Source organism: Bacillus rossius, chromosome 3, assembly GCF_032445375.1.
Source record: "Bacillus rossius redtenbacheri isolate Brsri chromosome 3, Brsri_v3, whole genome shotgun sequence".
In the NCBI taxonomy this organism is placed as follows: domain Eukaryota; kingdom Metazoa; phylum Arthropoda; class Insecta; order Phasmatodea; family Bacillidae; genus Bacillus; species Bacillus rossius.
This window is the reverse complement of record NC_086332.1, coordinates 60,746,496-61,034,853: the sequence shown is the minus strand read 5'-3', so window position 1 is coordinate 61,034,853 and position 288,358 is coordinate 60,746,496. Positions and strand designations below refer to the sequence as shown.

The 288,358-nt window shown below is 38.2% G+C and overlaps 6 protein-coding genes across 11 annotated transcripts in view; 3 read left to right on the top strand and 3 right to left on the bottom strand.

Annotated features, from left to right (window-relative positions):
- Positions 1-4,430, top strand: part of LOC134530768 (zinc finger protein 616-like) — a 65,016-nt gene extending 60,586 nt beyond the window's left edge. The window contains exon 7 of the mRNA XM_063365935.1: positions 2,946-4,430. Within this exon, the coding sequence (XP_063222005.1) occupies positions 2,946-4,014 (1,069 nt within the window). The 3' untranslated portion in view covers positions 4,015-4,430. The remainder of the gene's footprint in view (positions 1-2,945) is intronic.
- A 13,060-nt stretch (positions 4,431-17,490) lies between these two features.
- LOC134530767 (inositol-pentakisphosphate 2-kinase) lies at positions 17,491-65,666 on the bottom strand. 4 transcript variants are annotated; one of them, XM_063365934.1, is made up of 9 exons: positions 65,548-65,666; positions 48,444-48,548; positions 47,386-47,599; positions 36,702-36,895; positions 32,420-32,478; positions 32,257-32,329; positions 23,288-23,385; positions 20,729-21,127; positions 17,491-20,599 (listed from the first exon to the last, which is right to left on the bottom strand). In XM_063365934.1, the coding sequence occupies exons 2-9, from the start codon at positions 48,537-48,539 to the stop codon at positions 20,392-20,394; spliced, it is 1,341 nt and encodes a 446-aa protein (XP_063222004.1). In that variant the 5' UTR covers positions 48,540-48,548; positions 65,548-65,666; the 3' UTR covers positions 17,491-20,391. The 4 variants fall into 4 exon arrangements, with proteins under 4 accessions (XP_063222004.1, XP_063222001.1, XP_063222003.1 ...); XM_063365931.1 differs by lacking the exon at positions 65,548-65,666 and adding an exon at positions 65,294-65,431; XM_063365933.1 differs by lacking the exon at positions 65,548-65,666 and adding an exon at positions 65,209-65,326.
- Positions 65,667-85,532: 19,866 nt separating this feature from the next.
- Positions 85,533-97,190, top strand: LOC134530766 (adipose-secreted signaling protein). 2 transcript variants are annotated; one of them, XM_063365930.1, is made up of 3 exons: positions 85,533-85,802; positions 93,832-94,200; positions 96,962-97,190. In XM_063365930.1, exons 1-3 carry the CDS (start codon positions 85,793-85,795, stop codon positions 97,057-97,059), a joined length of 477 nt encoding a protein of 158 aa, XP_063222000.1. In that variant the 5' UTR covers positions 85,533-85,792; the 3' UTR covers positions 97,060-97,190. The 2 variants fall into 2 exon arrangements, with proteins under 2 accessions (XP_063222000.1, XP_063221999.1); XM_063365929.1 differs by having other exon boundaries at positions 85,623-85,802; positions 93,837-94,200.
- Positions 97,191-119,236: 22,046 nt separating this feature from the next.
- On the bottom strand, positions 119,237-218,289 carry LOC134530764 (double-stranded RNA-specific editase Adar). Of its 2 annotated transcripts, none has more exons than XM_063365925.1 (14): positions 217,923-218,289; positions 213,312-213,358; positions 212,386-212,545; positions 205,686-205,846; positions 190,179-190,433; positions 180,292-180,490; positions 176,342-176,546; positions 174,124-174,386; positions 153,258-153,369; positions 149,266-149,419; positions 147,429-147,580; positions 145,313-145,455; positions 128,022-128,215; positions 119,237-127,857 (listed from the first exon to the last, which is right to left on the bottom strand). In XM_063365925.1, the coding sequence occupies exons 2-14, from the start codon at positions 213,336-213,338 to the stop codon at positions 127,747-127,749; spliced, it is 2,136 nt and encodes a 711-aa protein (XP_063221995.1). In that variant the 5' UTR covers positions 213,339-213,358; positions 217,923-218,289; the 3' UTR covers positions 119,237-127,746. The 2 variants fall into 2 exon arrangements, with proteins under 2 accessions (XP_063221995.1, XP_063221996.1); XM_063365926.1 differs by having other exon boundaries at positions 217,974-218,266.
- On the top strand, positions 182,491-189,011 carry LOC134530765 (uncharacterized). The gene is made up of 4 exons (XM_063365928.1): positions 182,491-182,835; positions 183,362-183,504; positions 184,870-185,474; positions 188,227-189,011. Exons 1-4 carry the CDS (start codon positions 182,612-182,614, stop codon positions 188,338-188,340), a joined length of 1,086 nt encoding a protein of 361 aa, XP_063221998.1. The 5' UTR covers positions 182,491-182,611; the 3' UTR covers positions 188,341-189,011.
- A 3,608-nt stretch (positions 218,290-221,897) lies between the features above and the next one.
- Positions 221,898-242,044, bottom strand: LOC134531299 (mucin-1-like). The gene is made up of 5 exons (XM_063366993.1): positions 242,008-242,044; positions 227,953-228,245; positions 227,131-227,343; positions 226,131-227,049; positions 221,898-221,968 (listed from the first exon to the last, which is right to left on the bottom strand). Exons 1-5 carry the CDS (start codon positions 242,042-242,044, stop codon positions 221,898-221,900), a joined length of 1,533 nt encoding a protein of 510 aa, XP_063223063.1.
- Positions 242,045-288,358: the final 46,314 nt, after the last annotated feature.

Below are 288,358 nucleotides of genomic sequence, written 5' to 3'. Positions count from 1 at the left end.
CAAATCCTGTCAAGCCTGTGATTTTTTTTTCATTGCACCATTCATTTAACAACCTTTACCATGTGAATCATCTGTTCATTTCTGTTCCCGTAATTGTCAAATATATTCCAGCTAGTACAACAGACAGCATCAGACATATACAAACGGTCGATAGAGTCCTTATTTCATTTGATTATGCACACAGTTGACTTGCTTAAAACTAAAGTGCGACCAACATAAGTATGGCCTTCATGACAATCTGCATGCTGTAATACTTATAGTTTTGTTCAAATACTTGACCACGATGGATTACGCTCTCACTTGGAAGCCAAGATTCCAATATGATCCCAACTCCAGGCGCTTGCGCACATACAGTCACCAGCAGACGAATGGGCAGACATTGCTTTTGTTTGTGCGTGCGAGTTCCCTGACACTGGCTAGACTGAAGTTCATCACGGCACGGTCTGTGACCGGGTGACAACAGTACGGCACAGCGGCATACGTGCGGAAGTAAAAACATTTTGTCCTTTACACTCCATAGCCGCAACTTAACTTGCCATAGCGGATGTTTGTACATTAGATAGCATAGTCAGACCTGTGTGCGCATTCATCTTCCCCTCCCTCCTCGTACTGTGAACTGTATTCCATGGTACATCTGTTGTTTACTGAGTTGAAACAGACGTTGTGACTTCATGCCTGACATTTTTTTGCGTGTGGCGATTTCATGCTAATTGAAATTTACAGACGGTGCTATTCAACACAGGGGCAGTAAAATTAACATTGTGCTAAAAAAAACTTGTTCAATCTGAAGACGTGCTAAGTGAAGGATTGGTGTATTAATTTTTTGCGAAACAAGAATTATTGGTATTGTTGTTAGGAGTATCATGTTATGATTTATAAATTTCAGATGTTGATATATTTTATACGTACTCATTATTACAACTTATTTGATAGTATAGTAAAAGTATGTAATATTATTTGTGACACTTATTATTTGCTATTGTTTCTAATTTCCTCCCCTCTCATAATGAGGGACTTTTTGGCAAACAAGCACTACTTCATGAAGTAGTTCTTATCATATAAGCGTTACTTATACGCTTGATAAATTCATAATGTTGAAACAAGTACTTCATGATTAAGTAATGGTTGAATAAGCTCTACTTACCTGTACCATTTCATACTTGATGATGTAACAATATATGTAGCTGTACTGAATACCGTTGTTAATCCTGCAGTATACAGAACAGTAGTTCCAGCATATTTTATAATTTATCTATTTTTGTAAGTTTATAAGTGCCTAGATAAACTGCCCGGGTACATCAGTTACTAACTGCTTCACACGGAAAAGTTTACCTGCTGCTCCATGAGGGCATGGTGGCGTGCAGTAGCAATAACGTCGGGTAATAAATGTATGAAGTGCAAAACCAAATAAACTTATTGTACATTCTCTATAGCTTTTATAATGTAATAAAATACATCCCTTAAGGGGCCCGCCTACCTGGGCACACATACGGTGTGCAGAGCTTCAGGAAAAACAACGCGATTTCAAAACTACTCAAGATATCCGAGTGGGGCCTATTTACGAATAGCATTTAAGAGTTCGCTGAGGGCCGTAAAGTACTTTTAATTTCGGATTAAGTTTTTAAACTGTATTTTTAGAAGCGTTAAAATGCCTAAAACGCGTGTTTTCAGAGTAATTTTTAACCATAAAACAATCAGTACAGATTCTTGAAAGCACTTAAGGGGCTTGCATAACACCTTTATCTTCATTTCTCCACCATATAATGTTACGGTCACCGCTCAAATTTCACAGTTATCCTGTGACGACGAGACGAATGCGTGTCAGTTCAGAGACTTGCGCTTAGAGGCTATACCGCGCTGGAAGCACCAGCGAGCATCGCGCTTATCCTCCCGCCTCACTAACACACATACACCCCTGACGAGGCAGGCCCCTTAAAAGAAAACAAAATTTCTACCATATAATTTATTCTCTTCTGACATCCCAATTTTACATTTGGTACAATAGCGCAGTTATATAGAAATCATAGTAAATATTCCAGTGTATCTCAAAAACCATTTCAAAAAGGTTACAGTCACTTCAAAAGCTAAACTTAATATAGCAAGTTGTAATTATTGGGGTATATTTTCTGTCCAAATTCTATCATCACCGCAACTGTAATATGAGGAGATTAATGCTTAAGTTAACGACAGCCCATACTTCACGGAAAATTACTTATATAGACAAATAAGCACTGCCTTATTGACTGAAAACTCAAAAAAATAAGTAATACTTATTTCTTGCTAAAAATAAGTAATACTTATTTTTTGCTGTGAATCCTTGGTAAACAAGTGTTACCTTTTTTTGTGACTATGAATTCATAATAATTACTTGAGAAATAGTATTTCATTAAGCATCACCTTAAGTTTTGCAAACCAACAATACTTTTTTCAGTGACTATAGATTGATAATAGTACTTAAGTATGATAACAAGTACCGCTTGTTTCAAGAAATTTTTATCAAGTTAATATGGATTCTACATTTAAACTTTCCATAATGTAATTTATTAGACCTAATTTTACCTTGTCTAGTTTATTCACACTCTGATTTATTAGTGGCACAAAAACTTTGTAGACTATAATCGTATTATCTGTTGATTTTTTCTGTAACATTTTGAGATTATACTGTTATCAGGATAAAAATGCACCAAAAATAAAAAAGAACATGTAGCATGTACAGTATATTGGTCATTTAATGTGGTAATAAAGTGGAGATAGCTATGTGATTGGTTTGTACAACTGCTGATTTAATTTGCAAGAAAAAACTCTTTAGTTCTATTGGCAGGCACAGACAACTTCTATTACATTTAATAATTAGATTTTATGTAAGCTTTTGAAAAATGTGTGTTTACATTTCAAAATTTAAAAATGCCTTTAAAAAATATATAATTTTTTTTCTTTATTTACAGCTACCGCCTTAGAGAGCATCGACGTGTGCACACCAATGAACGCCCATACAAGTGCCCCGACTGTGCGAAAATGTTCCGTAAACTTGGCCAGTTGAAACAACATTCGATAGTGCACTCGAACATGCGCAAGTACAAATGCCACGTGTGCGAGAGATCATTCAAGCGACGTACTTCGCTGTCCGTGCACCTGCGGACCCACGGCATACAGAGCCAGCACCGGTGCATGACCTGCTTCAAGCTGTTCCCCGACCAAGACGCGCTGATGCTCCACAAGCTGGAACATCCGAAGGAACCCGAGGATGCAGCCGTCGCCGCCGCGGCAACAGCCGAAGAAGACGACGTGAAACCGAAGAGAGAGGTGAAGGAGTTCCGTTGCAGCGTGTGCGGCAAGGTCCTGTCGAGCAAGGTGACGCTGCGGCTGCACATGATGATACACACCGGCGAGAAGCCGTTCAGGTGCAACGTCTGTGGCAAGTCCTTCACGGTGAAGCTGCACCTGGAAGTCCACTACCGGCGCCACACCGGGGAGAAGCCCTACAAGTGCAAGTACTGCGACATCGCCTTCGCGGCTCGCCCGAGCCTCGTGGTGCACGAACGCATCCACACGGGCGAGAAACCGTTCCCCTGCGACCAGTGCGACAAGGCATTTCGGTCCAAGATCAATCTCATGCAGCATCTGGTGGTGCACTCTGATGTCCGGCCCTTCAAGTGCACCATCTGCACGAGGGGATTCCGGCGACGCGATGCCCTGGAGGCCCACACCCGGACCCACACGGGCGAGCGCCCGTACGCTTGCCGTCTCTGCGGGCGGGCATTCAAGCAGAAGGGAGACTGCAACAAACACGAGCAGACTCACTCCAAGCCCTCGCGACAGGGCCGGGGTCCTGCCCACAAATGTCACGTCTGCAAATTGATTGCCCCGAGCAAGGAAATGCTGCAACATCATTTTGCTTCTTCTCACGGTGTGATGTTTGCCGGTCTGGCAGATGGTGATACGATCATCATATCACAGGATGACATTCTTTCCGTACCAGAGGTTGAGATTCAAGATGCAACAGTTTTGGTCTGAACAATGCACTTGTGTTCTGTTTTATGAGATACTTTATATTTTACAGTCTATGTAATAGATATGTTATTGTATATTAGCTTTTAAATGTTATTTATTGCAAAATTTGTGAACTGGAAATATGGCATTTATATCTTTTTTTTTCCTTGGACTTTAACAATTGCAGAAAACTGAACTTTTTCTTCTTTATTTTGGCAGTAGGTTAAGTTGTTTTAATATAATTTGTAATTCATTGGCATTTTATAATGTTGAATCTATTAAACACTTGTATATTTATTACTATTATTTAAATGAATACCTTCAAAGAAGGCTATTTGATAATCGTACTTCCATTTGAATTAGATCCTTTTACTGAAATGTGGTATGATTGTAAACAAAATTGTAGTAATAAATTGGTTTACTTTTTTGCAACTACGCTCTATACCTTTTCGTTTTTGTTTTACAGTAAGGAATATGACTTTGCTATTTTTGACTTCCCAATTGTATTTATTGTTTGTACTTGAGAGAAAAAAGTCATCAATTGATTTTGATGTCTTATTATTTTTCTCAGAGAAGACAAATAGATTTTGCACACAGTTCTAATGCTTATACAAACTTTTGAAAATCCAATTCCTAAATTTTAGGCATGCCATTTTGTTAAAAATAAAGAATACTTGCCATTGATGAGTTGTGTGCATTGAGAATGCACTGTCAGATAGGTACTTATCATATACAACCTGCTATTACATTTGTAACTCATATCCGTTGAGAAAATTATGAGTAAACCTTTGCTCTAACAAGACGTCTTGTGTTGGAAGGTATTTCTTAGGGTTATGCAAATATTTGGTATAATCAGTAAATTAGTTTTAGTTTGATGAGTTCTGGTAATGAAAGTCTAGGAAATTAAATTTGCATCTAAAGAAAATATTTTAGTGCCTTTGTAATGTTTAATTAATGATTATGAAGTTATTGCATGAGTTAGATGTTAACAAAATTTTTGACTCAGAAATAAAAATTAATGTTGAAGCTTATAATTTAATTTATTAAAATTTAAGAACAGTGGAACCTTGTTATTCCAAACCCCGCTAGTCCAAAAACCCAGATAATCCGAACCTAAATTGGGAAAAATTAATAATTACAATTGTGCTGAAAATGAATAACTATCATGACAAACTCAGATAGTGTTTTTAAATATTTAGTATATATTACAGATAAGTGAACAATAACGCAATTTACATTATTTACAGATATTTTTAGATCAATTTACACAACAGAACATAATAGTACTGTACTGTAATACACTTTCTTGGCTGTCGTCATTTTTGTATTGACGTACGAATCAAACACAGCAGATGACGCAATGTTCTTCCATCGCCTTACAAACATTACGTCCACAGCTGTAGCGCTACCGTTATGCTCAACGTGCAGCAGGGCTGTTTCTAATGCCTTTGCTAATTCAGAGTGAGATATCAGCTGCATCCGATTTATCAGATTTCCGTGCAAAAAAGAGAAACATTTATTTCATCTCCGTCATGAATTGACAGTCTTTCGTATCATTATCTATCCACTCATCCAAGTCAGTTTCTTTTGTCCCTTCACACCTACGACGATGTAGCATAAGATGCAGAATATCTGCACGCTCATTGATTTGTTTGGTGGGCTATAACTTTGTCCATGATTTTCTGTTTATTTGTTGTTAAAAATTTTTCCATACTTCAGCCACCGAGTAAACATCTTTGATATTGACCATTTTAAGTATGCTTAAATAAGTGTCATCACTCTCAATCAGACATCTAAGAAGCATGTTTTTATATATCCACATTTTATGTTTTGAATCACCAGCTAATCCATTGGTGGCAGAAAAACAGCTTTGATATCTCCATTGAAATGTTCATCCACTGAGCTGTGTGCTTGGGCATTTTCTAGAACAAGTTATACCCTTGGAGGTGAATCATTTTCTTTATTGAATTTTGTTACTGCAGGGACCAACTTATTATAAAACCAGTTCTTGAATAATTTACTGTTCCTCCATGCCTTTTTTTAAAAAAATTTTTATTAAGTGTAGAACACAGGAAGTTAATTTTTAAAAGTCTGGAATTTTTTGATTTGCCAATGACCATGAGAGGTAACTTGTTATTCCCAGCTGCATTTCTGCACGCCAACACTGCATTAAGTTCAGTCATTACAGAAAGGCTCTTTTTTTGGCAATTGCTTAAATTAAATCCATAGTCATTGCAGTTGTACACTTTTGCGTCGAGTAGTAAAATTAGGGTTACTATACATAAGTTTATTCAACTGCCAGGCTTTTTCCTGAATTAACAGGCCACAAATAGCCTGGGCTTCTTGGTATTTCCTGGGAAAAACAAACAAACAATGCATTATCTAAGTTTTTATAATCAGATGCTTTAGATGCATGAGCATGCCATTATTTCACAATTATCTCTTCAGATGACGTTACACTCTTCTTAATATTGTCTCTAGTTTTCTTTCAATCACTATTGGTTGCTTTTCCAACACCGAATTTGGCTGCTAATTTAGTTCTATTTTAACCTGTATCAAGATGTTTCAATACTTAAAGTTTTTATTAATGCCACTTAACTATGTTTTCTCTTGTCTATCATTTTTAAAAGCAAAAACCAGCACAACAGAGGTACGCACTTCACTAGATGACACTTCCCAGCTCAGCGCTAAACTGAATACAAACAGAGTATGACTGAATAAGGGATTTCTCCCCCTTTGGTTTTGTTAACCCAGTCCTCTTAGCCTTAGCCCTACCGGCCAGGGGCCCCCATGGGCGTGGATACGGAATATGCCAGATACACGAAACAGGAGAGGTGTTAGAAGTCCAGCTATGTCCAGAGACTGAGGCTATCCATCCCAGCTTAGACACCACCTTCACCCCCTGCCTCACTCATCTAACCAGACAATTGGCTGTGTCCTGAGCCCTTATACATTATCAGCATTGCTGGTGCCTACCCCATTCTACCACATCACACTGGGACCCCTCAATCACCCAGTGAACCCGTGGTCCGGTGGAGGTCCTATCGAAACCTCTCCTAGTTTTCCATGCTAGTACAGGAGCTGTGTCGTCACACACCTCGTCAACTTCGCATAGGGCTAGAGAACCCAAGCGATCGGAGCACTACTACCAAGTACGAGTCCTACCCAATCAGAATCCTGGGCCTAGAGGAAATCTCAACAGGACACAGTTTAATATTTCATGTATTATTCTTGTACAACTACCAACTTGGCATCTATACGAGACCGTTCGCCGAGCTAGTTGACAGCCACTCTTCAGAATCACTCCACTGTATGTCCTCGTCTCCTCGGACTACCCTCCGACCTGCCGTACCTCGGCCCGACAGGTTTACGGCCGGTTAAGGCCCAAACGTGCCTGGTCTCATCCGACGGCGACCGCAGAAAGCCATGGCTAGACATGACAGTCCGGTAATGCGTGGGCAGGAGGGCCTCGGGGTTACCTCGGTACCTCCTCCTACCACTGGACCAGGGGATTGATCACACCTAGTTGAGCAGTTTACAGCTCTTTTTTTAAGCCCGGGTGCCCCCGAACATGCCACCACCATTCTCGGTCCTTACCATTACCATAGGCCTGATCCATTCACTATGGGGCCCTTGGGACCAAGACACCGAGGCTCAGCAGTCGAACCCCCCAGAAAGGTTTTAAACGCATCTGCTGTTACCCGCAGATTCAGCCAATTCACCATTTCTGGTCCCATACATGCAATTGAGGATGCACTGCGGCAGGGTTACGCCCGGCATTGTTCTCTTTAGTTAAGGCAAGGCTATGACTAGAGGCTGAGGCTACCTGTCCCAACATAGTCACCACGATTCGCCCCCAACAGCGGTGCCCACGTGGAGGCAGAGGATTGCCACTTGGTGCAGAGAGGCTATGTATTCACATCCACCAGCACCCATTCCGTGAACCTGTTGGATCATGTCTCGGATACTAAAACCGGCAACAGCTCTGACACCTCGGACAACAATCACCTTCCCCACAGGGTCAGGTCCACTCCCACCAAATAAATAAAGTAGCAATGACTGACTCCAAATGGGCCTTCTTTCATTTGAATTAATCTAGTAAAAAGTCACAATTTTTCTCTTATTGCAAAAGTTAATAAACATACAATATTATTTAATACTGTACTGGAATTAATTTATGATTTTCTGCCTTATGTAGGCTTATAAAGATTCAACAGTGAATTAGATACCATAGCAATCCGAATTTTCATTAGTTCGGACTAGCAAGGACTTAAACTTCAACAGCACCTCATCAATAAAACCTTCACTTCCAGCATATGCTTTACTAAATTAATAAAAAAAAATTAATCATATTTATTTGCAATAATAAACTTTGTAACTGTCAAAACTATTTCATGAAGTGTACCTTGAAAATAATTTTTATTTTGCATTTCATTAAAGACAGTATTTGCACATCCTTAAAATTTAAGTAATTGACTGGCCTTGGGAGTTACATACATGTATACATATACATATATTAAATAATTTTAGATGAGTTGAGCACTTGACATAACACTTGAGGATAAGATTTGATGGTAGAAATTGTGTTGCAAAAATAAATGCTCCATTTCAATTTTGTACATTTATAAGTTTAAACTTGAGGGCTGCTCGCGCATTGCCGGTGATTTCGAGATGTTAACTACGGGCGCCACCACGTGGAAGGGCACGTGGACCCGGCGGAGTCTCTCACTCAGGGCGTGACGTAGCCCAAGTGGGGACGAGTTACCAGCCCTTTCTATCCTAGCTACCCAGACCTGGCCCGCTCTAGGCGTCGGGCACGCCACACTCCTAGACTCACTCACCACGTGATTAAATAAGTACTCACTTTATATTTATTCTCCAGATTTAATTTCACTAACACGTCTCTCTACACGCCCGTTACACGTTACACATTACACGGTTAAAAAAGCCTGAGGCACGAATCGGTTTAGGTGAAGGCATGGTCCACACACGTGGCCATGCTGCAAAGTTTACTTATTACACGGTGATGAAAGAAACTCGACTGAGACAATTAATTAATTAAACAGTCCGCTGACCGAGAGCTGCCCCGAGGATGACGAGCGAAAGAGATTCAGAAATACTTAACGAGACAGAATTACTTGGTCAGTGCAGAACAAAGGTTGAAGTCCCCGGGGTGCTGGCGCGTCTGCTCTCGGTCAGTGATGAAGATCGACTGGGCTGAGCTCATCGCTCGCAGGTGGCAACATGGCGCCCTTCGCGCCAACACAATTACCGTTACTATATTCTACGATTCCGTGCCCCGGCGAAAGTTGAGTAAATTACAGATAAACATTAAAAATATATAAAAATTACTGACAATGGAAAGTTCGTTACTATTTACTTATTTAATGACAATTTATGTAAAAGCATTCCTACCCTCGTCCAAGTCCGTGCCTGTTCGGGTCCGCCCGGGCAACGTCTATAGTTATTTAAGGTAACCTATTTAAATTAAAGAAAACACAAGTAAATTGCACAACACTGGGGCAAAGACGAATGAAAACAAAAAGGGTTTACAAATAATATTAAAACGTAGCAAATTAGGGGTGCGGCGCACTGCAGCTAAGCGCCCTCTTGCCGGGCTAGACACACACGCACACACGCACGCACGAGCGGGAGGTTTGAATATAGATGGTGGTTGGGCGTGTCGTATCGGGCTCAAAGGGGCCGCAGGCCCGGACGACGTCAATTGCCCCCTCCGAAAGTAGGCCGATATGACAGCGCCGTTTGACAGATGGTTGGGGGGCGTTGCCTGTACTGTTTACGTCGCGCACTCCCACGTGGCAATGTTGATGTTTACATTTGTGCGGACAGGTGGCAATGTTGACATGGCGGACGGACAAGCAATGTTTACACGATGGAAGGGCGAGCAATGTTTACATGACGGCGGCGAGCAATGTTTACAAAATGACAGTTGAGCAATGTTTACACTATGGGGGACGATACACACGGACAGAATGGGCGCTGGCTAACTAACCTTGTGGGTGGTGACCCACCAGTTGTCCCGAGCCCCAAATCTGCGTCAGCTGCGGCTGCTGCGTGTGACAGCGCGGCGGTGGCCAGGGCGCCGGCCGGCAGGGGCGGCGGCGGCCAAGGTCAGGCGGCTCGTGGCAGGCGGGCAGCAAGCGCGGGCGGCGCTCGGCACGACCCGGCTCAGCCTCGCCGACAGGCGGGCGCTTCGCGGCCCGTCGTGACAGACGGGTGACAGGTGTCGAAGTCCGGGTGACGGTCACGTTCGGCGGTGGGACGGTCGGGCGTCCCGGCGTCGTGGCGTCGACCTGCATCGCGACAGGCGGATGTAGGGAGCTCAGGCGACTCTTCACGGTGCGGCGTCCCAATGTTGCCAACTTGCGACATTTGGGTGGCGTCTCGTGCGGCAGGGCACTTGACCGGTGTTCCGGTACTGCGGCGATCGGCGTCGGAATCGGGCGTCGTGGCGCCTCGGTCGATTCTGGCGTCCTGTCAGGTGGGCATGTAGGCGGCGTCAGCGTCGGCGTCGCGCGCGTCCGTCTCTTTCGGTCCGGTTCATCCGTCTGTGCCTCGAAGCCAGGCGGGCACAGAGGAGCAAATCCAGGCGGCGGGGCGGCGCTCAGGCGTCTCGGCGTCATGGCCCTGGACATCGTGTCGCAAAGCGTCCTGTTTGCGACTGCGCACTCTGGTAGCGGTGACGACGGCCGGATGACGTCGAAGCCAGGTGGTGGCGACAAGGTGACACGAAGCGTCGGCGTCGAGTCTGGTGGCGTCCGTGGCGAGTCGTGTGGCGGAGACGATGCGGGTTTCGCCGGAAATGACCTTGGTGGCGTCGGGACGGCGGTTCGGTGCGGTGGCGAGGTCATTCCGGCGTCGGGAGGTGTCTCCGACACGAGGCGGGTGCTGGACGGCGTGGCAGACTGCGGTGGGACGGTCGTTGTCGGGCGTCGCTCGGTTGGCTTCGGCGAGTCAAGCGTCATCATAGTCGGGATGAGTGGCGTCAGGTCGGCGAAACGAGGTCTTGCTGGCGATGATGCGTTTGGACCAGCGTCGGGAGACGTCAGGTCGACGAGAGGTGCCGAGGTTGGCGGCTCCAGGACAGGAGGTGGCGGAAGCGGAATTGTCGGCGTCGGGACGGCGAGCGTCGGCGTCGGGATAAGTGGCGTCGGGTCGACGAAACGCAGTGTGGCAGGCGGCGGCGGGATCGGACTTGTGTCGGGAGACGTCAAGTCGATGAGCGTCGGCACGGCGGGCGTCGGGACGGCGGGCGTCGGCGTCGGGACGACGGGCGTGGGCGTCAGGACGACGGGCGTCTTTGTCAGAGCGGTAGGCGTCGGTAACGTAACACGTGGCGGTGCGGGTGACGTCAGGACGTACCTTCGTGGTGCTGGGGTCGGCGTCGTGCGTGAGGAGTCGGCTTGGTGCGGCGGTGACGTTCCGGCAACGGGCGGCGTCCTTGGCACGGGCTGCGTCGGCGAGTCGAGCAGCGTCTTTTCCGGCGTGGTTGGCGTCGGCGTGAGCGGAGTCGTTTTCGGCGTGGTTGGCGTCGGCGTGAGCGGCGTCTTTTTCGGCGTGAGTGGTGTCGGCGTGATCGGAGTCGGTGTCGGCGTGAGCGGCGTCGGCGTTTCGGGAAGCGTCGAGGCGTGTCGTGGAGGATTTTCCAGCGTCTCTGCCTCGTACTGCGCCTGGGTGGCTAGGTAGGCAGTGCACCGTGCGCACGTGAAGGTAAAAAACTTGCGCAGTACGGTCCATTCACGTTCGCCGATACAGCCACGATGCCACAGGCCGGCACATTCCTGGCAGCGGTATCCCTCGCTACTACCTCCGGGACACGACCTAGCTCCACATTTCGTCACGCCGTGTATGCGGTACTCCGTACAGTAGCCACACTCGTATCCGGCGGCGGTCCTGCCATGCAAGTCCCAACTCGGGCGGGGAAAGTAACACCCGATACACTCGTCCGGATACGGATACATGTCTACGCACGTGGTACTCTGCACACGAACAGTCCTCACGAACACATCAGCACTGTGTTACTTACTGCGCTCGGAGTCCGTTGTTTGTGCGCGGATTCCTGGAAGCGTGCGCTTGGCTGATCACGTGGCTGGCGCGCCAGAGTCCCGCTATGCACTCCGCGCGAACAATAGTTCCAGCGCGAACTTTAGTTCCGCGCGCTCCGCGTAACAACCGCCTATCTCACACGCTCGTACAGGTCTGGTTTTCGCGGAAGATGTAACTCGCCCCACGCTCTTGGGCGCCATTTGAGGGCTGATCGCGCATTGCCGGTGATTTCGAGATGTTAACTACGGGCGCCACCACGTGGAAGGGCACGTGGACCCGGCGGAGTCTCTCACTCAGGGCGTGACGTAGCCCAAGTGGGGACGAGTTACCAGCCCTTTCTATCCTAGCTACCCAGACCTGGCCCGCTCTAGGCGTCGGGCACGCCACACTCCTAGACTCACTCACCACGTGATTAAATAAGTACTCACTTTATATTTATTCTCCAGATTTAATTTCACTAACACGTCTCTCTACACGCCCGTTACACGTTACACATTACACGGTTAAAAAAGCCTGAGGCACGAATCGGTTTAGGTGAAGGCATGGTCCACACACGTGGCCATGCTGCAAAGTTTACTTATTACACGGTGATGAAAGAAACTCGACTGAGACAATTAATTAATTAAACAGTCCGCTGACCGAGAGCTGCCCCGAGGATGACGAGCGAAAGAGATTCAGAAATACTTAACGAGACAGAATTACTTGGTCAGTGCAGAACAAAGGTTGAAGTCCCCGGGGTGCTGGCGCGTCTGCTCTCGGTCAGTGATGAAGATCGACTGGGCTGAGCTCATCGCTCGCAGGTGGCAACATGGCGCCCTTCGCGCCAACACAATTACCGTTACTATATTCTACGATTCCGTGCCCCGGCGAAAGTTGAGTAAATTACAGATAAACATTAAAAATATATAAAAATTACTGACAATGGAAAGTTCGTTACTATTTACTTATTTAATGACAATTTATGTAAAAGCATTCCTACCCTCGTCCAAGTCCGTGCCTGTTCGGGTCCGCCCGGGCAACGTCTATAGTTATTTAAGGTAACCTATTTAAATTAAAGAAAACACAAGTAAATTGCACAACACTGGGGCAAAGACGAATGAAAACAAAAAGGGTTTACAAATAATATTAAAACGTAGCAAATTAGGGGTGCGGCGCACTGCAGCTAAGCGCCCTCTTGCCGGGCTAGACACACACGCACACACGCACGCACGAGCGGGAGGTTTGAATATAGATGGTGGTTGGGCGGTGTCGTATCGGGCTCAAAGGGGCCGCAGGCCCGGACGACGTCAAACTATCACAAATTCAACCAGTTTAATGTGCTTTAGTATTATGAACTTAATTCTGACAACAGGCATTGTGATATATGTTTATGTAATTTTTTGAATTGTAATGAGTACTTTTAAGTTCCACTGATTTTTTTTTTGTTAGAAATTAAATCATGGTTAGATTATTGTCAAAGAATCTGGTTTTCACCAGTGCCCATTGTATTTCAACAGAACTCATACTCTTAATATACCTATAACCACCTTCGGTTTAGTTATTGAATGCCTGCAATTAATACAATAGATGAGGTTATGGTGAACTATCATGCAGTGATTTTTGGGATTGGTGATAATTACAGGAGGTTGATTAATAGTTTTTAAGGCAGGGTATTTTATTCAGAAACATACACAGTAATATACAACAATAAAAAATAAAAATCAGTAACATGTAAGATTTACTACTGCAAAACATTACACATCAAATTGATACTTGAAATTATTTTATACCACCAATTTTCTTTAAATATGAAAATTTATAACAATATGTCATTTGATACAAATTAGCATTGAATAAAACTAGTTAATATATATATTTTTTAATGTTTGGCTAAGATGCAATTCATGTCATACAGTACAAATACACAAATAATTGCATTTAAGACATACAATAATATTGTGATTAAAATACTATAACACACTGATCAGCTAATCTAACTTGTAGATAAATAATATAATCTTCGTTAATTGTAATACAAATCTTACAAATATATATCAACTTCCACCTAAAACTGTTTAAATTTTGCATTAAGTAAAGTTAAATGTTCAAGCATTCCTGGTTTGGGCCACTGTACGCAAGGCTACGATTCATACAAAATATGTAATAAAAGGTATGTAGTCTTGCAAAACAAGAGACAAAATATATATTATTTAAATAAATAAAACCTACACAGGCATGCACAGTTTAAAAAAAACTGTAATGCTTTACATATTCCCTCACACTTAAACAATAAAAATTAGTTACATTGTAAATATAACTTGGGCAGTGAAGTCTTGATATTATAATACAAAAACTATCAGACTATAAAAAATACTGAGTTCTCAAAGATTAAGTGTGAGCATGAAAACTGTCAAGTCCTTAATATCACTGTACTTGAGCATGCAGAGCAGTCTTAACTCTCTCTCCAGTAGCTTAACCTACTGCAAATGACTCACTTCTATACAGTACCTGCCTGTTTTTTACTTCAACCTAACACTGCAATGTGGATATAAATCAAGGGAAACTAAGCATGCTTGAGTTGTGTATGAAATACCGAGTCAACATAATTCATGCAATAAACAGCATAGTTTTCAAGAAAATTACTCTGCATGTTTGGATACTTCTTTGAAATTAGAGCACCGAACATTTTTATTGCAAAATGACACAAAAATAAGGGTTATATGTTGAATATAGGTTTGTTTTACTCACAATCTCTTGTACTCTTGGGAGTTGAAAGAGAGTTAGGAGCAAGTTGACCTGAGGTTCTTAATAGTTTGTAACCCACATATTGGCAAAAAGAACAACTTAAAAGTATTTTTTTTTTACATTGGCACAAAAGCAGACATCTTAAAAAATACAATTGCGAATAAAGATTTGTCTGAAGGTGAAACTGCTTGTGCAATACCTAACAATGTCACAAATTAGATGTGTGTGTTTCAACCTAAAATCATTGTCAATTGTAACATGATACATAAGTTATTCATCATCCTAAAAATCACAATACACTGAACAGTACACAGAAGTATCGACGACCGTGCCAAAATGCCCAGCAGACAACTTGCCATCGCAACTCTTCCTAGAAAGGAGCAGCACCGTGGGCATGATCTGAATGACCTGAGAGCATCTTGCCCTCACAAGTAAAATGGCCCCCCGCCATACTGTTTCCAGCAAGTAAAACACGCAAGAGTTAAAAGGTCACAAAGAGACTTCAAGTAAAACAAAGCTTATGTTACTCCTGTACCCTAGTGCACGATAGGATACGGCCAGTCACTTATTTTTAGGGAACGGATTATGGTGTCCTATCCATTGCCGATTTGTTGCTCAAATCCCGCGCATGCACAGAGCTCACTTTTTCGTTGATTTTGTCCAGATGGGGACCCACATCTGGCACTTTGTTAGGTGTGCCAAATGAAACTGTCTTGGAGTAGTGCTCTAAAAATCTGGATTATGTTAAATTGATTGAAGTCCTATAACCATCACAGATTTTGTCATTGTAGTAAAATTATTTCACTGAAATAATTGGAGGTAGTAACACATCACAAAATAATGTGAAAAATAAAGGTGTTACCCCTAATGATTTAATTTAAATAATTTTGTGTAACAACAACAGGTTTCTCTGAGGTTGTAGAACTTTGTTCAATTATATAATCCAGATGCTTAGTGTTCTATTTTAATACTTTCTCTATTATTTACAATAAAAGTGTTCTTCAGTTCCAACTTCAAAGATGCCTTGGGAAGCACTTTCAACCATAAGTCGTAAAGACTTTTTCAACTTATTTTGTCGGCAGCCAAAGTTCGTTCGTCTAATTCAGTCTCATCATGTATATGCAATGCTATATGTATGTGTGTAAAGTTAAAAATAATAATAATAATGCTTAAATAATACCAAAGTATTTCACTGGTAATTATTTAATAGAGAAAAAGAAGTCAGACTTGTTCTGTACTTAAGTAATGGAGTATATAAAATAGCTATGTGATATGTAGCTGACATTTTTACATACAAAAATGTTATTTTTACTATGAAATTATATATTAATGTTGGCAAGTAAACATTTCAAAGGAGACTTACAATTTCTATATCAATATATATAACTTTTTTTGTTCACTTTTTAAATAGTAATTATGGTTAAATCATGTCGTACATTCATGAATATTTTCAGATTAAATGAACAGGTAACCTGTACAATGGTTTGTCAGATGTAAGTTTTCTGTTCCCACTTGGAGACAGTTGATCAGGCTTCATTGTGATGTAAAATATTTTTGTTTATTCATTTCATCAGCCACAACCAACCAAAATCTTTGAAAGAATTACAGTATGCCACTGCAAAAACCATTGATGGTTGGAAGACAATGGGTACCAGTTTTAAAGAAGCACAAGTATGCACCGATTTACAAAGTCCTCAACTTCAATCGAAGTTGCAGTTCATTAAGTTTTTAACTGGCATGGTGATGCCGGCTTATGTAACATGCTATCTAGTTTGGAATTTCACATTAATTTACCAATGTGTTTACACATTAACATTTTGTTATTGCATGCTTTTTCGTAAATGACATGATGAATGGACTCTGATGGTTGTTTTACTCCATTTTTACATTAAATTATTCTGCATTTCGAAGTTACAGTCAGCACTCTATTATCCACAAACAGATTCCCTATCTGCTTTGAGGAAGGAAACTTTTAATGTCTTGTTATTGCAAAAATTGTCTAATTCTAATCACTGATCGAAGCACACAATTTAGCCATGCAATTGTGAAGTTCATCTTCTGTGGCTTCTTACAGTATAGTTTAATATAATGGACTGTAAATTATTTTCAGAAGATAGTTTGTTGGAATATTAATGAGTTTCAGTAGATGGAAGTCTCAGAAATAAATTTTTACTTTAAAGAGCTCACCAGGTGTAAAAAATAACTATAAATGCCAAACTTTGCACACTCAACTAGTGTGTATGAAGCAATCCTTTTTGAGTGCACCTCATGCAGTTAAATGCAACTTGCATAGTCTTGCATGTGGGAATGAAGGGATAATGGAGATAATTCCGGGTTAAAGACTGTTGGCAGCCAAGTCACCTCTACTAGCAAGAAGGAAAAAAGGTGAGTGCTTCTAGTATGTCTAGCAGACAATCGAGTATTGACTGTATAGTCAAAAATGTTTTATTTAGTGATGCTGATGGGAGTTAACATCGTATAGTATTTTTTTTTGTTTGTTTTTAAATGCCGTTATATTAAATTTTAAAATTATCTTTTATAAACTACAAAGTTAACTCATGTTCTAGTTGGCTGAGTCATAAGGTGAGTTACCGTGTTTTATCACATATTCTTCGCACATTTTATGCTAAAATAAAGTTTGAAAAGTAGGGATGAACCTTTTATGTGATAATTCTGTTAGGGTTAAGTATTTCATAAAAACCAAACATGTTGCATGGAAAGTACATTTAATTAATAAGCAGAGTATACAAAAGCACACCAAATAGATAAACTAAAACTGTGTTTCGCACATCAGCCAGAACAAACGTAGTGCATCCATGACCATAATTATTGTCATACATACTAACCATGAAAGAGTGTAGACTATTCAATGTAGTTTACTCGGCTGGAGACAGTGTGTTGCATGCAATCGGCGAGATATCAATGTTCGAATACATGCGCGCACTCTATACGGACATCATGTGCAAGCAGACATGAATAATGCCAACTAGCGCTGGTTCCTTTTTTTAAGCGCTACACAGTGGTGATGAAAAGATTAAGGTTATAAATGTTTGGAAAGTCTTTAAAAGAAAATTTACACATCACGTTCCTGTTCATTAAATAAGTGGTGATATTGAAACGAATAGTGGATTTCAACTTTAAAATACATATATCTCTTATACAAGAAAGAAGTTATACGCAGCATCTTACATAGGAAAAAATAACTTACATCTGAAACAAGTTTTGCTGTAACTGTAATTACTGTATTTTTCCATTATAACAACCACACTGCCTGACAGCAACTTGAAAACAGATTGCTGTAGCACGGTGATCTTTGGCAAGGCCATGTTTACTACCTGAACAAAGCGCTCAGGATCTAATAGTGGGACCAAAAACATCATGTGACATGTGATTTTTTTTTTTCCAAATTTTTACACCCTAAAAAATGTGTGATAATGCGATAAAACACTGCAAGTTCGATTTAACTCTGCCAACAAGTTAGGTTTTTGTAAGCACCTGGTGATATGCTGTAGTCTACCCCTGCCATTTTAATAAAACTTCGTAATACAAAGTGGCATTGGCAAAACTTACAGTAAAAAAAAAAAAGAAATGCAAACTACATATTGAATAACTGCTCACTTGTTGCAGCAACATCGATTTACAGGAGTTTATCATCAAACATCACTGAGAGATTAATACTTAAAACTGAAGCAGCACACAAATACATAAACATCATATATCTACATATTTTCCTCGGAACACAATTCAAAAGCAACATACAAATCAAATTATGTTTGCAATGTATTGACAAGCAATATATTCACAACTTGTTTTAAAAATCTAAACTAATTTTTTTTTTACTATATTTACTTAAAAATAAGACCAAATACACACACACTTTTGAAAAAAGTACCAGTGATTATACTACAATAAAACATAGGTAACTGTTCAGAGCACACTTTTGAAAAAATACCAGTGATTATACTAACATCAAAATTCTTACCATTGCAGTCATCTATTTTATTTATTGTTTAAATGAATAGAAAAGAAAACTAATATTTTCAATGCACTTCAAACTCATAAATAGAAGCAATAACAATCAAAATGCTCCACAACATAGTGGTGTTAAGTAAAAAATTTTCAGCTTTCTGTTCACTACATATTTCACCTCTGAAGCATTTAAGCTATTATTTGGTACCACATTCATCCATGCTTCTGTTTTTAGCATTGTTTGAATGTGATATGGCAAAGCTGTAAAGTGTCTAACTATTAGCTTACAAACTCTTGTGAGAGCACTACTTAACACTAGTCAAACCTATGACAAATGGCAGAGTCATAGTCAACTCCTGCCATATCATACTGTAAATCACTGTTTCCATTCCCTTCAATCACTGCTTGAACAGTTGCAACTTGAAACAATTCATGAGACCAGGGCTTCCAAAAAAAATCTTTTATTATATTGTGAAAAAGTTAGAAACTGTAGAAAAACTTAGAATAAAAGAAAGTGCACTGAAATTTGCTTTGAACTAAAGAATATTATAGGAATGTAAACTTTGCGGAACTTTATAGACAAAACAGTAAAACAATGATGCAATAATTTAAGTCTAAGATCTAAAACAATCTACAAATTTACAAGATATCAGATAAACCTAAACGGTGGTTTAAAGAACAGTAATCCCAGAGTGTTCTGGTGATGGGTGTACTGGTAATGTGAAAAGTACAGAAAATTTAGAATTTTGAAAACTAATTTGAACATGACTGCACTACCACTGTTGTGAACTCAAGTTTTATTCAAAGCCATGCTGAAACTCTTGATATCAAATTGACAGGCACATGTACAAGTCTTGAGTAACATTAAGGATAACAATTACCCTACTTTCATCTAAGATCAATAACGCATGATACTTGGAACTATGATTATTATCCCGAAACCATGCAACAACCTAGTTTATAGTGATCAAAAGCACCTGCAAAGATGGGAGGTATCATTGTTGTGTGGACATTCAATGAAGTACAGATCAATGAGTTAACAGCATCTTACGGTAGCTTGCGACCTCCATCTCCAGCGCTTCACTGCATCCCCTCCCTCGTGCTGACTGAGACTGCAGCAACCACATTCTCTCACCACCCATGGAAGCACAAGCCAACCAGGAAAACATCACCACCAGGACATTTCTTTCAGTTTGTCTTGTTTCCATAAGGACGAGCCTATGAATATTCATACTTACGTACTTTTTTCAAGGAAATAGAGACTTCACTGAAATAACATAGCTAAAATAATAAATTAAAGTCATTATGAAAAACCTTTCCATGCAAGTATAGGCAAGGGTTTCATTTCATTTCTACTAAAAAGATGTTATAAAAGAAACTAAACAAAACACAAATTTTCAATTAACGCTGAAAACTTGTACTAATATTTTGTTGCTCATACAACTGATGTCGCAACAACATACATAAAAAGTTTAAAATTTATTTTGGTCTTATTTTGAGTAAATGCAGTAAACAGGAACAATGTCTGCTTATAAATATGTACATACAATTTCAAAAGTAATGACAGCAATAGCAATGATCTGTAAGTGACAAATACTACTTTACTGACGAGCCAGCTTTCCATGCCACAATGACCGACAATCAATCCTTCCCATTCAACTGATTGCACGGCAACTGCACGGAGCCGAGGACATCAACGCACACGTTCAAAATGTCCAGGTCTCGCTTCAACTTCTTGTCGATGCATGACAGAGGCTTCGGATCGAGGTCCAGCACTTGCACATTGAACACGTATTCTCGCCCAGGCATCTCACGTATAATGTGTGCTGTTGGTATGTGACCTGTAAATCTGCAAAATGCAAACAAAATTTATATAAGTTGTGGAGCAGGAGTTGCTGATACTTGTGTTTCTGTTTACCTATTTGCCTGCCACATAAAATGAATATGATGGCATGGTACGTGAAGGAGGTGGACTCACGTGGCGGGCAGGCTCTGGAAGGCCACCATGATGGAGCAGTCCCGAGCGGATGCTGCCAGCAGATAGCGCTGCAGCGGGCCCAGGTCGGAGAGCAGCCCCTCGAGGTAGGCGTGCTGAGGGGCGGCTCGCGGCCGGGCATCCAGCGCCGCCTGCAGCCCCCCCTGGTCCAGCCTCTGCACCTCCAGCACGCTCGACAGCACGCAGCCTGGCGGCAGTGGCGCCGCTGACCAGTCGCAGGGCTCGCATGACGCCAGTGCCGCCACCGCGTCCACCAGCGGTGCAGGCAGGTGCCCGGGAGGCAGCTGGGGCACCCCTGCCTCGCTCGCGGGCACCTGCCTCTGGCTGCACACTTCCCGCGTCAGTGCAGCTAGCATCAAGTGACAGAACTTCTCCACCAACCTGGAACCAGCCCAACCTCTAGAGCTGCGACACACACTCACTGGCTCAAATACAACTTTTCATTCTTGCTACTACCACCAAGAACATTCTGATTGTGTTTCAAAATCTACAGGGTCACATACATAGGTTCAAAACTTTCAAAATATGTAAAATGTATTGAAAAAAATTTTTTTCATACTCTAACAATAAATTTTTAAAGCATTAGATATGAATAAATAGTTTAAATTCTGTGTTCAATTGTCTCTGTTAAATTTTCTTAGTGATTTACAAAATAAATTACCTATTTTTCATACAAATATATTGTTCACTAAATAAAGAGTACCACAGGTATTTTACTCACATAATCCCTACTACAATTTGCTATGCGCTAAGTCTTAAAAATTCTTTCTTCAATGGAACTTGATGTTTTAGATGAGACGCAAAGGTAAATGTACTATTTGAAATGAGTACCTTCTATTTTTCACTTGCCATAGTGATAATAACCAATACGAGAAAATAAATAACCCATCTGCAAACACTTAAGGCCCATTCTACAATGACATGGAAACGTAAATGGATCACGTAAACAGAGACGCATCTCACATAACGAAATGTCTACAATAGCACAAATGCGAACCCAGACCCGTACGGACAAGATTGCCATTGCTCAACTCTTCCATCTCCAATAATTTTGGCCAAGGTGGTAGCCATAATTGTTTGCATTTAAATACGTGAAAAATTGTTTCAAGTACTATAATATCTAGTGCTCTGTCATTACTTTGAGGTTAATTTTTATTAAATACATAAATTCTGATTGTGTTTTATTCTTGAATCTCTAAAAATTTTTAGTTAAATTGTTTGTAACTGAAGTTTAATCTCATTGGTTGCCGTTTTTTTATAGGTTTGCGTGCATTGAAGAAGCGACAGACAGATAGTGATCTGGCAGATCCAGATGTTTCTTTTTTTTTCCTGTGTCATTGTAGAACGAGTATGACAAAATCAGTAATATGACAGCTGATGCATGAATCTAGCAAAAGTTTTCTTTTATATAATGGGATAGTGGCAAGATGTGCTGAGGGAAAATGTTTGGAACATCTCACTCAATACAGTCATCCACTGCTTCCTTAGCATGCTCTTTGTCCCCTCTAGTGCTGGCTGACAGGTTGGTACCCATGGCCAAGGGTCACATCGAGGTGGAAGACTCAACAGCAACGTCCTCTCATTCCCCCTTCCTCCCCACACCGCAGTTACAAACAAGGGTGCAAGCATTATGCTACGTCGGAGCTTATGCAAGTAAATACTATCACCTTAAAGGCAGTAAGTTTTAATAAAACAAAGGTCATATATTCATAATTATGTGGTTACACATAACATAACTGTAGTAGATCAGTTACTGCTACCTGGTCTAAAGGTTAACTAAATCATGCAATAACTAAGCTTTGTCTACTCTCACGAGCTACAAGTATTCTAGCATTAGTGTGAAATACATACTAGCAGATTTGAGAATAAGTTCCTCCTGCACTTTAGGAGCAAAATAATTATTACAATAAAGTTATTTCTGATCTAAAATTAAACATGGTAGATATATTATGTTTGGCATCATGAGTTAAGCTTACTTGTAGTCACATTTCGTGTTAATTCTGATGTTATTCACTTATTTTTAAGTATTAATATTTTCACATATATACACATATGTACGTATGTGTAAAAATCAAGATAACTGTTACTATTTCATTCAAAAACTTCTCAACTGCTACAGCCAAAAGTTTGCACCAACCTAGTTTTAATATAGGGAAGGACTTGAAACTACAGAAGTTTCAAATTAGCTTGTTGTAATAACTGGGTTATTAAATGCTTTTATAATTATTGTTAGAGTAATTTCAAATTAGTTGGTTCATACATGGTTTTGGACGGATAGTATTCAAAAGATGAACTTACGATCAGCTGACAATTTTTGCAAAATGTTGATTCTCCCACACTCCCTCGTTTACTATTGAAATAATACAATTTCAGTATTTTTTATTTGCATTAATGTAAAATTATTAATTGTGTTATAATATTCTTTATGCTTTCAATACATTCCATGCAAACTGCCTCAGAAGTAAGATTTTACAAACATACTGTCACAACAGTCTATGCATTAGTTATGAATTACACACACAAAAAAAAACTTATAAATACCTTTGTGTGTTAGTGAAGTGTGAGGCATTCCCTAGCCATTTCTGCAATACATTTTCAAGCATCCCACTTTTATCTTCGCCATACACCAGTGTCCCATCCTGCAATAAGACCCATAATGCACACACTAAAAATACACAATACATATACTAGGGCATTACCAGTTTGCTGATGATGTACAAAGAAAACTACAATCAATTTTCTGCTTCACTACAGTTCATACTTTGTTAGTTAGTGATTGACTTTCCAAATAAAAATACATAATAGTATTACAATGGTCAATTCTAGGAAAAAATATATTTTCATAAAAATTCCTTAGGCTATTCCAAGCCATTTGATGAATTTATAATGTAAACCTTCATAGCCTACACATGTATTCAGCCACAGTCTACAAAAAAAAAGTTTAAAAAACTGTTTGCTGTCTCCTAGTTAAAAGTGTATCTGAGACGAATATTCATATCCAGATTTACTAGTCCTGTTCCATACTAATTCTTTCTAAGGGTATTTCAGGAAAAAACCATTTTATTCATGAATAAACTTGAGGTACTCCCTCAGATGTCTTCAGTCAAATGAAAATTTGGACATTGCTGACAAACATGTTGATGATGAAGGTAATTGAGTTTATAAATTGTTGTGTATTGTGGGCCGCGGGGCAGGTTGGCGGCAATGTTGTTGTTGTTGTAGTTAGTAATGGATGTTTGCGTGCACGAGGTGTAGAGAAATATATGGACTGATAAGTAACTAATTGTATGTAATGGGATGAAATAAAGAGTACACAAAAGTGGCGACGAGGATGGGATCCATTCGTGCATGTGTTGCCGGCCGGTGGCGTGAATGGTAATACAGTAAACAGTAAACACTGATGGCACGTTTTAGCTCTTTTGAAGAGTTTGTGCCAGGGAAAGATGCCTGGAAGACGTATGCAGAACGGTGGAATTATTACCTGGTGGCCAACAAGGTCACAGACAAAGAAGAGCAGAAGGCTATATTTTTCACGGTGTGTGGCACGGAACTTTATAACCTGGTTTCGTCACTGGTGTCTCCAAAGGCTACGAGCGAGGTGGCGATATCCAAGATTTTGGACTTACTGTCGACACATTTCGAACCTAGACCGAGTGAAGTGGTGGAGTCTTTCAAGCGAGACCAACAAGAAGGTGAAAATATTGCCGAGTATGTAGCGGCTTTGCGGCGGCTGGCGGCACACTGCAATTTTACCGACCCGAAAGGATGCTACGCGATCGTCTAGTGTGCGGGGTCCACGATAAAACGGTGCAACATGCGATGCTATCTAAGGACAATCTCACGTTCAAGGTGGCAGTGGACTTGGCTATAGCGGCAGAGGCGGCAAGTCGGAATTTACGTGATATCCGGGGAGCAGTGGGGAGTGAACTGGTTGGTGCAATGGGTGGTATCAAAATAGACAAAAAGACACCGGGAGACAAAATGTTTGTCAAGACACTAACTAGGAGTGATCCATCAGAAAGGCAGCTGTCATGCTGGAGATGTGCTGGGTCTCATAACCCCCACACATGTACGCATCGGGGCACTGTGTGTAATTTTTGCTCCAAGAAAGGGCATTTAGAAAGGGCATGTATAACGAAAAGAAATAGCCATCAGGGTAAAGCACAAACGAGAGTAAGGGGCAACCGAGAGAGTGGCAATTACAGGGTAGCTGGAGACAAGCAGTCATCGGATGAAGACACCGCAACATACAGCTTATATCCCCGATCAAAGTGGACGTGTGGTTAGATGGGCGTCAGTTGGAGATGGAAGTCGACACGGGGGCAGGCCACACTATTATTAGCAGTGATACATACAAACAGTTGTAGCCAGAGCAACCGGAGTTACAAGCGGCAAATATGGAAGTGCATACTTGGTCGCAAGAACGGTTGGGAGTTTTGGGATATATGAATGTACAAGTGCAAATGAAAACAGCATCAGCTAGGTTGACCCTGTTGGTGGCAAAGGGGGAAGGTCCAAGCTTGCTAGGGCGTAGCTGGTTGGAGCCTTTAGGAATTAGCGTAGAGGGGATCAATTATATTCATCAGGAACAAATTACAAGAGTGATCCAGGAATACCTAGGGGTATTTGGAGATATGGAGCTAGGACGTTATACCGGACCACCAGTGACCATTGAGCTTGAAGTAGGGGCGAAGCCAATATTTCATAAAAGCCGGCCAGTGGGATTTGAGTTGGCAGAGAAGGTCAGTGAAGAGATTGACCGGTTGGTGGAACGAGGGGTACTGGAACCCGTGACGTATTCAACATGGGCTACACCTTTAGTGCCGTAACGGAAAACGGATGGATCAGTTCGACTCTGCGGCGACTACAAATGTACCGTCAATACGGTATGCAAGAAAAATTACCACCACCTTCCGACCACAAACGAGGCATTCTCGAACCTGGCAGGTGGGAAATTTTTCACAAAGTTAGACCTAGCTGAAGCATATTTGCAAGTTTCAGTGGATGAGGTGACTGCAGAACTTCTCACAGTGAACACGATGAAAGGACTGTTCAAGGTCAAACGGTTGCCTTTTGGAGCATGTGCTGCCCCGGCGATATTTCAGCGGTTAATGGTAACCTTACTGTCCAGGATACAAGGGGTAGTGGTGCTCTTGGATGACATATTGATTACAAGAGCAACTGAAGAGCAGCATTGGGTACGGGTGCATCAAGTGCTAAAAAAAATTGAGAAAGCCGGTTAACGTCTTAACAAATCAAAATGCATGTTTGCAGCCACAGCAGTGAAGTTCTTGGGGTACATGGTGGACAGCAAGGGGATACACCCGACAAGCGAGAAAGTGCGAGCAATACATGGGGCCCCAAAACCGACAACGAAGAAGGAGCTACAGTCTTTTTTGGGGCTGTTAAATTTTTATGAGCGATTTCTACCACAGAAAGCTGCCCTCTTGGAGCCCATACACAGATTACTTGACCAGGGGAAGGAATGGGAGTGGACGCAAGCCCATCAACAGGCATTTGAGACTGCGAAGAAACTTCTGCATTCAGACGCGGTGCTCACTCACTACGATGCCACAAAGCACATTATTCTGACCTGCGATGCTTCCGAACATGGCCTGGGGGCAGTGCTGGCCCATGAGACTGAAGAAGGGGAAGCACCAATAGCGTATGGATCTCGTACCCTGCATAAACAGGAGAGGAACTACGCACAGATAGACAAAGAGGCTTTGGCCATCATGTTCGGGGTGACCAAGTTTCGACAATATTTGGCGGCACGGCCCTTTACGATCGTGACCGACCATAAACCACTCTTACTGCTTCTGGACCCAAGTAAACAGACCCCGGACATACTGTCACCCCGCTTGCTGCGTTGGAGTCTCTGGTTGCCTATGTATGATTACAGGTTAATATACATACCAGGGACGAAGATTGGCCATGCAGATGCGTTGAGCAGATTTCCATTACCGGCACCGGAGACGCAGGTTCCAGCGGTGGGGGACATGTTGATGTTGAAGGCATTGCCAGAACCCCCAATTGACGCCACAAGGCTAGCTACCCTGGCGGAGGAGGACCCGGTATTGAGGCTCGTGAAGAGAAACACAATGATAGGCTGGCCTGAGGACTGCGAGACAGAAGAGCTGCGGCCCTATTGGAATCAGAGGGAGGAACTGTCATTATACAATGGATGTATATTATGGGGCAATCGGGTAGTGATACCAATGGTAGCACGGCGAAGCCTGCTGGCAATTTTGCATGCCAACCACGATGGAATAGTACGGTCTAAACTCTAAAGCAGTGGCTCGCAGTTATATGTGGTGGCCGCAAATGGATCAGGATATAGAAAGAGACGTTCGAGAGTGCACCGAATGCCAACAGCTTTGAGCTAAGCCCACAAAATTAAAGGAGGTAAGTTGGCCCCCAGAAACAAAACCGTGGGCCAGGCTACACGTTGACTTTTTTGGGCCGTTTCAGGGGAAGATGTTCCTCCTGGTAGTGGATTCGTACTCTAAATGGCTGGAGGTGAAGATGGTAGCATCAGGGTCTTCCACGGCTGTGATTCGAGAGCTGAGAGAAATGTTTAGCTACCATGGGATACCGGAGTGCATCGTATCTGACAACGGTATGGCGTTTGTCTCACAGGAGATAAAGAAGTTTGCGGCACGGAATGGCATCCGACTCGTTCAGGCAACACCATTCCACCCTTCCAGCAATGGGCAAGCGGAACGGATGGTGCAAACGATGAAGGGAAAACTAAGAAAGTTGGGAGATGGGGATTGGCAAACGAGACTGGCCAGGACCCTCTTTGCACTTCGGACGACACCATGTTCAGGATTACAGAAGACCCTGGCGGAACTGTTGATGGGGAGGACACTTCGTACAGCTCTGGACCAGTTGCACCCAAGGAGTCAACCAGTGGCCCATCAGCCGCCATCCCCAACCACAGAAGTATCAGAAAGGCGGCGGTTTCACATAGGAGAGCAGATACTGTTCCGTAACTACCGTGGAGGGGCGAAGTGGTTGCCAGGAGTAATAAGGGCGTCACAAGGACAGTGGATTTATGAAGTGGCCGATGCATCGAGCAACAAATACAGGAGACATGTAGATCAGCTGTTACGACGTGTAGGACAGAGCCAGCACATACCGGTTCCCCGAGAACAGATACAGTTACCAATACATTCTAGAACAGAGAGAAATAGAAGGAAGAGAAGGAGCTGGAGAGGAAACAGGAAGGGAACCTGGTAGCGGGCCAATAGAGGGAGAGAACGCAAATGGAGGAGGACTGCAGTGGGCAGCAGCAGGTGCAGCAAAGGGCAGAAGTGACACGGAGGGACTATCGTCAGGAAGGGGGCCATTCGTCAGGTTCGGACAAACAGGCTGCCCCGAGTCGTGAGCTCAACCAACCTACAAGCCCAGGGCCTAGTCCATTTAGAGGTTTTGAACAAGAGGCTAGCAGTGAACACAAGGGGGAACCAAGGGGGCACGAGCAAAACACGACTCGCAGACGGAGGAGGCAACTACCAACAAAGCTGAAGGTCTATGTGTTGAAGTAACCTAACAAGGGAGGAGTGTTGTGTATTGTGGGCCGCGGGGCAGGTTGGCGGCAATGTTGTTGTTGTTGTAGTTAGTAATGGATATTTGCGTGCACGAGGTGTAGAGAAATATATGGACTGATAAGTAACTAATTGTATGTAACGGGATGAAATAAAGAGTACACAAAATAAATCATATTATGTATACTTTAGTTGCTCATCCCTCAATTTTAAAATAATTACTCTCTTTCTAGTAGTTTATTTTTATATCATTCTATATTAGTGCCTCTGTGGTCTTGCTGTCAGCACACCAGTCTCCCACTGAAGTGATGCATGCTCAATTCCCAGCAAATTCACACCTGGATGTTCCTATTTGGGAAATGCAGTGAACATTGCCGATGGTCAGTGGGTTTTCTCACTGTACCTACCCTTACCACTAGACCTGGTTCGCTCTGAGCGTCGGATGAGGTACTAATAAATCACACGACTACACGTGGGCTCTCCAGGCATCCCAGGCATCAGTCTTTAAGGTTACTTTGACGTGCGACATGCCGCGCACGTCTATAATCACGAAGCCGTCAGCCCCTTCCTTCCTAAACACGTGTGCGCGCCGCCACCACTGACGGCCGCAACAGCTGTCACCGTCCGGCCACCTCCGCGTCGCCCGTTGCCAAGGCGACCGCGCCGCGTCCTTGGTTGCCATGCCAACCAGCTGGGTGCGCGCGCACACTCCTACCGGCCGCCACCCCTCGCCTATCCCTCTCTCGCCAGGCCAGCCGAGTGCGCGCGCAGCTTCCCCCTCCTCACCCAGCACCGCCTACTGGTCGCCACCCCTCGCCTACCCCTCTCTCACCAGGCCGAGCGGGTGCGCGCGCAGCCTCCCCCTCCTCACCCACCTCCGCCTGCCCAGCCGCCTCCTCCCGCCTACCCCTCATCCTCCAAGCCGAGGTCCGTCCAAGTCACGTAGGCCGGCTGGAATTCCTGGAAGCGCCCATGATTCTTGGAACCCTCGGCCCTTCCTACGTCACGCCCTGGCCCTCAGGAGGGGTATATAGGGCCCGCCCTTGGGCAAAAAAAAAAAAAAAAAAAATCTCGAGGCACCACTGGCTGCCGAGCCTCGCTCACCGCGCCATGATTCGCTCACCGCGCCTTCACCGGCAGCCGAGCCTGCCAGCCAAGAGCAGAAGACAGACAACCGGGTCCGTGAGTTAGTGTGTATCGGGAGGCTGTCGGTACCAACCGCGAGGGTGCGTAATAAAACTCGTACCGCATATCGGACAGTGTTCTTTCGGGGTGAGGGAGAACCTCGGGGACCTATCCCGCCGCCAGCCAGCCAGCCAGCCAGTCCGCCAGCCAGCCAGTCTGCCAGCCGCCAGCCAGCCGCCCGACTGCCAGCCAGCCAACCACCCGCCTGCCAGCCAGCCAGCCTGCCAGCCAGCCGCCCGCCTGCCTGCCAGCCAGCCAGCCAGCCAGCCAGCCAGCCAGCCAGTCTGCCAGCCAGCCAGCCAGCCACCCGCCTGCCAGCCAGCCAGCCAGCCAGCCAACCGCCAGCCAGCCAGCCAACCGCCAGCCAGCCAGCCAGCCAGCCAGCCAACCGCCCGCCTGCCAGCCAACCGCCCGCCTGCCAGCCAGCCAGCCTGCCAGCCAGCCAGCCAGCCAGCCAGCCAGCCGCCCGCCTGCCAGCCAGCCAGCCAGCCAGCCAGCCAGCCAGCCAGTCTGCCAGCCAGCCAGCCAGCCGCCCGCCTGCCAGCCAGCCAGCCAGCCGCCCGCCTGCCAGCCAGCCAGCCAGCCAGTCTGCCAGCCAGCCAGCCAGCCGCCCGCCTGCCAGCCAGCCAGCCAGCCAACCGCCCGCCTGCCAGCCAGCCAGCCAGCCAGCCAGCCAGCCAGCCAGCCAGCCAGCCAGCCAGCCAGCCAGCCAGCCAGCCAGCCAGTCTGCCAGCCAGCCAGCCAGCCAGCCAGCCGCCCGCCTGCCAGCCAGCCAGCCAGCCAGCCAACCGCCCGCCTGCCAGCCAACCGCCCGCCTGCCAGCCAACCGCCCGCCTGCCAGCCAGCCAGTCTGCCAGCCAGCCAGCCAGCCAGCCAGCCAGCCGCCCGCCTGCCAGCCAGCCAGCCAGCCAGCCAGCCAGCCAGCCAGCCAGCCAGCCAGCCAGCCAGTCTGCCAGCCAGCCTGCCAGCCAGCCAGCCAGCCGCCCGCCTGCCAGCCAGCCAGCCAGCCAGTCTGCCAGCCTGCCAGCCAGCCAGCCAGCCGCCCGCCTGCCAGCCAGCCAGCCAGCCAACCGCCCGCCTGCCAGCCAGCCAGTCCGCCAGCCAGCCAGCCAGCCTGCCAGCCAGCCGCCTGCCAGCCAGCCGCCCGACTGCCAGCCAGCCAACCGCCCGCCTGCCAGCCAGCCAGTCCGCCAGCCAGCCAGCCAGCCAGCCAGCCTGCCAGCCAGCCAGCCAGCCGCCCGCCTGCCAGCCAGCCAGCCTGCCAGCCAGCCAGCCTGCCAGCCAGCCAGCCAGCCACCCGCCTGCCAGCCAGCCAGCCAGCCAGTCTGCCAGCCAGCCAGCCGCCCGCCTGCCTGCCAGCCAGCCAGCCAGCCAGCCAGCCAGCCAGCCAGCCAGCCAGCCAGCCAGCCAGCCAGCCAGCCAACCGCCCGCCTGCCAGCCAGCCAGCCTGCCTGCCAGCCAGCCAGCCAGCCAACCGCCCGCCTGCCAGCCAGCAAGCAGGTCAGCCCTACTACTGGGAGACCGCAGAGCCAAACCAGCCGCAGCCCGTAAGTAGGCATCAGACGAGGGACACTGGGAGCCACTTTTAGGGCATCCCAAGGTGGGGGAGAATCCTACCTACCCCTCTTAGGAACCTCCAGCCAGAAGTTACTCGTGCCAGTCAGGCCGCTCCCTTCTTATTCAGGCAGCACAGTAAAGATTGGACGCAGGGAGGGGACTCGCTCCAGCAAGAAGCAACCCTCACCTCGCGACAATTAGTGGCGCCCAACGTGGGGCCACTCCCTTCTCACTCAGGCAGCAAACTAAAGATTGGCGCTTAAGGCCATTCTGGAAGAGCCAGAGAAGAGCCTCGCGACAACTTATCACGAGGTCGAGCAAAAGCATACATGAAATATGATGTTATTTATATAATGTGACCCTCTTACACAAGTAACGAATACAAATTAAACATTATAGTGAAGCAGTTCAAAAAGCGAAATAACACAGAATCATTTTATGTGCGTCCCAGAACAACCATGTGTCTGGAAAAAGTAAATGTTGTTTGTGTCAAAAATCTGTCACACGGAATTAATACATTTTGTTCAATCAGTCTACTATTCAAAGTAGGACCAGAGAGAAAAACGAAAACGTTTGTTAAAATGTTAGAATGGAACTTGATCAGAAATAGCAGAATTGAAGTACTCAGAATGCAACGAGAGTTCTACTTCGGGTGGTGGTCAGTTGAGGCTGAGAGGAGCGTTGCAAGCAGGCATCATCCGCGCATCAGTCATTATTCAAATCTTGTAACCATGTTGTACGTGAAACAAAGATAACCCCTTAATATGCTTATATTAACTCAACACAAACCCAGGAAAAATATTATGCTTAACTAAATAATTAAAGCTTTACTTAAAAATTAAAGCCTGTGCTTGGCTTGGCTTCATCATTTAGATAAAACTGAAAAAGAAATTCATAAGACACTTGGTGTATAAAACTGAAAGTTTACAATAATTAATTATTGCTTATTATGGGTGTGGAGCAATGACTCTACATGGCTGGCGTGGCATTTGTTGAAGCACATGTACGGCGGGAGATTTGAAAGCAATGTGGGGATGGAGTGGGAGTTGGGGTGACGGATTACATTGGTCTCATAGGAGGGGCGTACGTAGCCTCTGGTCGATGTCACAACTCAGTCATGAGCAGGTTTCTTTTAAATACTTAAGTTCATTAAATATGAAAGCCACACTAGATTACCAAAAAAATATTTTAAAAAGTTATTTTAAAAATTGTTTGTACCTGAAATATCCTAAGGTTATTCTGAGGACATGCGAGCAGTGCCTTCAAAGCCCCCTTCATCCTCTTGTGGTTTCTAAAACAAAACATGTTTTTTTATAAACGTACAAAAATATCTATAAAACATTACAAATGTTTAAAAATCCCTCAAAATTAAAACACTTACCCTGAGAACAAATCTAATGGGCAGTACTTGCTATGAGATTTGATAATGCCTTTCTTCAGCTAAAAAATAAAGAGAAACTCTTAAAATTGTACAAATCAACCTACATTAAATATAAAACAAATGTTAATTAAATTTTTTACTTCCATTATTTTAAATTCAATATTATTCTCACACAAATGTCTGTCAAAAAATATATATAATATACATTTTTCTTTCATTGTAGGTGAAGGTTAACAATCAGTATTTAAGGATTATACATATTAATTAAAGAAGCTACTGATATAGTATTGGAACAATAATTACAAGCTTTCAAAATGCACATAATTGTAACTCAAAAATTGCTTTACCTTTTTTTTTTTTTTGTAAAATGCTAATTTTTTGCAAAATTTCTAAATAGTAATAAATACAGCTATCAAAACTCATTTTTGCAATTTATTTTATCATCAAATTTTTGTAATATATGCTAGGATGTTTGGAGATTATTTTACAGCATCAGCAACTGAACAAATTTCAATAATTATGTTTTGCAAAGAGAGAGTCCGGGTGTTTGAGCAATAATGAGGCCGTAGAGTTATGAAACACACATGAACCACACCTATTACCACATGGTGGTAAATTAGCTCTAAGTAAGGCATTCTAAAAGGCAACCTGCTGCGGTTCAGAACCCAATCTAATACGCACAACAGTGGGCACACTGTATCCAGGCTAGATACCTGCGAACAGCCCCAGACAAGGGCCTGCCTGTGACACTGCTTGACACTGCTCACGACTCCTCACCGCCACCCTTGTCAGAAGTTGGCTCGGGTCAGGGGTGGACAAGCCGCCTTAGTGCCAAGGTGACTGTCGGAGACTAACCAGAGAGGTATACGTCACACTCTAAATTCACAGTGAAAGGATGCTAAGTTTTAAGAATTGTGGGGAATCAAAGGCGAGCAATCTTTATACCTACTTTAGTTTAACTATAGAAATACTAATTTTCCTGTCCATTTATTAAATTTAAAATACCTATTTTACAAATTTTCACTAACCAAAAATTAAATCAATGCTATCAACTTAAGTATTGAGAATAAATAGCCAGCAGTTCAATTATTGTTAATATTAGAACTTTTAATATTATTTAAGTCCCTGTCTAGTGCTGGAGGCTTAGTGAAAGACGGCTTACGAACCAAATGATTGTAAAAACACCCATTCTCAATGTTCCTTATCCTTTTCATTTCTCCCCATATAACCAACTTTAAGCTATTACTTATTAAAAAATTTACAAAAAATAGTTGCTACTGATAAATTTACTATAAATTTCTATCATTCTTTAGAGAGTTACCCCTCTTTTTTTTTTTATGTAAAATAAGAATAGTTTGTGGTCTAAAATGCCACAAAATCTTAATTACATAAAACATTCAAAATCTAAACATTAAAAAATCAAATTTAATGAGAGGTTTATTTAATTTAATAGTGTTTTCAATCAATTATTTTCAGAAAGATCAATGAACACATTCTTTAAATTAATATAGCACTTAACATTATTAACACAATGAAGTTGGCATGAACTGAGAGAACATAAGCTTTTATGTATTATTCAAGAAGGCAAGAATTGACTTAATACCTAGTCACAATAAGTATTCAATTAAAGTTCATTTTACAAAGTTGTTTACATTAGCATTTGATTCATGTGCAAACTTTCCCCTTAGGTAACAAAAAATCACTCTTTTATGAAGATACATCAATATATATAGATACACACAAACAAACACACACACAAACAAACACACACACAAACACAAAATTACCCAAATATTAACAAAAATTAGTTTAAAGCTTTATAATTATGAATGGCATTTACAACAACAATAAATGTTTATTCCATTTCATTTGGTTTATGTATGGATTGAGAACCTTTTTTTGGTTAAAACTAGCATGTTGGTGACTTGTTAGTTCAAATTTAGTTTTTTTTTTTTTTGTAAACTACAATACAAAATTCAACACTAAAATACTGGTACGACAATACATACTAAAATACAACATATATTTTGTTAAGAATAATCAGGTCATGTGATTTTTATTGTGCATGAAAATCATCAGTTTCAAAATGGTTTTCTCAAATTGTAAAGCTGTGTGTCAAATGTTTTCTGTTCTGCTGGTATCCATCCGGACCGTAACTGTTCTCGTACAGCCACTGACCTGTCCGGCCCCAAGACCCTTCAAGCAAGACTAGGGGCTCACACGACCGGATATTTGCTGGCTCCAGTAGGGCCCGAAGCCTGGCCAGAGCCCGTCCCAGCAGTTTTACCTTACCTTTGATTTTATCACGTTTAAACACTTATTGCCCCAATGAATAAAATGCTCCCCGAAGATAAACTTTAACTGTGCACCTGAAGAAAAAAATTTTTTGTAACCTCTATATCTTAAAAAAATAGAATACGCAAGAAATCAAGACAGTTTGTTGCCTTTATGTACATGCTTTTTACATCATTCAGTTCACTACCTGTCAAAGTTTGTTTTATTATATAATATTGTCACGGCATATTTTTTTTAATGTTTTCAATTGCCATTTTGATTTTTTGTTAAAACGGTAGAATGTTTTGGTAGTTAAATGAAGGTTTGTTTAAGTTTGTGTTGCTGCAGTTGTGTTGAGATAGTAGCTACACGGGAATGGGATGAACTGTGTCTGGCTCGCCACGTTTCCCTCGGCTATCACGTGATCCTGGCATACTTCCAGCTCAGCCCGGCTGTGTTTGGCCGTGCGTTGCAATAGCTTCAGCAGCCACGCTGTGGCAAATTCTGTTCTGTCAAAAGTTGGTAGGAGGAGAGTGGAGCTAGAGCACGAGACTGCTGTGGCGTTGCATCCTCCTGTGTGGGCTGTTGTCTGGCAGCATCGTGTCCTTGGCGGCTTCTGCATTTGGGTTTCAAGGCACTGGGGTGCGATTTATATTTTTAATTTCTGGAAAAATTGAGGGAAGAGAACCCTTGCGGAGATACCCACCTGTATCTGTTAAAGTTTTTTTTTTCTTTCCAGATTTTCATTAATTTAAGTTTAGCAGTGACCACCGAAACAATTGTAAGTTTCCATCAAAATGTTATCTTCTCTCTCTCATAAAGTTGTTTTTGTTAATAAAGTAATTTATTTTAGTTTTGGATTTTTTTATTTTCTTGAGTAACGTTGAAGTTTTTATAAGTTCCTGTTTGATTCGCAGGAAGGCCAATTACAAAGTTTAATGGAAGATGATCAAGTAAGATTTTATATTTGATAGCGTTCTTCGTAAGGGGCAAGTAGCCCTCAAGCAATGTTTTAAATAATGATTTGTGGTTACACCACAAAAGGTTGGTTTTATTGTACTTTTTTGGAAAAGAGAAAATAAGCCAAAGATTTTATGAATAAATCTCAGTCTTCTAGTAAAATGGTTATGGTTTGTTGTTAAAGAAGTACCCTGTCATCATTGCGTTTTAAGAAGTAATATCCTATGCTCAAGTTTTTGGTATATTTTTTATTTTGTTAAAGGAAGCTTCCCCAGTAACTGTCCATACAGTCCTGAAAATAAAGATCCCGATCATCCCTCGCGTATAAACCCCACCCCAGTTTCTAGTGGTTGTTAGAGACCTCTGATCCTTATGAGGAATATCTCACTTAATCCCGGGGTGGTGGAGGCCATTTGTTTTACGAGCTGTGGTCTTGTGATTAAAGAACTACTACCAATCATACCATTTCATCTCAACTTCATTTCATTTTAATCAAATCTCAAGCATCCCCATTTTAATATTATCAAATACATTTACATATTATTCTGGTTATTTAATGAGTAAAAGACACTTTGTAAGAGGGAACATTTGCTAGTTTTTAACAGTTAAAACGACTAATTTGTTACCACAAATATTATGATATTTAACCTTTCAAGACTAGGGCCATTAGTAAAATTTAATCTTTACTAATGAGATATTTAGTATAAGATTACAAATCAATATTTTGTTAGATAACATTAAGTAAACAGTAGCTAGTTCAAAAAGACTGCATGAATAAGTACAGTTATAGAAAAATAACATTGCACATCTTGCAACCAGAGCCTCTCTTCTAGCAGGCACAATGTCTAACACACATTGTGCCATAAAACACTGTTAAAAAAATTCATAATTGCCAAAATATTTCATCTTACTAAATTGGGTGCTAAAAATAGGGGTGGCAGGAAACCCAGCAGCAATCTCAGGGGGATGACCTGGTAGAACATGCTAGACATTAGTCAGCACAGAGAGCAACAGAGTTCCTAGGGCTCGAACATAAGGTGGAAGCAACCTTGAGGTGTTGCTTGAGGCAGAAGGTGCACTTGGGCAGGACTCGGTCCGGCACTGCGATCCAACCCTGCTTGGGCTTCAGCTCCACGCAGAAGGTCGGCTGGCGCAAAGACACGGTCAGGTGCGAAGGCAGCATGGAGCAGTCGAGACACACCGCCACGTGGCTGCCGCAGATGTCCTTGTGGAGGCGATGAGCTGTGCACGCGAGCAACATGCACTGCACTCTGGGAACAATCCACACCCCGGTATTCCTTTCACTGTAACAACACTCCTGACTGTATATACTACGATGGTAAACCATTTCATTGTAAAATGAGAGAAGAACACAGCATTCAAGAATTTTCAAATCTGTTGTGTAGTATTCTATATCTTTATCTCTGTTACTTGAAAAACTTATGTTATACATATGTAATCTGAGCTGTGATCAAAAATAAATTGTTTTGCTGTGATGTTTCAAGCACAAATATTTTGGAACTTGCAGTACAGTAAAATTTTTAACTTTTAACTGTTCCTGTATTTACTGGATCTATTGGCAATAGCTGAGAACAAGGTCCTGTAACATCTGTTGAAGCTACTGGAGCTCAAAATAACTTTTTAAAAATATGATTGGCTGAAAAAGTCGCTACAGCAACATTGTAGTCTTAGATCTGAAATACGAAAGAGAAATTTTACCTTTGTTAAAGACTCTAATATTTTATTATTATGTATTTTATTTTTTTATACCTAGTTTAAGTAAATACTAATGCTGATTCAAAAACAAGATTTTTATGAAAAAAAAAACCCTACCTATCTTTTGCAAAACAACTTTTTTCCATTTATAAATCACTATATTAAACACATTCGCTACCAATTGCTTGCTTAGGAACCACTGTCACAAATATGTCACTATTAATTTATGTGGGAAATGATACCAGAAAACTGCTTGGTCTACGTAAGATGTTATTCAATTAACATAGATGTGTAGTGAACATTGAAGTGTTTTCAGAATTACTCTATGGAGTATATTTCCTAAAATGCCAATATCTATAATGTAAAATGTGGTCTAGTTGGGCGCCGTGAAAACTCTATAAAGTACTAGTGCTGTGATTGTGTATGTAGCACAACTACTAACCTCTACAGAATATTAACTAAAATATGTCTTGTTATGTTGATAGTGAAAATAAATTATTCTCAAGTTGTATGTACTGGTGTAGTTTGACTCAGTGTGAATACCAAACAATAAAATGTCGTATAATTCCTTAGCAGTATGTCTCCTTCTCTTTGGTGTAAGTATTCTGACCTTAAAATCAACAAATATAAGTAGTGTGTTTAAAAGCATTAACTTCTCTATGACTGCTGATCTCAGTGTAACAAAAACTAATTATTCTTTCAAGACAATCCAAGCTAAATATTTCTGTCTATCTGGTTTAACATACACATGATATGTAAGTATGGTTATCAATCGGAAAAATAAAATATAATGAAAATTTAACTTTTTACTAGGGTCAAAATCATGGTTGTATGGGTGACAATACTCTTTTGCAACATATCCAACTGTAACATGAAAAGTGACAGAGTCAATGATTAGCAAGCAACATACAAATACCTTTGATACAATTATTCATGTTTAAATAGGTTTTTCATTAAACAAAATTTCAATATCCGTTATACTTAAATGTCTTTCAGAACTAATTACGTTTTACGTAATTGTATCACTGAATAATAGTTTGGTTATCAGTCAATATTTTAAATATTATTGAAACACATTTTAACTGGCAAATTAGTCTTTTCTTTGTTTTTACTAGCTCAGTCTCTTTCGGTAGATCAAACTGTCTCAAGACTTCTCAAGACTTCTGGACCTGGGGCTATTCTTTAAACATTCAAGACAATTAATGACTTTAACAGATTTTAACTTTGATATCGTACATATTACTGATCAATGTCAGTTAACCAGGTCCAGTATGTACAAGCTACAAGTCTTTACGTAGTTAAGTAGTATTAAGTTGTTTTAGCGAGTTTCAAATTAGGTCTTGATCGTAAACATCATAGTTTAAGATATCTTGCCATTAAAATAGGACAGGTAACTTCTCGCTGTTCTTGTTAATTCGGGGATGGGGCAAACAAACCTCGTCGCGTCGTTACAATACCAAGAGGCTGTGGAAAACCTCTCCGAACCCCTGTCTCTCCTCCGATGTTGCTGGTTAGATCTCACTCTCCTCCGATGTCGCTGGTTGGGTCTCCGTCTCGATGCACCTCCTCTCGTGCTGCTGGTACTCCAGCAGGACTGGCGTCGGTCACCTGGAGTCGTCTAGAAGGATGATGTCCTCCGGTACACCGTCTACGATGCCGTCTACCGCTGTCGAACTCCTTCCATCTCGAAGATTGATAGTCCTTTTCTTCTTTTCTTCTTAATTCGTCGTTGATCCAGTTATATTTATGCTGTTAGTCAAAACTTATCGTCGTCGTAGATTCTTTAGTAGAGCTTCGAACATCGGTAACTACCTCTTCTTCATTGTGTAGTTCCGGTATTTATTATAAAATCATCAATTTCACGTAGATTCTAGCTATTCAGTCGTCGTACCAATGTTTTACGTGATATTCTTACATTCATTTATGACTAAATCACGGAGCTCTTTCTCTCTAATCCTTCTCCCATGATAGTAGAACAGAAACTCAAGTTCCAATTTGTTTCAAACAGTCAAAGCTTTCTCTATTGAACACTCTCCGAAATCACACTGGAAATACTAAATTCTTTAAATAAAATCTATGCGCAGTCGAGCGTCCAATCACATATACTCTTTCCTCAGTAATGACCCAAAAACAATATTAAAAGGTGTAAGCTCATTTCCTATTCGTCGCCGTTTAACAAATGTTTGCAAAGACATTTCATAAAATTATTACTTAGATAAAACATGAAAATACTTAAAGAGTAAAACCAAATTGACCTGACCATAGAGATACAATACTGGTAAATATAATTCATAACAGGACTAAGACAAAGTCATAGAGGTAAGAAGTAAAATAATAAACATAAAATTCATTTCTATTGAGGGCTTCTCAAATACCTCTATAGAATAGTCCCCTTCAGAAATGTGACTAACGAACTATACTCTGATATAGGTCTTAGGACCATTTCTCATCATACAAACATCTCATCTATATTCTAATTATTTGCAGAAAATTTACATTTCATATTATTGACCTTATTTACATACTTACTTGCAAACATAGAGTATTGTCACCGATATATGTCTTCAAACGGACATATGTGTAACAGTGTATACTATTCTACAGGAGTGTAATATTTCCTCAACTGCGTTATATTATAGTGTCCTATTACTTGTTTCGTTTTAATGTCAGACAGTTCGTAACAGTTACTTCTAATAATCTTCGTGATCATATATGGTCCATCGAAGAGTAGAAATAGCTTCTTAGTAACGTACTTCCAAAATTGGCTTACTGGATTCGTTCTCTTGAGTACTAAATCTCCACAATTAAAACTCATCTTGCTGGAATCTTTCTGGTATTTTCTCCGAAGATCCGCCGTGGATGTCAACTTGGCTGCGACCAACTCTTCAGTTTCCTTCTGTATCATTGCAATGCATTTTTCCGAAACTTCCCAATTTTCAGTAGTTTTCGTATTTTCTGTGTCATCCATAGCAGTTACCATCCAACCTGCAAAATTCAAAATTATTTTATGGCTAGCTAGAAAATCTACCCCGAAAATTACTGGTTTGGCCAATCCTTTTACGATTAATACATTAATGTACTTGGTGCTACCTAAACCTTCTACTTCCAATAAGGTCTGACGATTAATGATGGGACTAGCCCTTGATGTAACCCCTAGAATCTTTAAACTCGGTACTGGCATTCTCGGTAATGATATTCCGGTGCTCTCTATCATGGCTACGCAGTCTTCGCTGATGCAGGATATCTCTGCGCCGCTGTCTAATAGTACAGGCACTTTAACTCCGTTTAAAGTTAACGATATCTCCGGACATAGTGCTTGTTTCGCTTGAACTTCGGTTTCTGTGGGCTCGCTGAGTAAAAATTCACGCTCGTTTTCTTTGAACATAATGGTGTGTATGCTTCGACAATTATTCTTGTCATTTGCGTCGGGATCCAATTTTATACTAGCCCCGTCTAACTTACAATTAGGGACTGACGTGCGGAGCGGGTTTTCGCCATCCCTAATTAGTTTACCGCACTGTCCTTAAATCCTCTAATTTGCTCTTGTGACAAATTAGCAAATCCATTATTTGCATTCGGTGAAATCAAAAATGTGTTATTACCTCCTTGGTTTGTATCTGAGCTTCTGCTAGATTGCATGCGCGGCCATTCCGTGTTGCTTTGCTCGTGACTTGGCGCTATAGAATATGAATTTCTTTCTCCTTGTCGCGCGTCGTGAATGGTGGTGCTAAAGCTGTTCCCTTTTTCAGACGGTACAAACGTTTGTGCATTTATGCTGTACTGACCTCCGGAATGATTATTGTAATTTGCCGATCGTTCTTTCGTTGTTCGATTTTCGCCTGAATTCTCTCTGAAATTAACTGTCCCCTCCTGACGTTTATTCTCCCACTGTGATTCATTTTCGCGTCTGTCTTGTCGCTTCTCGTTTCTACGACGATAGTACTGTGGTTTATAAAATCCGTTACCATATCGCTGACCTCGATATCCATTGTGATACCAATTACTTCCGCAGTTTTCAACGTTCAGTGTGTGAATTTGAGGTTGTTTGTGTCCGCTGTTCTGCCCTTCATTTCGGTTACGCCAGTTATTGTATAACGGTGTCTGTTGGTTCGTGTTCTTGCGCTCGTTAGTTTCTTTGTGCGTTACCGTTTTATCGAGCTTAACGAGTCGTTCATACGTTAACAGTTGTTCCTTGAAATCTACAATATTACTGTATTGCCGTCCACTAAGTTGTAATTGATAATTGAGTGGTAATTGCGAAATTATCATGGCAATAAACTCTTCGTCTTCCATACGGCAATCAAGATAACGAGTTCTCTCGTACATATCGCTGATATGCGCCTCTAAATTTTGAAATTTACGATTTTCGAATTTTTCAGAATGCAACTGTATTCGCAAATTGCTTTGGATACGAGTATTCCAAAATTGGGATATGAAAGCTTTCTGAAACGATTCGTATGCGTGTACCGAATCTTTCGCCAACTCCCACCAATAATATGCCGTGTTTTTCAAGCAGTGGCTAACGCATTTCAATTTTTCTGCGTCTGTTAACTTAAATGTGTGGCAATATTCTCCAAACTGATTTAAGAATCTTCGAGGGTTTTCATTACTTTTCCCTGAATATGTTGGAACGTCATCCAACCATTTCTTAGAAGGGTGGTGTAGTGTAAGTACCGGATCTGCTGACATAATTGCAGTACTAATATTCGCGGGATTTCGCTCGGCTTCTATCGTTATCGATTTGTTTACCGGCGTGTCTTCCTTGTCGGTATTACATTCGCTAGTGTGGTGAGTCGTTAGTTGGGGCGAGAATGTTGCGATGTGTCTGGATTCTCTTTCTATTTCCCCTATTTTCGCCTCTACCATATCTAACCTTCCTGTTAGACGCTCGCTTAAGTGTACTACTTTATCGTCAGTGCGTTTACTGAATATTTCTACACCTTCAATACGAGTGTGTACACTGGAAAACTTCTGTTGCATCTCGTGCTGTGTTTCAGTTAAGTCATGCCTGATTTCTGCTGTTTCATCTGCAATCCTGCCTAAAGTGTTATTTAAGACTTGCACTAAATTGTCTAGTCTTTCGGCGTTTTCTCGCTCCTTTTGTTCCCTTTCTAACTTCTCCTCCTGTTCTATACGCTCACGTTCTTGTTTCTCCCGTTCCCGTTCTAGTTTCTCCTCCTGTTCTTTACGCTCCCGTTCTTGTTTCTCCCGTTCCCGTTCTAGTTTCTCCTCCTGTTCTTTACGCTCCCGTTCTAATTTCTCCTTATTCATGAACTGGAACAGTGCATCTAGGGTAACAGTTGGTGTCGGCGGCGAATGACCCAACTCCATTTCCTGCTGTGACTCCATACCAGTAGTCTCGATGTGCTGTTCTGGTACTACTTCTCTAGGTTCTCGTTCAGGACTAGAGTCAGAAGTGTCATTGCTACCTCTCAAAAAATATGACTTCCTACCTGTGTCTGTCATCTTGACAAAATAAAATTACTGTCTGTATTTTTCAAAGTGTCTTGAGTTGTTCAAAAAAAAATCATAAAATAGTCCCTAACGTTGGCTTACACGTTGTGCGCCAAAAATTCTGAAGTGTTTTCAGAATTACTCTATGGAGTATATTTCCTAAAATGCCAATATCTATAATGTAAAATGTGGTCTAGTTGGGCGCCGTGAAAACTCTATAAAGTACTAGTGCTGTGATTGTGTATGTAGCACAACTACTAACCTCTACAGAATATTAACTAAAATATGTCTTGTTATGTTGATAGTGAAAATAAATTATTCTCAAGTTGTATGTACTGGTGTAGTTTGACTCAGTGTGAATACCAAACAATAAAATGTCGTATAATTCCTTAGCAGTATGTCTCCTCCTCTTTGGTGTAAGTATTCTGACCTTAAAATCAACAAATATAAGTAGTGTGTTTAAAAGCATTAACTTCTCTATGACTGCTGATCTCAGTGTAATAAAAACTAATTATTCTTTCAAGACAATCCAAGCTAAATATTTCTGTCTATCTGGTTTAACATACACATGATATGTAAGTATGGTTATCAATCGGAAAAATAAAATATAATGAAAATTTAACTTTTTACTAGGGTCAAAATCATGGTTGTATGGGTGACAATACTCTTTTGCAACATATCCAACTGTAACATGAAAAGTGACAGAGTCAATGATTAGCAAGCAACATACAAATACCTTTGATACAATTATTCATGTTTAAATAGGTTTTTCATTAAACAAAATTTCAATATCCGTTATACTTAAATGTCTTTCAGAACTAATTACGTTTTACGTAATTGTATCACTGAATAATAGTTTGGTTATCAGTCAATATTTTAAATATTATTGAAACACATTTTAACTGGCAAATTAGTCTTTTCTTTGTTTTTACTAGCTCAGTCTCTTTCGGTAGATCAAACTGTCTCAAGACTTCTCAAGACTTCTGGACCTGGGGCTATTCTTTAAACATTCAAGACAATTAATGACTTTAACAGATTTTAACTTTGATATCGTACATATTACTGATCAATGTCAGTTAACCAGGTCCAGTATGTACAAGCTACAAGTCTTTACGTAGTTAAGTAGTATTAAGTTGTTTTAGCGAGTTTCAAATTAGGTCTTGATCGTAAACATCATAGTTTAAGATATCTTGCCATTAAAATAGGACAGGTAACTTCTCGCTGTTCTTGTTAATTCGGGGATGGGGCAAACAAACCTCGTCGCGTCGTTACAATACCAAGAGGCTGTGGAAAACCTCTCCGAACCCCTGTCTCTCCTCCGATGTTGCTGGTTAGATCTCACTCTCCTCCGATGTCGCTGGTTGGGTCTCCGTCTCGATGCACCTCCTCTCGTGCTGCTGGTACTCCAGCAGGACTGGCGTCGGTCACCTGGAGTCGTCTAGAAGGATGATGTCCTCCGGTACACCGTCTACGATGCCGTCTACCGCTGTCGAACTCCTTCCATCTCGAAGATTGATAGTCCTTTTCTTCTTTTCTTCTTAATTCGTCGTTGATCCAGTTATATTTATGCTGTTAGTCAAAACTTATCGTCGTCGTAGATTCTTTAGTAGAGCTTCGAACATCGGTAACTACCTCTTCTTCATTGTGTAGTTCCGGTATTTATTATAAAATCATCAATTTCACGTAGATTCTAGCTATTCAGTCGTCGTACCAATGTTTTACGTGATATTCTTACATTCATTTATGACTAAATCACGGAGCTCTTTCTCTCTAATCCTTCTCCCATGATAGTAGAACAGAAACTCAAGTTCCAATTTGTTTCAAACAGTCAAAGCTTTCTCTATTGAACACTCTCCGAAATCACACTGGAAATACTAAATTCTTTAAATAAAATCTATGCGCAGTCGAGCGTCCAATCACATATACTCTTTCCTCAGTAATGACCCAAAAACAATATTAAAAGGTGTAAGCTCATTTCCTATTCGTCGCCGTTTAACAAATGTTTGCAAAGACATTTCATAAAATTATTACTTAGATAAAACATGAAAATACTTAAAGAGTAAAACCAAATTGACCTGACCATAGAGATACAATACTGGTAAATATAATTCATAACAGGACTAAGACAAAGTCATAGAGGTAAGAAGTAAAATAATAAACATAAAATTCATTTCTATTGAGGGCTTCTCAAATACCTCTATAACATGTTAAATTTGGAGAAAGACAAATCAATTTATCAGAAACAGATTTCATAGAAACATTTTTTTCCCACCCCTTCAAACAATGTTTGTAAATAAACATCACAGCTACTGTTGGCAGATGATTTGTGCATCATTTTTAACTACTCCACTGTCAGTGAAAGTTGTTTCAAAAAACCCAGCAACCATTTTACAGTACAGTGAATTCTGGAGTACACCATATAAAAGAAAACATACTTGATGTAGTACTGCCAAAAGTCTGTGTGTAAATTCAATCAATAACATTTTTTTTTCGTTTTCACTTCATCTGCAGTCGACAACTCCGGTAATGTAAAATATAATAAAATAATTTTGTATACTTTCCTGACAAAACCTATCATTATTTTATTGTCTTTACATTTGATGGATGTTAAACATCCATATTTAATAATCTATGAATATTCTGAAATATTACAACTTCAAAAGCATCATCATGCTGTGTGTATTGCACTAACAACCATTTTTAAATAATAGCTCAAAATATTTTAAAACTTTTATATGAAATATAAAGGTTAGATCAGAATATTATTGTGTCTGTAGTGATCCACACTTTAGTAAGGAACCATCCTAGAATTTTCCTGGAGTATTTCGGTAAAACATTGAAAACCAAAAACAGGATGTAGGTTTTTTTTTATACAGAGCTACTTTTTTACTCTGAGCTGATGAAATTTTACTTACTTGACCTTCATGAGATTTCCAAAAAAATATTATTGCCCCCCTTTCCGTATCACTTAAAACAAATTTCGGTGTTTATGAATAAAATTTTGCATACTTAATGTTCGAAATATTAGGAAAATTCTGTAGACACTCTGGACAGCAAACCAAAACATTGTGTGTACCCCCAAGCTTTGTAATAAATGTTCGCTGTGTGTGTGTGAATCTGAGTGTGAGTGTGTGAGTGTGAGTGTGAGTGTGAGTGTGAGTGTGAGTGTGAGTGTGAGTGTGAGTGAGTGTGTGTGTGTGTGTATATATATAAAATCTACATTTTGATTCAAGTATGGATAAATTTTACAGAATTGACCTTGGACCAAAATAAGAGAAAAATCATTGTCGACCTGAGATTTTAAAAAACTACCCCCATTCCATTACATGCAGCCTCCTCTCTCTGCACAAAGCCCACGCAATTCTTGGTACTTCAGCTAAAGTCTGTTTCATGCTTAGATTGCAGTTCATATATTCAGAGTAAATGGCACCCACTGTGTCCATTTCTAGCTTGTTAACATTTAATTTGTATTTTATATATTTTAGATAATTATAATAAGTTTTAATTTTTTTTTAATTTATCTATTTGTTTATTTTTCTAAGACCATAAAATAGTGTCTTTACAATTTTATACATTTTGAAAGAAAAAAATATTAATTCAAAACACAAATTATTATTTCACAGGAGAAACTATTTGTAGCAGTCAATCATTGTTAATAACAAAACATTCCATTAATTATGGTTAAACAAAGCCAAAAATTTTGAATATTACATCATATGAAAAAAGTTTATAAAAAATATGGTTGAAACCAAAGTGGTGTCTTTCAATTACATTTTTGAAAAGTAAGAATTGAATGCTATCATATGATGCTTTTGATGAAATACAACAAAAAGATGTATTTACAAAATTGTCATTCCAAATTTTCCTTTTGAACATTTTTTTTACATGTTTTTACATGTATTACATTATAAAGTACAGTACACTCCCGATTATCCGCGAAATTAAGTGGCAGGGCCACCGTGGATAGTGAAATTCGCAGATAATCCGCAAAAGAGCCGAAAAATGGGAAACAAATAAGAAAACCTTAATTTCAACTAAAAAATCTAAAACTTTATGTACAGTAAAAGTTACAATCAACAGTAAAAAATTGTTAATGATGCTAAAATTTTAGTATTTTACTGAATTATTAACATACAATACATTTCAGTAATGTAAACATAAAAGTGCTCAACCATACGACTAGAAACAAAGAGCGACAGAGACAAAAATAGCAACGCATGCCAGCCTACTGGGTGAGTTCCGAGAAGGCCTGTGGCGTTTTACTGCATACTGCACACAATACACTCGTCAGTAGAGTTCAACTTTGCTCACTTGTAATAAAATACAGGTTTTCATACGTGCTGTATTTTTTCGTAGCATGCGCGGATAATAGGGAGTTTACTGTAGTGTCTTAACCTTCTGTGCTCTTTGGATATATCTGGCAACAAAGCACACTGAAACAAAGACAGCGCTAACAGCAGATATTGTGCACTGGAAAGCGAAAGGTAATGCCTATTGAAATATACACTACGATATAAGGATATTGTGAAACATGCCGTCTTGTGTTCTCCGATGGGCTGTACCTGGACGAACGGCGCGCAGCTGCGTCGCGAGCTCCTGCCTCTCGGGCGGCTCCACGTACGCCATGGACAACTGCTGCACGAAGCAGTCGCCCATCAGGGGCCTCATCACCCGCCGGCAGAACTCCACCTCCAGGCCGATCCTGTGCCTCACCTCCCGCTCCACGTCGCGGGCGCACGGGTCCTCCGACTTGCGGAACCGCACCACCTTGCGTTCCTGTGGGCACGCGCCAGCTGTCAGTACCTCCCCGCACACTGTGCCGTTCAGCAGTGGTGACGACGAATGCTTCTTGAATGTAGTTAACCTTGAGCGGAGGCACATCCAAGGATAACATTTTCCACACATCCCCCTTTTTCCAGTTAAAAAAAATTTCAAATGCCAACCACTTGGATATTAACTATAATAATAAATCACTAACCACATCAAAACTAGCATGACTGCTTGAAATTTCTTTTAATGCAAAAAGAACTTGAATTTTATATTACAAATACGGAAGTATTCAAACAGCCATCTTTGCCACTTTGTCATCATGAATTCAGCTCTTCAGAGGTGGAAATACAAGCACTTCTTCCCATGTACACTTCAACTACACAAATCAAAGTGTTTTGCCAAATTAAAGGAAATTAAAATTTCACTTCAGCTAGTTTAAAATTTCTTAATTTAAATATTTGTACAGCCTATGTGTCTCAGATAACATGGAATCTCACATTTCCATAACTATAATCATTGAGACTAAACTTAATGAGGAGCAATGACGATCTAAACGAAAGTGTTCGTACTACCACTAACGACAGCTTGTACGTCGGCTACGAACAACATTTTTATACTGTACTAAATATTGTGTAGTACTAATCACAAAAATCACAACTTAATCAGTTGAGGTTTATTGTGAAAGAAAATGTGGAATATAAACAAAAGTATATTACACAACTTTCTATAGGAAAACTACATTTTAAATTTATTGACGTAATATAAAACGTAAACACAACACATAAGTGTTGAATTAAACTTAGCACTAGCTTGTAAAATACCAAGAACATACTGTTGCTGTTTCTCTGACCTGAGGCACAGCAATCACGAGGTTAGCATTTCCCTCGCCCCGATACTTCCACTGCTTTCCGTGGAATGTCCAGTTGACGGGCAATTCTTCGTCCATCCCCAGTACCTGTACCAGTAAACACAGTTTCTTATTTAGGTGACAATGCACACCAATCTGCTATGTACAACAATTTACACACCACAGTTGGCACACAGGTTTACGTTAACCTCCCAATCTCAGCCCTGTCCAGCAAAGGCCATCATCGACTAGTTCATTGCAAGGGGCATATGCAGAATTTCATTTCGGAGGGGGGAGGGATAAAAAAACTTTGCTCGCTGTTTGCTTTCAAATACTTTCCTTTAGTTGGTGGGAATGATAATTTTTTTTATAATTTTTAGGATTTCATCACCCCCTACCCCCTTGAGTTCACAATTGGTCTTTGCCAAAAGCTTAAAAAACAACCTTCACCTACAATCTACCCCAGCACCAGCATGTGGTCAGACATGATTGTCAAAAAAATATAATTAACTAATGTTCCTAAAAATTAGTACATGTATCAACTAACAACTTTACTATTACTTAATCATGGAAAATATACTTCACATTAACTTATTCACAACTGTATTGTGCAGTTCATGGATAAAATTATGGATATTACTAAATTTATTTACAGCTGTCTACCATACTATTTACGGCAAGGAAAATGCTGAAGGGCACTCCAAGAGTTGAAAGGTCAAAAAAAGACTATGAGTAAAACAAACCTTTTAACTTAATTTAGTAATTCAACTTGCCATAGTAAAATATATAATGCAATTCATATCCACAATTTAAAAGAAACAAAAAGAAATAAATAAAAAAAATTAATAATTTAAAATGCAGATAAATACCAATATATATCAATTATATAACCACTTTCTTTTGGTCTTTTACTTTAAAAATAAACTATTTACTCGGAAGATAATTTTTGTTATCAAAGAGAATCTCAGAATAACTGCATATTAAAAATTATAGTCGTAACCAATACTGGACTGCTCTGTGCTACCAACACAGGTGAGCATGCGACAAGAAGAATGTCTCACTTAAATATATTTTATAAATACCTACATAAAGAATTTTTTTTATTATCTGGTGATAAACATTTTTTAATATATCAGGAAATTAGAAGAACTGTATGTTTACTGTTACCATATTTTTGAATAATTTTAAAAAAAGGGTTTTGCAGAGAAAATAATCTTGATGTCATTATTTTAATGTTTGTATCACAAATTTTATATTTAAACTGGACATGTCTAAATACTATTGAAATAGTATCACGAAAATCCCAGGTTTTCCTACAAAAAAAATTGTAGCCTTCCAGTGTCGTTCTTTAATATATTTGATATGTAGTGTAACTATTGATCAGAAGAAAACTGCAGCAAGATCAAAAAAGGTTATTCTTTGATTGATTCTTGTTATGGGGAATATTAACAATAATATGTTGGTTATATCAGCAATGGCATATGTCCCCAACATTATGGTACATCATGAAAATATTTTACAAAAATAACGATTACTTCGGCTCCAAATTTCAGTAAATAATTTGAGTAATTATTTACAGTATTGTGTCAGTGGAATGCCTGTTATGTGCCAGAGACAAAATATTTGTTATTTTACTATGAACAAAATTATTTTTAAGTTTGTAATTAGTTAAAACATTTAACAATGATAAACCTAGTTGAAATTGTATTCTGAATGGCACGTATCTCTGAGCCTGGGTGACCATTCACTTTCTCACCTTCTCCCAATCAGCCCTGCTTCAGTGAGGGTTATGGAGAAGGAGCCTGTTGTGACAATGCACTTTCTTCACACTAGCTGTCATAAAAATACTATCTCTACAGTTCATTTCGAACAGCGACAGAGTTAAGTGCCGACTGATCTTGAAGGTGGAGTAGACCTGAGTAAATTTTTTAACTAAAAACCATATTGTATTAAAAAAATTAATTTTCCAGACAATATGTCTCCTACACTGTCAAAATTAAAGGAAAAAATTGCATTCACAAATGCGAGAAGTTGTTTATAATGTGAGGAAATTCATAGAATCAACTATTCCTCTTGAAAAGGTGGGGGTGGGGAAAGTCTACAGCAACAGGGGTTTCTCGCACAATAGTTCGGACTATCGAGAAAGAAGACTGTAAAATACAAACTAGACAGATTCGGTTAAGCTGTAGTTTACCTGGCTGTGTATAACTTCAATTTTACTGATAAATGTGTTCCAACTGTGGAAAAACTTAAGACGTAAACTTAAAAGTAATATGAATTTTTAGGGCAGCAATACAACAATAGGAAGAATTTTGAAAACAACTTGGTTTCAAGTGGTAAAAAAACAAAATTACAGCGTCTACATTTGATTTAGAAAACAGACATTCGCTAGAAACGGATCAAGTACAAAATCTATCTGGCAATACAGAAATATAACCCAATCTAGTATACATGGATGAAATGTATGTTTCAACATCACATGTTAAAAACCAACCATGGAGCAATAGTTCACTAAATGGTCCAGATGTACCAGCAGCAAAAGGACAACGTTTGATAATTATTCATGCCGGGGGTGAAAATGGATTTGTTTCAAACACCCGGGTGATATGGAAAGCTCAGCCGGCAACAAGAGACTATCATCACAATATGAACAAAGAAAACTAAAACAAATGGATGAAGGACAAACTGATTCCAAATCTTCCTTCAAACACTGTTGTTGTAATGGATAATGTGACATACCACAACATCAAATTAAATAAGGTTCCATAATAAAATTCTACAAAAATGAAATACCTACAGCATTGGCTACAGAAGGAGAACAGTAACTTTATAATTGACATGTTCAAACCACAGCTTTACGAACTTCTGAAGCAGAAGCTTCAGCGAGTTCAGCATTCTATGGACCAGTTACTGGGTCAGCATGGTCAAGTAGCTGCCCTCTTATTATCCTGATGTGAAACCCAGAGAGAGCATCTGAGCCAATCAAAAGAGCAAAGTTGCATCCAGAAATGTTACATGTAACCTGGATGATGTGAAACATCTCTGCAAACATGGTTTGAATTCTATGGGAGATGATGATTGGAGATTGAAAATTACAACATATATGAGTTTTGACTGTCAGACTGACAAAGTAATGGTAGATTTAGCTGGTATTGACAGTGATATCGGTTATGATAGTGCACTATTTCCAGCAGAGGAAATGGACGGTATCTCAGAACACGCCCAGAAAGAGTAAAAAAAAAATTAATTCAAGTCAATGTTTTTAGTTATTGGGTAGAGTCTGAGGCAGACGTGCTCTCACCCCCTTGGGTTCCTCCCCAAAGCTACATTCCAGAAGCAGGCAAGGTCACACCCATGGTGTAAGGAAGGGGAGGTGAAATCGTGCGCAGGTTTTCCCCCTCCACACGTTCCCTTGCTACGTCACCTTGGTTGTAGCCAGCGCTCTTCTTCCAGGCGCTTCCCATCCATTTCATCTGCATCTCGTGCGAATTTTTGTTATCGTTGGTGCTTACATATTCCTGAGTGCTTTTGTGTAGCTGTGCAGTGTTCGTATTTTACAATCATTTCAAAAAGACTCGAGATTCTGGCATAAAATATTTTTCTTTTCCAAAAAAATGAACATCTTTGTAATAAGTGGGTGAACATATGCAAAAGGTAGGACAATTTCTGTGTTAGCAGATTTAAGTTCAAACAAACGTGATTTTAAGTCGAAATTTCACTTGTTTTATAATGCGAGTAATTATTTTTAATTTTTTTGTATGATTAACTGTAGGTTAATATTAGGTCAAGGAATATATTCCGTGTCTTTCACGGTAAAAAGGTTATTTATTGAATGAATTTATTAAATGATATTTAAACGTATATATAATATATATACATTTATAAAACTCAAATCAATGGTTTTTAAAATGTTTGTGTGTTCAACTACAGAATTTATTTCAATGTAACTTTTTTTTTATTGTTTATTATAGAAATAACCTAAAAACTAGGTTGTGCTAGCATTAATAAAGGGGAAAAAATATTTCATCAATGAATGTAGACAAATCGAATAAAAGTAGGAATGTGAACCCCCTATACATCAAAAAGAAACATGCACATTTTTTCTATTGTTCAAAATGTTCTCTTTAATGGAGTGGGAAGGACGTACTATATCATTACGTTTAAATATAATTAAATATACACGCAAAACTGTGAGATATTTATTATAAAATACACAGAAACGAAACAGGCTTACATACAACCACTTTTGAAATTCGAGGTCTAATAAGTTTGTTTTACATGAATTCGTATTGGCTTTGGAAGACATTAATTTTTATTTCATTACTATTTCATTACTATTCATATGTATTTAACATAATAATGTTAATGCAAAATACCACTTAAAATGCTGTGCATGTAAGTGAATTAGCCTACTTACCTAGTTACATGTGATCATACTGATTTTAATAATATGTTATTTACCTAAAGGTATTTTAAGATTTCGGCATTACAATCTGCTTGTGTAGGTTATTTTGTTAGTTTACACACAATAATGAAAATTAACATAAATGAATTCATTGTTATCAACTTTTGATTTTGCCAATTTTTTCCATTCAAGCGTTTAGATAATGGTACAATTTTGTTTAAGAGTTTGTGTTTTATGCCTTAAATAGCATTTAATGCATTTAAAAAAATGCCATTTTAAATACTTAAAAATAAAGTTTGCAGGGACCATCACTCAGTACATTTTCAGCGTAATGCCTGCAAGCTGTTTTTTGCTGAATATTGTAGTTATTTGTTTTAATAAAATGTTTTAAATATATTTTTGGTCATTATTTATCCTTTTGTTTATTGTTTGTAACTAAATAAAATTAAAATTAGTAAACAAAACAAAAGCGCTTATGGTTATGTAAATTACAAATAAGTATTTTAAAAAAAATTGGTTGTCAGTAAAGTCGGTTTACAGTCGATAGTTTAACGTGACGTCATAACAAAACATTGATAAAATGATTGATCCAGAAGAAAATGAAATATCATATTTGGCCTGAGACTGAGCCGTAATAGGTTTTTGCAACCAAACCATTTAGGCATTAAAAATATTATATTCTTTGGGGAAGATATTTTTTTTAAATTTTTCTATCTACCTCTGCATACTTTTATGAATAAAATTGAATCATTTTTATTGAATTATCACTATTTTGTATGGATACAAAGAAGGAGTGAAATGAAATCTACAATTTAATTAATAAATTTACTTTTAATTGCATTCATTAATTCAAATATATTTATTACTTTTAAAGTGTCGTGTGCGCCGTATTTATTTTTACAAGTACAAAAAAAATATATCAGCCGCCGGGATTTGAACCGTCAACCTATCGATTGGTAGACAGCGCTGCTGACCGCACAGCCACGAGGCCATATTGTAAACAATTGTTTCAGATATTATAAATTAATAACATTCCACGCACTATATTTGTTTGAATTTCTTTTAACTAGCATATTATCTGTTGGACTCGAAATATTTACACGCTCGTGGGCTCATAACTATAATACGGTGTGTGATTTAGTTGATAAAATAATAACTCCTGACAAATAATTACCAATGTCAAACTAAAGCGTGAAAAGTATCATACCAGCAATAAATATTTAGTTACACAGCTAAAACAATACTCATACAACACTGTTTAAATATACTGATTTACACTAGTTATTAAAATAATACGTACTTGTAAGAACGCCATTTCCTTGCGAATATACTCCCGTGGCGCGGTGCACAACAATAACCTCGAGTACGCCCCCACGTGCCGGCCGAGTTCTCTGTGCCGTCCGCAACGTACCAGAGAGATGCCACGCATGCATAAACAGGACACATCCGTAGTGGGACATCTGTAGTGGGACATCCGTAGTGGGACATCCGTAGTGGACAATTTTTCGTGCGTGCAGTCAGTGTTCATCGATTTATTAGACGTTGTCACGTCAAAAACAATATTTTGTGTCAGATTTTTGAAGTTATACTTCTTTAGGCGCATTATGAAAAAAATGATGAGAGTGAAATTTTAAGATGCGCGTGAATCACTGTAACTCAAAATTAACAGGTTGAAGCTGCCCGCTAAACCGCTCATTAAGTCTCGAAAAAAAGCTACCAACAAAATATAAATAGAACCTCTATTAGTCACGCATGTTGGCACGCTCGTCGCCTCTGATCTCTGTTTTAATATTTATAATATTTATCCACATGTTTCTAGTTTCTACATTCACAACACTTTTTTAGTTTCATACAAGTGTGAATTATATATGTGCTAATAAATTATATTCAGTAGTGATTTAAATTGAATATTTTGATTAATATTATTTACTATTAGTAAATATTAGTAAAAAAAATTTTGCTTATATACTTTTTCAAGAGCTCCAATATAATTGAGGTTAACTATCTGTATGTATTATTTATTGATATAAATTAAAATTTAAAATATTATTATTTAATATAATTAATACTAAATATTATTAAATTATTAATGTTAAATATTTATTATTGGTTATTTAATATTTACGGTTTCACCTCCCTTTCTTTACACCATGGTCACACCCATCCCTTGTGACATTACTCACCCTCTGAGTTATTTGGCATGTAGTATAATTTTCTAGTACAAATTACTAAGTACATTTAAAAATCCATTAAGTACTTATACTTAAATCAATTGCACTTCTACAAAAGTAATTATAAATAAACCCAATTACTTATTTTAAAAAAAGTATTTTTCCAATACTGAAGACATAGGCCTATTACAAGTTGTATGTGCATAATACCACATGGACATGATTGAATTGGCATTCTATTTCACATTCCAGTTGTCTATGACATTGAAATAGATCAGAGTGAAACCAAAATAAAGAAATAAAATAGATTATCTGACATTACGAATTTCTTCATTACATGTAGTAAATCTCAAACATTAATTTTGTGAAAATGGAACGGAAGTCGATGAACAAAAATGTGGAACAAGATGGCGGACCCACATGTAGCAACATATACCTGTATATAGTCACTTTTGTAAAAATTAGAGTACAGGTGTATTTGTGTGGCAAATGAAACTTTACGATTGAAACAACCCTGAAATATAATTGGTAAACTAAAATAGTTATAGTATAAAGTAATCCCAAGTTTGAAAATACCGTTGACTCGCGATAATCCAACTTTTGACAGTCCGACACGCTCGGTAGTCTGACGCAGCGTCGAATGATGTCAATGGTGCAGACACAGACACGCACACACGCCTCTACCGTCTGCCCAGTGACTCACGACAGTTTCAGTACTATTGAGCGTGCGTAATGTTATGTATTTGAATGCTGCTATTTTAATTATTTAGTTTTAATTTTTGTGTTGTAAAGTGGAATAGCTAAACGTATGCATAAAACATTAACTCATTGATAAATGGGAAATTATTAAAAGGTATGACCGTGGTGAAACTCCAACTGCCATTTCTAAAGCTTTGACATCGGACAACCTGCCATTTACAACATAGTAAAAAATAGATCAATTTATAAAAACTGTAGAAGATGACTCTAAGAGAAAAACCCTTCGCATGAGTAAATACCCTCAAGTTGAGGAAGCTCTGTACACATGGTTTAAGCAACAAAGAAGGAGACATGCCCCATTTTTGGGAAATATTTTAAAACAGAAAGCCCAGTTTTATCATCGTGAAATAACCAACAAAGATCTTTTTCGTGCTAGCGATGGTTGGTTCGAAAAATTTAAGAAGCGGCATGGCATTCATTTCTTGCAGATGAGTGTAGAAAAACTATCAGCCGACGAGACTGAAGTTTCTCAATTCATTCAAGATAATTATATGCCAAAATGCCGAACCAGGCCTTATGCCCCAGCAACTGTACAATGCCGATGAAATCGACTTAATCTAGTGGCAACTCCCAACCAAAACTTTTGTAATGGAGGAAGAAAAAAGTTTCAGGAAGGAAACTTAAAAAAGAGTGTATCACATTAATGGTGTGCGCAAATGTCACTGGAAGCCATATGTTAAAACTCTTAGCTGTGGGTAAGTCCAAGTCCCTACAGTCATTTAAAAACATGAAAGTCTAATTAATCTCTTCCAGTAATGTACAAAAACCAAAGCCAAGCGTGGGCCACTAAAGTAGAATTTTTAGACTGGTTTTCCAATCATTTTGAACAAGAAGTCAGATAAGAACACTTAAAGGGGAAAAATCTCCCATCAAAGGCCCTTTTGCTGTCGGATACTGCTCCAGGGCACTCGGAAAAGGAAGAATTGAGAGTTAAGATGACTGATGGTTGCATAGAGGCTTTGTATTTGCCAAAAAAAACTTAACTGCACTGATTCAGCTGATGGATGAAAACGTCATCAAGACTTTGAAAGCACCTTACAAGAAGCGCCTACTGATTGATATCGTCAGCCAACCTGACGCAGACATATCAATGTTGAAAAGATTTAAAATCAAGGTGCCATCGTATATGCAACATTTGTATGGCATCAAGTCAAGACTTTAACTCTGATAAAATCTTGGAAAAATGTTTGGCCAGAAAACCCACTCCTTCCAAAGAAAGACAACAGAAATAACATTTACTCTTTGTGATGAAATTAATATCCCGCAAGAATCTGCAGAAGACTTGAGAAGATTATTAGACAATAACCTTGCTTCTGATCTGACACAAGAGAAGATAATCCACGAACTTATGGCTCATGTTGTAGATGACCAGACTGAGAAAGCCACGAAGGTGAAATGCACAATCACCTGCGATGTAGTTATGTCGGCTGTAAACACTTTGATACGTTGGTGTGAGGAGATGGAAATTGAGTACAAGAACATTTTAATATTAAAAGATATTAAAGAATAAAACCATGACAAACTCTTTACTTAAGAAGAAACAAAAAAAAAAAAACAATTATTTCAAGCTGTATACCTATATGTACTATAGGTACAAAGGTAATTACTACAATTTGTATTGTTTTATGTTAAGTATAAGAATTAATGTAAATTTCTATAAACTGTATTTGCATATTTCTTCATACATAACTAAATATTGTAGACATAAATAATAAATTTGTATTATTAATTTGTGAAAAACTATACCTAATTGAGCTTTTTTATATCCTCAATGGCCGTAAAATAGGTACTTAATATTGTAAAAATGATCTACGTAACAACTAAAATTTTCTTGCCTTAGAAGTCAAAATTCAGTTTTAAATAATCTACCTTCGGTTATCAGACATTTTTTGATAATCCAACACCCACTTAGTCACATAACAGTCGGATTATCTTGAGTCAACTATACATTAAAAAAATTGTTACACTTTAATTAATACATAGTCTCCGCCCTATACTTAAATTCTCCTGATAGCTTAATGGTAGAACACACACTTGATAACCTAAAGGGAAGTGGTTCAAATCTTGACTATAAGAAAATTATTTTTAATAACATATTAATATAATATAATATAATAATAATGATGATGTTTCAGCTCAATAAGTTTAAGGTTTGTTTGTAGGAAGTATTTACACACTGATTTCAGTCATTTAAGCAAAAACAAATTTACAAACAGATACTTAGTGTTACAATTTGTGTTTTAAAATGTTTCAGGTTAACATTTTAGTAATGCCATAGAAGTATAACTTCTAACGTACGCGGAAACTTTATAGTATTAATTGTTTAATGAATTTTAACAAGATGGGCAGTATTTTAATAATATTCCTTGTCAAAAATTAGGCCCAGTATTAGGTACAGTATTATTTCAATTCTTTTTTTGCTTTTATCAGAGCCATTCATTATAATGTTTAATCCTTCGCTCTGAAAATAGAATGATTTAATAGTCGATGTAGCTGCTCCAGCAGTGAATTTTAGTAGCAGGTGCGGAACTAAGTGTAATTCGCATAGGTATATATTTATCATGCTCTGCATTATTTTAAAGATTTCTACATTAAACAAAGTATCCAAGTTTAGTATTATAAGTTTATATGCAACATGAGAACACATGAATTTGCTCGTTGCTGAGGTCAGATGTTTACACATCTCTGGCAAGTACAGACAGACTCGCTCACATTTGTTTTTTACCTGGACGTCTTAAAAAATGCAACTGCAAACTAAGATTCATCTAAAGGAGAAACCTAATATCGTGCCAATCAAATTATGTAGTATGTGTCTAAACATAAGGTCGTAAATAAGAATATTCTCCAAATAACCTGTCGTTATCAAAGAAATACATGTTAAGTAAAAATATTTTATTAAAAATCATCACTATTAGGTATATGTAATGTGTTAAATAAGTTATTGATTGTCCTAAAAACCACACTACACTGGACAGAGCAGTAGATTACCCCAGCAGACTTGACCTCGCAACTCCTCTCGAGAGAAGCATCGAGAGCAAAGTGACTGACCAGAGAGCATCTTGCTCCCACCCACCGAATGTTTCCGGCAAGTAATAAACACAAGGGCACTCCAAGAGTTAATAGGTCAAAAAAACTACAAGTTGACATCGTCCGGGCCTGCGGCCCCTTTTAAGTCCAATATGCCACCGCCCTAACACCACCCACCCTCCATTCAAAACTCCCGCCTATCCGTGCGTACGTGTGCGTGCGTGTGTGTTCGCCCGGCAAGAGGGCGCTGTCGAGTCAGTGTGCCGCACCCCTGAAACATAATTAAATGAAATTGTGTAATTTGTTTTAATGTTTCCCAAGTGCAACGTGACGGCAGATCGGCCGGGAGGGTTTTATGTACTTTTAATTACAATAATGTATTAAAATATAATAGCGTTTCCGGACATTCCCGAAAAAAGCCGAAGCCAGACAATATTTAAATGTAATTCTTAATAATTGTAATTTGTAGTATTCTTTTTCATTATTCAGAAAATGTCACAAATTTTTAAATCATCTTTGTCATGTTACTTTAGTTTCCCGTGGCACGAATTCACAAATATCTTTAACGGCAATTGTTTCGGCGGGAGGATGCCATGTTAGTCGAGCGGAGCCATGAGCTCATCCCAGTCTTCCGCCATCAATGACCGAGAGCAGACGCTTCAGTACTCCGGGGACCTCACCGCTTGTTTTCACCGCTAAGTAATTCTGTTTAACTTTAATCTTTTCCAAATTGTTTTCTTTTAGTCCTCGGAGCTACTCTCGGTCGGGGGACTGTTTAATTAATTATCTTACGACTAGTAACGTTTTTTTTTATGTAATACGTAATTTCAGATGTGACCACGTGGCGGGTCATTACACCTAAACCGATTCGTGCCGCGGGCGTTTTATACAGTTTCAATCGTGTACGTGTGTGAGTTGAGTTAGCCGAATAAATCAGGTGTGTAAATCTAACGTATTATTTTATTATTAAAATCTGTATGACCACGTGGAGTGTGACGGCGTGTGGGACGCCTAAGAGCCCACTGCATAGAGAATAGCATGCCCGACGCTGAGAGCGGGCAGGAATTAGTGCCAGGTGTTTTCAAGGGGGTAAAATCACGCCTCACATGGGCGACGTCACGCCCCGAGTTAGGAGTCTCACCGGGTCCACGTACCTCACCACGTGGTGGCGCATACTATCACCTTAAAGCCGTCCGAACGACCCCCGGCTGCAACAAGTGGCTTCCAAGAGCGTGGGGCGTGATAGAATTCGCCTAGTACCGAGACCTGTACGAGCGCGTGAGATAGGCGGTTGTTGCGCGGAGCGCGCTTAACTAAAGTTCGCGCTGGAACTGTTGTTGGCGCGGAGCGCATAGCGGGACTCAGACGCGCCAGCCACGTGACCAGCCAGTGCACACGCTTCCAGGAATCCGCGCACAAACAATGCATTCCGAGCGCAGTAAGTAACACAGTGCTGATGTGGACGTGAGGACTGTTCGTGCGAAGAGTACAATTGCGTGAATATGTACGCAGACGAGTGTATCGGGTGTTACTTCCCCTGCCCGAGTTGGTACTTGCATGGCAGGACCGCCGCCGGGTATGAGTGTGGCAATTGCACCGAGTACCGCATACACGGCGTGACGAAGTGTGGAGCTAGTTCATGTCCATGAGGAATTAGCGAGGGCTACCACTGCCAGGAATGTGCCAGCCTGTGGCATCGCGGCTGTATCAGCGAACGGGAAAGGACCATACTGCGCAAGTTTTTCACCTTCACGTGCGCACAATGTACCGCCTACCTAGCCACCCAGGTGCAGTACCAGGCAGAGACGCCTAAAAATTTTTCACGACACGCCTCGACGCTTCCAGGTCCGCCGATGACACTCACGCCGACGCCGCTCACAACGACGCCGCTCAAGCCGAAAACGACGCAGATCGACTCGCCGACGCATCACGTGCCAACGACGCCAACACCAGCATCACGTAGGTACGTCCCGACGTCACGTATTCCGACGCCTACCGCCCTGACAAAGACGCCCATCGTCCTGACGCAGACGCCCGTCGTGCCAACGCCGAAACTCATAGACTTGACGCCTCCTGACGCAAGTCCGATCCCGCCACTACCAGAATCACTGCGTTTCATCGACCCAACGGCACTTATCCCGACACCGACGCTCGCCGTCCCGACGCCAATTCCGCTCCCACCGCCTCCTGTCCCGGAGCCAACAACCTCAGCACCTCTCGTTGACCTGACGTCTCCCGACACTGGTCTGAACACATCATCGCCAGCAAGACCACGTTTCGCCGACCTGACGCCGCTCATCCCGACTGTGATGACGCTTGACTCGCCGAAGCTAATTGAGCGACGCACGACGCCGACCGTCCCGCCGCAGTCTGCAACGCCGTCCAGAACCCGCCTCGTGTCGGAGACACCTCCCGATGCCGGAATGACCTCGCCACCACACCAAACCGCCGCCCCGACGCCACCAAGGTCCATTCTGACGCAACCCGCATCGTCTCCATCACACGACTCGCCACGGACGCCGCCAGACTCAGCGCAGACGCTTCGCGCCACATTGTCGCCACCACCTGGCTTCGACGTCATCCTGCCTTCGTCACCGCCACCCGAGTGCGGTCGCAAACGGGACGCTTTGCGACAAGATGTCCAGGATCCTGACGCCAAGACGTCTGAGCGCTACCCCGCCGCCTGGATTCGCTCCTCTGTGCCCGCCTGGATTTGCTCCTCTGTGCCCGCCTGGTTTCGAGGCACAGACGGATGAACCGGACCGAACGAGACGGACGTGCGCGACGCCGACGCCACCCTCGTGCACACCTGACGCGACATCAGTAACGTCCGAGACGCCACGACGCCCGATACCGACGCCGAGCGTCGCAATATCGGTACGCCGACCAAGTGCTTCGCCGCCCGAGACGCCACGCGCATGCCGCAAGATGGCAGCATTGGGACACTGCACCGTGAAGAGTCGCCCGAGCTCCCTGCATCCGCCTGACGCAATGAGCTCCCTGCATCCGCCTGACGCAATGCAGGTCGACGACACGACACCTGGACGCCCGACCGTACTTTTAATTACAATAATGTATTAAAATATAATAGCGTTTCCGGAAATTCCCAAGGAAAGCCGAAGCCAGACAATATTTAATTGTAATTCTTAATAATTGTAATTTGTAGTATTCTTTTTCATTATTCAGAAAATGTCACCTAATTTTTAAATCATCCTTGTCATGTTACTTTAGTTTCCCGTGGCACGAATTCACAAATATCTTTAACGGCAATTGTTTCGGCGGGAGGACGCCATGTTAGTCGAGCCGAGCCATGAGCTCATCCCAGTCTTCCGCCATCAACGACCGAGAGCAGACGCTTCAGCACTCCGGGGACCTCACCGCTTGTAAGTAATTCTGTTTAACTTTAATCTTTTCCAAATTGTTTTCTTTTAGTCCTCGGAGCTACTCTCGGTCGGGGGACTGTTTAATTAATTATCTTACTACCAGTAACGGTCTTTTTTCTATGTAATACGTAATTTCAGATGTGACCACGTGGCGGGTCATTACACCTAAACCGATTCATGCCGCGGGCGTTTTATACAGTTTCAATCGTGTACGTGTGTGAGTTGTGTTAGCCGAATAAATCAGGTGTGTAAATGTGACGTATTATTTTATTATTTAAATCTGTTTGACCACGTGGAGTGTGACGGTGTGTAGGACGCCTGAGAGCCCACTGTGTAGGTAATAGCGTGCCCGACGCTGAGAGCGGGCAGGAATTAGTGCTAGGTGTTTTCAGGGGGGTAAAATCACGCCTCACATGGGCGACGTCACGCCCCGAGTTAGGAGTCTCACCGGGTCCACGTGCCTCACCACGTGGTGGCGCCCACTAACTATCACTTTAAAGCCGTCCGAACGACCCCCGGCCGCAACAAAGTAAAACAATTTAGTAGGTAATTCAAATTTCTATAATGAAATAAATAATTAAATTCATATCCAAAATTTAAAAGAATAAACTTAAAAAATTAATAAATTTCAAATGCAGATAAATACAATATAGCTATATTACATACTTTCTTGCAAAGATTGTGAATCGTTACTTGTAAAATGTTCAAAAATTTTTAAACCTAAAGCCAATGGATGAAAACCCTGGATATTTGTACTACTTTGACAATAATGCATTTAAGGACTCTTAGAGTTGGTTAAATGTTTTAGACTTGACAAATAACATCCCTGTAACAGGTGAAAAGTTTATATTTTTTTCAATTTAGGCAGTCTATATAGTTTGATAAAAAAAAATTATTAAAGCTTTAATTTCTTAAGATAGGACAATATACTGGTTTTTATCAAAAACAATGATACACAGGCGTGGAGATGGGGGAATATCCCCCCTCCCCCTCCCCCACCCTTAGTCAATAAAATTCTGCAAACATACCAATGCTTATGATGCTGAAACATTTAGAAAAAAACTAGTGAAACAAGTAAATCCTACATTCATATAAGTAGGCTGCCTACTGTAGGCATACCTAATTATCACATTACTCATGCAGTATGTAACTATATCGCATGCCCATATGAAAATAAAATTTACAAAACATCTGTAAAACACAAAAAGAATTACTTACTTAGGCATGGGTATCAATATATATTTAACTTATTTTCATAAAAAATTGTTACTAATCTTAATTATTACTAAAATGCCACTTTTATCAATAGCTCATCCAAACAATATTGCACAAAACATTACTCTCTAAATTATACTTCACAACAAATGGATGATAGTCTGAAAAATGAAAATGGTAAAACTTAATATATTAATGTTATAATTCAATAAAGTAGCATAATGTACTTAAATAACAAATCTACTTCAAGCTGACGCCAAAATCTGCTACATATAATACAGAATGTGTTCAATCAGTTGAATATCAAACAGGCCTAACTATATCAAAGGTAGTTGATATATTTCAAAATAAGATTACTCAACAACTAATAAAGTAACTTACAAACCTTCAAAAATTTTCAATAAACAGAATCTGATAAACAAATCAGAGCAGCACTAACTAAAATGCATGACGAAACTGTAACATGTGTAGAGGCAGGCAATATTATCTATTCAGGAAGCTGTGGTAAATTCAAACAATGATGACAAAGCAAGGACTTCCTTTCCCAGCAACATCCTTGTCATAAAAAATGCAGTTATAAAATCTAGCCTTGTTTTCCTGGTTCCTGCTACTTGCAACGGGTATTTCCAACAAAATCCCGCCCAGAACCAAACCCACATTTTTCAGAAAAAGCTTGTGAGAAATAACAATAATTTTGGAATTCATAACTCTAAAACCAAGAGTTTCATTCTATGTTGTGGTTGGTTTTAACACTAACATCATTATCAATATGCATTTTATTCAGCACAAAGGTCAACTTGTTCTTAATCAGGGCTGGCCCAAGTTTGTGTTGGGTCAAGTTGGCCTTTGGAAATGTAAAGTAACTTTGCCAGTATCACCTGTCTCCTGTCAAGCTCAACAAACAGTTCACCAATAAAACATGATGTAATGAGAAATGGTTTTATGCTTCAGTAAACCATATTTTGTACACATTTACAGAAAAACATATTTCCTTCATAGAAAATTATATCCAAAGACATGGAGTAAAGAAGTTAGGGAATGGTTTGAGTGTAAACTTGGCCATGTTAGTACTACAATTTTTAACAATTTAACAACATAAACAAACATGGATACCACCACGGCCAAATACTTTATTCTATTGGTCACATTGAGTAACTTAAATAGAAGAGCTAGGCATTGCCGAGCTAATCCGTACGGGTCCGAATTCCTATACGTGCCATTGCAGATATGTACTCCATTCTGTGAGATCCATCTCTGTTTAGGTGATATGATTTAGTTTTTGTCATTGTAGAATGGGCCTAATCAGGCTTTGATACAACAAACAAGCTAGAAACTAGCACATGATTAAACTAAGAAATAAGCTGAGAAAATTTAATAGGGTGAAATCACAGGGAAGTCACCAGAAAAAAAAAAGGGGTACTGAAGAGACAGCAATTTTTAATTTACAAAAACCAATATTTATGTAAATTTCCATAATCTGAGAGTATTAAATACAATTTAGTATATTGAGGTATCCCTAAATGTGTGTCAAAGATTCCAATCAGTTTTAGTTACCATATTTGTGCAAACATAACGCTACAAGGCATTTTTTAGATTATCATCCATTTATTTCTTAAAATCATTACACGATGGTTGTAACCACCGCTTGTTTACATCGTCGGAGTGGGCATCTCAACAAAAAGGAAAATGACTTTTGCATCCACGCCAGACAATTACTCCCCAACTTCTTACTCCCTGAAAGGTAAGGTGAAATGTAAGAGTACATGCTCATCGGAAGAAAAAATTCAAGAAAGAGGTAATTCACTAACCCGTTAAATATGAAGAATGAAACTAGACCCTCGTAAATAAATTTTAAATTCCTCATTTCAGTTAATGTAACAATAACGACATTACCTCAGCATTATCACTTATTATTAACATACAGCTGCTGCATTCGTAATATTAATGGGAGTGGCACAATAACAAAGGCTGTGTTCCAAACAGCTCTACTAACTCACGCAATCGTTCTCAAAAATGACAATTGAGAACACAATAAACTGCGTGTAAGAATTATCGTTAGGGTAATCGTATGGGCTACTCAAGGATAATGGAAGGGCTTATATTAATTTATATTAATAAGGTTATAGTGAAAATTAGGCTATACATACCAACCCATTGCCAAAAAACGATCCGACAATATCTCTTTCCAATATGTAAATATATATAATGACGCTGGGTTTCTTGAGGCAATAGGTAAGGCCCTGGCCCCAAACCACCAGTACCAGTTCTCGCTGGTGGAACAAAACCTTCTCATACAGCCTGCAAAAATCAAAGACCCAATAGTGAAAACCTTAAAAATACTTATAAATGTCATATGTATTTTCGTTAATTCTTTTTTACAGCCTAGGACCTAAGCTAATTCATATTGTCAACTGATTGAATTTTTTTTATTTTTGTACCTAATTAAACGTAGTTACAGCTAGTAACATACTGTGCCCGGGATTTATCTTGCGTCTCTCAGGGCGGAGGTGCGGGAACAGCGGGACCGGAGAATGAAGAGGGGGTAAGCAGGCGACATGTAGCCGAGAACAGTATAGTGGCTGTTAGGAAAATATCGCCCTTCATTGTATACCCGAAAATGGAAGGCGAAGGTGGCAGCTCGCAAAGGCGCGGTAAAGTGGGTGTGAGTGAACGGTCCATAGTCAGGATTCGTAAAGTCAGCACAGAACGACCACATGACCCACAGACTACGCCAGGAAAAAACAAGTATTTTAAGTATTTAATAAACAATGGAAATAAATCTTTACTACGTTACTGTTACGTAGTGTATAGTGGAGTAAAATATTTTGGCAGTTAGGGTGTGTGTGAGTTGGGCGGCTATTAACAAGCAAGGTCTTGATAGCCTATTGTGGAGAAATGATGAGTATGAAGCATTGACGAAATGACAGAACAGAAAAACGGGAGTACCTAGAGAAAGCCCACCGACCAGCGACATCGCCCGGCACGATTCCCAGATGCGAAACTGACGACTAGTAGACAACAGAGGCCCCGACAGGAATGTGAGGCATATTTCATATTTCGTAAATAAGCGGAGAATTACATTCTTTATATAGTTTCATTATTTACTTTCTACAAACCCGACTAATTATTATGTCTGTAATAAACCTTGATTTGTTAACAAACACATGTAAAGTAGTGACGCCGTCCCCACTACCTCCATTGAGTTTTACATGATTTTTATTGGTTCGTGATCTCAGGGTAGGTTCGGCCTTGTGGCTAGAGGTAGGGGTTAACGCAGTAGGGCCCCCCGAGCTGTTATGGCCACTCGGGACGCCTGAAGAAGAACACAAAATTACTGATTGATGCCTGATGAATTTATTACGGCACAGCCCTATACATAGTGCTGCCCGTCCTGGCCGTAACGGTTGTCCCGAGTTGAATAGTCACACGCACAGCCACTTTCCCAGTGGCGGCTCACGATTTTACTACGCGTGAAGGACATACTCTTGCACATGATGCGATGGTTACAGAATAAACCCTAACATGACATATTATACCCTGACGAATAAAACACTTAACTTTTACACATTACGTATTACACTCGGCTAATGACACGTAGGCCCGTAAATCCAGCGATTCTACCTGACTCTTAGATTTGTCCCAGATATTGACTCGTTAATAAGTTTGGTGGCAGGATACCGTGCGGCGGTTACAGAATAAACCCAAACATGACATATTGTACCCTGACGAATAAAACACTTCACTATTACATATTATGTATTACACTGGGCTAATGACACGTAGGCCCAAAACTCCGGCGACTCAACCTGACTCTTAGACTTGTCCCAGATATTGACTCGTTAGTAAGTTTGGTGGCACGTATCGCCTACTGGCTGCCCCGTGCGGGCTGAAACTATTTAGCCGGTCAGCTAGGTTTTTGCGTGAAGCGCCGACATAACTTCTCATAGATTCCCCACAGTACTTACGTATAATGCTTAACACTCGTCTTGGAGCTCTGAATAATTTAAGTGAAATACCACACGGTAAATGAGGCCGACCACAGAACTGTACGAAAAAGATAGAGAAAGATTACGACTAATAAAACTACGTGTCGGTGAAAACAAAAGTTGCTGGTTCCGTGTTGCACGGAGGCTGCCGGCCTCTCCGAGCTCCAAAAGGATACTGCCGCTCTCACCGCGCGCGACCCTCCTCCCCCGCCAGCCCTCCAGCGGAAACATGTGATTTTCGCGGTAAACTGAACCGGCCAGGTTCGGGACCAGGCGCACAGTGAAACATAATTTTTGAGAGGACTGAAATAATAAATGATGAAAGTAATGTCTAATAAAAACCTGTGGAAAATATACATAACTACATTTGTTGTAGTTCGGCGGAGGGATATGCCACACCCAGCCGGATCATTCCGCCGACGTAGCACTTGTTGCCTGGCGTTCGCCACGTTGCACGATCTACACTTTGGTGCGCGCACGAGCGCATTCTGTGCACATGCCTTTGCGAGACGTTGATAAGGCATAGCGGTCTATGAGACATAGAGTAGCATTGGCGGTCGGCGTCAGTAGGTAGCACAAACATACACGTTTATACATTTTACTTGGTTACACCAACAATAGGTTTTGTTTGTCCAATTTAACTTATTATTTCTTCCCGTCAGCCGGGGTCTCGTGCTCGATTCCCGCGGTAATTCCTGTGGTAATTCGCAAACAGGTGGCCATTGGATGGTGGGGTTCGGCGTTGGGTATGGGTGGCAACAATTCCTCCCATTCCTCCATGTCCACGACTTCGTGCTGGTCGCTCAGTTGTCGTGACAGGGCATCGGGCAGCTGGTTTTCTTGCCCTGGCATGTGCTCGACTGGAACAGTAAGACTCACCTGATCAGTTTCCACTTATGTCCCTGCATTGTTTGTAACCATGTCAGGCAGCAATTGTCGGTACGTAGCGTGAATACGCGGCCTTCGAGGTGTGGTCGGTATTTCTTTATCGCCCAGATCACCGCCAGTCTAAGGGGCTGGTTGTAGATTATGGTTTGATTTTCCGGGAGGGCGCCAGGCTAGCTCGTGCGTCTAACCATTTGTGTGGGTCGATCGGCCCCAGCGTGTTTCCCTAGACTCGGTGGCTTGGATATAATAATGTATTCTAGCTGCTAATGAAACATGATGGCACTCCCTATTCAGTATAGTGGCTTGTGCGTAACTACGCAATAGAAACACTTATTTGCACTCGTGAATGTGGGTTACACCTTTTTATTGATGAGCAATGGATTGTACACGGCACTAGACTTGTTTAGTCCTTTTGACAGAAATGGATACACGATAATTACATGACACTATAATCTTGATTGTGTTACGAATATCTATCCCTAGGGCAGTTCGTCGTATGGGAGGTTTAGTGGTCACTTGGAATCAGCCACATCTGTATATTAATGATAACAGGTGGTAAGCCTAATTCGCATGTGCGAATTATTCACATTAAATTAATCCCGAGGGGATGTGGTTGAGGCTGGCAGACATTTTCTCGGCTGTGTTAACTAAAACTCTGTCTCCTGGAGCCCGCTATGTCCGGATAATGGCAGTACTTAATGCGGCCCTGTGGCCCGTGGCCTTAAGGCAGAAATTTATGACGGCTGGGTTAATCCCTGCACCGTAAAAACAGACCCGGGTTCGCATTGGGAGTTGACGTTAAAGAAGGTTTGAGACATGACTATAATTACCGGTGTGAAGAATCAGAGAATTGCAAGTTGAAGGCTCCCCACAGAACGAGACTTTCGCAACCGGGCCGCGAGCTGATCAGAACTGCCGGAGGGGGATTGCGTACCGGGGAGGGGAAGAACAGTTCCGCCGCACGCCAAGCCACGAGTCAATAAAGAGGTTAATGTTATTCGGTTTAATATTTGATAACTTACTCACTAAATGTACATGACCCTTGTGTGATTAATTATTCATGTGATAATTTCATTTCTAAACATTGACTAAAGTTTTAATTGCTAACATTGAAATTTATTATTTGAAAAAATGAGTCAAATGTAAGACTCGCAATTAAATGTTAAAAACCACTGGTTCTGTTTATGTTTGTGGTTTGTTCTGGATGTTGCTTCAGCACTTTACCTTACACTCAATTTAAGCCCTTGGGCCATGATGAAACTTAAGGGCGTTTGTTAATTACTGTGCCTTGAGGGGCTTGCACTCGTCCGCAATGACACACTTTTCGAATTACGTGTTGATTAAATGGGATTGTTTAACTAGTGCGTTCAACAATTAATTGACGGTTGTTCGTGCTAAGAGGAGTTCTGTGGCAAAATTGTAACACTGGGAGCACTTGCGTCACAGCTCCGCGCTTGACCTGGGTTGAGTTTGCTAGGGGTGTGTTCCACCAGCAGTAGTCAATACTGGCAGGCTGAGACTGGGCTTGGATGGCTTCCAGCAGTACAACGTCAACATAAAGTTAGTTTCTCCATGTGAAACTTCGAGAAATAATAACTGTAGTGGTAATAAATAATATTTATAAAAAATATTTTTTCTGCATTAGGTTTAATTTATACAGCACCCACATAAGGAACTTTAATACGAATCCAATATTTAAGCTGACCCTAGACATAACGCTCTTATGTTTTATGTTATATGTTTTTGTGTCATCCTCACTTCATTCATCTCATGTTCTATTAATGTTCCATAGTATGTGTTATGTATCAACTCATTTCATGCACCTCATACTTATGAGCTTACAATGGTTACTAAATGTCTCACATAATTAAACCTAACAATCATTCAAGGCTATGCTGTAATATGTGACATGTATTTTGTGTTATGTCTTGTCTTATGTCATGCATCTATTGTGTTGTGTATCATCTCATTTCATGCACTTCTTACTTATAAGCTTACAATGGTTACTAAATGTCTCAAATAATCATGATTAAAAATGTGTTATGTTTCACTTTCACTTCGTTTACCTCACAAGTCGTTAAGGGTACCAACAATATGTGATAAGTAATTTTGCATTGTGTCTCATATCATTTCACTTCACTCTCTTATCTTCAGATATTTGTGATATTTATGAAGTTTTGTGGTTTTTTGTTTGTCGGTAATGCACTCTGGGTGATTTTGGGTACATTTCCCAGAATTTATTAAATTATGTTATTATTATACTATGCTGTCGTCCGGGTTCTCGTATTCGAGATTGGGCGTAGATCCTAGCGGGGAGACTGGTGTTTAATGAAAGTGTATCCGGGAGGGTGCCAGGCTAGCTCTGTGTCTAACCAAGAGTTGGGTCGGTGGGTGTGAATGCCCCTGCGTGGCTCGCTAGGACTGTTTGCGATGGTTGCGGTTGGAGGGATCCCTGGGTATTAACATGTTACAAGCCCTGTGCAGCATAACACGCTGATTCCTGGCTGGGTTAGGGAGACACACACAATAACACACACGAATTCGGTTTTGCACTGTCGGTGACACGTCGCGCACGGAGTGTGCGGAGTGGACGTTTAATTGGTTCGAACAGATACAATTACAGTTTACACTTACACGATGCACATTGAATTACCCTACGAAATTACATTAAATTAACACTGGGCGCTCTGACGCGCCGTCACTAATCTTAAACCCTCATGCCAGTCGAGGTTAAGGAGGTGGTCGATTGGAGGCGGCCAATCCCGAAAATTGCTAAAGCGGCGGTACCCGGGTTCACCTGTGTGGACAACGACTCGCAGTTAAATTAGTTGTTGCCGGTGCCTGTGCACTCGACGATTATCAAAAAGTCATTGGTGGCGGGAGTCAGCCCATGCCGTATGCTGAACTGCCCCACGTAATGTTTCGTGCGGGGAATTTATACTTAAGCGGCTGGTTTAGGCCCTACACCGTAAAAACGACCGGGTACGCAAGGGGAGTTTAAGCAACGAAAAGGATTTGAATTAATAACTATAGTTACTAGTAGTGAATTTCAGTGGAGACAAAGGATGATGCCTCTCCGTGGGTTGCACGTCTGCCCCAGTCCGCGAGTCGCTCGGTACTGGCGTCTGGCCTTGGCACGAAGGGAGGCCTCAGCGTTCTTTCGCGCCAAAGTTTATAAAGTTCTGTTATTCGGAAATTATTTCATTAACAAGAGATTGAGAGTGGCTCTAAATTCGTACATTAAATAATAAAGAATAACCTAATTTGCAGATACTCTCTAAGAATTAGATTTAAGTTTACATAAATTAAGTTTAAATAATACGAGTCACACCAGAGACTGTTCGTCACTTGTTGACTGCTCCAGTGGCGAGTTATACACAAAAAACAAGGAGGTCATAATTATGTTACACAATACTCTAATTAATTTAGGCTGAAGGCCGCAAGGGAGACACTCACAAATGTATTCACGTAATTTCAAACGTGAGTGACCCGGGCAATCCTACGTCGCACTTTCCTTGGACGTTTTTTTTAAAAATGAAAAGTGGTGTTACTATTAAATCGTGTCTAATTTCTAATAAACTGGGGTCGAGGTGGCTGATTAATTTAGACATGGTTCTTGTTTCTACGTGTTCCTCCGGTGCTCGCCTGACTCGGGTGGGCCATTGCTAGAGGTGCGTTCCATTAGCGGGTCGAATACTGGTGGTTGCAGGTTGGGCTTTGGGGTGGCCTTCGGCGGGACGACATCAACTAATACATTTATTCTATGGTATAAGTTGCTATTACTCCAAAAAAGCGCAAAAGTTGCTTAAATGGAAAGTTTAACATTGCAAGTTATATGTTCTGAATTTTTTGTACACTTGAATGAATGCCGACAATCGAATAGTAATAATAGTATTTAATTTTAACATAATTTTGTTTTTTTTGTAACCTAATACAATTAATTATCATGGAAAGAGAACTTCACACTGTCGTAGGCAGGTAGACTAGTCCCTGAAATATTACTATTTTGCCGGCTACTCAGGGTCCAGTAGAGGGGGTTCAGGCTACGTGACCGAGGGACCTTGTCTCCAGAATTAAAAATTAAAACAACTCGAATACAGTTTCCAGGTCCTTTATACACAGTAGGATGAATACTTTACATGGGACTGCCACATATCCGCCTGTGACTATCTCTATTGGCGAAGCCCGGTTCCGCGCACTTTTATTGTACTGAAAATACGGGATAGCCCGTCCATGACGATAATTACCCATGCAGCAAAGACTCGAATTCGCTATGACTCGCGTGCAATAAGATGGCTGTCTGACTGTACAACTAAATGACCGGGAAGACACGTAAAAACACAGTACAGCGACAGCGAACGTCCAGATTACACAAATACTCCGCGACACGCAAAAATTAAGATGAGAACAGACATGAGAAAATGACAAGATGAAAAACGCGACTGAATGACAAGGTGACTGAAAACGGTGATTACTCCTGCACGGCGCAGCCCGAAGCTACTGATAATACCGCGCCCGTTCGAATCCAATCTCACCGTCCCGGAGCGACGTCGCTCATGCGTCCGTTGCCTCTTGTGCCAGGTCCACGACTGACTTCCCACTAGTGCGGAGCGACCCGCTTCCGTGACCGCTGTCTCTCGAGTCCAGCTCATGACTACTCTCCTCCTCCGCCTGCACGTCCCGCTCAATTTCCTTGGCCAGTTGCACGAAGTCCTCCAGGTCACGTCCGGTGGCGCCACTCAGATGTGGGCGCAGCTCCCACTTCATCAATTCGACCACCAGTCCAAGGGCCTCGCTTAGGTAACTTCCCATGGTAAGATGGCGATGAAGTCGAACTTTGGCTCGTATGAACGACTTAACGTCCTCATCGTCACCTTGTGAGGTACACCAGACAGAGCACTGGCACTGCGCCCTTACCCGCGCGTCGTCGAACCGGCTCTCCAGCCGAGAGATGAAGTCGTCCCATGCCATTTCGCCTTCCCCGACCATGGCCCACCAGTCACGGGCGGCTCCTCTGAGCTGGTCACTCACTCGCTCCGTCCACTCGTTGAGTGGAACGCCGTAACGGGCCAAAAGGTCGCGGCAGTGGCTGCCGAATGTTCGTACGTCCTCGTGTTCCTGCCCGGCGAACTAGGGAAGCCTAATTCCGGCGCCTGCGCGGGCTGGGCCGGCCATGACCGCTACTTGCGTCGGCGCGGTCACCTTACTTTCACATGCTTGGCACATAAAGAGTCCGTCATGAAAACCCAGGAATTCTCGCGCGACGGTACATGTTCGGTGGTGCAGCGTGTCACACTGGTAGCAAGTGGCTAACTCGTCAGACTGTCCGTGGCACTGCGCGGCCCCGCACTCGCCTACTTGTACGTACGGTTTCTGCAGTTCCTGTTTTATGGTCTGGTCACTATTGTCCCCGGGACGCCCTGCGGCGTCTGTTTCCGCAGTATGCTTTACCGCCCGTAAGCACGTCTCCCATGGGTCGTCCCCGTTCATATTGACGTGTGAGCTATCACACAGTCGCGGCAGACTGATGCGAGCGATGGATCAGGACGTCGATGACAGGGCGCGAGCAGGTAGGGAGGACAGCCTCTCCTCACCACCAAATCGGTGTCCCGTGCTCGCACGTCTCCTGTCCCGCGGAAGCCCGGTGATGCGTGTGCGACTGTGCGTGGCTGTCTCTCTGTGTCCCTGTGACGTCACTGTGCGCCAAGCAGCTGTCCCGCGCTTGCGCAGCGCCGTTCCCGCGGTGCCGAGTCGTAACTTATCGCGGTGAGACACCGTGTAACCGATCCCGGCCGTATCTCGCGGTGCCGACGTTATCACGTCGCGGCGAAACTGATCTTCGTGTCTCCCGTCGCTATCTCGACGCATCGTCTCCCGTCGTTATCTCGCAGCACTGTATCCCGTGACCTGACGCGCCAGCTTCCGCTGCCGCCTTGGTGTGATATTATCGCGTTGGAGTTATGAAAATAAAATTAAAATTTTCTGAAATACAAATGTTTCTTAGTGAATAGTCCCGAATTTTTATCAAAGTCACAAAAACTAAATGCCACTTGCCGGCCTTAGAAATCACTCGTGCTAAATTAATTTTGATGTACTTTGAAATTTGAAAGACGTTCGAAAATTCGTTTTTCAAAAGCCACACTAGTTGCGCGCCATTTTATGCCAATCCCGCTGCCTGTCTAAGTTTTTTTAAAGTGATTATTAATGTTGAAAGTGATCTCAAGGATTTTAACGGGGGTTCGGCCTCGTGGCTGCAGGCAGGAGCGCGTCGCGATTCGAAACCTACCCGGGCTGTTCAGGCCACCCAGGACGCCTTATAAATAACTGGTAAACGAATTGACACGACATTGCACTTTATTCAGAACCGATACACTTATTGGTCCAGGTACTGGCCGCATCTGTTGTCTGACCGCTGCGACACGTGTGTCTCTATGCGTAAACGGTACGCGGACCAGGATAGGTTGCAAAGTGGTATATACGGACTCGTACAGTGGTCGATTATCAACGTGAAAGATGCGGCGGATAGTCGCGGAGCTACTGTGCTGCAACAACTTATGCAGACATTTACGTTAACATGGAGAACGGATATATAAACGAATGTTCCAAAGTTATTTGCAATCTAACCTGTGGCGAAATATTAAAGTCCCGAAAAGTACGTAAACCTGGTAAGCTGGAAACATACATGTTACAGTCACTTATTAATCAGAAATTACTCGGTTAGATTGCACGTTAAAAGTTACACATTTACAAACGATGAAAGTTAAGAGGCGTAAGTTAACGAGTAAGAACTCGACACACGTTGCTAAGAGTCTTCGACGATAACAATTAATTGGCTTTGAAGCCGAAACTGCGTAACTCAATTACGCTGTCCTTAACTCTGGACATGAAATTACGTAATGAATGCAAAGCTCCCTGTTGGGATAAAATTAATTAGTTAATGAGTCGCACGAAATATCGTGCGACTGAGTGGGGTCGGCGCAGAGCTGGTAAAAAGGATTTTAAGAACTTACACTATTGCTGAGACTTGGATGTATCGCGAAAGTTGATGGCTCTGCGGTCACGGAGCGCCCGACCCCTGCGAGCTCCCGACGGTAACTGGCGCGGAGGCGCCGCGCGCCTTCGCGTCACGACACGTGTAGCGCGGGAAAACAGCTACGACCAGTTTTGGACTTAAATGACATCTTTTACAATATATGGTTTTTGGACAATTGTACATAATTCCCCTTAAATTAATTATCTTTTTAATTGTTATTAAATTGGTTGTTTTTGATTTGAACAGAATAATTACATATTTAATTAGCCGCATTGCCACACCCGGCCAGGCGCTGTCGTCGCTTTGGTGTTCGTCGCGGCACACTTTTACACATTCGGCTGACATCACGCTCGGTCGTGTTCGAGGCACTTAAGAGTATGTGTTGTTGTGACATAACGACCTTTGCTGACCAGAGGGAGCACCGGCGGTTGGCGTCAGGTTAGACTGGCTCCTGCGCCATCAACAGTGAGATAGCTTAGCCCGGAGACCTACAACTGCATTATGTTTTGGTCATTTGTTTTTTCTTGTGAGACTTTTTTTAAAAATAACCTTGAGAACACAATGAATTGAGAAGCATAGTTTTAAATTTATTTTACATACTAAGTGACCTAGTTTTCCAAAATAAATCGTGTCTGGTTTTTGCTAGTTACTGAGTTAACAACATTTCAATTAATTTTGGTTAGTATAATAATTAGCAGACACTGTAAGTATATTTGATGGGACAAAGTAAAACGTGACGTCGACCCAAGTGTCGACCCAGCTCTCACAGCCCGTTATGTCACGCCAACGCTTTCTCCTGCCCTGTGTTGCGTGTGCGTCGTTTGTGCTGTGCGGCTTGATCAGGGGAGGGAAGAGAGATTCGCGCGCCAGGGGAAATCAAATGTATTACATAAGGACCGGACGTGAAAAATTATTGTAAATATTCTTTAACATTCTTTTATTGTAAATAGTTTATTTTATTATTTGAAGTGTTATGTATAATAAGTTTTTACTTGTTCACCGGGCGCCAAGGCAGTGGCTTCCGCCTGTGACCAATGAACGTGTTCCGCGGGCTCGCGGAGAGGGGAAAGATGCGGGCGCTCCTGCGCACCAGGTGGGGAAGGCAGAGAGTCGTCAGTCAGACGCGAGAGGCACTGGTCACGGAAGTGGGCCGCTCCGCGCTAGTGGCAAGGCAGTCGGCAGCTGGACGCGAGAGACGGCGGACGTCTCTGTGACATCACTCCGAGACAGTGAGATTGGAATGGGCGCGGTGTCTTGCTGAAGTTCCAGACTTTGCCGAGGAGAAGGGAGTTCAGTTTTTGCAGTCGCATTGTCATTGAGTCGATTTTGTCACTTCGTCATTCAGTCGCGTTTTACATCTTGTCACTTTTCTCGCGTGTGTGCTTCTCGGGAGTTTTGCGAGTCACGGTGTATTTTGTAGACTGGATTATCGCCATCGCGTGTACAATGTTTTTTCGTGTCCTCCCGGACATTGTGTTGTTCAGTCGGACGGTCATCTTATTGCACGAGTCATAGCGAATTCAAGGCTTTGCTGCGTGAGTAATATTCATCACAGGCGGGACATCCCGTATTTTCAGTACAAGATAAGTGCGCGGAACCGGGCTTCGCCCTATAGCAATAGTCACAGGCGGAAACGCAGCAGCCCCATCTAAAGAGTCCATCTTGTCGTGCATAAAGAACCAGGAAACTGTATTCGAGTTGTGTTAATTTTAATTCTGGAGACTAAGTCCCATGGCCCGAACCCCACTTTACCGAACCCTGAGTAGCCGGCAAAATAGTATCATTCAGGGACTAGTCGGCCGGACGACGACAAACGTGTAGGTTTAGATAATAGTTTGTTACTTTTCCTGACAGATGAGTACAAATATTCGAGCACAACCACTGCAATTTACACAATGTTACTCTTGCGTAGTACAAGTACAATTCATAGGATTTCTCACTTTTCGTTTGGTAACCCAGCGCTCTTAGCCAAAAGGTCTTACTGCCCTGGGGCGCCCACGGGCGTGGATACAACTTACATAGTGTAGGTGACGTCGACCCAAGTGTCTCCCCTGCTCCTTCAGTCCATTATGCCTCGCCAGCACCATCTCTTGCATGTGTTATGCGACGCAAGTAACGGTGACGTGTGACGTGATTCTTTACAGGATATGACATTATTTTATTGTAAATATATTATGTTTTACATTTTTTGCTTATATTTTATTATTAATTTTGTATTGAAGGGTTATGTTTTTCGTGTAAGTTTTAATTGTTCACAGGGTGCCAAGGCCGTGGCTTCAGCCTGTGACCAATCAGCGTGTTCCGCGGGCTCGCGGAGGGGGGGAGACGTGGGCGCTCCTGCACACCAGGCAGGGGAGGGAGTTAGTCGTCGCCAGGACTCGGCAGACAGCGGTCACGCGAGTGTCATCGCTCCGCGCTAGTGGGAGGGCAGTCGTGGACACGGCACGAGAGCCGACGGACGTGTTGGTGACGTCGCTCCGGGACGGTGAGAAAAGCGGGCGCGGTATTAGCAGAGGTTTTAGACTTTTGCCGTGCGGAGACGTTTTTTCAACTTTGCAGTCGAGCTTGTTAATTTGCTATTCAGTTGTAAGCTCTCATCTTGTTATTTTCACGCACGTGTGTTCTGCTCTCAATTTTAGCGAGTCGCGGTTCATTTTTTCAAACTGATCATTCGCCGTCATAGGTTCTGTGTTGTTCATTTCTTTCTGGCCAGTGTGCAATACCGTCAGACAGACATCCTATCGCGCGCGGGTCATAAGAATTATATTCCTTACTGTGGAAGTAATAGTCGTCACGAGCGGGACGTCCCGTAATTTTCTTAACCAGATTAGTGCGCGGAACCGGGTTTCGACCCACATAGAAATAGTCACAGGCGGAAACGCGGCAGCCCCATGTAAAGTGTTCAGCGTCTTGAGTATAAAGGACCATCAAAATTTATTGGAGTTGTTCTCATTTCATCTCTGGAGACTAAGTCCCTCGGCCACGCGGCCCGAACCCCCCTCTACCGAACCCTGAGTAGCCGGCAGAACAGCAGCATTGTCAGGGACTAGTCGACCAGCCAACGACATGTGGCGCTCTAACTAGTGTGGCCTAGCCAAAATACATTTTCGAACTTTGTCTATGTTAAAAGACTACGCATGCGGAACATTGAACAGTGGCAAAAGTCATAGTGCGCGGGACATCTGACATTGTTTTTCGGACCTTGTGTGTGTGGCGAAACGAGACGCGGAGACAGTCGTGAGATGTGGGAGCAGCTGCACAGGAAACGGGCGTGACACAGCGGCGAGGGAGCGAGATAACGCGAAGCGTCTCATGCCGGCAACGTATTTCGCACGGCGGAGCAGCGCGGCTTATCGCTGGCCGCGAGGGATCAATTATCTCGCGACGGGAAGAGTTCGCCGACCAGGGGGAGATAACGTCGCGTGAAGATACGAGATAAGGCGGAGATTGAATACGCCGGGAAGACAAGTAACGGATAATGGCAGATAACTACGACCAGGGCGAGTGGTGTGGATGACGAGACAAGACGTGCACGAGTCGAGAGTGGAACGGGAACCTGCTGGCGCCTGAGCGAGATGCCTCTAGACGTTACTGAGATTGAGCGATCGCGACTACGACACAGAGGCTACACGTCGTGACAATCATGAACGACTTCCAGGAAGCATATGAGTCGTGGGCCGACGCAGACTTTCCAGAGTCAGGCGAGAGTTGCGAGCACTTTACCAATTATGAATGTGGATTTTGTTTCGAATACCGGATGTACGGCAGGACGATGTGCGGTGCGCATTCATGCCCCGGCGGGACACCTGATGGGTGGTTCTGCGAAAAGTGTGGGAATCTGAGGTACGAGGAATGTTTACATCCGATCGCTCGAGAAGAGACGTGGATGTTTGGATTTACATGTGAACTGTGCCGAATGAAGCTGTAATGTGCGGACACCGACACGTTGCCATTGCGTGAGACGACAATTCAACAGACGCCGCCGCAACAGACGCAGCCACGCCAGACACCGCCGCAACAGATGCAGTCACGCCAGACACTGTCGCAACAGACGGAACCACACCAAATGCCGCCGCAACTGATGCTAACACACTAGACGCCGCCGCAACTGACACCACCACACCAGACGCCGCCACAAAAGATGCAACCACACCAGACGCCGCCACAACAGACACAATCACACCAGATGCTGCCGCAACAGACACAGCCGCAACAGATGCAACAACACCAGACGATGCCGCAACAGATGCAGCCACGCCAGACACCGCCGCTACAGACGCAACCACACCAGACACCGCCGCAACTGACGCCGCCGCAACTGATGCCACCACACCAGATGCCGCCGCAACAGACGCAACCACACCAGATGCCACCGCAACAGACGCCACCACACCAGATGTCGCCGCAACCGACGCCACATGTCCCAGATGCCGCCTCCAGCTGACATGTGGATTGCTGGTGCGATGCCGGGCAGCATCGTCAGCGAGACAACGCACTTCAAGACTGCTGATGCAACGCCATTGCATGTCGCGGCCGAGATGCCGCCCTCGATGCCGTCCGAGATGCCGCCGCCACCGCCTGCTGAGAAAGCTACCGGTGCGGTGCTGTGTCTCACCTGGACAACATAACCGTGCTTTCCAGACAGCCAACAGGTAGCCGAAGCAGTCAGATACCATGACATGACCATCATGCAGCCCCCAACGCCCACCAAGCCGCCCCCATGGCAACAGGTGTGGCCCATGAATGCTCTGCGCCACCGCCCACCATGGAAAGTGCGCCACTGCCGCACGTCACACACGCCGCTGAAGGCGCAGACACACCACCGCCACCTGCCACACGTGCCACCTCTGTCACGCCGCCACCTGACGCAGAAGGTGCAACCACACCACTGCCGCCTGCCAAGCGCCACAGGGGCACGCCGCCGCCTGCCACGCGTGCCACCGGGAGCACGTCGTTGCCTGACGCTGGAAGCGACGCGACACCGCCGCTGCCGCCCACCTCGGCCGCCCCCATAGCAACAGATATGCTCCGCATGGACACCACGACGACGCCGGACACACCAGGTTAGTGCTCCAGTACAGCGGCCCAGTGCATCACTTCCATGCGGGTAAATGAGTGGCGCTGCGAAACATAACGCCCTCGTCGGAAGGGGGGCATTTGACGTCGACCCAAGTGTCTCCCCGGCTCCTTCAGGCCGTTATGCCTTGCCAGCGCCATCTCTTGCATGTGTTGTGCGACGCAAGTGACGCTGACGTGTGACGTGTTTTTTACAGGATATGACGTATTATTTTATTGTAAATATATTTTGTTTTACATTTTTTGCTTATATTTTATTATAATTAATTTTGTATTGAAGGGTTATATTTTTCGTGTAAGTTTTAATTGTTCACCAGGCACCAAGGCCGTGGCTTCCGCCTGTGACCAATCAGCGTGTTCCGCGGGCTCGCGGAGGGGGGGAGACGCGGGCGCTCCGGCACGCCAGGCGGGGGAGGGAGTTAGTCGTTGCCAGGACTCGGCAGACAGCGGTCACACAAGTGTCATCGCTCCGCGCTAGTGGGAGGGCAGTCGTGGACCCGGCACGAGAGACGACGGACGTGTTGGTGACGCCGCTCCGGGACAGTGAGAAAAGCGGGCGCGATATTAGAAGAGGTTTTAGACTTTAGCCGTGCGGAGACGTTTTTCAACTTTGCAGTCGAGCTTGTTAATTTGCTATTTAGTCACGAGCTCTCATCTTGTTATTTTCACGCAAGTGTGTTCTGCTCTCAATTTTAGCGAGTCGCGGTTCATTTTTTCAAACTGATCATTCGCCGTCATAGGTTCTGTGTTGTTCATTTCTTTCTGGCCAGTGTGCAATACCGTCAGACAGACATCCTATCGCGCGCGGGTCATAAGAATTATATTTCTTACTGTGGGAGTAATAGTCGTCACGGGCGGTACATCCCGTAATTTTCTTAACCAGATTAGTGCGCGGAACCGGGTTTCGACCCACATAGAAATAGTCACAGGCGGAAACGCGGCAGCCCCATGTAAAGTGTTCAGCGTCTTGAGTATAAAGGACCATCAAACTTTATTCGAGTTGTTCTCATTTCATCTCTGGAGACTAAGTCCCTCTGCCACGCGGCCCGAACCCCCCTCTACCGAACCCTGATTAGCCGGCAGAACAGCAGCTATGTCAGGGACTAGTCGACCAGCTTACGACATAGGAAGTCACGCACCGAATGTTTTCTGTTCTGCTAGTACAAACCTGGCTGCTAAATTTGACAATAGGGTATCGCTTTATCTTCGCCTTCCCCTTTTTCCGCAGACAGGATTAGGGTGCTCAGACGCCAAGTTATCTGCCGAGGACAGTACAGTCTCCATTTTGTGTCCATTTTATAGTCCTCAGTCATTTTTATTTCACTCAAGGAATTTATTCAAGTGATGTGTAATATGTTTAGTCCGTAAGTTTCACGTTAAATTATTGTTATATTTTGTGTAGGATCTGGTGCCAGGAATCGATATCTCCCTCGTCGCTCGGCAGTCGACATCACACCACATTCCAGGTTATGCGTACAGTTCTGTGGGAGCCATCACTGTTGTATCATTAATACAGTTGACGTCGTACCGACCATGGCCGTTAAGCCCGTGCTCCGCACCGCCAGTACCGTATCCCGTTTTCGGAGCGCGCTTCTTGCCCAGCCGGATTGAGTCAGGCGAGCGCCTCGGGCGTGACCCCAATAGACGTAATGATATTTAAAAGTACGGAACCCCAGAGGCTCGAACCCATAATTCAATTAAGGGAAAAGCCATTAGTACGAAATTACTAATTACCCGACATGTAATAAGTGCGTCGTAGCCACTCCGTGTGAGTACACCACGCACGAAGCAGACAACAAACCTCATTAACAGTCACCGCGGCCACTGGCCTTAATTAAAATGCCCGTGACTATGATCAAGTCAGAATAGGAGAAATCCCTCTAAAACAATTTACAGTGGGACAATATGTTAGTAAATTTACAGTCGCCAACTTGATGTCACAATTTAAATAATTAAATACATTAAAACCATTGCTAAGCCTTAAGCACCCAATTACCAGGTGCTACATTTTAATTGGGCACCTGGAACATGTTTTAACTGGTAATAGAGTAAATTCAATTAATATAAGTTTTTTGACGCCGACTCACAAAGAAGAGAAAGTTTCTCTTCCTTGTGAGGCGGCCATGTTCGGCAGTCTCCAACCACTCCGCGCCGGGAACAGACGTGTGTCCGTGGGCAGCATCCAAGTTTTCTTTCTTTGATTATTTTATTCTATACTAAATCTTTAATTTTAAAACCTCTTATTAATTCATTGCTGCCCACGTCGACAAGGCGCGTATTTTACGGAACCGGGCCTATCCCGACCGTCTTCATCGTGATACTGCGCTGCGGATCGTATCACTCACGTAAGTGTTTCGCCGAACTTAGGAGCCCGCTCATCGACCCCCCCCCCCCCCCCTGCAACCGTTAACTTTCGGCGCTGGCCGTCTCCAGCGAGCATCGACCCACGTCCCGCGACACTGCCGCGGTAACCATTGTCACGTAGTGTTGTGTTTAGTGTTGGTGAGAAATTTTGTAGCGGACTGAACCGTGGAGCGGACTTGTAGAGTGTATCGTGTACCCACATGGACCCCCGGTGAAACTCCCAAATTAAATGTATTCTCGCCAACTCGTATATCATTTTCCGTAATTCCCCGTCCTCCACACGGCCGAGTGGCCTTCACAGTCAAGGTAGAACCATTCAGGTTACATTCAAGCCATGTACCTGGCGGGGCACGCGGTGGCAGAGTACCCACGACCCCACACCAACGGCCTAGCAGCCCGCTAGCCTGGCGCCCCTCCGGACAACAAGAGCATCGCGACGCCCGTAGCGCCCGTCAGGTACCCCCGGACCTTTCACAGAGGTCGGGTGACAGCAAAGTGAATGTTTCATCGATCTAAATTATTTTTTCTTAATACTCCCCAAATGCACCCTGATCATTTACATACAAGGCATATCCTGGTTGTGATTAATTTTACCTGCTGTGTAACCCTTCCTCGTGTGGTTTATTGCTTATGGCACTGGACTCCGGAGAACAGAACTTTAATTAATTAATTAAGTCGTGCAAAACCTGCAGACATCAAAGGTAATTTCTTTCAGCAAAAGCTATGTAAAATCACAACTAGTGTTGTAAAGTCTGATCTAAATATATTTTTCAAGCTAAGCAATTTATGGGCTTAGCAGCCTCTAATCACAGCAAACCTCTCGTAGAAAAATTGCTATGAGGATCAACTAACTTACTCCTTAACTAGTGTAAAATGCCACGCAAATGAATGTCATTGTCATTTCATTTATATAAGTCACAAATTCCAGCCTTTCCTGCCTGCGAAAGTGGCACAGCAAATCACGATATTAATCATATTTTATTTCATTATCCTCTGACGAAAAATTGTGACCCGTTTTATAAAACACTCTTTGACCAAAGGAAATTTCTACCATGTATCTGCAACTACATGTGTGTTATGTTAACCAAATATACACATTTATCTAGCTATATAATATATATTTGGTCTGTCATGGTGTTAAAGTTTAAAGACAAAATGGCGACACATTGATGCAAGTCGTCAATATTCAAACTGGTTTCTAAACTCCATGCTATCAACTGTCCAAGTCGAAGTTTTGTGTCTTATGGCGGATGAGCCGACCTCCGTAGCATAGTCGGATGCACACCGGCTTACAGTGCGAGGGGTCCTGGGTTCGAGTCCCGGGTAAGGCATGGGTGTAAACTATGTCGTAGGCTGGTCGACTAGTCCCTGACATAGCTGCTGTTCTGCCGGCTAATCAGGGTTCGGTAGAGGGGGGTTCGGGCCGCGTGGCCGAGGAACTTAGTCTCCAGAGATGAAATGAGAACAAATCAAATAAAGTTTGATGGTCCTTTATACTCAAGACGCTGAACACTTTACATGGGGCTGCCGCGTTTCCGCCTGTGACTATTTCTATGTGGGTCGAAACCCGGTTCCGCGAACTAATCTGGTTAAGAAAATTACGGGATGTACCGCCCGTGACGACTATTACTCCCACAGTAAGGAATATAATTCTTATGACCCGCGCGCGATAGGATGTCTGTCTGACGGTACTGCACACTGGTCAGAAAGAAATGAACAGCACAAAACCTATGATGGCGAATGATCAGTTTGAAAAAATGAACCGCGACTCGCTAAAATTGAGAGCAGAACACACGTGCGTGAAAATAACAAGATGAAAGCTCGCGACTGAATAGCAATTAACAAGCTCGACTGCAAAGTTGAAAAAACATCTCCGCACGGCAAAAGTCTAAAACCTCTGCTAATACCGCGCCCGCTTTTCTCACCGTCCCGGAGCGGCATCATCAACACGTCCGTCGTCTCTCGTGCCGGGTCCACGACTGCCCTCCCACTCCCATTGCCGCGCCTGAGCGCCCGCGTCTCCCTCCTTCTCCGCGAGCCCGCGGAACACGCTGATTGGTCACAGGCGGAAGCCGTGGCCTTAGCGCCCGGTGAACAATTAAAACTTATAAAATACAAAACCCTTCAATACAAAATTAATTAAAATACAATATAAGCAAAAATATGTACAAAAACGTAAAACAAAAATATATTTACAATAAATAATTTGTCAAACCCTGTAAAGAAAACAAACGTCGCACGTCACCGTCACTTGCGTCGCACAACACACTCAAGAGATGGCGCTGGCGAGGCATAACGGCCTGAAGGAGCCGGGGAGACACTTGGGTCGACGTCAACTATATATTCTCATAATTGATAACGACTAGAAATTAAGATTCACGCTGCATATAATGACCCTTTGGCTAAGGGCGAAAGCTGTAGGGGAAGCCTAAGATGCACATAAAGTTCTGCCTTTTCCGATTACACTCGAACAATTCACCTTCGGCCAACCTCGGGTTTATTTATTAATAATTATATTTCTCAGTTTATTTTAAATGTAGCTATATTAACTTAACTAACCGTCCAGTCTTTTAATGTCGGTAGTTAACCTAACCGACCACTTTTAATATTTGAATTCTTTTTTCCTGCGCAAAAATAAAACAAATCCTAAAGTTGGCCGAAGGTGAATTGTTCGGGTGTAATCAGGAATGGCAGAACTTTATGTGCATTTTAGGTTTAAAATCTGTAGGCCACTTAACTATATTTAAAAAAAAAAAAAAATTATGGCGCATGCTGAACAACGAAGATGTACGAAACCACGCTGTATCAACAGACCACCGACCTGAAGATTTAACCGAAATGTTCGTCGCAAGGTAAATTGTAAAATAGTTTAGCTACAAAATTAGTTCTTCATGACTGTTAAATAAAGTTAAAATAATAAAGGGCCCTAAATTTCTGATTTTATGGCTGAATGGGTATTACTCAAGGCCAAATACGTGAAGAAATGAAGTGTGATGATGAGCTGCCAACACCGTCTGCAAGCACAGCCGGAGGAGCCGTAGGGAAATGTGTGCTGGTAATAATTTGTTCATTTACTTGTCACAAGAGCGTACGCTCGTTCTATGAGACTTCGTCCATATTAAATATACACACATATATAAATGTACTAAAACGTATACATGCATACTGTGGTTTTATTTTAAAAATGTTACTGCTTATATGTCATACATTAATGCAAAAGATTTGTACCCTAAGGTAAACTTTTGTTCTAGTAATTATTGTGAGTGTTCAAAAGTAGAATCAGTTTTTTTTAATAAGCCTATAAGAGTAGGTAGTTATAGAGCTTCCAACCATAATATTAAATTGTCAATTTGAATTTTTTTAATAAAAATCTATCATCATTTGATTAGTTTATTTAAAATCAAACAAGAAATGCAGTAGGTTGTAGCAGGTGCTAGCTCCAATCTCCAGGAAGCAGTGTGGTACAGATTTGCTATTAGTGATGGGTGGATAAAAGTTCATATTAAAAAAAAAGAAGTAGACGTTCCGTATCACGAATCCAAGTTGATCTCTTTTGCCCGATGGCATGATTCTGTGGTACATTATGCTTGCTGTTTTAATTTATTATGTCAAAAGATCCTGGCCTGTCAAAAAAAAAAAACTTGTGATACAACTTAATTTGAATACAAAATAGATTTTCCTTTTTATTCAACTTAAGATCATAATTTATTGGTATATCACAGAGTTTTTGTTATGTGCAGGATTTTTAATGTAATAAATTAAAACAGCAAGCATCATGTACCACAGGATCACGGGATGAACTTGGATACCTATGCGATACGTAACTTAAAAAAAAAAAAAAACTTTTGTTAAAAAATCTTTAGCAGTGACGAAAATTACAATACTGTACTTATATTTTTACTAACCAGAAATAATAATAATAACTCCAAAATTAATATACAGGATATCATGTGCCATAAAATGTAACTCTGTTCCTGTAATTCCACATTTGCCACCCTCGTGTGTATGACGGATCCTTTTTTTGAAACAATGTTTCAATCTGTTTAGATTCTTCCAGCATTTCATATATAGTATAGTTTTAATTGCATGGCAAGGTAATTACATAATGTTGCAGTGTACTCAAGGACATCATCATTCTCTAAAATTTAAGTACATGCTACAGCATACTGTCATAAATGCATAAAAATATAGTGAAATGTTTTTAATCTGGTACGTTCAGGATCACAGCTATGCTAGATAATCAACATATAGATTTAACAAGAATACCAATTTAGAAATATACTCTTCTATAAAACAGAAAACACTGTACTGAAAACTAAACCGAACTAAAAATACCGGCAGTGCAATAATTTGACCTGGGGGCCAAGGTCAACAGCTGGAATCCACCTGGAAAAAATTTGGCTCTACTGGTACCTGATTACAGTATGTGTTGCACAATATAATGCCCGATTAAATTACTTTCACTGTAGCATCTTCGAAGTCAACATTTTAAATAGTTCTTGGACTTCCAGCTTTTATAGTTCTCGCAAACAATCCAGCATACATTGTGCTGCCAACTAGTAGTTTTGGCACAATTTCAAATTTGAAATTTTTTTCAACTTAGGTAAATAATGTTTCCAATCATTCCTCTGCTTCATGAACTTATACTTGTTCCTCCTCCTGTACACTCCCATCCAATCTTTGTCAGACTCGTTTCCCCTAATTTTCCCAGCAGCTACTATTCAATGAGCCAGCAGGACAATCCCATTAATCCCGCCTTGGTGCACGGACGTCTCCTGTAATTCGTCCCCGATTCGTGTCTATAGAGCATCCCACTCTTAGATTGCAGTGTGGAAGTAAATGGGCACATTCTCTCTCTCTCTAACACATGCCGATTGCCGTTATCGCTGTCCTTGTTTCTTCGTGCGTTGCCAAATATCAAACAAAATTAAAATTTTAATTTTTGGACCAAGCTTTTTTTCATATTGTATAGCATCAAAATACGCATCAGGCAATGCTTATTTTAAATACCGGTACTTAACAATATTTTAAGTGTCCGAAAAAATTAAAAAACATAACTTATTCACTGCGAACTGTTTTGAAGTATTCCGAGATGTTTCACATAAAAAAAAAAAAAAAAAACCTACATGTGTATTTCATTCAGATTTTTTTAATTAATAAATAAATGCCTTAGGATGCCACCGAACAAATGTTAAGACAAAAACTGTACAGGTTTCACTTAAATAATTTTTTTTATATATTGAAATGCATTTTCTCACAACTGACACATCAAAAAGTTGACCAGCGGAAATTTTTTTTTCTATTAAAGATAGATAGGGGACGAAAGCGTGAAAAATGTTCACAATGAATTGAATTAGTTTTTAAAAGCAGCTCCATCTCAATTGCTTCTACAGTTTCCGTGGAAATAGCTGTTAAAGATGTGTCTTTATCAGTACAAGAGCACGCTGCAATTGAGGTTTCTCTCACAAGCTGCCGTCGTAAGAGGAAACAGGGTCGTGTGTTTAGATAAGTGGGGTTCTGTCCTGCAAGCAATTTCAAATACATGGCTTCCTTAGTCAACCATGTATTTCCTTTGACACACATTTCTGAAAACCAGCCTGCCAGTTAGTATCGCGTCTCGTGACGAAGCAACGCGTTGTGTCCAGTGAATTGTTACAGTAATAATTTTGACAAATTATATGTTAACATACGTGATTTTATTTTCTACATTTATTTTTATTACATACATATAAAATATGGAAGATAGAACAAAAAAAAAGGAAATTATATCGGTAGGCTACGGGGGAGGGAGCGCAAGATTGTGTTGAATGTATTAGAGTATTTTTCAAAAAATATGAGTGTGTGCAATGCAATTAAGGAAGCTTCCAAAGCAACCGGCTGTTCCGAACGAACCATTTACAACATAAGGATGGAACTGCAGCGACATGGTACCCTAAGTACGCCTGGTAAGGTAAAATCAAAAAGGAAAGACAAACAGAAAAATTGCTGAAAACAAACTTACGATGGCATTATGCAGAGTGGGCTACGGCGGATTGTTCACACTTTTTTGTTTGCTAACATTCCTCCCACTTTAAATGTCATTTTAGCAAAAGTGAATAGTGAGACGAATTACTGCCAGATTTCTCTCGTACCACCCTGCATAGGTTCCTTCACGACATTGGGTTTGAGTATTTAAGAAGAGGAAACAAGGCAGCATTCATAGAACGTGACGACATAATTCGGTGGCGGCATACCTACTTGAGAGAAATAAAAAGGTTTAGGGATTTAGGAAAACCAGTTATCTATACAGATGAATCTTGGGTAAATGTGGGGCTCAGTGTGGAAAAGGCATGGAAAGATACAACAGTGTATTGAAGGCCTTAGTTCAGGCCTTAAACCTCCTACAGGACGAGGTGCACGTTTTGCATTAGTGCATGCAGGTAATGAGGACAGTTTGGTTCAAAATGCTGCCCTTACTTTCTTGTGCAAAAAGAACATAGCTGACACTCATGATGAAATGACTGCAGATGGGTATAAAAAGTGGTTTGCCGAAAAACTTTTGCTAAACACTCCAGAGGGATCTGTTATTGTTTTGGATAATGCGTCATACCATAGCAGGATGTGTGAACCGATTCCCGTGCAAGGTTGGCATGTGGGGGATATAAGACAGTGGCTCACGGAGAAAATCATTCCTTATGATGCCAGTATGATTAAGCGGGAATTGCTACACATAGTAGGACGAGAAAGGCACAAGTACCAGAAATACAAACTTGAAGAAATAGCCAAATGCGTAGGTCGAACTGTACTTCGCTTGCCTCCGTATCATTGCAAGCTAAACCCTATTGAAATGGTATGGGCCCAAGTGAAATCGTTCGTAAGACTGCATAACACAACTTTCAAGGCACATGATATGGAGTCCTTAATAACAAAGGGTTATGACCACGTATCAAAAGAAAACTGGAAAAATTATTTTCAAACTGTGAAAAACATGGAAGAAGAGCTGTGGAGAGCTGACGAACTTCAAGATGACGAGGAAAGATTTTTGATAAGTTAGCCTCGTCCAATTCATCCCTGTCATCTCCATCGCCCCAACCCCATTCTTCTGGTCAGCTCTGTGCTATTCTTATGGAAGTGGTATCAACATTGGTCAGCGGTAGCGATAGTGATTAAAAGGTATGTGATGTTATTAATTTCTTAATCAAGTTAACGTTACATTTATCGTATAAATTCCTATGAATGAAATGTGTGTGAACAGATTCTTGTTGTAAGTTAAAGTTAAAAAAAATTCCTTATCGGCACAGCCTAAAGGCGCAGGAAGATTTTGATGATTATATTTCTTTACATTAGAACAAAAAAGGGATTTTTATATCCTTGAACCCATATTTTTTTCTTCCCCTTGCAGTAATGATTGCTACAAAAATTTTTTAATCGAATCTTGAACATAATATGTCAAATGTATGAAATATATACGAAGGATTTAATAGCGATCATGGTACAAAATTTTGAATTATTTTTCTATCCTTCTCAACACCAAGCATCTTATCAAACATTGTTTTAGACAAAGTTTTGGAAAATAATTATGATATTTACAAACAATTTAAACAGTTTTGATAAGGTGTCTACTAAGGCAGTTACATTTTTTTTGTCCGGTGAAAATTTTTTTCGAACCCATGCAGTTATGGCTGGTCGTATCAAAAATTTATTTAGAAAACATTTTTTGGCATTAGATACTCCGAGTTATCATACGTTAAAACGGATGCAATATTATTCATATTATGGGAGTTGTTGCAATTTTTCTGTTTTCCAAAAAATCTTCCCCATTTCAACCCTATTGTTCGGATTTTTCCCATAACTTACTTGACCGAGAATTTACATTACCATATTTTATCATTTTGGACATGACTTGTCCAAAAATACGGGATTTATCGGGCCCATGAAAATGTGATATATATGGGATTTTTAGAACATAAATGAAAACTATAAGAAATTTTCGTCTACAATAGGTAGTGTTTATTTGAAATTTACATAAAAGTGGCATTATTACAAATTTATATGTGTAATAGTATAAAATATTATAAATTATGATATGATTTCTTAAAATGCTTCTTGTTCAATCCGAATTACAAAGACACATCTCCTGAAATTCATAATGTGTTATAGATTTGGAAAAAGCGCGCGCCATAAGCCGTGTACTGCAATCTAAGAGTGGGACTGACTATAGAACTGCTAAGGCCTGCGAACTCTCAAGACCGGGCAGTTCCTAGAGCTGGCCTAACGCCAGCACTCCTTGGCATGATCGCGAATCATCTTCGCTTTCCCACTGGCATCGCAATTTTAACCCCTCCCCCCTCTATAGGTTTCCTGGGAACACCGCCCCGGGTCTTTGACCGGCCGGTAACCCCGGCCAGGCACCACCTCTCCCCAAGGCCACGGCCGTAGTACATGAAGTACATACTTATGCCATCTAGCGGCAGTTTTGCGAATCTCTTCCCCTGAGAGTTTGAACGCCCGCGGAACGCCTGCCCTCTGGCGTATTCCGCAGGAACCAGTTCAAGTAGTTACCCTTCAAGCCACCAGAGCGCTGGCTTAGTCTGTTCCATAAGCCTCAATGCTACTACCAGCTGAACCGCGTGAGTCGATCTCTACTCAGTTCAGCCACACTTCGGTATGTCGCGCTGACATCGGGCAGTACCAACAACTTCGAGGTATCGAAGTCTGCCTTCCTCGACAAGCACCTCAGTAATATTCGGACTCTTTCGGTTCGAGAGCCGAAGCCTCTGCACCTTTCTTTAGTTAACATCGCTTGTAATTACGAGTCTCGGCCGTCTCTAACTTACGGCACTGCGTGCCGCGATTCAGGACTGACTGCATAGAACGAATGTTATCGGGACGCCTCGCCTTTTCTCTGAAGATGTGATCAGATTAGCCAAGGGATATTTCCCAACATAGTATTGTTTAGGCGTTAGTCAGTCCATGTAAATATAACTAAAGTAGTAATGTAGAAGTCATCGTAGATAATATATTTTCTTTGAGAATCATGGATCATCCGCGTCGCGCTCGCCTAGTCAATCATCGGGCAGACCCTGGAAGACATCACCCTGTTTGACAGGGATCAAGTGCCCCAGTATTCAAGTACCCTAGTACTCGTGCCAGAGTACCAGTCCCAGGCACCGAACACCGGACCCTGGTGCTTTGCCAAGGACCAGATCCGTCTACACAGGATGAATCGCCCAGGGCCTCTGACGTCTCGTCAGCTGCCCCACTTCATCCCTCAATCTCCGCAATTTTTTTTCTAACCTTTTTCGGACTAGCATCCAGCCTTGTCTTTTCGACTTGAAATCAAGAAGCTCACTACAATTATTGAAAATATTTAATTGTCATGAATTTTCTGAGGTGGAGCAACACTGATGAAGATAAGTAAACTTTCGCAGATCTGGTAACTTGCTGTTTTGGTTGCATTCTAAATAAAAACACCAGGCTTCGATTGCAGTTCTATCTGCCAATTCATTTACTTTTGTACCACTCACTGAGTACTTCATAGTATCAGAAGACAACTGGGAGTGGGCCTGACTCCTGTGGGAGAATGTGGTGACGGTTGTTTGAAGTATCATAACTGTTGCTGGCAAGATTATCAGAGACAAAATCCAACAGGTCTGCCGGAAGGGTGTATGAGGCAAATGCATAGCCTCTCGGCATCAATGGTAACCGTCTGCCTCCTTGTGGCACCAGTTTGGTGTATACCAAAGATGGGCTATGCCGAGGAGTCCCGTCCCTCAACATCCTCCGATGCTGGAAAGAGGTATCTGGAGAGGTGAAAATAGGCGTACTGTCTGGCAGCAGCTGATTGTCTGACAATCTTTCTGGGGGTTCAGCACTGCTGGGCCATCAGGTCGTTGGGTTCCAAAGGCCTGTGGTTCACCAGTGAATGATAATGGCGAGCCTGGGCGTGGCTTCTGCTCTGAAAGGGCTACAACAGGATTAAGAAAGCTGCAAACTTTGGGGTGCCGGTGTAGGTGGGATATCAGAAGAATTGGTTCTGCGGGTCTGCAGTTGCTGATGTGATCCTGTGGCTTGGACTGGAGTGTATGCAGTGAGCGGTACTAGCCTGGACACCTAGTAGAGGTTAGATAGGCCTCAGTGGGATCACAGGCTGTCTCATTTTTCTGAGGGGTCCCAGAGATGTGGCAGACCTGGATAAGCATCTTGTAGTACTCATAGGTGGGGACATGGTTTTGCCATGAGATCCTGTGAGTCAACCACAAGTTTAGCTGAATGGGATTAAGGGGGTGAAGTGGTTTCCTCAGTCTCTTTTTATAGCCTCACTTTAAAAACCTCTGGGTTGTGACAAAATGGCTTCTCCATTTCCCTTGCTCATGGGAGGCGTGTGGTAATATTTCATCCCAGTATGGAGTATCTACAAGCAAATTTGCATGTTAAGAATTGCAATGGAAAGTTTTTGAATCAGCTAATCTAACGACACAAACACAATCATCCATGTCCCCACTGTCCTACGAGCATAAGATGGTTTGACCAACAGCATGCTCATAATGCAAAGGATCAAATTGAGAACATGGTAGTAATGTTTGTTAAAAAATTTTCAAACTCAGCCTTGCAATTGTATAACCAGTTGCACTCATGGCAGGTATATTATTACATGCATCCAATATTAAACAGTGTTTTCACTTAAATTGCTAACCTTGGTGTTTCACTTAAATGCTCAATAATAATCACATATAAAAAAAAAACAACCAATCTTCAGTATGCAATAAATCTGACATCCGCTATTTTTAATCCTAAGGATAAAAATACAATTACATCTACATTACACTTACAAACTTTACTAACAAATAATACATTATTTAAAAAAAAAAATGAAAATTCCAAATATTTGTTTTGACATTTTTTTTACTGGCATAGCATGCCAGACCATTAAGTTGTTTTATCTTTCTTTTGTTGAGAGGAATCTGGTGTTACAATATGTACCAAAAATTAAAGTAAAACCTGCATATACTATTTACAATACAGTATGGCTCTTGATGACTTTGTAATGCAGATGTATACTCTTTGTTAAATGTGTTTCTGAAATGTTTTCACAATGTAACCAGTGCAGCCCCACGTGCACTTCAGCGGGGAAGACAGTTTCGGGAAGGACAATGACATCACGGTGCTCGCGACGGATGACGGCAAAGTTACGGTGCATCTGGGGTTCCTGAAGCTGCACCACAAGTACGAAGTGCAAACGTACGTGCCAAGAGAGGCGTGCGGGGTGCGGGGGGCCGAGCTCCGGGAGCACCTGCCGTCAGGAATACCTGGCCTGCACGCTCGGCTGGTGTCGCTACGCGAGGAGGGTGCCGCCGTGTGCCTCACTGTGCACCTGCTTGCACACAAGGAGAAGCTGCAGAAGGAGGAGATATGCCTGCAAGCAGCAGGGGAAGATGGCCATGTGAGCATCATTTTCGTGGCCAGAGTGCTAGGTGAGTTTCCAAACGTGCAGCATCAGTCTGAGCCAGTAAGCAGAGTACGTAATTGTGCAATAAATCTGTAGCCTTTTAGATTCGTGTTTTACTGTTGAGTAGGGTTAACAAATGGATTATATGAAATGTAAGATACTGTGACCCAAAATATTAATTTGACAGGAACATTTAAATGTAGGTACAAAATTAAGGAAACAGTGATGCAAAATACTACAATACAATTTTTTTTGGATATTTCAGTAATGTAGGAGAAAAAACTTAGAAAGGCAAAAAGAAACAGAAATACTACACAAATGTTAATTTTGTTTACCATCATTTATATCATTACATATATATTTCTAATGTTTGTTACAAACATGGAGTCATTACTGTTGAACACTTGACAACCAAGCAGCAAATAGGAGAGAATAAAATACCTGTTACACACTAGGTAGTATTTATCAAACACTGATACATAATAATGGCTATCAGTGTAATAATTAAAATTCTTATAGATATTTAAGATTGTTTAGAAATTTCCTGGTAAGTACCAGATAAGAGGTTTAAATGCAGGGGATGTCTGGGATTTTCGAACATTTAGAAACCTTAGACCAGTGGAGTCTGTACAGTGACCAGTTACCAACTCTTCTGACCATGTAATACACCTTAATGTCACTATTCTTCACTACACCTGTTATATATCACCTCCGTAAAATCCACAAGCAACAAAATCTATTCTAAGGAAGTCCCATTGTTCTGGATGTTGGAGCTCCACAGGCAGAATCCTGGCCACCTAAAGTCATTTGTACAACTGCTTCTATTGCACATCAAGGATATAAAACACTTTTTTTTTTGGAACATCTAACAAATTTATGCAGCATCGCTCCTGACACCTACTTTACCTAAAGATGTTACATCTCTGTACACAAATATTCCACACTCAATAGACTTTCAAACATAACTCAATACCTGAACCTAAGACACCTCCAATTGAAAACCTTTCAACAGCTTTTCTGGTCCAACAGGCAAGACCCACTCTCCACAAAAAAAGTTTTCCAATTTGAGGACCGACATTAACACCAAATAAAAATAACAGCAACAAATACTCCAACCCATACTGATACAATGCTATTTATTGATGACATATATTTTTTACCTGGACATCTATACAAGGTTTACGTCACTTCCTGCAGGACCTCAACTTGCACAAACTGTTAGTTGACCAGCTCATATTCTGTCGCACATCAGAATTTTTTTGTTGGCTTTCCTTTTATAGACGCCATCAAAATTTCTGTGTAAACCAAATCCACCAATAACCTTCAGTATTTGCACTTTGGCAGCCACTACCCTTCCCATTTCAAGAATTCTCTCCCCTACAGTCTTGCGACCAGAGCCAACAGCATTTGCTGTAACCAAGATGACTTCTACTGCCACTGTGCTCAAATCGCTAAAGATTTCTTAGACAGAATTTATCCTAAGTGTTTAGCCCATCAACAAATTAACCAAGTAGTATCAGACACAAAGTTTCTTTTTAAGTTGCACTAAAACCAAGAACCCATCACTGTCCTGTTCCACAAATGTCACAAGAAGCTCCAAATCTACCATAACACTAGGAGGATACTAAAATCCTCATCACTCTCATAAAACCTGCTCTTAAGAACCCACCCCTTTCACCTCCCTTTCATTCAAATCACTGAAACAAATTAGTACACCCTGACGTGCTATCTACATCCAAGAAGTCTCCTACAAACTCGTCACCAGAGGATCTCACCCTGCTGTTGCTCCAAACTGCCCATTTGGTTGAAGCCAACTAACACGCCAATCATGGCAGCTGAATGTACCAACTGTGCCACATCATCTGATATACTAGTTACAATGCTGACTACACTGGCCTTACGACCAACACACTCAGACAAAGAACATATGGCCATAGAGCAGACACCATACAAGATAGAACATAGATAAGATAGAAAGTTTAAAACATCAGAATAGTAATAGCTGTTCCATCTCCCAGAAACAGCTCAAAATTTCATCTCTGGGAACAAGCCTATCAGTCCAGACAGCCCTCAGGGCTCAAAACAATAAAGTTAACTTTATTTGTTTTTTTTTTCTAAATCAACTCCATAAATTATTCACATCTCATTTTCCGTATCTCATGCTTTTCTCATCCGTTTAGCCTTCTGCCCGCTATGTTCACCTACATGGACTCACAATCCACCAACTCACAGTTTGAGGAAGTTAAACAATGTGAAAATATGTTTTCTGTGTATGTACATGTCTATGTCTACTAGTACAGCAGACTTCAGAATAAATCCGGCATGTCGTGACTTTACAGGTGCTTGTTTACTGAAAATGTCAGCTTGTAGGGTGGTATATCCAGTAATCGCAGAATGCTAAGTTGTAGAGATAATGCATCTGTAAGATGTTTGGGTGCAAATATTGTCTAGCAGAACACTGGGGATAAACATTTTAACAAACGCAAGCAAAAACTAAGTTTTCTGCCAATGACTAGCTGTTATGCTGAAGAAACGAGATTTGAAGTGACATACAGAAACTAGAAGTGTGCCCATCACTTCAAAGTTGCCCCGAATTGTGCCGAACGCTTCCAACTAATCCCAGGCTGCGCAAAGCACTTCCTCACTGATTCCGCGTCATCTGGCATTCCAAACCATTGGATGCCGGACCATGGGAAGTCTACTGTACAGTCTATAAGTAATTGTGTTCTTTTTTTTCTCTCTCTCTTTAAGTTGTATTCATTAGTGTTGTTTTCAACTTCCTTCAGGTAAAAACAAAGGAACTCCATTACTGAAGAATGGCATCAAGTGCATTGAAGTTATACAGGAAGACGAGTCAGAGGCATCTGACTGGCCAGGCTTCTGATTACTCCCAAAAATTATAATGTTCCTGTGATCTCTGCACAAGAAAACAATGAAATCAAAGATATAAACAGTCCTGTGCTAAGAGCTGTGTTGTAAATAATGGTGAAAACTTTAAATGCCTAAAACATTAAATTTCTGTATTTATTTTTTTAATGATTTTGTTATAGAGAGAGTAACATGTACATAATTTTCTCGTGATTCATCTCTGAAGTAAGTTATTTACACCAAATATTGTCAGACTTTTTTACTAGATACTTCGCTTTTTTTAAGAATGGTGAAACTTTTTCAGCTTTGTACAAAATTTGTTAAGTTTCATGGTCAAATGCAAGAAGATACAATTTGCTTAACAATTTCCTAACTTTGTAAATACACACTTTTGGCAGTTTTATTGCTGGGTGTTGTATTTTCTGGGACATATTTATATATAGCAATATTGACACTTGTCAAGTAAAAATTAAGAAATGGGAACCATGATTCAGATAAAACTATTTGCACAATACTACAAGTTAAAATAACTATTGTTTGGCTCTCAGTAATTAGTGTGGAAAATCATGAATTTACATTTTAATCTCATGGACACAGTGAAAAAATTACATAACATTTCAATGGTTTAATAGATACATAGGTATATCAAACGTACAGATGTTATGACTCATGGCTATTGTGCACTTCATTGTAATTACATTCCAGGAATGATGTGTTACCACTCTTAATGAACAATGCAGATGAGAATGCAGCTATTCTACTAAAAGGATATAGGAATGGTACTAAACTATCAAGTTTAAAATCCACTACACTCTACAAAAGACATTTTCTATGGTATCAACAAACACCTCATAAACCAATTTCTGTACCATTTAAAATATATTTTTAAAATTTTTTTTATACTATAACAGGATTATTAGGTATAGGTATAAGCTTAACTAAACATAATACAGAATAGATGTACCATTCACAGGAATGCACCAATTTTTTGTTACAAACCTAAATTTTTTTTCAAAGATAATTCCCACTTCATTGAAGTCAACAGTCTCCTTATACTTATTTTTAGTGTGTAGCTGTTAACTGAAGAGGCATAAAAAAAAAAAATGAAAGTTAAAAAAAGACTGCCATAAATTCAAGATTTGTAATTTTGAACTCTGTTTCTGTTAATTTTGGGGCTTTTTTTGTGATAGACTTGACTTTTGTTACCCATAGGCCATAGATACCCTGTTTTGGTAAAATATTATAATATTGTGCCAAGATTTTGGCACTGTATGTACTGGGCATGTAATTTACCTTCCATTTAGGAGTTTTGGGTTTGATACTCAGTACTGAAACCCTAACATTTTTGTAAGTGAAAACCTGATAAACATTGTAATGAGCCTTGTAAGTTGTTTTTGGAGTTACAGGTCAATTGAATCCAAATTCTAGAAATATTATGATAGTAAATATATAAAATATACCTGTTTCTTGTTGAAAACAAAAAGTAAAACAGTGCCATTTGTGTGAGCAATAAATGTCTATTGCCGATTAAGTGTTCTTGTTGTATTGACACTTTTATTACTGATATAAGAGAAGCTTATTACATAGTTCATGAAATTTCAAGCAACTATGTAACATTAAAGCTATGTTATGTACACTATTATATATTAAAAGTTAAAAATTCTTGATAATGATGATGGATGATTGATTGATTGTTCATCTCCCACATTATTATAAAATAACTATTATAATATACCTACTACATTTATTTGTTAGAGTGAAAATTTTTCTTAAAATATTGTGGTTAAGGCTGTCTTAGAATATTTGACCCTTCTTTAGAGAGAAGGGAAAAAAGGACACATTTTCACAACATATCAAAAAGGAATCCCTCTCCCCACCACTTCCACCAGGAACCAGTTACTGGGGATGGACAGTGCTCATCACACCCCCACCTGCCCTGCGGCGACCTATCTGAATTTAGCTTCTGAAGATTAAAAAGAGGAGAAAACTTCCCCAAAACATTTAGAACAAAAGGTCATCTCTCAGTCCTGACATACCAGTTACAGTTAGGTTATTACCTCGCATTTGCCTGCTGCATTTTAAATGTTTTTTTTTTTTTTTTTTTTTTTTAAAACTAAAATTAATATTCACCCCCGAAATGACTAAAATAGTTCTTGTAAGTAGAAGGGCCTACCGGTGTTGTGTTTTATACTGATAGCAGAATTAGTGGGCGCCACCACGTGGGTGGGTACGTGGACCCGACTAGAAACTCTTACTCAGGGCATCACGTGGCCCGTGTGGGCGAGATATTGGCCCTCCTGACTCCAGCATTGACACCTGTACCTGTACCTGTACCTAGCCCGCTCTTAGCGTCGGGCATGCTCCTACCTCATCGCAGTGGGCTCTTAGGGCGTCCCACACGCCGCTGACCGGAGGAAGGACCCATGTGGCTCCCAAACAAAAAAAAAACGTGACTCGTTTAAGTTGGTTTATTTAGACTTTACACGCCCTACACTTATCTCTTTACACGGTTAAAATGCCCGAGGCACGAATTGGTATAGATTGAGGATGGTGACCACACACCTGGCCGCCCCAAGCTTTTACGTAGAGTGAATGCTTAAAACTCCTGGGAATATAAAAACTATTTAATGCGCAGCCCCACTGACCGAGAGAGGCCCTGAGGATACTAATAAAGTGGTTTAGATTAATTAAATATACAGAACTACCTATCAGTGAATCAACGTTGATGTCCCCAGGGTGTCTGCAGAGACGTTCGCCCTCAGCCGGCTGAAGAAGGAGACTCGGACGAGCCAAGGCTCGCGGCGGGAAACATGGCGTCCTTTGCGCCGAACACAATTACCATTATCATTTGTAAGACTGCGTGCCTTGGGTTATTAAAAAGAATAACATGAACCTCTTACAAAATTAATACATACATACCGACGACCAGACTTTATGTAATAACTACTTGTAAATGGAAAACAGTTTAAATAAAGTTTTATATTAGTTCTGTCATCGCCCGCTAGGGAGTGTCATTGACCGTGCTTGCACTTGCTTTACTAAAATAATCTAATTAAGAATCAAAAGAACACTCACTCAGCTGAACTGCCGTAACATTACTTAGGGGTTAAAAGAAAAAGGCTTACAATATTAATTTAGGTGTTATAGTGATACGGAGCACTGTAGCTAAGCGCCCTCTTGCGGCAGTTCGTGGCGCGCAATTCAAAAACACACACAACTGCATACGTATCGGTACAAATGCCCCGGGCAGGATAGATATGGGGAGGGAAACGGAGGATGACCAGGCTCAAGCCCGGGACACACATATCCGCATCGTCTCCGCACCGCATGACGGCCATATGTTGGACGACACACGGAGGAAAAGTAAACAAACAGAATTGTACCCGTCAGTCCCCACCTTTCCGCGCCGTCACCCCTCCGCGTCATTCCTCTGTGACCGCAGCGTGTCCGCACCGCGTCAAACTAGTTTAGTTTTTACGCGGACACGGTGCGGAAGAAGGTGCCCTCGACGAAACAAAAACAATGGACGCAGAAAAATTAATTAAAGAAGTCAGGATGTTTCCAGTGCTATACGACCAGTCCAACGTAAAATACTGAATGTTGAATATAAAGAACGTGTATGGAAAATAGTTTCGACAAACGTGCAAACTGAGGATACGTACTTTGTCTGTTTTCAACTCTCTGGAAATAGGGAAAAGTCTCCTATATTGGACCAGTTTTCAAGATGATGTAATTTCGTGTAATTAAACATATTCTTTCAAGCATGCATGGTTATTATTCAGTTAAAATTTGCACATCCAGAGTTGAAAAGCATCAGTCCATTTTGCAAAAAAAAAAATCAAGAACCTGCAATTGGATCAATTTAGGGAACCTGTTTCCCAAATTGGACTGCCGGTCTCTCTAATTGACCCGTTTACATAATTATATTATTAATGTTTTTAAGTTGTATTATAATTATAAAATGGTTTATTATCTATAACCCGTTCCCAAAATACTTTTTCGTTGATATTCTTAAAGTTTAACAAGTATTGTAACATTGAGTTTGTTTATATTCACATTATATACTAAATTCTTTTAGTTATATTCACAGAGTATTTCTCGGTGGCACTCCTATACCTATTTGCTTCGTCATCCACAGTCCCGTTGGTTGAATATGTACATCGACATTCTATAATATTCGTAAAACTTCGTGTCATCACACTTCAGATGAGGCAGCAGCGAGACAAATTCCCCTTCAATGCCCCTTTTTTTCCACGCATTGTGAATCCACATTCTTCTTCGGCGACGATTTCGTCTCCAATCAGTATCTTCTTCCTCCATTGCTAATGTCACCATTCCTAACTTACTATTTGTAAAACTTCTCAACATGACCAATGTCTTGGAATGCAACACGAATACTGACCCGTCTGCACGGCTGACACTCGGAACAGTGTGGCCTCCCATCTCCGACACCGTCAGTCGACCGTGTTGCAGAGACGACTCGGGGCGAGTGCGGTACGGACACGGTGCGGATATGTGTGTCCCGGGCTTCAGGGGGCGAAGCCCCGGCTGACGTCAAGTATAATGAAATTACTGCATCCAGAAAACAGGTTTTCTCATCAGGCGCAGTAACATTATGTTTATAGTAAATATGTATTGGTTTTTGTAAGAATATTTTACATTTATCCACATGACCCAAAATTGAAGAGTTAAGAAAAAGAGGGAGGGGGAGAGAGAGAGAGAGAGAGAGACAAACCACAAACACAACCCCCCCCCCCCCCCCCCCCCAACTACACACACACACACGAATGAATTAATGAATGTTTCATGAAATACAGCAGTTGAATTTGTAAACATCCTGCTACAATTGTTAAACACAGGAAATGTATGCAGGAAAGTTAAATACAAATAATGCAATGGTGCCAACTACAACTGTGCATAGCTCATGCACTTGAGGTAAGGCACACAATCTGCACTAAATTTTGTTTGGAAAATTATTTCATTGTTTACTCCAGTGCATGTATGCCACGCACCCCAAGTAGCCAATTAAAACGAGGATCTTGCCAAGCTAAAATAATAATGATGTTGGAGTAGGTGGAAACAATTTGACACAGAAATCAGTACCTTGAAACTTATGGTGTAACATTAATTTTATCATACATATGTTATTAAAATTATACAAGAATTTATATTAATTATATACAAGAAATATATAAGAAATTATATACAAGAATTCGTCTGTCTGCAGTTTGCATAGTGCAGAGACGGTGAGGCCTACAGCCTTGAATTTTGGTACCTAGATTATCCAGGGTGGTCTGTTTACACTTCAAAGATGTAATAGGCACATTTAATTAATTTTTGTTATAATAAATGCATTTAAGGTATCGGTGAATTCATCATAAAAGTTTTATTTAAAATATAGCTGGGCAGAATGACATACTTATAAAGAGGCAGCAGCTGGATAAGTCTCCACTGGAAGGAACGTCCTGATAAGTTGCACTTGAGGGCTGTAGTGTCAGCCTCGCCGGAGCTAATGGTCCCAAGCCAGGGTGACTGACCCTCCTCTTTCATTCTGGCCAATGGGGGAGCTGCCTTTCAAGGATGAGCAAAATTTAATTTTAAAAAATTTTATAAGATAAACAAATATTAATTCTGATTTAAGAGACTCATGTATCGGTGTACGAATGTAAAGATATAAAAATTCAAAGAGATGATAAAACTATGCCCACAAATATGAAATTTTGTTGGATTTTCGAGGAGAGCTGGTTGGTGGACAAGGAGAGAGCTCCAGGTCGCTGAACAGGCCGCCTTGAGGAACAAAGCGTGAAGAGAAAAAGAGTGCCACCATACTGCCACTGTGTCTGACCTTCGAAGGGTCGCACTGATTTATAATTGATTAGATTTTGAAGCCAGAAGCGTTAACGCCGACCCCAGGGAATTGTGTCTGCCTTTGGAGGGCATGAGGAAGTTTAAATCAATGAATCATAAGTCTGTCCATTATTTTCTGTAGAATACATAGAGTAAATTAATAACTATTATGTTAAATTATTCTTAAATTGAACCTCCAGCATTCATTTTTATTAAGTGACAATTTTTTAATTTTATTGCTGTTTTGTCTGATCTCGCAACCAGTCTTGATATTTTACCCAGCTAGCTGGAGCAAGGACAAGAACAGTTCCAAGGACGTAAATGATGTCATTCCACGAAAAGAGTGAGTTGCGAAGAGTAAAAGGTTCATTCTATCGATTTGGAAACTTAACTCCAACTAGTTTGGATTGGGTAAACTCTATATTTTACTCTGCATGATCATAGTGTAAGTTGAGTGAAGCAGACAAGTACATAAGAGCAAGAGAAAATTAAAACTTATATAGAAATATATCTTAAGTTTATATGTTGGATGAGATCATAAAAAATATTTTTTAAGTAGCTGCCCGACCCGGCTTCGCACGGCTATACTAATGGAAAAAAAATTAAGCCACATCTCCCATTTTTACAGTAATGGTAAATAAAAAAAATTCATTGAAAATTTATTACAATGCTGTATAATGTACCGGAGAGAAAATGAATAGCACCGATGGTTTCCCGACTCGTGCACGCAACGTACAACTGATGTACCTGTACTTCGCTACGACAGTCTACAGGCAGATCACTCTTGCGCCACTCATTATACATGCCCCTCCTTGTGGGTACGCCACTGCCGCGCGATGCCCGTTGCCATGGAGATGCAGAAGGCATGAACAATGCAAAATCCTGTTCTCATGCAGACAAAGTACCCACTGTTGCCTGTTTTTAACCACCCATGGGATCTAATTTTCGGAAAATGTCATCCTGCGTAACATAAGGAACATTACTGTGAAGTTTCAAGTCTGTAAAATATATATACTTGGAAAAAAAAGGCAATAAAAAAACAAATTAAACACAGAGAGAGGAAAAAAAAAACAATAGTTTAGGTTTGTGATTTAAAGTGATAAAAAGTATTTAAATACTAATTGAACTCTTATGAGGGTACTGATTGCTTCATTGTTAATATCACACGGGTGTTTTTTACTTGTATGGGAAAATTAAGAATGATAAGGCATCTAGTGTGTGGCAACAATGTTAATAGGCAATAGGAAATAAACTTCTAGCGCCTGCGGCATTGTCAACACACACTTCGTACGTGTACTGCATGTTGTATCTAACCCCCTCCAACGCATTTGATTCTAAATTGGACTTTTAATAAGGATTCCTAAAGTTACTGATAATATAATATAGCCTATAGCCTTCCTCGGTATATGTACTATCCAACACTGAAAGAATTTTTCAAATCAGACCAGTGGTTCCTGAGATTAGCGCGTTCAAACAAACAATTAAACTCTTCAGCTTTATAATATTAGTATAGATTATCTGATAAAGATTTGTAATAAATGGGATTTTAATCATGATGAAAATATGGGTTTCAATCAACATAACTTAATCTTATATGCTGAAAACTGACAAAGGTTCAATGCCAGTATAGTTTAACAGATTCAACATTAAAATGTATTCTCATTTTTGAACTGCACCATTTCAGAATTTCTTTTCGAGTTTGGAAACTAAATTGTTAACCCTTTATGATCACATTAACTCCGCATGATATACTGCAATAGCCTGTGAAGTTATTATGACAACCAATCACTCTCAGTTGTTCAAATTTACTTTACCTCAAACTGCATTGTAGACAGCAATAGTCAAAAATATTTTTCTCTCATGTGTCTGATGAAATTTTATCTTTGACTTGCTCACCCAAGATACAGGAACTCTGGTGATGGAATGTTGATACATTAATGGCATGTTCCATTTCGTTTGGAATTTCAAAATTTATATTTTTCGTACTGTATTCTGCAAGCTTCCGAATGGAACACTTTGATTGTTGACTTTTTATAGTGTGCACTGCTGCTCCAGACAGTTCAATAATAGATGACACTAGGTTAACATGAAATAGTGATAATAAATACACACATTCATTTATAAAACAAATAATTAATGATTTTAGACTATTTCTTTAACTTTAATCATTTAAGGTAATAATTATCAGGTTAAATTTTCACTAACCAATTATTATACTTTCTAAAGTACATATAAAAACTGTTACAGCAATAATATTTTATTTTTTAAATCTTAATAACATACGTTAGTTAATCCTTCAGAACCTTTGTAGGTGGTGACTTGTAACTTTAATTTTCTTATTTTTATGGTGACCATTTTTGGACAAAAAATTGTCTGTGGGAACATATTGTACCTAATTATTGGGAAAGGGTAGAAGGGAGAGTACAATCACAGGTGAAGCAGTTCGGCACTGTACAGCATTCCTTCCCCTCCTTTCCTTTCCCCTGTCCTCCTTTACCCTCCCTCTCCAACTTCCCTTCCTACCCCTCCTCTTCCTCCCTTCCCCGCCGCCTCACCAGCGCTCTCTGACGAGTGGTTTACCGGGCCTATATATACTCCCATTCCTAGCTTATTCGTCACAGTCTCTCGGTCTCCTGACTCAAAGGCTGTCACTGCGGGGGTGGCGCTGCGATCTGGTATGTACTCGGCTGTGAAACTTAGCGTCTGTATTTAAGGGGATTGGTGCAGGACAAAAAACAGTCATTCGCCAGAATTTGTTGGAAATGAGCTTAAGTGTTTCATAAATGCTTGTTTATTACTACTGTAAGGCCAGCCAGCACGTATATAAGCTAGCGGGTTAGATTTGGCGAGTTAGTGGCGAGAGAGCTTCTGTGGGTGGAGGTTGTCGAAGGTCGCAGCTCTGAGGCCTGCCATCTAGCGGGAATCTTTCGAAGGTCTTCCACAATATCGCCTTTCTCTCTCTCTCTCTCTCTCTCTCTCTCTCTCTCTCTCTCTCTCTCTCTCTCTCTCTCCAACACGGACGGAAAGCGAACCGCGATAACCAGCTATTATCTTCGCTTCCCATCTCGCCCTATCCTTCATTCTCGGATCAGGTAGCCGCCCTACCCCGCGTAGACTTTCGTGTTACTCCAGGAAACCAAGACTTAAAAATGCACAAACCTGTGAAAAATTTGTCCAAAGCTGAATTTTTGTACTGTGGTAGAGTTGACTATGCTTAATAACATACAGAAAGTTTACCGCTGTAGACTTTGTACGTTATCACCGAAAATTTGCATTTAAGTCCTAGGTGACAGCAACTTGCATCAGTCCATTAAAATGCTACCCATTTATACAGTTTTTAATTTTGACTGTCCGTAAACTTACCAAAATAATCTAGAAACTGTAATACACCCATTAATGTTAGAAAATAAATAAATTTTTAATATTTAAGATATGATATAAAGCGATTAATTCACGACATATATTTTTTTATCTTTGCCACCCAGATAAAAATACGATTTACACCGATTTGAAGAGCCCAATGCGAAAAAATGTCTAATGTTTTTTAATTATACTTTTAGCTTTAAGATAGTATATTTATAAAGAGTCTAGCATAATTATTTGCCTCATTAAAGCTGCCCGAGCGTTGCAGTGTACTGCGGCCGTACTGATCTTTCACGGCCGGCGGGCTTTGAAACACGCTGCGTACTGCGACACTCAATAAACTTAGTCTTATTTACGGATTACTTAAAATATATTTAATGCATATGATATGGTGTATTCATGTTACATCTATTGAGATATACATATTCTTTTTTCTTATATGAATGATTTTTGATACAATAAAATTAATAATAAACAATTTTGCTTGGAACTTGTAAATCAAAATTCTAGAGGACCTCTGGTTTTATATATATGTGTGTTCGTATTTTGTTACAAAAATTTTATTATTCAAAATGATTTTAATACCAAAAAATATAATTATGTTTTATTTCTAATCTTAATATATATAAATCTCGTGTCACAATGTTTGTCCTCAATGGACTCCTAAACCACTTAACCGATTTCGATGAAAATTGGCATTTATGTGTAATTTTTTCCAACTTGAGAGATAGGATAGTTTTTATTTCGATTAATGGTCTTAATATGATAATTTTAGAGTTTTCTAATGTGATGTATGTATGAGTTGGCAGAAAATCACCACGGCAACGGCTGTAGCATTGTTGATGCTTCATTCGTCTCCATGGCAACGACTATTTCATTGTTAGTGTAGTCCTCATCACTCATTAAATATAGACCACCAATTTTTAGATATATAAGGGTAAATAACTATACACTGGTAGAACAAAGTCGGTCGGGATTTGAAAGTGATATAAATTATTCAAATTAAGAAGACAATTACTAACTACATCTGATTTCTAAAAAGGTCCAGTGAACTCTTTACCAAGTCAACCGATTTCGATGAAAATTGGCATTTATGTGTAATTGTTTCCAACTTGAGAGATAGGGTAGTTTTTATTTCGATTAATAGTCTGAATAATTTATAATTAATAATAAACTGATTATCAATGTTGATTGGTGTTTAAGCCCGGGAAACAGTGGGTACTTCGTTTCCATGACAACGTTGCGTGCTTGAGAGTCGGGAAACCATCGGTGCTATTCGATTTGGTCTCATTTTCCCCCCCATAAATACAACCGTGCGAAGCCGGGTCGGGCAGCTAGTACACTATATTATTTTCGATCAGAACTATGCAAAATTTTAATGTAGCCTATATTATAATATATATATATATTTCATTGTATAAAATTAGTTTACTACATAACAATTGAAGAAAACCATACACCGTAAATGTACTTATTGAGTTTTGTCACTTTTATAACATAATTCGTATGATAATATTATTTTTTTCCAGAAAATAAATAAAACATAAGTTGTGTTGTAAAATGTATTGATAGAATTACATATTTAGTATTTTTTTTTTCTAAGTTAATTCATTGGAGTGCTGCGCCTAGCTTACTTCGTTGAATTGCTAGTGGCAAAGAGCGGCGGTGGATGTTTTTGCAAGTGTTTGACCGTATTTTATGACCCTAGCTGTGAGAGGGTGTTTGTCCCAGAAATCCTAACGGTCAAGGAAAATAGCCTTTCTCTGTAGTCACGTACGGGTCTGCTACTCGCGCAATATCGTCAGTTTATCACAACTTTCTGGGAAGTTCTATTGTTGTTATTTATTAATAATTTAGAAATTAAAGAATTTATCATACTAACACTTTTACCTAAGCAAATCGCATCCTGGAAGATTTTTATCTACGTTTGCAGCAAAAATCACTTGTAGTTAGGAAACTTTTATTCTTTCAGAGTAAAATTCAGTCTGGAATTACCATACATTAAAAACCTTAGTTTTCTGTAGCAAAAAACGTCCCAGCACGAGCGACTTTAACACTGCTGCACACACACTACGCAGCTTGAAATACATCAGTGGTCAGACTATTGTACCAGACACTCAAAATATACACATTTAAACCTTTAAAAAAAACACACACACAGACAATATTTATGAAGTGATTTTGACGCTACGCTCAACATATTTAATTTATGTAACATGTAGTCAAATTTCTATAAAAATATATTTTTTTCTTACCTTTTATGATTAAAATTACCAATTTAATAATATGACGTTTAAACTTTGAGGTGTTTATCACAATTACCATGTAGGGCATTCTTTTATATTACATTGGTGTCATAATGAGAACCGACTTAAAAAAGTATTAAAGTTATTAAGTTTACGAAACATTTTTGTGGATCATTGTAGAAATTATCATTAAGGACTCAACTGCTCATTATTGGTGTGATCACAAGGTTTCATCGGTAAACGTTTGACGTGTTACTAAGAAATGTTCATTCTACTACTGTACAAAATTTTTGCTTTGGGATAATTTTCCATGTATTAAAAATTTTTGTTTCTTAACAGCGAAATTCGTCCCGACCCGAGCCTACTTCGACAACCTCGCAGTAGTATACACTACGCGCTCGGATCGCTTTAGTGGTCAGACTAATTGTATGAGACACTTAAAAAATATACCAATTTAAAGATGAATAAATATGCAACAACGTTTACTTCAAGCGATTTCCACGTTGGGCTCTTTAAGTTTATGTAAGATGTATTTATATTTCCTTAAAATTGAATGAAAGTTAATTCGTTACCTTTAATGATTTAAAAGGTCTATTTTATAGAAACATGTTTAAACTTTGTGCTTTTTATCACTATCCTCAGATAGGGCAATGTTTCCAGATTATTTTTGTTTCCATACTGACGGTCTACTCCATAAACTGCATTAGCAATATCCATTATTGTGGATCGTTTCAAAAAATTGTCATTTTGTACTTAACTGCTCGTTTTTGGTGTGACGCAGGGGCGGAACAACTAAATTTCCAAAGGGGGGGGGGGGAATATACCTTTTTATAAAGAATCATCGATCCTCCCTATTGAAGCGTGGGGGTCCGGGGGTCCTCCCCCTAGAAAATTTGTATTTCAAGGTGGAAAATGGTGCTATTTAAGCAGTTTTATTATCTAAAAATTGATTACACAGCACTTTCTTTGCCCCCGTTTGCCCCCACTTCAATGTTTCAGAGGGGGGGGGGGCAAAATACCCTTGCCCCCCCCCCCCTTGTTGTTGCGCCCCTGGTGTGACGCACAAGGTTTGCGGCTGTACTTAAACTTTTGACGTGTTACTAAGAAATGTTCATTCTACTACTGTACAAATTTTCGGCTTTGGGATAATTTTACATGTATTAAAAACCTTTGTTTCTTCACAGCGAAATTCGTCCCGACCCGAGCCTACTTCAGCAACCTCGCAGTAGTATACACTATGCGGCTCGGATCGCTTTAGTGGTCAGACACATTGTACCAGGCTCTCAACAAATAAACTAATTTAAAATTTAAGAACTAAATCGTGATCGTAAAATGGCCGCCATGGTGATTTGCGAATTTATGGAGAAATAAAAGCAGTTAAAATCTTATGTAATTTCCAAGAGACATTATTACATCACCAATCATCTAAACAGGTTTAAAAATTTTAAACATATTCAGTAACTGGTCAGTTTTTTCAAATGTGTTAGTATTAACAATCTGGACCATATCTAGTCGGTGAGGTCTGTTTTGTTACAGACTATCTGTATTCTGGTATTTGGATTTTGAAGCTACTTAATGATTCGCTTTCAATGTCTATTAAAATATACCTAATGCTAATTGCAGGAATATTTCTACTCGATTTCAAAATTATAATTCCTGAACATTTGTAGCGGACACATTTCAATGTAACACTTAGTGATTTTCGAGTTGTGTTGAGGTTTCACATGCCACTTCGTATATACCTGCTCTGGTAACAATGAGTCATCACAACCGGTGCCGTCTGTACGAGCGTCTTCACAAGTTATCCTGAAATATGTTCTTAAATATTAATTCAAGTGAATTCTTAAAATCCTACACACCTTATCTTAAGTGTCGTAAATGAATCGTTATATTTTGTAAATCCATATAATATAGTAGCCAACATGGCGCGAAGCGATGGACGCGATACGAATAATATTTTTTTTTTACCAACCACTACATCAGTAAATATTTGTGGTTTCCATTCGCTATGAATTCAAGCATGTAACATTTGTACTGCTTCTTCAATTCGGCCACAGTTAAATGGGAGGCTCTGAATCACTGAAAACTCCTCAACAAAATCAACGATGAATCACAGGCATTACAACAAACAGTTGTCACAAGTCAAGTAGCCAATGAGCAGGTGACATTTTTCGAGTCCGTAGAGGATTGTTGAGACTATCCTACAGGTCATTGGCAACGCGCCCTTACGCGCATGGTTAATGCATGAGTAGAGTGTAAAGGCGTAAGCATGAGACACATCTAGGTCCTCATCTAACCGCGCACACTTATATTTAACTCAGGATAGGGTGAAAAATGTTTACTAATTTTGCAGTCCTAACAGTCACCAACGAAACGCCAGCAAAATAAATAAATAAGCTCACGAATATTGTTCGTGAATGAAGGCGAAGCTGATACTTTGGAAACGTTACCAGCAGATATTAAATAATGTTTAACTATTATTTACGTAGCTTACTTCTTAAAACTGCATTCATGTAAACTGATTTTGTGTGAGACTATGTTGAGTGTTTTCTGCTACACTTATTTTTCTGAAAAAAGTCTATTGTGGCTTAAAAAACTTGTTAACATTGATGCCTCTCATAAAAAAAAATTCAAACGTAATTATACGTATACATGTTGAGTATAGTTTATGAATGGTTCACGCATTGCTGGAAAAAAAAACATGTTTACAATTTTACACATCTTTTTGTTGTCGCATCGCGTCCATCGCGTTGTACATACGCAACTCTGAAAAATAAATGTATGGCAAAAAAAGCTATAATAAAATAATATCTTATCTTTCTTTATTCTTTTTTCTAAGCGCTCTAATGGCTTTCGATAGTTTTGTTCTTTTGTGTACTCTGCTTCTTCGGCATTTTATTCCTGAATAAATCTCACGCTTACAACAAAAAACATCTAGCTAAATCACTGTGCTCAATAATAACAGAGAATAACCATTCAATTATACGCCGAGCTAGACCAAACACGTTCTCTTATCTACTGAAAATGAATACGTTGACTTCATATCAGTTTCACGCGAAATCCCGTCTCCCCTTCGTAAACAGCAGACAGCTGTGGCAGGGTGGGAACGGGCTGCAACAAGTTCGGGAAACTGTCGCAAGGTGTCACTACTGTCCAGCGCGCTCCATAATTTCTCGTATCCGAGCTTGCACGCGGCTCAAACATCTACAGCTACGTTTTTACTTTAGGTCCGACTGCAATAAGCTAAAGACTAAAATAAAGTCAATCATTCAGCCGACAGATATGTAGGCGTTTGAATTACAAATGAAAACGCGAATGTTATTAAATTCGCAAATGAATATCACGCAATTTCGTAGCAGCTCATTTATTAAAATTTAAATTGTAAATACGTTAAATTAATAATGATTACAGATAAAATAATGCTCACAGTCATATCTCCCGTGTCTGAAAATGTATCTGCGAAAGTTTTACCACTGAATTCTTTATAGTTTTTTAATAAAGCTTGAATTTAAAAAATTCCCGAAAATCAGCAATAATCTAATTAAAATAAAAAAATAAAAAAATAAATTTTACACCAGAATGGTTCAAATCTTCTCTAGCAGCTGAATCATTCACAAATATATTGTTTTTTATAATACGATGCTGGTGCACCAATCCCCTTAAGTATGAAGTATTATTCTTGCCTGCGCGTTGTGGCCGCGCCTTCATTTTTGTATTTCTGCCATGTACTGTAATGTTTCGTATTTGCTATCAATGTTGGACCCTTCAGGTCATTTTTGAATTGAGTTTCTTTTGCTCACGCTGAGTACAGCCCGTAGCTTTGCGTAATATTTCTGCGGTTGTATATGGGCATGCCACGATGGCATTGGACACTTCTTGATTACTTGTTTGCTACTTCTAACGCTTCGCCACCATGCCCGCTTTATTCTCACATTGTTTAAAATTGTATGAATGATTGTATTTATTCCCGCGAGAGCGCACGAGGAGCGCATGATTATTATAAATTTCTAACCTGTAATTAAGTCATATAATGTATGTCATATGTTTTTGCTCTAGAGGCATTTTATTATGAATAAATTATATTTTTTGTAAAGCCATTTATAATTTTGTTAAAGCACCAGCTTTCCACTGTCGTTGGGTTTTAATGTAAAAACCCCCTCCCCGCTTTGTCTTTGTCTGTTGTGGTTTAGGCGGCTACACAGGAATCAAACAAACTTTTGTTCCTTTCACAGTAGCATACGATGCTTATCAGTAGCAGTGTTGCATTTTTTTTTTTAAATGTTAATCAAGCCATTATTCTCCACTATTTTTGCCAAGAAAAATCTTTTAGGCATTATAAAAATTAATTTAATTTGCGACTTTTCTAAAGAATAGGCAGTGGCTGCTGCCATCGAGAGTGGTAGAAATGAAAACACTGCCATCACACGCCGTACAGCTGCTGACACCCTGGGGTAGCAGTAGGTATTAAGTATTAAATACCGTAAATTTTAGTTTATACTAATATAATATCCAATTTTTATAGATCTAGAAGTGAATTAGTGGGTCTTTTAATAATGAAAATCAACATCCCCTTAAATAGTACCAAAGCCACATTAGAAATTTTGAAGTGTCTATGTAAAGCATGCAGTAATTTAAATTTGATATCTTTAAGATCATTTCTGCAGTGGTTCATTCCGAAATAATGCCATTATGAAACCAAAACCATGTGCTTTTCTTTGTTAGCAATAGGGAAATTTTCTACAGTAGTACAGTAAAACTTGTTTAAGACGTTCCTGCATAATACGTTTTCCCGCTTATTACACGCTTTATAATAGCTTCACCTGTATGTTTGTTTGTATGTTTGTAACCGACTCCTTTGGGTGCGATTTTGACCCACTTTTAAAAGCCAGATTTCATTCAAACTTTGTAGATTTATCGAGGACCGATGACAATACAGTAATTTGATAAGATTATTCCATTATTAAATTTGCAAAATAATATTTTTGTCAATTTATAAAATTCCACAAGAAAAGAGTTCGCACATGACCGAAATGGTTTTCTTTACAATGTGCGAACTCTTTTCTTTCAGTTTGTCTTTGGCGCGATATAAACAAAGCCTACTAAATATTGTGACATTTAATTAATTGAAAAGTGAGAGTGGGTTATGATTATTGTGAACAATATTTTCTTGAAGAGAATATTATCTATATTTGTAAAAATATTTTAAAAAAACCTGAAATAAGGGCTTTAAATGTTGTTTCTTTAGTTTAATAGAGAAACACAATTACGTTTTTGTTTCATTTTACCAATTAACCAAGAGTGAAACATTATTATAAAACAACATTTTATGCAAATATTTCACGAAACATGGAAAATATGAAGTTTGATTTTGCTGTGAAACCAACAGCAGATGGGAAATCAAACACCATATGCATAACCTCAATAGCTACACCTGATGGGCAGATTTTTGAAATTCCACTCGAACACCAACCAGCAAATCTACACCAAGCAGTTACAAATACTCCAAACTATGCCAAGGTCAGTAACTCATTAAATAAAAGACATCAAACACGGAAAATATGGATAAGTTTGACAGATGATATATCAAAAACATATTTGGATAGAGAGCAAAACTTACAGTTTAAGGATTTTTACCTGGAAGAAATTGAGGAAATAATTTTTAAAATAAGCTTAAAACAATAATGAATGAAAAATACTAGTATTATTGTGAAAAAAGCGTGGGGCGCTTTGTATAATATTTATCGTACATCGAGCGCCTGATGGTAGAGCAGCCGACATGTCATCGGAAGGCTCTGGGTTCGAATCCCAGTCCGGTCTATCCGAATTTTTCTCACATATTGTATACACTCTCATTGAGCAGGTCCTTTCCTCATCCTTTCTCAATCCTTATCCTTCCCAAAATTCCTGTTACGTAAATGTGGAACGCTTCACGTAATAATTAATCCGTAACTCCCATCCTTTCCTGCTTCACAGCATTAATTTCGTACAGTATGTAAGACTGGTCGATATCACTTGTTCATCAATAACCTTATACCATTAAGTCTCACTGTATATATTGATAACGTTAAAATTTTTGAATGGATTCTAAAATCGAGATTTGACTATCAATACAGCTGTACACAAATACAGTTACTTATAGTTATCACGGAATTAATAGTAGATTAGAACAAATAACAGTTTAAAAAAATTAAAAAAACATGCTTTTATAAATAAACAAAACTAAAAAATAAATAACAGTTTAAAAAACTAAAAAACACGCTTTTATAGAAAATCCAACTAAAAAAAAAAGAAAATAAATTTTAATAAATTTAATTTAAAAATAGTGTAAAATAAAAAAAGTATTTTATTTAAAAAAAGCGTGGGGTGCTTTTTAAGATATTATCAAAATGATAATCTTTCTACTCATATCTGTCAGTAAAATAATTATAACTATTGACACCATGCACCCCACGGTTTTTTTTAAAATAAAATAAATTTTTTTATTTTACACTATTTTTAAATTAAATTTATTAAAATTTATTTTCTTTTTTTTAAAGTTGGATTTTATATAAAAGCGTGTTTTTTAGTTTTTTAGACTGTTATTTATTATATTCACAAAATTATTCCCTTGATTACTTCCATATATCCCTATGTTATTTTTCCCATTCATAACATTTGCATTAATAGATGCTTCCCGCATATAACGTTCAGCGTTTTTAAAAAAATTAAAAATAATTTTTATCCTGTAAACTTTTAAACTATTTATTATTAATCTTTCAAAAACTAACTTATTTCCGAATGATAACGAAATAATTTTAACTTGCACAAGACCGTCGAAACCTTTGCAGACGCCGCACGCAGATCATCTGCTTGCATTGAGATTCTGTTCCTTCTGCACACCATTTCCCCCATTCAAGGTAGAACATCTGACGAATGAGAAACGCACATGACCGTTGAAACCTTTGCAGACGCTGTACGCTGTTACAAGTGTATTTTTCGACCGGTCATTTGCTTGCATTGAGACGCTGTTCCACCTGTACGCCATTTCCCCCATTCAAGGCAGAACATCTGACGAATGAGAAACACACACGACCGTCGAAACCTGTGCCACACACCGCATGCTGTTACAAGTTTTATTTTCGACCAATCATCTTTTTGCATTCGTATAGACTGAGAGGCTATTCCATTTACATGCCTTTTTTTCTATTCGAGTTATAACACATGACTAATACGCAGCAAGCCATATTTATTACCAGCCATAACTTTTTTTAGTTTTGCGATCTTTTTAGGTGTGATTTTAAGGTTATCAAGCATAATAAATATTCAGTGTTGTGGCAAACAGTGCATAATGGCGTCTACAAGTAGTAGAAGAACCATTAAACGCAAGGCATTGTCGTTTGAAGAAAAACTGAAAATAATATCAGAAGTTGATGCAAATCCTTTGATACCAAGAGTGAGCATGGCAAAAAAACTCGGGATGCCGCCATCTACTTTGAACGGAATCATGATGAAGCGAGACCAACTTTTTGCAAAAAAAAAAAAAAAAAAAAAAAAAAAAAAAACCACCACCACCACAGTGTTTTAACAACATAAAGTAATTACCGTGCAAGTATGCAAACAAAAAGTCTGCGTGGATGACAGGCAGCATTTTGAAGACTATGTGAGAGCATTGGATACTAAGATGGGGCGCGAAAATCAAAAGATTTTGCTTTTCATGGATCACTGCTCTGCTTATCCCAAGGAAATATCCAACCTTTGAAATATGCATATTTTTAATTTTTCCCACCAAATTCAACATTCAGGCTACAACCCATGGACCAGGGAATTATAAAAATTCTGACAGCATTTTCGCAAGCGCCTTGTGTTACGACTTATAACAAGAATGAAAAGTACCAAAACTAGTGGTTATAAAATCAAAATCCTGAACACCATGCATTTTCTTGCTGCTTCAACCATCATTAGCAATTGCTTCAGAAAAGCAGGCTTTGGTGCTCAACAAGTTAACAATATTTTCCCTGAAGAAGCATTTGAGGACAGTGAACTAATTGCATGTGCTTCTACATGCAGTGCAAATTGGAAAACTCTTCAAGAGCACCTAAATTTTTCATGCACTTTTGAAGATTATGTCTCAGTTGATGATGCGGTTCTACCATGTGAGCCACAAACCATCGAAGATTTGTGTGCACAACACAAGGATTTAGCTGAGGATGAGACTGGCGATGGTGACAGCGATGAAGGTGATTCCACTCCCATGCCAACTTACTCTGAAGCACTTGACCACCTGGGCAAGCTGAGGTTATTTGTTCATGGAACACCAAATGTTCCAGATAGTGTGAGGAAGAGTTTATGGGAACTGGACAATTTTGTGATGCGTCAGAACAAAAAAATGTTGAAACAAACAACTCTAATGCAGTATTTTTCAAAACAGTAAATGTTAGTTTTTTTTAGCATTTTGATAATTTTTTTTTAAATTGATAAATCGACCATAGTAGCTATTACAAGAGAATTGAACAGCTTTTTATCAGGCCTATGTAATTTCTGCATGTACAGTAACTTGCTGAATCAAGTGGCCATTTAGGAGTTTATTGTAAGAAACAAATATTTTGACTCCTACATTTCATGCAATCCTATTATACGATTCATTAAAATGACATGGTCGGGGGTATTGTTAATGAGACGTACGAGTTTACTGGGCGCCACCATGTCAAGGGGCACGGACCCGGCGGAGACTCTCGCCTCAGGGCGTGACGTCGCCCGTGTAAGGACGTGACTCGACACCCTTTCTGCAGTTCCCAGCGACACCTGGACCTGGCCCGATCTCAGCGCCGGGCACACTCTGATGATTAGATGGGTGGGTTCTTAGGGCGTCCCACACGTCAGACGTCGAGGAGGCCAACACGTGATCAGGCACTCAGACAACACGCACGTGGTAGAACTAAGCTGACTCCCACGGTGCGCGCGCACAGATTGTCCACACGTTTATTTACGAACCCAACTCTACAAGGTAACTCAAATAAACACTCCGCGGTAAGTCCGGTTTACGTAGAGTTCAGCTCCCTCTCACGGCGATAGCGAAGAAGAACTGCCGGAAAAAACATGGCCGCCGGGTAGCCTCAACAAAAGCCTCTCGCGCCATCTTTTCGAGGTCCGTGTCGCTCTATCCCCACACTACACACGTGGCGGGGAAGGTGGGAGGGTACTGGCGTACCGGGCTCAGAGGCGTTGCCCCAGACGATGTCAAAAACTTACTATTTTTTTGAAGTTCACTTATGTTTAAGTTTTTTCCCTACCTTCTTTTTTAGGAGTTTTTTTTTGTGCCAGGAGTTTTAGAATTTCATCCAAACTTGGCACAGAATTAACATTATGTAAGCCCAGGTGAGTCTACACCAAAGTATTATAAATGTATGAGTGAAAAGCAAAGAGTAACACGCCAAGAAAACCTCGGGTCACGGGAACATCAATAACATTTACCAATTAGAGAAAACCAGTAGCAATTATGAGTTGGAGAAAACAATTTGTATACATTCTAGAATACTCTACATCAACACTCTTACCACTTTCTAGTATCAAGCAAAACATTACAGGCCCAACCACCCCAATCAAATAAGAAAACATTTATTTAATTAGTCAAATCTAGCAGTGATGCAGTTACCAGGAATTGTGGATCAGTGATTTTGCATATCAACTTTTTTTTTTAAAGCAAAGTGAAAGATTCGTAATCAGAAATGTTCGGGACCACGGCCACGCAGATAAACGGTTTTTCCGGATAATTGAACATCAGTATAGTTTTAATGGGAATACCAAAGAAAAGTTAATTAACAGTACAATGGTATTTAAAACCAGTTGCAGTACGCTAATCTATAAGAAGAAAAAAATACAGATGTTTAAAAAAAAAGTCTCTGATACCACATTTAAATTTTGTAACTCTTGTTCCAAAAATCATTACAGAAATGTAACCATAAAATGTGAAAAGAAACCTGCTGGAAAACAGGAAACAATGCACTGAAATGAAAATAATTGACAGGAATGATAAACACTGACCTAAGGCAGCATCATCGGTAACCTGGCAGCATAGACCAAACAGCTGAAAAATTTATATATATATATATATATATATATATATATATATATATATATATATATATATATATATATATATATATACATACATACATACACACACACACACACATATATGTATGTGAGCAGTTATATTGGCATTGGACCACATAATATTACAAACCATAGAATGCCGGATTAAAGACCTTTCACTAAAAATTTTCTCTCGTACCAAAACATAATAAATACATTAATGATGTGCAATGTGAAACAGCTGTCTCACTATGCAACAGAAACTTTAGACTTGTAATTTTTAATCAGCCTTACATTAAAAAAATGCATAAGCTATTTTGAATAGTATATACGAGTAAACGTGACCAAATATTGCCACCTGACAAAGAAAATTCTCACTGCTCTGCACACAAATAAAAGACTTTCCTGTAATAAACAGTCTGTTAATCCAAAGACCAATACCAAAAGATGTTTCTTAAATGGAAAGTTCTCCATAAACTTTTATGTAAAAACCTAGAAGCACAAACAGCACAATTATGCTGACTGTGAAATGCAACAAGGCATTGGTCAACTTCAACCTGACTGTCAACTTATTCTTATCACATATTTTTTTTTTAATATTTACAGCAATGAGAACTTTTATGTCATTGTCAGGACTTTCCACCAAAAAAATGGTAAATAAAAACATTTATGATATAATGTATTTATTATCACTAGGACACAACCGTCAATGAATGTCATGTAACAGCTACATATGCAGGTATAATGATAATTTTTCAACCCAGCGCACAAACCATACTTTCTACTTAAAAAAAGTGTAACCACACTAAATTGTAATAACAGTTTCCTAAATGTGCACTACCAGTTCCATCACAAAACTATAATTTATAATTCAGCCTGGTTTCAGCATAGTAGAAATCAAATGCCCTAAATCTATTATATACTGCACATCATTGCACTTATATATGTGGTTGAAACAGACACATTTTAGTGTTTGTATTGCAAATATGAAATAAATGCAATCTGTTGAAAATGTTACTTTAGTACGTACTAACATTGTAAACTAGCAACTCAAGTATATGCACATAAATTAAAAATACTGTCTTGACAATGAATACATTAACAAAAGAATACAAAATATCACACGGCAACTCAGATAAGTAAAAAAAAAAAGTCATTTCATGTAAAAAATAAATACTACTTTCAAATGGTTTACAGTATTATTTAACTCACTAGGCATTTGAATTATGACACAATACTGGAGAGATATAATGCTACTGCTATGGAACTAGTAATTTACCACCAACAGAGCAGCCTATTTTAACATCTAATAAATAAAATAATTTGTGTAACACTGCAACTGCATAAAATAGTTGCATCACATATAATTTAATCTAAATGCATATAGCTAAAATAGTGGCTTACTCTTATGCTGCATAATTCAAAGGACTACCAAATGGTTAGTATATATATGATAAATTTCTTACTTTCCACAACAATTATCTAATTTTTAAAATTATTCTCTCTAGTGTCATGCTTCATTTTTAATACCAGATAAAATCCAATTCTGTCAATATACTTAATATACATACTTGATTTTTCTCAGCAATTTTTAGGTGTTTCCAAGTTTCCATAGTATGCAGCTGGACATAATTTTAACCTTCTGTATTTATTTATTCATTCAAAAAGTAAACATTTACCTAGATGCATAGAAATTTTGTTTTATGTGAGGTTAAATGCTTTAAAACATTTTAGTTTACAAAATATTGAATATAATGTACCTACACTTAAAAAGAGGTGTACATTAAGACAATGCAAATTCCAAGTCAACTTGCATTTGATTTCGTTAACTGTCAATGCAGAGCTGAAATAAAATAATTATAAATTTGGTTTAGGCTAATTAATGTAAATTTTTGCATTTCGATTTTTGTTACTAATCTTAACTACTGAATCAATTTTGATAACTTTTGGAACAAACTGGAACACCACACAGGCTATGTATATATTATGAAATCTCCCATCCCAAGAGATGAAAATGAGGTGAATTTGTTTTATAATTTGGAATCACGCACATTAGTAAGAGAAGTATAAAAATTTAAGATCACCAAGATTTTGTATCACCGTGATAGTTTAAAACTTTTTAAACAGAGAATAGACACTCTTCTCTTTTTAATTTTTTCCTTTAACACTATTTGGTGAGAGACAAGCAAAATTTAATGTACTTTCTAAATATTATGAATTTTACTTGTAGAATGTTTTAGTATTGTGGAAACAATTTAAAATGTTTTTAAAAAAATGTGCTAATCCCTTGTTCATTTAAATTGCGTTCATCAAAGATTATTGGGTTTTGCACATGTCTGTTTAATGTATTTAAAATTATTACTAATATGATACAAATGCAAAAGCTCTTATCCTCAACTAAACTTTACATACAAAAATTTTTCGGTGAACTTTCATCATAAATTCTGGTTAGTCCTCGAAAAACAAACAGGTTACCTTCCTGTAAGCATTTGAGTGTCCATTAGGCAAAGTGTGTGTTGATTAAATTGAGTGTCCTTGTAAAAAAAAAACTGCTTTAATTCAAGAGTTATCTTCTTGGGCCTTCAAAACATGCCTACATTACACATTGTCTCTCATAAATGGCAAGGTGCATAAAAAAAATGCTTAAAATAAAAGTTTTTCACAAAAAAATTATAAATAAAAGAGATTTTCACAAAATGTTTAATTTGATTTATGGCTTCAAGAGAAAAGTTTATTATTTCATGCCAAAAAATTTCAAAGATTAGATTTTGGGATCCTAATATTAAAATTACATTTATATTTCATCACATCTTTTTATAATGACTAATCAAATTAATTTTCAATGAAGTATTCTTCACAGCATAATAATGCATTATCAGCTCCGTAAATTTTACAAGTCCCATGTCACACAGTACTAATTGTGTTGCTCGTAAATGTTCAAATTGCAAATATCAAGTTGTTAATAAATTTATGAAACATAAAACATTAACAAAAACATTCAAAGGAACATTCAACCCTAAGATCAAAAAATGTTACCAAAAGAAGCCATCTTATATTATTGATATTTTGGCCCCATTGACACGTTGTATTTTATATAAATAATTTGGGAGGATGGAGAATAGCACAACTATTTTATTTTAAAATTAGCTTTTTTTTTTGAAACTTATTTAAAGCTATTTATTTACATTTTAAATGTATTTTTAAAACCCAAATATTCATACACACAAATTCTTACAAATAACACTATTTCACTTAATTATTATGCATAAAAAATTGCTTATTCCTTTTAAAAATAACTCTAAAACAAAAATTCAAATGTTTATTTTACTTAAAAGAATATATGGTAGAACAATATACTAGCAAACAATATGTATGAGGTTTAAGTTATAGTAATTCACAAATCAATTGGTTTAATTGTGTTAAGTCTGTGAGATGAGAAAATCTGTAGCAAAGTTGGTAAGTGGAGAGTTTTTTTTTGTTTTAAGTATTAACTGATTTTGCTGGTACGTCTTTGGTGACAAACAATGTAAAGAAATTTTAATTGCATGATTTCCACACAAAAGCAAGGTACGGATATAAGGTGCGTCAGGTTACTTTAAGTCTACATACAAGACTATGTTGTTTCTTTCTAAATGAAAAAACAATAAATTTTGTAACCAAATTTTGAAATGTGTCAAAAAGAAAAGTGTATCAGTTTGTGGCAATCTATAATTGGTATTTTATAACTGAATGGCATTTTAAACTAATTTAGCTGGGGAAAAACGCCATTATTTTGAAAATTAGCTAAAATAACCAAACAATAGCATTGAAAGTGTACATATAAAGAAAATATATATACATACACACACATATAAAGCAAGATGGTAAGTTTTTCGGGCCATATATATAACTTCATGGGATGTCAGAAGCTGACAATGGCTGACTGCAACAAATTTATATCCCTGTGAGATCATTGGGGTTCAGCGTTTTATTCATTCTGAAGAACGACTAAACCTCTAGAAAAATTACCATGACATATTCATTCTTATACAGACTAATAAATATAACGTGTTGTGGCATAGGTCTGTCAATCCCTTTAATTTCTTGATTATTGTATGTATTTTTTTGGTTATTTTAACAACACTAATTTTATTTACTTAAAAATTTATTTTTTATACTTATGGAAAATATGGTTCAAAATGTTTTATAAAGGTTGGCAATGATTTTGAAAAAAACACTGGAAAGACTAAAAGCTGAGAGATTGAACACAATTTATTAAAGTTTTAATTTTTATTATTAGTGTGAGTGTAGACACTTTAAAGTATTTATATTTATATACTTATGTGTGTGAGCATAAACATTTGGAAAGGGTGTGTCAAGACAGTCTGCGGGTGGCTGACGTTGTGGTAGGTCACGATCGCGGCGTTAATTGTTTGACACGTATCAGCGCAATGCCTCAAAGTGGTTTCAAAGAGGCGACTATAATTTTTCATTTAATATTGTTTTTATATTTACTGGTATTTACTATTGTGCATATATTGAGGTTATTAAAGGTACAAAGAGTGAAAACTTTAATCATATTATATATTACCATGCACGTATGCATTTTAGTGGTAATTATTTTATAAATAACATCTTTTACAAAACTTATTGCCTTAGTATTCCTTGTAAACATTGGTTTTAGATACGGATTTATTAACTTTTAAATTGCTCTTAAATGCTCAGGAAGTTGACCAGTGAATTTTATTGCTATTATCATGTTTCTTTCATACTCTGCTCTTTTTTTTTTGTTGAGATTTAAACATCTGTCAGTTTTGTTTTGAGCTCACTCTCTTTAGTTGTTAGAGCTTTTTTTAATTCTCAGGCAGCCTTCAATTACTTTTCAATTTAAATATTATGATACCACTGAGGCCACGCAGGCCTAGTCTGGGTGAGGGGACAAAAGTCACTCAATGGTAGTTAGAGCAGCGACTTTCAGTGTAAACTCTGCCTTAACAAGGATGTATTTTCAATAACAAAAAATAAAAATCATTATAACAAAAAAATAATAATCAGATGGCATCTTTTGGTTTGTGTCTCCCTTAAAGTTCAAGTTCACAAACAATACTAAAACTTCAACTTCCACGACACAAGTGCACGTCAGAGAGCAAATATCGGCATCACTAATTAAAATTAAAAAATAAGCATTTTTATATCTTAAATCTTGTCTTTTTTTTAGAGTTGAATTGAATAAATTTTGGTAGCTAAAGGATGCATAAGAAGCCTTTGGTTTGACATGGATAATCAATGGACACATTTTATTTTCCATAACAGCTGATGTTCAAGTTTAAGTTTGTGGTAGGACCATTTATTAATAACTCGAGCACACTACAAACCATGCTTACTCAAACAATAAAAATAACTAATTTTTTATTCCAATGTAAAAGTTTGGATGAAAAGGACAATATCCATAATTATACATCACGATACTTTGCATTCACCAATATGAATACTAATTACCTCACTTACTTTACATGTTTATGGCAGCCTGCCTGTGCAGAAATTTATTACTGCTGGGCTGCTACAATTTCTAGGAGAAGAATGGAAATGTCTGTAGAAGCAATTTCAAAATCCGTTTTAACAATAAGGTATTAATTTAAACTACTAAATATTTACGGCTTCCATTACCAAAATCTCCTTTAGTCAAAGATTTACTGTTCTGCCACAATAGCAGCAGTGTTACGATACGTACAATGCATTGCACCAATTTTAAAACTATGCTTTATAGGCATATCTTGCACATTCATATTCAATTAACTGCCCACTAGGCCCAAACATACAGTTCTTAAGGGCTTGTTCACCAAACATCATACACAATACAATGTACTGTTCTAATAAAAACAGTACAACATGTAAATATAATTTTTAACTTGACACACAGTTTTCAGAATTCACAGCGTATGTGCTAACCGTGAATGCTGAATGCACTTGGAAACTAACATGTAAAAATGCTTAACTTACACAAAATGTTGAGCTCCACTTCATGCAGCGATGTACCTATCTACAATGGTTCCTTCCTAGCATTAAATGTAAATACCACAACTGTGTGTGAAGTGAGTGTGGGCAAGCAACACATTGCAGCCAGCAGAATACAGCAAGACTTGGGGTCCCCAGTCCCGGGGCTCAGGACGGTGAGGGGCAGAGCTAAGAGAACATAGCACACGCTGCAATTTGCAACCCCCCTTCTCTATCAGGCACATGGAGTTACTTACTGCCCTCAAAGTAAACACTAACCATAACCCCATAACCAAACACTGGTATGCTCCTGCTGCTTTAACACACTATTTTTTTTGCAGAAATCATATCTTTTTGTTAGTACTGACCCTTCTTGTCCAACAAATAGATGTTGAAAACTCGTCTGTATTTCCACTATCAAAGTAAACACAGCAGTCCCAAAAACTTAATACGTTTCACTTCAATATATTCATCCACAAAAAAATAACAAACTTAAATTCACCCTATTCCATCTCAAATAGCAACTAAATATTGTTCTTGGTAACTTTTTTGTAGTGTTTCCCAAGGTCAGAATATTTATAATGTATTAAACCGCTATTCAAAATCCTCAACTTAAAGTATTTTAATCCGAATTTCATACATATAATAAAACTGCAAACAAGACTGCAAAATGTGAAGTTGAGATTAGGATACTGCCAAAAATTATTTTTTTCGTAACTTGATTTCTAACTATATACCAAGCTGTGACATGCATAACCTATACAGTAAAACTCGCTTAAGACTTTCCCGCGTAACAAGTTTTCCCATTTATTAAGTTCAAAAAATTATTCCCTTGATCACTTCCATATATCCCTATGTTAATTTTTCCCTTTCATAACGTTTGTGTTTATATATGCTTCCCACATATAACCTTCCGTGTTTGTAGAAAAAATATAAAATAATTAACATTAACCGGATAATTGAACATCAGTATAGTTTTAATGGGAATACCAAAGAAAAAATTATTAACAGTACAATGGTATTTAAAACTTTAGTCACGTGTTAGAAAATGGTGTGTAGATGGAACAGCGGCTCAGTCAAGCAGATGATTGGTCGCAAAATACACTTGTAACAGCGTGTGGTGCAGGTTTCGACGATCGTGTGCGTTTATCATTCGTGAGAATTTATGCCTCAATAGGGGAAATTGTGTGTTAATTAAAAAAATGTACGTATGTATTTACAAACGATGAGTTAATTTGAACAGCATAAAGTTTACCATTATAATGAGTAATTAGGTTTGGTTAGTTAAATGTACCCTGTTTTATCGCAGAATCGTCGCACGGCATAATCTTTGTAACAATATTTTAGGCAGTCAAAATTTGGATGAAAAAAACCTCTCGCGTAAACGTTTCATGATGCTTTTGGTTCCGCTATTAGATTCCGAGCGCTTTCTGTAGGTATTTTTTCCGTATAAAACGATGTATTTTAAAGTAGAAATCTAATAATTATTTGTACATTACCACTTACTTATTTAATTAATTGAAATACGAAGTTTATGTGTAAATTTTCTTTTAAAAACATTGTTAAATGTTATAACCTTTATCTGTTTGTCTGCGTCGCCCTGGTGTACTGCTCATAAAAATGCAGCCAGCGCTAGTTGGTATCATTCATGTTTGGTTATGTTGCTTCCCGTATAGAGCACGCTAACGTAGTCGAATATCGATAACGTGCCCATTGCATGCAATGCGCGCTCTCTGTCGAGTGCCAAGTTAACTACATTTGATAGCTCACACTCTTTCGTGGCAAGTGTGAACTACGACGACAGTTATGCGTTAGTTCAGGCTCACAGATTATGTTTTTCTATTTAAAGTTGAAGAAAGGTTTTTGTTGCATGACTTGATAATTTAAATATTTTGGCGTGCATTTGTATACTCTACTTTTTAAATAAATGTACTTTCCATGAATGGGTTTCGTTTTTATAAATAACTTTACCTAAAAAAATTTTTTTCTCATAAAAATCACACCCCTACTTAGCAAACTTGATTTTTGTATAAAATGTGTGACGATTATGCGATAAAACACGGTATCTAACCAAACAACTTGTTTTACCAGTTAAATTAGTTACAGTATCAAAACCCTCTTTTAAAAAATGATTGAAAAATAAAGGAAGTAAAAGAAAGCATTTAAAATTCTTTTTTTATAAATTTGTTTTCTTTTTCTTTAGAATAACCCAAGTTTTTAAAGTTTCAATTCATAGTGTACATAAAATAATTCTTAAGGGAGTAAAAGGCCAAAATGAACATTTGATACTGAATTTTAGAAGTGACGTTAAATTTTACACAGATTTTTACACTGCTGTTCTGTTTTAGTACAGACTTTTTGCACTGCTTTTTCCTTATTTTAACACCGCTTCTGATTAATTTTATTTACAGTTTCTCAGGGTCCCTAGGCATTTTCAAGTTTTGAATAAACATGCTTTTTGAACACAGATTTCATGAAAAATTGTGCAAGGTTTATTAGCATAAATAATGTATATAAAAATTCCAAGAAAATCATTTTTCAATGAGAAAATGTCTGAATAATGGATTAAAACATTATTTTTGCATTAATTCCTAAATATTCGCATTGACAAAATTTTCCAGTCCGTAATTATGTATCAATGAAAATGAGATTTTACTTCATTGAAATATTGTCTTTCATTTTTAATTATAACATAATTTTAATTCCTACAGAACAGTTACATGAGAAACATTACTAATCTTAGTAATCTTGGTAATACAGCTCAATACAAATAAGGTAACGTTTATGGTTTTGCAGCAAAGTATTTTTACTTACTGTGTCAATTAATTAAAAAAAAAAAAATGTATAATACTATTATGTTTAGATAGTTAATTTTAAAAGCAACATAGCCCAAAAAGGCTAAAGAAAAATATAAAAAATTGTATATGCATTTGCAAATACTTGTGGGATGCAAATTTGCATCACTAACAAATAAACACAATACAAATATATTATTTATGTTCACTGGCAACAAAAACCTCTATAGAGGGTTACGAAATGAGCAAATGGCAGGAATGATTATGGAAGGGAACACAGCTGTAGTTCCCCTAGTTCTGCACTTTACAGCTGTCGAGCCCCGGGAAAGAGAAACAAGACCAAGTGAGTAGGGAGGAAAGGGAGACCGACAAGCCGCTCTATTTTAACTGGCAATGTGTGCGTGCTAGTCAAAGTAGGTCCAAGTCCGAAAGGTGGAACTCATCTTGCTCGATGGGTTTCTTGAGCCACAGGCCCAGGTCAGCTCTCTTGAACGCCTCCAGCAACTGATACTTTGCCAGCTGCAATCAAAGAATGTGCAGTGAAGTATAAAAGAAAACTGCAAACCTGGAATTCAAACACACAAGGTGATTTGACCCTCGAGCCGTGGTTCTTTCACGCATCCTCAGAAAGCTTGCACAAAGTTGCGAAAGTTTCAGACATTGCCAACAACAAGCGTACTTACGTTATAATCCTGGACCAGTTTCTTGGTGGCAGAGTACTGGCGTGGAAAATTCCTCGCACTGATGTTTGTGCGTGTGTGCACATGACCCAAGAGCCCGGCAAAACGGCGGAATAAACTTAATTTGCTCAAGCGAGACGGTGTCCCTTGTTCGTCTTTGCCAGTCAAGGAGTTGATGATTTCTGGAGTGTCCTTACCTATGCAATTAGAATTTGATGACCACACTGACCATTTGCACAATACCTCATGATCATGATACCTATGTTTCAATGCACTTCATAATTAAAAGCCTGCAACAATTGATTTTTACAGATACACTCTAAATAAAGTAATAAATTATTATCATGAAATGTTAATAAACATAAAAAGGAATAAATTTTTATACAGAGTAATATACATATATAAAATTAAAAAGTAACCTGGAGTGGAGTGGCTAGATAAAGGATATTTTAGCAGAGATTTACAGAAACAACAATGGATTTGAAGATGGTCAAATGAAACAGAATGTTAAGTAGACAGTAGACAAGCCAATTAGTTGGTAGACATAGGTGGTAAACATATGGCAAGTAGGTTACTGTTATATCACATGGTCGTAGATTGAATGTGACTATTGACTTATGTGCTGTTGCAATATTGCATTAACTTCTTTTAATGGTTACTGCAAAGAAGTGTCCATGTTTTATGATGTAGGCCATGGTGGTTGATGTTTATTTTCCTCCACTACTTATACATATGCAGATATTTTTTTTCAAGTTTAAAATGTCACAAATATTGTGTGTTTCGAATTTTCGGCATGATTATTTACGCTACTGTTTTGTGAGACAGTAGTGAAATAATTTTGAATACTTTTTGTATATTTAAAACAGAAGAGTATTGTTTATTTTTATTTTAATTTTTGATTATGTGGTTCCATTAAAACATCTAAACTGGGTATTTATTTATACAGTAGAACATCATTTTTCCTGGGGATTAATGCATTACTTTCCCGCTTTATGTAAAAGCATTTCCCACAATTTAAGTTGCAACAGAGCTGTATTTACCAGCAAAAATCAGAAAATAGTTTAGACAGAAGTATAGTAGTTGAAAGTATATACACATTATGAAATTTGTATATTATACGTTATTGCATGTGGTCACGGCAGTTTCATTTTTCATTTTAAAAACCTTCATTTTTGTGTGCCATGTGCATGGTAAACCATATGGCCGTGAACTGAAACTTAGGCGACTTGAGAACAAAAATTATATTAAAACCAAGATGGCGTTTTTCAATTTTAGCTCTCTCCCCTCTAAACTTAATGTATCATGCTTGATAATTGTAAATGCAGTTGTTACACTGCCCGCAGAATAATTTGATGCTTCGGTGACGTCACGAACGTTCAGAAAGCTTGTAGGGGGGAAAGGGAGCAAGCTGGCGTAGTATACACAAACCAAAAACATTGAGTCTATATTATAGATTAATAAAATCACTTAAAAAAAACTGAGAAATTCCAAGTTCTTCGATTGAAAAAAAAAAAATAAGTAGTGTACACAACCAAAAAACATTAACTTATAGTCTATTATTGATTAATAATAATAAAGTCACCAATTTACTCGCTCTCCTCAAGAATTCCAATTTCTTCCATTTCATCTTCGGTAGAGTTCAAATCTTCACTGCTACTGTCTACACCGCCAAGTGTAATAATTATTTTGTCAATTTCAATGTCAAAACGAACATCCCGGCTGTAATACTCCTGCTCTAATTTTTCAACATGATTACAAAATGGAACCCAATCTTCTTTTCCCATGCTCTCAAATTGTTCTTCGCAAAGTCTTTTCATGTCATCTATTTTGAAGGACACATTTTTTGATGCAACAATACCCTTAACTTTACCCTATATACCTTCAATGGCCTTCAAGTTGGGATGGTAGGGTGGAAGTCGGAGCGGTGTATGACCGAAACTTTCAAGAATCTGGTCGACGGAATACACTATGTGCTGTGGCTTAATCATCTTAATAAGTTCGTACAATGTTGGCTTCAGCATGTCTTCAGTAAATGAAATTTTGTTTTATCGCAGCCATTTTTTCATATCATCTTTTGTTGAAGATGTTGGCGGTTTGTTTACGCGGACATTGTGATAGGGTGCATTATCCAATACCACGACACTGTTTGCTGGCATGTTTGGTAAGAGTTTTTCCCTAATCCACTTCTAATAATTGGTCTGGTTCATTTGGTGGTGGTAGTCACCAGTAGTTTGATGTGATTTTCACATAACGAGGGCATTTGGCACGAACCCATCTTTACCGCCAGCATGTATCATAATAAGGCGTTGCCCTTTCGCTACTGGCCGAAGGACACCGTTTAATGTTTCATCTGCCCAGCTTTTTTGTTGCACATGCGAGGATAACACATACGATTCATCTACATAGATTATATTCCTGTTTTCATTTCTGAAACACATAATGCTCTGTATATAGTTAATTATTTTCTGCCTGATATCATGCTTTTCGATAAGAACGAGGCGGTGAGATTTCGTTTTACGCCACTGAAAGCCTAACTTTTTCAGAATTTTACGAAGGGTGCTTTCGCAACCGTGAAACCCTATCTCCATCTTCAACTTCTCCCTAAGCTTTGGCACTGTTGACGCACATTTTTTTGTGACATAAAAGTTATAAATTATCCTACGAACTACTCCTTCGTCAAACCCATCCAGTTCATATTTAGAAGACTTTTTTCTTTTCTTGTTAGGCATCTCGAACAATCCTTCACCATCTTCGTTAATGTGTTAACCTTCTTTCTTTATATGTTGTACAGTAGCACGAGAAACTCCTGTTGCTTGCGCCGTGCGCAGTTACACACGTTCAAGAGGAATAGATAACGACATCAAACCATTCCAAGCTTCATTTTCCATAAAATTTAACACATTAAACACTACCTCTCGCGCCTGCGAATGAAGTTTTTTCTGTTTAATTTTAGAAAACGTAGGCGGCATTTTAATATTCAGCACGTGGGGTAAAATACTTCGCGAGAGAACACTTTACATAAAATAACTAGTATTTTATACATTACAACAAAGAACCACTACTGCGAACTTGTTGATAGCTTACGTTTAATACGTATTCAGTTTACTATTCTGTGCTTACCTATAAACATGAAACACGTCACGATATCACGTAGCGGACTGGTCAATATTTTCATTCAGGGTGGCATGCGAAGTGAAAGTCTCGGAATACGTTCTTTGCGCATGCGCGCTGGGCCTCCCTCCCCTATACTATACTCCCCTACCCGGCCCTCCCAGGCAAGGCTACCGTAACGGTCACTCAGGCATCATCTTATTCTGCGGGCGGTGTACATAAATAAACAGTGGATTACTGGGCATTTATTGTAAAGAACCACAAGATTGGATGGATTTATTATTTTCACTGAGTAAGATGATAAAGTTCTAGTTACTGTATAAAAACCTAAGCATTTCTGATATTTTATTTAATATGGTGTATATATTCTTTTCATTGTTTCCAATAAAATGAGATAATATATATATTATGTAACTTTAACCCCCCCCCCTTTTTTTTTTTTTTGCATTTCCCTACTTTTTACATATTTTTCTTTTGGTCACTTGAAATATTTAAAAATGAGGTTCTACTGAATTGCACAAATGAACTAACCTTAACAGTGAACTTTGGTATAGGTACGACAAACTAACAAGGTATGCTATGTCGAATATTCATAACCAATTAAATTTGTTATTTTGAAATGTTATTCAAAAAATAATCAAATTGAAATATGAATAAAATATTTGTTTTGGTAAATTTGAATATTTGAACACACCTAGTGATAACACAAATTTTTATGCATATTTCATATTTCCCATCAAAAATACCAGTATTTCAGTTTTTAAAAATACTGAGAACTCTTTCAATAAATATTTAAAAAAAAAAAAATTAATAAAAGAAAAAAAGAAAGAAGTACTCACATTGATTTATATTAAAATTTGAATCCAAAAACTGCAAGTCAACAATAAATTTTCACATAGTACATGGTTTTCTAACTACTGTATCTGTATGTTTTTTATCTGGGCATATCATTTGTAGTTTAAAAACACAAAAACGTAGTTAAAGACAAAATGGTGTACCTAATACTAAAAATCATGAATGCAAACAAGCAGACATAAAAAATTACACAGTCAACAGTTCATAAAATATTTTGAGTTCTGTACGCGAAGATTTGTTTATGACCAGCAACCGTTGGGTAAGAAGCATAACAATTTAATTATTGTTTCTGAGCTGCTGGAACTTGAAAAAAAATTATACTTAAATAGAATAGTTCCCAAACTATGTACCCCATCTAAAATGATTAATATACATAGTCATGTGGCAAGTTAAATTTCTTACGTGCTTTTATTGGCTTATTAATGAAACATAAGCAACGTATTAAAATATCAGAAAATATTTAAATGGTAATCATGGGCACTTTTATGTTTTAAGATTAATATTTTATTTTGAAATTATTAAGCTACTATATCTTACATTTCATTGCTCACCATAACACTATTAATTGCTGAGAATAAAGATAATAATGGTAGGCTAGAACCACTCAAGTAAACTACGCAAATTTGTTACGCTCCAGCTCTAGTAAATACAGATTTTGAGTTTGCAAATAAAGTAAACATTGGCCATGTACGTTGTAATGAGCTCATCGAAATTCTTGTATATTTTTATTTGTGAATAGAAGATTTCATAAAATTGCCATTTTGTTAACTAATTGTGGCATATTTTATAAACAAAAGTTTTTAATAGGTAAATTTATTTATTCTCACAATATTAAATACAACATAATGTGCCGTTTATTGGTGTGTTTGGCACAGATTTTAAATTTTAAGTTTAAGGTTACATTTTTGAAATTTTTGCATTTTTATTATTATTTAATTTTTGTCAGACTTCTGTACACTCTTATCAAACCTTTTTCATCCTAGTTCTCTTTCCCTTGTTTTCGGCGCACTCTAGTGGCCGTGTTCTTAAGTCTCTTCCTCTCTTCTTTGGCCGCCAGAGAGCACACTTGTCCTCCCCCCCACCCCCCTGCTATTAGCCCCATGCTGGTTGCAAGTCACCTAGCGCGAGATTTGCGAGTCGAAGTTAAACTTAGTTCGACTGGGCCTCCATAGAGCGCGCGGCTATAGAGGTTTTTACCAAGCAACAGACCTTTGTTTTACCTTGCCTCGGACTTCCGGGTCCCAGCATCCTTATTTTTAGACGATCTAGCCGCCATGATGGAATTAATTCGCGAGCTGTTGGGCTGACTACATCGGCGTCTCTGTCGAGTTGCTCCTTGACTAATAAATCGCGTGTAGATCTGCCTTCTACTGCGCTATCTATAGGATGTAATCGTCTCGGTCGAGGGAATTTTTCCCTAAACTTTTCTTTATCTTCTGTTAGTCAGCCAACCTGAATAGCTACGTTTTAGTATTTGTTTTTTAAATTCTTTTCTTTGGGCTTCCACGACATCTCCGCGTTGCGCGTCCTAACTGGCGATCGCGCAACATGAGTGGAATCAGCTGTCATCACCCTGCTTCGGTGAGCCTTTTGCTTTCAATAGTTCCCCCAATTCGCTCCTTTTTAGCGGGCGTTTGCCCTATTGATGGTCTGTCTGCGACCTGGTCTAATCTCTGTCGATATTGGACCTTGTTGCAGGCAGGGTGCAAGAGATACCCACCGATTGAAGAAACACCCGTCATCCCAGAGTCACTCCTGCACAAATGGTCGGGATTGAAAGTCAATTGAGTGTACCCCAACAAAATTTATTCTGTTCTTCCTGCCACATTTTACCTGGTCGTGAGTTCTGAAACGACAAAATTTCACATATCTTGGTGTGCCAGTGAACAGGGGAGAAGTTTTTGTTAACGATGTAAAGTTATATCTTCAGTAATTATGACTCAAGAAGAATCAACCCTTATCGGACATGGTGATATTGTAATTTTTTGCATAAGATTTAAAACCAAGGCAATATATTCTAACTAGGCTTCTGCGAGCAGAAGATTTTCACTTCGAGTCGAGCTCGAGCGAGTTTGCTAAAATACTCGCGAGTATCGAGTCGAGTTCGAGTTTTTTTTTTTCAGTTTATTGCACATAAATTTACTGTGATGGAGTAATAAAATGTGAGAACTTTTGAGAAAAATATGGAAATAAAAAAAGAAACCATTATCATTGTTAGCCTACTAAATAGATAGACCTACATTAGAGGTCTGCGAGCCTAAGAATTTTACTTTGAGCCAAGCTCGAGCGAGCCTACTTGAAAGTTCTCGAAGCTTGAGCTTTTGTGATACAGTTACACTTTTGGGAAATTATTTTTACCTTAAACTTAGTAGGTATAATGTTTGAATAAAGTATTAAAATGAAGTGGGCTTATTAATTTTGGGTAACTATTTACAGAGTGCTTTTATAATTTGCACTGCTAGGAAAAAAAACATGTTTTCCATTGAATCTAACCTGTTTCCATTGGTTCATTAGTAACTGATATCATCCAACTAACATAACCACAGTTTACAAGTACGTATATGTTTGTGTAAATGTAACATAACTTTGGAATAATTTCATCCTTGTCAATTTTTCTGGAGTCCTTACTGAGCTTCAACTAACTGAGCACCAAAAATCATGTTGTTTGAAAAGTACATTCACATTGTTTCAACATTTCCACTTTTCGGCACAAAAATTCTGAGAGAGATTGTCATAGAGTATTAAATTCTGTTCTTCAATCTATCATGCAGAAAAATAATTTGTTCTGCACGTTCAGGAGTTAAATTAGCTCTACGATTGGAGATGGTGTTTACAGCAGATGAGAAGCATCTCTCGCTGGCAACCTGTGTGGCTGGAATGCTTTAGTAAAATTGTTGGTAAATATGTAGAGTCGCAGTATATGCGGAAAAAAAATGCTAAAATTCCGAAAATACTTTTATTCTATGCTCTTTCACTTCCTCTTTTCAAATCAACCGGCGGAGATAAGAAATTCCAAATACTTTAGGAATATCGAATTTTTTAATTTTCATCACAATACCTGGGTATTCATGCGGCGATCACCATTGTTTCTGGTTTACGAGTATCTATTATGTTTCTTATTGGACAATTTTGTCACGTGACAGTTCCGTGATTGGCCAGTATTCAAATGAACCAATACGTGATTATTTATTTATTTATTAATCCGTCGGAGGTATCGCGACGTAGGTGAACGACTACATCATTTCCTTCTAATGGCAAAGGAAATGTACCCGCCTCCAACTTAGGTGGGTTTTTAACGTTTCTAATTTTAAAGTCTTATTTTTTATTTTGATATTGTCCGGGTTTGTTAGGTCAGGTCAGTTACATTATAAATACAGTGAAACCTCGTTAATATTATCCCGCTTATTACGAATGACTCGTTAATATTACCTATTACTATTTCCCCGTGAAATATGCCCATTAAACACAATGAAGATTTGTTTGGTTAATACGAAATTCTCGTTATTATGTATAGCGAACAATAACAATTCCCGTCCGTATAAACAAACAGTCATGTTTACCGTTTAATACGAACCAAAGATTACCACAAAGATACGGCCCCGCCTGAGTGTCCGAAGTGTGTTTTTAACTCTATGTTTTCAAAATCACTCGTTCGTGTGTTCGATATGTTCAGAAATCACTCGCGTTTGTACAATATTCGATATATCGAACTTCACGTGGGATGGTATTTACGTTCGATTTTGTACTTCCTTTGTATACATGAATCTGTGCCGGACCAATAAAAACAAAATATATGTTACGCCTAACGTGTTTAATATTTGTGTACGTTGTAATGAAAGTTTAAGTGAATTATCTCGTGAGAATTTTATTAAACTGTAGAATTTGTACGTACACACATAAAAATGGAGGCAAAACGTAAACGCAAGGAAATTGCATTGAAGACGAAAATTAAGATAATAAATTCAGTTCGTCAGGGTGAAAAAACGAAAACAGAACTTTCTGAAGAGTTTGGTATATCAAAATCAACCTTAAGTACAATTCTAAAGCAAGCAGATAAAATAGAAGAAGCGGTCAGGAAAGGTAGTAATCAAACTAAGAAAAGGATGCGCGTCGGTAAACATTCCGAATTAGAGGCCAAACTGCTGGAGTGGTTTCATCAAATGCGCGCCGCCAGAGTTCCAATTTCCGGGCCTATTATCCAAGAAAAGGCTGATCAGCTGGCACTGCAACTCAGAATTGACGATTTCCATTGCAGCAACGGATGGCTTCAACGCTTCAAAGATAGGCATAATTTGGCCACAAAATCCATTTGTGGCGAATCTGCAGCTGTCGACCAAACAGCAACGAGTGACTGGCTTCAGTCAGTACAGTCCATCGTAAGTAAATTTGCACCACAAGATGTGTTTAATATGGATGAAACAGGGCTTTTTTACAATCTGTTGCCCAATAAAACTCTAACCGTAAAAGGTGAAAACTGCCATGGCGGTAAACACAGTAAAGTTCGTCTTACAGTTTTACTATGTTGTAATCAAGATGGCAGTACTAAACTTCGACCCTTGGTTATTGGCAAGTCTGCCAAGCCAAGATGTTTCAAAGATGTTGCAGCAAAAAACCTGCCAGTAGATTACGAGGCAAACAGTAAGGCTTGGGTCACCACAAAAATTTTCCAGTTGTGGTTGTTAAAATTGGACAGGAAAATGGCGACTCTAAATCGCAAAATTTTGTTATTGTTGGACAACTGTGCTGCACATACTGCTCATGGTATGAAGTTGGAAAACATTACCTTACTCTTCTTGCTACCAAATACAACAAGTGTGACACAACCACTCGACCAAGGTATAATACAGTGCTTGAAAAGAAACTACAGACAGCGCTTGGTGAAATACCTTATCAGGCAGTGTGAAAAAGGAAAGACTGAGCTTCCTAGATGGTCAGTTTTGGATGCTATCCGCAGTATAGCCATGTCGTGGGACAGCATCAGCCAAAAGACAATTGTGCATTGCTTTGCAAAAAGTGGTTTTGGCCAGCAAACTGTTGAAGAACCTGACTGTGATCAACCTTTAGAGGATTGGCAAGAGTTAAAAGAACATGTGCAAGTTGATAATGACTTCAATGAGTTTGTTCATATTGATGACAGTGTGTACACCAGTGCAAGATTAACTGCAGAAGATCTTGTTGGTTCACGAGGATTACAGGAAACACCAACGGCTGACGCTGTACAGTCACTTTGTGAGGGTGGTACAAGTCAGGATAATGATGGTGATGACGACAATGGTGAGGTAGTGCATAAACTTCCAAGCAAAAGTGATACAATCAGTGCTTTGCGTACACTGGAAAATGTACTTGCTGCAAGTGATGTGCCAATTGACTTGATTGCAGGATTTGAGAAGATATGTTATGCTGTAAATGATATTTACAGAGATAAGTGTGTCCAGAAAAAAATTAATGATTTTTTTAAACCTATGTAAATATATCTTGCATACTTTGCATAAGAATTGCTATACACTCAACAGCAATTAACTTTACGGTAAATGTTAATCATTTTTGTCAAAACTTTGGAAGCAAATTAAATAAGAATACATACATACGTATATGTATACTAATTATCAGTCTGTTATAGTATATTTTATTAAAACTATTAAAATTGCTTCTAAGTGTATTTTGTTAGTGTGCATGTCAATATCTGGCTTCTATTACAATAATAATATTCCACATTTTTAGTGCTCTGACATGTAGGAATTCAATATTTCTTATCGAGTTCTTATTCTACCTATTGGCTCAAGAACCTCATTAATATGAACCTCGTTATTACAAACTGAAATATTTTACTCCCCTTCAGGTTTGTATTAATGAGGTTTCACTGTACTTTAAAACTAAAGAACCATTGAAATTAATTCACATTATTTTTTATGTCCGCTTAGTTTGAAAGTATTAATAATGTAACTGACCTGACCTAATCGACCATTTTATTTATTACGCATTCACGAACACACGGCAAAATAACAAAAATGGCGTCGGTCTAATGGTTGTACAGGTGTTGTATTGCAAAATTAAAAAATTCTATATCTCCTAAAGTATTTGGAATTTCTTATCTCCGCCGGTTGATTTGAAAAGAGGAAGTGAAAGAGCATAGAATAAAAGTATTTTCGGATTTTTAGCATTTTTTTTCGCATATACCGTTACTCTACATATTTACCAAATTGTTTAACCTCGAAATTAGTGTCAAATATCTGTAACTTGTCATTAAGTTTAATCAATTTAAAGTAATAAAAATAGAAGCATTTTACTTAATTCAATTTACACTTGCAAAAAAAACTTACGCACAATAAACCTACATGGAAATTAAAGTCTTTTTCAATGTCCTGTAGTCTGAAATATGTTTACTCATGTCATCAAATGTAGAGCTGTACTGAAGAAGCCGATTTTGCCAATATTTAGTTGAATCGGCATTTCTGCCAACTTCCAATACTCTTGTTAATTTTCGGCCGATATTACTGAAAAACGAAAGAGACTGCCATAACCTAAAAATCCACTAGTACCCTTTTCACTTTTCGTAGTAGTACTGCATTCTTTCAGATCGCATTATTTCTTAGCAACATGTGCCAACCGTACATATCAAGATTTAACATCCTTTTTTTTTTAATATGTCCTAAATAAATACATTACCATCACGGTAAATACACATCTCGGTTATTACGGCAACTATAGTGCAAATGTGGTAACTATCATGCTTCTGCAGTAGTTATGGTATCCACAAAGAATCGTTAGTTCTTTTTATGGTAATTATCTTAAGATAACTATTGGAATTGTACTGTAGTTATGGTACATCATCCATATTTCTTCGTAAGTTGTTGTTCATTTGTCTTTTCTTCATATTTATATTTACGTGCGCCATTACTGGCAGGAACTTTCATAAAAATTTTAAACGGGACTTTATATCACACATTTTATGGCGTAAATGATGAGACCCCGGACAATTTAAACGCTTTTTACAGTAAAATGCGGGAAATGTTTCCGCATAAAGCGGGAAATACTTCCGCATAAAGCAGGAAAGTGATACATTAAAACTATGCGGAAAATTATAGAAGTAAAAAAAATTCATCACGGAAATTCGTAAATCCCGGGTACGTAAAAATGATGTGTTCATGTATACGGTCGATCATGTTACATTATAAAGTAAAGGATAATAGTGTTGTAAGACTTTTATTCCCTTATAATGAGAGTCTTTTTTTTTCTATAGGTAGAGTGCAAGAAAAGCTCGCTCGAATTTCGAGTTGTTGAAAAGCCACGAGCTCGAGTTCGAGTATTACTAAAAAACTCGACTCGAAACTCGAATTTCGAGTACTCGCAGGTGTCTAATTCTAACTATTTTTGTAAACATTTCAATGGCTAGAATCTTGTTGAATTTTCGCTAGATTCGCGGTCCGGACTCGCTAGCACTATAAGTTAGTTGTGTTCATGTTTTCTTCATTAATGATTGCTAAGATGTTAAAATGTTAATTTGTTGATCGATGGTTAATCTGCCTAGATCTTTTCTGGTAAAATCTATTAAAAGAAAGGTTATGCACAACATAAAAAAATATTAATATAAATTAACCAGGAAGCCTACAGATCACATGACTTATTTTGTTGTTTTTATTTAATTGAGTACCTATATACATCTACCGATCAACTAACTTCCAAATGGATTGTGTGTGTGTAGGGAGTTTCTAAATTGTTTTGTTCCCCGCCTCGTGCCACCTCTGGTGATGTTCGAATTTTATGTCAATGTTGTAGCTTGTTGCTCAGCTGTTTCCTAGGACTTTTAAGAGATGTTATAACACTAAAAATCAAGGGCACGAGGGGCGTTACAATAATTAAAGAATAAAAAAGTGAAAAATGTGTGAATAAAACCCTCTTGTTTATACTCTCAAAAACATTTTCAGCGAGTCAAAGTTTGTAAGTGTTTTAACAACATACTTTGCTTGTTAATATGTTTTATTTCATGTAATATATATTTTCAATGAAAAAAATAGTGTTTACTGCATCTTTGTACATTGACTAAACCTTTGATTTGGCGTATGTCATTCAAGACATCACAAAACAATGGCGAATTGAATCCACACACCCTGACCGCCTGCTGATGACCCCAAATGTTAAAGTTTACTATCTTGACACGTACAGAGTGATGTCACATACATAAAATTTCAGAATTAGGTAGGGTCACATCTGAGGACCACCTAATTGTACCAGGGCTTTAATTAGTTTTACACAGACAAAAAACCAAGCTTGAACTCTTACATGCAAATGGTAAGAAAATATCAGTATTGATAGAGCCAATTAAGTAAGCAATTAATGATAGGAAATAAATTTACTTACATTTTCCCCATGCAAAACACCTTAACATAACACTACTGACACATGAGAGAAGATCAACGTTTCAACTTGATCGCACTCAGAAATAAGAATAACTCTTCTGAACAGCATTTTGCGAAATTACATTTTTCACAAATTACAACTATTTTCCAGTGTAGGAGCTCGTCTGTACAACTACAAACTAAAACAGGAAAAACGATTCTGGGCATTTATGAGATCATTTATAACATAAAATTGGTCGGAAGCTGTATACGAAATTCAATCAATAGAAAAAAAATTATTAAGTAGAATTAACGTCTCGTAAACAAAGTCTCAAAAAGTTGGATGCACTTTGTATGTATTTAAAATCATATTCACACTACGTCTACACCTAAAACCTTCTATAAAATAACACCACCGCCATATTAATGATGCAAATGCCCAAGGACGATGAAGGTATTCAATTGTTTGGCGATCCACTGCCAATTTTCAATATGGCAGTGGTCGTTAAAATTAATCAAAGTTGACAAAACCACTTTAAAGCAGAACTGCCACAATTAGCAAACAGTAACAACTATTACTGGTCTTTTATTAATTTGAAATAAAATTATATCATCAAAAGTCTGGGTTTGACATAACCTGTAAAACGAGCATACGTATTATCTGCCAGAGTGATGATGAAATTCTTGGCGATAACAAGTAATTCAAGCATAATTCCAGGTTTTTTCTCCCGACTATGAAAATTCATGCATACCAGTATTTCCTTCTTTCCCCAAAATTCAAGACTGGTGGTCACCCTGGATGATTATAATTTCAGACTAAGGTACCTATTGCAATTGGTGTGCGTGCTAGTGTGTGTGTGTATATCTACATATACATACACAAACATGCATACATAGTATTAGTACACACACACACACATATATAAATGGGTGCATTAGCATGTTTATGATCCTGCCAACTTTAGAGATTACCTAGACATTTTTATTTCTGAACCCCCAACTTTAGGGGATAATCTGACTGTAGACCAAAGACAGTACATGTTTACACGCACAGACATTAATTGTGTGCTGGTTCCCTGAAAAAAAAACTGTGGATAGAGGTTGCATTTGTAAACTCAGTCACCAGTACCAAGATAAATAGTTTTTAACTGAGCAACACTTAACTATCTTTAAAATTAACTTGAATATTGGGTTTCTTCTCACACAGATACATACCCCTTCTTCCAAATAAAATAACCAATAAAAGATCCACACTGTGCATTCTTTAGCATAATGTATATAGCGTATTTAATCACAGAAAAGTCATCCCTATAATTTTGGGCATACGAAACTAACATTTTCACTTTAAGGGCTGCCTTCAAATAAGGATCACACCATATATTTGTCTTCAGTAGAGTTCCCTTCCATCTACTGAATTTTATTTTTTACCCATCCCCTTGCTGCAGGGAGAGAAGCTGTTCACGAGCTTCACACTACTGCTGAGATATTTTAACTTAATATCTTTAAAAAAAAACCCTAGCCCACAATTTTCAGCTACAAATAATACACTACATGCCACAAAATAAAAACACAAATGTATTTTCCTATCTATTAGTGATGTGTTGGTTCTACTTTTTTCCCGGTTCTCAGTTCAATTCCAGTTCTTAAAAAATCAGTTCCAGTTCTCGGTTCTCAGTTTTATGTTAACCTCCACACAATTTTAATTCACACCAAAGATACAATGTGTCCTAATAAATGGGGTTTGTTTAACATGACTCATCAGCATCCCACTTAACCAAAATTAGACCACAAACAAGCCACCTAGCCACAAGTAGCACAGTTGTTCCTTGTGTCACGAGATGCAATTAAATTTAAAAAAAATTAATCCCACTTACACTCTAATTACAACAAAATATTCAGAGAAACTAACTTTAATACTTATTTTATAAATATTTAATAAAGGTGAGTAGATATTTATATCCATAAAATAATGAAAGGATCCTTTGTCTCACAAAACCAAAACCCTCAGAATAAAGGAATTATTTATTATTGTGATTTGGTCGTTTGGCTTAAAAATGAGTGGTGGGAAAAATTTGGTTGGGTGGAAGTGCTGAGGCTGGCATGACCAGATGTGTCAGAAGGGCATATGAACGAAAAAATATCCTATTGGAGAAGTGGGTGGGAGTGATGAACTACGGCCAGTCAGCGCTGGAGGAATGAGACGATGACATTAAGTACCGGTCTAACAGGTTTAATAACAATAAAACACAGTGGGTCAAGTAAAACATATAATTTTTTAAATGCTAGTTGTTTGAAATACATCACCTCTGCATCCCACTGCCACTCCAACGCTATGGTAATAATCTGTCATCCAGTACCATAATTTTGGGTATACCATACAATAATTTGTAACACTGAAGCCCATACGGCCATACAGTATACCATATTATCTGAGGAAATGTACTATATATATTGTTCAGCATACCATTGTAATCATGAGTTCGCGCATTATTATTTCATGATGAAAGAAAAAAATTAAATAACCAAAAATTAGTGGATATTCATGAATAGATACAAAAAATTCAGGATTATAAACCTTTACAAATAAGTTCACGAGTGAATCCAAAGTCAAAATACCTTTTAAATCATATTTAACTTTAATTAAAAATCATTTACTACTGTTTAATAGTGTTTGGTGATTTTTCTCAAATTCATGAGTTGCGATATTTCTGGTTCTCTAGTTAAAAATGACGTAAAGCTTCAAGTCGAAGGTAATACCTACAGTTAATTATTATTAGACAACTTTAAATCATGTACAATAGTTTATTTTCCTGATAATTTTTAAAATATGATTGAGTGTGTTATTTTCATATAGGTCTACCTTTAACTGAAATGATGCTCCCTGTCTGCTAGTGAAAAGAGGGACCTCTGCATAAAGAACTCTGTTTATGTTACAGACTTCCTGCCGGCATTATCATTCCATCTGGGCGGGCTAGGGGCGAGTGCAAGGTGGTGAAGGAAGATAAGGGGAGACTGGACTTTGTCGGTGTTGCCTGCAATTTTAAAAGATTTACCAACCATTCACTTGTAACATGGGGTTTAATGTGAAGTTAAAAAGACGTGTGCGTGTTGGTCGTCGGAGATGTACTGAAAAGTTTTACTGGTAGTCAATTGTATTTTCACTGTTATGCCTTTCGTGGTACCAGTACCGACATTATGCTTGCAGTTCTCAGAGCCGATTAATTTGCTGAGAACTGGCGGAACCAAGAACCAGAGTCAACTGATCACTACTATCAGTCAAAACACATTTTTTTGTTGAAATTAATGTAAAATTGTAACTTGGAGCACTAAATAGGTATTTAAATGCACTAGTCGCTACCTGTCGAATACTTCATTCGCTGAAACTCTGAAACATATCAAGTGATATATTTTATAACCTAAAGAAAGGGTGAATTGCGAAGGCCATTCCACATTTAACCAGTTTGCGTGCAATTTATTTCAACATTAGACTGCCTTACTCCTCTACAACTCAAATAGGAAGACATCATTTAACCTACTTTATTACAACTTAAGTATTGTTTTTTATCGCATAATCGCACCACATTTTATGCTAAAATCAAGTTTGAAAAGTACAAGGCCGACTCTTATATGAGAAAAGAATTTTTGTTGAAGTGGTTTTTCATAAAAATAAAACATGTTGCATTGAAAGAACGTTTAATTAAAAAGCAGAGTAAATAAAACAAGCCAAACAATTCCAATTAATTAGTCATGCAACAAAAAATATTCTGTTAAACTTAAAATAGAAAAACAATAAATGTGAGCCATAACTAATGAAGTGTACCCATAAATATCATCACAGCACACACTTACCACAAAAGAGTGCCGGCTATGAAATGTAGTTTACTTGCCACGAGACAGAGTGCACGTATTGCATGCAATCTGCAAACTATCGATACTGATACAAAGGCATTTAAAGGCCATAAATTACTTCTATTTTTAGGTTGAAGTTGGACACCTTAAAAATATATAGTTTAATTTTTCGTTGTTAATTACATAATTTCTACGAAGCTCTGCAATAAAGTTTGATAGGCAGGCAGCAACAATGATAATTATATTTCTTTAATTATGTACCTACGCATGTTGTGTGCCATGACATAATCTTCCTAACATGAAGCTAGTTTTGGGATAATTAAAAATCAATATTATTTGTTTGTTGTGGTAAACAACTGTTACATTAGTTTTATACGTCCACAGTTCAGGCAACGTCCCCACTGGTATTGTTTTGCATCAACAAAACCAAACATGATGATGCTAAATTGCACTGGTTACATTTTTATATGCGCTACAAACGGTGATGAAAAATTACTGGTTAAAATGTTATAAAAGTCTTTAAAAGAAAATTTTACATCGGACAACTATGTATTTCTGTTAATTAAATAAGTAAGTGATAATATCCTAATAAATAATAAATACCGGATTTCATCTTTAAAATACGTTGTTTAATTGGTTGGGGGAGGGGGGGGGGGGGGTGTGTTTGGAAAGTACTTATTATGGAGAAAATGGCAGAACCAAAATATTTGACCATATTGAACGGGTAATCGTACTGTGCGGGTACATCTTAAATGAGTTTTATTAATAGTATTGTAATTACTGCATGACAGCAACTTGAAAACCGATTTATTATCACAGTACTCTGTCCTGTGATCTTTGGCAAGGTTATGTTTACTACCTACACAAAGTGCTCGGGACCTAACAGCAGCACCACCAACATCAAGAAAATTTTATGTGAGAATTTATTTTCTCTGCACATTTTAACGCTCTAAAAAAATAGTGAGACAATTATGTGATAAAATACATTAAAAAAATTTAAATGAGCTTATGCTCATTGTACAAAACAGAAATGACGATCAGGGTAGACGAACTAAAGCCTATTATGACCTTTCTGAAGCAGTCACATAAAAATCAGCATGAATTTTAAAACTTGAAAGACTGCTCTTAAATGCTACAACTTACCCACAGTCCAGTTGACGCTGTAATTTGGTGCCTTCCCTGGCTGACGGACTTCGGGTGAAGTCACCACACTCAGTCGGGGCTTGTTTAGGTGATAAGGAGCTGGCAGAGCCTGCACCATGGTTTCTATTCGCCCACACACCGCCCTGTACCACACTACACAATTAACAACAGCTGAATGTGCTTGAAAATATCTCAAACCTAATAATCAATGTTACGAATCATTAGAACAACATACACCAATTTCAGTTTAACATGTCAGAACTTACAAACCACACTTGTGACACACACAAACAAGTGAATTACAGTGAAATTCCGTTACAACGTACTTCAGAATAACATATCTTTCAGTTCAACGTATGATTTTAAATTCCCGTTCAAAACACCAAAGTAAACAATGTAAAAATATTTCACTGTAACATTAAAAACATATCCTACCTTTCAATACAATGACCATTCTTTTCCAGTTATCAGGATTTTTTTTTTTTTACATAATTGTTACTGTGTTTGCGCAGGAGTTCTTTAATATAAATGTACATTATGATAATTTTTTATCACTTTCAAGAATTGTTAACAAGTATAAAACGTAAACAAACACTGTCTCAACGATTCATAGAATCATAGTACAGTATAACGCGCCATTCTTCCTCCATGGATCACACACTTAGTGCACAAGACGATTAAACAATCTATTGCTGTCTCACCCCTCTTCAAGACAATTGTTTTTAGCTGTGCCATATTTTGGATATTTGTAGAGCACATTTTAAAAGTTTTAATTAACGCATATATGTATATTTGTAGATACTAATGTTAAATAAAAATTATATTTTAGCTTATATATAAAATAGAAAATCCAATGATGTCAATTTATGGAGATTAAGTTTTGAATTGTTTGGTGTCACAACTTGGCCAACACGCTTTAATTGTGTTGCCATGAAGGTAGGAATGTTGCCTGGCACAGCCATGCTCGCGACGCGCGCTACTAGTGTGGTGCTATTAATATCAATGGATGCGAGGTTTGTTTACATTTGACGTGGTGCAAGGCAAAAATTATTGTTGATTGAATATTTTGATCAGGATGGATAGCCAAAAAGATAAAAAGAAATGCAAGCAGTTCACTTTGTAGGAAAATGTTGAAATTTTAAAAGAAGTTGACAAAGGCAGGAAAAATGCAGATGTGCACTGTCGTTTGGTTTGGTGCCCACTACACTGTCAACAATAATAAACGATCGCGAAGCAATTATTAAACTGTACGCACAGTCTTCTTTATCTGCTGGTCGTAAGAGACTTTACCTAGGAGATAACAAGGACCTGGAAATTGCGCTGAACAACTGGCTGAAGGATATGAGGGCACAAAATGTTCTAGTCACAGGACCCATGTTGCAGGCTAAAGCAAATATTCGCTTCCAAGCTAATGTTAAATTTAATCCCCTAGTACTTTATTTTTAAAAATTCAAAAATACTACTTTTTAAAGGTACGTAATACTAAATATATGCTGTCCCAGTTATATTGAAAATTGAGATACAAAAATGTTTCACCTCAACTTAAAATTAAGACTTTCAGAAATTTTATATCAAATTAGGTATAATTATTATGGATTGTGGATAAATGTATTCTAATTTAAGGAAACTGTAAAATTAATAAATAAATAAATATGTACTTTAATTACTGGCAGCAAAACACTAGCTAAGCTGTAAAAAAAGCCTTTATCCTGGTGATAAGCTGTGGTGTGCCCTTCCAACCCGTAAGTATGAAAGATGTAAGGTGGCCATTGGAAGAACTCTTCTAACAGGATGCATTCACTTCTTAATGCTCCTGGACAAAATAAACTAGTTAGTTGCCCTTCATCAATTCTTCTGTCGGAGATATAAAATGTAATCCAGAACTCATTCAAACAGCTCAGCTTTCTTATCCTGCCTATTTCCCAAACTAGCTTAAAACTGCCACATTGCTATCACTGTTTGTCAGTGTGAAGAACGAACCTTCCGAGGTATTCTGGAGGTTCTTTGGGTTTCCTACCCACTCCTAAATATGGTAAAATTTCACAGGGTGCACAACCACTATCATCTATAAAAGTTGTGGGCGCGAACAAGAGAGTAAAGGAAAACGTCACTTCACCGATAGAGGTGGATGGGGTGGAAGAGACTGCCCAGCACGATGCTGTCGAAGTAGATGGGATCCACGTAGTGCGACAGCAAGGAGCCCTGCAGACCCACCACGTTCCACCGCGCTATCTTGTCGGAGCAGGACATCGTCAGCAGCCTCTGGCCCTGCGTCATTGATCGCTCCCAACATGTTAGTAACTCAGCTCAGCAGTGTGCAATCACCACTTCTGCAGTCTAGAGTTTCACACATTTACACACATTATTTATTCATTAACCAAATACAGTATAACCTTGTTATAACATTCTCCAAGGGACCAACTTAAAAAAATGTTATAAGCAGGAAATCATAAAATTACATCTTCACTTTGTATAAATTACGCGTGGATTGATTAAATTAAAGAGTATACGTAAAACAACACAATCGCAACACGCGTTTTGTTGGGGTTCCTGTCCACTTGGTTAATAAACTGAATTTTTTCAGCTTCAGAATATGAATTTCGCTTATATTTATCGGCCATCATAGCCGTACAATAACCTGAATAAAATTTCAATACGGTGTATTTTAATTAAATATGACCGTGACTACAATAAGTAAGTGAAAAAAAATAATTACGGTAAAGGTTAACCACAAACAAAAGCCGTGAATATATCCATAGAACATTTAACCATTTCAAGGTGTTAAAACTTTGAAACAAAAACCAGCACCATAGAATACAGTAGCACTGTTTCCGACCATGCATCAGTGCACAAAATGTGTATCATAAGTATAACGGAACAAGTCATAGTCTAACGAGCGCGAACAGGACGCCATATTGATAGGCGATCCGGTGCAAGTTGTGGAGTGCGTGTGTACCAGATCTATGGTGAACTACACAAATGTAAACATCTAATGTTTGTATATGCGTGCTGTATTTTCTAGCTATGGTTTCGCTCTAAATTATGACTTTGAAGGAAGGGATACTGAAAATTGTGGCAGTTATCAAAGCAAATTTGAACGTTAAAGGCGGGAATGTAGAAATTTTAATATTGCTACAGGCGGGAAATTAAAACATTGTGATAAATGGAGAAATGGCGGGACCATGAAATTATGGTGTTATAGGCGGGAAAATGTTACAAACGGGAATGTTATAACGGGGTTGTACTGTACTAAATGAGGATTTTTCCACGTTTAGAGCATTATTCAAATTCATCATGCTCTAGTGTGTCTGTCACATTGAGATTCACATAGTTTTTTTTCCCTCCTGCTTGCCACTGAGCTTTATCAATTATCACAGATAATTTATTTCAGTAACATAAACAATATCTATGCTAATATTAAATGAAGTAAACTTTACATGTGTTTAACAATACTTGATTACGAAAATGGGAAAAACAAGAGTTACTTTGTTTGTAGAGTTTATGGAAATGTTTCTTTGATTTCAGAGATTGGATTAATTCGTTAGAAAACCATGCAGGATGTTTAGTTGTTTTTTTAATATAAATAGGGAAGAAGCTCTTTATATTACCAATAATACAAGTGTATAGTTGATCACAGAGTTCACTGACATCATTACACTTATAAACTTTTGACCAATCGTGGTTTTTAATCAAATTATAAAAACCTAGAAAATTGCAGTTTTTATAATTTCTTAGCACAGGTGATATGTTAATAACACAATGGAATTTTTCCACTGTTATGTTTATGGATAAAGCTGGATGATATATATCTTCTTTAATAAGTGCTTCTACAGCATCGTAAATTTCTAAATTAATTTCAAACTCATACATATAAATTCAACCAGTTAACATCAAAGAAAAATTCAACATGCAGTCCACGAAGTGATGGATTACAGCACGGCCTCAGCACAAACCTGCATGACACCATCCCAAGTCTGGATTCCTTCGCTTGATTTGACGGGAATGGTGCCCTCCCCCGACTCTATCTTGGTGCGAAGTTGGCCGCGAGCTTTCCTGTTTGGATGCTTGTCGCCCGACTCGTCCAGGGCCTCGTGTGGGGAGAAGATCCTTCCACACATAACCAGCCAGGTTAACACAGTCTCATGAACATGAAAATAATGAGGAAATATTAATAAAGAAAATAAAGAAGTACAAAAAATATTTATGCTAAGCTATCATAATTTGCTTTAAGTTAAGCTCATTTCAGTGCAGATTTCAAAATTGTGTGCACCTTGGTAGCTGAATCCCAAACTCATTTTATTTGTTATTAATAGGGCCTGGAATTTTTCGTGATCACAAAATTTGCGAAAATTTGCGCGAATTTCGCATGAAAATGCAAAAAGTAAGTACATTCGCGAAAACCACAACATGTCTATATTACACTGCGAATATATCCCCGAAAAGTACCATTATTTGCAGATCACTAATACTCACGCAAGGTTAAAGTATCCTTTAACACAAGTCTTGTGTTTCAGCATAATTACCTTATTTTTACATAAGCCGTGTTCGTGTATGGTTTTGATGCTCAAAATTGATCTCGGGTATAGTTTGCACTAAGTTTCTTCTCATTTGTGTGCCGGGGTTTGTTCAAGTGGCAATCCCGTGTTCCTCCACTCCATTATGCCAATACCGTATTTATTGAATGCAAGCAAACTCAAACTTTTGCACTCTACGAAAAATAAAAATAATATGATGCCGAATTCTAAACTAACGTGCACACTTGGCCGGATATGAGAACGCATTTATTGTATTTTGCGAAAAGTGTATAAAATATTATATCAAAGCAAAAGAATAACCTAATATCTTGTATTTATCCAAGTTGCGTTATATACGCTAAAATGTAAACAAAACAAACATGGTTTGTCCAGGTTAGCCAACATAGCTTCTACTAACTTCTCACGTAAGCGAATGCTTCCTTAACGAAGATACATTTCCCAGACTGTGAGAAGTTTTGTTTTGTGTAAAGCTAAACACATATGTTAGCGGCTAACGAATTTATCTTACCGTAGTTGTTTATTTTGTGTAACTTCGTAAATAGCAAGATAATAAGCAAATAATGATTTTGCAGGTTCGAAATTAGTCTGCGCAGCGAGATTGGGAGTGTGCGGGCATGCGTGACTATCATGCAGCCAGCATCTGTTGTTGACGTCACGAGCCGCGACAGCGTTCCCAACGTAGTGGCATTCCACTGCTGATATTTATTCGCGCGCCAAGTTTAGTTGATTGTTTTCGTAACAGCCTGTATGTAGTAAGTTGCAACATATTTCTGTCTAGAGTTTGAAAATTCCGAATAATACTTTAGAGTGCTCGAGACCAAGCATATCAGTATCAGAAACATGGGTTTTATTGTACTGACAATAGCACAGTGATGTGCAAATTTTGCAACTGTAAAGTTTCATGAGAAAGAAAAGATTCCATTGATGAACACCTAAAGTCGGCTAAGCATGTGGCATCGGCAGCCGAAAAAAAAGAAAATTTGTAGTTGCAAATATCTATAGCGACGTGTATGTTTTGTGTAACTGTTTTGGATTTAATTGGCTGTTATTATGCATATTAGTCTATTCCTAGTATACATGGATTGTTTATTAAATATGTAAACTATTACGTATATTCAATACCGACTTTAAACCACCGCTTTTCTAATTTGAAAGTATCGCTTTTTGCATACTGAAAACACAGAAATTTCCCAGGCACTAGTTATTGAGTTTAGCATCTCACTGACAAGATCATTACTAATTACTTCATAAGACACAGTAAACTAACAAGAAAAAAGCAGGAAGTAAGAATTAGAGCAGTCATTTACACATATAAGTACATAACACTAACCATAAAATTATTAACTAACCAGGTGAATTTTAAGTATTATCAAACAATATAACCATACCCATATGCATTTATTCAAGCTGCTTTGGCATGTTCAGAATTTTAAAGGGTAGACCATCAATACAACTAACACTTCACTGAAAATTGATTCAAATAGTATACAAAATCTATCTATCTCAATTCTGAACATTATAATATTTCTAACAGCATATTTGCCACTCAGTTTGGTAAATTATTACATACATTTGTCCCAACTACATCAAGATCTTTTCAATGTTACAGAACCGCCTTGTTCTTCGTTACATACTAGAGATAAAAATTGTTATTTTGAGCATGCAAAAGCATGTCAGTTGTGTGTTTGAGCAGGTTGATTTATTATTCTTAATCATACAAATAGTAAGTACTATTTTGATACCATATTAAATAGTAATGGGTAAAATCCCAATTTTTTAAAAATCCAAATCTTGAATTCAAACCCCAAAGCATACTTCAAATATACTCCTTCAGGGTGGCCACTCAATTCAGCTGAAAAAATTCCCTGACTTTTCCAGGTTTTTTTGACCAGTCAAAACCATCGGCAAAATTAATTTAAAAATAAGGCCCGTTGTAAACAACACATACATGCAGACAAATCATGCTAAATATTTATTTCTAACAAAGAAAATTAAAAAGAGAAACAAATGCACAGTGTAGGCCTAGTTAAAATTCCAATATTAATTAAAATTTAAAGAAAAAATTGAGATATATTCAGGCCTAGGTACATACCTATTCAAGCTGCTGGTACTTGCCTTTTTTGTAGCATATCACACAACACAAACAAATTCTTCAACTTTACTCTTTATTATTTAACACATACACTAACTTGTTTTATTCACAATGTTAAAAAAAAAAAACACGCCACAAGAAAGTTTTACAACAAAAACTATCCATTTAACTGTAACAAGCCATGCACAGATGGTTATATGCAAGGCCTAATAACCATGCAAACAACAGAACGGAATAACGGATTTACAAACCATAAAATAATAGCGAGACAGGTGCACCAACTTAATGTATAAAAGCCGCAAAATGTTTTGAGACAACACGAGGTCTCGAAAACACAAATTCAACATAAATCCTACCTTTCATTTTCTATTTTACTAGTAATATTTTTAAAAAATCCTGTTTCAACGAAAAATTTCCAGATTTTTGATGAATATCCCTGACTTTCTCTGATTTTTCCCTGTACCTACAAAATTCCCTGACATTTCCAGGTTTCCAGGTTTTCCAGGTCGAGTGGCCACCCTGTCCTTGAATCCAAATCTAGGTCACATGGGCCAAAAATAAAATATTGTACAAGAAATTAAAAATATTAACTAAGGTGTTGAAAAAAAAAACCCTTTAAATATTTTATTCATGAACTGTTTCCAGAAGCAATACATATTGCAACCATAATTATATAATTAAATGATTAAAGTACAATAACTTGAGGGATGAAAACAGAATTAGATATGAAGGAAAATATTGACTTTGTACAATTCAGAGGGTATCAGTATTAAAGTTTTATATTACTTTGATTCCTCTAATATTTTTTTTGAAACTTTTCCCTCAAATATTGAATCCTTCAAATACTAAGGATTTCATGGATTTTGAGGATTTGATTGGCCTATCCCTAATATTGTTAAACCTTAGTAATGGTAACACCTAAGATATTAATTTTTTTTTTAACTGTGTTATAATCTAAAGTGATTTTAATATAAAAACAATGATAAAATAATTCAAAGAATTTATTTTAGTGCAAGCTACACTCTAGTCTAAAAAAATATTTTGGTGAGAAATAAGTAGCTTAGAATGGTTTTAATGTAATGCTGATATGAACTATTTCATTTTTTCATACACATTACAAAATAAGTATCAATAAAATAAACTAAAATTTGTAATTATCTTTCAAAGCTTTCCCTATAAACACAATCACAAAAATACACAAAACACATCTGTCAACTACAAAAACTCACAACTACAACTCCAATGAATGCAACTATTAAGTTTATTTGTTACAAAACGACCAAAACATGAACATGGCAAGTGCACATCAAATACAAACCTGGCATCACCACAAGGAGCTGTGTTGATATAAAGGTGAAATTTCACATTTTCCTTCAGCTTGTAACCTTTACCATCTTCTCGCAGGACAAAAATACTCTCTGCAATCTTTTCTGAAATTAAAAACACAAAAAATGTTTATCATATTTGTAAATTTTGTGCACACTTATTAGGGGTGTGTATTCAAAGACGAAATCCAAGTCTTGGCCTAAGACAAAGCCAAAGTTCTGTTTAATACTTAGATTTTTTTTTTTTTTTTTTTAAATCCATTGATACAACGTACAATCCTTGAGCTGGTGTTGAAAATCTCGCATGCCACAGACTGATTAAGAACAATATAAGAAATATTTAGCAAGCTAACCAACTGCCACTGCTTGTAAATAAAAACAAAAAATCACAACCAAAAAAATTACTATGTAAAAACAAGCTTACCTTGTGAATTAAATCAAATATCTTTAAAAAAATTCTGTTGTGAAAATGATGAAATCAATATGTCAAAAATTTTGCTTTCTCTGTTCAATTTTTTAATATAAAATACCCAATAAACAAAAATAGCAGAGGTGGACGGGATCCGGAAACTTAGGATAAATGTCTGTGTGACATGGCATAACTCTTGTCAGCTGCTAATAATAAATTTGTAGGTTTCTTCTATTATGCAAAGGCATTTAAAATATTTTGATTTTGCTAAAATATAGATTTATTAATCATTATTAATTTTGGTAAGGTTTTACATACAGTTTGGTTTTTTGTTTAATTTTCCAATGGTTTTATTCTGGTGCGTTAAAACATGTGTTGCGTTTGGACAAACTTCAAGTTCCAGAAGGTTTGAAAAGAAAAGAAGAAGATTCTGGCACCCTGAAGTAATTTTTTTTGTATCTAAGAAATACGTCACTGGAAGACCCATCACGTAGACGCATGACTGCGCAGCAATAGTCCAGAAGATTAGCTGGGTGCTTTTCAGCCACCCAATCAGAATGAACCATGAGGTGGTGTGATGTGAATTTCCTGACTTTCAGAGAATAATTTGCAGCAACACACCTTCCCTATATGGTCATGTATCTGGTTCTGTGTTGTAATTGGCCAAAGTGACCACGGGGTTCCCTCCCTTTATTTTTAACTTTGTAAAGGAAGGTAACTGCGTGGTGCAAGCTAATTGTTGCTCGATTGTCGCCACGTGCGGTCACGTCATTGGCAACTCATGAACACATAATGAGAACTGTGAAGGAACCATGTAATGCCTGCTAGTCAGGGGCAGGCAGAGTTTCAACCCTTTTGTTTGTGGTATTACCGGACTATATTTATAGAGCGACATGAAGCTATAATAAGCAGCTGGAACTGTGATTAGTAGAGACCTGAAAAATTCCCTACCACGATAACGCGAATAATAACGCGAATTTAAGCATTTTCACATGTAAAATGTGAATTTCTGCACTTTTAATTGAAAATGCCTATTTATCATGCTTTTGGCACATTTTAAAGAAATTTTGTCAAATCCGTCTAAAAATTACGTATCAAAATAAAGATGTATAGTAATTAATTATACATACACATATTTACAATGATTTTCCGTAAGTTCATTACTTTTATAGATACTACGGTTATTTTGATTTCTTAGTTTAGTCGCCATCTTCCTTTTCTCAACGGTGTTGACTTGTTGCACTATAAAAATAAAATTTGTCACGGGCCTGAAAAATATTTATACATAATTATATAAATGCAATGTTCAATTTCTTGAGTAAATTGTTCTCATATTCTTATAACATTGATTAAATTTACTTTTATATTTTTAATGGTGCCTTTACATGCCTTTACATTTGGGTTGAAAATAAATCGGCTTGCTAGGAATATTTGAGATTTTATGTTGGTCACTCTGTTTTGTTCGTTATTTTAATATAAACAATTTTCTTCTGACAAAAACTTTAATACGTAAATTACGTTGTAGTATAATACGAACGACAATATTTATTGTTAAATAATTATTGAAATTAATTTTTAAACTTTCTTATACCCATAGTTTAAAGTTATAGTTGAATAACACGAAAGAGACATACAAGTATGGAACTTCAATCGTAACCTCAAAATATGAAATTCTACGAAGCTATAAACAAGTTTGCCGCGAAAACCAATTATTTTATCATCAACGAGTAATGTAGCTAGTGCGATTACACAAGGTGTTTGTTTTCGTTGTGGTTTTCTGGATTTTGAGCATTGCTTTAAAATAATTGTACAGCTAATGTTAAATTAAGTATAAAGCTACCCATATTTTTTATACCGTTGGAGAACTCGAAGATCATAACTTGCGGGAATTGGATGAGTGAATTTATAGAAGGAGTAGGTGACTTGCCTTGCGTCAAAACGTTACGGGAACATTATGTTCCGAAGCTGGCGCAACAACATGCAGATTCTTTGCGCAAGCTGGTCGAGAACAGGAAACTATTCATTCTTTGTGATGAAACCACAGACAGTAAGGGAAGATGTGTGTTTGTAGTCCTTTTCAGCATTTTGCCTGATAAATTGGAAAACCCAGTTTTAAAGGTTGCTTCTGTTAGTTTTCTGGAAAAAGCTGATGCAACAACTTGCTCACAGGCTTTAAATGACAGTGTCCAGAAGTATGGCATTCAGTTTTGCAACATTAGAGGCATAGTATCTGATTTGGATCATTACATGACAAAATGTATATCATCTCTGCAGGTTCTTTTTGGAGAGCACGTCCTACATGTACAATGCTGGGCTCACAAGCTGGCACTGGTGGGCAATGTCATGTGCTGTGAATTGTCAGAAGTGAATGAAGCTGTGGTGAAGGTGAAGACAGCCTTCTTGAACACAAGAAAACGTAGACACAACTATTTAAAATATCTGGCAGAAAATACTAGTAAACCGGAAAACTTGTTCCCAATGCCAATTGCTACAAGATGAAATTCGTTGTACAAGTCCGTATTTTATTTAGCAGAGTATCTGCAAGATATCGTTGACTTCTTCAAACAAGAAGACATGAAGGCAAATAACAAATGCAGTGTTCAGTATTTGACGTATTTGTCTAGTAGAAATGCTGATGTTGTTCTGGCACAGTGTAATTTTGTTAAAAATCATGCTTCAGACATTGTTGAAATTTTGACGAAGCTTGAGGGATCAAAATATTCAACGGCCCATTTGTTGTGTGATTATCTAGGAGATCTGACGAAGAGCTTTGATTGTACATTTCAGGGAATATTTTCTTCAGCTTTTGAAGATAAAATATCAGTTTTGACAACTTGTGACAAAGCTTTTAGTAAGCAGAAATGCCAAAAAGCATCAGCTTTATGCGGGGACAAACTTCGAAGCTTGATCAATTCAGATCCAAGTATGAAGTATTTTAGGTCTTTGAACAAGGTGTTCAGTCCCAAACACATCTTACTTAATGATACCATAAGTATTGTGGGAACAGTGAAAACTGAAAAGCATTCCTGAGTTAGGAGAACTGGACAACTATGTAATATTTAAAGGTTGTGAATCACTGAGGGAAGCTGTACAAGAAGCAGCAAACAGTGTGTGTGACTGTGATGTCCAGAAAATTCTTGTGGCTATTGGGACTGAGCATCTTCAGTTTTCAGCAGCAGCACTGAGAGCCATTTGGAGTCCCACCAACAATGTTGACAGTGAACGCTTATTGAGTCATTACAACCAAGTGGTTACAGACAGGCATCAAAACTTAAAGGAAGAAAATGTTGAAAGCTTTACGATGCTTTCATTCGATGATTAAGTCAGAGAACTGCATTTTCATCTTTTTAATAGCCAAAATATGTTATAATTAGGGATGGGCCGGTCGAATCCTCGAATCCCACCGAATCTCTAGTATTCGAAAGATTCGAAATTCGAGGGAAAAGATTCCGGATTCGAGGAAAAATATTGATGTAAATGTAGTACTTTAAAAACTTAAATGCTTACAATTTACTTGGCCTGTTTACGTTTTCCTTGGAACACATCCTATTGAGGTACAGTAGAACCTCGTTAATACGTGGTCAGGACCGAGATAATCACGGATTACCAAATTTTACGGACTAGCGATTAAAAGCCAGGAAGGTCTTGTCAAGCTACTCAGACACAGGCCTGGGTTAAGGCCGTTCAAGGTAAGGGCCGGCCGCTTCGAATTAGTGTCTCGGCTTAAAAATGTCTACCATTAGTTCACGGTCATTTACAACCATGGAGCTAATATACAGTAATACATCTGGAGAGGACAAGGGAAGGCCAGCAAAGGATGCGAGGTGAAGCCGGGTATCGGCGTTTGTTCCCTGCTTCCTACGCTGGAAGAAAACGAAAACGAGCCAAACTTGTCTCGCGCGGCCGAAAAATCCTCCAAACTAAACTTGCAACAGCTCCGAAACTATCAAAACAATCAAACTGAAAATTTTACTGTATTATCTGTAAACATTCTTCCCCACACTGCTTTAATCTTTTTTTCGAAACATGAATACTTTCATTTTTAAAAATTAAATACATATTTACTGCCAAATTTTTTTGTGAATACGCAGAGTAAATTTCAACATCGAGGAAAAATTTTTGTTTGCAACTATAGGTGGGGGACACCTGCGTATGAAATTAGGAAGAAGCTTCAAATTTTATTTATATACCACTCTTGACGCATTCAACCCCATACTTTTATTTTTACAGAGAGTTGAAGTGAGAATAATGTTTCAGTGGGTAACACTACCGACATATGTCTTCGTAATGCACTTATTTTTGTTATTATACTTCTCAAATTTTATAATTTCATACACAACGTTTATAAAAAACGAATTCTTACTTACTTCATTTAATCTATTACAAATCTCTTGTAATATACGTGTATTAGTAGAAGTTAGAAGTCTTTTCAATATCATGTTCATGTTCCAGTCTAGTTACTCAACCAACGTAACATGCAAACCTTAGCTAAACACTGGTAGAGAATTATTTGTAATAACTGTAATGCTATGCATATACTGACAATGTAAGAAACGTTCAATTTTATTAATTGTTTGCATAAGAATTAATAATTTTAAAAAATCATAGAATAGGCCTTTATAGACTGAAAACCTTTCACGTAGTTTCAAGTAGCGTACATAAAAGTTTTTAAATATATATAATTACCAAATATTGTTGAATATATTTAACATTTTTATACATGTTACAACACACAAATAATAACAAGCCTATATAGGATATAAAAAGACAGACGCCAAATTTTAGCATTTTGTATTTCTTTTCTCTGTGTGAATAAAATAACAGTTCTTAACGTAGTTGCTAATACATACTGTACTATATTTCTAAAAAAAATACGAAAACCCCTGACATCGTCACCATAACAATGATAAATTTGCAAAATAATTAAGGCACGTCTTTTAATGCTACGAAGCACACTCTTAAGAGAAATGTTTTAAACTTATGTTGGGATTTATCTAATATCTTAAAAGCATTGTGAAACCGTTCCTTTGAGGGAAACCTTAATATACCGAACACCATATCATCCTTTAATCGAGTTAGATTTTCGCTTCTTAAGACCCATTTGTCTTCAAAATGCACTGTACACAATGCATGGTTCGGAGACGCAGTCCAATTTTTCCGCTTTGTCGCTTTTTCCCAGATCTGTCGTTGATCGTCACGTTTTGGAAATCTATGAAAAAAGTAAAGAATTATACTTACAACTGAAACTTCTCTTTGTTAAATAGTTTTCTTAGGTTTTTCAAAAAGTTCGAAGATTAGTTACTTCTGTTTAAAACATTTGCCACTTTTTTCTGATGCTTCAAAAGTTTTGGGGATTAATTTAGTTAACAAATGAAAAAAAAATCTTTAATACATGTGAAAAGCAACGCCATCCGGCTTGGAATTCCATCGATTTGTACAGCCATATGCGCTACAGGAAATCACCATTGTAGCAGCACACCAGCGACACTCAAACCTCAAGGACAAGTGGGCTGGGGCTGCGTTTGCAGTAGAAATACACTCTCTTCCTCTTTCTTTTCAACCCTTCTTCGCAACCGGCTGGCTTCGCTCTCGCCCTACGCATGTCCACTCCAGATCTTCTTACATGCTCCTTGTTTACAACAGCCGAAGAGAAAAAGATAAGATCGTGCTGACCTTGCACCCCCCCCCAGCCGAATGCCAGCCAGACACGTCACTCGCCAGGCGCCTGCCGTGCGTTGGCGGGTGGAAACAAACAAAGGGAGACGGGAAGCAGACGTCAGGACATCCCTCTCAAGTTTAAAGAGTGACAAATGTGACAGCTGAAAGTGGGGCGACACAAAGGGTCGGTACAAACAGCGTTGCAGAGTTTGGCGGCCGACGCGATGGCTTGTAGTGTTTGCCGATGGCTTGTAGTGTTTGCCGGCCGCCGGCCCACATGACGTTAATTTTAAGCGCTGACAATTTTTACTTCTCTTTTTTTTCTTCTCTTTTAAATCGTCCCGGATTATCCGATTCCCGAATTAGCGCATCACGGATTAACGAGGTTATACTGTATTGTACTTTTAATTCGTTATTATATATAAAAAAAATTATGAAGCATGTACTGATTTGGGAAACTTACTTTATATTTATGAACATGAATGCATTGTCGCTACATTGGCATTAAATAAGGCATAAATCACATATGTATTCTCAGAATATGCTAAAAAATAAAATAAAGCACATTTAGGATCTAGACTAAATATGAATCTTGTTTTTTTTAAAAATAACTTTACCGAGAAATCTGTTACTTAGTAATACAACAATAATGCCGACTTTCATCACAAGTTACGGTCGCACATGTAGTAATAACAATGAAATAATGAATGACATAAATTAATGCATTATACAATTATTATTTTAATCGCAATTCAATTTTAAATATTCTGATACGTTCTATTTATGAATTTTTTTAGGACCAAGTTTGGTTTGTGTAGACTACCAATGTTAAAATATGTATTATCTGAGAATTCCATGATGGCCAACCAATGAATTTGTTAGCCAATCATTTTGAGCAACATAAAAAATAACTAATATTAACATAAAAAATTTTAATGGGTAAACTAGAGAAAACATCCCGTCACTTTTAACTTCGGGCATATTAATCATTATGCTTTAGTGAGGCTTAAGTTTAAAAGACACACGACTATATTTCTTATGGCCTAAAACCATTGAAGCCAAGATGGCGCCTTTTAGTTACCATTAAATATTTCAGGAATGCGTTTACCTTCATTTGGGACTTTAAACAAATGTCAAGTTGGTAACTACAAAATATTGTTCCGTCGGATGTTGAATTTCGTTTTCAGATTTCCGTGGATACATGAATCACTGTACTCACAGATAATGCCTGAATGCCTTAAATCCACCAAGTCGGATTCTACAGCAATTGATGAAGTGACCAGATTCTTACGTGATCCTACAGTTAACCCAGAAATAAACATTCTCGAATACTGGAAAACTCAGTCTGCGTGTTCACCCAGGCTACATAAACTGTCCAAAAAATATTTGTGTTCACCACTTGCGACAGTGTTCTCTGAACGTTTCTTCAGCACTGCAGGAAACATATGTGACCATAAACGGAATCGTCTTGATCCAGACCGTGTCAAATCCTTGTTTTTTTAAATAAAAATTTAAAGGGTTAAATAATTCGGCATAATGTTTAATTTTTTCTCTTAACTTATAAATTATTTTATAATTAACCCTTGAGAACTGGATTCGGATTCGAGGGGTGGATTCGAGGTACTGTTTGGGATTCGGATTCGAGATTCGGATTCGAGAAAAATGGGATTCGAACCATCTGTAACCAGTACAACTGTTTACAGTTATATATTATTATTTTTATTATGATTGTAATATTAATTGTATATTCCATGAGCGAATATTATGTATTTAATTGTTTTGATTGTAAAGAGGACAACCAAGGCATAACAAATATGACACATCTTATTACCATAGACGACACACTTTCAACTTCAGGGTCTTCTAAGAATTATTCCTTGGAAACTTTATTCATTTGGTCTTAGTTCGATTCTTTTACACTCCAACATCCACGTTTTTATTTCACTATGCAGCTTATTCTGTTTGCTGATATCGATAGCTCCTTGGTTGCTAGGGACTGCCAGTAAATAGATATTAGGAGGAAGAAGGGAGACGCCATCGCCATCTTGCGGAAAGAAGACGTTTCTCGGGCTGGGGCGAACCAAAGCCTTGGTTGCCGCCCGAGAAATAGAAGATTTCGCGTCATCCGCGATCGTGTCCTGCTTAGAATTCTCCTCTCTACGAGTTGAGAGAATTGTATCTGGATTAAATAAATACTAGATAGGGAGTATCGGCGACTTCGAGTGCCAACTTCCGCGTCGGTCCCGTTTTCGTCTCGTAGTGGTTCCAGACATCTGAGGGCAGCGCCAGCTGAGATTCGACCACGAAGATTGGTGAGACCAATCCAGAATTAGACCAGACTTTCCAGGACGAGAGGGATGTCGAGTCTTCAGCTGATACCCGGCGACCTCAGCCCTTCTGTAGTTCGCTAATTACAGAATTGCAGCATCCAGAGTTCCAGTGTAGCAGCAGACCACCTGGAGGTCCTGTGAAGAGAGCCTCAAGCCTCCGACAACGTATAGCTAGACCCGGCAGGATATTCAACGTGTTCTAGTGACGTCATTTGCATCTAATTTCCGACACCTAGATTTGACACCTTGGTTGTTTCTCAATTAATCTCATTTTAAACGTAACTTCACACCAATATTTAAGAACCATTAAAATCATATGTTTTTAAATTATTATTATTTCATTTATATGCAAATTTCCACTATTCACGTAACACCACTAAATTTCTTTTTTTATAATTACTCTCCATACAGTAACCCAGGGCAGTGACGTGCTAGCTGGACTATCAGTCTGGGCAGACCATCCAGCCAGTAGCGGTCCTGGTATTTACTGCAACGAGGGTAGGCGCCAAGAACCCCGTGAGAACACATCAATACAATAGCAAGGAGGTGTATTACAGTGGCTACCACAATGGGCCATAAAGCATAAAGTTTTACTTTCAGTGGCACCCATTGTCGTGGGGTCTGTAATAGCAAGGAGATAGTTTTCACATCACTAGTTATAATTATATCACAACAGCTTTTGTAATTTGTGTAGTATTTTAAGAACAGCAGAAGGTAGTGTTTGTAAACAATAATTCAAAATTTTGTAAAAAAATCAGTACCAGTTTTAAAGCAAGGAAAATAATACCTATTTTGAAAAATAAATAAATTAATTAATTAATAAATAAATAAATAACACCTATTTTTGAGAAAAATAACATCTACTTTTTCAGGTCTCCAGTGATTAGTAAGTATTGAGAAATTATTTTGTCAGAAAGTAACCAAACAAGTATAAAAACTCTCTTACTTTTAAAAAATAAAAACTTTCCAAATAACAAAGTTTTATCAGAAGACCAAACTGTAATCGGCACCATATGCTATTGTGATTTATTTCTAAAGAAAGTAATAAACAAAAGGAAATTTAACAATCTTTTAATTTTCAAAATAAATACTTTTTCGAGTAACTTATTTTGGTTGAGACGTAACTTTAAAAATAACTTTAAAGTTATTGCATATAATATGACATCAAGTTTTCAGTTGTTACTATTTTTTGGGTTGCTTTGCCGGGCAAACCTGGAATGTAACTTCTAAAATGAGACCATTCCCGAACCTTGAGAAAATAATTTGGGAAAACTAATTTTTTTAATAGTAAAAGTTTCTGGCAAACTAATTTTTATATTATAAAAATATTATATGCTTACGTTTTTGTCACAATTTACATCACGTAACAAACCACAACTTTGCACACTTATTGACTGGACAAAGCATAAAAATATCACAAAAACACACATATATGTTAAACGTAATTCAACCCTTCTTAAATGCTGTTAAAAATAACAACTGACTAAATAAAATATTCTATGTGATGAAAAATATTTTTAATAATATACTTTTACTTTTGATTAGGGATGGGGCGACCGAATCCAATATCCGCCGAATCCTAGGGATTCGAAGGTTCGGCGGGTTTGATATAGGATTCGTCAAAGGATTCGGTTTTTACTATTTACGGGAAAAAAATACAGTAAAACTCGCTTACGAGGTCCCGCATGGTAGGTTTTTCCGTATAAAGCGTTTAAATTGCCAGAAGTCTCGTCATTTACGCCATTAAATGTGTGATATAATGTCCGTTAAAATTTTTTCTGAAACTTCTTGTCTCAAATAATGGCACACGTAAATATGAAGAAAAGACAAATGAACAACAACATACGAAGAAATATGGATGATGTACCATAACTACAGTACAAACCCAATAGTTATTTTAAGATAATTACCATAAAAAGAACTAAAGATTCTTTGTAGAATACCATAATTACTACAGAAGCATGATAGCTACCATATTTGCACTATAGTTATCGTAACAACTGAGATGTATATTTACCGTGATAGTAATGTATTATTTATTTATGACATATTAAATTAAAGAACATTGTTAAAAAAAAAAGGATGTCAAACTTTGATATGTACGGTTCGCACATGTTGCTAAGAAATAATGCGATCTGAAAGAATGCAGTACTACTACGAAAAGTGAAAATGGTACTCGTGGATTTTTAGGTTATGGCAGTATCTTTCGTTTTTCAGTAATATCGGCCGAAAATTAACGAGCGTACTGTATCGGAACATCGGAAGTCGGCAGAAATGCCGATTCAACTAAATATTGACAAAATCGGCTTCTTCAATACAGCTCTACATTTAATGACATGAGTAAACATATTTCAGACTTCAGGATATTGAAAAAGACTTTAATTTCCATGTAGGTTTATTGTGTGTATGTTTTTTTTGCAAGTGTAAATTGAATGAAGTAAAATGTTTTTATTTTTATTACTTTCAATTGATTAAACTTTAATGACCAGTTACAGATATTTATGACACTAATTTTGAGGTTAAGCAATTTTACTAAAGCATTCCAGCCACGCAGGTTGCCAGCGAGAGACGCTTCTCTTTTGCTGGAAACACTATCTCCAATCGTAGAGCTAATTTAACTCCTGAACGTGCAGAACAAATTATTGTTCTGAATGATAGATTAAAAAACAGAATTTAATACTCTGTGACAATCTCTCTCAGAATTATTGTGCTGAAAAGTGGAAATGTTGAAACAATGTGAATGTACTTTTCAAACAACATGATTTTTGGTGCTAAGTTTGTTGAAGCTCAGTAAGGACTCCAGAAAAATTGACAAGGGTGAAATTTTTCCAAAGATATGTTACATTTACACAAACATATACTTGGTTATGTTAGTTGGATGATATCAGTTACTAATGAACCAATGGAAACAGGTAAGGAGCCATTCCATTTCAATTCAGGCAGGAGCGTGTCAGGTCACCATCTCGGATTTGCTTTAAAAAATTACAGCAGTTACAACCAGTGCAGACAAGAAGTATGCCAAAAGGATTTTGTCCCAAAAAATTTTTTCCCCATGTTATAGCCTTTTGAAGTTGGTTCGAAATCAAAAAAGGTGGAAAAAGGGGTGTTTTTTAAATGAGCGGCATTTCAAAACTATTATACTGATTTTGTTGATTTTTTTTTATTTTGTACCTATTATAGTGAACTACAGAGTGGAATAGTTCCAATGAGCCCAACGACAATATCTTTAAGGGGGGGCGAAACTAAAGAATTTGGCAAAAAATTTGAATTTTTTTGAATTTTCAAAAAAAAATTTTTATGTGGAATAATCAATTTTCATAAAAAGTAATTCTGGTAATATGTGGACCTATTACAGTAGTTTTACAGGAAAAATTGTTTTTAATTCTATGATGCATGGAATTATTAAAATTTAACTTTAAAATTTTCAAAATTTGACAAAAGTGCCATTTTTGATTGAAAATTACTCAAAAATCCCATATTTTAAAAATCTGAAAATTTGTAACTTTGTAGTCCTCACCTTTAGTAATAGCATGCACTTTGTTGGATAGTGTGTTTTTGCCTGTAAACATTTCTAGAATTTTTTGAAAATGTAATTTTCTTACATTTTCTAAGGTCTGCACACTCAATTAACAAATGTTTTGTTAGTTTCCAAAAAGTGAGATGTAATTTGTAAATTGGGGAAACCTTGGGAATTACAAAAGGAGAGTCTGTGTATACATTATCACATTAACATAATATGCACAATACATATACACACATATAATAGATATGCATACTCTTTAACTTGCATGAAAACCAAAATTTCAAAGTAAAATTGAAACCAACAATATGTACCTATAATTAATTATATGTAGACTGCTTACCCTTCCTCAACTATATGTAACATATATTGACAAACTTCCTAAAATATTATTTGGCTGATTAAAGACAGTAGATCTGCTGGATCTTCATCAACTCAGCTTTGTCGAAAGTGTGGAGTCTTGCTGATTGTCCAAGTGGAGTAGGATTGCTTACTGCTAACAAAACATTTTGTAGTGGCACCGGACATTCATCCTTCTTCTTTCCAGATTCCTGTGGCCACTGAAACCCTTTAGCTGGACCATGGGGATGCATAAAAGACACTGTCATGTCGTTCAACTCTTTAGATATACCAGTGATCTGTCCCATCCACCAATTCTGATCGTATACACAAGCAACGAACTGGCCTACTTGGAAATCATTTATTGAATAATGTGTTTTAATCTGGTTAGATTGTACAACTATTTCTATTTTATCTTTAATTGTGCGTCCCATGTATGTCTCATTTTTAATCAGCCAGTAATGTTTAGATTGTATTCCAACAACTGGTTTTACAGTAGCCCATTCTTTTTCCTTAGATGACCTATACGTTTGAATTGTTTTACTTTCAAGAGCCAATAGAGTTATCTTTGGTACAAGGTTACCTACTTCAGCAACAAATGAAGCAGAATCTCTAATGGCATTAACACACTCTGCCCGAAGATTGAACTTAGTTGCAAAGTGTTTACACAAACCACCTATTGCATCACATGCACTTTTGCCATGCCCTTGTAGCAGAAAAAATCCATTTTTTTTTCAAAAGTTTGAGTATTTTTACATAGTTCATACAGCTGAAACCTATTTTTGAAATGTCCAGCTGCCCCTTCTGTAATGTACACTATTGAACTCAAAAGTTCTAACTGACAAAATTTTGAAATTTCCAGTTTTATAACCTCTAAAGCACAGAGAACGTGAGCAGAGTCGTGAGCTATATCATCAGATACTATAACAAAACTTCTTATTTCCGCACCAAAGTATGCAACACAGGTAAACAGTGAAAGCTGATCAGTTTGCCAGTGGTAAGTTTGGATTTCATCAGGCAATACAACTGACCAGTTCTCAGCAAAATCAAAATGTAAAACAAGAGCATTATTTTGTTGGACAGAACTTCTTGCTTCAGCTATTCCTTCCCTTTGTATTTTCCTAATGTAACTGAGGAATGGCTTTTTTAACCCAATGCCTTACATGTTCCAGAAAATTATTTACAGATACAGTTTTTTTTATGAGGTCACCATGTTCCCAAATCGCATATGTAACTTCTTCCCCTTCATCCAAGCCAAAGTTTTCAACAGTTAATGTTTCTGTGCCAGGACAGTCACCACACTCCTCGAGCCAGCAATCTTCATTCCTTGTTTCGTCACACAAACACTTCAGTAGAAGATAGTCTTCATCAATTTGGTTATTTGTTACATTTCGAAGAGCTACACAGATAAGTTGCATGTTACTGCAGTAAATACAAGAACACACAGTCTGTTCTGGCTGAATTTTCACCCATCTTGGTCGTAAGGCATAAAACTTTGAAAGACTAATTTCTATAAGAGGATTATCTTTTTTGAATGCTTTGTATGCCTCTTTGATGGACCTTGTCATGAATCTTTTAACCTTTTTTACTTTCTGGCCATTACCATCCTTAATGCAAATAACATCTTTTTTGTTTGGACTTTCCCTTGAACAGTCTTTACTATCTTCTAGGTAATATGATAATGCTAGATCTTGTACCTGTGTAGGTAAAGGATGTCCACTATAGGGGTCAGGTTGAGCATAAATTCCCTTATTTTTTATAACTGTGCGACATTTATCAATGAGGTACTTTGACACTGAAGGTAATTTTTCCTTCAATACAGTTTTACTAAATGTTTGTGGTACCAATGTTAGTAGCTGTACTTTTCCATTGTAGTTACAAGTATGAAGAGCTGAGTCAATATTCGAAAACCATAGACTACAATTGACACACACAGGCATTTCATCATCAGACTCACTTGAAAGATGCACGTGATATATGTCTTGTAATTTGTTCACAGCAGAAGTTTTTAACTCATCAACTAATTTTATCTTCTTTTTCCTCGCATAACCTTCTCTCCTATCCAATCTCACCTCTGAAGGGGATTTCAATGGTGATACTTCTACATTTAATGTTTTAATGAGACTGCTATTTAAAACACTTACTAGTTCATCCTCCGGAATAAAATTCTCTGATGTGGATGTTTCTTCTGCATCTTCAGCAAGTTCCAGAAATTTCTTTTTATAAAAAGTAACACAGTTGCTACACAAAATATCATTTTTATTTACTGAAACAGATACACCCACAACCTTTTGAATATCATCTGCTAAATCATTCACCTTACACATCCTCACACATTTACTTTTATACACACTTTTTTTGTGCCTTTTAATGTAGTCCACACATTTAATTCTCTCCGTACTATGAAAGTCAGACATGATTTAGTTCACTAGCTGAACATCACCCATGAACACACACAACACAACTGTAACAGCAAAAGTTTGGGAATTCCCTTGTAGTCTTGTAGTTGATTCCCCCTATGGTCACCAGGGATTTCCCTCAAGCTACCAGGGATTCCCCTTACAGCAAGCGCCTGGGAATATTCAGATAGGGACTCCCCCTTCATATTTCCCAAGGTTTCCCCTCATACAAAACCAGTTACAAATTATCACATACTATTTAGATACCAACAAAACATTTATTAATTGAGCATGCACAACATACAAAAGGTAATGACATTACATTTTCAAAAAATTCTAGAAATGTTTACAGGCAAAAACACACTATCCAACAAAGTGCATGCTATTAATAAAGGTGAGGACTACAAAGTTACAAATTTTCAGATTTTTAAAATACAGTAAACTCCCGGTATACCGCGCCCCGATAGATCGCGGAATCGGGTATATCACGGGTCAAACCATGTCCCCCAATCAGAAATGAATAATAATAATAATAATAACACAGTAGAACCTCGTTAATTCGTGATGGTCGGGAACGAGATAATCACGAATTACCGAATTTCACGGACTAGCGATTAAAAGCCCGGAAGGTCTTGTCAAGCTTCTCAGACACCGGTGTGCAGCTGGGTTAAGGCCAAGGTCATGTGACGTAACATCTCCCGAGGCTTACTGCGCCTTGGCAGCAGATGGATAAAAAATAGTAAACTCACCATTATTCGTGTTAATTGGGACCCGCCGATGCCCGGATAGTTAAAATCCTGTAAAAAAAAAAGTAATAAACCCGGATAACCCGTTCACGGCAAGGGCCGCCTTCGAATTAGTCTCGGCTTAAAAAAATACGGCACTGCCTAGCCATTAGTTCACGGTCATTTACAACAGCCGAAGAGAGAAAGATAAGATCGTGCTGACCTTGCACCCCCCCTCCACCCCCTCGTCCAGCCGAATGCCAGCCAGACACGTCGCTCGCCAGGCACCTGTCGTGGGTTGGCGGGTGGAAACAAACAAAGGGAGATGGGAAGCAGAAGTCAGGACATCCCCCTCAAGTTTAAAGAGTGACAAATGTGACAGCTGAAAGGGGGGCGACACAAAGGGTCGGTACAAACAGCGTTGCAGAGTTTGGCGGCCCATGCGAAGGCTTGCAGTGTTTGCCGGCCGCCGGCCCGCGTGACGTTAATTTTAAGCGCTGACAATTTTTACTTCTCTTTTTTTTCTGCACTTTTAAATCGTCCCGGATTATCCGATTCCCGAATTAGCGCGTCACGGATTAACGAATTTCTACTGTAATAATAATGGAATAAATGGTTGACAGCCGATTAGGATAATTTTGCGTTGTAACTCACAAACTAAGCATCGGGCAGAAAAAAGCCTAGGCGTAGAAAATGTCCGTAATGAAATTCTAAACAAGATATCTCCGTACATTATTCCTCTATCTTGTAGTGTTTTCAAATTATGGTCCAATCCAGCCCAGTGTTATTTTCTGAAACACTAGTTCTTAACATTTTTTTTAACCCACAAATAAAGCATCGGACAGGGGACCCGATAAAGCCCACCGTCCAGCGACATTATCCAGCGTGACTCGGCTGGGGATTGATTTTGGATAGGTTTGGTTGACGGCAAGCGCTGGGAGGGGAGAGGCGAGCCGAGAATATGCGACCAAGACTCCCGGGTAGACGGGAGGAGTGGAATATAAGCGCCAGTGATGAGAGGGGCGATTAAGCCGAAAGGGGGGGAAGTCTGGTGACCTTGAGTAGTTCACTCATTTCCGTCTGCACACTGCTCGTATTCACGTGTGTTGACAAGCGGAGACATATAAATGTTTTGTTACAACTTGAACCTACAGACGTAATATTATTCGTTGTATTATACACGTTCATCTTTTTACTTTGGTATAATGTTTTAACATTAAATAGTAAAGTAAATCAGCTAGCGCATTTTTAATCTTTGCCGAGGAATTCCCAATGGTCCAATACTTACGTGAACCATACTGTACCACTTTTGCCGTGAGGTAGTAAACAAGCCCCGGAAATGTTTATGTGTAGCGGCCTCCCGACCTTTAACCAGAGGCTGGGGAATATAACACTTGCCGATCCGAGCCACACACACTCAGCAACTCGACACAGCGTTTGATGGAATAAGTAAAGACAACATTTAACAGACTTTTTAATACGGCGCCACTGATTGTGCTAAAATTATTTTGGCGCAATTTTTGTATCCCACATGTGACCATTTATAATTTACTGTAAGCATGGATAACAAAGTTTAACCACTTTACACGATAGACGATTCTTTATTTTATATTGTACGAATGCTAGAATCGTTTTTCACGTATCTGCTGCATACTTCTGCAAAAGACACGCTATCTGTAAGTACGTAAATCTAGAATTTTTATTTTGTCAATCAAACTCGGTACTTTGCGATTCATATTCGGTTTGAAGTATTACTATGGCCTTTCTATTTAGAATACTTTGACCACAGAATCGTGTGTAACCTCACACACTGCACTTACTTTGTTACGGACACTCAGACGAAGCAGATACTGTGGCTGACACCACGAGCCTGGCAGCAGCTTGTGTGCCGCACGTGTGTATGGCGGCGTGTGGCGCGCTCGTAGGCCGTGCGACAAACTGTGCGTGGCATGCGGAAAAATAAAAAATAAAATTCAACATTTAATATTTATCTTTAAAATTTATTATTTTTTTTTTCACCCGCGTTTAATGAAAACTGCGGATGCAAAGTCCGCACAAAGGCGGGCCGTCTATTCTGTGCTATTAGAACACATGCGGTGTTTTATGCCTTTTGACCTTGGTCACATCGAAACATCGCGGTTATGCAACAACGCGGGTAAAAGTTATGTCCCCCGACAACCGCGTTAAATAGGGAGTGTACTGTATGGGGTTTTTCAGTAATTTTCAATCAAAAATGGCACTTTTGTCAAATTTTGAAAATTTTAAAGTTAAATTTTAATAATTCCATGCATCATAGAATTAAAAACAATTTTTCCTGTAAAACTACTGTAATAGGTCTACATATTACCAGAATTACTTTTTATGAAAATTGATTATTCCACATAAAAATTTCTTTTTGAAAATCCAAAAAAATCTAAATTTTTTGCCAAATTTTTTAGTTTCCCCCCCTTAAAGATATTGTCGTTGGGCTCATTGGAACTATTCCACTCTGTAGTTCACTATAATAGGTACAAAATAAAAAAAAATCAACAAAATCAGTAAAATAGTTTTGAAATGTCGCTCATTTAAAAAACACCCCTTTTTCCACCTTTTTTGATTTTGAACCAACTTCAAAAGGCTATAACATGGGGAAAAAATTTTTTGGGACAAAATCCTTTTGGCATACTTCTTGTCTGCACTGGTTGTAACTGCTGTAATTTTTTTAAGCAAATCTGAGATGGTGACCTGACACATCTTGCTAACTGCCTGAATTGAGGTGGAATGGCTCTAAGATTCAATGAAAAAAAATGTTATTTTTATTCTAGCAGTGCAAAATGTAAACACACTCTGTAAATAGTTACCCAAAATTAATAAGCCCACTTCATTTTAATACTTTATTCAAACATGATATTAAGTTTAAGATAAAAATAATTTCCCAAAAGTGTAACTGTACCACAAAAGCTCGAGCTCGGCTCGAAGTAAAATTCTTAGGCTCGCAGACCTCCAGCTTATTTATAGAAAAAATCCTAACCGCTAATCTGTACTAAAACTGAAATTTCTCAAGAAAAAATTGTTGTCTTTATATACACTTATACCAGAAATGTACCAAACTACATGTGATAAAGTCAAGGGACTTTTAGTGCAAGCAGAATACATCTCACTTACATTAGATATGTGGACATCATCTGTTAAAAGATTCGGGTTTGGGTTCGAGATTCGGCAATTCCAGTCGAGGATTCGAGTTAGGATTCGGATTCGAGGAAATCAGGATTCGCCCCATCCCTACTTTTGATGAATCTTTACCACATTGTTAGGTTATGTTTAAAAATTAACTTCAAGAGCAGCAATGGACAATGTTGCCAAATGTGTCACATTCAGAATGACATAGAACACTGTTTTAAACAAAGAAATTGAAAGACACCATTTTGGTTTCAAATATTTAACCACAAATTCCTGTTTCTTTAAGAAACATTGGAGTGGTTTTAAAGTTTTGCAGTTGGTCAATGAAAACGTTCACTATATAGGGGTTTCACTAAAGTTGCTCCTATGAAATAGCCAGTTATTTTCTCCTGGTTTTTCCACCCTGTAACCTTATGATATATATCAGGCTCTAAAAGATAAAATCATTTGAGGATATAATATTTATATAATTTCATTCCATAAATTTGTTAACTCAACACTGAAATAATAGTAAAACATGAAACAATGCAATATGGCTGAGCCTAATTAGGGATCTGTGAATATTCAATTTTTTTAAAATTCAAATGCAATAATTTAACTCAACATTTTTAACACTATTATTTTAAAAAATATTTGTTATCCCACTAATATTATAAATGGGAAAGTTTGGATGGATGGATGGATGGATGGATGGATGGATGGATGGATGGATGGATGGATGGATGGATGGATGGATGGATGGATGGATGGATGGATGTTTGTTACTCAATCACGCCAGAACGGCTGAACGGATCTGGATGAAATTTGGCCTACAGCGAGCTCATAACCTGGATTAACACATAGACCACATACTAATAAGAAATTCCATCCCTTAAGGGAGTGAAAAAGTGGTAATTTCATTTGATAACAGAAAAAATCATAGGTCATAGCTCATAGACATACAAATAGTGAGTGAGTGTCATTTCTCTATGTCTGCCACAGGATCATACACATAGTAAGGTCTGGCAAATTAATATTTTTCTCCTTGGTGAGACCAGCCCGCTTAGTGGAGCTCGCAGTGGCTAGCAAAATAAAGGCGCTAATAACAGTTTTGTTCTTAACTTCGCCAATAGATAGAGTTGCCTAGAATTTTAAACGTACCATCGTTTGATGCGTTTGTCATGTCTTTAATTTTTGTTTGTTTGTGCCGTATGCGTTCCTATACCATTCATTCGATTGCGATGAAATTTTGGTGAGTTGTTATGTGCATGACCGTGAAGGTTTCTGAGACGGTATAACTATTTTGCAATAGTTGGAGCACGAATCGTTTAAAAAAATGTGTGTATTTTATATTATATAGTGGCACTTTGTCTGTTTTTGTTGTATAAGTGCGCACGCATGACACAATTTATTTAAATATAAAAGTGAGACAGAGATAGAGTGATTTATATATATATATATATATATATATATATATATATATATATATATATATATATATATATATATATATATATATATATATAGTGAGATAGAGAGACAGAGAGATAAGTTGAGATAGAGCGAGGTATAAAGAATGAAAAAGGTTAGATAAAGAGATATATAGATGTTTAGAGCTATATAGAGATTTATATATAGAAGAGACAGAGATAGAGATAGTGGGAGGTATATATGTAGATATAAAGAGCTAAATAGAGATAGAGATACATAGATACATATAGATGTAGATAGAGATAAATATATTTAAAGAGATGGATAGATGATTTGTATATGTGTAACTACTTCAAACATATTACAAAACAAAACTGAATGAGGCATTGCAATGCATGCCGAGCATTGGCTAGATAATGGAATCTTTTCAATATTAGTAATCTCTTATTTTTTAGCTTTTTTCTCTAGATTACATACAGACCACCAACTTTGAGATATTTATAGGTACAACTATACACTGGCAGAACGTCTGTCGGGATCTGAAAGTGATATAAATTATTTTGCACTTTTGACATTCAAATTAAGAAGGTCCCCTTTACCCTGTGTGCAGCCCGGGCAACGCCAGGTACTGTAGCTAGTCATAGATATAGCAAGTGGGACACATTAAAAAAAATTAAATGAAAACAATGTAATGTATGAAACCAAGAAGATTATTTATGTATGTATTTATTCAATGTAGGTTTTAATACATTGATATATATATATATATATATATATATATATATATATATATATTTGACTGTATTTATGCATACATTTTCCTTGAACTTCTGTGAAGTGTAAAGACATAAGTCTCACTGCACGTAATACTTGAAGTTTCAGAACAGGATCGGTAGAAGCGTAATGCTACCTGGTACGGTGAGCAGCTCCAGCTGGGCATAGAGGAAGTCGCAGAGGCAACGCCGCGCGATGATCTCGGCGTGCGTGTCGTTGAGACAGGTGCCCGTCTCGCTCATGTGTTCACCGTTGATGCACTTGGTGCCGGTGGCCACAGAGATGACGGTGCTGGACTCCATCTGCGGGCCGCTGGTCATCACAACCCCAGCCAGGACCTTGCGGCGTGAGTGGGTCGGGTCGTTGGCTATCAGCTCTGCGAACCTGTCTGTCACCAGGCTGCCGAGCCCTCGCCGTCACTCCCGTGGCCACCGAACCCACACTCCACTCATTCTCTACACACCTAGAAGCTATAAGTTATTTTAAATTTATGTGGAACACTGTTATTCATGTAGAGCTATTGAGTGATTACTCTTTGAATTCATTTCCACAATGTTCTTAAACATAAAAATTAGGAAAACTAAGTAACATAAGATGCTGAAAAACTATGATAACACATTTGGATACAAGCCAGCCAACAAACCAAAAATAAACAATTATAAATTTAAGGTCTATTCCTAACACAAAATATTAACAAAGCCCTAAAATGTACAATACAGTAAAACCTGTTTAAGACGACACGGCTTAAGAAGTTTTCCCACCTAAAACATCAGGATAATATAGCACCAAAAGTTTCCCATGCCCTTAACCTTAACAACTCTCATTTAATACATTTTGGGGTTATTAGATTTTCCTGCTTAAAAAGCACTAAATGCATGGCACAAATAATTATGTTCATGTGGATAAGGATATTGTAACCCATTTTGAGAAACAGATGTGAGTACACTTAAATCCTTATAATTTTGTTTATGTTAACCTATATTAGCTTATTATAAACTTATAAGGATGATACAGTAAATAACAACTACCATAGAGACCAGGAAAAATTGTGTGAATTTAAGAAAAATTACTTAACACTATTAAACAGTGGGAAATGAGTTTTAATGCAGTTTAATATTTCAGGAAATTATGAACTTGCAAATATCTTTGAAAATGATTGTATTCACAAATTTTTGTATCCATTCAAAAATATTCATTAATTTTGAGTTATTTTACAGTCTTTTTATACTTAATTATTAAATAGATGATCTGGGAACACAGCGTGACAACAAAAGATTATATAATTTTGTTCTTAATAGCAAACATTTTAAAAATAATACCTCAATTTTGTTTGAACATGTTTTTTTTAATCTTTAAGAAAAGAATTGCGGTTAAAAAAAAAAAAAAAAAGGAACATAAAATTTAAAATGTGTTTAAACCAACATGCACGTATCACATCCCAGCCACAGATTTGAAATAAAGAATAATGAAATGGTGGAATGAAATAGCATCACCTGCTGAAGTCTTTCATTTGTAACAAATGCCTATTTAATCATTTCTGCATCAACTAAATACATTTTCTAAATGGTTAATAAGTATATCACAACTACAAAGTATATACAATCCTAAATGGTTACTAAGTATATCACAACTACAAAGTATATACAATCCTATGTCTCCAAGTTTATCAGTGAGGTTTCACTAATGTAATTATTTCCCTCTATGTAATTCCATTTAGACTTTAATACTGTACATTTTACGAAGATCGCAACTATTTAACCCATGAAAATTTCTTTTTTATTATTTACAATTTTAAGAAGTTTTTCTGCTTAAGAAGCACGTTTTGCTTGTTTTTTTTTTTTTTTTCCATTCTTCAATATTTTATTAAGAGAGTTCTACTGTACCTTACAAATAAACATAACTCAAAGTAATTGAAACATGTTAAAATTTGGGCAAGTCGGGTTTTTATCCCAGCCTTGAGTAATAAAATAACAGATTCTTCACAGTTATCTGGTGATTTCAATTTACAAACTATAAAGCTCCAAAGACTAAAAATTTCATAAAAAATAAAATGTGTTAACTGGTAAATATTATATGTTTACTTAAACATATAAACATGGACTTTATTTTAATGTTGAATTAAAAATAGTTTTTTTAAGGCTGATATAAAAATATTTGATAAGCATCAATGCTTGATAGGTACTTTTATTCTAATTTTATAAATTACTTATACAAAACCAAAAATTATTTTGGCATTAGTTTAGGTCCACATCTGAAAATGTTCCCAGACCACTCAAACACAGCATGCACACAGCTAAGAGCGTGAAACACTCCTAAAAATACCAGCAAGAGCATTCTGAATGACGAACATTTACCTGGCAATCTGGTCAGCGAGGATCTGTGGCAGAACCATAAGATCCTGGGAGATCATGGACCCAATGGGTGTCATAGACCCAATGGGCGTCATGGGACTCACGAATGGACTCGCAAATGGAGAGGAGAAGGGGGTGAAGTTCATGTTGTACAGCTTGGTCAGGGCAGACTTCGCAGCGGCAGCTTTCCCCAGCTTCTTGCTCGGACCTGCAACAACATGCAACACATCCCCACACAAATCTTCTGTGAGCACCAACACTTGTACACAGTTCTGAAAAATATTTTTACAGGAAAGCTAATAAATTCAAAAGTAATTTAAGCATAGTATGTATAATTCTTTCAAATATCTCTTTGGAAAATAAAATTTATAATTTGTTTGAACACAAATTTTGTGCTCATAATACCAATATGAAGTACTGTTCTCAACGTCCCAGTAGGTCCACTAGTGCCCATGGTAAGGATGATAATGAAAAAGGCTACTGCAAAATATAATCATTAAGATGTTATGGTACATATAACCTACATTTTAACTTCAGTTGTAAGGCATGGCTCTAGCTATAACTCACAGAAATATCAGGGTGAGAGCACTATCAGTTGCTCCTTAACGCTGATGATACCTGCTGGACTGCAGAGTTGAACGAAAGTACACTCAACCACTTGAAATGGCTTAACCAAATGCCAAGCCAGCCTACAAGACAATGGCAATGAAAGCATGTGATTACTTTAATAATGTATTTTGATGAGAAACGTGACACATCAGCAAATTTTTTTCGAATGAGGTGTAGAAATAAATGAGCAATCGTTATTTAAACGAAATAATTTTTCTTTAGGCATATGCCATTGCTGGTTACAATGAGCATGCCTATGTCATAAGACACCTCAATAACAAACAAAAAAAGATGAGTATGGAAAAACAGAAAACTAGCCAAAATCAGCCACTGTATGAAGTTAAAAGCATAGACAGTACAGAAAATTCTGTGGAAGGAATTAGCCAGAAAATATAGCTCTAAAATTTTCCTCACTAATTCCTTCCATAGAAATTCCCCCATTGCAAGAATCATTCAAGGAGCGTATTCAGAAGAAAGTCTGTGGCCTGCTGCCCGACCATAAGGGCAGATTGATCATTCCCAATTGGCCCAACGTATGAGGCAAGTTGAGCTGGGGCAAGACATTGGTAAAGCTATGTTATTGGTTTAGATGTGAGTACTATCTAACACCCACCAGATCAGCTGTCATTTTTCTACCTTGTGAAAAATTTGAAGTCAGAAAATTCAAACCCAAACCACCTAAATACAACAGATGAATAGGAACAAGATTATATAGTGAATTGCGATAAAGCCAAAATAACACCAAAAAGCATGCCAATACACTATATAACACCAAAATGCAAGTAAATACATCATAAAGAAATAGAATACAAAAAAAAATCATAAAATTAATCAGCATGTTTAATTAAAACTCAACCCTCGTTACAAAAATGTAACCTTCAATACACTGAAGTAAATGACTTAAATTACTTGGCATGAAGTTAGTACCAAAATGTAGTACTAAATAAATTTGAATTTTTTTTTGCTTTTTCGATATTACAACTGTAATTAGTAACAAATTTTTACAATATACTACATTGGAACATTTTACAACCGCATGCATTTTACAAGCGCATATTCAAACATACAAATGCACTTGGTGATTTACTTTAATTGTTTCCAGCCATTAAGACATGCTTATTACAAATCATATTGTAAAAGTTGTGCCGCCAACTAGTATTTTTGGCACAATTACCAATTTGAATTTTTTTTTTCAACTCAAATAATGTTTCCAATCATTCCTCTGCTGCATGAACTTAAACTTGTTCCTCCTCATGTACACTCCCATCAACCTTTTCAGACTCGTCTCCCCTAGTTTTCCCAGCCTCTACTATTCAATGACTCAGCAGGGTGATCCCATTATTCCCGCCTTGACGCCGGAAGTCTCCTGTAATTCGTCCCCCATTCGTGACGAGAACTGCTATGATCTGTGAACTCTTAAGACCAGACAGTTCCTAGACCTCACCTGACGCGAGCACTCCTTGGCATGATCGCGAATCATCTTCGCCAAAGTATAGTCACGCCTACGGGTCCTGTAGACCACAGTTCCCACTGGCACCACAGTTTACCCCCCCCCCCCCTTCCCGGTTTTTTTCCTGGGAACGTCGCCCCGGGTCTTTGACCGGCCGGTAACCCTGACCAGGCGCCACCTCTCCCCAAGGCCACGGCAGTAGTACATGAAGTACATACTTATGCCATCTAGCGGCAGTTTTGCGAATCTCTTCCCCTGGGAGTTTGAACGCCCGCGGAACGCCTGCCCTTTGGAGTCTCCTGCAGTAACCAGTACTGTAGTTCCTCCCTAGGCCACCAGAGCGCTGGCTTAGTCTGTCCCATAAGCCTTAATGCTGCTACCAGCTGATCCGCACAAGTCGATCTCTACTCAGTCCAGCCACACCTCAGTAGGTCGCGTTGACATCGGGCAGTACAACAACTTCGAGATATGGAAGTCTGCCTTTCCTCGTCAAGCACCTCGTTAATGTTTGGAACCTTTCGGTTCGAGAGCCGAAGGACCCCCCCCACCTTTTTCTCCCATTAACATCACTTTTAATTAAGAGTCTCGCCATCACAAGCTCACTGCGCGCCGCGATTCAGGACTGACTGCATAGAACGAAACGTCATCGGGACACCTCACCGTTTCTCTTAAGATGTGATCAGATTAGCCAAGGGATATTTCCCAACATAGTAGTGTTTAGGCGTTAGACAGTCCCCGTAATTCTAGCTAAAGTAGTCATGTATTAGTCATCGTAGATATTTCTTTTTGAGAATCATGGATCATCCGCGTCGCGCTTGTCTGCTCAACCAGCAAGCAGGCACTGGAAGACATTACCCTGTTTGGTGAGTTTTTACCACCACCCCTCCCCCACCTGTCATCGTAACTAGAAGGCATTTTCTGCCTATTCCACCTACTGTCTGTGATTCAGTCCTAAACATATGTGTTTCGATCTGTTCACAGACAGGGACCAAGTAACACAGTACAAGTTCTGGACCAGGCACCGAGTACCAAACCCGGGTACTTTTCCAAGGAGAGGATCAGCCTCCATCGGGGCAGTTGACCCAGGCCCTCCGACATCTCATCAGCTGTCCCACTACATCCAACAATCTCCGAAACGCCAGCCTTTCTATTTTTTTGTAAACCTTTTTCGGACTAGCATCTAACCACGACGTTTCTTCAATCTGAAATCAAGAACCTCACTACGATAATTTAATGTGTTTACTTATTATGAACTGTAATTAAAAATTGTTAAATCTACGTATGTTAATTCTCTAATAAGGGCCGGCCCATTCTTGTACCCATTCTTATAACCATTGTTGTACCCATTCTTGTATTAATGTAATCTAATTTCATGTTGTTTATGGTTTCTGTTAATTAAATCACATGTTGTAACTCTATATTTTGACAAATAACCAAAAGTAAAATAAAAACAGAGAAACTAACGCCTGGACGAAATCATTGTTTCACCTTCTGGAACTAAAAGATCCACTCGTTCCCCTCAGTCATCAGGTGAGAGTGACGAGGCAGAGCAAAGTGCATTATATATATCAGTCAAAATAATACTGTTTTGGCGACGTAAGTATTTTTGAACAAGTATGTGTCATATTTATTGATAATTGTGCTCTCTTTATGAATAAACAGAGGTATTAAAATTAAAATAAAACAACTACCCAAAATCGCTTGTTTTAAATATGAAATTAGCCTGAAAATAAAACCATTAAATCTTGTCTCTACAAATGAGTGGTCTAATCACTACACAGCATTGCCTCTGATAAAAAAAAAGGGCATTTATATACAGTATTGATATTACCATTTATTTTAGGAACACATTTCTCTTACTTAAAAACTTCAACATTTAGTTAAAAAGACTCACCTTTGCCTTGAAATGTTTCTCCACGTACTGTAACACTCATAGTGAACTTGGCATATGGCTCCCCATTCTCAGAGACACAATCGAACCTTATGCCTGGTTCTAATTCATTCAACAGCATGACTGGACTTTTGTCAGGAGTAAGCACGGGAGTGCGTATCTTCCCCATGTTAAAAAAAGCAGGACTGCCTGCATCTGCTCCCTGAAATTAAGGGCACTGCTAAAGAACACATCTCATTGTGAATAATTTGTTAGTATTGTTACATTAAGAGCCACCTTCAATAAAAAGAGTACTGATGGTCTGTCAAAGCAACAATAATAAATTAGAAGCATCAGTAAGTTGATGTTAATTTAATTTTTACTAGTGGTATTAATTATAAAAAAATGAAAAGAAAGAATTGAAACATTAATTCCATTCCTCAAATTTATTTTTACAATTCCTTATAGGTATGAGTACTGGTTTATAAAGGATAACAAATTGTTTTGGTTCTTTGGCAACATTCATTGATTTTCCCATCAAGAATGGAAACAAAATTTTTTAAATGTTATGCCATTTAGTGTTATTATTCTGTAAATAATAAATATCTACCCGATAATATTATGTATAATAATTACAAAAACCTTGACTACATATGCAAAAACTTTGCTTACATTATAATTTTATAATAATAACTGATCTTAAATTCAACATAACATAGAATATGAGAAAAATAGGAGTATGACATAACCACGATTAACACAAATTGTGGAGTATACAATAAACTCAAACGTACTGACATTAAATATACAATAAATCCTAATATGTAACTTCACTGCATAGTATAAAACAAAGCCGCTTCCCGCTGTCTGTCTGTCCCTGTGTATACTTAGATCTTTAAAACTACGCAACGGATTTTGATGCGTTTTTTTAATAGATGGAGTGATTCAAGAGGAAGGTTTATATGTATAATACATGCATAATATAGTAGAGAAACACTGATAATTTTAGAGGTTTCTAATGTAATGTCGTAAATAGACACATTTTTTGCGCTTACATTGCAAACGCTGGCTAAACCCTACGAGATAGATCAAAATAATGTACTACAGTAGTGTACACCTTAAAAAGGTCTACAAAAAAGTCCACGATGGTATATGTCTATCTCTTAGGAACAACCCACAATAACAAATTTTTGATCCTTTACTTTTAACGAGAAATAATGGCTTATTTACGAAGCGATTTTAAGGAATACAGCATTATTCCTTATCCAATTAAGTACCTTAAATACATTGTGCATTTAATATAGATCAATATGGCCCTTTACAGCATGTAATTTAAATGAATATTTTGGAAGATATTACAGATTTAAAATGCAGGGACATAGCGGTTGCGGCAGTACCGGCCGGGGGGCCGGCGGCGTGTGCCTATATTGCAATGACCATTAATAAATCACAGGGTCAAACTTTCAACGTTGCAGGCTTAAAATTGAGCGTTGAGTGTTTTTCAAATGGCCAATTATATGTCACTCTTTCAAGAGTAACCTCTAAACAAAACATGTTTGTATTGTCTAATGACAAAAAAGCTGTGAATGTTGTGTATAAAAACATTCTGTAGTATATTTAGTATCAGCATTGCACCCGTGCGAAGTTGGGCGGGTCGCTATATGAATATAAAGTAAACCCTAATATAAAATTATATATACACACACACATATATACACACATACACACACACATATATATATGTATAGTCCATCCACGGTAACCTCCTACTTTTTTAAACGAACCTTTGAAAAAACACACCAGGATGCAGCATGTTTGGTTCGTTTGCAAAAATACTTTCCATCATATGCATATGCATTAACACTAAATTACCGTATAATGATGTTAAATAAAATTTTACAAAAAAAGTAACTATCTATGTACAATATTATTAATATTAATGATCTCGCATGTGTGTAAATGAAACAGTGAGAGAAGTGGTGTGTTGGCAATGATTAGAACGAAATAGTTCCATAGCCAAAATATATATTTTTTGACTTTCCGCGTGTATTTAAGAATTTGTTTGGGTATTTGTTAAGTTTGAACATTTTTTTAAATCTCTGGTGAAATAAAAACGTTATGTTAACGGTAAAAAAATATTACGTGCCGAAACCGTGGTCGCGCATTAATAATGTTAATAGTCACTTGTTTGTTTTCTCTTTCAGCCGTTTGCACTCTTTACGCCATATTGCAGTGTGTTTTAATATATTACTGACCGTGAAATAACGTACAGTTTGTGTTTCAGGATTTTGTGTTAATATTGTGTATTTTAACTTTGTTATATTATTTATTATCTACTATTGTAATGATGGAATTTGTTATCGTTTTGATATTTTGTGTGGTTCTTGTGATTGCTGTAATGGTAATTGGTTCCGGGATGGGGAAAGCTACTTCTTCGCAGCGTCAGATGGACATCATTAACGTCGCTCAGAACTTATATGTTTTAATTAGGAAAGGCGACTTGAAGAAATGTGACGTTACGCAGACGACAGCGTTTCTTCTCAACATCGCAAAGTCAACTGTTCTCAAGTAGGCTTTTTTCGTTTTCATGCACGTAAAAAAAATATCGACTGTGTCCTAAGTATTGTCGGCCTGTGTTTTAACTCACGAGGTTTTTTGTGTTTTATTTCCAATTTATAATTTTTGGTGTGAGACAACACCGCCATGTGGCGTCTCTGTTGAAAAGTTAACCTAAAATCATATTAGGCCTACTCAGGTCCTAACAATAACAATATAGGCACTTTCAAGTATTTTTATGGGTGTGATACACGTTTGTTTATAACGATGTTTATAAACTTTATGATAGGTTTAACTATAACATAAGGGAGTGATTTTATAATTTGCATTTAATTAGTTTTTCATCTGTTTGGGAGATCACAAAATAAATAAAAAAACACTTCATTAATTTCGTGGACAAAGTCTGTCATGTTTCCATTTAGTGACCACAAAGCAAATATTTGTGACAAAATGCCATATTAGGAACACTGCCTAACTGCGTATTGTGAACGGGTCCCCGGAAAAGTGTTATGACAAATGTTTTTTTTTTTTTGGTTAGGTACTACAAGAAAGACATTGAAGAAGTTTCAACACCAGGAAAAAAGAGGAAAAAAAGGCCACAGGAAGGAAAGTCACTTGACACAGTCGACGATTTCACAGTAAATGCAATCAGGAATGCAATTTACAGGATGTACGCTGAAGGTAAAAATTTGATACTGAAGAGTAGTTTCAATATCACTGGGGTAGGCCCTACTTAATTGTATTCATTTCATATATCCATATGCAGATTGACCGGTTCAGTTTTTTTCCCGATATAATCTGTCCTTTAAAAATACTTAACATTTTTGGGTGGTTTGTTAGGTTTCTTTATTGATATGGTATTGATATATAGAATATTGTGCAACATATGAAATAGGTACACGTCCTTTTAAGGTTAGGTTAAAGATAGAAAGAAAATTGTTACATTCTAAAACTACAAGTAATGTTTATATCGTTATACACAGTATACATATTAAATAACCTCAACTTTTATGATGTATCAGAAGGTTAAATAATGACTATTTCCAGTATCAATAATATCCAGTTGTGCGCTTTAGCAGTAATTGGTTACAAATTAGTGAGTTGTGGTCTAAGCAAGCATGGTTATTAAAAAAAAATTGGGATACTTAATTGGCTAAATTGTACTGTGTGGCAGGGTCCAGTACAATATATATTCTATTGCAAAATAGTGTCATGCCCCGCCTAACCCTTTAGAAAATATAGGGGTATTGTTATTTTATAAACAATAGGCCTACTTAATTGTAATGAAGTATCATATGAAAACACAACTTAGCCAGACAAACTGTGTGTTAGTGTATGAAGTAACAGAAGGTTATAAAACAGTAAAAGTTTAGTATCGCGTATCCGATTCGATACATTGATCCTGATCGCATGATCCTGCAAATATTGATCCTGTGATTGATGATGCTTGCTTTTCTAATTTATTACGTTTAAAAATCCTGTACAAAACCAAAACTAAAAACCTGTGATATAGTAATGAGTTATGATTTAAAGTTGAATAATAATGAAAATATATATGTTTTATTAAACTTATGATAATTATTCTTGCTATACCACAATATTTGATTATGTTCAGGATCTTTGATCTGAATAAATGAAAAAAAACATGCACCACACAATCAATAGGATGTACAGGTTCATGCATAAAGATCTAGGGATCACATGGGATACACGATACAAAACATTTACCTATAACACAGTGTAGAGCTTGTAACTTATTGATTGCTAAATTGAATGCTGAAATACTAATATTTTACACAACTTCAATACAAACGCGCAATATAATCGTCATATCATTGCAGACAAAAATACTGCAATGTAGAATTCCTCTAAGCAAACTACAAAATTTAAATTAATTTAAAAGTATTTTTGAAATGTAAGTTTATTAAAACTATTTAATAAATGTAAATTGTGCACTTAAATTATCTTCTACGGGGTTGTGGTTTCGCTTAGTTTTGTGTACCTCTGTTATTTCATGTATTGTTAATGTATGCAATAAATTTACAGGTTTGAATGTTACAGTCGACACCATTTTGAAAGAAATCAGGGAAAGACAAATAGATTATTATGGTGGAAGATCAAGTCTTCATAAATTGTTAAAGAAGATGGGATTTTCATGGACAACTGTTGATGGACGAAAAGCTTTGATAGAGAATGAAAACATAGTATTGCAGCGAATAGATTTCTTGAGAAAGTATAAAGAAGAAAAAGAAAGAGGTGCCAATTTCATATTTGTTGATGAAACATGGATTTTCCAGAGAGGCAAGGCATTAATTTATTTGAAAATTTGTTCTGTGGTCCAATACAAAGTATTTCATTTCCATTTCATATATTTTTCAGGAACTGTATCAAAGTCATGGCAGGACAAGAGTCTACAATCTGCGAAGAGACGTACTGTTGGAGATGGTAAAAGGTTTATTGTTGTTAATGCTGGAGGGCGCACTGGCTTTGTGCCAGGAGCAGGATTACTTTTTGTTTCAGGTCAGAAGACTGCAGACTACCATGGCGAGATGAATGGGGAAACTTTCTTGATGTGGTTTGAAGACATGTTGGTGCATCTTGAGGAACCCAGTGTCATCATAATGGACAATGCTTCATATCACAGCACCCAGGTATGTGCAATGGTAAAGCAGTGTCTTTTTATTGCTCAAATTGTAATGTGAAAAATTTACATGTGTTTATTATTGTGTACCTATAAGTACGAATATTCGAGACTAATACATTTTGCCAGCAATAATTGTTATCTTAATAGTATGCCTACACTACATTTTGATAAACTATAATGTTTGAGCTGAAATTGATTACACACACACACACACACAGATATATATATATAATGTAATTGAATTACATCGTAGTGCAAACTAATTTAGTAGAGGGTTTGAAATACCAAATAAAATTTTTTTATTGCAAATAGCATTTGAAAATGACATAATTACTTGTTTGGTTATGAATGCTCTGTTGCCCTACTTAATAAATTAAAATAATATTTTCAAAAAAATTTCTAGTCACTAAACTAACATGCTTTGTTAAATTTAGAAATTCATTACGACAATATGCCAAAACACATGTTTGCTTTGCATAAGTACAGTAGAACCCTGTTATAATTTGTTTTTAAGGGGCTACAAGAAAAAAAAACATAAGCAGGAAATTCAATTTAGTACTTTTTAGTGTGGATTTATTGCCAATGGACTCAACAAGCTGCATAAAGATATATTTTATGCTCCAATTTGCTTGTAGCAAGCCAAAAACAATTTTTCTTTAACATCATGGTGCTTCCAGCTTCTATCTGCTTTGTCTTTACTTACACATTGTCTCATTGCTGTAAAATTGTCTCATTTCTGTATAATTGTCATAATTCACGACAGTGTTTACAGTGGAAATGCTTAAGTCCAGTTCTTTTGCCACTTGAACATGTGATTTAAGTGAATACATTTGAAAACACACAGAATGGCTAAAAATTTATGAATTTATTTGTTTTCCAAGGGTGTCAACAGGCAGTTAACTGCTAACATACACATATACATAGACAGTATAGACAAAGGTTTTTAATTTTTTTCGTCTTCTAAAATTTTATGAAGTGAACATTACAAGCACGAAACGCATAATTTGTGAAACATTATATCCAGGAATTAAATACATTGTCCTTATAGGGAAAATATTGGACTTGAAAAATAATACATTATAGGCAGGAAAACTTTATAAGCAGTAAAATTGTAACAGGGTTCTACTGTCATGAATTCTTATCAGCTACTTGAGTATTTAGTTAAATGTTGGCATAACGTAGGTTGAGAAAACACCTACAACGAACTGGACCAAGGATGCACTGATCGCGTGGCTGGAGAAGAATGAGATAAAACATGAAAATAATTTGTTGAAAGTGGAGCTGCTGAGAATAGCTAAACAAAACAAGCCCCGAATACTGTATATTATTTCGTTTTTTTTACAGCATTTCTTTAAAAGTGAGATAGTTGCAAAAAATTACGTTCTTACGCCTTGTTCTAACACACTTTTCAGATATGAGGTAGACGAGTTGGCTCGTAACTATGGCCACAAAATTCTACGACTCCCACCCTATCACTGCCACTATAATGCAATCGAACTAGTTTGGGCTCAATGTAAACACCATTACAATAGTAACGTGGGGCGGGCCAAGAGATTTGACAATGATGCAGTTGCAGCCATCTGGAAAGAGGCTCTTGATGCTTCCACACCAGAGAGGTATTTTCATGTTGCATGACCAATGGGGTATTCCTTTTGAAGTAGAAATTGTTTTATTTTCCTGTAGAACATTCCTCAAGCTTCAGCAAAACCCTTACCATACATTTTTACATAATACGTAAGTATTGTTGCCTAGCAGCCTGGTCCTACCATTCCTTTTGATAACTTTGTGTGCTAGTGTGTGTATAGTGTGATTATCATTTTGTGTATATTCATATACCAGTAATACAGTTTTAAAACAATTGGTAAAAATAAGTGGTTTGAATTTGTGTAGTTGTCGTTTTGAAAATGTGTTGCATGTATGTGTTTGTGTTCGTGTTTGTAATTTTATTCCCATGTGATTCATACATATCTGTGTAGTTTCTAGATCTAACAGTGGTGACTTATTTGCAAGGTTTTTTTTTTTTTTGTAATTGCAGTCCATTTGCAATTGTTTCATTTCCATAAATAGTTTTGTATTTATTAGTAATTGTGATATTACTTTCTGTTATGCTTAATCTTGTGTCAATGACTTTAAAGTTATGGTGGGTTCAGTGCTGTAGGCAGATTTCAATATTCAGATAAAATTTCAACGTAGAGAATTTTAAATATTTTCATCTAGCGAACTTGAATAGGTATTTACACATGTAGTTCTTGCACATTAGTATTTTCAAAAGTTATGTTATTATAGTGAAATACATATACAGTAAATCATCAAAACTATTCAAAAAATTAAATTTTCGCTATATCTCACTGTTTTTGTCTGGGACAAATTTTAACCAAAAACAAACACAAAACTTATGAAATAAATATTTTATCATATGCATTCTAAGCCTTTATTGATAACATAGAAAATATTTACAGCTTTATTATATCTTGAATAAACCACTATAATTTTTTTTTTCAGATAACATAAAACAAAACATGTTACTTCAAGTATTAAATAATAGCTTTGATAGTTGAGGAAAACACATTAAATGAGTTTTGTTGTGTTTAAAAATAGTTTCTTGTGGAGTGAGTTCAAAATTGTATGTAATAAAGAGCATGCCATGCATTGTTTACTATGCCGTTTTGACAGAAACAAACATATTTTGTTATAGAGTGGTTTTTGCTATAAACAGGTCATTTATATAGAGGTTTTACTGTATACATTAATTTTTTTAGATGGGCGAGGTGTGTGGATCACGTGGAGAAGCTAATTCAAGCAGACTGGGAGAGAGAAGTCCACATAGACAGCGGCACCATTCCTCCACTCATCATCCACCTCGGCAAGGATAGTTCAAGTGAAGACAGTGACAGCGAAGAATTTGAGGTTATGACACAGCAAGTAGATGGAGACAGTGAAGTACTGGCAGTTCCTCTTGATGATTTACCCGGGTGTTCTTATTGAGGTCTGTATGTAATAAACACCTGGGCAACTGTAAGTATTGGGGTTTGAAACATTTTTTTTTCTTTTATGCATTCCCATTAAGTATGTTGATTACTGGAACTTTATGTATTAACTTTATATTACACATATTATGATAAATTTATAATAAATTTCATTTCTGGATTCGTATAGGTGTATGTGAAACATTTTATTTTGTTGTGTGTCTTCATTTTTCAGTGAACTTACTTGGAAAACAAAAAGCCAGTCCCCATCCAGGGCCACAAATAAATAATGCATATAAGTGGTATAGAAATTACTGTGAATTCTTTACCACAATTTTACTGTTCATAAAATTATGATTTTGTCTAATAAGTATACTCAGGAAAATGTATATAACCATATTTTTATTTGTGGCCTTAACCGGCAAAATGGTAGGGGTTTATTAAATAAAAGAAGAAAATTCATTTTTAAATGTTTTCATCTGAATTTGTTAATTTTATTAAACCTTCAATCCTTAGTCTTTTCCAGATTGCTTAGATGGACAGCCATATGTATAATTTACAATACTTTTTTTTTTTCAGATGCAGAAAACTGTGTTGAACTGTACTAAAGGATGATATTTATTGCTTACATAAATGTTGTAAATTTATATGTTCTCCTAAAAATTTACTTTAAATTATATGTTATTTCTTTAGCTAACAAACTTATTTTTTAATATTTTTACCATTGGGTATCATAAATGTTATGAACATATACATGTATACTTAGATCATATTCAAATTACTTTATATATATATATATATATATATATATATATATATATATATATATATATACACACATACACACACACATACACATTGTTTTGACAGCTGGTGATTGTAAACAAACCATTTGACATTTGTCACATGGCAATGTTTTTGTTTACATACGGCGGAAGGATACATAGTGACATTAAAGTAGATCCGGTGAAAAGCAGGGCTTCAGAAAAGTAGGAGGTTACCGTGGATGGACTATATATATACATGTGTGTGTATTTATATATATAAACACACATGTATACATACATACACATAATCTTAAGTTTAACATAAAATGATAACATGAAATTGAATATAAAGCAAACACCCAATTTAACAAATAATGATGGAAAAAAGGCTAGACTAAATATAAGTTGACCTAAAGTATAGTATATAGGGGTGGATTACTATTATACTAAAGAAAAAATTTCAGTGAAATTAAAAAAAAAATGTATCCATTAAATTTTATTAAGTAATGAACTATGTATATTTACTACAATCATCCATAAGAAAATGAAAATGGGGTAAACTTAGGTTTAAAATAAAAAATCATAGATGGTTATTTACTGGTTATGAATTATATTGAACATAAACACCCCAAGCAAAACATATTAACCCTTCAAGTTATGATGTTTTAGCTCCAAAAGAAAAAAAAATCTATTAAACATAAAATTGTCAATTTCCATATGATTACATGCTAAAATATCAAGGAACCAGCCAAGGTTTATGGTAAAGTACCATTCTAGCATTTAACTGGATGGATCTCAGGAAACCATGAAAACCTAAACTGGAAAAAACCCAAAAGCTAATTGGGGAATGCTTCTGAACTTAAGTACTCCCAAACTATACTTAGTATTTCCTACCCAACTGCAGAACCTCCCCGCTTATCCTCTCTATGACAGAAAATCTGGGAATGCACAAACTTCATGGTTAGTTGCCACACCCACCTGACTGGTATTGTTCACTGCGGGAGACAGGCAGTCAGAGTTCAGTGACTCAGAAGGCTGTCCCACGTTGAACAGTGTCCTTTCCCCCTCTGTCACATCACTTGTGAAGTCCATGTTGAACATTGGCATTTTTATCATTTTTTGCACTTCTGGAGCATCCTTGAACTGCACAAAAGTCCGCAGAACAGCTTCCGCTGCTGCATGCTTTGCCAATTTTTTTGAACGGCCTTGGCCTTCGAACTTCAGACCATCAACCTGAAATGGTCAACATGCTTTCCACTAAAATTTCCATTCACCCACATGAAGATCTGCATTTAAATTACAACACAGTGTAATACGACATAGCAATATACAAATTGCAATGTTATCATTCTGATTAACTCTATGTTAACCAACAGTGCCAGTCCGATATAAATAATGAACAAATTTGTTGGATCAAATTTTGAAATGATAAATTATATATTGTGATTAAATTAAAGACCAGGCCTATATATATTTGACTCTGCTTTAAATTAATACATGGTAAGTTTTTGTATTTCTTACATTTAATTAATGGTATTTGATAATTGGATAAGAATTACTAACAGCAAATGAATTTATGATTAAAATACATTCAGTTTGAAGACATTAAGATATTGCCCAGTATGAAAACTTACTGACACTATTTGGTACTAAACCAAAATATTGATAATTTGCCTGTGTTTTCACATATTTTCCATTCAGCCTATACCTCATCACCACTGCTAATTTCAGGTGAGAATTTGTAGCTGTTCTGAACAAGCTGTACCTCCTGTTGATTTCTCAAATCCTGTGTATTCCCCTATTTTAAATGTTTTTACAAATTCACTCTGTTTTTCTACCTGTCTGGTTCCCATAACTGTCCTTTTCACTTTTGTGGTGCATCCTTGTTCCAAATGACCTGCTTTCGAGCAAAAGTTACAAATCAAGTGCCGATGACTGCAATTAACTGGAGAATGTTTCATGTTGCAACATCCGACTGGTTTTTTCCTGCTAATGCCTAGTTTACATGGCCAGTTTTGTACTATTTACCATCTTGTTCCACTCCGATTGTGATGTGTTTTACAAACTGACTTGACATCTTTACTATCACTGCAATCTCCATTGCGTCTTAAGATGTTAATACATTCTTTCCTTTTCCCGACTACCCCATGACATACCTGATAATAGTGACAAGTCGGAAAAGTTATAGTGCACCAAAAGCTGATGCAATTCAGCTACGTACTATGAGACCGTCTCACCTTCTACCTGATTTTATTTGTGGAACGAATAGAGTCCATCCACCAGTAGCACCTCAAGCATTAAGTTTTGCGCAGCTAACAAAGTTACCAGAATCTACAATTCTGTACTACACAGTGTAAAAAAACTGCCTGTTCCTCATCCTACGTAATTCTGTTTTAGTAGCTCCACAAATTGTTTATACTTGGGGCAAATCTGTCCAATGAAAATAATAATGCCATTGTATTTGACTGATTCTGCTATGGAAGTAAATATCTATTTCTGTGTATTTTCCAATTACCTTATTGCCAAAATTTTATATAATTTGATTTATTAATTTGTTTTCTGTTCAGTCTTACAGCCACATGCAGAGATCTTAATTTTCTCTTCCATTTAGGGTACCTTAGAGTAACATTCTTAGAGTACTGTGCAAAGACACTAAAAGGCCAGCTCGCTCCTTTACTTCAATAAGTAAAGGCTAGCCTTGATCTAAACAGTGAAGAAAGCTGAATGTGACAAAATCATACTTGAACCTCAGTAACATCACGATAGTTATAAACCAATAGAAAGAATTATGTTGTTTGTAAGCTACTACTTACGATTGATCTTGCAATGACCCAGGCTACTGCTCTTCTACTTGCTACACAGTTTAATTAATGAGTATTGTTGTCTAATCATGTTCAGTACTATGGCATGATTTAAATAACATATTTTTATTCCTTTTAAGAGGTATTACTGTGTTTGCATCATGTTTTATAATCACACTTTACATTGGTTCATGCGTTTCAAGGTGTTCTGACAATTTGTTTGCTTTATGGTGAATAAGCCACTTTAAGGTAATTTTACTTGCTTGATTATTTGTTTTGTATAGTTTTTATGCACTTTCACATTTAAAAAAAAAGTATTTCTTGTCTTTTTTATTGATAAATGTGTTTTAACATAATTTCCTTTCACATATTTTTGTCACGGTTCTTTGTTTGACCCAGCAGGTGCAATAGTTTGCTAGGTGCGTAATAATTAGAAAGACAGTGTTCTGTAACTATGAGAAAGGACTCTGTAGTTGGTCAAAGTGCAGTTGCCATGTGCCCTGATTGGCTGATATTTTTCGAAGTATTTATGTGATTGGTTAAAAATGTCACCAGGCTCTGTGATTTTTTCTTGTAATTTTTACCAGAAAGCCTTGTTGCTAGAGTTAGGAAATTGTTATACTGCTGTTTGTGTGAGTGCTGTGCTGTGATTGGGTGGTGAGGCCACACCTTCGGGTGGTATGCAGCTGCACGTAGCCTTGTCAGTCAGCATCTAAACAAGGTACCGAGAGGTCGGGTGTCGGGCGGTGGCTCAATAACTATATATTAATGGTTTGAAGAGAGAATTTCACGGCTGTAGTCTGAGCGCTACCGTGTATTATCAATCTTTTAGGTGTTTTGGAACTTGCAACTAGAATTTTGTGACCACAGTCATTGGTATTAGCCCAAACAAGGATTGAGTAAACTTTGTCCATTTTTCTGGGGACAGGAGTCCTTTGGCTTGTACAGTGAGTTTGTGTGCAACCACAAGATTTACTTGCAAACTATAAATATTGATCCATTGGCCCTGTGAACGGTCAACTTGTTTGTTTTGGAGACAGTGAAGAGGTTATGTGCTACTTGTTTGTAGATTCTAGATGTATTTGTTCTCGTGGTCAGAAAATGGAGGCCATGATTACTGGAGAGTTTTCATGAAATATTAATAAAATACAGTCAAAACAATTTTTGTTAGAGAGACGTTATTTCAGCAACCAATCGTCGACAGTAAAATTTCTTTCGGAACCTAATAATTTTCAGCACCCTATTTATTTATTCAACAAGTTAATGAATGTACACACAAGACAGAAATTTCAGCAAGTTGGGCGGTCTAGAGTGCGACAATCTGAAATATAGCCTCAGCTAGAAACTTAATTATTTGTAGTGAATATGTAGCCTACTGATATTTGATAGTTTCGAAATACAAATATTATACTTGTACTTTTTAGACACCATTTTATTTCTATTTAAAATGCTGTATTAAGTCCAAAAAAAAGTAACTGTGTAAGCTCGGCATTTCATATTCTCATCTTCAATTATTAAGTATGGTTGAACTACAAAATATTTTAGCAATTTCCATAAAAGATACATGGGATTAAAGTTTTTCTGTAAGTTAGCACAGCATGTTACAGGTAGTGTGAAATAGCTTACTTGGAAAAGTGTCACAATGAGTTGAATTGTCTCGAGAGGTTTTCATTTGACTAAAATGTATATATTTTTTGCTTTATTTGTTGGTCATAAAACATTTTGCTCTTAACCAGATAGAAAAATAAGTGTCAATGCTGGTTTAGCGGTGTTGGAAACATGTTTATAACACATTTACCATTTTAAATATTACTCATTATTCTTCATAGAGAGGGTATTTGTAAGTATTTTTTAATGAAGAAGTTTTAGTTTAGTACATTATGATAATGAAATTAAATGTGTGTACCTTCTACTTTGCTACGAAAAGAAGTCTGATGGAGATTTCAGACTAAAAATCGGATTGGGGTGTGGGAGGAGATTTAACTAAAAAGCAGTTGAGGAATAACTAATGTTTGTAAAACCTGAAAACTCCATTTTCAGAATTAATATTTTTACCCTGATGTTTAACACCAACCTTTCCCTTGTATTTACCTTCAGCAAAAATATTAAAAATAATCTTTTTCTCAATCCAGTGCATATGCAGGGCTGTTGTTACAGATAGTCCTACCACATAAAACAACTTATATTTCACAAGGTACAAACTCATAACATTTCAAGGATTTTATAGTAACCCTGTTCCATTAATGTGTACTTATAAGTATCCTGAACAGAATATGTAATGTAAAATTTTTTATTTCCCCACTTACTATCATTTAGCAAACAAGCGAAGCTTAGTTACTTTTTATTACTGATAGGCCTATGATAAAAACAGTTTTTATTTGTAATAACTAATTCATTGAAATTTGAAGGGTGTTTTATCACCTGAGTATAAAATTCACACACAAGTATGCCCTTATGAAGCAATGAGTACAAGAAAAGAATATATTATTTCTATTTTTTAACACTTTAATTATTAGCAGTTCTTACACATATAATTTGGTAATTCTGAAGGAGAACCTCTCGTAAGAGGGCATTGTAATACCTACTTACTTCAAGTAATTTACCAGTAGTTTACACTGTTTTAAAGAGTGGTTAAGTAGGGTACGTACATTAAAACCTTAAAATAGTTGGTTAAGTTGGCTTAGGTTAGTTGAATAAAAATTACTGTGGAATCATGAATAACTTTAGATATGGCTTTCTTCATTTGAAATACGTTGAAACTGAGTGAACACTTGGTTAGGTTTCGCTATCTACAATAAAATTAATATTAAATAGTTAAGAAGTTTGGTTATGATAAGTTAACTACCTACATTTTAAATTATATTCCTAACAATTTTTTTTATTATTCTTACAGTATTTTTAATGGCGGTAACCTAACCTAACAAAACATTTTTTAAGTAGTGTGCCAATCATGTGCATTATAGGCACCCTTTTTTTAATTTTAAAATAATTGAGTTATGTTTTTAACTTTTTTTACTTAAATTCTTTGCTCCCTGCCATTTTATAAAGCCCCATGTACGACCGGGCCAATTCTTTTTCAGCATGTTCCCCCCCCCCCCCCCCCCCATCCCCCCACTAACTGGTTCACAACTTCGCCAATGCTACGTTGCGACTTGGAGTGCTGCCTGAAGCGCCCCGGTCCCATAACCCCCGCTTGCTGTCATGTACTAAGTCTCGTTACATGAAGCCATTTCGTGACCAGACTTGTGGAGGCAAGCAGACATTCAGCCCCTGGCGACTTCCCCGAAGTCTCGCAATCAGCAAGCTTGGACAATCAGCCTGGTCAAATTCTTGGTGCGGCAGACACGTCGTGGTGTTTCATCGCCTCGGTTCTCACGAACCTTGCAGAATTTCCCCCTCTCTCGCAAGTCCCCTCGTCCAGAACCCAGGCCGGGTCAGTCACCGGTCATAACCCACAGCCGCTCTCACTCTCTCATCCGCACACCCTGCCGGCAACGAGACGAATTAAGATGCGCCGGACTGCTAAAAGACGTATCCGCGATCCATCTAGCGGAAGCGAGAGACACTAACCCCTGGCTGTCTACCTGAGGGCAGCACTGTCGCACCCAACGGAACTATGTTCAAGCTGAATCGACCGTCGACCTGACCGCTCGCCGGGTGAGTTGAGTTCCCCACTTCTCCGTCCAGAATGCGCTGGCCAAGGATGCCAACTTCGAGTGTCTATGGCGACGAGCGCCGATGAATACCGAAGGCTCCCCCCACCCTCTTTCAAGGGAGACTTGGCCTTTTAATTTAGCGCCCCAACCGTGCCCTGAGGTCACTTTTTCTTAGGGCAGCCAACCGCGAACGTCTCCGGTCAGAGACTCTCCTGACTTACGCGAGAATTAGAAGACCGCCAATCAATCATTTGGAAAGTAGTCTACTACAGTTAAGGCCTCAAGTGCCGAATTACTATTTTTAGCTTTTAGTTTGCCTTAAGTAGTTGCCAGTTAATTTTTTTTTTCCTTCTTCCAACTTTCTTAGTAACCATCATGGTTTCCAAAGCCAACCGTGTGCTACCGCGTCTGTCTACGAGGCGGCAGCCAGGCAGCTGAGTTCTCCCCGCAGTGTGCGGGTTCGAGAGCACCCCTGGAACCCAGTTCGTTCTAGAACATCCCACATCAAGATTTCAGCCCAGCAGTTTCACAAAACCCGGTGAAACACCTTCGTCATTTTACTATCTCTCTCTTCTCGTCGTCTGCGGCTCACTATGCTTGACCGCCAACATATATATCAAGTCTACCTAACACCCGTGCTAGTTTATAGACGTTTTTATTTTGTTATTTTTGTTTTATTTTATATTTCTGAACTGTAAATTTATAACTTCAAGTGCTAGCCAATGCAACGAAACAATTTTGTGTAATTATATGTTAACCTTCATAAGTAACCCTGTTGAGGCCTGGGCTGATGGTCAATTTTTTTTCACCTTTTTCAAATAATGTTGTGTTAAATTTGTAATATGCAAACCATACAAAAATTATGAAAGCACTGTCAAAATAAAATAGAACATCAATCAGAATTTAATCTGAATGAATCAAATAGCTTGCCAACCAAACCTCTGTTTCTCATTTATAAGCCTTACGATCCTCTCCGCCATCTGTAAGCTCACAGGGGCGGTAATAAATTCTTGTTCACCCTCCTTAGTGCCCCTCTGAAGTATTATTGACTTATATTTTTATTATAAGTTTATCTTTGCAGTACGTTTCCAAATTTTTGTATCTTATAAGTTTCTCTAAGAAATTACTTAAGGCTAAGATCCTGAGTTTCTCCCGAGCGCGCAAAGAAAGAACACAACACACGTAGTTCCAAAATTCTCGATAGAGAGCAGTAGCTGTACGGATGAGCTATGGAAGGGTGAAGGGGGTTCTGGTGGAGGAGTAGGAGGAAAGAACGCGCTTTTCTTAGAATTCCTTATCGCCCAGCGGGGTGTCATGTTCTTCAACGAGCTGGAAAGGGGGGTGGGGAAGCCAGCCAACTGCCTGCCTCGGAGAGAGGTAAGATTTCCGCTCGGTTTTCTCTGTCAATTCTCCCCAGACTTCTTTGACCGCTCGATCCTCAGTGCGTAAGAGGATAAATATTACTATTTGCAGTACATTTCAGTTCTAAACCCGTATGTAACCGTATGCAATCCAGCAGAATTATAATAAATACTAATTTTGTGCATACATATGCAAACAAATATAAAGAACACTTCATTTATACGATAAACATATTGTACATTTTACCGCGGCGAGTTGGTGGCGAAACTGTTAGATTTGGTCTCTTCTGCAAATTACGCAAGATAAAGTTTTTAGTTATTTATTATAGCATATTCAACTAGTTTGACATGCTTATACTAAATAGGCTAATCCTTGAGATGACACAAGAACTCTCGTACACAGCTGACCACTACAATCAGTGAGGTTGGCCAGTAATGCAGTTTTCCTTCCCGTAAAAAAAATGTCTTGTTATATACTGTACAAAAAAGGGTTTGCGCTTTTACAGGTTTTCTTGCTTTACACATTTTGCCACACATATATGATTGAACATCTAATTACGTGACTTTCTGTTTTAAAGTGGTATTTTTTGATATATGATTTAAATTTATAGTTTTCTGTACGACGATATAAAAATGACAGTTTTATACAATCAATTTATATTTTTAGGTCAATATATGTCCACACAATATTGCAGCTTATTGCACTAATTTTAGTTGTTTGAATGTCCTGTTGTAAAGTGGTATTTTTTGATATATGATTAAAATTTATGGTTTTCTGTACGACAATATAAAAATGACCTTTTTATACAATCAATTTATATTTGTAGGTGAATATATGTCCACACAATATTGCAGCTTATTGCACTAATTTTAGTTGTTTGAATGTATTATGCATGTAAGTATGTATATACGAGGATAGAGCTGAAGCATTTTCTGGTTTGCTTTTAGCCGACCTGCAGCTTGTGGCTTTCAATGACCCCTTCATTTTTATTTATCATGTATGATTTTTGAAATCTATGTCATTAGTTGCTCAATGACCCTGGCATTCGTCATAATTTTTTCTTTTAAAATACGTATTTAAAATTTACAAAATATGGTCTCGTGTAGTAAATATTGGCTTTCACGTCTGACGAAATGGAGAGCGCCTTCATGCTATCCCTACGAGTGACGTCAACCATCACCGGTAGATTTCCTTGTAGGTATTTATGTACTGCAGGTCGGACAGGCATGAAATAACATATGTTGTAATTAATAGTAATTTTTCTATAATTAAAATTTAACTCTGAAAGGGTCATAGACCTTTACCACAAACCGCCTTCGCTACCCAGTCAGAAGTGTCTGAATGAACATATGAAGGGAGTAGGCTAATCGTCATAGGTAACAAAATAATATTTCAGAGGTGGCTAGATAAAGTGATACGCGAAGAGTAGTAATTCCCCCTTCCCAAACCGCTAAAAAAAAAACAATTTTCACGTTAACACATGTAAAAACACTGCTTCAGATCTAGGAAAAAGGTGTGCATAAATTACGACCACTGATGTAATACACGAAAATCAACCATAGTCTAAGTGATTTGGAGCGAGGAATTCTAGTACAATAAATATAAGTAATGGACATAGTTTTATAGTAACTTATACTCACGTTTTAGAAATTGTAATTGCTGCATGCCAAATTTACATTTTAAAATTGCATAATAAAGAAAAATTGAGAAACAGTAAAAATCAGTAAGCTTAGTATATAATTAAATGTCTTTGGACAAATGAAAATAAAACAATTGGAGGACAAATTATTTATTAAATAGCAATGTATTAGACAAATTTTGTAGAAAAATAATTACACATTCATTGCAAATTAATGAGAAATATTATAATTTTTCTTAGATATAAAGTATTATTACATTACATTTTCGGCTACTGGTACACATAATTATGCTATGGGCCCTGTAAATTATACATTCTCACTTTTTAATCAAGAATACATACGAGCATAAACGTATGAGACTGATTGCTCTGACGTCACTGTGGCCATTTTTAGTGACAAATTTCCTCAAAAATGACTCAAAATTCCTGTTAAAAAAAATTCCTAATTCAAGAATAAATTTCCCGTTTTAATCCACCGCCGAGGTCTTTACCTTGAAAATTAAGATTACATCACTGCCATTGTGAATTATGTCGTAACTGTTGCAATTATCACTATGCCTACCATTTTGGAAATACGTAATTTTTATGCTATAAAATGGGGAAAAACTTAAAAATTTATAAAATAATCTAATTAGCAAAATTTAAATAAAAAATATTTAAACACACCGTTGCAAATATTGATACGGCCACCATATTGGATTCTAGAAATGTTGCATGTTTCGTTATGCCCGCCATATTGGATGTGTATAACGCCATCGTTGCACTTTTCGTTATGCCCGCCATCTTGAATTATAGATCTTTGCGATTTTTGTTTGGACCGCCATCTTGAAAAACCGTAATAATTGTCCAAAAAATCACTGTTTTTAAAATTTATAAAAAATAAAAATTTAAATAATATCACTTAGCCATATTGGATTATGAGATCACTACCATCATCTTGAAAATCTGTATTTATTTTCAGATTTTATAAAGAAAAAATTTAAAATTTATAAAAAAATTAATCAAAATTTAATAAAGTATTATTTAAAAACACACTTACAAAATGAAGCTCGGAGTCCTCAGTTCGAACCCGGTGAGTGCAAAAAAGAAAAAAAAAATGGCGACCGATCCTTCCTCCACGTAAGCCGCCGTCAGAATGACTTCCCACCACTGATGCTAAGGTGTGTGTGTGTGTGTATATATATACACACACATAAATATATCGCCAGCTAGTATGACGTCACGCCCACCATCTTGGATTATGATATCACATTCGTCATCTTGTTTACGTTTGCTAGAGTGCGCTACCGCCATTTAGTTTATTTTTTTATACACACGATAATTGCAACAGTTACGAGATAATTCAAAATTGCGGTGATGTCATCCAAATTGTCAAGGTCATGACCTCGACTGCTTAGAACGGCTTGACGCTAAGGAATTTAAGCCGCTTTTAGGAATTTTAAGCCGCTTTTAGGAATTTTAAGCCGTTGACAGTTTTGATAACTAAAACGAGAAATTTTCCCTCAAAACAGGAATTTTTCCCTCGAAATATGATTTTTTTTTAGGAATTTTGACACCAAATATTGCCGCCGTAACGCCAGAACAATAGGTCATTGACCCCATCCTCAATCCACAGCCTGTGCTCGGAGCAACCAAACTATAATACTACTACTAACATGTTTATTTAGGCCGATCCGAATTCAAGTATGTAGTTATGAGCTTGCAACCTTATGTACTTCACTTGCCCTTCACGAATCTGGACAGGTTCAATGTTTGGCCTCTTTACACGGTACTATCTAGCCAAAAGGGATGTTTACATTTTATTTTTGCGCACAATTTTTATTGAGAAATTTTTTTTTAGCCGAAAATTGTCATTAATAACACTTAATTGCTGTCCCGCGAATTTACGGCAATTAAATTTATTATTTTACCTACGTTTTGTAGTTACCAACGGTAGGCTGTGTATGTGCATGTATTTGTTTAAACTTCTTTGTGTGTATAAATAATGTTTTAATTAAATTTATAATAAAAATTGTTTATGTTTTTAAGAGTTCTTAAATTTTTTAAATCAAATATAACCTACAAATTGTTTTTCAAAATGGTGACCTGTTTTCAACTGGAAGGAGGCCTACTACGTGAGAAGTACACAGATTTGTTTACTTGCGTACTTGAATATACTTCATTTCCAGTTATGCAGCCCTTGTGATGTAACTTCCAGGGACAAGTACATATAGTATTATATATACTTCAGGCGAATACGGACACGGCCTTACAATCTTCAATTTATCTAGAATACTAAATTAAAATTCAATAGAGTTTAAAATTGATTTTATGAAACACGAAAGGCTATTATAAGTTTAAAAACACTGCAGAAACACTTGCTAAGGCAGAATTTTTTTTGCGGTTCTCTACATGTGTATTTTTTGGTTGTTTCTGGATCGAAAATGAAGTATTTTTTTCATGTTGTTTTGATATATAAAATGGATACAAAGATAAAAATACAAGGAACAGGATGAATCTTAACTACTCTTCGGTAGTGACTGACGTGGTTTATTCATTTTTTTTATTTGAATTTGTTTATAACTCTAAAAATTAATGCCGCAATTAATAGAGTGATTATAAAAATGCTGTTCGTATGCAATTGTATTGGCATGAATTTGCTAGCCTTTAAATCATTGACATAAAAGTAATATTTTTTTTATAGTTAGGTAGATTTCGGAGAAAGACTTCCTATTGTAGCAGTTAGCACTGTGTGACTTCCGGAAAAATTCTACAAAGTTTTCCGTTACATAGTTCAGTGTCCCCAAAAACATCATCTCAAAACATTACACACACACACACACACACACACACACACACACACACACACACACACACACATATATATATATAACAAAAAAATTTATGAATACGATAACTACGCAATTTTGCACAAAGCATTTCCAAATTAATATAAAAGAAGAGAGAAATCTTGGTCGAGTTTGTTAATGGCAAATATCTGACCAATGGGGCAGAAATGGGGAAGGTTTTTTTTTTTTTTTAAATAGGTCAATTGCTATAACCCCCGCATCCGTATGAAGAGTTATTATATATCTCTATAAATTTATACCAAAAACCTTTTGTCAAAATAACTGCAAGGTTAAATAAAAATGGCTTAGATGACAAAAAAATTTCTTAATTTCCTTAGCAGGCACGCCATCAAATCAGTTCAAATTGTTTGTAAACTTTAGATGTGTTCTAAAAAAAGGTTTATAAAGCGATTTTTGATAAGTCTAAACATTGTTGCAGGGAGTTCAAACGATTAGAATTGAAATACAAACAAAAATTATAACATTCTTGCCACATAAAATATAACATACATTCTTATTTTCTGCAAACTTAATATACATATAGTATCTACAACTTTCGTCCGAAATAATACTTTATACAACCAAACAATACTGTAAGGGATTCTAAAATAACAGTGGCTAAAGAATAGAACATTTCTTAACTACCTTACTAAATTCACTACCAAATATGATACAACTGATCGAAAATCTAAATAGTATCTAAAACGTTTCTCTGAAACAAACTTTCGTACATTTGAGAATATTTGTTTTTTTAAGGAATTATGTTGGCATCATCTGCAAAGCTAATGCATGAGATACACATTTTTACTGATTCTTCCGCAACATTCACGTACCCTATTCAATAATAGGACAGGACAATGCTTCCTTGGGCAACCCCGTTATTTGCTGTTTAGATATCAGAATTGACAATGTGGACCTACATCATTCAGGCTGAGCAGAATGAGTACTATATGCTTCATGTCATTAAGATAAAACTGAAAATTGGTGTGTTTTTAAACTATTCCCAGTTAAAATAATGTTTTTATTCAACATTATATTTTTGATTATTCGTGTCAAATCGTGTTAGATGCTTTACAAAAATTCCTATTGATTCATCATCAATTGCCTTGTATCCAGGGGCGCAACAACTAAATTTCCAAAGGGGGGCAATAAAACCTTTTTATAAAGAATCATCGATCCCCCCTATTGAAGCGGGGTCCGGGGGTCCTCCCCCCGGAAAATTTGTATTTCAAGGTGGAAAGTGGTGCTATTAAGCAGTTTTATTATCTAAAAATTGATTACACAGCACTTTCTTTGCCCCCGTTTGCCCCCACTTCAAGGTTTAAGAGGGGGGGGGGGATTACCCTTGCCCCCCCCCCCTGTTGTTGCGCCCCTGCTTGTATCCGTATCTTTTATAAAAAAAAAAAAATCAGCAAAATCTGTTTCAGTGCTTCTGGCTGTTGTAAATTTGATAGTATTTTATCATTTTCATACATATAATTTTAACACATTGTTCAAATATTATTGCGAAACTGGACGTAACTGCTATCAGAGGATAATTTTATATATTTGAATTATTACCTTTCTTATGCAGAGAAATAGTTATTGCAATTTGAAGATATTATGGAAAGATTCCAGTAGTAAAAGATGAGTTTATTATAGGAAATAAAGGATGGTATATACCATTAGAAAACCAACCAACTATAAAAAAAATTAAATTTCAAAAATTAAAAAATACTTTACTACACAAAAATCACAAATTTTAAATTGCCAAAATTAAAATAACATTCAAAATATTGCGTGACCTGATACAGAGCGGACCATGGGGCGAAAGAGGACGCGTGCTGCTGTTAAAAGTAAAATAAAGAAAAGACATTTATGCGGTTTTGAAACCAAATAATTAAAATGAGTTAGCAAACACTGCACGCTTGTAAGCGCACAACTGCTACGTTGGTATGACACAGTTTTTCTAGTACTTCTTTCAGAAAAGATACCTAGTTTTATTATGTATAATATATTTTGAATGTATATTATATAATAGGTCACGTTTGATTCACGCAATATGACTATTATTATAAAAACAATAAATTTTGCCATGATAGATAATAAAATGTTTACAATTAAAGTTCTACAGAGTATCGTTAAATCACATCTGTGAAATAATAGGAAATAAATGTTTCATTGTTCAAATTAGTTCGAAGGAACTGGAAGAGTTTTCGTCAATTGGCTTCTTTCTATCTTCAAAACACAATTACTTACTGTCACCGAAACCAGTTTTGAAGTCGAACGTTTAAAATAAATTTTATTCCCGCCACAACTCCTCTGCGATGTTGGGACATCTAGCGGGCAAACTCTAAACTCATCATGCCTGACCTCTAGCGGCGTAATGCTGAACTAACACATCATTCGTCCATTTCAAGAGCTACACGCGTCCGTTAAATAACAAGTTTTAAACTAAAATTATTTAAATTCTGTACGTAATGTTTCAGTTCTGGCCTACAGGAATTGTAAAGGATACTCAATTTGATTTTTATGTAAAATAAAGACCGTGTACAGTTATTATAAATATGAAATACTTAGTTTTAAAAATTTCTTAATTAAAATTTAGTAACAAATAAATTTTTGATAAAATATTTTCTACACACAATAGCAAAAATCAAAGCTTGATTTTATAATGCTGTAATTTACATTTTTTTTACCGACAGTGCTATTCATGGGATAAATAATTTCCCTCGTGCCTGCAAAACTATGGATCTTGGCCTTAATAGTAAATAGCGCACTAAGGAGAGGCGTAACAGTAGCTAATGTAATGCAACAGATTATTCTCATGGTTTTATGTTGTTTTTTTAAGTGTACTTAACCTAACCAACTGTTAAAATTACAAACTACTGGTAAACTTCTTGAAGTTAAAAAAAGCTTTCCTTCAGAATAACTAAAAATTTGTTCTGCATTAAATTTCTAGTGTCTAAAAAGTACAATTTTCTCCTAAATAATCATTATTTAACATGTTAATTTGTCAACTTCATGTTCAAAATATAATATAATTATGCAGTCATCATTTATCCTACCTAAGGAAAGGTTACACAGGTTCTATTGCAACATAAATTACTTTATTGTAAACAATATCACTTATACAAGAGAATTTGAAGGTATATATACAAAATGTTTTAGTCATTTCAGTTTTTGCTAGAACATAATACAACCCCAGAAATGAGTCAAGCACCATTCTTACAAAGCAAGCCATATACGTTGTATTTCCAATATTCACAACTACGTTCTTAATAAAAGAAAGCACTAAAATACTTCCAGACATTGCATTTTAAGAATGTAAAAAAAGAAAGCGTAAAATATGCCAGCAGCATTGGAACCGACAAAAATCAACATCATTTACTTGTCTTAATAAGTTCCAAATATACCATAAAATTAAGTTATAAATCGCTAAAATTATGCTATATATCACATCCAAAACTTTTCCTGATAGCTAAAATTAGTCTGCAACTTTATTTCGTAGCATTAACACTCACAAAATGATTAACTGTTTATTAAATTATCACTTATATGTAAACAAATGTCTGGGCTAGATGCTGTAGTAGTTAAAGATTAGAATATGTATTTAAAATGTTAAAATATGCAACATATACATATTCATTATGATATATTATTATTTACAAGCAGCACAAGTCTAATTCCTCTCTAAATTAATGTAGAATTTTTATTAACCTACTTGGTTTATTTAAAACTCATAGGCCATCTTGATGTAGGAAATCTTAATACTCGGATCTAGTATCCCTAATTCCTGACAGTTTCCTTTATTTGAAATTTAGGAAGCATTCATGACGGGAGGTTGAAGGTTAGTTCTTCCAGTGTAGTTAAGGCTACCAGCTAAATAAACAAATAAAAAAAAAAACTCTCTCTGCATATGGGTGATACACAAAAGAAGTGTACTTGATTAATGGTATCCCTGAGCGATTTAGAGTTAGCAATAAAAGCTATACATAATAACACACTTTTGACAAAATAAAAATGGTGTAAAGAAATCTCTTAAATACAATCAAACATGTAATTTTTTCTAACAATCAATAACAGGTTAAAATACATGACTGCATGTAACATACTGCTGCATTATTATTACATACAGTATTAAATAATTTTCCTCAAAAAAAAAAAAAAAAAAAAAAGCAAGGTTGACCTTAATGGAAATTTCAAAACCACCTTCTTACCTCCACAGCGATGGTAAATATGGGCTGGTGGACAGGACCAGTCCTATCCACAGTTGAGTACACCAACCCAGGGCGCAATTCATTCAGAGCCACTACAGCATTCTTGGGCGGCTTGCGCATTCCCATTGTCATCTTCTTCTTTTTCTTCTTCTTTGGTGATGCTAAGAAAAATTAACATGGTCAGTGTTTACACACTTCAGAACACATGCAAATTATTGCCTTTTGTAATAAAATCTTATCTGCAATCTTAATTATTTAGAAACTATCACTTCCTAACACAAAAATACACAAAAATTAATTATTTTGAATGCCTCCAGTGATTTTATATGATTAGCTATTACTGTTTCAATTTTGATAATAATCAAAACATTATTTATGTTTTCAGAACTATAACAGAGACTACATATATCATATGAACACTTTGCAAATTAACACTGCATCATTATATTTGGTGTGTGTGTCTCTGTCAAAGAATAAGTTTGCTGTATTGTAATTTATAAACAAATTAAATGAGTACATTGATGGAATCAATACTCAACAAGTAACTTGGAACAAATATCCTTAATGCATGACCAGTAACAGCTGAGAGTTAAGTGAACACAAAGGCAATAAATAATATTGGCTGCTGTAATTGGCTGCAAAATAAACATACAAAATTAATGCAGTGATGGCCTCTCATGCTCCAGAACTCGTACGGCATTTTGATTGATGCCAATTTTGTTTTGAGTTTGTTCCTGTTCAAAGCTCTCTCGATCACAAACGAGATGCTGGGTACAGCTATTATTCTGGTTATAACATTAACAGCAAGGTCATTAAAGATGATAACACACAACTACACAGGACAGGAATGTTGGGGTAGGAATCCATGATTTCTGGCAACCATGGAACAAAGCCAATCTGGGTGGCCAAACAAGGATCCTCTGGAATGAGAGTCCAGTGTTACACCACTGTGCCACCACGCGCTTTAAGAACATACACATACCATTTACTGACTACTTACTACCTCTGTGTTACAAAACCTACGCAATATGCTGTGATCTTTTTTCTCTGTATCCATTAGTCCTAAAGGAATTTTTAAAACTGGTCTAATTTCGAAGCCATTTGTGCTGTGTATTAGTCCGCAAAGATAATTCGCGTTTCTTATAGACTAAAAATGATTGCTTTTTTTTTTTGTGTGATTAACTGCAGACAAGCAGTTAGAATAAACAAAAACTACTTGAAAAAATAAATTATAATACACAAATCTGTAGGTAATTAAAAGACTTTTCCTGTTTACTATTAAATATGACTTTTTCTGTCTGCTTAAGGATCTCGAGATGCTTACAAATAAACAATTCAAACACCCCATGGCTTGTTACTTACTCACTTCTTACTTTCCAGCCGCACCTAGTAATACGTACTTCCTCACCAGAGTAGTTTAACCAATCTTTATGCAAAAGTTAAGCATATTAAATAATAAGTCTTAGGTTTATGGCATGTTTGACTTTTTTTTATTTGGTGTTCAAACTTAGCCTATGTATTTCAATAGTTAAAAAAGGACTCTCTATATTCCTAAGGAAGTGATTCTGTAAAGTTTTTTAATGTAAACAATAATGTTTTATCAAACAATATGGATATCTATGCATTGAATTAGAACTGCTGAATGACAATGAGATAGTGCTCATTTGATATGTCGTGAATTCATTGTATAGGTACCCAGACTGTTATAATTATATCGGTAAGCCACAAAATGTTATAATTGCAGAATCACTAATGTTGTGGAAACATTTCAGAAACAAGAATAACCAATTGCACTATCTTAAAATTTACTTTTTTGATACGAAACAAATAAACCAATTTTAAAAAGCTTAAATAATATGAAATTTCAAAACTGAAAATATTTTTGCTCTTCTTGCAAGATTAGAACCATGTCATTTAAAAGATTCGCTAATTGTGTAAATTTAGTTAGTCAATATTCAGTTATTGAACAACTTACTACCTACGTAAAAATCTTTCAACTCTTGTACAAGTAACAGTTATTTTTATTTTCCGAATTGGTTTTCATTTTACTGTAAATCACACTAGCAGAGAAAATTTAACAAACTGAATGCATTCCATAAGTATAGATCATAGAACATTTTTAGAAATTATTACTCATTTATTAATTTGTGTACAAGCTGTAAGCTGCAGCTCCATCAGCATTTTTTTTTTGATAGGCATCTGCAGAACTCACGTCACTATTTCAGTAGTATTCAGCTCCAAATTGCTGGTTACATAACTTTTAATATATTAGAGTATTTTATACTTTCTTCACTATAAATAATATGTTGGTTACTAATTTAATTTCAACTCTTAAACAGTCACCAAAATAAGAATGTAATGCATTCCAATTACACATTACTTTGTCTGTAGCGTTCCACCACTTTGTTTGAAAAATCCAGCACTGAAGCTATTAGCAAAATGTTTTTTATAATGCTTTATATTGTTGATCGCTTTAGCACTGAAAATTGTATTTCAGACTTTCAATAAACCTAACAATGATGTTGCAAATTTTTTTAAAGTTCAATTGAGCACAAACAAAAACAGACATCCTATAATTTATAAGTAAGTAACAAGGCCCTATGAAATAATGAAAAGAAATGTGTTACAGCCAAAATTTGCTTCTGATTTTTGTCATTGATAAAACATTCATATTTGTGTTAAAATTAAAACTACTTACTTTAATCTATTTCTTTTCAAAACTTTATAGACGTACTTTGATACTGATGCAAAAACAAAAATTCATTCAAATAGCTGAAAAACAACAGTTTGTCCCAATCTCGAATAATATTCAAAGTAATTATTTTCTTGAATTAAAATTCCTTTGGCAGAATGTTTTTTGGAACTATAAACATACTGATAGTTTGAGAAAGTGATTGCAAGTTCATGGGAGCATAGCCCTCCAGCCCAGGGCCTCAGCTGACGGATTGTTGCGTGCCAGGTTTGCCTCAGGGAAGGTCAAAGGGCCAGGAACAAATTTGCACAACTGGCAAAACTGTTGCTCAAACTAGCCTGCACACACTAAGGGGTGGACTGAAAAGGGACATGCGCTTGTCCTGGGAGACTGAAAATATGTACTTTTCTGTAGATTCCTCACAAATGACTGCTTTCTACGGCCAACCCGTTGACGTCGCTGGGGCTGATCCCGTCGGTGGTGGTTGTAGTCCCGGCTGCTCAGATGGGTGGTAGAGGGGGTTCGAGCCTCGTGGCCTGGGGGATCAAGCCTAGCGCAGGTGTGTCACTGTCCCGGAGAGTACCGCACGTTCCCGTCATGGAACTAGATGAGGAACATGATAAGTTCCTCGCCGTGGTTGCGACCCGCGTCGGCTGAGGCGTCCGTCCGTGAGCACGCGCCTCCAGCGCGTCCGACGACTCTGCTGCCCACAGCCACACTCCTACTGCTGCGGCAGCTGCGCCACTTGCCATGTGTCGTCTTTGGCGACCGGCGCGATACTGCCAATACGACAATCCCGCTTGCAAGATTATCTCTCCCCACACTCCCCTCTTCCTGGTGTGTCTTGCCTGCGTGCCCACAGCTCTTTCATTTCGTTCAATTCCCCCCTTTATCAACACTTTTCCACACATGTGCACATCGGGGCAAAGAGGTGGCAATGTGCAACAACGGTCTAAGCAACTGGGAGGAGCACTTGGGGTGATGTCACCGTCTGCAAATGGATAATCTAAGTGGCGGGAATGTTGAGTTCGACACCCTTCACCATAATACATCAGCAAAATTAATATTTGGATGCCTAACAAATTTTTTGAAGGTAACCATCCCTAAAGTCTCCCCAACTTTTCAGATGGTACATAAAAACCACACTAGAAATATTTAGAAAAATTACATATCAATAAAAACTAAACATACGGAAATATGACTTATGGGTCATTCCATGGTTGCGTGTGTGACATTTTGACAGTGGATTTAATAATATAAAAATTATATAATGAATACGTCATAATAAATATCACTTTTTTTCTTATAATATATTAACCTACAACTAGATAAGTATGTCATAAATTTTTCAATTGGTTAAGGAGAATAACACTTGCAAAAAAAAATTGTTAATCTTTGTTGCGTGCGTGACAAAAGCATACACCCCTCTTTGATGGAAATGAAATCAATGTTAAAATTCTGTTTTATTAAAAGATAAAAATGATCAATACTTGCTGGTAGCACAAATAAAATGTGCACCTTTAAGATGATCTAGTCAATGTTCCTCAAAACCAATATTTTCACATGCAAACTTAACTTTGCAAATGTTGCGTGTGTGACTGTTGCGTGTGTGACACTTTGAGACATGTATTTAAGCTGGTATAATAATCAGCTGCAAATTGACAAAGATATGTTCAGTTGCAAAATAAAATAAATATTTACCAAGATAGCAATAAAAGTAATATTATATTACACATAGAAAAAATATATACTGATTACATAAATGAAAATTGAACCCTATCATTTTTCTTTGCATCCTTAAAATGTTTAGACTGTTTTCTTTTTATATATGATGTAGCTTGATTGCTATCATCTGCATCTGTATTTTCTTCACACAGTCAGATACTGTTCCAGTTTCTGAAACAATTTGGGGATGTCCTTCCACATTTTTCCACTGTTTCCATTTCATTTCATTAGTCAAAGTTTCTTCATCATATTGACTTATAATATCTCTGACAGAATTGCATGCCAACGTACATTTCTCACATATATCTAACATGCAATCAAATCTTTCAACATCACAGACAAGAATTGCTAGTAAATCATTTGTACTATGTGGGAAAACATTTACTTCCTTTGCCAAACTTTCCACCAAAAAATGCATGTTCGCGTGGTAATGACATACACATGTGTTATGACTCATAGTAGAAACGGGATATACAAATTGCGGTCGAAGCTCAATCGGGATATTCCTTCACAAACTCTTCATAGGCCTCCGCAATGGTCATCGTCATATTACGTTTCTGTACAACATCTTTCTTGCCAGACTGAACATTCTTAACAGTGCATTTGTCCTTTCTTCCTGGTTCAGTTCTGCTTATATCATCACGGAGATAATACTGCGTCACTTTAGCTTTGGTTTCTTCATTTAGTCTCTGGCCATGTTCTTTTTTCATTTTATTTAGCAGGTTCAATCTTTTCCCATATTCTGGTAATTCATCAACTAACAATTTCGCTACTACTGCTTTATGCTTTCCTGGGCTATGTGGTAAAATTCGCATCAATTAACAAACTGCTTTCCCTAGGGATCTGTTACTTCTATACAAACTCTTTTCAGGCAACACATTACTATTACTCTTAACAGTTTGTGACTTTTTATTTTCTCTGTGCTTCCTCTGCCTTATTCTGTCTTGCTTTCGCTTGAACTTTAACTCCTTATCAGTTTGAATACGTTTTTGTTGGTCCCTTCGTAATTTAAATCTTTCACGTTCTTTTCTTAAGTATGCTTCATACTTCGCTGGGTCTTGTTTAAGCCTTTCTCTAAAAGCCTGTGACCTATTCGTAGATGTCATAGTTCTTCTGCAACAATACCAGTTATAGATTTAACATTAACCTCAAATAAATTTTAACCAATAACAGCATGTAACACACAAAGGCATTTGCAAAAATGGTCATTTAAATTTAATGTTGGTGTTCAAATAGAAACTGTGTTACATGCAATCCTCTTGGTTACAAGTTTTTTTTTAGGTTAGTTCATAGTTGAAATCAAACCAGAATGCATCTCTTTTGTGTTGTTGGAGTTGCAAGCTTATAAAGCTTGTATTTGACGGTGTCACACACGCAACACTACTTCCAGTTAAAAATATAAAAGTTGCCAGAAAACTTTGTTATAGTAAAATGTAGGCCATGTGGCACACCTCACTTCTAGAAAGTTTCACATTGATATGTCAATTAGTTGTTTGTAAAAACTAATTTAACCATGTTTTGTGTTGCGTGTGTGACACAAAATCATTACATATTTTCATTTTATGCTGTGCAATATATGCTCACCTGATTTGGTCCAAAATGGTATTAAAAATACTTCCACATCTGTACAGTATGGTCTACATAAAACAATGGACATAACTCAAACAGGAAGATAATCAGGGTAGTCAATATGGAGATGTACTTTTCCCTTTTTGGCAACAGTACTGTTAGCACTAAAGTCTAACATTGGAAAATAAAGTTTTAACTGTGCAAATAATTTTTTAATTTTGCATATATAGTAAAAGGATTATTAAGTAATACAAAAATGCACTGTACAATTAATTTTAAATATTTTAATTTTTTTTATACTTGGGTCATCTTTCATGGAATGACCCTTATGCATATTGTTACAACTATAAATAAAATTGGAGTTACCAGTCTTGTTTTTTTTATCATGTAAATATTATCTACAGGGAGTCACGAGGGGCTAATTTGGATCACAATTAACTATAAAAGTCAAAAACACAATAACAAGCTAAATGTTAGTTTCTATTTTATTACTTTATTCTTTTTTATCAAGTTTAACAACTACATAAAAAATTCTCACATGACTATTGGTTAAAATAAAAGCCTTTATTGAATGCTGTTCAATTCAAGTAACTGGAAAAGATCATGCTATTGTGTTTCTAATTAGTTTTTAGTAGGACTATGCACCATTAGGTGGACCTACTTTAAGCTCATAGAAAGATTTAAGTCAAATTAAAGAATATTACAAGTTCTCACCATCATTATGTGGCGACAGCGATCTCTTCTCTCCTTTGCGATTCTGACCATTTTCACATTCCATCAAGGTCTCTGGTGGCGAGTCCATTTTAACATCAACATGTACTACATCAGAGTTGAGTTGAGACATCCCTTCTGTTGGCATGTTCTCATTTGATTCCTGACATGAACATCATTTACTGAAGCATTTCAATTTGTATATGCAAGTCTACTAGAATCATAAAATCAAAATGAAGCTAAGTACTACCTAACAACAAACTATGTATTACAATGAATTTATTATGAACTAAGCCTACACCTCATACCTACCCCAGGTATTGTCCTCTTAATATTTTAATGAATGATTTAGAATGATGCACTCTGTATAATTATCATGACAAGCAGGGCAGTAAGTAAAAATAACAAAACTTCAGTAGGTAGGTATAAACATAGTAGGTGAGTAGAAAACAACAACCTGAACATATCACACCTGAGACAAAGGGAACCAAACTTATATCACTATCACTGTCTCTGAAGAATAACTGTGACTTTGGTGACTGTTCTAAAAGTTATGGGCAAGATTATGTTTAAATAAACTGGTGTGTTGTGTGCTGACAAATTAATTCAAAGGATACGTCAAATATTAATTAAATATTATATAAATTATGGGTATTTTTTAGTATAAAAATTAGCTTACTGAGGTTACAAACAAGGTATATATTATGATATTTAAAGTACATTTTTCAACTGATATACTGCATTCAACTAAATGGAAATTTACTACAAACATATATGTATCAACCTATGACTCAACATCAAGTCACTGAATATTAAAAATAAAACACTTGCAGTGGTGTAAAAAAAAACTGAAGTAGTTCAAAAAATATGACTATGTAAAAAAATACATACTCTACAGTATAATGTGAAACACATTAAAAAATACTTACATTTTCGCATACTGTGTTCTGGGCCATTGTTTACGTCACCAAGAGCACTACAATTTACAAAAACAGAAAAATTCAAAACAATAAAAATATTGTTAATGGTTAATGTTCTGCACATTTTAAACTAACAAGTAAAAGCTTTTTGCCTAGGTTTTAATTCTTTTTCTTGTGAAATATAGCTACTGTATCTTTTAACAGACAGAAAAGATAATCTCATTTTTAAAACCAATTCCAAAAATGCATATTCCTATTCTGATGGGTGCTAAAACAATGAAAAGTATAAATATTAAACTATACATTTTAATGCGATACACTGGCTGGAAAACAGCACCCGATTTGTTTCTGTTCTGGGGAGATTGGCAACACACTGTTTCATACAGCAGTCAAACTACGCATGGCATCATTTTGAGAATCATACTCAGTTGTCTGTGTCAAATACACCTATGCCAGGGGTCGGCAACCTGCGGCTCGCGAGCCACTTGCGGCTCTTTGGATGTGAAGCTGCGGCTCTTTAGTTCCGTACCAGAAATACTGCATCACCAGGTCATTTATACAGAAAATACTTTTTTATTACAAACCAGTAGTAAGCCTGGTTTTTTTTCCATGCTTGTTATATTTTACTAAACAATATGTCATCAAGCAATTAAATTATCAATGCAAAGCTATCCATCCGCCCGAGGTTTTCGTTTTACTAGTACTTACGGGCCCACCCAACAGATAGGCTTATATATTAATAAATTTTTCTTATAAATAAATAGATTAATTTTTTTATCAAAAAACTTTATTTATGCAAGTATCTACTATTTATTGTTGGGAGGAAAAATTTTAGTGGCTCTTTAAAAACTTGGAAATTTTGTAAATTGTAATTTTTGGCTCTTCCGACTCAAAAGGTTGCCGACCCCTGACCTATGCACATAAAAATAAATTTTTCCTAATTTTAACAATGTATGACAGCACCTGCATTAGGAGATGAAGAGTGAAGAACATGTGAAAAAAGATTTCACAAATGTGTGGAAAAGTAGTAGTGGTACACGAAACTTTGTGACTGACAGGTGGATACACTATTTATTCTGTGATTTATCAACAAAATGAATCCTAGGTTTGTTTAGGCCCCTGGTTATACATATGCATACCTCTTATGTGCCACGAGTACAACAATCTCCTAAATTTATCTATTAGATCTAGGTTTGCAGCAACAGCTAGGGATTCATCAATGAAGGCTATATTAGCAAAATTGTGCAATACATATGCTGCTGTTGCTTGCATTTGATTACTTATTAATTTATTCTAATAGTTAGAATTCTGTTTTTTTTTTTAATATTGAAATTGAATATCAAATTATGCACGAATATTGATATATTTCAATTTCAATCCAAACACAAAGAATTTTCTTTTTCCTGCTTCACAAGCATTTAAAAAATTGATGCAAAATAAATTTAAATTAAAAATAGAGTAATATATCATAATTGAATATATATATTGTGTAGAAGACGCCGCCCAGGTTAAATTTTCTGGTCTGTTTCACAGAATAATTGTAGTAGTAGCAAGCTCTGTCAAAGCGATCGCTTTAATCGTTAGGTATAGGTAGTGTACGCCTCTAGCTGTCTTCAGCTCTATTAGGTAAACCAGCCAAGTCATGCCACCACACTTCTCCACCCTTCCCACATGCAGTTAGGAGTATCAGCACCATTAGGCGACCTTAAATAGAAGCTTTCCTTACCGCTGCTGTGAGAATGATGAAACCCCAGGCCAGAATAAATCACCACTATGATCACTGAACGGAGGGATTTTGTACCTGATTAACATGAAAATTAGCTCCTAAAAACTTTGTATTGAGCCTACAGTCAGTGTAAGGTTAAATATGGTTTGATTTTAAAATTTAAATGCCTACTTATTCAAACTTTATTTCGCATTGATAATTTTAGAATGTCAAACATTCTAAAGGGTAAGAAATGTGCAAACAGGGGTAATCCGAATGCGAGGAACAGTGCATGAGACACATCGGTGTTACGTTTTCCAGTGAAAGACAAGGACTGGTAAGTTTAGAATTATTACATTAATATTTTCATTTCATATTATTTATCAGTTTAATGCCATGTAAAAATAATTATGTGAATATGTGGTGAAGTCCTAAACTATTTATTATGAATTATCACAGTAATCCTTTTAATTTTAGTTAATCCCACTACTCCTACAGGAAGGATTTAGGTATGTAATAACATCTGAAGAAGCCATAAAAACTTCACAAATCATAAAGTTCTGAATAACATTTGCCTAAGATGTAAGTGTTAAATATTTAATTTTAAGTTCATGATTAATGTAATATAGTAAAGAAATCTGTACTAGGTAAGCTAACAGTTTCATAAAATACCCTTTTTTAAAATTATTATTTAACTATGCACCCATTAGCCTTCCACTTTGAAATTTTGAGAATCACTTAGACTACCAAAACTATAAACTATTTAAAGAAATTTTTAAAAAAAATTTTCATAAATGGACTTTTTGATAAAATCAAATTTTTGAATTTGATTTCTCAAAGACTTTTTATAATAAAGAATGTTGTGTTATACATCAAAAGAAAGAGCATTTAAAACTGAGAAAAATGTCACCACTCCCATCTCTCTAGCTCAATTAGGCGAAAAGCTAAGGTGATTTAAAAATGTCAGTTATGTTTTTTTGGCGGATTTTAGGAAAATTTACAAACCCACATAGCCGTAAGTTTAAAACAGTTTGAGACATTTGAAAAAAAATAAATCAGCATTTTTCTTAATCTTCTGTGAGGCCAACCTTCATACCAAATTTCATCAAATTCTCAGGTGGTCAAATAAATTTTGGTAAATATGTATTGTACGGATTAGCGCCAAAAAAAATCGTACAAATATGAAATAACTTTCATGATATGCTATCTTACGTCCTCTTTTCAGAACCGCCTGCGGAGATAAAAAATTCCAATTACTTTTGGAGATATCGAATTTTCTAATATTAATTTTTTGGCGATTTTTAAAAAAAAAAATTTAAAAATCCGAAAATACCTTTATTCTGTGCTCTTTAACTTCCTCTTTTCATTAAACCCGGCGGAGATCAGAAATTCCAAATACTTTAGGAGATATGGAATTTTTTAATTTTCATGTTGTGCACTGATGCGGCCTTCAGCGGGAAGCCTACGATTCACACATCCTTCTGGACATACCCGAATACTCACGTTGGCAAGCCTTCTTTTTTTAAAATTAGCAAGAAGTAATTAAAAATACTTTAAAACATTGTAGATGGTTGGTTATATTAGGTAAGTATAGCTACATTAAAAAAACTGTAAAATCATTTTATGGTTGCTTAGCAAATAACATTTTAATATGCAGCTATCCAGCGCTAGGAAACCGTTTACATGATTTCACAGTATTTTTAATGTAGCTATCCTAACCAAATCAACCATCCACAATGTTTTGAAGTATTTATAATGTAGCTAATATAACCTAATTGACCATTAGTTTTCATGAGTTGCATATTTATTTACAATAAACAAAAAAAAAAAAAACCGAAAATGCACGATCGGGCGTTTGCCTCTCGTCTGTTGAAAGAAGGCTTGCCAACGTGAGTATTCGGGGTATGTCCAGAAGGATGAGTGAATCGTAGGCTTCCCGCGTTTTCACCATTGTTGCTTGTTTACAAGTATTATTATGTTTTTTTTTTCGCGACTACATCACGTAAAAAGAAAATTACGTGAGTTCCTACTGTTCATCCTTTTTCCCGGTTTGTTAGGTCAGGTCAGCTACATTATAAATACTTTAAAACTAAACAACCATTAAAATTAATTTTTATTATTTTTAATGTCCGTTCAGTTCCAAAGTATTTATACTGTAGCTGACCTGACCTAATCTACCTTTGTCCCGTTTTGTTAGGTCAGGTCAGTTACATTATAAATACTTAAAACTACACAAGTAAAATTAATTGATATTATTTTTAATTTCCGTTTATTTTGAAGTATTTATCATGTAACTAACCTTACCTAATGGAAAATTTCTGTTATTTAGGCATTCACGCACACACGGCAAAATATAAAATCGCGTCTGTTGAATGATTACATAGGGCTTGTATTGCAAAATAAGAACGGCGATATCTCCAAAAGTAATTGGAATTTTTAATCTCCGCAGGCGGTTTTGAAAAGAGGACGTAAAAGAGCATATAATGAAAGTTATTTCATATTTGTACGATTTTTTTTGGCGCCAATCCGTACAATACATATTTACCTAAAATTTTTTTTTGTGTGTTGATTTCATACAGAATGACCTCACAGGATTAATGAACATAGGATAATGCTTCCGGGATCAAGTTGGATACATGCAACAACTAACCTTTACCATTTCCACTTCAAAAGGTTCACTTTGAAAATGAAAACCAAATTATACATAACATAAACAATAAACAAAAATATTACACACCAAAAACACAAACCTAGGTTAATAAACACAAAATAATTAACAGGAATAACTTATTTTAGTACTTTCAATTACATGAATAATTATTTATAAATACTTAATTAATCAAATGACAAAAAAAAAAAATCATTATTCTCTATGTAACAGAAAAAATAACTACAATTGAAAAACAAATTCTTACCACAGATGATTAACACCAGTTACAGTTAAATAAAATGTTTTATGAAATTACCGGAATATTTTTAATTTTTCGAACGAAACAAAGGAACAATTTCACTTTTTTTTACCGCACACAAACAATCATTAGCAAAATTAAAATGCACTAAGAAAAAAAAAACCGGTAATTATAGTCCAACGATTGTCAAGCAACAGCTAACAAAATCAATATCAAAACGGTTACATTAAGTATAACCCAGAATCATATGAGATCAGTAATTTAAGACAAACATACAGACTGATACACATATATATTGTACATTTCTAAAATCTCTAAAACAATAAGGTAAAAACAAACAAAGCAACCAATAATTTAAATGACATAGAGGTATAAATAGATTTGATGGTAGACCTAGCGATCATTGCCAACATTATTCGTTCGCCATACGAAACGAACAAATAAATTGTAAACACGCACACTATAAAACCTAGGTTATTAGTAACCATCTTGGTTTCAAATGTTTTTAAGTCACAATATTTTTATGTAGTTTTACTTGATTTTCTTTAAGAAAATAACACAATAAAGTAGAATGCCTTAAGTAAATAAAGACGGGGTGCTAAAATAGTAGTTTCGCCTGTAAAACCATTGGTATTTAGTATTGAATTCAAAATAATAAACACTAACTAGAAAATCTACTGTTTCTATTTACTACATTCAGACTACTTTGGTTTTTTCATATACTCATTAGGGGTGGTATTCATATTTATATCCTGAGCAATTCCTTCGTCAATAAATTCTTATATGCCTTAATATTTAAATATATGTGTGCGACAGACGTTTCTTGAGATTGTCTCAAGAGATCGCAAACAAGACAGTCTTTATGAAGACCATCTTATGATAGTCCCATATTTCTTATTTCCGAGAGGGCATTCTCTTGTATCATACTCGTTGCTTGAGAACACCATCGAATAAGCATGTTTCATAGTTGCTAAGCTTAAGAAAACGAATAAGACCGTCTTTGCCAAGACAACTGCAGACACGTCTCAACCAATTGCTTGTTTAGATCGTAGTGTATAAAATAGTTGATACTCGTGAGCCTTGTATTTTTCAACTCATATAAAACCTATATGAAGTGCTGAAGCAATTTGATATGTGTTCTAATGTGGTTAGTGTTTGGTTGTGACTGGTGCTTACATTTTCAAATGCTGAAAGAACCCATTTATTTACATATAAATTACAGAACGAGTAGGTACAATGGATGTGGAAGGCGACGAGTTTAATGATGGTTGATAAAGTTCATATCACCAACAGAAAAATTAAATCTACATTCGTGACACCCAGAATCAATTAAAATAATAGAAAAAACTGTGGCATTCGCAATAAGAATACATAATCTCCCTCTCAAGTTCCTTAGAACTTCGGTAGTGTAATAGTTAGAGTGATCGGTATCAGACACGGATTGAAGGGTGACAATGACGTCGACCCAAGTGTCTCTCTGGCTCCTTCAGGCCGTTATGCCTCGCCAGTGCCATCTCTTGCGTGTTTAGTGCTATGCAAGTGTAGGTGATGTGCAACGTGTTCTTTGTTTACAGGATTTGACATCTTATTTTATTGAAAATATATTTTTGTTTTATGTTTTTTGTATATAATTTATTTTGTTTATATTTTATTGTAATTAATTTTTTATTGTAGATTTATGTAGGTATTCTGTAAGTTTTTATTTGTTCACTGGGCGCCAAGGCCGTGGCTTCCATCTGTGACCAATCAGCGTGTTCCGCGGGCTCGCGGAGAGGGGAGAGATACGGGCGCTCGGGCGCGCCAGGGGAGTGGAAGGCAGTCGTGGACCCGGCATGCGAGGCAACGGACGCACGAGCGACGTCGCTCTGGGACGGTGAGAGTGGATTCGAACGGGCGCGGTATTAGCAGTAGCTTCGGGTTGTGCCGTGCAGGAGTAATTACCGCTTTCAGTCGCCTTGTCATTCAGTCGCGGTTTTTTACCTTGTCATTCAGTCGCGTTTTTACCTTGTCATTTTCTCATGCGTGTTCTCATCACAGGTTTTGCATGTCGCAGATTATTTTTGTAAACTGGACGTTCTCCATCACCAGTACTGTGTTTTTACGTGTCTTCCCGGTCAATGTGTTGTTCAGTCAGACAGCTATCATAGCACGCGAGTCATAGCGAATTTGAATCTTTGCCACTTGGGTAACTATCGTCACGGGTGGGACGTCCCTAATTTCAGTGTTATAAAATTGCGCGGAACCGGGCTTTGCCCAATAGAGATAGTCACAGGCGGATGCGCGACAGCCCCATGTAAAGTATTCATCCTAATGTGCATAAATTACCAGGAAACTTTATTCAAATTGTTGTTTTAATTTTCAATTCTGGAGACTAGGTCCCTCGGCCACGCGGCCGGAGCCCCCTTCTACCGAACCCTGAGTAGCCGGCAAAATAGTAACATTTCAGGGACTAGTCGACCAGCCTACGACAACATTGTATCTGTGGTTCAAATATTGTCATATAGGTACCAAAATTTTTTTAGTCACATGTTAAGAAAAATTGTATCAATAATATTTTTGTTTATATAATTGTTATAATATATATAATATATAGCAAAGGCCATTGGTTTGGTTATTTCATACATGGTAGGTTTTGTGACATATGTTTTACTTCTAATAAGATACAATTACAGAATCACAAGTAACTTGAACAAGAAAAATTAACCTATTATATTAGGAAATCAATGTCTAATTTTATTGATGAATAAACAAACACTTTATAAGAACTTAACTACGTTGCCTGTTAGCCTTACATTAAAGCAAAACCCAATTCACTCGTATACTTTTAATGTTATGTTACTGGAATTTCACATTCAATCTCATTAACCCTATGTCTACTATTTTTTTTAATACTAAATCAACTTAGTTACCTATTTGTTTGTAAGTGATTCGTAGAAAGTAAAATATCAAAAATAAATTATAGGTTACATACTTTTAGAATAAATGTATGAAATTTTATAACATTACACATTTGATTCAATTGACAGTAACATGATTACGAACTCCCTTCGAAAACCAATATAATATCTAATCTGTATAAAGTTGTTACATCTTGTTAGATCGATACCAAATCATTTTCATAATATATTTTTAATATCACAGATTATAACTGCAAGGGGTGGATAAAGCAGGGTTTAAAGGAGTGACGTCGTTCCGCCGAAGGCCACAAAGCCCGGCCTCCACCCACCAGTATTGGCCCCCGCTGGTGGAACGCACCCCTCGCCGAACCAACACGAGTCAAAGGAACAACCCTCCCGCCCTGTAACTTAAACATACTCACCTAGCAAGGATGCTAGAAAATTAAGCCCCATTAAACTCATCAGGTATAATTACCCAAAGTTAAGTGCCGGTAATGGTACGTCTTAGTGTGTGTGTGTGTTGGCCCCCTAAGGGCATCCCAATTCGCTAACGCAAATTCTTTCCCGTGCGGCCTGGGGCCTTAATTATAGCGGAAAACCGAGTGAGTGCATCATAGTCGTAATTAATTATAAAATGTGCAGCGAGGGGAGTGTTTGAATAATAAGCGAACAGTCGCGAACTGGAGCTCCACTTTAGAATGTTTTATCGGCTAATTGTGTGGCCACAAATTCAATAGACACAGAACCAGTTGAGAGTAGCCTTAAATCTAATTAAAACAAGAGTGACATGTAATTAGCACGTAAGTTTTCCAGCTTATATTGTATAACGGTAAATTCGAGATTTTGGCGCGAGGGAACAATGACTCCCTCCCTGGCGTCATGTTCCCCCGGACGTTCTTCGCGGCTCGCGGTCTAGGGCGGACGTGTTCGTCCCGCGGAGTGTCATCACCTTTGTTTCACTGATCGTCATACTGGTAGTTATTCAATTCTTCAAAACCCTTTTCAGTCACCCTCCGCGAGTCCCTAGACCATTTATGGTGCAGGGCTTAACCCGGCCGCTTTTCATTTCACTCCCATGACGCGTTCATATCGCCACGCGAGTAACAGCATAAAGGATCTGGCCGACTCCAGACCACAGAACTTTTGCTAATACAACTGCGCAAACGCCTGCCGGTCACAAACTTTAATAATTAGCGAACATGTGAAGTGTCAATTTAATTATAATTTACGGGGCTGGCCGACTCCAGCCGAGACACAACAAATAACTGCCGCTAGGGAGCGTGGACAATTAGCGTAAGCAGAGTAGGTACTCTGCCTTGTACTTTATTTTAATTAACGTGTCAGTGTAAAGTGTTAGTGCAACGTGTCGAATATAATTGTGTATTTTGGCTTCGCCGTCGGTGCTCCCTCTTAGAGCACAGGCCGTTATGTGTCCTCAACACCTGAGCCAGTGCCAGTGCCAGTGCTACGAACACGCCCGCGTGTGTGTCTTAGTGCAGGGCCTCGAACGGCGTGACGTCAGTCACGGCCAGCTAAATGCTCAAAGTGCCCGGCCAGGTGTGGCAATGCGCATCAGGTACCCAGTGCACATGTAAATCAATTATCAAACAGAAACTAAAACTTTTAATAAGTATAATAATTGTTTTTAATTAATTAATGACTTTATAAATTATTTCTGTTCACAAAACTGGCCAGCATCGCCTTCCCGCGCTCCGTTTTCCCCCCGCGGGTTTTCCTCCCCTCCCTGGCCGGGTGGCCAGGGAGAGGAGCCAGTCACCATACAGCACTCACCCGGGCCGGCCGCCCCATACACGGGGAGCATCCAACTTTCGCGCCAGTTTCCACGTTTAGCATCAATAGGTAATTATCTCCGAATTATCTTTCCACAGCTCCCCGGTCGGCCCAAAACGGCCGTACGAAATGTCGTGCGGTCCTTAGTTATAGTATGCGACCCGACTACGGGTCTTTTAACGTACTACGTAATTATTGTGTTTCAAGGCAGCCCGCCGTGGTGCCTGCGCTTCACGCCATAATATCTCCCCACAGAGAGTTAGTACTTTGCCCACGCAGGGCGGCATTGCGCCAAACGCGTAAACCAATTTACGAACGGACGAGAGGCCACGCTGGGCCCTGTCGCGATCGTCCCCAGCTTAAACGTGGCTCATGCCACTGCGAGTACCAGCCTTGTGTCACGTAATTATCAGGAGTAAAAGAGCCGAATCCACCCCGAGCTGAAGTACGCTCATAAGGACTTTAGTGTTAATTGCCATGTTAATATTAGTGTTTGCCGTCATCATTACGTCTAAGTTTAATTAGTGTTCTTTGTAAACTCTCTCGCAGTCATCAGCATATTCACGTATTAAGTGCTTTACGGACTATCATGTGCCAGGCATCAGTCTTGCCGCGTCACGATTCGCCATCACCATAACTCAGATTAGCCTGCACCCCGCGATGGATTAGTCTTCGGGATTCCGTGAGACATTAATCAGTGCCGCCATTCGAGGGCCGTGTGGGCAGGGTGGAGGTTCACGACGATACGGCCAGTCGCGTGAAAGTACCTTGTGCGACTAGAAGTTCTGTAACGTGTGTTTCCGTAATAAAATAATCAAGTTCACGTGTGTATTTAACTAATACGGCACCCTGGGAGGCCTTAACAGCCCTGGGGGCCCTTTGTCGACGGGTCCCTGCCTGCAGCCACGAGGCAAAGAATCCCGCCCTTGAGACTAAATTTCCTTTCTAACATTTTAATTAGCATAATTTTAGGACATAAAGCGGGGACGGCATCAACTTTGTAAACAGTGTTTGCGGCATGGCAAAATTAAGTGACATGCACAGAGCGTAATAAAATCCACCAATCGGATTTTGCAGTCAATTATTTCACTCAAACCAGTAATCACCTCAACCGACCCTCCGCATATGGTGTGTTGCAAACCAACTCACAGCCTACGGACCTAGTTAACACGCTGGGGCTAACGAACCACACCCTCCTCTACCATCCCGTGTCTTCAACAACGGCTAGACACACGGGCTAGCCTGGCGCCCACATGTTAAATTTGGCATAGAAACAACTCACTACACACTAGGTCGTCCCCGGGTTGCGACCTCAAAACCCGGGTGATGACAGGAGAAATAAATTTATAATTGCCTTCCCTATTAAATCTGTTACAATTTATTGTAAATCTTCAAAAACTAAGTAAAACTTTCTTCTGAAACAATTTTTGATAAGACGAAACATTACTGCAAGGAATAGAAAAAAAATGTTGGAAAGAAAAAAATATAACTTCCGTACTCTGTATACTATCATATCCATTTTTAATTATTTTTAACTTTGACGTCGTCTGGCCGAAGGCCATCCCAAAGCCCGACCTGCAACCGCCAGTATCAAACCCTTCTAACGGAACGCACCTCTAGCCATGGCCCACCCGAGTCAGGCGAGCCTTCGATGCAAAGGTAGAATCAAGGGCTGTGTTTAATTAGTTAAACACCTCGACACCAGTTCACTAATAATCAAACATAAATAATGACAACTCCACTATTAATTAAAACCCCCGCATAAAGGAAAGTGCGACGCAGGCATGCCCGAGTCACTCACGTGTGAACTTACCTTAATAAGTTTGTGAGTGCCCCCTTTGAGGCCTTCAGCCTCAGGGCCTTGTCTTGGAGGGGGGGGGGGGGGGCAATTGCCCCGGGCCTCACATTCTGGGGGGGCTCCAATTTTATTTAAAAAATATGTCATTATTTAAAGTGAATTCCCATTTTATATCTGGCGTAATAATAACTTGTCTTTAAATTTAGATACCTATTTATTTAGTTTTGTAAAGCATGAGACCACAATAAAACCACACCGTGCTGTAACTTGTATGATTTTATTTATAACTACTGAGTAAGTCGCCGACATCGACGCCGGTCGCCGATAACTGCTGTGGTGCGGACAAAGCGAGCGGATTCATTACATACCACAACAGCGATTGTGGCGCTAAGGGTGCTATTGTTCGATTCGAGAGGTCGATTAATGTGATGTGTGATTCGTTTTAGTTCCAACAGATGTCATGTAATTAATGTACGCGTAAAACTTCTTAATGTAAGATTGACGAACAACAATCAATATCCCTGTTTTAATCTATTTGTGCAACTAAATATGTTTTTAGTGAGATTTTAAAGCTATTAATTTTGTTTTTGCAGTAATGATTTTATTTCTTTGACGCAGTCTTCGCTACCTCCTATGACTTTTACGTGATTTTTACGTGATTTTTGCTTGGGTTCGAGATCTCAGAGAGGGTTCGGCCTTGTGGCAAGAGGAAGGGGTTAACGCAATAGGGCCCCCAGAGCTGTTATGGCCACTCGGGTCGCCTGAAGAAGAACACAAAGTTTCTGGAGGATATCTGATGAGTTTATTATGGCACAGCCCTATACATAGTGCTGCCCGTTCTGGGTGTAACGGTTGTCCCAAATCGACTAGTCACACGAGCAGCCCACTTCCTCAGTGACGGCTCACGATTTTAATGCGCGTGTAGGACGTAATTTTACACACGATGCGGCGGTTACAAAATAAAATCTAACATGACAAATTATACCTTAACGGACAAAACACTTCAATATTACACAACACTTATTATACTGGGCTAGTGGCACGTAGGCCCATGTCTCCGGCGACTCTACGTGATTCCTAGAGTTGTCCCAGAGACTGATTCGTTAGTACGTTTGGTGGCACGTTACCGTGCGGCGGTTACAATTAGCCGGTAAGCTAAGTTGTTGCGTGAAGCGCCGACGTAATGTCTCGTAGACTCCCCACAGTACTTACGTAATATGCTGAACACTCATGTTGGAGCACTGATTTAATTAAGTGAAATACCTCATGGCAAATTGAGGCTGACCGCGTCACTGTACGTAAAAGATTAAGAAGAGATTACACTATTGAAACAACATGTCGGTGAAAACCAAAGTTGATGGTTCCGCGTTGCACGCAGGCTGCCGGCCTCTCCGAGCTCCTGAAGGACACTGCCGGTGTCGCCGCACGCGACCCCCCTTCACGAGCGCGTTCGGTGCACACGCCTTTAGGGGACGTTGATGAGGCATAGCGGTCTATGCGACATAGAGGAGCATTGGCGGTCGGCGTCAAAAGCCCCCCTTCTCTGAGACTGCTATGTGCATCAACGCCTCACTACACACACACTTAAAGATACGCCGGCACACTGACCTGGTACACCCGGGGCGGCTGTCCATGGGGCGGCGTCGGGTACCTGTGGGTCAGCGTCATTGGCGGCCGAGGTGGGCGGCCGCGGCGTCGCGGCGCCTTCAGCGGCAGGCGGCGGCGCGCCCATGGTGACGCGCGTCGCAGGCGACGGCGGCACGGCGCCTTCAACGGCACTCATGACGTGCGGAGGCGGCGTGGTGCCTTCAGCGGCGCGCTTGACGTGCGGAGGTGCCGTGGCACCTTCAGCGGTGCGCTTGACGTGCAGAGGCGGCACGGCGCCTTCAATGGCGCGCTTGACGTGCGGAGGCGGCGCGGTGCCTTCAGCGGTGCGCTTGACGTGCGGAGGCGGCGCGGCACCTTCAGTGGCGCGCTTGATGTGCGAAGGCGTTGCGGCATCTTCAGCGGTGCGTTTGACATGAGGAGGCGGCGTAGCGCCTTCAACGGCACACATGGCATGTGCAGGTGGCGTGCCCACAGAGGAGTGCGGCAGTGCACCCTCGGTGATGTGCGCGGTGGGCGGAGGTGACACGCCCTTTGTGATGTGCGCGGCGGGCGGAGGTGAAACGCCCTCTGTGACATGCGCGGCAGGCGGAGGTGACATGCCCTCTGAGACGTGCACGGCGGGCGGAAGTGACACGCCCCTTGTGACGTGCGTGGCGGGCAGAAGTGGAACGCCCCCTATGAAGTGCGCGGCGGGCAGAGGTGACACGCCCCCTGTGACGTGCACGGCGGGCGGATGTGACACGCCCTCTGTGACGTGCGCGGCGGGCAGAAGTGACACGCCGGCCGGTTGGCACTGCGTGAACCCCCCGAGAGCCTTCACGGCAGTTGGGGGCGGCGGCGTCGGGGACGGCGGCATCTTGGCTGGCAAGTCCGCCTCGGTGCATTGTGGCATGGCGTCGGCAACCTGGTTGTCTGCCGGACTGGGTCGCGATGTGGCTGTCTCGGTGTGCACGGCCGCGCCAGTAGCTTTCTCAGTGGCTGGGGGCGGTGTCGTCGTTTTCCGTGGTGGCAGAGGTGGCGTGATGGATCCGCAGTGACGCTGCGTGTGATCGGTGACCTGGCTGCCTGCCAGGCTGCATCTCCCTATGGCTGTCTCGGTGTGCACGGCCGCGCCAGTCACTTTCTCAGTGGCTGGGGGCGGCATCGTCGGTGGTGCCGGAGGTGGCGTGATGGATCTGCAGTGATGCTGTGTGTGATCGGCGACCTGGCTGCCTGCCAGGCTGCATCTTCCTGTGGCTGTCTCGGTGTGCACGGCCGCGCCAGTCGCTTTCTCAGTGGCTGGGGGCGGCCTCGTAGGTGGTGCCGGAAGTGGCGTGATGGATCCGCAGTGATGCTGTGTGTGATCGGCGACCTGGCTGCCTGCCAGGCTGCATCTCCCTGTGGCTGTCTCAGTGTGCACGGCCGCGCAAGTCACTTTCTCAGTGGCTGGGGGCGGCATCGTCGGTGGTGGGGGAGGTGGCGTGATGGATCCGCAGTGATGCTGCGTGTGATCGGCGACCTAGCAGCCTGCCAGGCTGAATCTCCCTGTGGCTGTCTCGGTGTGCACGGCCGCGCTAGTCGCTTTCTCAGTGGCTGGGGGCGGCATCGTCGTCGGTGCCGGAGGTGGCGTGTTGGATCCGCAGTGATGCTGCGTGTTATCGGCGACCTGGCTGCCTGCCAGGCTGCATCTCCCTGTGGCTGTCTCGGTGTGCACAGCCGCGCCAGTCGCTTTCTCAGTGGCTGGGGGCGGCGGCGTATTCGGTGGTGCCGGAGGTGGCGGGTTTGAGTCGGCCTGATGTGTCCACCCGGTTTCGGCGTGCCAATTGTACCACAGTGGCTGGACGGGTGTGGCTTCCTCCATCTGCGGTGATGTCATCTCCATCCCATATGGTGGGGGCGGCATCGGAGGTGGCGTGTTGCGTCGGCCTGACGTGTCCACCCGGTCTCCGCGTGCCAATTGTACCACAGGGGCTGGACAGGTGTGATCTCTTCCATCTGTGGTGATGTCGTCTCCACCCCATATGGCGGGGGCGGCGTCTGAGGCGGCGTCGTGTTGCGGACGGACGTCCGGGTTGTCAATGACGCGGGCGGTGTTATGGCTGTTACGGCGGCGTGGTGGTTGGCCGCATGAAGTAGGGGATGCAGGCTGCATTATGTGCTGTCGTAGCGGCGTCCGGATTACGTCAGGCCCCTCGGTGTCCGCTGCGGTGTCGTCCTCCTTCCATTCGTCCTGTTCTTCGTACTCCCAGTTGTCCCCTGGGCATGGGTAGCCCTCGCTTGCCCATGCCTCGTAGGCCTCCTGGAAGTCGTTCATTTTTAGTGACCCATGGTGACTTGTAACGTTGCTCCACTATGCTTGCTCATAGCTCCGTCACGGCTCATGTCGATGCGCGCAGCAGCGATGCATCTGCGCCACCCGATCCCTGTGTGAGGCGCGCGGACTTCTGCTCTCACAGCCGTTATCGCGCCTGGCACGTTACCTGAAGCGCGCCATTATCGTACCTTGCGCGTAACTCGACGCGCGCCTATCACCATGTGCCCGCTCCTTTGGCCGTCTGCGCATCGCGTCCGTTTTCGCGCAATTTCTTTGTTCCTACACGAGCCCTTACTGTTATACATATTTTGAAGCACTATGAATTTAAAAGAATTGAAAATTATTTAAAAGAAAAGAAAGCCACAATAGTCGGGCGCCATTTTGACGCCGTCCCCGCTATCTCCTATGATTTTTATGTGATTTTAACTTGGGTTCGAGATCTCAGAGAGGGTTCGGCCTTGTGGCAAAAGGAAGGGGTTAACGCAGTAGGGCCCCCCCGAGCTGTTATGCCACTCGGGTCGCCTGAAGAAGAACACAAAGTTTCTGGAGGATATCTGATGAGTTTATTACGGCACAGACCTATACATAGTGCTGCCCGTTCTGGCCGTAACGGTTGTCCCAAATCGACTAGTCACACGCGCAGCCCACTTCCTCAGTGGTGGCTCACGATTTTAATGCGCGTGAAGGACGTACTTTTGCACACGATGCGGCGGTTACAAAATAAACTCTAACATTACAAATTATACCTTAACGGACAAACACTTCAATATTACACAACACTTATTATACTGGGCTAGTGGCACGTAGGCCCGTGTCTCCGGCGACTCTACGTGATTCCTAGAGGTGTCCCAGAGACTGATTCGTTAGTACGTTTGGTAGCACGTTACCGTGCGGCGGTTACAATTAGCCGGTAAGCTAAGTTGTTGCGTGAAGCGCCGACGTAACGTCTCGTAGACTCCCCACAGTACTTACGTAATATGCTGAACACTCATATTGGAGCACTGATTTAATTAAGTGTAAAACCTCATGGTAAATTGAGGCCGACCGCGGAACTTTACGTAAAAGATTAAGAAGAGATTACACTATTGAAACTACATGTCGGTGAAAACCAAAGTTGATGGTTCCGCGTTGCACGCAGGCTACCGGCCTCTCCGAGCTCCTGAAGGACACTGCCGGTGTCGCCGCACGCGAACCCCCTTCCCCCCCGCCAGCCCTCCCGCGGAAATGTGTGAATCCTTCTGCCGACGTAGCACTCGATGCCTGGCGTTCACCTCGTCGCACGAACTACACTTTGCTACGCGCACGAGCGCGTTCGGTGTACATGCCTCTAGGAGATGTTGATGAGGCATAGCGGTCTATGCGACATAGAGGAGCATTGGCGGTCGGCGTCATCTTTTAATGATTTTGTTGGTTTATGAATCATACGAACTTGTTTATGATGTTCATGTTGGTAGTTGTGTTCAACAATAGAGAAAGTCCATCAGGCGGGAATAATGTAAACAGACCTTGATACTACACCAGAGTTTTAGTTTGATAATAATTGCTAATTGGTTGTGTTTTATAATAATGTCACAAAATGAGTGTACGTAAATTTAATAGTGGTGCTTCCAAATGTAAAGCAGAAAGAAGAGAACAAGAAGAAATAAACAAACTTCCAAACTTACAGCCTTCTTCACAAAGAACCATGAACCTCCTCAAACACTAGAACCATGTGATTGTGATGGTAAGTTGCCTTTGACTTTACCACTTTCAAGCTCTGATAAAGTTAAAGAAAACACAGAAGCAACTAAAATAGTTAATTGTAATCTCATTAACACAACTCCAGAAATTTCCATAACTTCTAGAAACTGTGCTAGGACTGAAAGAAGTGTAGAGTTTGATAGTGCAGTGTTAAAAGAAGAAATCCAGCAAGATCCTGCAGCATGGCCTGGCAATATCACTGACGAAATGATTAGTTATTGTGTTGATAATGGGCCGGACATTTTTTAGTAATAATGATGGAGACTACACAGCTTCTGCTAGGCAATATCCAATATGTACTCGTAAACTAACAACATCTGCATTTGTGAGAGTTCTTGAATATGTAGAGCGACAGGAGAGCAAATGGTTATTGTACCGTAAATGTACGGGAAATTTTGTTTTGCTTTACGTGCAAACTTTTCAGTAATTGTAAACTATCATATTTGTAAATGGTTTTTCTAATTGTAAGAAAACAGAAGAAAAATTGAGGGAGCATGAAAACAGTATTGAACTGACGTCGTCCAACCGAAGGCCACCCTAAAGCCCGACCTGCAACCGCCAGTATCCGACCCCGCTAACGGAACGCGACCCTAGCCATGGCCCACCCGAGACAGGCGAGCGCTGCAGAACTAAGGTATAATCAACGCCCATGACTTAATCGGCAAGAAAACCCGAGTCACGTACATGGTAAATGCAATACACATTAAAGATAACACCACTTTTAATTAACAACCCCGTGCAAGGGAAGTGCGACGTAGGAGTGCCCGAGTCACTCACGTGTGGTTTTTTTGGTAAAACAGTTGTGAGCACTCCCCTTGCGGCCTTCAGCCTGATTTCAATAACGTAGTATGTGACTTAATTAAAACCGCCCCAAATAATCATTTATCATTCGCCACTGGAGCAGTCATCAAGCGACGAACAGTCTCCAGTGTGACTCAGATTATTCAAACTTATTTCATATAAACTTGTTACATCTAATTTCTAAAACATATATACATATATATATATATATATATATATATATATATATATATATATATATATATATATAGTTAATTATTAAGTTTAATTGTGTGAATTTAGAGTCACTTACATTTTGTTCTTAACATAATATTTTACGAATAACGGAACTTTAGAAACTCTGGCGCGACAAGATGCTCACCCCTCCCCTCGCACCAAGGCCAGACGCCAGTACCGAGCGACTCGCGGACCGGAATGGACGCACATCCCATGGGGAGCCATCATCCTTTGTCTTCACTGAACTTCCTTCTGGTAACTATAGTCAAACTTCGAAACCTTTTTTAATTACTCCTCGTGTGCACCCGGTCCTTTTTCGGTGTAGGGCCTATCCCAGCCGCGTAAACATAACACGCCCCACACCACGCATTACGCGGGGCAGTGCAATATACGGCATGGGCCGACTCCCGCCATACCAGACTTTCAGTTAACTGCCGAGTGCACATGCTCTGGCCACATCTAATCGAAGACTTTAATTAATTTAATAGCGAGCCGCGGTCCACACAGGTGGGCCCGCGTGTCACCGTTCACAAATTACGGGATTGGCCGACTCCAATCAAACTCTCCCCCTCAACCTCGACTGGCGTGAGGACGTAATTTTAGTGACGGCGCGTCAGAGCGCCGAGTGTATAATGATAGTGTACTTTATGTAGGGAAATCGTGTGACTGTAACTGCAAGTGTAATTGCCAACGTTAATTAAACGTCCACTCCGCACACTCCGTGCGCGACGTGTAAACGACAGTGCAAAACCGTGTACGTTATTTGTGAACCTCCCCAATCCAGTTAGGGATCAGCGTCCTATGCTGTGTAGGGCCAGTAGTGCAGCAGGCATTAGGGACCCCTAACATCACGACCACCACCGCCGTTCCTAGTGGGCCACGCAGGGGCCTTCGTACCTCACGACCAACCTCGTGGCTAACCACTGAGTTAGCCTGGCACTCTCCCGGACAAATTTCTCCGCAAGAAAACAGCCTTCCCGCTAGGAACCCCGCCGAGTCTCGAACGCGAGGACCCAGGCGACGGCAGAACACAAAGCATGTTCTTTAAAATGGGTTTCAAGATAAAATAAGAAAATGTCAATTTCATCACATTTCGATGCACAAGTGACTACTGAGACAAATTACTGGAAGAATGTTCTGGTTAGAGTAGTGGCAGTTGTAAAAATTTTGTGCAGTCGTGGTCTTCCTTTTCGTGGTGATAATCAGATGCTTGGATCACCTCGTAATGGTAATTACCTAGGAATTTTGGAACTCCTTGCTCAGTTTGATCCTTTTTTACAGGAACATTTAAGTATACACAGGAACAAAGGAAAAGGTCATGTATTGTATCTTTCTTCTGATATATGTGAAGAATTCATTGAGCTAATGGGCAACGAAGTTCGGAAACACATGCTAAATGAGATAAGACAGGCCAAATATTATTCACTGATAGTTATTCTACACCTGATGTTTCCCATACAGATCAGTTATCTTTTGTATTTAGATACGGCCTTAACAGTAACATTTTGGAAAGGTTTTTGTGTTTCATTCCAATTTACAGCCACACAGGAAGAAATTTAAGTGAAGTTGTAACCTGTACTCTAAAAGACAACACCATTGATATCCAGGATTGCCGAGGTCAGAGCTATGATATTGCAGCCAACATGTCAGGAGAATATGAGGGCCTATAAGCGCACATTAAATCAATAAACAGCTCTGTGCTGTATGTTCCATGTGCAGCACATTCAGTAAACTTAGTAGGAAAAAACAGTGTTGGTGAATGTATTCATGCAACAAAACTGTTTCTGTTTGTAGAAAAGCTGTACTCATTTTTCGCTGCTTCCACTCACAGGTGGTCAGTTCTTGAAGGAGTTATTTCGGAAAGCACAGGAAATAGCGGAAAGCCAAAAATCACTGTCAAGAGCTTGTCGGAAACAAGGTGGTCATGCAGAGAAGATGCATTGAAAACTCTCGTCATTCATTATGATGAGATTTTCTGTGCATTTAATGATATGTTCAACGACAAAAATGAAACACAAGTCACAAGAATGGAAGCGAACTCCCTCATGAAGAAAATGCAATATTTAGAATTTGTTTTTATGGCCGTATTTTGGTACGACATTATGGAAAGATTCGGTGCAGTAACCAAGCATCTACGAAGCCTGGACTCGATGTCATAACTGGTCATCAACTGATGAATTCTTTGAAAGATTTTGTTTCCGATTTGCGAAATAATTTTGATGAAATTGAAGTTAAAGCAACACAACTAAGCAACCAAGTGTTACAAACTTTTGTAGATACTAGATCTTCCAAAAATAAAAAGTTTTTGGATGGAAAAGACGAACTTTCAACTGTTGTAACATCCCGCGAGAATTTCAGAATTTCCACATTTCTATGCATTGCTGATAAGCTCCGCATGGAACTGGAGAAGAGAGCTGCTTCCTACAAAGATATTGCCTCAACATTTGGGTTTCTTTGTAACTTAACTACAGTAAGTGAAGATGAACTCAAATCTAGTGCTACCGAGTTGGTCAGAAAATACAGAAAGGATCTGCAGCCTGTTATTACAAATGAATTATTACACTTATCATCATTTCTCAGAGAGTAACAAGTTGAAGACATTGTTATACATTATTCACTTCACAAAAGGTTTTGCAGCACTTATATAACAGTGATATAATTGATGTATTTCCAAATGTAGCAATAGCACTGCGCTTGTATTTGACACTACCAATCACAAACTGTGAAAGTGAAAGATCATTTTCAAAACTGTCAGTTCTGAAGAATCAATTCCGATCTACCATGTCACAAGAGAGATTAAACTCGTTAGCGGTGATTTCTACAGAACATGATCTCGTGAACAGCATTTCATTTGATGGACTCATTAACTTGTTTGCTGCTAAAAAGGCAAGGAAGAAATTCATTGCAAAGTGAGTTAATAAATATGTAATTTTGATGGTCGGGATCTGCAACTCATAAAATTGTGTAAATATTTGAGAACGATTTAAGACTTTCGTAAATGAAGCAGAGAAGTATTGGGGGTGGGTGTTGGCTATGAAATATTACTCCATAACAACTAGAAAATTTGTTGTTATACATTATTTTGTTTTCCCTGCATAAATATGTTTCATATTTCTGCGAATACAGGCTGCATTTCATTATGGTACTTCTTATCCTTTTTTATGTTAGTTATTACATACATACATGTGAATTAAAATATGAATTTTTCATATCTTAAAATTATCACTACAATAAAAAAAGGGGGGTAGGGGGCTCCGAATATTGTTGCCCCAGGCCTCGAATTCTTATAAAACGGCCATGTTCAGGCTTAATTAATTATAGTGTTGTGTTGACGTAAATATTACCTCCCTGTTTTTTATGTGTAACTAGCCACTGGAGCAGTCAGCAAGTGACGAACAGTCTCTGGTGTGACTCTTAATATTTAAACTTAATTTACATACATTTGTCAACCATAATTATTAAAGAGTATCTGCCTATCAGGTTAATGATTAATATTTAATGTGTGAATTTAGAGCTGCTCTCAGCTTCTTATTATTAAAATTTTAGCAACTTTGGTGCGAGAGAACGCTGAGACCTTCCCTCGCGCCAAGGGCAAATGCCAGTACCGAGCGACTCGCAGACCGGGGCGGACGTGCGTTCCACGGGGAGCCATCATCCTTTGCCCACACCGAACAGTACTTATGGTAAATATAGTCATTCAAACCAAATCTCTTTTCTTCGTGACGTTAACTCCCCGTGCGTCCCCGGTCCTTTTACGGTGTAGGGCTTAACCCAGCCGCTTAAGTTTTAAACTCCCTGCAAGAGACATTACGCGGGGTAATCCACTTTACGGCACGGGCCGACTCCCGCTAACAGTGAACTTTCGCTAAAGTCGAGTGCACAGGCACCGACGATAACTACGAGTAAACTTTGTGTCTAGTTTAACTGCGGGTTGCGATTCCCACAAGTGAATCCGGACGCCACCCAGTTAACAATTTTCGGGATTGGCCACCTCCAATCAACCTCCCCCTTAACCTCGACTGGCGTGAGGGCTTAACATAGTGACAGTGCGTCAGAGCACTCATATTAGACTAATTGTAACTTTGTAGGGTAATTCTTTGTGCGACGTGCACGTGTAGTGCAAGTGTAATTTGTGACTGTAATAATTCATCTAATTAAACGGCCACTCCACACCCCCCGTGCGCGACATGCCAACGACTATCTAAATCTCGAGTTCGTGTCTGTTATTGAATTGAGCAGCCCTACACCAGCTAGGGGCTCCTCCAACCACGAACTCCGCCGAAGGTCCTAGCGAGCCACGCAGGGGCAACGCACCCACAAGACCCACATTTGGTTAGCCGCTGAGCTAACCTGGCACCCTCCCGGAACGTAATTTCAATAAGAGCCAATTTCCCGCTAGGATACACGCCCGGTCTCGAAAACGAGAACCCGGACGACGGCAACCTTTTAAATATTATGTTGAACTTTTGGTGAAGATAAATTTTGATACAAGCAATTATACCGTAAGGGGTGCGAAAGTACTCCAACAATATTTAAAAAAAATTGTTTGAACAATTTTTGATGAGACAAAATATTACTGTTGGAGGTTGAAATAACAAAAGGGATTTAAAAAATTTAAAATTCCTTCCTGCATAGCCTACACTATTAGATAAGTTCAATCTTATTGTTAAATTTTTAAACATAAATTTTTCTTATTTAATGTTAAAATTTATTTTGCTGTGTAGTTAAATATTATTTTTTTATTAAACTAATATTTACGGTACCTACCTGAAGCAAAGTGACGTTTCCACAAAAAAAATACAAAGAGCAGTTTTTCAGTTTTTCGTCATCTGAAATGTTTTTTTAAACATTTTGTATAGGCTTGTTGCATTAAAAAATAGTTATTCAGTAGGAAATAAAAGTTAGGGAGATGCTAGTTTAGGGTAGTTATAGGTACTTGAAAAATGGTAATACCAATTTAATGGTTAATTAAGTTAGAATTACTACATTAAAACTATAGTGAAAATTATTGATTAGTTTAGGTTAGCAACATAAATAATATGGTAACATATGTTAAATTGTTTCTTATGTCGCATAAGCGAAAATAACTGTAGAAATGTAGCAGAGCTATTTTAAAAACCGTTTAACCTATTTTTCGTATTATTTTGTAAATAGTATATTATTAAATCGTTAGATACATAATGTCTTAACGTTCAACTTGCACAGGAAAGACAAAAGTATAAAAGTTCTTAATAGAAGGTGTGCATCTTTGTGGTTGAAAACACCTGTTTTTCCATGTGTGCTTCATGAGTATTAAAACAATAAAAAAACTTCCTCACCTCAAAATACAAACACACCTCAAATTCTGGGGGTTCAGTGCTCTGTGTGAAAAGTAGCAGAATATTTAAGGTAAGGCCATGTATTTAGTTTTTAACAGTAATGTAACTTAATTTAACATTTTTATCTGGTAAGGTTTTTGTGTTTGAATAAAGCTATCCCCACTCTCACACCAGCCCCTAACATCAGTCTAGTGCGGTCTGGGGCAGACACACTGTTTCCTGTGGAAGCTACAACTTTGATACGCCGATTCTTCATTCTGGTGTTTACAGCCATTCTCCGACTCCCTCTTATTTAGCTTCTTTCCCGTGTGCTCCCTGGCCGATTTTTCCATGTAAGGCCTATCCCAATTGTCATATCCACGATTTTGTCCTCAGCCAGTGCTTAATCACATTAGGTAAAATACCTATGACCCAAGTATGACCAACTGTCGTATCTTCACATCTTTGGAAAAGTGGTAATTGCAATCGCCCATAGATGAAAATTGCCAACATTCATGAATAAAATCTTACATTGATCTGTGACATTATCAAGTGTTATTTAAGATGAGATCTGTAATTACCATGTGTACATTGTTTATCCTATACCATAATATATAATGCCTAAATAGTGATTATAGATATGTAACCTAAAGATAGGTCAGTGATAAAGTACAGCCTGGTTTTACATGTTTTACATTACAATTTACAGACATGCTTTACATGTCAGAGTTCCCTACCCTAGCGAAATCTGGGAATAGTAAACCTGGGGAGTTAGAGTGTTACTATTTAATTTTCTCCTTATTCGCTCATATGACCTGCTAGTGATCCCTTTGAAACAATGGGCACCTTCCTTCCTGTCAGAGGCTCTTCGGAGACTGCTGGCACTTTCCTTCCCACTAGCGACTCTTCAGAGACTGCTAGAAATTTCTTTCCCGCCAGCGAATCTTCTGAGACCATGAGCATCTGCCCTTTCAGAGACATTGGGAAATCTCCTGTCCTCCCCTGCCTGATTGCCTACCTCTGGTATTTTCGTCAAAGATACCAGCCTGCTGTTCCTGGCTGACACCTGGAACTTAAATCCACTTGCTAATGGCTGTACCTAAATCCTCCAGGACTGGCAATTATAAATTAATACATGTGTGCATATACCTGTTGGAATCAGCAATGTCTTTTGCAATTACAAATATTGAGTCACATTGGCCTCACATCGTAACCGAACACTTAGTTTACTTTAAAAACGTACGGTACTGGCCGACTACAACAAACCAAGTAACCATTCACAAAAAGACTGCAGCTAGGACACATGTGTACATGCATAGTTTACAATTACATGGTTTGCACCTAACATATCACATGTAACATCGATGTAACGTGTGTTCTTGTAATAAAATAACCTGTCAGTAATTCGTTTGTACTTCTTTAGTTTCCCCAGGCTAATATCATCCAGGAGTAAGACATATCCATTGATTAGGTAGTTAAGCAGTGTAACAGTTTATTTCTTGTATGTAACTTGATCCATGTACCTAGTACAATAATGCTGGGGCTGATGGTTAGATACCTAGAGCCAGCCTGGCACCCCCTCCTTCCCTGAAATTTTGTTATGGCTTAAGCGAGCCAGCATACACTAGCCCCATCCTGGGATTCGAAGCTCAATCTGCATTTGGCACTCCCGCATGTGGCGAAAATTGGCAAAATTCTAACAAGATGCTAGAATTATAAAAGAAATAGGGCTACATACACAAAATAGTCGTTTTTGCGGGCTAGGTAATTAGCGCCAGATAGCCCGGTAATTACTAGGGTAGTGGACAAATGTCTCTTGTTCCCCTTGGCGATATTCTAGCAAACCTAGCGGTCAACCCACGTCACATCAGCTTTATCTTTCGCTTTGAATGCCACTCCACTCCTTCCTTTTCCACCCCAGAAATGTACAGTGGACTTCTGCCCAGAGCACCGGAACACATTCGTTCATGTGTGACGTAGTGGAGAGGCCACGCACTGCCCTGCCCACTGCACCTGCCAACTGCACCTGCGACCTGCGGCAAGATCTTCCTTGCCAGATGACGGTCACATACACTCGCTGTTTCCTACCAAGGAACATTGATATTTTAATGGGAATATTTCATTGGCATGACATGTGTGTGTGCACGAATACCACTTAAGTGCGTTTCCGCATCTGTTGTAATTTGGACTGTGAACTACTTCTGGAGATGTAGTCACTCAAACAAGGGGTTTTTCCCTCTCCCTAACTATGGAAATATTATGTAGAAAGAGTTAGTTGTGTTAGTTCTTCTGGCGAATTGTATCTCGCGTCTCTGCATGCGCGCTCGCCTCTCCCGATGACTTGAAGTAATCAATGGATTACCCCATTGTTGTTTGTGGAACTCTCTCTACACCTTCTCTCGGCTTTCTCTTTCTAAAAATTTTTCTCTACCGGCTTTCTCTTTTGCCCTTTCTACTTCTTATCACTGTGTGACCTTCTGTTTCACAGTGGGGTCCCAGTAACGGGCGTTAACCACAAGCTCCGTGCTGAGTACCAGTTCAGGCCTTAAAATTTCCTCTGGGTGCCACCAGATAGCCCTCTTTTCCTCTCCAGGACTGTCTCGGTTTGTAGCCACATGTATGCAGATAAGTTTTGAAAATAAAATAAAAACATGTAAAGTCATTTTATTTTTAATCTTCAAATCGACTTAGAGCATTTGCAGACCTTTAAACTAAAATTAATGCACCTGAAGAAATATGTGTTCTTGAGAGACTTAAAAAAGCCAGCCATGTTTTATTTACTTCTATAGTTATTACATGATTGTAAGAAAAAGTGTACATATAATAATTTATATATTTATTTATAAACTAATTTTTACTTCATTTTCAAAGTAATATAATGTAACCACAGCCGGCCATTTTCATACTTAATATATTTGTATCTATCAATTAAATTTTTTGCTCATCTTTTTGTTTTCAGCAATGACATAAGTGTCAAACTTGTGTAAAAAGTTATGTATAACTCATATAAAAATCAAAAGATACTTGGAAACTGTGAATAATCTGGTCTCTGACAATATCTTCTATTAAAATAATAATTCAGTAACCAGATTTCAAGTCTTCCCTTTTGACTTTACCGATTCTCATTTTACTATCAGCTAGCCTTGTGATTCTATCTTTGAAAGATTTGTGCAATGGGAGTGCATGACTTGATGTAGGCTTTTGGACATACGCCATTGCTTAGCACATGTATGTCTGTAGAAGAAAACTACAAAAAAACACGTGACAAAAAACACAAATTAAGCAAAAATTGCTGTTGTCAGGATTTAACGCCACACAATATTCCACAACAGGAATATGGTCAACAAACAAGGAAAAAACAAAGAATAAATGGACTAACAGAACGAAAAAACCCCCACAAATGATGACAGCACAAAAATTCCGAACCCAAAAAAATTCAACACAACAGTTGAAACGAGACAAAAAAACACAGCAAAACGAAAAGACGAAACAAAACACAATAGTTTTCCAAAAAAACAAAAACAAAAAGAGAAACGAAAAAAAAAACCCACAAATGATGACAGCACAAAAAAATATTGAACCCAAAAAATTCAGCACAACAGTCAAAACGAGACAAAAACACGACCAAACGAAAAGACGAAACAAACACAACAGTTTTCTAAAACAGAAACAAGCGACGTTTCGGGAACTGCTATCTGCTCCCGTCCTCAGGCAGAGACGCACATGGTACGGAAACACAGGTGCGACAGGTTTTTGTCTCGTTTTGACTGTTGTGCTGAATTTTTTGGGTTCAATATTTTTTTGTGCTGTCATCATTTGTGGGGGTTTTTTCGTTTCTCTTTTTGTTTTTTGGAAAACTATTGTGTTTTGTTTCGTCTTTTCGTTTTGCTGTGTTTTTTGTCTCTATGTCTGCAGAAGAAAACTACAAAAAAAAAACACAAGTGACAAAAAACACAAATTAAGCAAAAATTGCTGTTGTCAGGATTTAACGCCACACAATATTCCACAACAGGAATATGGTCAACAAACAAGGAAAAAACAAAGAAAAATGGACTAACAGAACGAAAAAAAAAAAACCTCAAATGATGACAGCACAAAAATTCCGAACCCAAAAAAATTCAAGCAATGGCGTATGTCCAAAAGCCTACATAATGTCAGCCTTGTGATTGTTTACTAAATTTATGTGACACCTCGGTGCTCTGCCTCTGCTTTATTATATGTATTAATATTTATATATATTTTGAAACCTAGTACATTTCCAGGTTTTTCTTTAAAGGTACCTAAATGAGTACCCTGTACAATGGAATATAAGGTAGTTACAACAGTTAGGGTACTGTTTCGCCCTGCTTCAAAACATTCATTTTTGTATCGAGGTTGTCCACCCTTACTGGCACGATGCTGCAACATGCAACTACATCGCTAAACCCGACCCCACAAACAAACCAATACCTTGACCAATGCTATGCACGAGCCCAACTCCATCCGAACCGAACTCACCCAGTGAGGCAAAGAACGAAGCAATTCGTCACAGTCGTGTGACATGGCATATCGATGCGCATAAACGCCTCGAGGGGGTAGGGGCGTTTGGCGGCACTCGTAGGTGCTCCATCTGTCACACAGACTGTTATACCCCTATTGCCTTTCCAGCAGAGAGTGTGCAATGAGCGAGTGATGAAACTTACCCAGCGCAGCGAAATGTAATGTGTGCAAATAAAGGAAAACACACCAGGCGCCGCGAGAGATATTGCTGCCGACAGTTCTATTATCATCGGCGCGATAATCAACGGCCGCAGGTTATTTGCAATTTATGAAATTTCTATCCATTGCATATAAGCGAAAATCTGTCACCACTTCTTAATTGAGATACTTGATATATTAAATAACTGCTACTTTTTTCACAAACATGGCCTCGACCTAATCACAGTTTGATACATGTCTCACAGCAAATCCATCCCTTTGTGGGAGGGCAGTAGGTCGACAACTCTTGCTGGGGATATGTTTATCGCACTGAGAGGTCCACCACCCTTTTTAAACTTTAAAAAATAGCATAAGCATGTGAATCATATTTCATCGAGCTCCACGGCCAGCTTCACACAGTCTGTTTCATGTACATGTCACTTAAACAATTAATTTTTTGCCTCGTGGCAAACTATTGACCAAGTGAATCACAATGTTTCAACTGAGCACGGGATGTGAACTTGGCTTCACTTAAACCGATTTTTTCGTCGCGACTTTCGCAATTTAACCTACACTGGGCAATCGTCATCAGGCAAAATGTGCACTAGACCCAGTAATTTCAGTTAATGCATACCGAGAACTTTCGGTACACCACATTTAGTTTACCCTCGAGGTGGTTTAATGACATGTATAGCTTTTTGTACTTCCGGTTTCAACATGTAGTTATCTTGTAACTGGCGAAGTATGACAAAATGTTTATTTCCCACATTATTCTATGTTTCATTGTGTGTGTGTGTGTGTGTGTGTGTTATGTAAATGGCAGAGCACGCCAAAACTCGTGTCGTGTACTCTAATGACGAATCTAAAAAGCAATAAATTCAACATAATCCGGAAGTAACAAACTACCCATGCCCACATGAGAGAACAGTATTTTAAGGCTCTATTTAGCCATTTAACTCAACGATAGACTCACCCCAACCATCCACGATTGTCTCGCCGCACCTAGTCATTCCTCGCGAGTACATATTGCCGTAACACGCGTCGGTCACGGGCAACAAACAGCTACGGCTATAATATTAGGGACAGCCCATGTCGTACTTGATAACGCATGATGATGGTTAGTAAGTATGAATTAGAATCTCCGTCGTCGTTAAAAACAGTCACTTTCACAAAAATGTAATTTAAAACTGTTCCCACAATGCGAACACTTCAGCAACAATTAGCTGAAGGAAAAAAACGGCTTAACATACTTACCAAATAATCATGCAGACATGGCCACCCCTCTGGATTATTGCATACCAAAGGTTCATGCTCATTGTGCTTTATGGATACAATATGGCTGAACATTGGCTGAACACCACCACTGCGATTCCCTACAAGTATATAAATGCACTAGTGATAAAATATCAAACTCTAAGGCCTACTGCATTGAAAATCTGACATACAGAGACAACGTACCAGTTGTGTCCACCATTAAAATGTTCGTGACAGTTCTAGTGGCAAATTAGTCTTTCATGTTGAACCCAAATTTTTTCTACTGCACAACTTGCCTGTACAGTCTATATCCCTTATTACTTTATGCAATAACGACTATTTTGCGAAAGCGTAAGTGACGTGAGCCATTAATCCCATGTTATTTGCAATTGTTTGCTGTCGAAACTTACGGTAATTTCATGCGATAAAATTGTGCTCCAAAACATATAATAAATTTTCATTGAATTCAGTACCATGAATGGCACACCACGTCACTACAACGTCATAACGGCGGCCACCGGCATACATTTTTGTTTTAAATTGTCATAAGCTTATACATATTTTCATTTAATCCGAACTTTGGTGTGAATTTACACTTTTGGTATGAACAAATTGAATGAAATGTAATGAACTGGGTGAATATTGTACGGTGTTACAAGGCCTTGGCGCGGCGCGGGAGTTGTCAGCGGCCGACGGCGGCGACAGCCTCGTTAGGGAGAGCCTCGCGGTCGGCTCCGAGCAGACCTGTCACCCCCACAGCCGGCGCCCAATTACCACCGCCCCCGCGTCTTCGGCGCTGATCCCCGACCGCGCGCTGCTCCCAGCGGGAAGGAGAAGCCGGAAACAATCGAGTGGCGCGGATAATTAGCGACGAGCCAAACAACTGCGGCGGGGCCGAGCTCCATCCAGTCCCAGAGGGACGAGAGAGTAGCCGCGGAGAGGTGTCCTCTTCCTCTTTCTGGAAGCCGCTCCCATTCTTCTTTCCTGGCCTTTCTTCCGCCGCCCCTCGCTGAACAATAAGTCAAGTCGGATAAGACGACACGTTTATTAAAGGCACCCCCAAGCTAAGCTGCGCGGCTTTGGGACATCGAACACTATAGAATACCGGATGTCTGAGTAAAGTCCTCCAACGGTTGCATCCATGTCTGAGAACCAGGAGATGCCACCTTAGCTCAGAAACACGCAACTTAGAAACACACAAACTAGATTTTCTAAATTATGCCAGTTATATGATTGTAACTTGTGACAAATTAGATTTTTCTTACCTGTGATAAATTAGAATTATGTGTTTCTAAGCAATGTATGTAAGTTTTAAATTATATGTTTCAAAGTTATGATAGTTCTAAAATGATATTATAAGTTATGACGTTACTAAGTTGCGTCGCGTGTTTCTAAGTTATGTTTATAAGTTATGTATTTTTAAATTAAGTATTCGTAAGTTACTAATTTCTAACTTATGAAGGTTCTAAGTTATGTGTATTTTTGCGAGAACACTAAGTTATGATTATTCTAAGTTGTGTTTTTTTAAATTACTTGTGATTATTTCAGTAGTTAGCAAGTGCCAAATGTATTCCAAAACATTTTTATCACAGAAAAGTAAAAAAAAATATCAGTAACATAAATAATTGAAAAAATAAGTTTTTTGAATTTTTTTAATTATTTAGTCACTGTTCGCAGTAATAAAAATTTTTGAATGCTATTCAAAACCAGACCCAACAGCAGTGCATTAACTTCCACCCCAGTAGTGAGTGTGTTTCTACAGCTCTCTGCGCCTCTTCAACAGGCCAGTGTTGAAGGGAGAGGGGATGCTTGCACACTTACCTGTTTTAAGTTACTGCTGAAACTTATTATATGGAGGTATACGTATGTGAACAAGTATTCGAGTGTACAACTCTCAAGTATGCAACCATGCGAGTGTACAACACGTGCACGTATACAATTGCGTAAGTACGCAAGTGCGCAAATGCGTGAGTTAGCAGTATGCAAGTGCGCTATAGGTAATGGAAACATGCCCTCGAGATCCCCTTCCTAACAGTTGAATCCTGGTTCTCCTCTGAGCGTGACGCTAAGCCTTGCCGGCTGCGAAGAAGTGCCACCAGCGCTGCTCGGCCGGGACCACAGCCAAGACTCCAGGTTTGCCAACCGCGCAGCACGCGACCCTCGTGTCTGCGGAGCGCGCGGCGAGCAGAAGAGCCGGGGAGGACTCGGAGGTGAAAATGAATCGAACTACAAAGCAGTGTCGAGGGGAAGGAGGGGCTGCGAGGGTGGACGCCGGCGAAGTAAGGTCTCTTTGAGCGGCGCCGGGAGATATAACGATGTGGTCAGCGCGCACAAAAGACAGACGCGCGCCAGGCGGAGCGTGAAAGCGCGTGGCGCTGGCCGCCCAACTGCCCGCCTCGCTGCCGAGGAACGGAACAGCGCCGCAGGATTGCCAAATGTAAAAAAAAAATCATCCAACAAGAAATATTTACTTTAAAAAATATTAAAATAAAAACCACTAGAACTCGCTTTTGCAGTAACCATGCAAGTAATTAAATTCTATAAATATTTTCTTGACATTTATTCAACCAAAATCTGTTGTTCAAATAACCAGTATTATGGCTGACTTTCAGATTCGCTATGCTCCCCTAGGTCTGCTAATCCAACACGAAATTCGCAATATTATGACTTAATTTTGGTTTACGCAGTATGGAACATCTCAATCCTTAACAAAGGCTGATCCAGAAGGCTGGTTGGAAGGGCCTGAAGCCATTTTATTCTGATCACAACTTACAATAAATAAAATGAAGTTATATGATGAAAACTAGGAAACACGTTTGTTTCGAATACGAGCGCTTTTCCTTCACGAGATTCTGGCTTCGCCACTGAAATTTCTGTATCTCCCGCACCCTGTAACCTGCTAACAGAAAAAAATACATATGTCTATACGTGACCTTTCTCACACTCTTTCTCTCTTTAATCATCCCAGCATCATAACAAACACACAAGAAAATTCGTAATCCATAATTCGTTATTTATTTAGTGATACTTAAAACCACGTGATTACAACTAGCATGTGTCTTGTTTTTCATCTAATACTTTACTATTCGCAATAATGAAATGTAGTTTGTAAAACAACTAAAATGGTCAAAGTGAGATGAAAGAGACTGTCTCCCTCCCTTGTACTCTCTCCAGCCAAATGTCCGCAGCAATACAGCCCCCGTACAGAGGCGAACACGAACATGCTACTTGGGGGGTGGCCGGAGATAAGACAATACAAACTAGTATACTACTCGTATAAGTCAGACGCTATTTCAGTAAATAAAGTAATTATATGTAATTATGTCTTACTTTCGGTTGCTTTTCCTTATGTCTCGGCGTCGTTAAGGAAGTGTCCAGTGCACCCTTGCTCCCCATAGCAATACGGAATCCTAACCGAGAGAGAGAAAAATAAAACACGGGCTAGAACCAAAAAATGTTGTTTTTAATAAGTTCGCAGGCTCTCCCGGCCGTAGTCTGAAGTCGAGTTGTAATTGGCCTGTTCGTTATTTAGTGATTCGGTAGCGACCAGTTCGATTGCATTCCTTTATCTCGCAAACGTATTACTACTTCAATTTGGTTTTACTAACACTGTTCACATATAAATTCGAAATTATTTTTGGTTAAAATCTCTCGTTTATAAAAAAAACTCGTCTCATAAATGTGTTATAAGTTATTATATTATTAATGTGATTTTATTTAATAAAATATAGTTTTCAACGACAGCACCTTCCGTAATTAAATGTAACAGTTAATGTTTAGTGATAACATTTTGTATACAACCTTAGAATAAAAAATAACAGACGTTTTTACAAAGACTGTTTCACTAAACTTGGAGGATTTGTGGCTTTGTAAATTTGTAACAAATAATAAATGAAAAAGAAGAAGAAGTGTTAAGTATCATATTAGTTCACTGGTTCAGAGCTCTCCTGCAGCTTGGACCATAAATTCAGTCTCCTTCCCCATGTCCCTTTTCCCTGATCTGTGCTGTATCTTTCCGTGTCGCAAACCTGGCTACACTGGCGATCCAGCTAGCTGCACAGTGTTACGAGGCTGCTAGCGACGAGGCTGGCCGGCCAGCTGGCGCACCAGGCCTGCGACAAGGGCGCGACGCAGGTAGCGCACGTCCCTCCCCTCCAACTACTCGCACCATCCGATTAGTGGCCTTCCCAAAGAGTCCGCGGCGCCTCTCTCGGTCTCGTCTGACTCCCGGAGCCTGTCCGCGTGAATGCCGTCATTGTCCTCGCAGATGAGAGTGTTAGTCTGGAGATTCTGATGACGCGACACTTCGGAGGGCTACGAGACCTTGGCAGGAATATAAGAGACGGACACCGACCTGCGGGTGTGTGTGGCGCAATCCTCGGGCAGTGAAGTGACCCCTGGGCGGGCGACAAGCGGGCTTCGTGTGCGAAGCTTGGTGCATCGGGGACTGTGTCACTACTCACTAAGAGTGAGTAGTGAGAGGACTTCTGACCGAAGTGTGCGCTAAGAGTCGAGCTGTAGAGCCGAGCTCCAGTGGGGATATTAATTAGTGGACTTATGAAGACATGATTCGTTTGTGGACGTACATTTAGATTATTGTAATTTAAGAAATAAAACCACTATCCTTTCCGGACCTGCATTTCCGACATGTAACAATAGAATGACAAACAATAACTTGTGCAACAATTATTTTTCAATCGATCAACTCCGGTAGCGTCTTGAAGAAGATCTTTATTTTAAGTAAAATATAGTGTGTTTATCCCTTGTGTGACGATAAGTTGGGTCGAGGGTGCCTATGGTGTTGCAGAGCGGATTGAAGCTCTGGGAGAGAAGACTTCAGGTGTGTCCCAGCACAGTCTGGACCCATTCTGCCGACAAGAGGACTGTACGTGTGTACAAATGCAGGATATGGAGTGGTTGAGCAGGGACCGGAGGGAGCGAAGTGAATCAAAGTTGGAAGGGAAGCCCGGCTAGGGAGACGCGTGCTCTTCCCTCCCGTGAGGAGGCGAGGGTGGGTCTAATGGAAGGATATTGACAGGAAACACACGTATATAGCTATAAGTTATATAGACGGGGTGAGTGACCATCGCCGGAGGGAGAAGCGACCTCTCAGTCCGCGGTGTCGCTTGTTTGCGCAGGGCTCGAGTGTCGCGGCCTGAGGATCGCGGGCCCAGGGCGCAGGTGGACGCGGTCACGTCCGGCGAACCGGTAAATGCCTTCCTCCTCGACCCCCACCCCCCTCTCCAGCCGTTATCCCTTCCCTTTCTCTTCAAACATCCCGCGTCGTCTTCGCGGCCGGTTACATGTTTGCTATCGGTTATTTCCCGCGCACCTAGCTGACACTATATTTTATTTGATTTATTTATTTCCACCCCTCAATTCCTGTCCCCCATGCTATGAGAGACTTATATTTGCTTCTTAGTTTAAAAAAAAAAACATTAAGGTCCCCGAACTGCTTCCCCGAGCCTCGGTGACAAGCAACAAATCACGCGTGTATTTAGTTACCCCCAAAATTCCCGTTTTTATTCGGATGCAGTCAATGGCACATACAGTAATTTTTCTGAGGGAGGAGGAAGATTTTGAAATACATAGGAAAAAAAAATTAAAATTGGAACACGTGTATTCAAAAAATCCTACGTTACTACTGACACACACTGGAATATGGGTTTACCGAAGTACAATACATTTACTGATTTGTGTACTGTACAAGGTTGTGTGGAGTTCAGCTGAATTTTTTTGGTATCTGTCATAGGACTTACTAATTGTAGCCTTGTCACGGCGATAGGCTCTACATACTCACAAGAGCTACGTGACTTGCCTGGGACTCGAAAGCAAGAGAAGTTCTTGGTGGTCGTGATCGCTGGATGAATAAATACAATGAATGCATTAGGGTTTAAAGACATCTCGTTGACATCTCTCGATGTACCAAGGGGTGTAACAATGAGACGAAGTCACCGGACGGCGGACGGCGGGGTCTCCGGGGAGAATGGACCACGACCCAGCAGACAGCGCGCCCTGCGAGATTGGCGGGAGTGGAGGGGGAAGAGTGGAAGGAGGCGTCGCCGCCGCCCCGCCGCTTGTCCGATCGCGAGAAATTGGTTCCGAACCATTTAGGCTTCTGTCGCCGGCCGCCACGCAGCGCTTTTTCTCCTCCCCTCCTTCACCCACCGCCGAGGCCTTCTTCGCCAAAAGCCTACAAATTGGATTTGAATTGAATTCTGGCTTCTTCCTCGTGCTTCCTCGGGCTGTCCGCTGCTCCTGCTCCACCTCGGCCGGCACTCGGCGCCGCCATTGTGCGCCGAGGGCTAACCCGATAACCCCGCTGACCCGGGCCGGATCAGCGCCTGTCCTGCCCTCTGCGGCGGGGCGCTGCGCCTGGAGCGACCAGGCCGCGCCTGTTCGTCGCACTCCTTCCCAGCACCTCGAGACGTCTCTGCTGCGTAGCTTTTCATCCCGCACACGTTAGGAATGTGAAAACATAACCTCAAAAGTTACACAAATATGTCATTTATTTAAATTATTAAATAATAAGATAATGATTCACTTATTAATTGAAGCATTTTTCTACCCTTGACATTTTTAAAATTATTATTTAAAAAAAATCAATTAAAACTGCAAATAATATAGGCTATATATTTTTATTTTTATTGCTAAGAAACTTTTGAGAAATGTGTTTATTAATGTACCCAATTGTTTATATAAATGAAGTCTTGTTCAATATAATTAAAAGTTTATTTTATTTTGTTTACTTTAATTTTAAAACGAAATAAAGTGTATAGTATTTAATTATTTTTACTAACGGACATATGAGTTGGTAGACCTTATTTAAATGCAAGTAGGCTGACTAAAACAAAATATCCACATCAATATATTCACTAAGATCTTCGTCTTATTTTCAGTTAATATATCTATAAAACAGTAAGTTCGAACAATTAATAGTGAATTATACTATTTTAATCGATGGCTATAGTGAGTGCATGTAATCAAAATTTGAAATATATACAAAATATTTTCAAATATATTAATGTCTTGTTAATTCTGCAGTGGTGGCATGATGACCATGAAAATGAAAAGTGCATGAGTAATTCCGGGTTGTTTCGCCCAACTAAGATAAAACACGAATATAGCTCTTACGTGCATTTGTGTAACTCATAAGTAATTCTTGTAACATATAAGTAACATCTGTATTTTATACCTGTATGACGTTATTTTACCTAACACCTGGGCTTAGTATATTTCTTGTGCATATAAAATTATTTTCTACTGTCGAGAAAAGAGTGAACCAGCTGATGAAAACAGACAAGGTTTCGCGAAGAGCGATATATATATTTTTTCATTTATTTTCATTTATTCTTTAGCTATAATTTTGTTACCTAATATTTTTGAGCAGTTAAGTGTAACAATTAGGTAGTTTCCAAAGCGGAGTCTGATTATGATAGCGATATTTTGTGGCCAGGAACGTAGCATTCCCTATAGCAAAAGGAAAATATTTGAAAACAAACAGCTAGAAAATTGGTTCTATCCCCACCATTCCTCCCGAAATGAAATTCTGCGTACGCTCCCGTTTGTGGCGTGGTTACTAACAAATAGTGCCACGAAAACTTAAAATAAAATTTAAAAAAAAAAAAAAAAAATTGGCGTCACTAAAAGGATATTTGACAGGGTGAATAGTTGCTAAATATATTGCAAGGGCCAAAAAAAAAAAAATGGTTCCTCCAATACATGAATGCATATCCCCACCACGCGACTCCATGTCAGGTGCGGTCGCCGAGCCAGCAGACGTGCCCGGGCGTCACTAGACTCAGAACACGTCGTCGGCGATCTCTCAGAGGTCTCGTCACCTATCACTGCCGTGCCAAGGTAAAAGGCTGCGAGTTCAACTTACTCCTAAATGTTTTTTTGAAGTGAAACTTCTTTGGGCGCGACGAGAGTGAAGTTTCAAGACCGAATTTTAATGCAACGTTTTTGTGAAACGTTTCTCACGCTAAAAGGACATAGAATAGGTACTTGTTTTTAATCATTGTGTAAAATGATATTTAAGTAATTTAATTAACAGTTTAATGATTTGGTTAGGTAAATGACATTTAAAATACCTACCATAAATTTGTGTAAACCCTCGGTTTAAAATATTGAAAACAACGTGTGAATGGTTGCTTAAGTATGTTTCACGTTTTCGTTACCATAAAGCTATAATATCATTAGTGAAAATATCGAGGAAATAAATTCAAGAATTTTACTGATATTTTGACTATTATGCATGTTATCATTTTGATCCATTAAAAACTTTTCTTGATTCCTATTAATACTGTTACGAGTATAATGTAGGGGAAATGGGTTCGTAAGAAATACCCTAATTAAGTTTTATTACAGTTTTATTAATTACTAATACTTACATTAAAATAAATAATTGACCTTGAAAAAAATCTTATCACCAATCACTTGCACGTAAAAATGTTATTTTTTCTTTCGCAAGTCACTCGTTAACGGTCAAGTTCCACAGTTCGGACCCCTCACTGGAGCTAGGCTTGACAGTGATCCGCCTCTTGCCTCGCGTCTGTCCTCACACACACGGCCTCGCGCCACTCAGTCGCACTCTCACGGTCCCGTCGCTCCTCGTCGCGCCGCTCTCGAGGGGGTCTCTCACACTCTTCGCCGATGTCGCACTTCCCTTCACTCGCGGAACTCGCCGAACTCTCGGAACTCCCGCGGAGGCCGGCGTCGTCACTTATATACCCGTGGCGTCCTTCTGGAAGGGACGAGAGCGGCTGTAACGTGTCGCGTCATCCCGGGCCAACCCGATGCCCGAAACACCCAGAACAGCGACGCTTTTTCACGCAACTCTTCGCGGCGGCCTTTGCCAGCCCGGGATTCCCAGGTCGCTAAAGGTGGCAATAGCCCGAGGCGGGACGGTGCGCAGGGGGTGGAGGGGGGTAGCGAGGACCCTTGTAATCCGGCCAGGCGCGCGTGACATGCCTTACGTCAATAGACGGCGCGTGGTGACGTCAGTGGCCGTGCGGGGCCGCCAGCCCGCTCCGAACCTGGCGCGCGTCGCGGTCCTTTCTGCGTTCGTAACAATACTATAGTTGTTAAGAAAATGGTCGTCTTTCTCTCTTCCCCTTTCTCTGCCGCTTTACCACTTACAATATACTTACAGGTTGAGGTTTTAATTGCCAAAAAAGTTTCACTTCGAGCACGTGTACTGAGTTACACGCGCTCTTTGAGGTAGATTTCAAAGAAATACTACCTATTGTAGCTGTGACCATGGTGCGACATCCGGAACATTTTTATATACTTTTTATTTTCGTGGTACATAGACCCCAAAACATTCGCCAGTAATCAATAATCCCCTGAATACTATTAAATCGGTACTAATTTATTTTAAGACCATAAATTATTATAAACAACTTTTGTCTGAAATTTTTTTATACGACCTACCATTTATGCAAAGGGTTGAATCAACTCTGGTTGAATGACAAAATATGCATAACTCCCATAGTAGACACACTATCAAATCAGTTAAAAATGTATGTAAACTCTACAAATATTATCTAAATATTTTGTCGAGACAATTTCTGATTCACACAACCATTGCAAAGGGTGAATAAAGAGGGGTTAAAATACAAAAAGAAATTCATAACTCCCATAGTAGGCACGCCTTGAAATTTTTTCAAATTGTTTGTAAATCTTTTATTTGTATCTAAAACGTTTGTCTGAAACAATTGTTGATTATACAAACCATTATTGCAAGGGGTTATAAAAACCTGGGCTTGAAATAAGAAAATAAATAAACTTATCTTCCATGTGCACTATCAAATCCATTCATATTTTTATTTACTTTCTAAAGATTATCTAAAACTTTTGTTAAAATAAAATTTATATGTAACCAATCATAACTGCAAGGGGTTTGAAAGTAAAATGAAATAATTTTTTGTAGTATATATACTATTAAATCCTATATAATTTTTGTATGAATACTAAACTTTATCTAAAACTTTGGTTGAAACAATTTTTGATGAAACTAATTATTACCGTCAAAACAAGGGTTCAAAATAAAAATAAAAAATTCAAAACTTCCTTGGTATCAAATTCGTTCGAATTTATTTTAAACCATCGTAATATTGTCTTAAACCACGGTGAAACGCAAATTTTTAAACGACCATGTTATTAGTGTGAGGGATGAACGTGTTAGAAGTTCGAAAAAAATTCAATAACCACCTTAGCTGTCATGATATGAAATTCGTTCTGAGCTATTCAATGATGGATGCATTGAGTTAAAAACATTTGTAATATTTTCTCTGTATGTAAAATGAGAAAATGTTTTATCGCTCATTTTGTAATAGCGGAGAACATTAAAATGTTGCAGAAGTTTATAGATGTTTCCAAAATATTTCCAGAAGAAATTGGTAGTATTAAATCTACCTGTAGGCCGTGCCGGAAGGTAATTGTTAAGTGACGTGTTTCTAAGCTATGACAGCACCCCGCGCCCGAGCGGACGTCGCGTGCTGCCGCGCCGCCGGGGATGACCGTTACAACCCCGCAATCCGCGCGCACGGCCGCACCTGGCCGCCCGCCAGGATGTGGTCCGCGCCACCCGGAAACACTAGCGCCCTCTCCCCCTCGCGCCCTTCCGCTAGCTCCCCCCTAACGCCCTCCTTCCCTTCGCCGTGGCTCGTACCAGAGGTCTCTGAAATCGGCAAATCGTAGAAAATGAGCGTCAGCGAAGTAAGCATGAGTTTGCACTATTAATCATGGGTCAATGGTTTTTAAACACTGCATAGTTACGATCACGTTGTCGTGCAGTATATGCAACTGATCTATAATTATATTATAGTGTGAGTTTGCTAATATATAACTCTAATATATACTTATATATACATGGTATCTAAAATATATAACAAGAATATTGGTAATTAAAATTGGAGAAAAGAAAGTCCAAATTTACTACAGTACAGATAACGAGTTTATACAGTGTAAGCATATATCTATACATATATATATATATATATATATATATATATATATATAGTTTTCCGTAAGGTATGACAATTATGGTAACTAAAACTGGATACATTTACTGCATTCCAGACTACGATTTTGTACGAGTGTTTACGAAAAATTCACTGCTTTCTAAATCACGAGTTTGTACAGGATGATAAATCCACACGGCAATGTCTGCTATGTTTCCCTATCTCCTTGCGTGAAATACCGTTCTGTAATGAGACTATCCATCGACAGCAGGCCATGTGGACATCGCGAAGAACAATGATATAGTCTACAATTAGGATATGCGAGGCTTCTGATGGATTATTTATCGATGGGTCGGACACTTTACAATAATTTAAATATAGGTTTTATAGTGATTCTTAAACTATCTGTGTTGGAGATTTGTATCTACCTGTATGAAATCGGATACTACAGCTATTTGCGTACGTAATTTCCGAGGATTTTTTTTTACGTGACGTCTAATAAATCGATGAACGCCGGCTGCACGCACGAAAAAGTGTCCCGTAACGCACATTGTCCCACTACGGATGTGTCCCGTTACGCTCATTGTACACATGCACCGTATCTCTCTTCCACTCGATTGGAACAACAATCGATTTGACTTTTCAACCATGTTTTCGTCGTTTGAATTATTAATATTATATTATTTAACGATCGTCCACCGATTTTCAGCACAATCGGTTCGGTTATTTAAAAGTAATGTTGAATTTTCAAATACGTTTTTAACGAACAATGGTGTTTTACAGTTACACATAATTCAAATTACACCCGGGATCTTTTGCACAGTGTTTTAAAAAATATTGTAACACATTATAAATAAGTTTGGTGTATTTGGGATGCGTATTTGTTATACAATCGTATTATCAAAACGAAATAATATTATTCCTCTACGGTGCTGTTATCTACGGTGACGGACGCGAACCGAACGAATCGTGCTCTCTATCAGCTGCCGTGGGAACCAGGCAATCGTTAATACATATTTTCCTTTGTTTATCGCGATGGGCGTTATTATTAATGAATTATAAATAAAATTTCGTGCCCGGGGCCACAATTGCATATCATTTTGAGCACTGGAAGACATAAAAGCATAAAATATTCTCAACGAATTTTAATCTGTGGTTTTGATTGCTTATTACAACAACAATTTCGGCAATAAAGGTTAATTATTCTTGCATTTTAAAAATCTGATTACTAGTATAATTTCAAGTATTTATTCTTTTATTATCAAAAAAAGGAGCATCTGTCGGCGAGTGCAGTAATAATAGGTTATGTTACATATTTGATTACAGTTTATTTACATGAAAACTTGTTCATAATTATATTTAAACGAAAAGTTTATGTTGTTTTCATTGCTTATTACAACAACAATTTCGGCAATAAAGGTTAATTATTCTTGCATTTTAAAAATCTGATTACTAGTATAATTTCAAGTATTTATTCTTTTATTATTAAAAAAGGTGCATTGTCGGCGAGTGCAGTAATAATAGGTTATGTTACAATTGACTAAAAAATTATGGTGATTCATATAATTGATGATAGATATTTGATTACAGTTTATTCATATGAAAACTTGTTCATAATTATATTTAAACTTTATAGCTAAACGCCAGTTTTTAAAATTAATTACAAGTCATCTACACGTGAACTGTTTCGTGAACTGTTTATAAAGTGACGTCAAAAAATGTGGTTTTCATTGCTTATTACAACAACAATTTCGGCAATAAAGGTTAATTATTCTTGCATTTTAAAAATCTGATTACGAGTATTATTTCATGCATTTATTCTTTTATTATTAAAATTAAAATGATTCAATTTTATTCATAAAATTATGCAATCATTTCATCAATGTTTTGTTATGACGTTGTCACGTTAAACTATCGTCCGTAAACCGACTTTACAGACAACCAATTTTTTTGTAAACCATGCTGTGTACGGAATAATTTCGAAATTTTCATTGTTCTGTGCTGGGCACAAGCGCTTCCGGGGAAACTTGTACCGGATGGAGAACATGTCAGATTATGTCTGGCGTGAGTTGTGTTCATGATTTAATAAACAATTATGCTCTTGCAGATAAGGTCGGCAACAACCAAGGCAAGAGATTTTTCGGAATAAATTTACAGGAAAATCCCTTAATTAATATACAGTAACAACATGAAAATAAGATAGCCAACTAAGCTAGTGAGACCGAGTCTTAAATATACTGCATGACCGTGCAACGGGAAAACCTATTTTATCTCTTTTTCCTTCTCTCCCCTCTTCTTTTTATTTAGCTGCGTTTGTTAACATCATTTAATCTTAATCCATCCTGAAAATTATGACCACTTCGCAATGTAGGCCTATGTCATGAAAATCAACCTAGAATTTTAACAAATTCGAGAGTTGAAGGCTGTGTATGCATGTCTAAGCGTGTTGATGTTGCGCCAACGCTCCCCCCTCCCCCCGTCGTCGATGTAATGGCTTCTGCACTGCATTCTGCAGCCATAAGGAAGCTGGCCGAGCGCTCGCTCTACTAACCATCTCAATAACATCTCTCGGACGTGCTTCAGCAATATTAACTTGGCTTGTGCTGGATAAAGAGCAAGGCCGAATAAGTTTTATAATAAATACCTATGCACGTGCGTGCGTGATTGTGTTGTGCACGTGGATTTGTGCGCACGCGCGTCGATATCAGTTAATCTCTTGTGTATTTATTTTCCTAAAAGGATCTCTAATATTGTGTTTCAGGTCAGGGCAGGATAACAGTGGTGAATAATAATTTAAAATCAAGAGCGTAGGCATAAATTCATTCGAGGGGGTGGGGGGGGGCATAACCTCTTCGCCTGTTGTTTGCTTTTAAATTCTTTTCATCTGTTAGTAGGAATGATAGATTTTATTTAAAGTATTTCTTAGGATTTCGAGGAGGGAGTTAAATCGCAAACACCCCACCCCTTATTTTGCGTACATGCCTATTTACTCTACAGCAAAACCTGCCACAGAAAAAAAAAACTTTTTTTCTCATAAAAAAAGCATAAAGCTGACAACAGACACAAAAGATTGTAGGGATTATGAAAACGCAAGAAATAAATCAGGAAAATTGAATGTATTCCAGACTAGGCCCATAAAACTGTGGCTACGAAGAAACCTTATTAAATTTCAAAATTTGTGTACGCCCTGCTGATAACTTAATACATACCTATATGGAAACTATTTTACGTACTTAATCTTGAGGGACTTACGCATGAATTATTTGATGTGAAGAACGGTGTTCATTAAAAAAGACTTTCATGATAAAAAGAAAAAATATATATAATTGTGATGTTTTGTAAATTCTTTTGGAAGATAAATTTTTTAATTTTGCTTGTGGATTTGACAAAATTATAAACTACCCCAGGAAGTTTAAGGATGTGAATCAAAGTGTATTCACGTATGTAGATTTTGGGGAAACGAAAAAAAAAAACTGTTTTAAAAATGAATATTTATTAGTTTTAAGTATGTGAAATTGGTGTTATAAAGGAATGGATTATAGTTGAAGAAATCAGCCATATTCCAAACGATAGAGCTAGTTGGTTTATTCACGCAGGAATCATAAAAACAAAATAAAAATCAATATTTTGGTGGTAGAGAATTTTTGATGCAGACCCTTCGACTACCAAGTCCCACCGTTATCTTATTTCGCATCCTGGAAAGTTTTTTCATGACAAACAGTGAAAAACTGAAATGGCGTATGTCCAAAAATTTTTATTAAAACACTTTTCGGTTGTAATGAAGTAACGTTAATTCCTTATAGATGCGTCAATATCATGTTTGTTTTGCAATATTCACTACATGATTGTATCTTTACGATTCTTCTTAGCGAGTTCTTTAATATATATAAACACATTTATAGCCTATTAGCCTTTATACAGATACGATTTGTTTTGATATACAGTTGCTAACTAGTTGACTTCAACTACAGAACAATTAACCACTCCATAGAATAGCCTTATGTATTCTACCTTATAAAACATAATCATGTTAACTATGGTGCCAGGAATTGTCAGGAGATGACAGCATTCTGTGACGTAGTTGGGGTCACTTGTTACATCGCCATCGCCATGTTGCTACACCTAAACCATTGCGGAAATTTTGCTTTACCGCGCCTGATGATGGTAAATATGAATTATAATTTCAGTAGATAAACATAGTCACTGCCATGAAATGCAATCATTCAAACCTGTTTCCTAAATCCAAACACTCCACTTCGCCCAATGTTTAGTGTATCCGACGCGGACCATCGTCTGGACAAAAAGCTGCTTCGCGCAATGTCCGTGTAAAATACACGGATCTTGCAACTTGTCTCAAATATGACTGTTTTCTAAAGGAAGTAACATTAGAGCCCATTTTTGAACTGTCACTTGTTTACGGACCTGACAACTTCATGAAGTTGTTTTCAAAACAATGACAGAATTATATGAACTCAACTGGTTCTACTGTTTATAACTGCCAAGATAATGCTCTTAGTTGCACGACTCAGACTATAGTAAAGCATGCACTCCCTAACATGAGAGGTGGCCAAATGTTTTTTTCAGCAAGCACAGTAAGCGCATCCAGCCACGGCAGTCGCGCAGAGACCGATGTTTTCGGGGCGAACAGCACACGGCCCTTGGAGGACGCTCGCTGCGGTGGAGTAAAGACACTATGAATAACTGATCGGCGCTGATTAAATATCGAAATTGGGCGTGCGCGTTACGCCGGAGGGACGGGGGAGGGGGAGAAGAGCAGTGACTGGCGTGCTGCAAGAAGGCGGTAGAAGCTTCTAGGGGGGGTGGAGGGGCTGGGAGGGCAGCGTCGGAAAATAGCGGAATGATGGGTAAGCAGATTGTTTCTTTCCGTCGCCCTTCTCTTTATGCCCGGAGCCGCCGTGCTCTCTCGCCCCGCGCGAGATTGCATTTTAGCGTCGAGGCGCCGGCTGGAAGATTGCTTAAAAGGAAAAGAGGTGTGAATGTTTCCTAGCTTACTGTCTGCCGCTCCGGGACATTCAGTATGCAAATACGTTGTGTCACGTCGCTGCGGGCGCGGTTGAGTCACAGGGTGTGCCTTCGGTCGCGAGCCGTTCTGTAGGCAGCGCTGGTGGTGAGCTGAGTTAAACACACATTCCCGACTTACACTCGTAACGTGAAATTGAAAAGGTCAGTACATTTTACCGAGAAATTGTATAAACTGCTCAATCAGTGCAAGACTATTATAATTTACAGTGCATTTACAGACTCTTCAACAAAGAATGCTTCTCAAATAAACGAAATTCGACTTTTGAGTTCTGGGTGAAAGAAGGTTTGTTTTTGCTTTAGAAGTTATACAATTTTAAAGTTGTTGTTTTATACTTCGACATTATTCTTGTGAAATCTTGTTCGCAGTAAGAAAACTCAGCGTCTATAAATTTAAAGATTTCCCTGAATTTACGCAATTTCCTGGACAATTTTAACCAGGATTTTCCTTAAAGTAAAGTTAAAATGTTTTACTGTCTGAATCAGTTTGAAGCTTTTTTTATTTACAATTTTAACTGCTTTGCTTAAGTCCCCTCCTCCAAAGTGTTATTATTCTTCATGTGGTAGTGGAATTTTTTTTTTTTTCGAATTAAAGAACACTTCTAAACATAGGTTTGTGTGTGTAAATATTATACACATCCATACATGAGCGTACGCACAATTACATTTTTGTGTGATTTTTTGTGGGAGGGGGGGGGGGGTCGAAAGATAGAATCACTTTGTCAGCTGTTTGCTATCAAGTGTTATTCTTTTTGTTAGTGGATTTTATAAATTTTTCAGGATGTCGGGAAGGGGAATGTACCCCCTACTACTTATTGCACGTCCCTCCGTATCACTTCGTTTGTTTTGTTCTTCTAGACTTATTTACATATTACTAAAAGTCCTTTGGGAATATCTGCGCAACAGTTTTATTTTATGGATTTTTTTTTACAATTCATTATTTTCTCAGTTTAAATTGCATACCGTTTACTAATATTTAAAGTTGAATCACCTCCTGTTCTGAATATGGTATTTCCAGTCATAGCAAAGCCAACATCTAAACCAATTTATTCTCAACAGACAAATGTAATATGACTTTCCAGGCCTTGATGTGGGTCTTAAAATAATTTCTTCAACCAAATTGACTACGATTGTTGTAGCAACTAAGCATTTTCCGCAGATTACTCTTTGCGCAGTTTAAGTGAACGAAATACCCAACAGTGAAATAGCCTATGTTTTAAATGATACGGCCTGTATTATTTCGAGAGGGGAATATCGGGTTTGAATGATAGCTCAAGTGATTTAGTCGATTTATATTCATTCAACCACTAATATTTACTTTCCGTAACACTCTTGTTTCACTTCTTTGCTATACTTCACACTAAATCTTGAATTATATAGATAATTGCAAAGTATGTTCAAATAGGAATATTAATATAATCATGCTACTATTGTGAAGCCAATTTTTCACAGAATAATATATTAAATGGTAATTTAATTACATTCATAGACTATAACATTGTAATTTTTAATCAAGTATATGCAAAAAAGGGATTTCTTTTCATAGTTAAACTTTTGCACTATGAAATTTTTATAAGTAACTTATTCGAAAAAACGAGAGAAGAATGTTTGGTCCTTTTTAGAACATTTAGTCAGTATGTGTTCGTTACTAAATGAGTTTGCGTGTTGTTGACTTTAGTGTGCAGTTTTGGCATATATTCTGCCCTTATACGTCAGTATTGGACTTAAAATATTGAATAGTTGTGTTCGGGAAATGAATGGATATAATTAGTTTTGTGTATTTGAACTTCCATAATTACTAAAAGAACTTTTCATTGGAATTGCTATCTTCCAAAATTTACTAACGTCGGCAGTTTTTGAAGTATGGATACGTGTAACTACGTAATTATACAGTTCGAGGACTTTCTAAGACGCATGGTGACTTCTTGCATGACACGCAAACTACAAGAGAAACGTCTGAATTCTACGATTGAATATTTGTTACTGCCGTCAAATAGTTTGCAGAACTTTCTGCGACGCATCGTGGCTTCTGCTGCAACGATACGCAAGCTGTAAAGGGAACTATTAAATATTACGGGTAAACATTAGTGTCGTCGAATGGTTTGCATAACTGTCTAGGACGCATCGTGGATTCAATCTCAACGGTCAGAAAATCAGTGAAGCGAACTACTGAAGTCTACAAGTCGACATCTTCCGAGGACTCCTTACTGAAAACGCATAATTATAGTATTAAGTACTAGTGATGACTGAACGTTTTATCCAGGGTATATACTAAATGATTGCAGTTTTGGAAATAGCCTTTAGTTAATGTTAAATTTGATGACATCAAGATTTAATAGTTTGCTTAGCAAGTTATTACTGTTCTCTATTACGGCGTGTTAACCATTTGGTTTTGTTTCTTTGAATAGCTTGAATGATTTACTTTTTGCTATTATTTCTCTCAAATAAACACCCAGGGGATACCCAAGAAACAAGAGTTTCGTTTCATATTAAAACCACCGATCTACATTTCTAGCCAGTCCGAGGTTAATATGATAATAAGTGTTAAACTTAAATTTTGCATAGAAATCCAATTTTTAAGTTATTGGCTAGCAGTCGAATATATAAGTGAAATTTTAATGTTATCGAGAATAACTTCATAGTAGCTCTGCAAAGTTCAATTGTAAAGTTCTGTGTCTGCTTTTGATTTGAAAGATAATCATTACTCTGATAACTTCATTTTATCAATGTGTGAGTAGGCCTATCTATGTCATTTTAAAAATAAATCACTTGCAGCCGAGATTTACATTGGATAATGTGCTGGCGTTCAATAAACTTAAAGTTCGTTTACTTTTCTCAAAAGCCAAATATTTTGACAACTTTGCAAAGGTAGTATTTTACTGTATATAAATTTATACGCCTAATGCTGGGCAACAGGGATTCGAACGACATTAATTATTATAAAAGAATTGGTCACTACAACGTTAGGCAGTAGGAGGTTTAAACTATTTCACTTTTTCCTTATATTCTTACTTGCATTCTCTAGTAATTTATACTCGTTAAAGTATAACTATTTATTTAAGCCTACTAGTGTTTGCCCTTGTGTTAAAATCCTTAATGTATGCGAATTAAAAATATTTTTTCATTGCGATATTTTTATTTCTGTATGCGTGGAACGTGCACAAAGTAGTCCCATGCTACCGTCAAATAATTTCGCAGTAGCCTATATCACGCTTAATGTATTTTTGCATTATTAAAAATAGCCTAGTTGTGTTTCAAGTAGAGAAGACATGCCCAGAATGGATAAATCAATTAATTAATTGCAGTTTTATTTACTACCTAATATTTACACTACTGGTTCAAATAAAACCACTAAAATGCATGGCCACAAACTAGTCACACATTCTTAAGTCCACTATTTACTGTCCCCACTGCAGCTCGGCTTGACTGTGGCTCTCTCTACTTTTAGTCCCTTACCTCGCACCTCGGTCCCAATACACTGCCTCGCACTGCTCACTCGACCGCTGCGTCGTCACACCGTCCCCGATGCTCCGATATCTGATCTCCGCTCGTCGCCCGCTATCGCTCGCCAAGGGTTTACTCGCCCTCTCCACTTCACTGCAGCTTGCAGGTCGATCCTTCTTTTGTACTCGGCCCGTAGCCCTCCGAAGTGTCGCGTCGTCAAAGTTCACACACATATATAATTTTATTTCGGAGAAATAAAATTACAGCGTACTTATTTTTTTTTTTTGGGGGGGGGGGGGGGGGGGCGTTTTAATCTTTGCCAAACATATCCCTACAGAAATATTCAAATCGGCTAAGAGATAAAGAATTTTGTGCGTTTTCGTGCAGAGCAATCCCGTTATTTTTAAATGACGACAGACCAACACTCCCGCAAATCAACAACAAAAATTAAGGTATGTTTAGTTTTAGAACGTTTCAAAAATATATTTATTTTTTTCAGGAAATGCTGGTTGTAAAATTTGCGAAGCTTGGCCTCAAATTCCACTTTTCAACGCAGCCAATCTGAGACTGAGGAGCCTTTGAGCGTTTGAGCAATATTTTCAATTAGGTACGTACATAAGCGAATATGTTCGGTTCGTGACCGATGCTTGGCGGGGAGGGAGGGGAGGAGGGGGGACTGGCAGCTGAGCTGGGAGCACCAGCGCCGAGGTTCCTGTTGCCACCGACAGGCAGCGCCAGTAATCCCAGCACAAAGGGAGAGCGCGCGCGCCGCGACTCCCCAGACGCGGCGGCGAGGGTTCGCCCGGAGATTACACCCGACACACGCGCGCACAAAGACGAGTCCCTCGCCCCTCCCTGTCTGATCGACTGAGACGTGGAACCCAATACCCCACATAACAAAATCAATACCGAACCTATGACATAAAAATTGTCTTGTTTTACTTTTTTTTTTTTGCAAGAAGCACAGTAGTGGAATAAAAGCATCCTCCCTTTTTTTATTGGTCTACTACAGCTTTCGGAGTCCGAGCTGCGCGGGACAACCGACTCGGACGACTATGTACTTACGCCCCGCTGCTTGCATCATGGTAAAAGCTGAACACAGGGAAAAACAATTCCCTGTAATTTTACAAAAGAGTCCTTTGGAAACCAGTTGCCAAGAAATAGTTTGTAATACCTACTACAAGAAAGATATTGTAACGTTCTACAACATTTTGCTATTATTATTTTTGCATTATGGAATAAGTTTTCCGATATATGTATTTCTCACGAAAATTTGCTTACGATTTTACATTTTAATTGATGTTTCATTCAAACATAATTTTTTTAACCCATGAATAAGATAATAGAATTTTCAATAATTGGACGTTTATATTGTTTTATTATGCTTATGAATGTCCGCAGTTAAACTGGAAAGGTATAAAGGAAACAGTTTACGAATAACTTTAACTATTGGCGGTACTGGGACAACACAAAGCATAAATGTTCGGGTAGGAGTCCGAACCCAACATTACTGCGAACGCTTACTGTGTATTGATATAGTTGTTTTAATGTAAACGTGCAAATTAAAAATATATGTAATTTAGTATGGATATTTCTGTTACATTTAAAAAAAAATTGCTGTCAGGGATTTCTGGTTGTCACATCGCCCTCGGCGCACGCGTTTGCGACCAGCCAGCCGCCTCGCTGTTAACATTTTTTACACAGAATGTATACGGCAGCATAGTCTCCGCCGATGTCAGTGTAGTAATTTTACACCTACACATGTCAGTGTAGTATTTTTACTCTTGTTTTCAAAGTAAAATTACTATCAAAAACGTAAAAGTACAATTGCAATTATTTGGACAATTTTATGCCACAGTTTTTTTTGGTGTATTTTTACTAAGTGGTATATAAATTTACGTAGCCTACGTAATCCATGTGTAAATTAGATTGCAGGTTTTCGCAGCCATTGTCTTAAAAACTATCTTGGCTTTTTCAGGGTTGTACCCGCGTCGAAGTGCGAAACGAAACGTCGGTACATTCTACATACTTTGATGCCTTAAAAAACAAAATAATTCATGTGAAAATTTTCCACAATTCTAGTTAACGTAACTGCATCATTTAGTAAATTTAAACAAACAATGAACACGTTAATATGTACTACTTTAAAAAATAAAGATCATTTTTGAGTTTTTCCCAGTAATAGTTTACATCAATAACCCTATCATTAAGTAATATGTAGACATTTCGTTCGGTAGAATAATTTTATTTACTCCTGAATTTACGGTATGCAGTTTCATGTAAAGTGTAAACACACTTCGCACAATTAAATGCTGAAAATTATTTAATTGTAAAAGCTTCTAATAATGGACCAACCTACAAATTTAATTAAAATGTTGATACCGTAATAATTATAGTTGCTTTTCATTAGAGTTTAAATATTTTTAGAGAAAAATTAAACTAATAACATCTAAAATAATAACACAACTAAATATATTACGCAGTTTAGGTAAGTCTAATAATTATAAGCCATGCCATATGGTTATATTTGTACTTCTAACCTGACACGCTACCAAATATATTACAGTTACACATTGAAGTAACCTACTGTTACAATAGTTTTAATGTTATATTAAGGACAATAGCTTCTCGACTCAAGAGAAGATATTTTATTAAATTCTACGTGCTATAAAAATGTAAATAGGTTATGTAATCATTATAGAAATTTTTAAAAATATTTTTATTAGTAATTTCAGGACTATGTTTAATGTGTGTAAAATTTTGCATTTGGAGTCCATGTTGTTTGTTCAAGGGAAGTTTAAATCATCATTTGAATTGGTTAAATTTGTCAGGCATTTATTTATGCTAGTGCGATGATTATTGATATTTGGTAAGAAAAAATGATAGAACGAAGAAAGTTTAAGTATTTGGATGTTTTAGAGAAAAAAAACTAGTTTTTATATGTTTTATTTATTTGTGACAGAATTGTTTTTAAAATTAATTTGAAAATAAAAATGTAATATAATGTCGTCAAATGGCTTCAAGAATAAATTAGATTGTAAAGGAAAATTGTTATATATATAAATGAACCAAATCAGACGCCCAGCGGTTTTAATGATATTACATGCTACAGAAATCTTTGTCCGCCTGAAACCAGGCGGTGGTACAGTTGACAATATTTATATCCGGTTTGGTTTTACGATCCTCGGCTAGCACCTGACTCTGAGGTATTCTTCCAGTTAAAGGTTACCATGGATAAACTACCGGCTAGCTTCTTAATCTAAAGCTAACGAACATCAAAAAAGAAAATGGTAAGATATCAGACGAGGTTAGCTGATGACAGTGATAGTGTGGATGACTGTTTGGGAATTTCCAGTGGAGTTTAATGCAGGATTCGATGAACTAATTTAATAATGCACACAAAATATTCTTTCCATTCATCGAATTATAATTAAAAATTACGTGATGTGATAATGTAGGTAGGTCTATCGCTGAGCCGTAAATTATATTTGTCTTAAATTAATACCTAAGGAAAAAAATATATATAACGTACATCTGATAGCTCAAAAATATGTGTTAATTTACTCCAATTAAATATTGAATAACGAGTTTCATTCCAACCAATAAAATTCGTGTGTTCGAAAGAAATAGCTTGTAAATAAATTACCAGAACTTGTGGTTAGAATACATATGCACATTTATTCGAAATAAAATAACACTATTCCGGGATTGAAATGTACTTCAAACGACTCCAAACATGGGTCAGTTTCATCCAATTGCAATTAGATGTGAAAATAAAGAATATAATTTTACTCCCTCCCTATCTTACAAACCTATACTACCTTCCTGCCATGCAAGTAACATTTGTGGATATTATAATTGAAATAAAAACGGCACACCAATAAAACTTACACCAGGAAATGAAAATCCCTATTTAGTTTCTCGAGAAGGGTCTACCTGAATGTATTATTAAATAAAAAAATATGAAAAATAGTTCTGTAAAGGAAACATATTTTCTCTGTATGTTGAGACTTATTTCCATTTGTTTTGTTTCAAATTAACCTATCATAACCTAACAGAGATCGTGCTTTGAAATACAGGAGTATCGTCGAAAACAAGAAAACGAAAACAGTTATGTGGAATATAAATAAAGTTAGATGTCAAAGTATACTAATTTGGCTTCATTTTATGTATGCCAGATAAAGTTTACGACATATTTTTTTTTGTTGCAGCCGTCATAATTACGATTCAGAATTCACAATATCATACAAAAAATTCAAACAGCTGACTCTCAGACTACAGGAGAGAGATGTCGTGCAAGTTGCAACACTTTAAAAACAAATGTAACCAAATTCTAGTTCATTTTACTACCAACACGTCCAATATTACACCACAAGCTTCGTCAGGTCTCGCTTAGCCAACCTCCGGCTTAATAAGGGTCGTAAAACACCAGTCGTTTTTCAACCGGAGTTTAGCTGAGCTATCGAATGCACTCCATCATTGCCGCATATCTCGCTCCACCGGGTGAGAAGCAGCATGGAAGCCAGTTCAGTATGCAGTAGCAACTGGACGAACAAGGGATGTTCGAGACAAAGAGGCAGTCAGTCATTGAGAAGCTCACAGAAAATAACACACCTACTGTAATAATCAAACATGCAGAAAATACTGTTCCGTATGCAGCAATAATAACAACGGTATTTACTACAGATACTTATATCAATCATTACTTTCAAGTGCGAAATGGGCCGTTTAAGTAGGGCTTCGCAAACCACTACTTAATTACGCTCCAGAAAGCAGGGCTTGTTTGCCAAAACTGTTCCTGATAACGAACCGTTGCAATTTTAAACTGTAGACGCTGAGGAATAAACGTTTAAGCTGTTGCTTAATCGTACAAGGTTGCCGTTATTTCGGAATAACGGACGAACTCTTATGAATGAAACTGACCTGGTATAATTGTCAAAGAATCTCGAACCCCAAACACTGTGACCTGAGAACGAAGCCTCGGCCACGAAGGTTGCCCCACTGAACTTTGTTGGTCCCGAGAGCTGCATTCCGGTTCGAGGAGTATCCTGCAGGACTTTGCTTGCCCTTTTGTGAACCTCCCCTCCGAGTAAGCGTGACGCAGTGACATTCCTTTTCCGACCAATTGAACGCACGACAATTCCGCCGACGTGCGCAAATGAAGTCGCAGACTCGCTGGAGGACTTGGCTGGCGGCCTTCCTCGGCGGCACGCACAGTGTACCACAGCTAGCATGAACATTTTCAAATGAACATTTTTCAAAGAAATTCTCACAGGATGATAAAAAGGCTACATACAAATAAAATTTACAAATGTGCTTTTAAATCTTATACTTTCGTGATTGATATTAAGTACTGGTCCATATCATTAAAATAATTAATTTATTCTGAATATTAGTGATAGAAATTGTGTTTATAAACCTTTCCAAGTGTATTTATATAAGTGAGATTATGTTCCCGTACGTATAAATTATTTGCATTATAAGTTATAACGGTTTATTTTATTAGGTTATTTAAAAAATTTAAACAAAAATATTCGTTGATTTTCATTATTAATTAAAATTGATATAGTTTATTTTACTAAAATAAATATTTTTATTCACCTGTTTATATTAATATTGAATACTGAGTAATTATAAAAAAAATAATTTGATTTAATTTATATTTTACCAATCGTATTTATAATATCACTCCAGTCCTTTTATTAATTTATTTTTATTAATAATTGACATGCATAATTTTAGTTAGTATTTCTTTTTTTGTTAAATTTTATGAGCAAATACTCTAATTTATAGGAAATACAAACCTCACAGAGCGTTACATGTACCTATACTTTATTTCTAGGTGCCCTGCATTTTTACAATTTACAGAATATTTTCAAATTCGTGGCGCATATGTTAGGGACTGATAGAACACAACTAGACAAGCACAAATTATCCTAAAAATCATGATCGGAACTAGAGTGGTTCGTGCTAATGTTATGAAATGATGAGAAACAAGACAGAAAGAGACGGAATGACATATCACTAGGGGCATGCATATTTCGCGAAAATATTCCGAGACTAGCTGAGAGTTAAAACACTGCAGCATCGTCTGTGTTTCGCGATTGGGTGAGTTTATTTCAGGTACATGTCGAGTGTGACGAGAACACCAATCATAGTAAGTCAGTGCGGAAGCAAACGCGTCCTGAGTGGCTCGGTCAGATAAGGCAACGACTTCTCTCGCAGAAGACATAGCTGCGAATCGCAAAGAAGAAACCGCTGGTGCGGATATACCATGTTGCAGTCGAATAGGCGTTCAGATATTTTGAGCGAAAAAGGCCTGCCCCTACATAATCACCGATCGATTAAAGGAAAACGTAATATTCGACAACTTTCAAACACACATATACAACATCATAATTGCTTATTAGAACCGCCGACAGCGACGCGGGCTTGTTGGCAAACATTTTCGGCACGATCTTTGTGGTTCCCTCGCATTGCAGTCCGCAAGCCCGCACACGTGACGCATGTCGGCCTTCTCTTGGTTCCCCTCTTGATCTCGCTGGAGATCCACAGCAGCCATGACGACGGTCGCTGTGAACTGCTTGTACACATCGTTTGCTGGAAAGTGCCCTGTATAGCGCTTACCGGTTGAGTTCCAAGCATACATTGTGTGCTGACTTGGGATTATATACTCGCTATCACCCGCTAACGTATGCACCAACAATTGTGAAGTATCCTGTTGGTATACCAGGAATCAGGGAATTCGAGAGGGAGGGGAAAAAAGGGGCGAGGGCAAAATCCCTGGAGCTCAGGCACCAGGGGCCTCGGTCGAGTATCGAAAATGTTTTCAAGGCACGAGTTTACAAGATAGTTGGACGAAATCGCGTCTATTGCTAATAGAATTAAATGGAAACCTTACAATTTATGCGTAAATGTGACCCGCAGCTCATAATTACAGTTATTGACGTGGAAACATTTACAGGATAATTTTTATTAATTATTTCATTTTAAAAAACTGCACAAACAAAATTTATTGCCTCCGGGCACTTAGTTACTCCCAACGGCCTTGCTAGGAATTGAAGAAATATCACAAAATAAACTTATAATAATAATCGTAAACGTATTGTATTAAAAGTAGCGATGGGACAATCAATTCCTCAAATACCATCAAATCCTTAGTAAAGGTAGAATTCGATATTCGAGGAAAATATTCAAATAAATGTAATAAAAGTGATAGAAGAAATAAAGTAATTTAAAATAAATCAGCACTGATAACCTCTCAAGTTTACTAGGTCAATTTTTTCCTTCATACATATTATGTTACCATTCCCCGAGATATTGTATTTAACGTGTAATTATATAAATACAATTACAACTCGTATTGATTATGAAAACTTTGTTTGTGAAACTACCACTTGAAAGGTTTATGACCATAGCTAGCATTTTTTGATTTACTGTAAATAATTTCATTTTCTACCCTCAACGCCTATATTCAGATATTCGAAGGGTATATACGAGGTGGTCTCTGAGATTCAAGATTTGGATTCTAGAAAATTTGGGATTTCACCCATCACTAATTAAGAGTTTAATAAGTTAGATAATAAGATATAGTAGGACTTGTTTGAATATTTGAAACCAAGCAATGGCTGAAGGACACCCGGTGTCGGCAGGAACGCGGTGTACGGCTGTGCGGCTCCCGGGACGCGCTCGCCTGGAAACTGCGCAGTTCGCCGCCGGGACGTCGCTGCCATAACAACCCTCGCAGCTCTCCCCCCCTCCCCCCTGCAACAGGGTGCCGGCGAGGAATGCGGGCCGGGCGTGCGGCCATTAACAGCGCCGCATACCGCGCGGGCCTCGCCCTTCGTCCACCCTGCTCACCCCCTCGTGATTTCCCGAGCACATCACGAGACAATGCCCCTCCGCCCTTTACCGAAACGCCGCAAATAAATCCTCGCCTCTGACTCCACAATCAACTCCACCTTTGCGATGAGAAAGCTCATTTTATCCACCAAGGTAAGAAGACGTTAGGGATTTGGTGTTTGCAACATGTTCCCTGTTAATAATTGAAGTCACGATGAGGACGATAACCCACCTGCCTCCTTTCCTATCTGGATAGCAAAACAATTCTTGACGTGTGAACATCTTTGCTCTCGGTATACAGCATTTGGTAGGAGTTATTCCGTGAATATGGGAGAATATGGACGGAATACGCAATGACCGGATATGTGTAATCTTGGTGCTTCCTTCTGTGGTGGGTGACGCGAATCAAAGTTCACGAAGCCAAAGGGAAACTATACAGTATTAACTGTTTAATGAATTTGAACAAGATGGAAATTATTTTTAATAAAATTCCTTGTCATAAATGAAGTCCAAAGCCGGGGTTTTAGTATTTTTTTCAAGGTTTTTTTTTTTTTTGCTTTCGTCGGAGCCGTTTAATTATAAAGTTTAAAATTTCTGCCTGCTAATGAAATGATTCAGTAGTTGACTTAGCTGCTCCGGTAACGAGTTCTAGTGGCGGGTGCGGAAACTACGCGTGATTCGCTTTAAGAAATGTAGTTTAAAACACAATTTTCGTATATTTATCACGATCGGTATTAATTTAAATAATTTAAGTATAAATTTCATGATTGAGTTTCATATTATAAGTGTATTCGCAACACGAGAATAAATGAATTTAGACGTTGCCGAGGTTATACGTCACACATCACTGACGAGTACTGAAAGACTCGCAAACATATGTTTTCTATAATGAAGATTAACGCTAACGCTAATGCCTTCATGGTGGTGTTTTATCGATTCTTCCTTACGAATTATTTTCACGTTATGCAACAGATATTTAGCATTAGATCTTATATAGCTACAGTTTGTATGGCTAACTAGGATGACCAACTTCAGAACAGACCCCCACTCCACAGACAAATACATTCAGAGTTTTATTTTTTTTTTCGGGGAGAATAGTTTTCCTAGAATAATTACGAAATAAATTTTTCAGCTACAAAATGTTTTGTGATGATTTAAAACTATTCTGTAGCAAATGCAAAAAGATTAGACCCTTTTAAATATTGCAAATCTAATGACGGTTCTTAAACCTCACACTGACTGTTTTGTGGTTATCAATGCATAAAAATAAAGTTGTAAAATAAATTTTGTCTTTGATTCTTGAATTTAACAAACACACTTTTCAGTTTCTTATAATTTAAACCAATGAAGAGAGTATTTTTTACAAAATAAATAAGTAGATTTTTTAGTTAAAAATGTGTCTTTTTGAAGTGATTTCATGTTCAACTTTTAACTCCAGAACTCCTATAGCTATTTAAAAAAATTGATGTTTTTTCCATGTTTAAACATAAATTACAAGTCACTAACCTATCTAATGGTGGACATAGAAAACTACAAATAAAGTGAAAAACGTTAATTATGTTCGAGCGCAGCAGTTTGACATGCGCCCTACATGGCCTGTCACAAGGTAAAATATTAGCTTCCAACACCTTCCAATGAGTTTCGTCATATAAACTTGGAGTGTTATGACGTCGCCGATAAAGTCACTAGCGCAGCCATATTTCTTTGGCATTATGGATGACCTGTGCTTTCATCTAATATTTTACAGATAGGACGGGTTATAAAATATTTTGGATGTTGGATGCGATCAGCCAACCAAAATCATGCCTAACGAAAAAAAAAAAAGGTTCCGTTTCCATCACAACCAATCTTTGAAATGGCGATGAACACATGCGCGATTAAAGAGGTTATAAAGGTGAAATCCTTCGCCTACGAAAATTATGTGCCTATGGCTTTAAAAAATCACTGAACATTTAGGCTATTTTATTATGTAACAGGTATTATTGTAGATAAAATTTATAAATGTTTAAAACAGTTAAAAATACAAAAAAGTTCAATAATTCCACTGCATTATTTAATAAAAAAATAAGACTAAAATTGAAAAGTTTGAGATAGCTTAAACCAAAAATAAACTTTGATAGTTTGGCACGATTAAAAATTATATTTGAGGTTATCTGTCCAAAATTTGTTTGAAAAAGAAAATTGGAAACCATTTTCCATCCAATACTACCCATCCAACTCTATTGTAAAATACAGTTGGAGACAAATATATGATAGTGTGATAGGGCCTTAATAAAACACGCATGGAATGAACAGCGTGATATTCGATATTCTATTTTTATTCCACCATTTTAGTGCGTACGCATTGTTGGTCCGGATTTTTATTCGCTGTTACTGTCTCAAAAGAAACTTATTTTCATTATTTCTAATCTATTAAATGATTTTTATTCCACTTACCACGCCTTTTTTTAGTTTTGCATAAATATTTAGAACAAGTGACAACTTGACACATTTTTATTTTGATGGAAAACGGAACAATTTCAGTTTTAAAATATTATACACTAAAAACAATTTTTCTTTAGTTTGGCGGCATCGATGTTTTAGTAAGTAGCTTCAACCGCACAGCAGCGCTGAAGAGCAGGTTGCCTACCCTATCAAACGCTGCTGAGAGGGATGAACTCGCACTCAGCGTCACCTGACATCGAGATGATAAAGAGACGGGTCATGGCTGAACTGTGCGATGGACCAGCGACGGTTGGGAAAACAGAAGTGCCCCGAGAAAACCCACTGACAGGCCGCAACGGCTGCCACGTCTCCCACCTGCGGAACACCCGGTCGTGACACCACTGGGAATCGAGCCCAGATATCGCCTTGATGGATTTCAAGTGATCTGATTACTCGGCCGCCATCACCTCTTCACACTGCTGCTACTCACCAACACGCGATTGGATAGCGCTTATTTTGAAGACCATTTGACCATTCACTTAAGGAGAGAGTATACTTAATATTTATGCTTCCATAAATTCGTGTTTTTGCTTATGTTATTATATGAATACCTTTGGTATTTTTATTGATGGTTTCATCAGTTTTATCAGTGTTTATTTAATGGTCATGCTAGCTAGAATGAACAAAGAGCAAGTATTCATGTGGTTGGTATCCAGTTATGAATTAAACGTTTGTATGTAACATTTGAGCTAAAACACTTTAGTTTAAGATATGATTCGTAAATGATTAGAGCAACACGTGTGGTACACAAGCCTGCCAAGTGTGTGGAAGTGGACGGAAACAATTTTGATTATCAGTTGTATGTTTGTTACACGTAAATGTGATGATCTACGGTAAACAAGGCTATCTAATAATACACCATTGTTTGCACTTATGAATGGTTTAGTATTTTAGTTTCCTCTAAAATATGTAAGAAATAAGCCACATGAGTGCCGTTATCTCCTCATGAATCAGTCTGAACTAAGTTGTATGCGTTACCTGTTTAAGTAAAGTTGTATGATTAATTCAGCTGTGGAAGCGAACTTCTAGTGAGTGACCACGGCACAATTCATCAAACTAAAAGTTTCGCCTACAATAACATGCAACACTTTTCACAAAGAGCGGATTATGCCCACTATAGGTATATATCTCGCTAAAATACAAGCAATAAAACATAATAACCAATACTTGTAAATAAACACGTCGGCAGAGAATGTCTTGGAACCAAAATGAAAACATTGAAATGCAAAGACACAACATAGTGAATGAGATCAAATCTTAAGGGGAAGATTCAGAAATTATTCTTCATCCATAACTTTGTAATTACACAGGTGATAAAAATAAACCAGTAATATAACTATATTTTATAGTTTATTAAGGTATTTAGTTTTATTTAATGGTTTTGAGAACCTTAAAGGCCAAATATTACCATGAATTGAAATCATGAAATCGTGTGGTATAAAATTTTGAATTAACCTTTGAAGTAAAATATTTCAAGGAAATAGCTCATAAATAAAATAATGTTTTCCAAAAACACTCTGAAAAATCTAAGATTTCTAGACTGTTTGGAAAACCATATTTTTTAAACGTTTAATTCTTAAACTGTATACCACGTGATTACGTGCTCTTTGTTCATGCTAGGATATAAAATATGAATATACATTGGCCATTTATATTCTCAAAGCCTGATTTTGAATTAATTTATAAAACCGTTTATAAAAAACATACCATCTGTTAAACTAAGAAATAATTTAAAAACATGAGCGAAGACGGTAATTGAAGTGACTGGTCGAGGGCAGCCTTCAAACCAAGCGTCCCCTGGTCGAGTGCTGGTGGTGGTCGAAGTGAGTGCCCGGCGGAGAGAGGAAAGGGGAGAAGTCTTGACGGATGGGCCGATGACGTCGCAATACCCGGAGGAACGCCTCCGTCGCATTCCGTGATCCATCCGGTCCGCAGGCTCGAGGTGGCTCCGTCTCCACGCGCGTTCGCGACGCCGCACAGTGTCACATTTTCATAATCTGGCTGATCAAACGTATTGAAGCTTAACAATATGAGTGAAATATGCAGAAATGTGTTTAAAATTGTATTCAAAGGCACTGTCATTGTATAAAACATGATATATTCTATTATGAAATACACTTACATACCAAATATTACGTTTTTGAGATTCTATGAACAAAATAAAAAGTTTTTGTTTCTTAAAAAAATATTTAAATACGATAAAAAGTTTAGCGACTCAATTAAAATAGCTTTATGTTCATCGGAATTGCTGCTGTCACATTCTTCGGAATCGATATCAGGTTGTGGATATTGGATGTCACTATATTCAATTTCTGGAGCTTTTAGAAGCTGGTATACTTCATGTCTTAATTTTTATGCTATGTTTTTGGAGGAGCACGTAAGCTTGCAATGATCGGGTCTGATGTGATCAGCAGTCTATTAATCAAATCTGCATTTGTATCAACCCTAGACGTCTTCTCTAAATTTTCTATTGTGCTTATTTCTAGCTTCTTGTGCTTCTTCCGAAAGTTGACCAATTGGAAGAACACAAGAAGCAATTATGTATTTTTTCCATGGAAAAGAATTTTATGAACGCTTACGGGTATTGAATACCATGAATACTCCTTAATGTACAATTATTCTCTTGTGGCCTTCGCGTATTCTTGGAATTTATCGAGGTTGATGGGAAATCCGCTATTAAAACACTCAAAAATAACACGGAAGTGCTTAATAAGCTCAAGATTGACACCAGTAATTTCGGCAGACTTTTCAGCATTCCGAAAAAATTTACGGGCAGTGTTCCCATCATTAGTATTTCCTGACTGTTGTTTTGGAATATCTACTAGTAAACCCAACTCACTTCTGAACATTTCTTGTACTAGTTCCTGCTTTTCTGCTAGTATCTTTTTATTCTCGGCACCTCGCGCCTGCCATGATTTGATATTGAGACGATACGAAATATGCAAAATACATTCAAAAAAACGTATCCATGCATGCAGAGGTGAGAGGCTTAGGGAAACAAAATTGCTATCTACAGTTTTACCTAAGATGAGTCTTTCATTGTTCATTTCTCTGGGCTTGGCACCACACAAATAGCATGTATGTGTGAACGCACATGCAATTAGGGCATTGAAAATTTTTCCATTGATCATGCTCAAAATCATTGTTGCCTTTACTAAGACTTCAGTGTCATTTATTATTATTATAGTGGGTGTCAGTGAAGCTTCTTGTTGTTCTATTTTATCAACATAACTTCTAATATGATCCACTGTTTCCTTGACGAACCCAAACTTGATGGGACGACAATATATTGTCGATGATGGCGAAGGTTCTGCCACATAATCTTTTTATTGCCTTGGTCATTTTCTGAAACCATTTGAAAATTGATATATGCTAAATACATTTTCATCACTGCATTGTTCCCCCGCAAAGTTTTGTTTGTAGCGATTTCTTCCTGACTCGATGTTTCAAGAATATGTTTGATTCGCCTTCTTTTTGTTCTTTTCCTGGAGCTTTCAGAGTGTTTTCGTGGTCTTCCGGTCCGATTATTCGTTGAAAAAAAGTGCGACATCTTCGATAGCGCTAGTGACAACGCCAGGAAGTGATATATTTTCTTCCAACCACAATGAATTTGCGTTCTAAAAACGTTCTCGATGTCTTCCTGACTTTGACCACTTTAGTTCAATTTTTTGACAAACATTTTGAATACTAAGTTTCAAAGTCATTAAAATGTCTTCCGTAAAAGACGGGTCACCTAGCTCTTGCAATATATGTCATAATAAAGCGTCCGTCCTGGTTTCTTTTGCGTTAGCAAGCCAAACGTCAAAAAATTTTCGACGCGAAAGATGCGAAGTCATTTTGAAAAAAAAAATTAACATCATAATCATTTGCAAACAAACTGATGTGTTTGGTATAGCTGATGAGTAACTATTTCCAAATAATACGTTAAAATGCCTGTATAATGCGATATAATATAATAAAACTCAAGTACAAGCTAACTTACAAATTTCTTTAGTCATATTTAAACACTATCAATTCAATGTTGCTCACGGTTGAATTTCATAACGTAGAAAATAAGATAATGTTTACAAACATACCTCCAAACTCACAAAAACAATAATCCAACACACTTTCACTGCTAGCAGTAGAGACACGACCGCAGTCATCGAGCAAACTCAGACGAATGACGGAGTCGCTCGGTAAACCGATCTGCGAAACTCAGGCAGTCGGCCGTTTTGACCTTTTTTTTTCTATTGTTCGACGCGACTTCTTAGAAAACAAATAATACAACGTGGAAGTATGGTTTGTGTACTTTTAAAAAAAGCAACTGGTTTTTCTGAATAGGCAGTTATGAAAAATTACTTTTGGCCAGCCAGCATATAAAAATATCACACTGTGCGCCGTCTCCCTCCCAAGCCACGGGGCAGCCCGAGATGGGGAAGGCCGAACCATCGACCCGGGGAAATGTCGAAGACGGTTCTCTAACGTAGATTCTTTTCCTTTTTTTACGATACTGAACCATTTTCGTCAAAATTACGACCTTCAGCTTCAACTTCGTCTCGAGTAGACTGTCTGGTGGCTGCAGTGTTCTACGCATGCGCGCGAGTACAAAAATTTTGAGTACGTACAAAGTCATTCCGTAATGTGTTTATAGCTGAATAGATAATTAATTTTTTTTATTGTTTTTTTTTAATTTGAGTAAATACTTACAGAGGATTTTCATTGTTTTTTTCTCATTATGGAGCTGGAAGCAGATCGATTGGTATGTTTGGTATAGGAAACCCTAGTTGATATCATCCATCTTCTAAGAAGTATCACGGCAATAGTTTGATCTCAAGAATATGGGAAGAAATCACGTAACTGAAATACATCATTCGGAAATGTAATAAAAAAAATAATTGTCGCAGAACTGGTAATCAACCCCTAGCTATAGAATTCAAAATTCTTCCGATCAGAGAGTCCGCGATGGTTGAGGCAGATCATTCGTTTTTCACCAAGGCAACCCGGGTTCGATACCCGGCGAGCTTAAAATCCCCATCTCAACGCCGTTCATAGTCTCTCATTATCACAATGTCAACGAGGCGTAAAGTCCTAATTAAATGATGATTAGTGACCGTGATCCAAGTAACTAAAATACAAATAACAAAATTACAGCTTTACTTCCAGCAACGCGTGTTTTAGTGGTTAATAAAGCGTCCATGTGTTGAAACTGGTTGAAAATAATATATTATTATAATTTGTGACTTCAGCATTTGGATCACTTTTGCTCATTTCCCTTCAATTAATCAATTAAACAATTCATTCAAAAAATTTCCAAACTAATTCGAAATAGAAATCATCGATATGAATAAGTGAAATGCTAGTTACAAATATCAGTTTACTTTACTGAGTGAACCTGGGATTAAAGAATGGTAACTCATTGGAAAATTAGGAAAATTCACTAATGAAACAGTGAAATTCATTAATAAAAAACTTTCGGAATATACTGATTTGGAAGAACCAGATTTAAAAAATATTCAATCAACGATAATGATACAAGTGGTGTGACATAATTCAAAATGTCGAGTGTGTCGTAAGACGTTTTTATTACTTTTTATTGAGAATTTTTTAATACATTAATTAATTACTGGTTTACTCTTGCCGGAAATTTAACCGAGGATCGAAAACGTTTAAATAACTAAACATTTGAAGTAGGCAAATTTTAAAATAATTTTGGAATTTTTCCCGAATTTATAGCATTGAAATTACGGATTTTCAAGATGGCGGTCGTAACGAAACATGCAACGAATTATGAAAGATTATTTATTAAAAATTTATTTTATAAATTTTAAAACTGTTTTCATTAAAATCGGAAAATAAATATAGATTTTCAAGATGGTGGACATGACGTCATACTTGCTGACGATATATATATCTTGACATAAGTGGTGGAAGGTCAGTCTGCCGGCGGCTTCCGTGGAGGAAGGACCTAGCATTTTTTATTTTATTTTTTACCTCGTCGGGTTTGAACCGAGGACTCCGAGCTCCATGACGTAAGTGTACATTTTTTATATATTTTTTTTTAAATTAATTACTTTACTAGTTTTTTATTATTCATTTCGATGATTTAAATATTTAAAATAATTTATTATAAAATTTTTATTATTAATTTCGATTTTTTTATAAAGTTAAAAATTTTCCCCCATTTTTGAGGTTTTTCGAAATCCTAATTTTGGAATTTTTGGCGAGATTTTTTTCCAAAAAAAATGGACATTTTGGCGATTATTGAGGAATTTTGGGCAAATTTTGGCAAAATTTGATGGTCAAAGGTCAAGGTCATCCAAGATGGCCGCCGTGACGTCATAATCCAAGATGGCGGACAACACAACACTACACCCTGAACCCTGTGCCAGGAGGAACTATTATATAGTACTGACTTGCTAGTATTTCTTTGGGAAGGGATCCCAGCGACCGGCGCTTGGCGCTTGGCCCGCTGTTGCGCGCGCGGACGCAGCCCCCACGTCACGCGCCGCCAGCGGGGCGGAATGGCACGCAGCACCCGGGCCTCGCCGGGTCAGCGCCTGCCGGCAGCCCATTGGCTGGCGCGAGGCGTCGCATCCAGCGGCTCCCGCGTCGCGAGTGCCGCAGGAAACAGTGTTGCCAGACGTACCTGAATTCGTGCACACCTACCCAGATTATTGTGTCTGTACCCAGTTCCGGAGAAGATACGCAAATGTACCTGAAATTAGGCAAAAGGAAAAAATTAATAGTAAAAAAATTTTTTCACTTGGAATGGAAGACTAATTAAGGTGGAAAACAGTATTTGCACTGGCCGTAAAGTACTGACATTAAACATCCCTGCCAGTTTGAAAACAGCCTCGGCTACGCTATATTCTTAAGGATCTCTGGAGAACCACATGATCAACTTGCAGCTAGTATCAAGTGAACAATAGGGTGGTGACTTCAGTATCAGGGATGTCTCTAATTGAAAACAGTCTCAGCTGCACTATTAAATTACAATACAAATTTACGTTACCATATTTATATTAGAAGCAATGTTTACAATAATTTTACACCAACCCTTAACCTGAAAATAAATATTTTCACATGTGGCTGGAATAGTAGTAGTCAACGTTTACATTATACACCCTCCCCCACGATGTTATTTCCAACGCCCAAATGACACATTTAAAAAAACTACGCATGGGCCTTAGTAGTAGAACCAATATGGCATTTAAATTATAAAATTTTATGTTGTCACGCTATTATGGAATAAACAGAACAGTGTATATGATATTTGTATTAAAGAAGACAACAATACTTTGTTTTCATTCTTTCATATAGGCCTATATGTACATGAATGAAACCAGAACAGGAAACGTCTTGTACACGAAAGTACCCGGATGTAGAGGTTAGCTTACCCAAATTGTATGTGCTATGACTGGCAATACTGGCAGGAAACAGTAGAGGGTAAACACAAGCTCTAAAAAAAAAAAAATTCCGAAATTCAACCTGGCCACGGGAATATTGCCATCCCCCCCCCCCCCCCCCATATCCCTTACACACTCTCTCATGACGGGCCTGCAGCATATGTGAAGTGTGTTCAGCTTTAAAATGTTAATGGCAATGATAATGTTCTCATATCTTAAAATATCATTAAATCAATTGCTGGTTTATACTTTGTACGCCTAAGAAAAAACCGCGTAGCTATCGGACAACAAAAATAAATACATAAACACACGGAGAACAATAAAAAAATCAGCTGATGTCATTTTGAAACTACATAGACAGCACGTGGAATTCCGTGGAAGGAATTTAATCAGAAAAACATCACAACACCGTGAACACAGTAGGCTGATAATGTCGAGACAGTAGCGACAAGAACAGAAAACAGCGACAAAACAACTTTATATGATTGGTTAAAATCAATTCGAAGTAGCCTATGTTCTTTTTTGGTTTCTTATCCGCTGAGGCGTGTAAACTACTTTTGAACCAATCGAAATGTCATCAATGCGTATAATGTTATACACTCCACCCTGTAAAAAAACTACACGAACTTTGCAGGTCTGTAGCCTACTAGAAATACATTTCTTGTACACTAAGAATTTTAAAAAAATTACTGCTTCAATAAAATATTTGGTGTACAATATATTTCGTGGTGGTTACAACTATGTATTTTTAGTGTTAAAATTAGATCAAAAATTTCAACAAGATAAAAACAGAATTTCACACACTTAAGAATCAACAGAGAGCGGATAAATGATTATACACCCTTGCAAAGCAAATAATCACGTTAGGCAATGCACAAGACACTTTTAAACATGTATGATAGTAATACATGTATGATAGTAATACATTTAGTTAATTTCCGGTAGATTGAATAATTTTGAGGATTCTTCATAGTGTCGTGACCATCTTACATGTGTGCTTCCGCCACAGACCATATTGACATCCTTGAACCTTATAAACAAATCCTTATTATAAAAACAAACAAAATTCAAAATCAATTTTATAATGTGCGTCGTTTCTCATAGGAACGTACTATAAATAGGTATAAGTTATATGCTATTTTTATAAGCTAAGAATATAAGTTTTATTTGTTACGGTTAAACTCAAAAACTACACGAAATATTTCAAAACTTCTTTCAATATTTATAGCTCCAAAATGCAAGATGGCTATTGGCAGGGTTCAATTTAAAAAAAAATAAAAAAATCATGGTGTTGTAACTAAGTTTGTAATGTAAAACGTATTTAAAAAATCCAAATTGACTTCCCCTTTGTTTTTTTTTTACACTGATTAAACATTTGCAGATACATTTAGGTATTCAAGATTCCATACACATGTACCGCAGCTAGCGCTGTTTAAAACCTTCATCAAGCCATGCCAAGGTGCGCACCGCAGCTAGTAGTGTATGAAGTAGTGATCTCAGAACTCGCTACATTCGAAAGATGCAGACTGTGCGAGCGACGTGCTAGTTCGCACGGAGCCCACACCGACGCAGTGGTGCATCTCCCTTTTTGCCTCCGCGCGAGGCCCTCCGCAGGGCGGCTGGGGGGGGGGGGGGGGGTGGGAGGAGGTGGGCGTGGCCCACGCCGCCATTGGTCGGACGGGAGGCGCTCGGGTGAAGGGTTGGCCCTGCTGCTCTCCGGGACACACCATACCCTCGCAGGACCCTGGCGAGAATCCACGCAGCAGCACAAATGTTTCAGGAATGTTCCTGTAACATTGCCGGAACGTTACAATGTCCCAGCAAGACAAGGTTACGCTCCTGAAATACATCTGCAACCGTGTGCTTTGCTTGTGGGCACGGCTGCAGTGAATTCATCGTACCCACTGCGGGAGCGTCAACCTCAAAGCAAGAAGCACTAAAAGACCTACTCCGTGCCAGTTTTTTTTTTCGTTTTGTGTTACTTAGAAAACTCATCAGAATTTGTAACTACTCTAAATACTTGCATGTTTTTATATGCACATAGTATATTGCTTTGTTTAGATTATGTAATCAACCCACAATTCCCATAACCTCGAAGTAACTAGGTATCATCAGTATTCAACCAATTGATACATATTTTTAGCACTATAATTTTATCACACAATTATATTTTGAAGTAACAATGCGTACAATTAATCACAGAGTAATGCAAGATTCAAGAAACAATGTTGATTTCTTAGCCTCCAAACGCTTTAGAGGTGAAACTTCACTGTTAAGAGAGATGGGTACTCTAACATTTGAAACACACGTAATCATGCGTTGCAAATATAACTTTGCAAATATAACTTTATTTACTAGTGTCTGATCATGTCTTCAATGTAATCTAAAATTTAATTAAAGGGTTTATGACATATAAAATATGATACATAATATTGAAAATGTCTATACAAGTTGTCATAATTCTAATACTATCACCGACCTCAGAAACTACGAGTTGCGAAAGTATGCAAAAGTATGTGCAAGTATGCAAAAGTATGAGAAAGTATGTAAACGTTTGCAAAAGTATTCGAAATTATACGACATCATGCGCTGCTGCTGCCATCTGTAACCGGATGTAAAAATGTTTTATTCAAAAAGGTTTTTTCATCCCCACGCCATCGAGCGATATTCCTTACATACGTTACCCCGTGATACTGATATGAACTCTACCGGCTATAAAAACGTTTCACTTAAAAAAACTGAACATAAATATTGGTACTTTCGATTTGTGGATCATGCCATACCTATAAATTCATTTAAACAAAATAAAAATAAAAAATCTCTTTCGGCACAACCTACAGGCGAAGATAGATACATTAAGTGCATATTTCTTCTGGAACATTCTATAAACGTTTAGAAATTTCTGGAACTTTATGTTTTCCAATATTCCAAAATAATGGAACAGACATTTTCTTATATTTCACGCAGCACAAATGTTTAGAATGTTTCTAGTTCAATGCATTCATCTTTGAACTATTTAGAACTAATTTAATTATATGCCTACTAATGTTGTGGTCCCCCTTAGTAGGGGTAGCAGGGCGGTTCTGGAGCACCGACTACTGCAGGGGGGATGGGGTGAAGACCAGCGTTGATAATCAGAGCCCCTAGAGGGTGGAAAGAAGTAACAGTCAACAGGTTGTTGACCAACATGTGAGTACTCAAACGACTCGTGGGATGAAGGGGATGACGGCGGTGACGTAATCTGTTGGCGGCGTCCGTCTTGGTTTCTAAGTTTGAAGGCAGGTGGCGCTAGTGGTATTAATTTTTGTACAAAAAATTTGCGATGGATGAGGTCCGAGCTCAGAGACACAAACATGTCGTAGTTTACAGGTAGAGACATTAGCCACTTGGCTATCAGATCAGTTGAAGAGTAGATAAACAAAGTATGTATGGTACTAGTAATGTATGGTAGGGAGCGCCACATGTAAAATAACAGTTTACCAGAGAGTGCCATCTTTAATTACAACCCAATATCTTAGAGGACGCCACAGTCGACCGATTTGAATGATCGTGTCGTCTGCTAGAGAGCGCCACATTCAAATTAAAAATTAATTTTCCAGTGGGCGCCACATTTGAAATTCAAAAATTGTTTGGCAGAGAGTACCGCCATCTTTAGTGGAAGAGTTGTCAGCTTGCAAGTGCCATCTTGGATGTGCTTTTCGTCTGCTAGGACTCGTTCCCATAAATGCTCAGAACGCACAAGCAATGCACTATACCCGCCGCCATCTTGGATTAAATCGACGCCATTTTGGATGGAGAGGTTTAAGCATAATGTGCCTAAGGTTACGTTCTTTTAGATTAATTAGAAACATGCATAATAAATTTCCTTTTTTAAAATCCGTATACATATGCTTATAGTTATAGTGATAGATATAGGAATACCCATTGAAATTAAGTTTAAATTGTATAAGTAAAGTAGTAGATATAGTGGTAAATATGATTATAAGTGAGCTGGCTAGTAATACGCATAGTGTATATATGCAAAGAAATGTAGCATAAAGTATTATAGTGATAGAGACTTTGTAGATAAATAAGTAAAGACATATTAAGTATGTACCAATAAGTATAGTTCCATCCTAACAAAATTTTATATACTAGTCATCATTTGTTTGACAAGGTTCCTATAGTGATAAATAAAGTAAAGACATACATACGAGTTTTCAGTGTTATAACTTCTATAATGCATTCATTATTAAATCAAATAAATTATAGTTAGTTAGTTATAACTTGTCTTTGAATAATATTCTTGGTAGGGATATGAGTATAATGAGTTAAAGTCATAAACTTTTTATAAACAAAATGGTCTGTTGTAATACATATGCTTATAGGTAGTCTGCTAGCTCTGTCTTTCGACTGGTTATTTTATTATATTTGTGACGGTTCAGTCAGCGTGAGCTAACAAGAAAGCAGCCAGCTTGTTTTTTTTTTTTTTTCACCGGTTATAGTTACATACCGTGGTGTGTGAGTAGCCTACTGCAAATAGGTAAATACGATATTGGCAAAATATGTCTAGTGTGCATAAATGTTCCAATAGGCTAGCGTCACAACATGTTACAATTTAAAATTCATAATCGTTTGTAAAACAATAGTGACACAATTCCTTTCAATCTCTCATGATTATGAAAAAATCTCTAATTTGTGTTTTTCCTAGAAATATGAGATTTTTATTTAACTATTTGTAGTACAAACACCACGATATATTTCTTTATATTACGGAAACAAATTTTTCAAAATAAAATATGCCTATGGCCATTTGGGATAATGTAGCTTCATAAAAGTGAAATAAGATCTTAAATCAATCCAGTATTTTTTGAGTTTACATTTTACAAACTGACTTACTCTCTCTCCCCCTCTTTATAATAATAGTATGTATCATAAATGATTAAGTAATGATCAATAAAAGGTTTGCTAACACTAGTGTAACTACCCCTTAATCATAGGCTACACAGTAGTGCAACACAGCAAACCTGGCTGCATAACTAACCCGCATATGAAATTAGACGCGCTGTTTTCACAGAAACAGCAAAACGATTTACAAGGGCAGCGTTTTTTTTGTTAATAATAACATGCAAATTAATAATATTTACCTGAGTGAGTGAACTTCAACGTGGCTAACTGTATGCGACAACTCCTATTTCAGCAATGAGAGGGGATGATATTACCAATAATTACTTTTATTACCATTCAGTTTCTAAAAGTTAAAAAAAAGTTTTTGAAATCTGATTTTCATGGGCGTATAGGTATCTAAACAATCACTTTAAGCAGTAATTCCCTTTCTTTTGAGAGGAATCCTTAGTTACAATTATATCAAAATATATATATGTTATTTTGGCTGTCATATTACTGTAAACCTAGAGAAAAATACGAAATTTTTTGAAATTAAAGTAACGAACTACCGTAAAAGTAAAACATGTTGTTCACCATTGGGTTAATAGAATGTAGAAACGAAAATTATCGTAACAAATATGAATAGTGTATTCAAATTACACGCCCAAACTTAAGGTACGTATGCGAGATATGTGTAGGAGAAAAAAATGCCAATCAAGGAGGCCCGGAAGTGTTTCCTTTTATCGCTAAAGTCGTTACCGTATACAACGAGGCACGCTGACCCCTGCGATGTGGAATGCCGTGTCGGTAAGGTGCACAGCTATCGTATCGTACATACCATAAGTTTTGACGAGTAATTTGGTATACATTCTGTATAATAAAACATAAATTGCTATTATTTTAAAGTAAGTAATTGTCATATGATACTTTAACTGTTGCAATATTGTGCAATCAAAGATTGCTGCAAATAATATAGATTTGAAAACGATAAATACTCCATTGATTGAATCAAAACCACTGATAGTTACAGTGGTTAGATTCCTCTAACTATAAGTTTTTTATAATGTTTTTTTTTTCTAAAATAGGTAATAGTTTTCAGTTATTTCCATTTATTAATTAGCTGGTGGCATATTTTACACTAACATACGAGGCTGCGGTTCCCACAGATAGTGAACTTAAAAAAACTCTCCAGTTTAGATTATTCAAATATTCAGCGGCAGTTTACAGAAAAATTGTTTTTACTATATTTTCATTACTCGACGGATTTTTTAAAACAAATATTTGACGTTTTATGCGTGGTTACATTACTACATTTGTTGTGGCCTGTTAAATACTATCAAAATGTAGCAACGCAATATAGCTTGGAAAGCCACCATACAGTATATAAAATATCATGCTGAAAATTTGAGTAATATTATACAAAATACCAGATATGGAAAACAATTGATAAATCAGATGGAAAATATTGATGAATTACAATTAAGAGGGAGAGATAGGGCAACATAAAAACGCCACATTGGATCCAATAATGTTTTAATTCATATCGTTTTTTGTATTAATTTTTTTTCAAATATTTGGTCTACATGAAGAGACATAAGAAATATGACATTAATGTCTGTAGTTTTATGTAATTAACTGCAACAAATATTCATCCTCTGTGAATTTCACTGCCGTTATATTTATTTATTAATTTTCAAGCATGACTCTGATATGTGTATTTTTATATGTTGATTTTTTTTTTTTAAATATTTGTTAGATATTTGTTCATTTAGTTCGTGTCGCACTGTGGTCGTTGAAAGTTGTTATCGTGTTCTTTGATTTTGTTTTATTTATTTGAGCTTGGTTATGTATCTTTTCGCTATCCACATTTTTGGTACTTAATAATGAGAGTACTTTATACCGAACTGTTTATCAATGTAAAACACCTTGTTGGGACCTTTACGTATTTTGATTTAGGCCTATGTATATCCTTCACAGTGCGGTACTTGATAAGAAGGTTTCACTGCAACGTGAAAGAAACTGAACGCCGCTGGAGCCAGACGCGCTGGCTGCGCCTCTGCCCGAAGCGAGCGCCGGCCGCAGACCAGCTCTCAGGCCGGCGGGTTGCGAGCGTCGCGACGCCATTCCGCCGCAAAGCCGACGCCCGGCGTCATGCGCGCCGCCCGATATGCATATTTGATGCGAATTTAATGTGCGTCGCTCCGGTAAGCCGATTACCCCCCGGGCTTTGCCGCAGCGCAGTCGTTGGGAGTTGCAGGGGGTTGAGGGTGGAGGGGGGGGGGAAGAGAGACTCACGCGGTGGGTGGATGATGCCGAGTTTATGGTCGGAGGGCGCAAGAAACGGCAAGAGGGGTTGGCGGGGAGGTAGCAGGCGGGCACTTCACACACACCGGTCCGGGATTACCACGACTTCAAGCAACAAGTAATATGTACTTAACAAGCAACAAAAAAAAAAAAAAAAGTACACGTAAGGCGGATCGGGCAGAGCGCTCGAATTTCCAAGCACTTTCAACGTTCGCCTCACGAGAATAAAATACACACACTTAAATAGAAAACTTAAAAAAAATTACTGCGAATCAGGGGAATTTCACTGAAAAAACTGTTACAAATGCTGTAAGAACCAACCAAAATTATTCGCAGTGGAACAGTGTTTAATATTTTAAATTTAAATGTTAATGAACCATATGTAAATCTGTGGTAATACGCGAATTTACAGACTCGCCGATACTTATATTGCAAACCTCGGTGGTCCAGAAAGTCAACCTACTTAGAATCGTTGATATTAGTCCCACTTCGGGTACAGGTGTTCACAGCATTAGATAGACTTCAAGCTTGGACTTCAGTATATTCCCGAGTAAAGATTAAATAAAACACTTTAATTTACGTCTGTCATGCAATATTTAAAAAAAAAAACTTCCGGGTGGGTATTGTCATCTTTCGTGTGTAAACCGTAAATAAATTTGTAGGTTTTTAAATAACGTATTGGGAGACCAGTAAAAATTGTTTATTTTAACCAACAACTAAAACATAGTACATATACAGCACATTTCTGTGTCGTAAGTACAAAACTCGTTTGCTCAAACAAAGCAATAAAGTTTCAAATATTTCACAGGGATAAAATGTAAAATTTACACTGCTATATTTGCTGCTATTTAAAATAATTTTTTTTTCGTCAAGAACTTTCCAAATAATTCATTCGTAAAAGCACAAATATTTATTTACAATGATTATATTTTGCTTTATTAGTTGGTTTCGTAATTACGCTGTTCTAAATTACAGAACATTTGTGGGCTCTTTAACTAAGAATGTATCTAAAAATAATAGATCTTCATAGTTCCAGATAGCTGAATCTTCGCATGAACTACGTCGGATAGCGACTCTCAAGTTATTTATTCCGTTGTATAAAGGATAAACATGGAGAAGAGTGTTTGCTGTGGCCTCAAAAAGTTTTTGAATGTTAAGTTAATTCTAGCCTACTAGGTGATTCTTGAGAGTTTGTGTTCCAAAAAAAGTTAACCCAGATCTTGTAACTTTACAAAGAGCTTTCGAAACTTTAAGGTATAAATTTTCGACAGGGCATGCATTTTATACGCACCTCTAAAAAGGTAGCAGAGAATTTTGTAAGTTTATGGACAAACTCTGAACACACATTCAACAAAAATGACACAAATTGGACAAAAATACACAACACGCAGTTAGCCACGAATTCAACATCGAGAATAAAAATGTTGTTTCAGTATGTCACGAAAAAATTAAAATTATGATATATTATTTTTTAATCAACTAACAAATATAAAAATCTACAAAAAGTTGTTACCTCAGTTCTTTGAATATGGTGGCTACTTCGTTGATGTGCGAATAATGCCCTCCACTCTGGATACACAGGGCACACAATGGACACACACTGGACACACATTCGGAAAAAAGGACACACAATGAACACACACTGGACACACGATTTGACATACATTCGACAAAACATATACTACATACACAGTTGGACACACATTCGACAAAAATGACATACACTTGACTCACA

Coding starts and splice junctions, on each gene's coding strand:
- LOC134531299 (XM_063366993.1), bottom strand. CDS start 242,044: ATGACTAGGTGCGGCGAGACAATCGTGGATGGTTGGG. Junction 227,344..227,952: donor ACACCTGTCCAGCCCCTGTG/GTACAATTGGCA, acceptor GATCACACACAG/CATCACTGCGGATCCATCAC. Junction 227,050..227,130: donor CGCCCCCAGCCACTGAGAAA/GTGACTGGCGCG, acceptor GATCACACGCAG/CGTCACTGCGGATCCATCAC.
- LOC134530767 (XM_063365931.1), bottom strand. CDS start 65,320: ATGTTAATAATAAGTGATAATGCTGAG. Junction 47,600..48,443: donor TCGTGATTGCTGTGCCTCAG/GTCAGAGAAACA, acceptor GCGTGCCCACAG/GAACGCAAGGTGGTGCGGTT. Junction 21,128..23,287: donor CACTTCACTAACACACAAAG/GTATTTATAAGT, acceptor GGCTGGTTCCAG/GTTGGTGGAGAAGTTCTGTC.
- LOC134530766 (XM_063365929.1), top strand. CDS start 85,698: ATGGGTATTACTCAAGGCCAAATACGTGAAGAAATGAAGTGTGATGAT. Junction 85,803..93,836: donor CCGTAGGGAAATGTGTGCTG/GTAATAATTTGT, acceptor TAACCAGTGCAG/CCCCACGTGCACTTCAGCGG. Junction 94,201..96,961: donor TTTCGTGGCCAGAGTGCTAG/GTGAGTTTCCAA, acceptor AACTTCCTTCAG/GTAAAAACAAAGGAACTCCA.
- LOC134530764 (XM_063365925.1), bottom strand. CDS start 213,338: ATGGCCCAGAACACAGTATGCGAAAAT. Junction 205,847..212,385: donor GCTGTCGCCACATAATGATG/GTGAGAACTTGT, acceptor AATTTTTCTTAG/CATCACCAAAGAAGAAGAAA. Junction 128,216..145,312: donor CAGCGTCAACTGGACTGTGG/GTAAGTTGTAGC, acceptor CTAATTGCATAG/GTAAGGACACTCCAGAAATC.
- LOC134530765 (XM_063365928.1), top strand. CDS start 182,612: ATGATGGAATTTGTTATCGTTTTGATATTTTGTGTGGTTCTTGTGATT. Junction 183,505..184,869: donor TTACAGGATGTACGCTGAAG/GTAAAAATTTGA, acceptor ATAAATTTACAG/GTTTGAATGTTACAGTCGAC. Junction 185,475..188,226: donor CTTCATATCACAGCACCCAG/GTATGTGCAATG, acceptor TAATTTTTTTAG/ATGGGCGAGGTGTGTGGATC.